Consider the following 288358-nt stretch of genomic DNA (forward strand, 5'->3'; position numbering starts at 1 on the left):
TCGGTGCCACAGAGAGTACAACTATAGCCTGAATCCTACTTTCTCCTGGGACTGCAGTGAGCTCTGAGCTGTGCCCATGGCACCCATCTCTGCTCTTCTCCTTTCCCTCCTCCCTCGTTTACTCTGATTTGCCCACCTTCAGATGTCTTGATGTGCGGATCTCTCAAATGTGTTTGTGTGTTGCGCAGGGAATCCTTTGTTGAATTATAGCTCTTCAACTTGTTGTAACTTCAAGGTCACGGAGACCCCTCATGCCTCCATTGTTCTGACATCATTCCTCTACGAAAAGAGTTTTAAACATCATGGCTTCCCTGACTTCAGCTTGCACTACAAGGCAATAATAATCAAAACAGTATGGTATTGGCAGAAAAACAGGCACACAGACCAATGGAATAGAATTGAGAATCCAGAAATAAACCCACATAATTATGGACAGATAATTTTTGACAAAGAAGCCAAAACATACAATGGAGAAAAGACAGACTCTTCAATAAATGGTGCCAGGAGAACTGGAACCAAAAGAATTCTTGCAAAAGAATGAAACTAGACTGCTATTTGTCACTATGTACCGAAATTAATTCAAAATAAATAAAAGACCTAAACATAAGACCTGAAACAATAAACTGCATAGAAGTAAACAGACTTACTAAACTTATGGACGTTGGATTCAAAGAGCATTTTATGAATTTGACTCCAAAGGCAAGGGAAGTAAAAGCTGAAATAAATGAATGGGACTATACCAAACTAAAAAGCTTCTGCATAGCAAAAGAAACCATTGGCAAAATAAAGAAGCAACCAACCAAATGGGAGAAGATTTTTGCAAACAACGCCTCCAACAAGGGGCTAATATCTAAAATACATAAGGAATGCATACAACTCAACAACAAAAAAACAAAAAATCCCATTAAAAAATTGGCAGAGGACCTGAAGAGACATTTCTCCAAAGAGGACATACAAATGGCCAATAGACATATGAAAAAATGCTCAACATCACTAATCATCAGAGAAATGCAAATAAAACCCACAATGAGATATCACCTCACCCAAGTCAGAATGGCTATCATCGATGAGACAAATAGTAACAAGTGTTGGAGAGGCTGTGGAGAAAAAAGGAACCCTCATACACTGTTGGTGGGAATGCAGATTGGTGCAGCTGCTATGGAAGGCAGTGTGGAGGTTCCTCAAAAAATTACGAATAGAATTACCACATGACCCAGCAATCCCTCTCCTCAGTATCTATCCAAAATATCTCAAAACATTTATCCATAAATACATATGGGCTCCAATGTTCATTGCAACTTTATTTACGGTGGCCAAGATATGGAAACAATCAAAGTGTCCTTCGGTAGATGCATGGATAAAGAAGTTGTGGTATATATACACAATGGGATACTATTCGTCAGTAAGAAAAGGTGAAATAGTACCATTTTCAACAACATGGATGGATCTTGAGATTATTATGCTGAGTGAAATAAGTCAAACAGAAAAAGTAGAGAACCATATGATTTCACTGATATGTGGTATATAAAACTGAAAATAAAAGAACAAGACAAACAAATGAAGAAACAAAAACTGATAGACACAGACAATAGTGAAGTGGTTACCAGAGAGTAAGGGGGTCGGGGGATGGTAGATGAGAGTAAAGGGGATCCAGTATATGGTGACAGAAAGAGAACTGGCTCTGGGTGGTGAACACGCAGTGTAATATATATGTGATGTATTACAGAATTGTACACCTGAAATCTATGTAAGTTTATTAACAATTGTCACCCTAATAAATTTTAATTTAAAAAAATTCATGGCTAATCTACAAATTCCAGAAATCAGCCCACTTTTATAAATAAAGAGAAATTCAGAAGATGACAATGGCACATAATGCTAGATCACCTCATCTCCTTGTTTCTTTCCTGACCCTCTTTTCAGTCTAAACACTCTCCAGGGTAATCACACCCTCCTCATGGTTTCAGTTGTCCCCTGTTTGCTTACACACACACACACACACACACGCACACGCACACGCACACGCACACGCACATACCTAAACATAAGACCTGAAATAATAAACTGCATAGAGGAAAACATACATACTAAACTTATGGATCTTGGATTCAAAGAGCATTTTATGAATTTGACTCCAAAGGCAAGGGACGTAAAAGCTAAAATAAATGATTGGGAATTCATAACCCATATATCTTGCTACCTGTTGGCCATCTCCACTTAAATGTCACCCAGGACCCCTCACACTCAACCTGTCTAAAATCAAAAACATCATCTCACAGCTTTCTACTCCCAGGTTTTCATCTCTTCCTGTTATACCATATTCCTTAGAGAATGGCACACACATGAAGCCAACTTGTCTAGAACCAGAAACCTAGGAATTATCACTGTCTTCCTTTATTTTTCACTAACCCTTACAAATTCATGTCAACATATCTTTGTGATTTTATTAATACTTCTTAAAATTTTCTTTAATATGTCTCCTTTCTATCTCAGCTGTCATTGCTCAGGCCTAAAACATCAACATTTTTCAGCTGGACCCTTACACTAGCCTATTAACTGGACTGGTCTGCTTGTCTCTGCTTTTAGGCTCCTATGATCCTTTTAATGCAGTGCTACCAGGACAGTCCTTCTAAAATGCAAAATAATTACATCATTCCTCTACTTGAAAACATTAAATGTCTTTCTAACCTCTACACCTACTCCTCTGCAGTCTATGTTCCAACCATTTAGAATTATATGCAGTTTATTGAAGGTGCCATGCTCTCTCTTGCCTGTGCATTTGCACATGCCATTCCTACTTTCTTATTTTTAATTGAATTCATACATTTTATTTTTTTAATTTTTCAATTAGTTGGCATACATTATTATATTAGTTTCAAGTGTACATAATAGAGATTAGATATTTATATAACTATGTAGCAATCCCCCAATAATTCTAGTACCCCTCTCAAACCATACATAGTTATTAAAATATTATTGACTGTATTTCCTATGCTGTACTTTACATCCCCATGGCTATTTTGTAATTGCTAATTTGTAATTTATAATCCCTTCAATTTGTTCACACAGCCCCTTCAACCCTCTTCTATCCGGCAACCTTCAGTTTGTTCTCTGTATCTATGAGTTTGTTTCTGTTTTGTTTGTTCATTTATTTTGTTTTTTAGATTCCACATATATATGAAGTCAATGGTATTTATCTTTCTCTGACTGACTCATTTCACTTAGCATAATACCCTTTTAATCCCTCCATGTTGTCGCAAATAGTAAGATTTCACTCTTTTATGGCTGAGTAATATTACATCGTATATATGTGTACCACATCTTCTTTATCCATTCATCTATTGAGGGACACTTAAGTGCTTCCATGTCTTGGTTATTGAAAATAATGCTGCGATGAACATAGGCATGCATATATCTTTTTAAATTCATGTTTTGGGTTTCTTTACACAGAAATGGAATTGCTGGGTCCTTCTTTTTCTCTTGTTATAGCCTTTGTTTTAAAGTCTATTTTGTCTGATATCAGTATTGCTAACCCAAATTTTTTGTTTGTTTGTTTCCATGGGCATGAAATATATTTTCCCATCCCTTTAACTTTCAGTCTTTATGTGTCTTTCGATCTGAAGTGGTTCTCTTCAAGGCAGCATATGTAAGGGTCTTGTTTTGTCCTCCTTTCACCCACCCTATGTCTTACAATTGGAGCATTTAATTTAATCCATTTATGTTTGAATTAATTATTGATGTGTGTGTGTAGTTATTGCCATTTTATTATTCATATTTTAAATTTTTTTTTATATTTTTCTTCTTAAAGTAGTCCCTTTAATGTTTCTTGTAATACTGGTTTATTGGTGATGAACTCCTTTAGCTCTTTCTTGCCTGAGACATTCCCACTTTTTTGAATTATTTTGTCTGCATGGATACACGAAGACTCATCTTAGTTATCACCTCTCCCAAAAGGCTTCCCTGTCACCTCCAGTCCAGGTTAAGTACCAGGTTAATGTACATTTCTGATAGCTCTATTACATTGCCTGTTTTTACAGGTCTGTCTGTCCAGTAGGCTGGTGAGAGCAGAGATTGTTTCTTAGTCATCTCAGAGTTTCTGAATTATGTTTTCTTAAGTTTTTGGTTTTGTGTGTTTTAGAATATCTGCTCTTTTCAGCAAAGCTTCAGTTCTAGGTTTTCTCTGGCTCTTGAGTCCTATAACAATTCTTCTACGGCAACACATAATCAACTAGAAATGACCACCCTCTGCAGCAAGTTGCTCAGAACTCAGAATACAAGCTGTGTCTCCTTTCTTGGAATGAGGAAGAGGAAATGTCTACACTGTGAGAACAAACCCAAATTAATGTCTCAATAAATGATCCTGTGGGAGAGTAAAGATACCACTTTAAGGGCAATAAAATCCTATTAATAGGAAAAGCCACGAGAGGTTCTAGTTTTGTCTTTTTTTCTTTGCCTAAAACAAGTCAAAATTCTCTATTTTTTCTCTAAAGTACAAAACAGACTTGGTACTAATTTAAATAAATTGTACATTCAGAACTCAACTCAAGTTTGAGTAATTAAAATAAAAATGATTTTGCTAAATTAAAATGCTAGGATTAGGGGCAGCCAGGTGGTCAAGTGGTTGGAGCGCTGTGCTCCTAACACCGAGGTCACCCAGTTCGATTCCCACATGGGCCAGTGAGCTGTGCCTTCTACAGCTAAAATTGTGAACAATGGCTCGACCTGGAGCTGGGCTGCTGTGGGCGGCCGGGCGTGAGTGGCTGGCAGGCGGCGAGAGCTGCTGTGAGCTGCCCACCAATGGCTGGCGACCCACTGACTCAGCTGGGTGGAACATAAGGCTCATAATACCAACATGGGCCAGGGAGCTGCCTCCTACACAACTAGACTGAGAAACAATGGTTTGAACCGGAATTGGGAGGCGGAGGGGGAAAATTGAGCTACTGCTAACATTTAATATTTTTTTTAAATGCTAGGAATAGTAAAGTTTATTTAGGTTTCATAGGTGTTGGTTGGAAACATCTTCTAACATAACTATTTTCGATTAGGAAATACTGTGTACACTTCTAATTTGTAAAAATACAGGATTCTAACTCCTATTCATTTTTCCAGCAACAGAATGTCTACTTGTTCTGCATCCTGTATAGTTTACTCTGGTAGTCTTTCAGGAGAAGATATCCTCCTAAAATTGATCATCAGCAAAAATACTTCCAAATTCCAACTAAAGCTTCCAGCATGGACCCAAGTTAAATTGTGTCAATGAACCAAGGGCAGTACAGACAGCCACCGACTTATGATGGTTGGACTTATGATTTTTTGACTTCATGATGGTGCAAAAGTGACATGCATTCAATAGAAACAGTATTTCAAATTTTGAATTCTGATCTTTTCCTGGGTTTTTGATATGTGGTAGATACTCTCTTGTGGTGCTGGGCAGCAGCAGTGGGCCGCAGCTCCCACTCAGCCACGTGATCACGGGAATAAGCAATCAATACTCTACAGTGCACTGTGTTACTGGGATTTTTTTTATGTTGTGTTTTGAGTTTTTGCGTCCCATCATGCCAACAAAACACCAATCTCTGTCGCCTGCTTCTGGTGAGAAAAAGAACAGGAAGGCAATTAACCTTGAGATAAAACTCCAGATAATTGGCCAACTGAAGGCTGATTTAAGTGTTCTGAGCACATTTAAGGTAGCTAGGCTAAGCTATGATGGTACGTAGGTTAGGTGTTATAATGTATTTTTGACTTAATGGTATTTTCAATTTATGATGGATGTATCAGGACATAAACCCATCATAAGTAGAAGAGCATCTGTAGGTTACAAATGCTGCTTTCATTCCATATGAACATGCTGAGAAGTAGCTATGATATGCTTACTGAAATAAGAGTTTAATTTCTGGACAATCTCAATCTGAGAACAGGGGAGAGGTCAGAGAAAATACCTAACAATTAAATAATAAGGTCAATAAGGAAAACACAAGAAGCAAAGCAATCTTCTCTTTAAAATGGAAAATGTATGCTTTTAAAAGTCAGATTTTACAATATTATTTGCTATATTTTCTATGGTGTACATTACATCCCCATGACTTATTTCATAACTAGAAATTTGAACCTCTTATTCTCTTTCACCTTTCTCCTTTTTAACTTTTCAATTACAGTTGACATTCAATATTATTTTATATCAGTTTCATGTATACAGCATAGTGGGTAGACATTTATATAATTTAGGAAGATGGTTCCTACACTTATCATGGTGATCACTTCTTTAGGTACATAAATGTTGAGTAACTATCGTGTACACCTGAAACTAATATAATATTGTATGTTAGCTATATTTTAATAATTATTTTTAAAAAGAACAAAAATTTCATCCAACTTTAACTTTTTTAAATTAGATTTTATGATTTACTAAGACTAATAATTCATAGCGAATACACAGCACATACTCTGTAACAAACATTTTTAGGTGCTTCATATACATCAATTTAAATCAGTGAAGTAGGCATTATTATTATCCCTGCTTTTCCAGGTGAGGAAACATGCACAGAGAGGTTAAATAACTTGCCTAACATCACACAGCTGAGTGGTAAAACCAAGGTTTGAACCTAGGAAATCTGGTTCCAAAGAGAAGACAATTAAAATGTCTGGGGCTTATGTAATGGATTTTATAACAGCAATAAATAGATTTAAATGCATAATAGTCACACTGCCTGCCCCCACTTTCCCTACCGCCTTTACATTGTCTCATTTTGGTGGTAGATCGGGGGGTTAAACTAAAAAGAGACAGCAGCCATCAAATGCTTATTTTGATGCAAATCTCTCTCACTTATTTAAAGCACAACATACTGGACAATTTAGTAGCTCAATTTCTGTAGAATTTTTTACCCAACAACTTTAGAGTAGAAATGCCATAGTAAGCCATCTATAACCTCACTGTGGCAGAGTTTTCTTATTTGACCTCCTTCAAAAGAAAGTAACATATTTCATATTTAGAATCTTCTGTCTAATAACGTAGGCTGCTGGGAAAGAGGTTTATAGGTATACTTCTCACTAGCACAGAGTAGTGTGGCGTATACTAACACGGTCAGATAAATGAATGCCTAGTCTAACATTTAAACAAAATTAAACGAGTCCCATCTTAAGTGGGCCATCTTGCCCATGAAAACTGGGCCCTAGCAGGAAAACTGTATCAATCAGGCCCAGGTTGTGAGCTAAGCAGGCTGGTTTATATCCAGAAAGTGAGAGAAAGATCACGTTTCTTCACCTAATGCAAAAGATACAGGCCTGTTCAATTCTTAAAAGATGCTTGAAAGTGAGCAAAAGAATGAAATTTGAGCTAAGTGGTACTACTCAAGCTTAATTGGTGGTGTCAAAACAAGTATATGAAGATCATGTTTTCCAAAGGCTCTAAACTTTGATATAATGCGGCAATAGAATGCAACCATTGGTGCCAGTGTATCCTCAAAAGTGTATAATCTCAGTGTGCAATTCAAACTATTTATTCTGCCTAATTTAATGATACAGCCTGGTTGACAACATTCAGTGCAAACAGTCCATTTTAATGCCTTGTGAAGAGTCCAGGTACCTAAATGCTGCCAGAACAGTGATAAATGGCTAAATCATCTTCTTCTGACATGAATAGCAGCACTGATTCAACAGTGTGAAGTGTTGTTTAGCAGAGGAAATAGTGAGTGTTAATGATATGCTGTAAATATGTGCTGGAAAAAAATGCTGAGGACAGGTGCAAACAATTTTCTGTGTGGAAAATCAAATATAGCTCTAATGATATGTGATAGAACAGCAGATGTTTCCCAGAACAAGTACCACTTCCATCACTAATGCTTTCCTTATTTTTTTAAAGCCACTTTCATTGACCCACAGAAACATTGCTTTGTTTGGGGTTTAATAAAAACAGAGGTAATTAAAGTGTAACACAAAATGACATTTTATTGAAATATGTTTTACTTCTGTACTTGATTTGCTAACAGAGGGAAAACTGCTTCATTCTTTAATTAGGTCCAAATGCTAATGACATTATATTCTTGCTTGATAAGGCTGTGAGTTTTCCTATTTATGACCAAATGATGAAAATGGTCCTATTATTTTTATACTAAAATAATTCTAAGATACATATTTTTTTCCAAAAATATTCTTTTTATGCATATTTAAAATGAACTGATGTTCTTAGGAGAATGAATGTCATTGAGTCTCATATATTTCTTTTTATTAGGAACATACAAAATATCTAAGCTCACAGACATAAATGTCCTTATTTATAGACCTTTGTATCTATAATAAGGTAGGGAGAACTAAGGGAAATGGAGGGAAGCACATGGGTACATAAATTTATAATTCCAAGGGGATAGCACTGGTGGATTATGGACACTGGTACTGTAATCCCCAAGTTACCATTAAGAATGGCTTTTATGGATGGATGGGGGAAGCCTTCCCAGGTTACTGGAACTAGGGAGGAGTCATGCCCTTCAAAGAGGAAGTAATAAAGGAAGAAGGAAATTGTAACTTTGTTCCTATTGTCTCTTGCAGAATTAGGGTACCGTGAGCAGGATATTGTGGAGTAATCTAAGGAGCTCAGAATATAGATGAACGTGTGCCAGAATCCAGAAAGATGTCCTTGAGTTTTGAAACAGATGGGGGAAACTAAAACATTAAGAAACGTGAAAGAAGTCAGAGCATTAAAGATAGCAAAGGATAATGCAGAAGCTGAAACAAGCGTATTCCTTAATTTTTTAGTTATTAAGTGTGAGATAATGAGCACTCAAAAAAGTAGAGTTTGGGCTAACTTGAGGAACTCAGATCTTTAATATATTATCTGTGGGCATTATTTGTTAGAGCTTATTGATTAAAATTGTATCTTGATAAATTTGCGTTAACATTTAAGAGAGAGATTCAGTACGTCTTTTTAATATGGAAGCCATTCCCAGAAATGCTGACAGAAAAGGAGTGTGTGTGTGTGTGTGTGTGTGTGTGTGTGTGTGTGTGTGTATGAGAGAGAGAGAGAGAGAGAGAGAGAGAGAGAGAGAGAGAGAGAGAGAGAGAGAGAGAGAGAGAGACCAGGAGCAGGGGACTGATGGTATGAGTGGAGAAAAAGGAAATACTACTGAAAGGCAAGGTATGTTAAGACAATTTCAGCTTCAAGTGGAGGATGAGCCAACTCAAACTACTTGAAACAATGGAGAAATTTATTGTTTTGTGTAAATGGAAATTCAGGCAGTGCTGGTTCCAGACTCTCAAAGGATGGCTCTCACATATTCTCCTTGACTCTGATTTTCTCTATGTGTGCTTTATAGTTTGGAAAATTCCCTTCCGTGGTAGTAACAAGTATCGGTTTACATCTTTACATCTCTCGATCACAAAGATAGAATTTCTTACTCAAGTTCTAGCAGAACTAGAAATTTCCCTCATTGACAGGCTTAGATCACTTGCCCATTCCTGAACTAATCATTTTGGCCAAGGGGATGGGATGCTCCTATTGGAAATTCTTGTCAACTTACCACTCTTGTGGTCAGTCAGAGGAGTCAACCTGACCAAAAAAAAAAAAAAATGTTCTATTACTAAGGAGGAATGGAGTGGGAGAAAATAATGTTGAGCAGACAAAACTGTAGCTAACACAATAGACTACCAGCAATATGTCCAAAGTGATGGTGTGAGAAGGGCACATATGAAATGAATATAACAAAAACCAAAGTAAAGTATTTTAATCTCAATTATCTGGATATACTATATAAAATATAGGCAGAATAAATGCCTATTTTTCTCAGGTAACAGTTGTCATTCTTAATTACTATTTCTCCAGTGTAGTCCTTAGACCAATTGCATCACAATTACTTGGGAATCTTGTTAAAAATAGTTTCTTGGGTTGTACCCTAAACCTGTTGGTTCAGAATCTACAAATAAATTCCTGTTGGCCAGAAATCTATTTTTAGCGGGTACCCTGGGTGATTCTTATGCACGCTAAAGCCCCAAAACCATGGTGCTATGTTATTTAGAGAAATTGAGTTGTAATACTGGCAGAAGTTATTGTATTCATCTTTTGTTATCTGTATATATTGAGTATTACAATTTTAATACAGTTTTCCTTTCTTAAAATGTGTATACATTTTTTGGCACCGTGTGTGTGTGTGTGTGTGTGTGTGTGTGTGTGTGTATAGTTTATATCTGATATTATTCTACTTCAGCTTCAGATGTACAATGTTCAGGTGTACGGTGCAGTGGTCAGGCATCTGATCCCCCCCAATAAGTCTAGTGCCCATCTGGTACCCTACATAATCTTTACAACATTATTGATAATATTCCCCATACTGTATTTCACATCCCCGTGACTATATTGTGACTACCAATTTGTACTTTCTAATACCTTCACCTTCTCTCCCATCCCTCAAACTACCCTGCCATCTAGCAACCATCAGTTTTTTCTCTGTATCTCTGAGTCTATTGTTTTGTTTGCTTATTTATTCTGTTCTTTAGATTCCACATATAAGTGAGATCATATGGTACTTGTCTTTCTTAGTCTGACTTATTTCACTTAGCATAATATTCTCTAGGTCCATCCATGTTGGTAAATGGTAAGGAATTTGATGCATTGAATAATTTTACCATACTAGTTCAGACTAATTATGTAGAAGCCCCATAAACTATTGAAAATTCAAAACCACAGGTTATTTCTAAAAACAAATGTGGGGATTTCTGGCTATGGTATAGTGATGAAGACAACAAAAACTCTCTGCCCCCCAAACAACTATAAATCTGTAAAACAATATTGTTTAAAATAAAACAATCACCATTTCAGGGCTCTGGCACTTGAACAGAAGCACAATAAATCAAGAAACATTTATTCATGAAAAACTGAATTTCAGTTAAGAGCAATGAGAGTCTGTGGTATTCTTGTCTGGGGCTGCTGTGATCCCACCTCCATATCAGTAAATGAGGTATTTCTACCAGAGTGGAACTCGTAATGAAAATCAGCAACTTCATTGATAGAAGGGAATAACTTGATTTAGAGTAGAGGATGAAAAACCTATGTCCAATGGTGTCCTTAATAAAAGTAGCAAATTCAGTTTTTAAAAATGAGCCGGGAAAGTCAGTAGCAATGTTAGCCTTGGGGTAAAGCCCTGGTTGGAGTAAGTGTCAGACTAACCAACGAGCTGAAATTTAACAGGGAAATTCTGGATATGAGAGTGCCCTAGAGGAGCTATCTTTAGCTCTCCAGGAAGATGCATGAATGCACAGGAAGACCTGAAAGGACCTCGTGGAAATTAATTGCTGGAGAGTACTTGAAAATTACCTGAGTTTGCACACACACATAAAACCACACACAAATCCATCAGCAATGGGAGGATACCTAACTGACTCAAATTGTTTGAACACAATCTCTAACCTATCATTAGCTGACCATTAAATTATGAAAATGCACAAGTCACTCCTAGAAATTCAGGCTTAAAAGAAATAAAAATAAGAATTAGAAAAATAAACAGAGCCATCAGAGACCTCAAAGCATAGGTGAGACAGATTTCACAGATTCAGTCCAGAAAAGCTACAAATAAATGAACCAAATCAGCAATAACAACCACCTTCAGGGGGAAAAAAAGAATCCAGAACTCCTACAATATATTATACAAAATGTCCAACTTTTAAAAGTAAAATGACAGGACATGAAAAGAAACAGAAAAGAATGACCCAAACTCAGGAAAAAAGTAGTCAATGGAAACTGCCTGAGTGGGCCCAGATGTTGGATTTAGCAGACAAGGACTTCAAAGCAGCTGATAAATATGTTCAAATAATTAAAGGAAACGTTGTGTAAGAATTAAAGAAAACTATGATGACAATGATAAAACAAATAACAAATCTCAATTTAAAAAATGTTTAAAAAACCAAAATGGAAGTTCTACAGTTACAATTACAATGACTGAAAAGAAAAAAAATATATATTATTTACTCAATTTATCATATTTGAAATGACAGAATAAAGAGGCATTCAGTCTACAGAACAGAGAAAAAAGATTTAAGAAAAATAAACAGAGCCTCAGCGACCTGTGGGACTTCAAGCATACTAACTTACATGTAATAGGAATCCAAGGAGAAGAGAAGAGAGAGAAGAGGCAAAAAAATATGTGAAGAAATAATGGTCAAAACTTTCCAAGTTTGGTGAAAAACATTAATCTATAAGTCAATGAAGCTCAAGGAATCCCAAGTAGAATAATCACAAAGGGATCCACATCTAGCCACATTACCGTCAAACTTTTTTTTTATTAGTTTCAGGTGTACAAAACAATGTAATAGTTAGACATTTATACCCCTCACAAAGTGATAACGACCCTCCCCCAATCTACTACCCCTGTGACATCGTATACAGCTCTTACAATTCCATTGACTCTATTCCCTATGCTGTACTCTACATCCTGTGACTATATGTATATTAAATTATAGTTGACATTCATTATATTCAGCTTCAGCTTCAGGTGTACACTGCAGTGGTCAGGAATCTACACAGTCCATGAAGTGATCTCCCTAATAAGACAAGTGTCCATCGGATACCCTACCAAATCTTTACAACATTATTGATTATATTCTTCAAACTATTTTTTGCATCTCTACGGCAATCTTGTGATTACCAATTTGTGCTTTCTAATCTCCTCACCTTCTCCCTCATCTAGAAACCCTCAGTTTTTTCTCTATATCTCTGAGACTGTTTCCGATTAGTTTGCTCATTTATTCTATTGTTTAGATTCCACATATAAGTGAGATCATATGGTATTTGTCTTTCTCCATCTGACTTATTTCACTTAGCATAATGTTCTCTAGGTCCATTCATATCATTGCAATGGAGTAATACTCAGCCATAAAGAAGAATGAAATCTTACCACTTGCATCATAGTCAAACTTTTGAAAGCCAAAACCAAAAATTCTTGAAAGGAGCAAGAGATAAGTGACTTCTCATGCATTGAAGAACTACAATATGGTTACCCTACTATTAACATTATACGTAATGATGAGAGACTGAATGCTTCCCCCTTAGGATCAGCAACAAAGCAAGAATGTAAGTTCTCACCACTTCTATTCAATATTTACTGGATGTTCTAGCCAATGCAATAAGGGTAGAAAAAGAAGCAGCAGGTATCAAAATTTTAAAAGAGGTAAAACTATGTGTAGATGGCATGATCTTGTATGTAGTCTTAAAAACTATTAGAACTAATAAGCAAATACAAAAAGGTCACAAAATACAAGATACAAAACTCAATTATGTTTCTATATATGAGCAGTGAACAATCTGAAAATGAAATTAAGAATACAACTCTATTCATTATATGAAGAAGAATAAAATACTTATGAATAACTTTAACAAAAGAAGTATATGACTTCTCCAAAAATATTGCAAATAAAGCTTAAAGATTTAACTTCCCAACATTGATCTATATATTCAACACAATTCCTATCAAAATACCAGCAGGCATTTTTCTTTATTTTTTTTAAAGAAATTGATTACTTGATCCAAAAACTTATATAGGAATACAAAGGACCCAGACCCAAAATAGCCAAACAATTTTGGAAAAACAGAGTTGGAGGACTTAAGCTATCAAATTGAAATCTTACCACTTGCAACAATGTAGGTGGACCTAGAGAATATTATGCTAAGTGAAATAAGTTAGACGGAGAAAGACAAATACCATATGATCTCACTTACACATGGAATCTAAAGAAGAGAATAAATGAACAAACTAAACAGAAATAGGGAAAAAACTGATGGTTCCTAGATGGGAGGGGAGTAAAGATGGGGGAGAAGGTGAACGGATTAGAAAGTACAAATTAATAATCACAATATTGCCATGTGGATATGAAAGGCAGCTTGGGGAACACAATCAATAATGTTGTAAAGATTTTGTAGGGGGTCAGATGGGCACTTGTCTTATTAGGAAGACCATTTCATGGACTGTGTAGATGCCTGACCACTGTGCTGTACACCTGAAGCTGAAGCTGAATAATATTGAATGTCAACTACAAATATATACATATATATAAATATACATACATACATACATATATGTATGTATGTATGTATATTCGTGGGAAGTGGAGTACAGCATAGGGAATAGAGTCATTGGAATTGCAACAGCTATGTATAATGTTAGAGGGGTAGTAAGTTCGGGGAGGGGGTTATCACTTTGTGAGGGCTGTAAATGTCTAACTATTACATTGTTTTGTACACGTGAAACTAATAATAAAAAAGAAAGAAAAAAATTACTGTAACCCTACTGTAATGAACACAGTGTGGCACTGGCCTCAAGATAGATATATAGATCAATGGAACAAAATAGAGTCCAGAAATACACCCTTCACTTTATGGTCAGTTGATTTTTTTAAAGGTTGCCATGCAGTTAAATGGGGAAAGGATAATGTTTTCAGCAAATGATTTTGGCTATCTATATGCAAAAAAAGAGAAGAAAAAGAAGAAGAAGAAGAAGAAGAGGAGGAGGAGGAGGTGGAGGAGGAAGAAGAAGAAGAACTTCTACCTTTGCACCTTACATAGATCATAGACCCACAGCTAAAATTATAATGAAATTGAAAAAAAGGAATAAATTTTACTATATATATATATATATATATATATATATATATATATATATATATATATATATATACACACACACACACACATTTAAAATAAAAGGAACACCATTTTATTGTTGTTTCGGTTCTATGACTGCATAACAAATTACCCCAAATCTTAGGTTGTGCTGCTCATTATGGTCATGGATTCTATGTGTCAGGGCATACAGCATACAGAGGAGATGGTTTGATTCTGCTCCACAATGCCTGGAACCTCAGCTGAAATACTAGAATTCTGGAGGCTGGAATCATCGCAAGTCTTGTTTATTTTCAAGTCTAATAGTTAATGCTAACTCTCAGTCAATACCTTAAGTAGGACTGTCTGCTTGAATATGCACACACGGTCTCTAATTGTGGTATGGGACTTCTTTTTAAATTAAAGTTTATTGGGGTGACAATTGTTAGTAAAGTTACATAGATTTCAGGTGTACAATTCTGTATCTCATCATCTATAAATCCCATTGTGTGTTCACCACCCAGAGTCAGTTCTCCTTCCATCACCACATATTTGATCCCCTTTACTCTCATCTACCACCCCTCTACATCTACTTTGTACCCTCTGGGAACCACTAAACTATTGTCTATGTCTATGAGTTTTTGTTTCTTCATTTGTTTGTCTTGTTCCTTTGCTGTTTTCAGTTTTATACACCACGTATCAGTGAAATCATATGGTTCTCTACTTTTTCTGTCTGATTTCGCTCAGCATAATAATCTCAAGGTCCATCCATGTTGTCGCAAATGGTCCTATTTCATCTTTTCTTATGGCAGAATAGTATTCCATTGTGTCACCGTGTAACAGAATTAACTCAAAATGGATCAAAGACTGAAACATAAGACCTGAAGCAATAAACTGCATTGAAGAAAACCTAGGCATTAAACTTATGGACCTTGGGTTCAAAGAGCATTTTATGAATTTGAACTCAAAGGCAAGGGAAGCAAAAGCTAAAATAAATCAATGGGACTATATCAAACTAAAAAGCTTCTTCATGACAAAAGAAACCATCAACAAAATAAAGAGGCAACCAACTGAATGGGAGAAGATTTTTGCAAACAATCCCTCTGATAAGCTGCTAATATCCAAAATATATAAGGAACTCATGCAACTCAACAACAACAAAAAAAACAAACAATCCTATTAAAAAATGGGCAGAGGTCCCGAATAGGCATTTCTCCCAAGAAGACATACAAATGGTCAGAATTTGCTTTCATATTCCATTTTCAGTTCAGCAATAGAATTAAATCCACAAATTCAAAGGTACAATTAAATAGATTTGCTTAGGAATCAGGAATTTTAAGAGTTTAAGTACATAGCAATAAGACCAAAGGTCAAAGATTGCTTAAGAGAAAAGAAGATACATACTTTTAAAATAATATGTTTTTCCTTATTTTTGATTTTTCTTTTTTATTGTGGTAAAATATACACAATATAACACATACCATTTTAACCATTTTAAAAGTACAATTCAGTGGCATTAAATACGTTGACAGTGTTCCACAACCATCACCACTATCCATTTTGAGAACTTTTTCATCATCTTTTACTGAAACTCTATACCCATTAAACAGTAAGTCTCAACCTCTTCACCCCCATTCTCTGGTAGGATAGCCACTGTTCTACTTTCTGTCTCTATGAATTTTCCCGTTTTACATAACTCTTATAAATGGAATCATAAGATGTCTTTCTGTGTCTGGCTTGTGTCACTTAGCATAATAGTTTCAAGGTTCATCCATGTTGTATCATGTGTCAGAACTTCTTTCCATTTTAAGGCTGAATAACATTTCATTGTGTGTACATTTTGTTTATCCATTCATCTGTTGAGGGACATTTTTTTCTTCAACCTTTTTTCTATTGTGAATAATGTTGTTAGGAACATGAATGTACAAGTATCTGTGAGAGACTGATCTCAATTCTTTAGATGTATACCTAGAAGTGGAATTGATGGGAGATATGGTGATTCTGTGTTTAACTTTTAAAGAAATATCGAAATGTTTTTCACAGTGACTGCACACTTCTACATTCATACCAGCAGTGCATAAGGGCTTTAATTTTCCCATGTCATCACCAACACTTGATATTTTTCTTTATTTTTATAATAGCTATTTTAATTGGTATTGTCTTAGTCTGTTCAGGCTGCTATAACAAAATGCCATAGAAGTGACCACAGCAAGATGACTACATAAGATGTCCCTTGCAAGTATCCTCCCCAACAACAACAATTTTGCAACTATCCATTGACAAAAATATCTTTGAGTAAGCTGTGGGATCCAATATCACGTGCCAAGGAATCTGGGAAGATTCTCACTTACCCACGTATTGGGTAATAGGCATGCAGACCTTGGTCCCACTTGTGGACACTAAAATGGTCCATAAATCAGCTCTAGCCCCTCAGCTATGGTCAGGGAGCCCCTGGAGAACACTGATTTAGATAATAACTATAGACAAGAGAGCTTTGTGGAAGTACAGGAGTACAGCAGAGAAGTTCCAGCACACTATGGGAGTAAAAGAAAATCCAAGATTTGACACATTGAAAAAGGGAAAAAGAATAGTTTGACTTTACCTACATCAACCCTCCCCCATGGTGACACAATTCAGTGCCAAGAGGGCCTCTCTTGGCCTGTAATTTCTCCCATGGGAAGAAATGAAAGAACTCTACAAGAACTATCTGATCCATCAGAAAGACCAATATAAAAACAATGGTTATACTAGAGGGAGAAGGGCATAGAGAGGTCTATTTAAACAAAGAATTGATGAGAACTTCCCAAACCTGTGGAATGAACCGGATCCCCAAATCAAAGAAACAAGCAGAACACCTCAATTCCAACAGGCCTTATCCAAGACATATTATATTGAAGCTGTCAAAACTTAATGACAAAGAAAGAATCCTCAAGGCATCCAGAGAAAAGAAGGCTGTAACCTACAAAGGACAGCCCATTAGATTATCATCAGACTTCAGCAGAAACTCTACAACCCAGGAGAGAGTGATCAAATATTCAAACTATTAGAAAAATTACCAGCCAAAAATAATACATCCAGCAAAGTTACCCTTTATGTATGAAGGAGGAATAGAGACCTTTCCAGACATAAACAAGCTGAGGGAATTTTGCACTACGTGGCCTGTATTACAGGAAATTCTGACGGAGGATATTCAACCTGAAATAAAAAGACAAAAAGATACAAAACCATGAGCTAGATTACTAACAGAAAGATAGAAGAAGGAAATGGCAACCCTTCCACAGAATAGGGCACTATTTAGTTAAACATAACATAAACGTAAAGAAGACAAAAACCTTAAAAAAGGAAAAAGAGAAAGAAAAGACAACTTGCTACGGCACCTCAGAAATCAGTTCACAGCATATATAGGGATAACTAGTGACAACAAAAACATAAAATGGGAGGTAGTAAAGGTCTGAATTTGCAAAAGGGAATGGAGATAAGATGCATGCTAAAGAAAAAGGACTACTGTATATAGGAAACTTTCTTTTACATAAACATAATGGTAACCATTCAAAAAAAATCCAAAACTGAGACACATAACATTTAAAAAGAGGGAAAAATCATACAATACCACCACACTAAATTAACAGACACATACAAAAAAGCAAGGAAACAATGGAGACACTGAGATACCAGAAAACAAAAGAAAAAATAGCTATAGGATATCAATAATAGCCCTAAATGTAAATGGGTTTAACTCACTGATAAAAAGGCACATAGTAGCACATTGGATCGAAAAACAAAATCCAACCATGTGCTGCCTTAAAGAGACACATCCCAGCTACAAGGACAAATGTAGACTCAAAGCGAAAGGGTAGAAAATGATACTCCAAGCAAATGGCATCCAGAGAAAAGTGGATCTATCCATACTTATATCTGACAAAACAGACTTTAGGATAAAAAATGTAACAAGAGACAAAGATGAGCATTTCATAATGAAAAAGGGGACAATACAACAAGATGACACAACACTTATCAATATATATTCATATGGTCCCAATCAGGAAACACCAAAATATATAAAGCAATTACTAACAGAACTAAAGGGAGAAATTGACAAAAACACAATTATAGAAGGGGACCTGAATGTGCCATTGATAACTATGGATAGGTCATCCATTGATAGAAAATCAATAAGGAAATATCAGCATCAAATGATATATTAGACCAAATGGACAAAATTGACATTACAGAGAACTTTATCCTAGAACCTCAGACTATACATTATTCTCTAGTGCACATGGAAAATGCTCAAGGATACACCATATGTTGGGACACAAAACTAGCCTCAGCAAATATGAATATTGAAAGCACCAAGCATATTCTCTGAACACAGTGCTTTGAAATTAAAGATCAACTGCACAAAAAATACAGGAAAAACTACAAATACATGCAAATTAAATAACATGCTAATAAAGAACTACTCGGTCAAAGAAGAACCAAAGGACAGATCAAAAGATACATAGAAACAAATGAGAATGAAAATACATCCTATCAAAATTATTGGGATGTGGCAAAAGCAGTACTAAGAGGGAAATTTATGTTACTACAGGACAATCTCATGAAAAAAGAAAAATCCCAAATAAACAACTTGACACTACATCTTAAAGAATTAGAAAAAAAGAACGAATGAAATCCAAAATCAGCAGAAGGAATGAAATAATAAAAATGAGAGCAGAATTAAATGAAATAGAGAACAAAAAGACAATAAGCAAAAAAATAAAGCAATGAAGAGCTGGTTCTTTGAAAAGGTTCATAAAACTGACAAACCCTTGGCTAGACTCACTGAGGAGAAGATATCACAAATACCACAGAAATACAAAAGATCATATGACTATATGCCATCAAATTCAGTATCCTAGAAGAAATGGAAAAGTTCTTAGAAATATATCACCTTTCTAGACTGAATCATGAAGAACTGGAAAATCTAAATAGACTGATGGACAACAAGGAAATTGAAAAAATCATCTAAAACCTCCACAAAAGCAAAAGTGCAGGACCAGATGGCTTCATGTGTGAATTCTACTAAACTTTCAAAGATAATTTAATAACTGTCCTCCTCAAATGCCTCCAAAAAAATTGAAGAAGAGGCAATACTTCCTAACTCATTTTATGAGGTCAATATTATCCTGAGACCAAAACTTGGTAAGGATAGTGAGAAAAAAGAAAACTACACACCAATATCTCTGATGAATACAGATGCAAAAGTCCTAAACAAAATGCTAGGAAATCAAGTACAACAATACATTAAAAAGATTATACATCACCATCAAGGGGTTTTTTTTTCCAGGGGTGCAAGGATGGTTCACCATATGCAAATCAATCAATATGATACACCACATAAATACAATAAAGGATAAAAATCATATGATTATATTAAAAGATGCAGAAAAAGCATTTGACAAGATACAACATCATTTATGATTAAAATACTTAATAAAATGGGTATAGAAGGAAAGTACCTCAACATAATGTACACTATATATGATAAAATATCAGCTAATATCATACTTAATAATGAAAAACTGAAATCTTTTTCTTTTAAAATCAGGAACAGACAGGGTTGCCCCTTGTCAGCACAGTGATTCGACATAGTATTAGAAGTCCTAGCCAGAGCAATCATGCAAGAGAAAGAAATAAATGGCATCCAAATTGGGAATGAAGAAGTTAAATGGTCACTTTTTGCAGATGACATGATTCTTCATATAGAAAACTCTAAAAACTCCACTAAAAAAAAAAAAAACTATTAGAAACAATAAATGAATAAAGTCACTGGTTACAAAATCGATGTACAAAAATCCATTGCATTCCTATATACAGACAATAAAATTTGAGAAAAATAAATGAAAAAAAATTCCTTTTGCAATTGGAACAAAAAGAATAAAATACCTAGGAATAAACTTAACAAAGGATGTTAAGTACCTAACCACTGAAAATTACAACACATTCTTAAAAGAAATTGAAGAATACACAAAGAAATAAAAGATATTCTGTGCTTATGGATTGGAAGAATCAACATAGTTAAAATGGCCATATTACCCAAAGCAATATACAAATGTAATGCAATCCCCATCAAAATCCCAATGTTGTTTTTTTTTTCCAAGAAATAGAACAAAAAGTCATGAAATTTGTATGAAATCAAAAAAGACCTTGAATTGCCAAAGCAATCCTAAGAAAAGACAACAAGGCTGGAGGTAACACATTTCCTGACTTCAATTTGTACTACAAAACAACAAAAATAAAAACAGCATGGTACTGATAGAACAACAGACACTCAGACCAATGGAATAGATTGAAAACCCAGAAATAAACCGACATATATAAGGGCGGATAATTTTCGACAAGTCAAAAACATACAATGGCGAAAAGACAGCCTCTTCAATAAATGGTGCTGGGAGAATTGGAAAGCCATGTGCAAAAGAATGAAACTAGACTGCCGTCACTATACACAAAAATTAATTCAAAAATGGATCAAAGGCCTAAATATAAGACCTGAAACAATACACTGCATGGAAGAAAACATAGGTACTAAACTTATGGACCTTGGGCTTAGAGAGGATTTTATAAATTTGACCTCAAAGACAAGGGAAGTAAAAGCAAAAATAAACGAATGGGACTATATCAAACTAAAAAGCTTCTGCACAGCAAAAGAAACCATCGACAAAATAAAGAGGCAACTAGGTGAATGGGAGAAGATATTTGCAAAAACCTCCACTAAAGAGCTAATATCCAAAATATAGAAAGAACTAGTACAACTCAAAAAGAAAACATTAAAAAAATGGGCAGATGTCCCAAACAAATACTTCTCCCAAGAAGACATACAAATAGCCAATAAAATATATGAAAAAATGCTCAACTTCACTAGCTATTAGGGAAATGCAAATCAAAGCTACAATGAGATACCACCTCACACCTATTAGAATGTTTATCATCAACAAGACAAGTAATAACAAGTGTTGGAGAGGCTGTGGAGAAAAAGGAACCCTATATCATCTTTTCTTACCGCCGAATAATATTCCATTGTGTATATATACCACAACTTCTTTATCCATTCATCTAATCAAAGGACATTTCGGTTGTTTCCATGTCTTGGCCACTGTAAACAAAGCTGCAATGAATATTGGAGCACACGTGTCTTTATGTATAAATGTTTTCAGATTTTTTGGGCAGATATCCAAGAGAGGGATTGCTGGGTCATATGGTAATTGTGGGGGGTGGGAGATGAGGGTAAAGGGGATCAAATATATGGTGATTGAAGGAGAACTGACTCTGGGTGGTGAACACACAATGGGATTTATAGATGATGTAATACAGAATTGTACACCTGAAATCTATGTGACTTTATTAACAATTGTCACCCCAATAAATTAAAAAAAAAACCCAAAAAACAAAACAAAAACAAACAAACAAAAAAAAGGAAGAAAAAGGAACCCTCATACACTGTTGGTGGGAATGCAGACTGGTGCAGCCGCTATGGAAGGCAGTGTGGAGGTTCCTCAAAAAATTAAGAATAGAATTACCATATGACCCAGCAATCCCCCTCCTGGGTATCTACCGCAAAAATCTGAAAACATTTTTCTGTAAAGATATATGTACCCGTATGTTCACTGCAGCATTATTCATGGTGGCCAAGGCATGGAAAAAACCAAAGTGTCCTTCGATAGATGATTGGATAAAAAAGATGTGGTATATATACACAATGGAATACTATGTGCCATTTGTGACAACATGGATGGATTTTGAGATTCTTGTGCTAAGCAAAATAAGTCAGACCAAAAAAGTCAGAACCATATGACTTCACTCCTATGTGGGATATTAAACTGCAAGCAATAAAGGAATAAGACAAACAAAGAAATTAAAACTCACAGACACAGACAAAAGTTTAGTGGTTACCAGAGGGTGGGGATGGGGAGGAAGGGGTGGTAGAAGAGGGAAAAGGGGATCAAATATATGGTGATGGAAGCAGAACTGACTCTCGGTGGTGAGCACACCATACAATATATAAATGATTTATTATAGAATTGTACACTTGAAACCTATATAATTTTATTAACCAATATCACCCCAATAAATTTAATAAAACAAAAAGAAGTTGTATATCTTCGATATTTAGGAAAAGGAATATTTTCCCATTTAATGAAGTTTCCTGCTGGACAGCTCTCGACTCATTTTAACATTTGTTATGAGGTTTTTATACAAAGGACAATTTTTATTCCTAGTATTGTTTTGGGATTATATAACATACAAACAATAGAGATGCATCTGCCTTAATGAAACAATGATGTGACTGTGGAACTTTGTATCTTTCTTTGTTTGCTCCAAATAAATAAGCCAATATAAAGTTGCTCTCCCATTCCTAACCAACCAACAGCTGCTTCAGCAGTAGTTGGCATGAATTGGCTTCCTTGCTGACATTTTTAGAGGCATAGTCCAAGGGTAAACTAACCTATAATTTAACCTAGACTATTGCCATAACAGGTGTGCCTACAAAAGAAGTTTATGATCTATTTTAAAGGATTTGTGTAAGAAACACAGCACAGCTATTGAGACCTGTTAGATCTTTGTAAAGGCTCTTCACTTTCTAATACACTTAATTTGATCTTTTTCTTGAGAGTTACAGTCTACACTGTGTGAGCCATAAGTTCTTTCTGAAAGAGTTTAAAATAAAATAAAATTAGAAGGCTAGTGTCGCTATTACAAAATAAAAAGCTCTTTCTTTGCAGTGAGGTGAATTACCATGGTATACCTGTACAAGGCATATTAATGGAGCAATTCATGTATAAAGATAGCTTTATAACATGAGGCTATCTTCTGAAAGGAATATAATTTTTAAAGTATAAGTAGAAAGGATTTTTCAACGATGAGTGTTTTTCTCAGAGTAATGTTGCATACAAAGTGAAGATTGCCTCTTCTATTGAATTGTATAATGAAAAATCAATCAGTTTAATGGTTGACAAACTTTGACATTCAAATAAAAATGTTGCTGGTATTTTCATAAAGACCTGTTGGCAAAACGAGATTCCATGACTTTAATTTATGCAACAGTAAATGTCTGCCAAAACATTGGACAAATGACTGCGTAATGAAGTAATAATAACTGAGAATCAAGGGAAAAAAAATAGAGTCCAAACATCCTCACTTTTGCTGATTGCAGGAATGCATTGACAAAACTGAGAAAGGAAAGAAAAAAAAGTCCTTCTGCTCTCTCCCTGTACTAGTAGATTTTGTTAGAGAAGAAATTCTTCTGAAACATTTTCTATATTGCCTTAACATCTCTACCTGTCTCTTTTCCTTTCTCCCCACCCCAAATTTAAGACTTTCTCCCTTATGTTTTTGTTTGTTCTTTCTATTCTCTAAGATGAATTCATATGTGATCTTTATAAACCAAGACTCAAGGCAACAAAAGAAAACATAAAAACCCTAATTAATAAAACATCCAATGTTATTCGTTTCAGATAAAACCAGTTGCTTTGATACTTACAGCATGAGCAATCTCAGTATATGCTTTATGGGTAGTCTGAATAACATCTTATTCTACTCAGGTGGTACAAGGGGGTTAAGAATATTTACAAGGGAGAGACTGTAAAGATGTCATTGAATATAAGCTGTGTAAGTAGGGATGAATAGACTTAGGGAGTGATGGGTAGTGAAAAAATTGTAAGGTATATAGACTAGAGAACTCAATAATTTGAAGAGTTAATGGTGTGAGGATAGTTGAGTATTTGAATTAGAAAGAGAGGAATAGTGGGTTAGAGTAGGATGCCTGCATTCAAGATTTTGGGGGCAATGTAATAATTGGTGATGAGTAGAGTATAACCATGGGAATGAGTGAAGAAATTTTTAAAAGTGAGATACACCAGTAGTGAAAAGCAAAGGTTTTATAGGGATGATCTAATGAATGTTGTAGTCACCAGTAATGCTGATAGTATTTATGATGGAGATAGGGTAAGACAATAAATCAGGTGCTAAAAATTAAAATGAGTGAGGAGAAGTGAACAAGGAAGTGTAGCAGGCAGTGTGACTGTTCACATAAACTTCATAGAATCTTGGGATTTGAAGGACTAGGGAGGAGAAATGATTTTTTGAAGTAGCAACATGGAGCAAGAAAGATGTCTATTTCACCTCTAGGCTCTAGGTTATATGGGATGTGAAACCAAAAATATTCACCACTTGAAAGGACTGGAGAGAAAGTAGTATCCTCATTGCATACCTAGGTTTCCATTAGAGAAAGAAAGGGAAAATAATGTTAAAAAAAATTAAAAACATATTGGGAGGTGCAACATCAGCAAAATGGCAGACTAAAAAGTTCTAGGCCCTTGTTCCATAGTGGAAATATTGAGAGAGGGAGAGAGACAGACAGAGAGAGAGAGAGAGAGAGAGAGAGAGAGAGAGAGAGAGAGAGAGAGAGAGGAGCTAAACTTTATAGGAGTCTTTGAAAACAGTCAAAGGTTACAGCAACCAAGTAATGTCCAATGAAGGAAAAGCTACACTCAAAACAGTAGGAAATTCTGTGGCATTTTTATACCCTCTTGCCCTACCCCTTCACCAGCATGGCAGAGTCTTGGTCTAGTGGAGGAGGCATTCCAGTTCCCAATTATATCCCTTGACTGAAGGGAGTCTATCAGACCTTACATGCAAATTTCTAACCATTCTGATGGTTTCATGAAGAATTGGTCTCGATTTCACCTTATTCCGAACTCAGGAAGGAGAAGCAGAAGGCACTGTTGGAATAGATACAGGGGGACCACTTACCCACAGAAAATTGGGGCAAGTGATTATGGGTGGAGACCTACAGTAGAACATCTAAGGCTCTGAGGAGGAGCTGGAGTGAGATTATTTGGGAGATTAAGACACGGAAAAGCATCTATGAATATGTAGGAAGTGAAAAAACCATACACAAGCCCAATCTAGATGCATGCTCAGAAAAGAACTGAGAATAACTTAAGCTTTAACCCCAGGCTGATCCAAGGCTTAGAATACACACAGCTAATTAGTGAAGGACTGTTTTGTCACATAAAAAAGCCAGTACAAAAAGACTGAGAGATGTGACTATTTTTTTTCAAATGCCCAATTTTCAATAACAACAACAACAACAACAAAATACTAAGCATACAAAAACAAAAAATAGGAAAAAGAAAAGAAAACGTGGCTCATTCAAAGGAAGAAAATAAAATTTCAGAATCTATCCCTGAAGAAGCAATAGACAGACATTTAAAAAATAGTTTTAAATTTGCTCAAAGAACAAAAGGAAAACACAAACAACTAAAGAAAATAGGAAGAATAATATATGAACAAAATGAGAACATCAAACAGATAGAAATTATAAAAATAAACCAAACAGAAATTCTGGACCTAAAAAATAACTAAATTTAAAACATTACTAAATGGGTTCAACAGCACACTTAAGGAGGCAGAAGAGTCAGTGGATTTGAAGATAAGACATTTGAAAATAGAGAGTCTGAAGAACACAAAGAAAAACGAATGAAGAAAAGTGAACTGAGCCTAAGGGACTAATGGAATACCATTAGGTGGACAAATGTATGCATTATTGGATTTCCAGAAGGAGAAAATAGAGAAAGGGGCAGAGAAATTACTTGAAAAAATAATGGCTGAAAACTTCCGAAGTTTGATGAAAGATATGAATGTAAAAATCCAAGAAATTAAACAACGAAAAATCAACAAGGAAGTAGAAGATTTGAACAACACTATAAACCAGATGAATACAACATTTTATATGTATGTATATATACATATATATATGTATATATATAAATGTGTGTGTGTCTATGTACACACACACACACACACACACACACGGTGCCAAAAAATGTATACACATTTTAAGAAAGGAAAACTGTATTAAAATTGTAATACTCAATATATACTGATAACAAAAGATGAACACAAGTCACATTTGACTTCTGCAATTACAAGAGGTGCTCAAAGTGGTTACCATCAGCGTCCAGACATTTCTGATTACAGCGAACTGCTACTTGAGCAACGTTGACCAAAGTGTCCACTTGTATACATTTTTGAGCATATATATATATATATATATATATATATATATATATATATGGTAGGGATTGCATTCAATCTGTATATATATATATATATATATATATATATATATATATACATATATATATATATTCAGACAATTAAGTTCGTGAACTCATCCTAGAAAAAGTGCTACATACCTCATTGCTGAATATAATTAAGGTCACCTTTGAAGTACTCCCCTTGGAAAGCTATGCATCGATGCCAGTGCCTAGTCCACCTCTCAAAGCAATTTTGGAACTCTTGTTCTGGAATGGCCATCAGAGCTGTCATCGTATTACCCTTGATGTCCTGAATGTCATCAAAATGTCTTTATTTCAATATTTCCTTTATCTCTGGGTAAAGAAAGAAGTCATTGGGGGCAAGATCAGGTGAGTAGGGAGGGTGTTCCGATACAGTTATTTGTTTACTAGCTAAAAACTCCCTCAATCTGCATTCCCACCAACAGGGTATGAGGGTTCCTGTTTCTCCACAGCCTCTCCAACATTTGTTACTATTTGTCTTGTTGATGATAGCCATTCTAACTGCTGTGAGGTAATATCTTATTGGGGTTTTTATTTGCACTTCTCTAGTGATTAGTGATGTTGAGCATTTTTTCATATGTCTATTGGCCATTTGTATGTCCTCTTTGAAGAAATGTTTCTTCAGGTCCTCTGCCAATTTTTAATTGGATTGTTTGTTTTTTTTTCTTGTTGGGTTGCATGCATTTTTTATACATTTTGGATATTAGCCCCTTATCGGAGGTGTTGTTTGCAAAAATCTTCTCCCATTCAGTTGGTTGCCGCTTTATTTTGTCGATGGTTTCTTTTGCTGTGCAAAAGCTTTTTAGTTTGATATAGTCCCATTCATTTATTTTAGCTTTTACTTCCCTTGCCTTTGGAGTCAAATTCATAAAATCCTCTTTGAACCCAAGGTCCATAAGTTTACAACCAATATTTTCTTCTATAGTGTTTATTGTTTCAGGTCTTATGTTTAGGTCGTTGATCCATTTTGAGATAATTTTGGTACGTGGTGACAGATAGCAGTCTCATTTCATTCTTTTGCACGTGGCTTTCCAATTCTCCCAGCACCGTTTATTGAAGATGGTGTCTTTTCTCCATTGTATCTTTTTTGGCCTCTTTGTCAAAAATTATCTGTCCATATTTATGTGGATTTATTTCTGGGTTCTCAGTTCTATTCCGTTGGTTTGTTTTTCTGCCAATACCATACTGTTTTGATTGTTGCTGCCCTGTAGTACAAGCTGAAGTCAGAGAGTGTGATACCTCCAGCAGTTGTTCTTTTTTCTTAAGATTGCTTTGACTATTTGGGGTCTTTTGTTGTTCCACACGAATCTGATGATTTTTTGTTCTACGTCTTTTAAAAGTGCCATTGGGATTATGGTAGGGATTGCATTCAATCTGTATATTGCTTTGGGTAATATGGCCATTTTAACTATGTTGATTCTTCCAATCAATAAACATGGAATGTCTTTCCATTTCTTTGTGTCTTCTTCAATTTCTTTTAATAATGTCTTATCGTTTTCAGTGTATATGAACTTCACATCCTTGCTTAAGTCCATTCCTATGCGTTTTGTCCTTTGTGTTGCAATTGAAAAAGGAATTTTTTTTTCTTTTTCTGAGATTTCATTGTTAGTATATAGAAATGCAATGGACTTTTGTATGTTGATTTTGTAGCTGGCAACTTTACTGTATTCATTTACTGTGTCAAATAGATATTTGGTGGAGTCTTTAGGGTTTTCTCTATATAGCATCATCTCATCTGCAAAAAGTCACAATTTGATTCCTTCATTCCCAATTTGGATGCCTTTTATTTTTTTCCCTTGCTTCATTGCTCTGTCTAGGACTTCCAGTACTATATTGAAAAGCAGAGGTGATAGGGGACAACCCTGTCATGTTCCTGAATGTAGAACAAATGGCTTCAGTTTCTAACCATTAATTATAATATTAGCTGAGGGTTTGTCCTATATGGCCTTTATTATGTTAAGGTATTTTTCTCTTTACTCATATTATTAAGTGTTTTAATCATAAATGGATGTTGTATCCTGTCAAACGATTTTTCTGCATCTATTGATGTAATTATATGACTTTTGTCCTTTATTTTGTTTATGTGGTGTATCACATTGATGGATTTGCATATGTTGAACCATCCTTGTGTCCCTGGGATGAACCCTACTTGGTCATGATGTATAATCTTTTTAATGTATTGCTGCATTCGATTTGCTGGAATGTTGTTTAGGATTTTTGCATCTGTATGCATCAGAAATATTGGTCTGTAATTTTCCTACTTTCTGTTATCCTTACCAGGTTTTGGTATCAGGATAATGTTGGCTTCATAAAATGAGTTAGGGAGTATTGTCTTTTCTTCAATGTTTTGGAAGGGTTTGAGCAGGAGGGGTATCAGATCCTCGTTGAATGTTTGTTAGAATTCACTAGTGAAGCCATCTGGTCCCGGAATTTTGCTTTTGGGAAGGTTTCAGATGAATGAATCAATTTCCTTACTGGTGATTGGTCTATTTAGATTTTCCAATTCTTCATGATTCAGCCTAGGAATGCTATATGTTTCTAAGAACTTGTCCGTTTCCTCTAGATTATTCAATTTGGTGGCATATAGTCCTTCACAGTATTCATGGATGATACTTTGTATTTCTGTGGTATCCGTGATAACTTCTTCCTCTTTCGTTTCTGATTTTGTTTATTTGTGTCTTTTCTCTTTTAATCTTAGTGAGTCTAGCCAAGGGTTTGTCAATTTTATTCATGTTTTCAAAGAACCAGTTCTCTGCTGCATTAAGTTTTTCCATTGTCTTTTTGTTCTCTATTTCATTTAGTTCTGCTCTCGTTTTTATTATTTCCTTCCATCTGCTGAGTTCAGGTTTCATTTGTTCTTCTTTTTCTAGTTCCTTAAGGTATAACTTGAGGTTATTTATCTGGGATTTTTCTTGTTTCTTGAGATAGGCCTGTACTGATATAAATTTCTCTCAAAACTGCTTTCGCTGCATCACCAAAATTTTGGTAGAATGTATTTTCATTGTCATTTGTTTCTATGTATCTTTTGACCGCTCCTCTTATTTCTTCTCTGACCCAGTTGGTCTTTAAAAGTATGTTGTTTATTCTCCACGTATTCCTGGTTTTCCCTGCTTTCTTTTTGCAGTTGATATCCAATTTCAAACTCTTGTTTTCAGAGAATATGCTCGGTATGATTTCAATCTTCTTAAATTTGCTGAGGCTAGTTATATGTCCCAATATATGGTCTATCCTTGAGAATTTTCCATGTACACTAGGAAAGAATATATACTCTGATGTTCTAGGATGAAGTGCTCTATACAGGTCAATTATGTCCATTTCATCTAATGTGTCATTTAGGGATGCTATTTCTTTATTTATTTTCTTTTTGGATGATCTATCCATAGATGTCAATGATGTAATTATGTCCTCTACTATAATTGTGCTTTGGTCAATTTCTCCCATTAGTTCTGTTAGTAGTTGCTTGGTATATTTCGGTGCTCCCATATTGGGGGCATAAATATTGATGACTGTTATTTCTTCTAGTTGTATAGTCCCCTTTATCATTATGAAATGTCCATCTTTGTCTCTTGTTGCCTTTTTTATCCTGAAGTCCATGTGATATCATATGGGTACATCTGATTTTATCTGAATACCATTTGTTTGCAGTGTCATTTTCTACCCTTTCATTTTGAGTGTATATTTGCCTAATAGCTGAGATGTGTCTGTTGGAGGCAGCACATGGTTGGGTTTAGTTTTTTCATCCAATCTGCTACTCTGTGCCTTTTTATTGGTGAGTTCAGTCCATATACATTTAGGGTGATTATTGATATGTGAGGATTTTCTATCATTCTATCTTTGGTTTTCTGGTAGGACTCTGTCTGCATTGTTTCTTTGTCTTTTTGTTGTGATCTATTATTTCAGTGTAGTGGTGTTCTATAAATTTTCCCTCTGTTTCTTTTTTTTACCATGTTATATATTTCAGTTGTGAATTTTTTTTAAGTGGTTACCATTAAGTTTAGGTAAAAGAAAGTTTAATATTTAGAGTATTCCATTTTCTTAAACATGCTTACCTTCTTCATTCCCTTATGCTGGTTCAGACGTTTACTCTCCCCCTTTCATGTTTTTGTTGTCACCAATCATCCCTATTTATTTTGGTCAAATAGCCTCCTTCAGTATTTCTTGTAGTTCAGGTCATGTGTTAGAAAATTCCCTCAGCTTCTGTATGTCTGGAAAGGTCTTTATTCCTCCTTCATATCTGAAGGATATCTTTGCTGGGTATATTATTCTTGGCTCATAATTTCTCTCTTTCAATAATTTGAACATTTGGTTCCACTCCCTCCTGGCTTGTAGAGTTTCTGCTGAGAAATCTGATGATAATCTAATGGGCTTTCCTTTGTAGGTTACTTTGTAGGTCTTCTTTTCCCTGGGTGCCTTGAGGATTCTTTCTTTGTCGTTGATTTTTGACAACTTCAATACAATGTGCCTTGGAGAAGGCCTTTTGGGGTTGAGGTAATTAGGTGTTTTATTTGCTTCTTGGATTCGAGGATGCAGTTCTTTCCACAAGTTTGGGAAGTTCTCATTGACTATTTGTTTGAATATACTCGCTGTTCCCTTCTCCCTTTCTTCTCCTTCTGGTATGCCCATTATTCTTATATTGCTCTTTCTGATGGCGTAATAAAGTTCTTGTAGAGTTCTTTCTTTTAACTCTCAAGTCTCTCTCCTCTTTGATCTGTGTCGTTTCCAGATTTCTACCTTCGATGTTACTGATTCATTCCTCCATCTGATCAACTCTAGTACCTAAGCTGGCTATTTCATTCTTCATTCTTCATTTCTTTTACTGAGTTCTTAATCTCCAGATATTCTATTTGGTTCTTTTTTAAAACTTCAATCTCTTTGGTAAAATGTTAATTTTGTTCTTCGATTGTGTTTCTGAGTTCATTAAACTGCCTGTCTGTGTTTTCTTGCATCTTGTTGAGTTTTTTCAGAACTGCAATCTTGAATTCTCTTTCTTTAATTTAAATCACATATTTTCATGCCTTTAAGTTCATTTTCTGGAGACTTCATTTTCTTTCTGAGCTGCCTTGTTACCTTGGTTAATCATGACAATTAGTGAATTATTATTTCTCTTCCTAGGCATTTACAGGAATGGAATCTGTAACAGGTTGGTAGGAAGAGATCTTTCTTTTCCTTTCCGGTAGGTGTTGGTAGAATGCTTTATTTTCTTTCCAAGTGCAGCCTTTAATTCTCTATCACACAGTTGTGTTATATTTTCTTTGCACAATGGGGGGGGATTCCCTGGATGGTAGGCTTCTCCTCTGTGAGCAGGTTGCCTGGGTCTCAGGGCACCACCTCCACTGTGGGATGTGGAAAGCATCTGGAATTCTAAACCTCTTCCTGTACCAGATTTAGGGCCTGTTGTTTCAGTGGTTCTGTTTACTCCTGCTGGGCTCTGCCCAGATAGGTGCGGGTGGGGACAGGGTGTGCTGTGAGAGGTGGCTGTGAGCAATGGAGGCAACAACCAGCACAGCCCTCCCTGCCACCAGGTCTCCCTCCCCTTCGCTGGAACTAGTTGGACTGTGATTCGGTGGCTGTGGGCCACAGTTCTCAGAACTGCAAATATTCTGTTCTTTGGATCTGACACTGCTACCGTTCCACTTCTAGCACTAGGCAGGTAGGGGTGGGGCGAGCTTTGGGAGGGGGTAGCTAGGCTCTATGCCTATGCCTTCCAACCTCTGCTTTGCAGTGAGGGCTTAAACCGCTGTTTTCACCCTTCTTCCCTTAGTCTTTGCTCTGAGGTCTTTGCCCTGAGTGTTGGGTTCAGCCATGTTATATGCTGATCCCTCAGGCGGGTCTGTGGGTCATAAGCAGAGCAGTAGCAGTCTGAGTTATTCTCTCTCCCCCAGGTGCGGTAGGTCAGGAATGCAGCCAGGTCAGAGCTCCAAGCTCAGGTCTGTGTCCTGTACTCATGTGGCCTGAGTCTCCACACTTCCCGTTTCCCTCCTCCCCCACTTACCCAATTTGCCCACCTTTAGGTGATTTCAGTTCTGCATTTCTTAGTCTTACCTGTCTGCTCTGCAGGGAGATCTTTGTGGAACGATAGTTCAATTTGTTCTAAATTACAGGGGAGAGTTCAAGAGGCTCACCTCGTGCTGCCACTTCTATGACATCATCTTGAATTTTTTTTTAAATACCTAGGGTCAAGATTTGATTTCAAAGTTTTAATGAAGATTAAGTTACTGTACTTATGTTTGACATTATGGAGGTAGCTCATGGCTTTTTATAAGCTTGATGATTTCATGGAGTCTCAAAAAAAATTACATTACCTAAAATTTAAATTCTGAACATCAATATATGTGTTTTTCAATATGCATTATTCAGAGTATTACTTTTTTTTTTCTTACCCTCATCTCCCACCCCCCAACACCCTTACCCTCTGGTAAACACTAAATTACGTTCCCCAGATTAATTTTCAAAACCCCGTGGCCATCTTGTGGTTACTGATTGTTTTATAATCCCCTCACCTTCCCCCTTACCCCCACCCCCCCGCCCATCTAGCAACCCTCAGTTTTTCCTCTTTGTCTCCAAAACTGTTTCTGATTAGTTCATTCACTTATTCTTTTCTTTAGATTCCACATATAAGTGAGATCATATGGTACTTATCTTTCTCTGTCTGACTTATTTCACTTAACATAATGTTCTCTAGGTCCATCCATGTTGTTGCAAATGGTAAGATTTCTTTCTTCTTAATGGCTGCATAGTACTCCATTGTATAAATGTACCACAGTTTCTTAATCCAGTCATCTACCGATGGGCATTTTGGTTGTTTCCATGTCTTGGCTATTGTGTATAGTGCTGCAATAAACAGAGGAGTGCATAAAGATTTTTGAATTGGAGTTTTGGATTTCTCTGGATAGATACCTAGGAGTGGAATTACTGGATCATAGGGTAGTTCCATTTTCAGATTTTTGAGATACCTCCATACTGTTTTCCATAGTGGCTGCACCAAACTGCAATGCCACCAACAGTGCACAAGCGTTCCCTTTTCTCCAAATCTGCGCCAGCACTTGTTGTTTGTTGATTTATTGACGATAGCCATTTTGACTGGGGTGAGGTGGTATCTCATTGTGGTTTTTATTTGCATTTCTCTGATAGTTAGTGAGGTTGAGCATTTCTTCATATGTCTGTTTGCCATCTGTATGTCCTTTTTAGAAAAATGTCTCTTCAAGTCCTCTGCCCATTTTTTAATTGGGTCGTTTGTTTATTTGGAGTTGAGTTGAGTGAGTTTTTTTAATAGATTTGTGATATTAATCCCTTATCAGATATATCATTGGCAAATATCTTTTCCCATTCAGTAGGATCCCTTTTTGTTTTATTGATGGTTTCCTTTGCTGTGAAAAAACTTTTTAGTTTGATGTAATCCCACATGTTTATTTTTTCTCTTACTTCCCTCGCGCGAGGGGATATATCAGTAAAAATCTTACTCCGGGTAATGTCTGTGAAGTTTCTTCCGATATTTTCTTCTAGGTATTTTATGGTTTCAGATCTTACATTTAAGTCTTTAAGCCATTTTGAATTTATTTTTGTATACGGTGTAAGGAGGTGGTCCAGCTTCATTTTTTTGCATGTCTGTCCAGGTTTCCCAGCACCATTTATTGAATAGACTGTCTTTACCTCATCGTACATTCTTGCTTCCATTGTCGTAGATTAAATGACCATATAGGCATGGATTTATTTCTGTACTCTCTATTCTGTTCCATTGATCTACGTGTCTGTTTTTATGCCAGTACCATGCTGTTTTTATTACTGTAGCCTTATAGTATAATTTGAAGTCAGGTATTGTTATACCTCCCACTTTGTTCTTATTTCTCAAGATTGCTGAGGCTATCCGGGGTCTTTTATGGTCCCATATAAATTTTAGGATTATATGTTCTATTTCTGTGAAAAACGACGTTGGTAGTTTGATAGGAATTGCGCTGAATATGTATATTGCCTTAGGCAGTATGGACATTTTAACTATATTAATTCTTCCTATCCATGAACATGATATGTGTGTCCATCTATTTATATTTTCTTTCATTTCTTTCTTCAGTGTCTTATAATTTTCTGAGTACAGATCTTTTACTTCTTTGGTTAAATTTATTCCCAGGTATTTTATAGTCTTTGGAGCAATTGTAAATGGGATTGTTTTTTTAATTTCTCCTTCTGATGTTTTATTATTGGTATATACAAATGCAACTGATTTCTGAATATTAATTTTGTATCCTGCTACTTTACTAAATTCATCTATCAGCTCTAATAGCTTCTTGGTGGAGTCTTTAGGGTTCTCTATAGATAGTATCATATCATCTGCATATAATGACAATTTTACTTCCTCCTTACCAATTTGGATGCCTTTTATTTCTTTTTCTTGTCTGATTGCTGTGTCTAGAACTTCCAGCACTATGTTGAATAGAAGCGGAGATAGTGGGCAACCTTGCCTTGTTCCTGATCTTAGGGGGAATGGTTTTAGCTTTTTCCCATTGAGTATGATGTTAGCTGTAGGTTTGTCATATATGGCCTTTATTATGTTGAGATATGATCCCTCTATTCCCACTTTCTTAAGGTTTTTTTTATATCATAAATGGCTGTAGGATTTTATCAAATGCTTTTTCTGCATCTATTGATATGATCATGTGATTTTTATTTTTCATTTTGTTAATGTGGTGTATCACATTAATTGATTTGCGGATGTTGAACCACCCTTGCATACCAGGGATGACTCCCACTTGATCATGGTGTATGATCTTTTTAATGTATTGCTGAATTCTGTTCACTAATATTTTGTTGAGGATTTTTGCATCTATGTTCATTAGCTATATCGGCCTATAGTTTTCTTTTTTTGTGGTGTCTTTGTCTGATTTTGGGATCAGGGTGATAGTGGCTTCTTAAAAAGTGTTTGGGAGTCTTCCCTCCTGCATTTATTGGAAGAGCTTGAGGAGAATAGGTGATAAATTTTTTTGGAACGTTTTGTAAAATTCACCTGTAAAGCCATCTGGTCCAGGGCTTTTATTTGTTGGGAGATTGTTGATTACTGATTCAATTTCCCTGGTGGTAAGCAGTCTATCCAGGTTTTCTGTTTCTTCTTGAGTTAGCCTTGGAAGGTTGTACGCCTCTAGAAAATTGTCCATTTCTTCCAGATTGTCAAATTTGTTGGCATATAGTTGCTCATAGTAATTTCTTAAAACTTTTTGTATTTCTGCAGTGTCCGTTGTCACTTCTCCTCTTTCATTTCTGATTTTATTAATTCGGGTCCTCTCTCTCTTTTTTTTAATGAGTCTGGCTAAAGGTTTGTCAATTTTGTTTATCTTCTCTAAGAACCAACTCTTGGATTCATTGATCTTTTGTATTGTTTTTCTGGTTTCTATTTCATTTATTTCTGCTCTGATCTTTATTATCTCCTTCCTCGTGCTCCCTTTCGGCTTATTTTGCTGTTCTTTTTCCAGATCCCTTAAGTGTGAAGATAAACTGTTGATTAGTGATGTTTCTTGTTTCTTTAGGTAGGCCTGAAAAGCTATGACTTTCCCTCTTAGGACTGCTTTCGCCGCATCCCATAGATTTTGGGTCGTCGTGTGTTCATTTTCATTTGTCTCGAGATATCTTTTGATTTCTTCCTTGATCTCCAGGTTGACCCATTCATTATTTAGTAACATGTTATTCAGCCTCCATGAATTGGTGTGTCTTCCAGTTTTTTTCCTGTAGTTCATTTCTATTTTCATAGTACTGTGGTCAGAGAAGACAATTGGTATGATTTCAATTTTCTTAAATTTATCAAGACTTGCTTTGTGGCCTAACATATGGTCTATCTTGGAAAATGTTCCATGTGCGCTTGAGAAAAACGTGTATTTTGCAGCATTGGGGTGAAATGCTCTGAAAATATCGATTAAATCCAAGTGGTCCAATGTATCATTTAAGGCTGTTGTTTCCATATTGATTTTCTGTCTGGAAGACCTGTCCCTTGTTGTCAGAGGTGTGTTGAAGTCCCCTACTATGATAGTGTTACTGTTGATCTCTGTCTTTATGTCAGTCAGTACCTGTTTTATATATTTAGGTGCTCCTATGTTGGGTGCATAGATGTTTACTAGGGTTATGCCCTCTTGTCAGATCGATCCCTTTATTATTATATAGTGCACATCTTTATCTTTTAACATATTCTTCATTTTAAAGTCTATTTTGTCAGATATAAAGATTGCAACTCCAGCTTTTTTCTCATTTCCATTTGCATGAAATATCTTACTCCAACCCTTCACTTTCAGCCTGTGTGTGTCTTTTGTTCTGAGGTGAGTCTCTTGTATACAGCATATACAAGGGTCTTGCTTTCTTATCCAGTGAGCCACCCTATGTCTCTTGATTGGAGCATTTAATCCATTTACATTTAAAGTGATTATTGATAGGTACATAGTTATTGCCATTTTTAAATTTGTAGTTAGGTTGTTTTGATCTTTCTTCTATTTACAGAAGTCCTTTTAGTATTTCTTGCAATGCTGGCTTGGTGGTAATAAATTCCTTTAGCTTATTTTTTTCTGGAAAGCTCTTTATCTCTCCATCAACTTTAAATGATAGCCTTGCTGGATAAAGCAATCTAGGTTGTAGGCCTTTGTTTTCTATCACTTTGAGTATCTCCTGCCACTCCCTCCTGGCCTTCAATGTTTCTGTAGAAAAGTCATTTGATAGTCTTATGGGAGTTCCCTTATATGTAACCCTCTGTCTTTCTCTTGCTGCTCTTAGGATTCTCTCTTTGTCTTTAAGCTTTGCCATTTTAACTATAATGTATCTTGGTGTGGACCTGATTGGGTTTATCCTGGTTGGAACTCTCTGCACTTCTTGGGCTTGTATGGTGGTTTCCTTCATCAGGTAAGGGAAGTTTTCGGACATTATTACTTCAAATATGTTCTCAATCCCTTGCTTCCTCTCTTCTTCTTCTGGTATTCCTATGATGCGCATGTTGTTGCGCTTGATGTTATCCCAGAGGTCTCTTAAGCCATCCTCATTGTTTTTTATTCTTTTTTCTTTCTGTTGTTGTGTTTGGGTGATCTCTGCTACCTTGTCTTCTAAGTCGCTGATTCGATCCTCTGCTTCAACTAACCTGCTGGTAATTCCTTCAAGTGAGTTCTTAATTTCGGTAATTGTGTTCCTTAGTTCTAACTGGTTGTTCGTTATGATTTCTACATCCTTCTTTATGTCTTCTCTAAGCTCCTTAAACATTCTTATCACCAGTGTTCTGAACTCTGTCTCTGAAAGGTTGGTTACCTCTGCTTCGTTTGGTTCCTGTTGTGGAGGTTTCTTCTGTTTTATTTGGGACGTGTATTTTTGTTTCCCCATTCTGGCTTACTCTCTGTGTTTGCTTTGATGTATTAGGTAGATCCCCTAGAGTTCTTAGTTCTTGCTAGTTTATCTTATGTAGTATGTGTCCTTTATATTTGACTTGCACTATTTCGTTCTTCTCCTCTGCGTGTGCTCCAAAGGTGACTCTTGTGTTATGTATATTGTCCTGTTGAAGAAGATCTTTAATTGTTTTTTGCTTGTGAGTAGGTGGGGTTAACTCCTAGGCTGACTCGTTGTGAGACTTGGCTCTGCCCACCGCAGGGCGTTCTGCTGCGTGAGGGTTGACCACTTAAATGTGGTTTGGCCTCTATGGGCTCTAGTGCCTGCAGAGAATTCCCTCTGGGTGTGTGACTTGTAAGTCAAACCCAGTAGTACTCTGGTTTGGTCTGGAGTTGGCCTCTGGATATGTTGAATCTTGTGCCTCTTAAGCTGGGCCCTGGTAGGGCAGTTTCAGAACAAAGCAAGTCACCGAGCACAACAACAACAAAGAAAAAAATCAAATACATTCACATGTAAAAACACCTGATAACCCCCACTCGACACAGGCATAGATATCAAAGATATAAAGACAAAGCAAAACAAAACAAAACAAAGCAAAACAAAAAGCAGCGCCAGTCTTGGCTTAAGCCCACCAAGTAATGTCCAGGTTGTCCTCTGCTGTACCAAAGACCCCCCCTGCTTATTGCACAGGCAGAGCCGGTCACCTGGTGCCCAGAGTGACTTTGGGACTGTAGATTTAAATGGGTGGGCCTGAGGGGTCTGGATGATAGTTTTTACAAAGTCAGTGCAGTTTCTGCCCTGCCTGAACATATGCACACTGAGAGTAGCAGCACCAGCCCCGTGTCCAGTACTCCTGATTCTTAGGGCACTTCTTCAGTGTGTGTGTGTATGGGGGGGTGCGGGCGGGAGATTTCTGAGGTGCTGAAATCCCAGAGCTGCGTCTGCCGTTTACTGCTGATCCCTGGGAGTGTGTCTGCAATTGCACTTGCCCCGCCCTAGGCAGGCCAGAAAGGGTGGGGGCTGGGGATGGAGGGGTCTTCTCTCTCCCAGCCCAGCTGCATCATCCTCTTCCCACAGGCCAGAAAAGGTGGTGGCTGGGGTGGAGGAGTCTCTTCTCTCCTAGTCCAGCCAAAATCACACTCTTCGCAGCCTTTTCCCTGGGTCAGAACTGCCTGTCAGTCTTCCCAGAGCCTGAGCACTACTATGGCTCCTCTGTAATCTGACACTACTCCTCAGTTCAGGGGCCAGTTTAAGTCTCTGGAAGGGCGGGGGTAGGATTGGAAGAGCGGGGGGGAGGGGCCCAGGTATGGAGTCTGTGTTCTTTGTCCGCCCTAGGGCCCACTAGCCGCCCTCCCGGCGGGAGAAATCAGCCGTGGAACGCAGGGAAAGAGCCCACCTCCTGGTCTCTGTGCTTTCCGTTCCGCGCTGGGATCCCATGCGTGCCCGGATCTGCGGGTGCCACCGCGGTTTTCGCCGCCGCTGCCGCCGCTGCTGCCGAAGAGTCCCCGATGCGGGCCCGCGCGTTTTCACTCTGCTCCCTTCCTTCCTTCCCCTGCTCGCCCAATTAGCGCACCTGCAAGTAATCCTTCCACGAGTCTCTTAGCTCTTGTGTGTGATGAGCAAAGAGTTCTTTGATGGGTTATAGGTCCCGTTTGTAATAAGATCCGGAGGAGAACTCAGAAAGTGCGCCCTGCTGCCGCCATTCCTATGACGTCACCAGAGTATTTCGGAGAGACAAAATTATCTATGTGAATTTTCTTGCCACATGAGGGTGAAATAGGGGAAGAAGAGGGGAGGAGTAAGAGCTCGGTAATAATTTTGGAGGGGCTTTTTCTTTCAACATATACAAGATTCTCTGAGATTTCATCAAATCTTAGATGCATATTGTTTTGGGATTCTACAGAATACAGGCACTGAAGTGAGAATAAAGTAAAAGTAGTTCCTGCTAAATTGATACGAAATTATTACCTAGAAAAATGGCCAATAATTTATGGGCAACATATAAATGGGAAATAATTTTTCACCATTTATATTTCCTTAACTGGGGCTCTCTAGCTATAATATTTTGATAATATCAGTGATTTCAATACTCTGTATTTATAAATAGTCACAATATAAAAAAATCACTTGGAACAATTATATTGATGTATAACATACACATAAAAAAGTATATCAACCATAAGTGTACAGCTTATGAATTACAATAAAGTGAACAAACTCACCAAATAACACATTACCATCAAATTAGAAACGTTCTTACTCCCCATTATTTATCACTTCAATCCTCGTCCTGAGAAGTACACTTAATCCGGACCTGTAAAATTCTAGATTAGTTTTGCTTACTTTAGAAATTCATACAATGGGAACCATGCAAATAGATTCTTTTGTGATTAGCTTAATATTCTCTATATACTTTGTCATATATCTTGGATACTATCCATAATTATGCTTTCAGTTAATGCTTATGCCACATGACTCTTTTACTTCATCTGAGACCCCAGTATCATTTATGCTACTCTCACTGTATCCTATATATAATGTATGCTTTTTCAAATTAACATTATAATTTTCCCTTTGACCTTCGGATTGTGTGTTTTCTTCTCCTGTATCTTCCTGTCAACTAATTCTATCTTTAGCTTTTTAAAATTTATTTATTAAACTTATTAGGGTGACATTTGTTAGTAAAATTATATAGGTTTCAAGTCTACATTTCTATAATACATCATCTATATACTGCATCATGTGTTCACCACAAAGAGTCAGATTTTCCCTATTATTTTTCTAATTCCTATTTCTTTTATTTTCATTCTAATCTTTATACCTTTCTTTCTTCTGCTTGCTTTGTATTTAGTTTATCATTTTATAGTTTACTGAAGTGGAAGGTGAACATTTAATTTGAGATCATTCTTCTTTTTTTAAGATTTTTATTAAAATTTAGCTATCATACCAGCATTGTATTAGTTTCAAGTGTGTGCCATAGTTATTCAACATCTGTATACCTAAAGATGTGATCAACATGATACATCCAGCAATCATCTAACACCATACCCTGTTATCATAATATTATTGAGTATGTTCCCTATGCAGTTACTAGGTGTGTGATACCACCATACCATGTTATCATAATATTATTGAGTACATTCCATCCCCATGACTTGTTTTATACCTGGATATTTGAACCTCTTATTCCCCTTCAACTCCCCCCCTTTTTAATTTTCAATTACAGTTGACATTCAATGTTATTTTATATTAATTTCAAGTGTACAGCATAGTGGTTAGACATTTGTATAATTTAAGTAATGATCGCCTGACAAGTCCAGTACTCACCTGGCACTATACATAGTTAATACCATATTATGGATTATATTCCTTATGCTTTACTTTACATCCCCATGAGTATTTTGTAACTATCAGTTTGTGCTTTTTACTCCATCTTTTACACCCTGCCCCAAATCCCCTCCCATTTATCACCACAACAAATCTAGTACCCATTTGACAACATACATATGTATTACAAAATTATTGACTATATTCCTTATGAAATACGCTACATTCCCATGATTACTGTGTAACAACCAATTTGTACTTCTTAATCCCTTCCCCTTTTTCACCCACACCCTCAACTTCCCTCACATCTGGCAAGCATCATAATGTTCTCTGGATCTGTGAGATTGTTTCTGTTTTGTTTATTTTGTTCTTTAAATTCCACATATAAGTGAAATCACATTGCATCTGTCTTTCTCTGTTTGACATACTTCACGCAGCACAGAACACATTCCCTTCCCTGGCTAAGCAATATTCCATTGTTTATATATACCACCTCCTCTTTATCTATTCATCCATCAACAGACACTCAGGCTGCCTCCACATCTTGGCCATTGTAAAAAATGCTGCAATGAACATAAGGATGAACACATCCCCTTGAAGTACCATTTGGGTTTTTTCAGATAAACACCCTGAAGTGAGATTACTGGGTCCTTCCTTGTCTCTTGTTATAGCCTTCATTTTAAAGTCTGGTACAAGGATTGCTATCCTAGCTTTGTTGTTGTTGTTTTAATTTCTACTTTCATAAAATATCTTTTTACATCCCTTTACATTCCATCTCTGTCTTTCAATCTGAAGTGAGTCTCTTGTTGGCAGCATATGTAATGGCCTTGTTTTCTTATCCATTTAGCCCTCCAATGTCTTTTGAGTGGAGCATTTAATCAATTTACATTGAAATAATTATTCATAGATATGTAGCTATTGCCATTTTATTATTCATAATTTTGTTCTTTTTTTGCCCCCATTTTAAAGATGTCCCGCCAACATTCCTTGTAATACTGGTTTGGTGATGATGAACTCCTTTATCTTTTTCTTGTCGGGGAAGATCTTTATCTGTTCTTCGTTTCTAAATGATAGTTTTGCTGACTAGAGTATTCTTATTTGTAGGTCCTTGCTTTTCATTAGGTTGAATGTTTTGTGCCAATCCTTCCTGGACTGCAAAGTTTCTGTTGAGAAATCAGTTGACAATCTTATGGAAACTCCCTAGTCACTAGTTGCCTTTCTCTTGCTATTTTTAGGATTCTCTCCTTATCTTGAACCTTTGCCATTTTAATTATAATGTGTGTAGAGAGTCAGCCTACTTGGGACTCTCTGCGCTTCCTGGACTTGTATGTCAATTTCCTTCACCAGGTTAGGAAAGTTTTCAGTCATTATTTCTTCAAATAGGTTCTCAATCCCTTTCTTTCCCTCTTCTCCTTCTGATACCACTATGACGCAAATGTTGTTACGCTTGATGTTGTCCCAGAAGTCTCTTAAAATATCCTCATTTAATTTTTTTTTTTCTTTTTGCTATTCCAATTGGGTGTTTTATGCTACCTGTCTTCCAAATCATGGATTTGATCCCCTGCTTCATCTAGTCTGCTGGTTATTCCTTATAGTGCATTCTCCATTTCAGTCATTGTATTCTTCACTTCTGGCTGGTTCTTTTTTACAGTTCCTATGTCCTTGTTTTATGCTTGCTATCTCTTTGTTGAAGTTCTCACTAAGTTCCTTGAGCATCCTTATAACCATTGTTTCAAATGCTGTATCTAGTAGGTTGCTTGCTTCCCTTTTGTTCAGTTCTATTTCTCCTGTTTTTTCATTTGGTGCATATTTTTTTGTTTCCTCATTTTGGCTGCCTCTCTGTTTGTTTGTATGTATTAGGTAGGTCTGCTATGTCCCCCAGTCTTGGCCAGGTGGCCTTATGTGGTAGGTGCCCTGTGGGAACCAGTGGCACAGTCTTCCTGGTCACCAGCACCAGGTGCTCCAGGAGTGTCCCTTGTGTAGGTTATGTGTGTCCTCCTATTATATTTGAGCCTTGGCTGATATTGGCACATCAGTGTGTAAAATTGACCCACAGGCTGATTGGCTGTGGGGTTTGGCCACACCCACAGCTAAAACGCTGCTGTGGGGGGGGAGGCTTACCCCACTGAGTGGGATTCACCCCAGTGGGCTTTGATTCCTGTTGAGACTGTCTTTTGGGTGTGCCTTTTGTGGAGCTAATTGGGTGGTGCTCTGCTATGATCTGAAGCCAACCACCAAGTATATTGTTGGTTCTGGTGTGTTTTTCAAGGGGCTTTGGTGCAGGCCCAGGTCACCCACTGGTCAGGGACTACATGATATCAGGTTGGTGCAAAAGTAATTCCAGTTTTTGCAATTATTTTTAACCGTTTAAAATGCAATTACTTTTGCACCAACCTAATAAAAGCAACAAAGCAATCCACAGTTGTTTGCTGCCTGTGCTAACCCTAGAGACACATGGGAATGGCCCTGCTGGGAACTGAGGACATCTGCCACCAGTATTGGGCCTGAGGTAACTCTGCAAAATGCCAGGACACCCCAAGGCCTGCTGCCACCTGCCAGTTCCTGTAAGGTTCAGCCACTGATAAAGCCTCATGTAGTATGCAAGTTGTGTAACACAGGGTCTTGGGGAATCACTATAGTGGGAAGAGTTGTGTTCATCAGGTTAATGTAAATTCTGGTTTGGTGCCTGAACTGAACCTGAAACTACTCAACAAAAGTCTCAGAGCACACTGAGGCCAGTTTTTGCCCACCTGGGTTCTGTTGTACTCTGATAGTTTTTCAAGAAAGAGTGCAATGTAGGTGGGGCTGGCTGCTTTTGGAAAAAGTGCCTCAGGCATTGGGGAGGTTGGTGGGACAGGGTCCCAATGAGTCAGTAGGGTGGAGCTTCAGAGTTCACCAGATCAATAAGATTCAGATTTGGCCGTAAGTGTAAGGAGAGAGCTCAACACAGGAAAGATAGTTCCCGCCTGCTGGCTGCATGGGAGGAAGACTTCACATGGAAAATGCCAACTGTCCTCCAGCCCTTGTCCTGAGGCTACACAAGTCAGTCTGCTTCCAGTGTGTCTCCAACACCCCCCAAGTTACTGTCCCTCCTCTGGAGCCCAAGTTGAATGCCTGCGAGTGAGAGAGTCTGTGCATGGGCCCTTTAAGAGGATGCCTAGTTTTCCACCACATTCTGTCCCATCTGGATGGTCCTAATCCTCACTGTTTTTCACAGTCAGATGCTGTGGGGGCTCCTCTTCCTGGCACCAGTACTCTGGCCTGGGGAAGCCAGTGTGAGGCTATGGTCAATCACTTGGCGGGGGAGGGGGGAACTCCATGGCCAAGATCTACCTCCTGGTTCTCAACCACCACATGAAAGTTTGGGGTTAGCTAGTTCTGCATCTCTGCCCCTCCTACTAGTCTCGATGTGGCTTCTTCTTTATATCCTTAGTTATAAAACTTCTGTTCAACCAGACTTCAGATGGTTCTCCAGGTTGATTTTTCTATAATTTAGTTGTAATTTTAATTTGTTCACAGATGGAAGCAGGCACAGTGTTTATCTGCTGTGCCATCTTGGATCTTTCTTTGTGTTTTGTGAACCTTTAAGAGACTTTTGGGAAATCTGCAGCATGAGACAAGGCAGGGGGTTTGTAGAAAAACGCCACTGGAAAGGACTTGGTTTTGCCGGAAAATTGGGTGGGGCGTGGTCTCAGAATCACCAGGGCAGAGCCAGGTTGATAGAGAGAGATTCAGATATGGTGGCCACCTGTGTCTGCATGTTGGGAAGGAGGAGATCTCAACCAAGAAACACTGGCTTCTGCCTGCTCCTCTGACTGGGAGAGAGCTGCCCCTCCAACCCTCACCCTGAGGCCATACAACTCATTTCCTCTCCGTATGTCCCTGTCACCTTTCGAGCTGCTGCCCCAGCACTGGAGCTCAGAGCCAGTGATTCCATTGGTGAGTAAGTCTATGCATGGCCCCTTTAAGAGAAGTGCCTGGGAGTGCAGCAGCCCTCCATCTCACTCAGCCACAATCTCCTCTGTTTTTCTCAGCCAGAAATTACGAGGATCTCTCTCTCTCTCTCTCATGCTGGAACCGTTGGCTGGGGAACCTGGTGTGGTGCTGGGACCCCTTGCTCCTCCTGGTGGGGACCTCCACAGCTGAGATATCCTTCCAAATTATTAATGGTAACACACGGGTGTGGCACCAACACATTCCACATCTCTGCCCCTCATACCAGTCTCCAGGTGCCTTCTTCTGTATGTCCTTAGTTCTAAGGCTTCGGTTCAGTAAGATTTCAGACAATTCTCAATGATGATAGTTCTGTAGTTCAGTTGTAATTTTGATGTGGTCTTGAGAGAAGGTAAATACAGCATTTACCTATACCATCTAGATTGAAATCTAATGGAATATTATTCAGATTTATATGAAAAAAAGAGAAATCTTGCTACTTGTGGCAACATAGATGAAGCTGGGGAACATTATGCTTAGCAAAATAATCCAAATACAGAAAGCCAAATAATGCATGATTTCACTTATGTGTGGAATCTAAAATAATCCAACTCATAGAAGGAGATAATAGAATGGTGGTTGCCAGGGGCTTAGGGGTTGAAGTAAATGGGGAGATGTTTTTGTCAGGGGATATGAAGTTTCAGTTATGCAAGATAAATAAATTCTAAAGCTCTAATATATAATATTGTGACTAGAGTTAACAATACAGTTTTGTGTACTTCAAATTTCCTAAGGTGTTAAATCTCAAGTATACTTATCACACACACAATTGTAAATGATAGTAGTTATGTGAAACAATGGTTGTGTTAATTAGCTTGATTGTGATGGTTACTTCACAATATAAACATATATCAAGTCATGTTGTACACATTAAATATGTCCAATTTAAAATTTTTAGTTCTACTGCAATATAGCTGGTGGGGGCGGGGGAGTGATACTGACAGTTATACAGGTTCTGAAATCAGATTGCCTGCTTGAATGCTAGTTTCACCAGGTACTGGTTGTGTGACCTTAGGCAAGTTGCTGAACTTCTCCAAGCCTGTGTCTTCATAAGCAAAAATGGAGACAATAATGGTGTTTATTTCCTAGAGTGGTTATGAGAAGTAAATAAGAAAATATTTAGCACAGTTTTCAGTACTTGGTAAGCAACTCAATAGATGTTAGCTATTAGCTATTATACATATAATGAAGGTTAGTAATCAGAGATTCAAGCATTTTCTTCTCCCACCTTTACACTCAACTTAGAGATCAAAATCAGTGTAAAAGGAGAGAAAATTCAACAAAGGAATGGAAAAAAGTTTACATTACCCACATTTCACTAATAGCATTTCCATTCAGTTATTTTTCAGACCACCTTACCTAAGTTTGTGCATAAATTACATATTATACTATAAATAGATGAATATCATTGTATCCTTCCCTTTCCTTGGAGGGCGGGCAGCTTTCTCAGCAGTAAAACGGAAACTACTTCATGTGTTTCAGTATTGTGTCAGCAGCAAAATTGAAAGTATTTTTTGTCACCTGCACTGCTGTCAGCAGAGAAAAAAAAAGAAAGAAAGTGAGGAACATAATTTCAGCACTAACACAAGTATCAGAATGATTTACCTGTCTGTTCTACTTCACTTTCATCTCGGCTCTCAGAGCTTCATTCATCAATATTTTATTTACACATGCATGTCTCATTTTTACGCCGTTTCTATCCCCATTGCCAGATGGCTGTGTTGTGTGCACAGTGTTCATCAAGGAGAATGAGAGAGATACACAACTACATAATATTGGCATTTGGGTGGGGCTTAGATAACCACATTTTCTAGTGTGAATCTCCCATGAATAATGGGTCAGACTGAAGCAAACATTTGTTCCTCTTTGAGGAAATACTGAGCATTGACCAAAAAAAATGGTCAACTTGATTCAAAAATTTGAAGGCTAGATTTTCAAGCTATACTATTACAAATTTAAATCTTAAAAAACTGATTAGTTCAGTTCTCTGCTCATATGGATTTTTTGCAATTGACCCATAGTCCAGTGCTCTATATCATCCACATTAAATGACCAAGGGCATGAAGCTGCTACCACATCAAACAAGAGTCTAACAGATCTCCTGACAGGGCCATTCTTCCTAATATCTAGCCTGTGTCTTACAAAAGAAAAAGACATAGTAAATTTGAAGAACTGTAACTATTTCCTTGTTAGTCATAATAAATTTGCTTTTAAAAAATTGTATTGGAAAGGCTGCCTATTAGTGGTTAAGAGCTATGTAGTCAGGCAGGCATAGGTTAGAATTTCAGCTTTGTCACTTACCAGTTATGAAACTTTGGGCAAGTCTTGTAACTTCTCTAAGCCTTCTTTTGCTCAACTTGTAAGTGGGAACAAAAACTACAACAGTAACAAAAATGTTACTTATTTTGAAGAAGTTCATTGTGAGAATTAAATGAGAAAATAGAAGTAATTACCAGTAGAGTGCCTGGCATAGATACTAAATAAGTGGTAGTTAATTTTATGGCAGGAGGAAATTGAGGTAACTAAGGTTTTTCTTTACTGCAATTTTATGCTTCTGTGACAACTTCTACCTACTGAATTTTGTTGGTTTTCAAAACATCTGGAGACATGTTTTGCCCAAAGGAACAACGACACAAAGGTACCCCAAGAGAACAAAGTTATTTGAGTTTCTAAATAGATTTTTTTTAACTCTTAGGATGGATAATAGCTTTGAAAGTCAAAGCACATTTTAAAAATTAAAGTATAGTTGACATACAATATTATATTAGTTTTAGGTGTACGACATAGTTATTCTACAATTATATACCTGACAATGTGGTCACCACAATAAGTCTAACAACCAACTGTCACTGCACAAAGTTGTTATGATATTATTGACCATATTCCCAGTGCTGCACATTATATCCCTGCAATTTATTTATTTTATAACTGGAGTTTCTACCGCTTATTCCCCTTCACGTTTTTTACTCATCTTTCTACCCCTTCCCCTATGGCAACAATCAGTTTGTTCTCTGTATCTGTGAGTCTTTTTCTGTTTTATTCTCTTTGTTCATTTTTTTTTTAGATTCCACATATGAAAGAACTCATATGGTAATTGTCTTTCTCTGTATGTCTTATTCACTTAACATAATACCATCTAGGTCCATCTATGTTGTTGCAAATGGCAAGATTTTATTCTTTATTTTTTTGCTGAATAATATTCCATCACACACACACACACACACACACACACACACACACACACACACACACCATGGGTGCCAAAAAATGTATATACATTTTAAAAGATGTTATCTATGCTCAAGCAGTAGTTCACCATAATCAGAAATTTCTGGACGCTGATGGTAACCACTTTGAGCACCTCTTGTAATTGCAGAAGTCAAATGTGACTTTTATTCATCTTTTGCTATTGGTATATATTGAGTATTACAATTAATACAGTTTTTTCCTTTCTTAAAATGTGTATACATTTTTGATATGTGTGTGTGTGTATATATATATATACATATATATACATATATATATATGTATATATATGTATATATATATCACATCTTCTTTATCCATTCATCTATCAATAGATACCTAAGTTGCTTCCATACCTTGGCTATTGTAAATAATGATGCAATTAACATAGGGGTGCATATGTCCTTTTGAATTATGTTTTCATTTTCTTTACATAAATGTCTGGAAGTGAAATTGCTGGGCCATAAGGTAGTTCTATTTTTAATTGTTTTGAGGAACCTCCACACTTTTTTCTATAGTGGCTGCACCAATCAACAAAACAAAATACAACCTACTGAATGGGAGAAGATTTTTGCATAAGCCATATCTGATAAGGGGTAACATCTAAAATATATAAAGAATGCATACAATTTAACATCAAGAAAATAAACAACCTGACTAGAAAATAGGCAGAGGACCTGAAGAGACATTTCTCCAAAGAGGACATACAAATGGCAAATAGACATATGAAAAGATGTTCAACATAACTAATCATCAGATAAATGCAAATCAAAACCACAATGAGGTATCTCCTCATACCTGTCAGAATGGCTACTCTCAAAAAGTCAACAAATAAATGTTGGCAAGCATTTAGAGAAATGGGAAAGTCAGGGCACTTTTGAATTGCAAAAGCTAAGCTCTCTGAGAAAAGAGTTGTTTTATTTTGCTTGTTTTAGTCTCAAAAGCATGATTTTGAATCAAGAGCCTAAAGATTTTGCAGCCTAAAGGACTGCTATAAAAGTTTAGTCTATAATAGAAATGTTTATAGAATAATATAGTATAGTACGAGGTGTGATCAAAAAATATGGTGAATGTTTAGATAAAAAAATTATTACAGTAAAAGACACATTGCCACTAATCCCCCTCAAAATACTACCCCTCGCTTTGAACACACTCATCCCATTGTTCTTGCCAGTTTCTGAAGAAGTTCTGGAAGCCTTCTTCTGTGAGTGTTTTTAGTTGCACTGTCATGGCTGTCTTGATGTCCTGAATCGATTCAAGACGTTTACCTTTCATGGTCATTTCGACTTTGGGGAAGAGCTAGAAGTTGCATGGTGCCAGATCCAGTGAATAAAGTGGATGAGGACACACTGCAATGTTTTTATTTGACAGAAATTGCCATATAGCAGGAGCAATGTGTGATATGGAGCATTGTCATGACGGAGGATGAAGTAAAGACACTCACAAAAGAAGACTCCCAGAACTACTTCAATAAATGGAAAGAATGATGGGATAAGTGTGTTTGAAGCAAAGGGGCACATTTTGAGGGGGATTAATGTCAATGTTTCTTTTACTGTAATTAACTATTTTTTATTTAAACAATCACTGTATTTTGTGATCACACTTTTTATATAGCCATGTTCTCAGAGTGTGGTACGTGGACCAGCAGTATAAACATCACCTGGGGCCTTGTTAGAAGTACAAAACCGTGCGCCCCATCCCAGACCTACTGAGTCAGAAATTGCCCTACAAGTAATTCTGATACATGCTCAAATTTGAGACATACTGGCATATAGTATTACTATAGATTTGGGGAACCTACATAATGAAGTTATAACTACCTTTCCCACTCAAAATGAGTCATAGCCAATTGGCAAGGAGCAAGGAGAGAATTAGGCTGCTATAACAAAATTCCATAGATTGTGTAGCTTAAACAATAGACTACCTATTTATTTTCTCACAGTTCTAGAGGCTAGAAAGTCTCAGATCAAAGTTCTAGCAGGGTTTGGTTTCTGGTGAGGTCTCTTTTGTTTGTAGACAGCTTTTTGTTTTCCCCATGGTCTCTAATTGCAAGGGGAGGGGAATAGAAGCTCCCTAGTATCTCTTCTTATAAGAACACTCAATCTATTGAATCAGGGCCTCAGCCTTATGACTGCATTAACCTTAATTATCTCCATAAAACCTGTATCATCACATAAAATCGTATTCAGAGTTGAGACTTCAATGTATGAATTTTGGATGGACATAAATATTTCATCCATAACAGGAGTTTAACAAGTTAATCATTGGTTTGGGATAAGAGGTTCTCTCCCTATGTCCCCTTTCTGTGTTGATACCTAACTGGGGGATGTTGGTGGAGGTAATGGAGTAAAATAGAAAAAAAATGCATTTGAAAGAGTGGATGGATCAGATCATGGAGACCTGTGTCTTACTTTGCAAGGTGTAGCCCAGCAGAACTGCAAGTCTTGTGGAGAGGCCTCAGGTCCAATGTGGCACAGGATCATTAGAGTAATAATGATTGCGAAGTATCTTAGCAGATTGGCCTAAGGACTGTCAAATGACAAAACTGAAACAATTTAGTAATGAGTTTGATGTTCTTTATTTAAGGGAAAATAATCTATAGATTGGGGAAATATAGTGCCTCACAAGCAGTAGAACAGTTCCTGGAGAATTTAGGCCAAAAATGAGTTTTATAGAGCGTTAGAAGGAGCAGTGTGGAAACAGGTTAGGAGGTCAGAGATTTCCTTGGTTAGCAGGTCCTATTTTTAGGGTAAGGTAAACTAGCTAAGTTGGAGGATTGTGATTGATGTATGTTAGAACTCCTTTGACAGGCATTTCCCAAAAGTGCAGGCTGACTTAGGTTTAGATTTGTGACATGGGCCAGGCGAGTGGGGTGGCATCCATTTGGTGGGTCCCAATACACAAATTAACTTTATCAGTACAAAGTCCTTTTGCTCCTGAAAGTAGAGAGAAAGAGACTGAGAGTTAATATGTCTTACCCATCCAACACATACACACAGGGGACAAGACACATAAGGCCTACGTGGAAACCAATTAACCTGAAGGGGCCTCATAGTTGTAAAGAGAAGTACGCAGAGTGAAGGGGCCTACCAGCAAAATAAAATGGTGGCACTACCCCACCAGCACCCAGATCATAGTAGTGGGAGGGGATGTTTGTGTGTGAACATAAAGAGGACTAATCCCTCAACCTTCTCAGTGAAAGCCAGCATTGCAGAGACATCCACAGAGAACCAGACATCCTCCCCCAGCATGATATGAAAGTTCTACCACTTCTAGACCTTATAACATTTTTCAAGAAAAAGTGGAGAAAGAAGAGGGACAGAACACTTAACTGATTATGCTTAAATCCTAAATCGAAAGAGCTTGGTGAAAAGCAGATTAATTGTTTTGCTGGTATGCAGAAGAGCTCAGAGTCATAAAAACGAGTGATAGCAAATGAAAGAGGGTACAATTTTTGCACAGTTAAATTTGTAGCTGAAAATTATCAACTGCTAGGTTATTATGATTACTACTAGTAGTAGTAATAGTAGCAGCAGCAGCAGCAGCAACAGTAGCAAGAGAAGTCCCATCAACATAAAGGTAAAGAAATGCTTCACATGCAACTGAAATAGATTTCACACAAATATGCAGTGGCCAATCACTGCTAGTTTTTGTCAATAGAATAACACAATTTGAACACACAATTGCAAGTTTCCTCTCAGTTTTGCTTCTCATTTGGGACATTATCAGCAATGTCAGTTTTACACTTTATTTTTTTAGGTTACCAGGCACTACCAGATGCATATATCTGATGCTACAAACACATTTATGACTTGCTACTCATATATGTGTGTATGTACATACACACACATACATACACATATGAACAATTTATGTAAGTTAATGAAAAAAGTCACATAGTGCAATGATCTCTAAGCAACGTCTTTTAACTAATAACATTAAGGTTGAGTTTTGAACAATATCATAAAATTCATCAACATTCTTTAGTCTTGTTCAGTTTCCTTCCAAAGCCTTCTGAGGCTTATCGAGCCTTTAAAACTTTGAGTGTGAAATCCCAAGCCACTACTGACTTGATTGGCCTCTACCCATTTATACTTTAGTATTGGCGAACCAACCATCAAAATGGAAGGGGAAATTATATTTGGATTTTCCTATTGGGAGCCGATTTTTAAAAATTTTATTTGGAAACAAATTCATACTTAAAGATAATCAAAAATAATAGTACAAAGGGCACCTGGATACCCTTTACTCAGATGTATCTATTGTTGACATTTTACCACTTTCTTTTGTATTAGTGTGCTCTCTTTCGATAGATAGATAGATAGAGATAGATAGATAGATAGATAGATAGATAGAATTAATTTCATAATTTTCTTAACCATTCAATGGTAAGTTATATGCATTGTGGGCATAAAAATATGATATAATAATTTTATCAAATGTATCTTTCAAATTTAAATTTTGTCAATTGACTCAAAAGTGTCCTTTGCAGCATTGTTTCCCTCCAATTGAGGATCCAGTCTTGTATGAGGTATCACACACAATTGTTATATCTTGTTAGGATCCTTTAATCTGGAACAGTTACACAGACTTTCTTTGACTTTTGATCATCTAGTCAAGGTGTTGCCTGATTTCTCCTTGGTATAATTACCAGTATTTTTGTCCTTTGTAACTATTAAGCAGTCTGTGGGGAGTCACTTTAAAACCATGCAAATATCCTATTCTTCATCATAATTTCTCTCAAGATCTAGCCTCCATTGATAATTCTTTTATGATCCAAACTTTGCTATAATTGTAGTAAAATGTTTTTCAGCTCTGATACTCCAACTAAAAGTAGAATGTTAACCCTCAACATTCTACTTTTAGAAAGAGCCTTTATCCCACTTTTATTTGTATATTTATCTGTTATTTTCACTGTGGACTCATGAATTGTTATTTTTATCAATGGTTTACTTAAATATTTTGGTGCTCATATTATCTCAGATTTGGCCAGTGGGAGCCTTTTCAAGTATCCTTGTGACATACTCCCAATAAAATTTTTAAAAATTATATTTTTGGTATAACAAGGTCTTCCAGGTTTGCCTTGTGTCTCCCCCCCTAGGCCTGGAAATATTCATTTTTCCAAATATCTCTGAGAGACAGTTTTTTGTTGTTGTAGTTGTTACATGTTTTGGGAGAGTTAAGTTCTCAGGATTTAGTTATTATATTGTCAATCTGTTTTCTTCCATCTTGTCACATTTCAGTGGCATTCTAGTATGAATGAGTCTTTCCTACTAAGTGGGAAAAGACATTAACTTCAAAATTTCCCACGAAAAACTTTCTTCTTACTATGTCACATAGACCTGAATTAGCGCCATATCTAATTTGTGGGTGCACAATTGTGTGTATCAAAATAGACAGAGTATCTATTCCACTTTCAGTTTGACTACTTTTATAGTTTTGTGTTTGTATGCCTATTGAATATTTTGAAGCTTGTATTCACCAATGTACATAATGCAAGAACACAGAAGGTAAATTAAGCTGTTTCCTCTTTCCTCCAAAGTACATGGGATGAGTTTTAAATCCTTGGAAAGAAAGAAGACAACAGCAAATGAGAGAGTGTCATTTGTAATGTTTACAAAACATTTTGAGTGCAACTCTTACACAAAGAAACAAATGAATAACTTGGATGTCTGTGATATGGCCTGGGGCTCCAGGTATATTTTGAGTTACCATACCAGAAGAGAAAGACTTGTTACAGGCCAAAGTCCTAGTCAAGTAAAGATTCTGTATGAAACCACTTATAGTAAACTCTTTTTCCTGGAGCAATCTAATAGGAGGTGAGGACAGCAGCGCATCGCTTACAGGAAGCAGAACAACTGTGATTTGGTTGATAAAGTGCCCTAACCATAGCATTTCTGGCTCCAAGAATAGTCCATGCTAACAATAACTATCTTTTCTGAAGCTATGAGAGGCTGAGAAAATGAATATGAGCTTTTTGCCGCATAGAGATGAAGAAGTTCCATTTCTAGGGAGTCATTTTTCTCTGTCTTGGAAGAGAATAGCCAAGCTATTCAGAAAGCAATGAAAAAGGGAAGGTTCAAAAGTTGCATGCACACTGACGTGTGCTCTGGCTACAGCCAGCCTTCTCTAATCTTGGAGAAGAGTGCAGTGTCATTCACAGGAAATTAAAATTTCAAAGGATGAATTTAGCTATGTGGTAGAGAATGTGCTTCAGTCAAAAAAAAAAAACTATTGCCATCTGGCTTAGAATATCTTCATTATTAATTTTCTTTTTCTTTTTTTGGTTCAGGGCTTCTTGTGTAAAACAATGTAAGATGAAATTCATAGGAAAAAAAAAATCCCTGCAACATTTGAAGGTGTTATTTCTCCTGGTGCCAGCATCTGCCTTTGACCTATGAGAGACAGCAATATCTCTCAAAGCAACTTCAAACCTAAGAAGTTATACCTTCTGCAAACCAAATCTAAGAAATAACTTCAGCATTAGTTAGGATACCAGATTGTGACATTGCACCTACTACAGAGGCCCTGAATAATACGGAAATCTAGTATCTGGTTCTCTGCTACTCTGCATGAGAGATATATTGTACATTCATTTCCAGAATAAATCTTATCTTTGTTCAGGACAGAAAATCTTCACGCTCAGCATTTTCTTCCTTGGAACATTAATGAAGCAACCGTGTTCTAGCTGATCTGCCTTACAAATTGACATAGTAGAAAGCAAATCTTTCATGATGGGGTTTATGGACACCTATCATGTGAACTGACATTTCATAACTACAGACTGTTTTCAGGCCCTACAATATTTCCAAATACCTTCTGAGTGACTCCATTTGAATGCTCCACAGATATCTAATACTTAGTAAGTCCAACAATGAATTAGTATTCCCACTTAAGCCTGCTTATCCTTTTGATTTCCTCCTGGGCTTGTAAGTTTCAACATCTCAGCATCATCTTTGACTCTTCTTTAAACCCCAAATTCAATCAGAATATACATTCCATGTATACTTCCTGTACAGTGTCTATAGCACTCAACTCATGCTTCCCGTCTCCATTATCATCAATTTGGCTTAGACATTACTTCTTCTGTGAATAAATGCCGCTCCCAAACACAAATTTCATACGTACCCACTCCTGTGCCCCAGGAGGAAAGCTCTTGAATTAATAACCTCTACCTACTCCAGCAAACTCACAGGAGACTGAACTATTATGAAATTCCCTGTTGAAATACAGGTCATGCATCCTACACTACATGGTGATACTAGGGTATTCCTTCTGGGAAGAAAGACCTGCAGACCGTCTCCCAAGATGTCCACAGGATGGTCTTCTTGGTGTGTCAGAACATGATTCTCTGTTTCTTCCATTCACTTAACTATTTTCTATCCTTATCCATAAGTAAGGAATGAGTCTATTAAAATTATATAAAATTGAGACTTCATCAATATTAAAGAAAGGTTGTACTGCCTTAAGCATGGTCCCCTCTGAAGAATCTGAGAGAGATAAGTCCACCCCCTCAGAGAACTATAAGGAGCCCTTATTAACACACAGGAAGTCTGATTCTGTCAGTTATATTTGGGTGCCTAGCAAACACTGCTCGATTCTGGGCAGCCCTTCACCCAGGAATTATGTATGTATGGACAAATGACACAGAAACACCCTATGGATGTAAAATAAAGTTATTACATAGTAAACAGCAAAAAGATTCCTCCCAAAAAAGGGCTCAGGTTCAAAGCTGAGTGAAACAAGAATGAGTGGCTTTGGGTTTTTATTGTGGTTAGGGGTAGAGCCAGAGTGGAGGGACAAGGATTGAAGTTTCTGACAGTGCCAAAGGCCAGAGGGAGTGTGGATACTTTTATCAGATTGCCCAAATGTGGGACAAAAGAGAAAGGAGAGGGACAGACACTTGAAAGCTGTCATTGGTCAACGTTGAAACGGTAGTCTTATAATTTTTTAAAAAATTTATTGGGGTGACAATTGTTAGTAAAATTACATAGATTTCAGGTGTACAATTCTGTATTACATCATCTATAAATCCCATTGTGTGTTCACCACCCAGAGTCAGTTCTCCTTCCATCACCATATATTTGATCCCCCTACCCTCAACAACCAAATTGTCCTTCAATAGATGAATGGATAAAGATGTTGTGGTATATATACACAATGGAATACTATTCGGCAGTAAGAAAAGATGATATAGTCTTATAATTTATCACAATTTACCCCTGCTGGTTAACTGATGACTGAAATGTTCCAAGATTTATTAAATTGAATTTAAATTTGCTTAAGTATGAGATTTTTAAGAGCCCAATAGACACCATATTATAATTAATAAACTTTGAAATTAATTTCTAATCAAATCACCTCAGGCTGAAGGGGATAACCAAGAAAATAAGTAATTGAGAGTCCATGACACTTGTTTAAGTATTCTAGTATTATTATTGACTGCTTTAATTTTTATCCCATTTCTTGAATGATTTTAATAGGGGCTTGGACATTTTTTGGTTGGCTTTAATAATTTTAGTTGTTGTAGGATGGTGTGAGCACAAAGAACAGCTCCACTTATCCTGAAGGTACTTAGCAATATAAGTTCAAAAAAAAAGCTTATGTTGTAGATGACCCTAAAGATTCCACAAAAACCTGCTAAACCTAATAAATGAATTCAACAAAGTGGAAGGCTACAAAATAAACACACAAAAATCAGTTGCATTTCTATACACTAACAATGAACAATCCAAAAAGGAAAGTAAGAAAACAATCCTATTTACAGTAACATAAGGAAGAATAAAATGCTTAGGAATAAAGTAAACCAAGGAGGTAAAAGACTTATACACTAAAAATTACAAAACACTGCTGAGAGAAATTAAGACACAAATAAATGGAAAGATACCTTGTGTTCATGGATTGGAAGATTTAATATTGTTGAAATGTCCTTACTACCTGTATAGTCAGGGTTTTCCAAAGAAACATAACCAGTAGGATGTGTAGCTATACTTATATGTGTATCTATATCTATATCATCTATATATCTATATCTATCTATATAATCTATAGATAGATAAGGTTTATTATAAGGAATTCATTCATGTGATTATGGAGGCTGACATGTCCCAAGATCTATAGTCAGCAAGCTGGAAACCTGAGTCTGACATAATCTAGACCCAGGAAGAGCCAATTTTTTAGTTCAAGCCTGAAGGCAGGAAAAAAAAAATGATGTCCTAGCTCAAAGGGAGTCAGGCAGGAGGAGTTCCCTCTTTCTCAGTCTTTTTGTTCTTTTCTCATCTTCAACTGATTGCATGAGGGCCCCCCACATTAGGGAGGGCAATCTGCTATACTCAGTCTTACAGTTTAAATATTAATATCAACCACAAACACCCTCACAGACACAGCCAGAATAATGTTTGACCAAATATCTGGGCAACCCATGTCTTACTCAACTTGATACATAAAATTAACCATAACATTGCACAAAGAAATCTATAGATTCAATGCAATCCCTATCAAAATCCCAATGACATTTTCTGCAGAAATAAAAAAAAATCCCAAAATTCATATAAAATCTCAAGGAAACCAAAATAGCCGAAACAATCTTGAAAAAGAAGAATAAAGTTGGAGGACTCACAACTCCTGATTTCAAAACTTACTACAAAGCTACAGTAATCAAAACAGTGTTGTATTGGCATAAAGACAGACATATACACCAAAGAAAAAGAGTAGAAAGCCCAGAAATAAACCCTCAAGTATATGGTTAAATGGTCTTTGACAAGGGTGCCAAGACACAATGGCAAAAATACAGTCTCCAACACATGATGTCGGGAAAACTGGATATCCACATGTAAAAGAATGAAGTTGAACACTTACCTTACATCATATACAAAAATTAATTAAAAATGTTTAAAGATATAAACATAAGACCTAAAAATATAGAACTCCTAAAAGAAAACTTAGGAGAAAAACTTCATGACATTGGTTTTGGGAATGATTTATTGGATATGACACCAAAAGCATGGTCAACGACAACAAAAATAGACAAATGGAATTACATCACACTTGAAAAGTACTTATCAAAGAAAATAACAGAATGAAAAGGCAACTTATGGAATGGGAGAAAACACTTGCAAATCATATACCTGATAAGGGATTAATATCTAGAATATATAAAGAAAATCTATGACTCAACAAGAAACAAACAAATAACCCCATTAAAATATGGGCAAAAGGCCTGAATACACATTTCTCCAAAGAAGATATAAATGGCCAACAGCATATGAAAGGATGTTCAACATCACTAGTCATCAGATAAATACAAATTAAAACCACAATGAGATATCACCTCATACTTGTCAGAATGGCCATCATCAATAAGTCAACATACAACAAGTGTTGGCTAGGATGTGGAGAAAAGGGCTCCCTCATGCACTGTTGCTGGGATTGCAGGTTTGTCCAGCCACTATGGAAAATTATTTAGAAATTCCTCAAAAAACTGAAAGTAGAATTACCTTATGAATCAGCAATCCCACTTCTTGGTATTTATCCGAAGAAATCCCAAACCCTAATTCAAAAAGATATATGCACCCCTATGTTCACTGTAGCACTATTTACTATTTACAATAGGCAAGATATGGAAGCAACCCAAGTGCCCATCAATAGACGGTTGGATAAAGAAGAGGTGGTACATAGTATATACAACGGAACATTACTCTGTCATTAAAAAACAAAAACAAAAACTTACCATTTGCAACAACCTGGATGGACCTAGAGAGTGTTATGCTAAGTGAAATAAGTCAGACTGAGAAAGACAAATACCATGTGATCTCACTTATATGTGGAATTTAAAGAACAAAATAAATGAAAAAACTAAGCAGAAACAGACTCATAGAATAAACTGATGGTTTCCAGAGGAGAGGGCATTGAGGGGGGTGGGTGAAAAAGGTGAAGGGATTAAGAATACAAATTGGTATTTACAAAATAGTCATGGGGATGTAAAGTACATCATAGAGAATATAGTCAATAACATTGCAACAAGTATGTATAGTGCCAGGTGGGTAGTAGACTAATCAGGGGGATCACTACATAAATTATATAAATGTCTGACCACTATGCTGTACACCTGAAACTAATATAAAATAGCATTGAATGTCAACTGTAACTGAATATAATAAATTATAGCTAACTAATAAAAAAATACAAGTCAAGCCCCTTTGGAATTTATAATTAGAGGATTATATTCACCTTTGTTCACAATCTACTCTCCATTTCTAATGTGTAAATGTTATTGAGTCCTTTGTTCAAGAGTCCAGCATTTTGTATTTTGTGAGAAAGTAAGTTGAAATACAAATCATTTTTTTACTGTGTATTAGGGTGTTATGAGGCAACACACCAGGGGTGCCGAAAAATGTATACACATGACTTGTATTCATCTTTTGTTATCAGCATATATTATTATAATATTAATACACTTTTTTCCTTTCTTAAAATGTGTATACATTTTTTTGACACCCTCTGTATTTTGTAATATCTTTTTATAGGTGACCAACTGTTAGCACAGCTCAGGAGTCAATAAAAAGTGCAAACAAGGTTCATGGTTACCGAGAGCATCTTCTGGTACTGAAACAACAGCCTACAGTCAACTAATTGAGCTGACCGTTGAGTTCATACCTGGCTAGGGATGTTCCCATGAGGGGATGGAAAACAGCTGCTCTCCAGTGAGCTCCATCACTTTGTGATAATAGCTCTGCCATCTGTAAAGTATATAAACTCCTTTTCTTGTTCCCTAGTGTGTCCCATCCCTGCAAGTAGCTGATGAATCCAGGGGAGGAATAGTTTCCTCTAACATCATAGTCTTGGTCAAGACACTGACGACAAGAAGAAACCATTTCCTCCTACAAACATGTCAGATGGTCCTAGTCTGGCTTTATCCTAAAGATGTCATTTTTATTTCAGCCAGGAGGCTTCTGTGGCTTTGCCAAGTGAGTGGGGAACCGACCCCTTAACTCAAGGCATAATGGGCAACTAGGTCCAAAGGGTCACTAATTTAAGACTTGAGATTGTCAGTGTCCAATAAGGCTTAATATGTGGCCAGCAATTGCTGTTTTAATAAAGTACATCCTGGACCTGAAGAGGCAGTTTTTTTGTACCAGGAATCCATGTACAAATATTGACCATCCTGAGTAGTCCAGAGGCTCCAGAAAGCATGAGTAAGGGTGGCTAAGGCTTTATCTAGAAAGGAGTGGCCTGGTAACATTAAAGGAAGTGTTTGTTGCGTAATAATGCCTTGAGGGCTTGTTGGTGAGACAGGCCCCATTTAGTGAGCAGATCTATGAATAATTAAATTTGTAAATGGGAGTGTGTCACCTCAAAAATCCAAACAGGCCCAAGAAATGTTATTATAAAGCTCTTTAATTAGTATTTCAGTGTCTGCATAGAAAGAGTCTTATCAACAATATGTCATACCTGGATTCTGGAAGGCAACTGTATGTGATTAAGGCCTTTTCTACACAGTCTATGTGTGATGGCTGGACCTTTCAGGTATCGTGGGGAGCCAAGTAAGGCTGTACTGTGTTCCTTTGAAGAGGAATGCAAATTGAGGCTGGGAGGCTGTTGAAAGAGGCATTGAATAGAACATGTTAACCAAATCTCTGATAAAGTATTTTTCAACAGTCTATAGAATAGAATCTGTCATTTCAATTATGTTTGGAGTTTGGTTTTGGAGTTTTATAGGTGGCACTGTAAGAAGAGGCATTATAACTCATAATCAGGCTACATTCATTTTTATTTTGTGTTAATACAGATCAAATAGAACTTGTAAAAGGGAAAAACATTAGAATAATTATCCTTTCCTTTAAGAAATATTATAGGCTGGTCTTTTTTTTTGGTAACACTTACTAGTTGAAATTGTTGAGTGCTCTGGGAAATGTATAGGGTCTCATTTAGTGAGATTCACCATTATGACTGAAGATTTAGTTGTAGGTAGTTAATTGTATCTGGACCATAGGCATAAAATCAATTATTCTCCCTTTCATTTATTATGCAATCTTATAACAAACTTTGAATTTTAATCTAAGGATTTTAATTTAGCAGAACAAAATTTGCACCATTATGACAACGATGTCTTTCTTTACTCCTATTGATTTCTTCTTCACCTTTTGTAATTTAGGATATTTCAGGGGGAATTTTTAATTTAATTTTTTCTCCTTTGAGGAATCTCTATGTAGATCAAAATATTGCAACAGAATTGAGGACAGCTACAGAAACATAAGTATATTTGACCTTGCGGTGCTCTAATGAACCATGTGCCATTGGAGGCATGGGGCTCTGCATGCCACATAGTAACGTTTCCTCACAATAGTGACTGCCGGGAGGATTACTAGCTTTCTTACAGGCAGTGTTCTGAAAATTCTGAGGTCAGTGCCTGGCCAAGACACAGTCCTGTGGCTCTGTTCTCTCCAAAGACAGTGCCTGGCACCTCCTAGGTCTCTATTCCCTTTTATGCTCCCCAACCTATTAAGTGTCAGGTTCCTTAGCCCTGTTTCCCCCCTCTTGTAATATCAGGCTTAGACCTGATAAATTTGAGGCAAAGGGTAGGTAGAACAGAGCAGACCAAAGCTGCAGCCCTCAAGGTGCTAAAATAGCACTACTTTTCATTCAGTCCTAAATGAATCAGGGCCATACTGTGTTCTGCCCAGAACTAGGAAAATGCCTCTCTTCACAACTAGTGTTGCACTCTATTTCCTGAGCACCACCGTAGCTCTGCTTAAGCCCCAAATCTCAAAACTCTTCTTTTACCTTGACGGTAGAGCTTCACTCTCCCTAGGGCTTAAAGGTAATACATATAGATGATATATATATCTATGTAATTTTACTATCCATTGTCACCCCAATAAATTTTAATTAAAAAAATAAACATAGTACATTAATCCAGGCTGGAGAACAAATATCAGGTATTCTCCTCTATGTTCCTTTTCTCTTCCACCCACTCAACAAACGCTTCAAACTGCTCTCCTTTTCTCAGGCTCTTTCTACATGCACAAAGATAATCAGTTCACTAGAGAGCCCAAAAACTATCCTTTAGGCTCAGCCAGGACCCCTAAAAATAGTCAAGAATAATTGATTTTTAAAAATTGATCTGGGTTGCTGATGAAGGGCCATATGAGCAACAAAAATAAATAGTACTCTTACTGCTGCTACAGTTAAGATACCCAATTCTGGTAGCCAGGAAAAATGAAACTAAACAAAAAGTTATATGAGCATATGGTCAGTACAAGAACTGGGCATTGTTAAGGTTTCATTAGGTGAATTTTCTCTTGGTCGTGTCAGACCTAAAATCGATTAGCGATACCCGTTTTCTAGGATCCAGCTGGAACTCACAGTGAAGAGACAGTATGCGGTTACTATCCAAACTGAAACGAGTATAAATAGCTCTTCCTTTATGTCTTGAAACATCTGGAAGATGGTCCTGCTCATTAGCAGATCATGAATACACTTGGATTTCAGAGAAAGGTACAAAACATTAATTTTCTGAGTTGCCTTTCAATTCATTCAGAGCCACCTCATATGGGCAACTGGGAATTCTCTTTCCCTTTGGTCTCTCTTCCTCCTCACATTTTAACCTTTTTCCTCCTCCTACAGTTCTAACTCTAGTCTCATGGTGATGGAAACATCATTCTTGACTCCATTTTGGAAGGATTTTAGTACATTGTCATAAGTCTATGTATGGAGAAGTTTAGGTGTTTCAATTTCTTTTAGAAATGAGATAGAGATCCAGCAAATAAGCTAAAGAGGCAGCTCTTCAAAAGGAGGATTTTCAGATCTTTACCTTAACTGTTTGCTAATATGAAATAGTTTTCTGTAATTATATTACACAAAATGGCCACTGTTAACATTTTTTAAATTTATTTTTTTATTAGTTTCAGGTGTACAAAGCAACATAATAATTAGACATTTAAACCCCTCAAAAAGTGATAACCCACCCCCCCCAAGCTACTACCCCTCTGACATCTTATATAGCTGTTACAATTCCATTGACTATCTTCCCTATGTTGTACTCCACATCCTGTGACTATATATACCTATATATTTAGTTATAGTTGACATTCAATATTATTCCAGTTCAGCTTCAGGTGTATAGTGCATTGGTCAGGAATCTACACAGTCTATGAAGTGATCCCCCTGATAAGTCCAGTGCCCATCTTGCACCTTCCATGATCTTTACAACATTGTTGATTATATTCCCCATACTGTATTAACTACCAATTTGTATTTCTTAATGCCTTCAACTTTTTCACCCTGCCCCCAACCCCATTCCCAACTATCACCCTGATAGATCTAGTACCTATCTGGCACCATACCAGGTTATTATTATATTATTGACTATATTCCTAATGCTATACCCTACATCCTCATGACTAGTATGTAACAACAAATTTGTACTTCTTAATCCCTTTCCCTTTTACCCATCCTTAACCCCCTCCCATCTTAAAGAAGTCCCTCTAAGTTTCTTTGTAATACTGGTTTGGTGGTGATAACTACTTCAGCTTTTTCTTGTCTGGGAAGCTCCTTATCTGTCCTTCCCTTCTAAATGCTAGCTTTGCTCGGTAGAGTAATCTTGGTTGTACGTGATTGCTTTTCATTAATTGGAATATTTTCTGCTACTTCCTTCTTGCCTGCAAAGTTTTTGTTGAGAAATCAGTTGCCAGTCTTATGGGAGCTCCCTTGTAGGTAACTAACTGCTTTTCTCTTGCTGCTTTTAAGATTTTCTCTTTGTATTAAACTTTGGCATTTTAATTATGATGTGTCTTGGTGTTGGCCTCTTTGGGTTTATCTTGTTTGGGACTCTTTATGCACTTCCTGGGCTTGTATGTCTATTTTCTTTGCCAGGTTAGGGAAGTTTTCTGTCATTATTTCTTCAAATAGGTTTTCTATTCCTTTCTCTCTCTCTTCTCTCTTGCAATACTTCCCCATAATGCCAATATTGGTGCACTTGATATTGTCCTGGAGGCCCCTTAAACACTCCTCAATTTTTTAGATTCTTTTTTCTTTTTGCTGTTCTGGTTGGGTGTTTTCTGTTACCTTATCTTCTACATTGCTGGTTGGATCCTCTGCTTCATCTAATCTGTTGATTCCCTGTAATATGTTCTTCATTTCTGTTATTGTATCCTTTATTTCTGACTGGTTCTTTTTCATGGTTTCCATCTCCATTTTTATGCTTTCTATCTCTCTTTTGAAGTTCTCCCTGAGATCACTGAGCATTCTTATAACCAGTGTTTGGAACTCTGTGTCTGATAGATTGCTTATCTCTGTTTTGCTTAGTTTATTTTTCTGGAGCTTTGTTCTTTTATTTGGGACATGTTTCTTTGCCTCCCCATTTTGGCTGCCTCCCTGTGTTTGTTTCTATGTATTAGGTAGGGCTGCTGTGTCTTCCGGTACTAATAGACTGGCCTTATGTAGTAGGTATGCTGTGGGGTTCAGTGGTACAGTCTTTCTAGTCACCTGAGCCATGCGCTCCAAGTATGTCCCTTGTGAGGGTTGTGTGTGCCCTCCTCTTGTAGTTGAGCCTTGGTTGGTAACTGCACATCAATGTGAGGGACTGACCCTTGGGCTCACTCATTGTGAGGACTGACCTTGACTACAGTGGAAGAATTGTTGTGCAGGGGTTAATCCTATAGAGCAGGATCTGCTTCAGCAGACTCTGGTGCCTGCCCAATCTGCCCCTTGGGTGTGTCATACTTGGAGGCAGCTGGGTGATGCTCCAGCTCGTTTTGAAGCTGGCCACTGGGGGCAACAGCTCCAGGAACACCTTGGAGGGGATCTGCTATAGGTCAAATTCAGCCACAGCCCATGCCCCACCTGGGGCCACCCAACAGCAGCCACAAAGAAATCCACAGATGGCTGCCACCTGTGCTATGCTTGGAAGCACTTTGATAGACCAAGCAGTGAACCAAGACCAGCTGCTTCTAGTGCCAGCTTAGGGCTGCTCAGCCAGAGGTACAGGACATACTCAAGCAAGATGCTTCTTGTCTGGGTTCCGTGAACCTTTGAGAGACCTTAGGAAAGTCTGAAGCTTGAGCCAAGGCAGCAGTCTGCATGAAAAAGCCACTGAAAGTGGCCTGGGTGTGCCTGAAAGTTGGCTGGGGTCCAGTCTCGAATTGTCAGGGCAGGCTGAATGAACGGCCGAGACTCAGATATGGCGGCTGTCTGTGTCCACATGCTGGGAAGTGGGAGGGCTCAGCAAAGAAATAATGGCTTCTACCAGCTCCCTCATCCAGGAGAAAGCCATTTCTCCAGGCCCTGTCCCAAGCCAGACAACTCAGTTCCCCATCATTTGTCCCTGCCGCCTTTCCAGCTGCTGCCCCAGTGCTGGAGCTCAGAGAGAGTGACTCCATTGGTAGGTAGGTCCATGTGCAGTCCCTTTAAAAGGAGCACCTGTGAGTGCAGCCATACTCAGTCTCACCCATTCACAATCCGTCACAATCTCCGCTGGTTTTCACAATCAGAAATTTTGGGGACTTCTCTCCCTTGCACTGGAACCCTGGGCCGTGGGTGGGGTGGGGGTGGGGCTGGGATCTCTCACTCCTCTAGGGGAGGGGGTACCCCACAGGCAAAGTATCCCTCCCAATCTTTAATGGTCACACATGAGTGTGGGACCAGCCTGTTCCACGTTTCTGCCCCTCCTACCAGTCTTGAGGTGGCTTCCTCTGCGTGTCCTTAGTTGAAAGCTTCAGTTCAGCTTGATTTTAGGCGATGCTCAATAATGGTTGTTTTGTAGATTAGTTGTAATTTTGATATGGTTGTGAGAGAAGGTAAACACAGCATTTACCTACTGCACCATCTTGGTTGTTCTCCACTGTTAACATTTTCACATTTTGATTAATTTCCACTCATTCAATAGTCTGTCTAGGTATGTATGTGTATGAGTATGTATGTGTGTATAATATATGTTTGTTATACAAACATACACATCTAGACAGAATTCAGAATTCAAAGTACTTGTACTTTTTTCTTTGCTTCAAGTATGAATGCTTTCCAAATATAACTGAGTTGTTTCTTATATTCAATGGGATGATTTGATGTTCATTTATCTTCTGTTTCTTATTTCTCATCTAAAAAGAAATTCCATAGCCAATTTCTTTTTTGTTTCTAAAGCACAGTTCTCCAAAAACATTATCATTAGTTAGAGAGTGGCATCAGGGTCTCAAGGGATTGCCAGTGGAATATAGAGCATTTGTTTCTACAATTACTGCTTAAATCTCACCCAGCTAAACATTCTAAGCATTTGATAGTGAGCATGAAAAGCCCTGTAGGTAATTGCCAACATTACTATCTATCCAGCTCTACTGAGTAATTTTATTGGCTATTCCAAGTACCACTTTCAGTAGCAGAAGTGACTAAGACCTCTTCATTAACTGATCCAATTCTCTTGGCTCAGATCTCCTCAATCTAATTAACTGCTGGAAATATCTACAATTCAGAAGTGCTAAATAAACAACCCATTATTTGCTACAAACACTAACAATTTGCTAAATGGAATGCTTAATATTTTCTGAGATGATGCCTTAACGTAGATATAAAATTTCCAGAAGTATTAAAATAACGAGAAAAACAAAAACCAAAAACACCCACAAATGCTTTTCCAGAGTAGAAAAATCAGAAACACAGAAACATATACACAAAATTGTATTTTTTATAGCATTCTTTATAAATAAAGTCACTCTGTTCATACAGAAACCTAGAAATACTTTGTGCATAATTGACTTGGTCCATAATAATATCATGTTTGATTTATTTAGCGATATAAAAACCTAGGAAAATATATCAGGACATCTGTGGAAAAGATTTCTCCTGCCTTTTTTTTTTCTTTTTGAAATCATAATGTCCTTGATTGTTTGTTTGTTTCTTTTGGTGGTGGGTAAAGAAAGAGGTTGATACTTTTGATCACAATTATTTTTAGTTCCCTAGAAGCCCTCACAATATATCTTAATTTTTGATTTGACGTAACTTGGGTTTAGGAAGATATTTTCAATGTAGGAAGGTGCTGAGTGGGGATGGTATTAGGGAAGTCGAAAAAATAATGTTGGTTGGGTATATACTATGTGCCAGAAATTTCCTAAATGCATATTTCATTTAATTATTTGCATAACCATGCAAAAATAGATGTTATTTTCAATTTTCAGGTGAGGAAATATCCTCAAAGGGGATCAGAAATTTGTTAAGGTCACACATATAATAAATAGGGACATTATCCCCTAAGCCTGTGGGTCTCAAATTTTAACGTGCATAAGTATCACCTGGGGAACTTGTGAAATACAGATTCTTATGACAATACTAAGATATTCTGAATAAATACATTTGGGGCAGGGCCTAGGAATCTGAATTTTTGCAAACATGTCTCATAGCTCTGATGTAGGAGCTCCTGTACCAGTTTGAGAAATACTTCCCTAATCCATATTTCTGCAGACAAAAGATAGTTTTCAGTGGGATGTGTTTGGAAGAATACTCCTGGGCCTTAACAACCAGGGCATGCGTTTCTCACTTTGCTTTTTACATCAAACAGGAACTCTCAGTCAAAATTAAGGCAGATAATATGTAGAGATGACCTGGAGGATAGAAGGAATGTGTTTTACCAAAGCTTCCTACATCAATTGTCACCACCCCTCCCTGGCCTTGGTTGCTTGAATTGAGATGTCTGACCCCAAGCAGCCCAGGCACTGATGAAAGCCAAGCCCTAGTAATGATTCTAAAAGCTCTCCTATATGCTCACCACCCCCACCCCCAAAATAGTATGTATGCAAAAGATTAATAATCCAATTAGAATCAGAGTTTTCAGTAGCAACAATGAAACCTACAAGACAATGGAGCAATAACTGTAATACGATTGAATGAAAATGCTTTCCAACGTAGATTTTTATAACTGAATTCAATCAAATATGAGGGTATAAAAAAGATTTTTTTTCAGGCAGTCAGGGAATCAGAAAAATATCTTCCATCGTGCCTTGTCTAAGAAGCTAATAGAGGATCTATTAAACCAAAAATATAGAAAAAACCTAAGAGATTTTTGCCTATGGGTGTAATGTAGTAGGTCATAGTAGACAAGTGCCGAGATCAAATCATGGCAACAACCAGAGAGGGAAAGAAGATAAAATTTCAAACCACACTTTAAAACATAAGAGAGTGCATGCATTTGTGAATGAACCAGTTTTGACTTTTGCCAACAAAGAGCTTATAATTTAGAATGCTTTTCCTATATTCCTGAATACTAGCTACTGACTCATTTTCTCTAGATCCCCACTCACATTAAGAGCCAAGATGCAGCCTGTCCCTTCTGCCTTGTCTCCTTTGAATTCTGTGATGTAACCACACCATAGGTGTAGGTGATGAAATGAGCTTTGGATGTGAGTTTAAGAATTGGGACTTGGGATCTGAGCCATAGTTACCGAAATAAAAACTGTCAAAAGCTAGAATAATTACAATCATGGAATTTTATGCTAACATATTGACAAAAACTGGAAAGTGTCATGGAAGAATGAACATAGTAACCTGCTGAAGTAATGGGATTCTTGGTGAATCATTTACTTAAATACAAAATTATTTGCATAGTAAATAAAGACATGGAGGAAGAATGTGAGCGGAAAGGAATAGATAAACTGAGATTCCACAGAGGGAAGAGTCTTCCCTAAGAAAGCTGATGATCACCAGCCAATTCTTGGTGTAGAATGAAGATTGAGCTTGTCCTAGGCAGAGGCACTTTACGGGAGAAAGGAAAACTAGAAGAGCTTATAGTGGTTGTGCAAAGCTGGTGTGAGAATTAGAAACTAGAGAAGCTCTAAGTGTATGGCTTGTTTTCCTCATAGAAATTTGCTGAGATGGGGACAATATGAATGGCTTGGAGGATGGGATGGAAACTTTTAAAAGGGCAGAGAAATATCTCCTCATTTATCATACTGCTTAAGATATAGCATCCTGTTTGGGAGTTGTCTGCTAACAACACATAGCCAATCTCCCCTACAGGACACTTGACAGATTTTGAAGCTGTGGGTACAGGAGACTGGACCGCTAAACTTAAAACCTCCAATGGGCAGAACTGAATTTTTGTCAGGCTTTCAGGGCTAAGGAGACAGAGATGCCAGATTTTCAATCAAATGCAAGAAGGGCATCTGTCATGCGGGGTGTCCTGCGGGGTCTCTGCTCCTGCTCCCCACATAGGAACGCAGGATATGTCTAGGCCAAAAAGGAACACCCACGGAGCCATAGGTAGGGGAGTCATACAGCTATACTCTCACTGGCAGCTAGGTTGGAGACACAGGAACCAGGAGCAACACAATTCTCAACCCTCACTGTGCCGCTTGCAGACTCAGCCACCATCTTCTTGCTAGCTTCCCCTTTTTTCTGCTAGCCTAGCCACGGCAATTATATTCATGGCTAATGGCTCACTGGTTACAGCTGACGGCCAACTAGCCACAGCTGATGGCCATTTGATCACAGTCGATGGCCATTTACTACCTGAGCCAGCACCTTTCTATGTGAGGCCGAGAGCCTGGAAACTGCTTTTTGGGCCTCTGTCCCCACAGCATCTCATAAGGAACATAAATGAGCTGAATCTAATTAAAACTGTAATACACACAGAACTCATACAAATCTCTCATTGTATTTATGTGATTAGCCTCTTACCATATCTGCAAAGGAAAAAGACAATTTTCCCTGATGAGAGATATAATCTGCATCTTCTACACTTTTATGTAGTGTCTGACATAAAATCAAACATTATTAGACAGAGGCAGGAAAACTTGGCTTATAATTATGAGAAAAAAATAATACCATCACCAAAATAATAGATCACCCAAATACAGAAGTTACCTGAAAAGGACTGTAAAATATTTATAATTAACAACATCAAGAAAATAGACTAAAAGATAGAAAAATAGATGAAAATATGGAAAGATTCATCAGATAATTGGAATCTATTGAAAAAATTACATTGCTCCAAAGAAGACATACAAATGGCCAACAGGTACATGAAAAAGGTGTTCAACATCACTAATCATCAGGGAAATGCAATTCAAAACCACAGTGAGCTACCACTTCATACCTGTGAGAATGGCTGTTATCAAAAAGACAAGAGATAAATGCTGGTAAGGATTGTGGAGAAAAGGGAATCCTTGTGCAATATTGGTGAGAATGTAAATTGATGCAGCCACCGTGGAAAACAGTATGGAGGTTCCTCAAAAAAATTAAAACTAGAGCTACCATAAGATTCAGCAATTCCACTTCTGGGTATTTATCCAAAGAAAAGAAACCACTAATTCAAAGAGATATTTGTGCCTCCACATTCATTACAGCATTGTTTACAATAGCTGAGATATGGAAGCGACTTAAGTGTCTGCAGATAGATGAATAGGAGAAGAAAATGTGAGATTTATATATATATATATATATATGGCACAGACACACACACACACACACACGGACACGGAATGGACTATTATTCAGCCATAAAAAGAAGAAAATATTGCCACTTGTGACAACATCCTCAAGGACAGACTTGAGGGCATTATGCTAAGTGAAATAAGGCAGACAGAGAAAAATAGATACTGTATGATCTGACTTATATGTAGAATCTAAAAAAAAATGCTCATAGATACAGAGAAGAAGATTGGTAGTTGCTATAGGCAGGGTGTGGGGATTGGGCAAAATGGGTGAAGAGATTCAAAACGTATAAACTTCCAGTTATAAAAAATAATTCATGGGTGGGGTTGTAAAACACAGCATGATGACTGTAGTTAGTAATACTGTATCATATATTTGAAAATTGCTTAGAGAGTAGATCTTAAAAGTTTTCATCACAAGGAAAAAATGTATAACTATGTATGGTGATGGATATAACTAGACTTACTGTGGTGATCATTATGCAATATATACAAATACTGAATCATTACATCATACACCTGAAACTAATATAATATTATATGTCAATTATAGCCCAGTAAAAAATATCCTACTGGTTCTTTGGTTTGGATTGCATTGAACCTGTAGTTTGGGGAAGGTGACATTTATACAAACTTTAGGATTGTTTGTTCTATTTCAGTGAAAAATGTTGTTTGTATTTTGATTGATAGGGATTGCACTGAATCTGTAGATTGCTTTGGGTAGTATGAATAGTTTAATAAAATTAATTATTCCAATCCATGAGCAAGGAATATACTTCCATTTATTTTTGTCTTCTTCAATTTCTTTCATCTATGTCTTATAGTTTTCAGTGTATGAAACTTTTACCTCCTTGGTTAAATTTGTTCCTAGTTGTTGTTTTTTTAATGATAAATGGGAGTTTTCTTAATTTCTCATATTCTGTTCTAGTGTATAGAAATGCAACATATTTCTGTATATTGATTTTGTATTCTGCAACTTTGCTGAATTCATTTATTAATTCTAACTTTTTTTGGTGGAGTCTGTAGGGTTTTCTGTATACAAAATCCTGTCACCTGCAAAATAGTGACAATTTTACTTTTCCTTTTACAATTTGCATGCCGTTTATTCCTTTTTCTTGTCTAATTGCTCTGGTAAGTCCTTCCTATCCTATGTTGAATAAAAGTGGTGAGACTGGGCACTCTTGTCTTGTTTCTGATTTTAGAGGAAACGCTTTCAGCTTTTCACCACTGATTATGTTAGCTGTGGTCTTCTTATATATGACGTTTATTATGGTGAAGTACATTTCCTCTATACCTACTCCTTTGAGAGTTTTTTATTTATTTATCATAAATGATTAATTTTTTAAAATGATTTTTCTGCATTTATTGAGATGATTATATAATTTTATCTTTTATTTTATTTAAGTAGTATATTGCATTAATTGATTTGTGGCTGTTGAAGCATGTTTGCATCCCTGAAATAAATCCCACTTTATCAAGGTGTATGATCCTTTTAATGTATTGTTGAATTTGTTATGCTAATATTTTGTTGAGAATTTTTGCATCTATGTTCATTAGGGATAATGGCTTATAATTTTTTTTCTTTTGGTGTCCTTATCTAGTTTTGACATCAGGGTAATGCTGGCCTTGAAAAATAAGTTTGGAAGTGTTCCCTACTTTTTCATTTTTTGGAAAAGTTTGAGAAGAATTGCTATTAATTCTTCTTTGAATGTTTGGTAGAATTTACCAATGAATCTGTCTAGTTCTGAAATTTGTTTGTTTGGAAGTTTTTGTTTACTGATTCAACCAATTAGTAATCAGTCTGTTCAGATTTTCTATTTCTTCATGCTTCACTTCTTGGAAAGTTGTATTTTTGTATGAATTTATTTTTTTTGCTATGTTGTCCAATTTGTCAGTGTATAATTGTTTGTAGTAGTTTCTTATGTTCCTTTGTATTTCTATGGCATCATTTGTAATGTCTCCTCTTTCATTTTTAATTTTATTTATTCCAGTCCTTTCTTTTTTTCCCTGGTGAGTCAAGATAAATGTTTGTCAATTTTATCTTTTCAAAGCACCAGATCTTGGTTTCATTGATCTTTTCTATTTTCTTTTTCATCTCTAATTCATTTATTTCTTCTGTGATCTTTGTTATTTCCTTCCTTCTACTAACTATGAGCTTCATTTGTTCTTTTTTTTCTAGTTCCTTGATGTGTAAAGTTGCATTATTTATTTGAGATCTTTCTTGTTTCTTGAGGTAAGTATTTGTAGCTATGAACTTCCCTCTTAGAATTTCTTTTGCTGCAACCTATAAGTTTTGGTATGTTGTATTTCCATTTTCATTTGTCTCAAGCTGTCAATATTTGCTCTGTATATTTAGGTGCTCCTATGGTGGGTGCATAATATTTTTAAATGTTGTATTCTCTTGTTGGGTTGATTCCTTTATCATTATGTAATGCCCTTCTTTGCCTCTTATTAAATTATGTTTTAAAATTGATTTTGCCTGATATAAATACAGCTACTCCAGCTTTCTTTTGGTTTCCATTTGCATGAAATATTTTTTTCTATCCCTTTACTTTCAGCCTGTATGTGTCTTCATATCTGAAGTGAGTATCTTGTAGGCAATAGATAGATGGGCCTTTTTTTGTATTCATTTAGCTACTCTATATATTTTAATGGAAAAATTTAGTCAATTTACATTTAAAATAAGTATCGATAGGTATGTATTTATTGCCATTTTATTAATTGTTTTCTGGCCATTCTTTTCTTGTTCTCTTCCTTTGTGGTTCGATAATTTTCTTTAGTGGTATGCTTAGATTCTTTTCTCATTATCTTTGTGTATCTACTATAGTTTTTGCTTTGTGGTTACCATGAGCCTTACATATAACAACTTATATTTATATGTTGAATTTTTAATACGAAGTAGACAAGCTAATTCTACAATTCATACGGAACTGCAAAGGATTTAGAACAGCCAAGAAATCTTGAAGACAAACACATTTACTATAAGGTTACAGTAATTAAGAGAATGTGGTAATGGAGCAAAGATAAACCAATTGTAAGAAAAGAGAATCCAAAAATAGATCTACACATATGCAGTTTCCTGACTTATGACAAATCTCTACCGCAATTCAATGGAGTGACATTTTCAATAAATGTTAGGGAATCAATTATATATCCATTGGGAAAAGTGAGCCTTGACCCCCACCTCACACCAAACATGAAATATAATTCAAAATGGATCATAGACCTGACTGTAAAATTTAAAAACAAAATAAATCTTCAAAAAAAAAAAAACTATGGGGGAATATTTTCTTTCTGTTGAGGCAAGCAAAAACTTGTTAAGCATGTCAGAAAAGAATTAATCATAAAAAAAAGACTGATACATTGGATTTCATTAATATTAGTAAATTCTGTTAATCAAAAGACACTGTTATGAGAGTGAAAAGGCAACCAGAGAGTGAAGAGAAACACAATACATAGAATTTTACAAAACATCAAAATCATAATATGTAAATGATTCCTGCAAGTGGATAAGGAAAAAAAATCACCATTTTTTAAAAATGGGCAAAAGACTTAAACAGACAACTCAAAAATTTCTAAATGGCCAATAAGAATATGAACATGTTCTTAATATAATCGGTTATCAGAAAAACACAAAGTAAAACCACAATGTAACAATTCTGTATATTGAGTATGATTGTAGTTACACAAATACATATGTGGGATAAAATTATGTAGGACCACACACACACACACACAAATGAGTGCATGTAAAAAATAGTCAAATCTGAGTAAGGTTTCTATTTAATAGCATTGTACCAATGTCAATTTCCTGCCCACAAAATATTTGTACAAGACTCTTCTTTTAGCTTTATTCATAATGCCTCAGACTAGCATCAACCCAAACATACATTAACAATAGGATGCATAAACAAACTATGCTATATTCATACAATGGAGTACTACTTACAATAGAAAAGATGACTGATGGCATGGATGAATCACAAAAATATGTTGAGAAAAGGAAGCCAGACACAAAAGAATACATACTGTATGACTCCATATGTATATAAAGTTCTAGAACAGGTAAAACAAATCTATAGTGATAAAAATCACAATAATGGTTGCCTCCTGTGTGGAGTGAAATTTACTGGAAACGTGTGTATGGGAACTTTCTGGAGGTGATCAAAATGCTCTATATCTTGACTTAGATGGTATGTAAGTGTGTATATAATTATAAAAACCCATCAAACTGTACATTTAAGATCTATGCATCTTACTGTAAATGAATTATATGTCACTTTAAAAAAATCAAGAAAAATGAAGACATAAGACCCAGGATACAGGGGATCTAACATAACCAAAAAAGTAAGAGAATTTCTAGCCTGATGCCAAAGAAAAGTCCCAGGATGATAGTTGAGTAGTAGGCCCAGAGAGCAAGAAGTTCAGATTGAGCAAGAAGACAATGGTCTCTAAAAGAAAGGCTTCCCAAGAAAACTGGAATTGGTATACTGCCTGATGTATTTGACCACTCAGAAAATTATATTAATGTGTAACAGACCTGACATAACATGAAGAAGTAATTAACATTGGACACACAGATCACCAAACAAGCAAAAATATTAGGCAATTACTATGTCTAGAAGCAGTTATAAAGGACAGGAAACTTAATCATAGTACATTATTTGGCTCCACAGATAATGCTTATAAAGTATCTTTTATAATAATGTAAACACTGGCTATTGTTTTTTTTTGTTGTTGTTGTTTTTTTTTGGTTTTCTGAAATGTGATGTAGTTATATTGGGAGGATGAGGGCACAAGAACTATGTGAGTGTGTGTGTTGAAAAAGGGCAAAACTTCACATACCATAATAGGAAATCAACAGTTGTTGAAAAGAAAACATTAAGAAATAGTACATTATTTAGAAATATGAAACTGGAACCCACAAAAAAAAAACAGCTCAAATAGTTGAAAGTTGTTGCTTTTGGGGAGCAGAAATTGAGGTTGTGGTGGAGTGGAGAAAGGCCTTTTTATTATAACTTTTTAATACTAATTATGCATATATTTTGAGGTTGAAAATGCAATTAACTTTGAAAGAAAGGTGACTATTATAGGCAGAATAGTGCCCCCAAATACACCCACATTTCTAATCACCCAAACCTGTGAATATATTACATTACATGTTACAGGGAAATTAAGGTTGTAGAAGGGATTAAGGTTGCTAATCAGTTGACCTTAAAATAAGAAGATTATTCGGGACTGTCTGGGTGGAATCACAAGGAGTCCTTAATAGTCAAAGAGGGAGGCAGGAGACAGGTCAGAGTAATGTAATGTGAGTAGGACTCAACTGTTATTCTTAACTTTGAAAGGTGGAGGAAGGGACCACCAATCAAGGAATGTGGATGACCTGTAGAAGCTGTAAAAGGCAAGGACATGGAGTCTTTCCTAGAGCCTCCAGATGGGAATGCAACCGTGCCAATACCTTTATTTTAGCAGCAAGACTCATGTCAGACTTCTGATCTACAGAACTGTAAGATAATTAGTTTGTGTTGTTTTAAGCCACTAAATTTATGGAAATTTTTGCAAGAGCGAAAGTAAACTAACAGTGACAAGGTAACAAAAACTCTAGAATAAATATCTGTTTATTTATGTATATATTCTCCTGTGTATATTAATTCATCTTGTATTTTCTTGCATGTTTAGAATTAGCTCCCAAACAGTATGTTACATAAATGCCATTAATAAGAACACTGCTGACTATTAAGGCAGTCATGTTCTTCATCTCTTTCATAATGACAATGATATTCTACTCCATAGAAGTAATCAATTATGGAATAAAATTATTTTGGATTCATAGACAAGATTACCGCACAACGGTTTCTAATTTATTTAAGCACATATTAACTAATGGAATAATTCACTAAAGGTTTATGCTATTATAATGAATGCATTAAGAAAGTTATTATTTCTACATGATCACCAAACAAACTTATTATGATTACTGCTTTTTCATCAAGGTTTAGTGCAGTGTCACCAATATATTATTAAAGAAGGTAATGAAAGGCTTTTTAGGACCTCAGTGTCAAAAACAGTAAAGGAGTGAATATTATCCTTATAATTGATTTTGGGTGATGAACGCACAATGCAATATATAGATGATGTATTATAGAATTGTACACTTGAAATCTATATAATTTTATTAACAAATGTTACCCCAATAAATTTAATATAAATAAATAAATCTGTAAAATCAAGGAACAAAAGAAATCTTATCTCTTTCCTGTGTGAAGGCTTTCCCTTTCCAATCTTTTGCAATTCAAAGGCTAGAGAAATATATAAAAGGGGCTGTCTAGAAATTCTATATCTAGTCAAGTAGACAAGAGAGATTAAAACTTTTAAGATGCATTGCTTATTGTTCTCTTTGCAAGTATGGTGATATTCATCTATATTTCTTCAGACGATTCAGAACATTATTTTATTTCCAGCTGTTAAGATTCATTTAATTTGTAGTGTTTTTATATATGCTTTGGAGATTAAGTCAAAATGTACATTTAGGCTGTTTGTCATTATGGCTACTGAAGAATTCTAGCAGTAGCCTGCATGGTATAAGGAAGAACGTCTCCTGGCAAAGCTAATAATTGGCTCAAATGAGGCCTTGTGTTTTGATGTTCCCTTTTTTAAAAATGATGACTGGGTTATATAGTTATTAGTTATTATAGCATAATGCAGTTTTGAGTATAGTGTAATGCAGTTATGATGACATTAGCACTGGAAAGGATCATAGAGATCATGTAGTCCATTGTAAGATGTGTGTACTAAGGTTCCTAGTCTTTGAAAAAAATTTGAGCAGACATTTTTGCCATTTCTTCAGGATCTCTGACTGGTTCCTGAAGGGCTTTCTTAGAATGAGTCTCCAAGGTCCCAAAATTTTCCGAGCTCTAATGGTCTTTGGTAGCTTTGGATGCCTGTGAATCATTTTAGAATCTAGCAGTATGGACTAACAAGACACTGGCATGAGTACCACAAGCTTTCAGAGGGTGCCCATTAGCCTCATGCTATTTGGTGACAAGAATTTACAAGCTCTAATGTTGACACACCCCTGGGGCATCAGAAGTAATTCACTTCTTTTACTATGTAATTGTAGCAAGGGATAATAAGATCCTGTGTTAATCAAGAAAAATTAAGCTTTTCCATCTCCAACCCTGGAAATGGGAGTAATCCTAAAAAGTACAACACGTTGGCCTCCTCAATGAATCCTTTGGCAGCACTCAAATAACATACCAGTTACAGTTTAGTTTCTCAGAATAAATCATCTCTATTTTCAGCGTTAAGAATCCGTATTTCTAGGTCCATCTCCCCACCTCTCACCAAGGTAGCATCATGGGAGTCAGCTCAAAAATGGTCGGTTTAGGATTTCACTTTCTTTCAGTTTTATATAACTATGCTGTGTCCTTTCAAAAGACAGTGTACTGTTTTAAGTAGGTAGCGAATGGCAGGGACATAAGTTCATTACACAGCTCACACAGGCATGAAACTACACTCTACATATCTATTTAAACCCATACCAAAATGCGTAAAGAGTTCATCTTTATTTGGCAATTAGCTTTGGAAAAGATGTCTCTTTATGAACCATTACTGTAATTGATATTCAGATGTGGGTATCAATTTGAACAGATAAGGAGATAGCTCTCTCATATTTTACAGGATAGCTGTTAAGTAAGACTGCCCAAAATAATCTCCAGTGTAAATATATGAAAGTGTAGGTATTTCTAATGAATTAACTTTTCTTTTGATTTCAAAGTAGAAATTTTAATCATGGCATGAGAAAATTTATATATTTGATTACTTTGAAGGCAAAGGTTATTCAAGAATGCTTCATTTTATGCCATATGTGCTTTCTGTAGAAATGTGTCAATTGTATCCTTAATTTAGATGCATTTTTAGCATGAAAAAGTCATGATTTTAATGGAACCTGGACTGAACATGCCATTTCAACACTATTGTGAAGTGAGATTCTTCAGGGCTTAAATAAATTCAGAAATGTGGATAATTTTTTCAGGACACTATTAAATTTTTAAAAATTGATCATATAGTAATCTTATGAGTATGTCAACAAATTTAAAATAAAACATTTAAATAAGTTATGCATTATGTACCTAAATTTGCCATTTGTCTAAATTTGTTATTCCAAATTAATTCAACAATTTATTGAATATATATAGAATGTTCTCTGTATCTCTTTCTCTCAATTCCAAATGAATTGATCCTATTTTTTCTTGCTTCCAGGACAACGTCATCCTTTTAGATAAAAATATTCTGTAAAGGGGCTGGCCTGGTGGCTCAGGCGGTTGGAGCTCCGTGCTCCTAACTCCAAAGGCTGCCGGTTCGATTCCCACATGGGCCAGTGGGCTCTCAACCACAAGGTTGCCAGTTCAACTCCTCGAGTCCTGCGAGGGATGGTGGGCTGCGCCCCCTGCAACTGAGATTGAACAGGCACCTTGAGCTGAGCTGCCACTGAGCTTCCAGATGGATCAGTTGGTTGGAGCGCGTCCTCTTAAACACAAGGTTGCTGGTTCGACTCCCGCAAGGGATGGTGGGCAGCGCCCCCTGCAACTAGCAACGACAACTGGACCTGGAGCTGAGCTGCGCCCTCCACAACTAAGACTGAAGGGACAACAACTTGACTTGCAAAAAAGTCATGGAAGTACACACTGTTCCCCAATAAAGTCCTGAAAAAAAACAAAAACAAAAACAAAAAGAAACATATTTGTCTGACAAAAAAATAAAATTAAAAAAAAATATTCTATAAAGTTCAATATTCTTACTAGTATTGCTCTCGTAAAATAGTTATAATTTGGATCAGCATAGATCAGGATATAAAGGTGAAGCAGGCAAAGAACCCAGAAGAGGTAAAAAATAAAATGAATTTGTTTTAAACTCTTAGAAAGAAGTGGCTATTTCATATGCTTTATTATAGTCAGAAAGCAAGTGATCAGTAATTGTGACTGCATTATTGTAATATTTAATTTTCCTCATAACCCTATGAGGTCAGAATATCATTTATCCTTATTACCCTCAGTTTACAGATAATAAAACTGTGGCTATTTCTAGACACTTATTCTTCTATATGGATTTTAAAATGCATTTAATCCATTCCCAAAGAAAGTCACGTTCAAATTATGATTGGAACTCAGTTAACTTAAAAATTACTGACTTGCTACTCCTAGTATGGAGAAAGAGTACAACTAAATAAGGATGTATATACAGGATACTGTATGAAGCCTGACTTCTTTTTCCTTTTTCTTTTTTTTTCTTTTAAATTAAAGTTTATTGGGGTGACCATTGTTAGTAAAGTTACATAGATTTCAGGTGTACAATTCTATAGTACATCATCTATATATCACATTGTGTGTCCACCACCCAGAGTCAGTGCTCCTTCCATCACCATATATTTGACCCCCTTTACCCTCATCTACCACCCCCCTCCCCCCTTACCCTCTGGTAACCACTAAACTATTGTCTGTGTCTATGAGTTTTTGTTTCTTTGTTTGTCTTTTTCCTTTGTTGCTTTCAGTTTTATATCCCACATATCAATGAAATCATATGGTTCTGGACTTTTTCTGTCTAACTTATTTTGCTTAGCATATTAATCTCAAGATCTATCCATGTTGTCACAAATGGCAGTATTTCATCTTTTCTTATGGCAGAATAGTACATCATTGTGTATACAACATCTGACAACTACATTTGTGAACTTGTTGCAATGAAGTTGCTAACCATTTTTGATATCAGAGGGATTATTCTTTATGAATTTGTACAAACTGAACTAACAGTTAAACAAGTTTACTATTTGGAAATGCTGAAAAGGCTGCATGAAAAAGTTAGACGACCTGAACTTTTCACCAACAATTCATGGCTCTTGCATCACGACAATGCACCGACTCACACAGCACTATCTATGAGGGAGTTTTTAGCCAGTAAACAAATAACTGTATTGGAACACCCTCCTTACTCACCTGATTTGATCCCCAGTGACTTCTTTCTTTACTCAAAGATGAAGGAAATATTGAAAGAAAGACATTTTATTGACATTCAGGACATCAAGGGTAATACGATGACAGCTCTGATGACCATTCCAGAAAAAGTGTTCCAAAATTGCTTTGAAGGGTGGACTAGGCACTGGCCTCAGTGCATGGCTTCCCAAGGAGAGTACTTTGAAGGTGACCGTAGTGATATTCAGCAATGAGATATGTAGCACTTTTTCTAGGATGAGTTCACAAACTTCATTGTCAGTCCTCATACGTATCACATCTTCTTTATCCAATCAGCTATCGAAGGACACTTTGGTTGTTTCCATGTCTTGGCCACCATAAATAAAACTGCAATGAATATCAGAGCACTTGTATCTTTACAGATAAGTGTTTTCAATTTTGGGGGGTAAATACCCAGGAGAGGGATTACTCGGTCATATAGTAATTATATACTTACATTTTTGAGGAGCCTCCACACTGCCTTCCAAAGTGGCTGCACCAATCTATATTCCCACCAATACTGTATGAATGTTCTTTTTTCTCCACGGCCTCTCCAACACTTATTATTTATTTTGTTGATGATAGCCATTCTAACAGTTGTGAGGTGATATCTCATTGTGGTTTTCATTTGCATTTCTCTGATGATTAGTGATGTTGAGCATCTTTTCATGTATCTGTTGGACATCTGTATGTCCTGTTTGGAGAAATGTCTATTCACATCCTCTGCCCATTTTTTAATTGGATTGTTTGTTTTTTTGTTGTTGAGTTGTATGAGTTCTTCATATATTTTGGATATTAGCCCATTATCAGCAGCCTGACTTTTAATAGTGCAAAAATGGAAGTGATCTGAATGACCATCAATAGAGGAATACATTGTGGTGTATCCAAACTACAGACTTTTGTGATTCTAGTAAAAGAGTGCATCATATTTTTATGCAAGGTGTGATCGAAAACTACAGTGAATGTCTCAATAAAAAATTTATTACAAAAGTAAAAAAGTAAAAGATACATTGCCATTGATTGCCCTCAAAATATTCCCCCTCACTTCAAACACACTTATCCCATTGTTCTTGCCACTTTCTGAAGCAGTTCTGGAATTCCTCTTTCATGAGTGTCTTTATATCATCCTCCATCATGTCAATGCTCTGTGTCACACATTGCTTCTGGTATGGCAATTTCTGTCAAATAAAAACATTGCAGGGTGTCCTCATCCACCTTATTCACTGGATCTGGCAGCAGTGGTTCTTCCCCAAAATGAAAATGATCATGAAAGGAAAATGTTTTGAATCAATTCAGGATATGGAGGCAGCCACAATAGCACAACTAAAGACACTCACAAAAGAGGACTTCCAGAACTGCTTCAGAAAGTGGCAAGAATGAAGGGATAAGTGTGTTCAAAGTGAGGGCAGTATTCTGAGGGAGATTAATGGCAATGTCTTTTACTGTATTATTTTTTTTAAATTTAAACATTCACCATTTTTTTATCACACCTCATAACTTGACCTGGAGGAATGTCCAAGATATTTTATTAAGTACAAATACAACTTAAAGAGTAATATGTGTAGTATGATCCCATGTTTTTAAGAGAAAAAGGTGTGGAAAAGCTCATACCAGACTGAAGACATTGATTATCTCAGTGGAGTGCACATGGAGAGGAGTTGGAGGAAAATTATTGTTTATATTGCTTTTTTATACATATTATAGTGATCATATATTACATTTATAATCAAAGAGGAATAAATAATAATGTCTTTTTAGAACTAAAACCAACAACAAAATATTAAAGTGATTTTCACTAAGTGACAAATTATGGTTGCTTATATTTTGCACATTTTTAAAACTTTGGTAGCATGCAGAAGGTTATTTTATTGAGTAAATAATACCTATCTCACATGGTTGCAAAGATTAAATGAATAGTAAATATGAAGCCCCTGCCAGATAGCGGACTCTTAATGATGACAGCTGCTTTCGTCATAGAGTAATAGTTCAGAAGAGAAAAAAAAATTGTATTTAGTTGCAGACATAAGCAAGACAGCATTTGAATTGGGCTTAAAGAATGGGTGAAATTTCCATAAGTGAATGAGGGGTAATGGATAAGGAGATGACAAACATAGGATGTGTTCAGAGAAATTGACTGCAAGAAAAGTCTTTTTAAAAATTGAATTTAAAGGAAAAGTAATGATGGTAACTTGAAAAAATAACTGGGTTCAGGACATACGTTTTCAAATAAGGATAAACCTGAGAATGTTTGCAAGAAAAAGAGAAACAGAGACTGAAGGTAAATTTTGAGAATCAATAACGTATTGTTTAAACAAGTTATAGAATATGTAAGTAGGGAGGGAATCAGGACATGAGTAGAGGTATAGCTTTGGCAAAGGGGGATACACTTTATAAAGACAGAATAAAAATAAAGCAGGATACAAAGTAATTTTTAAGAGAAATGAAAAGATAATTGAGAGATTTTTGTATTGGAAATCTTTTTTCAAAAATAAAAAGGCAAGAAAAGAATAAGAAGGCTAGGGTGGAGTAGAAAGAAAATCAAGAAATCTTAGAACAATTACAATGGAGGAGACCATAGAGAGTTATTAAAGATACTTAAAGGGAGTGACGTCATAGAAATGGTGGCAGTGAGGTGGGTTTCTTGAGTTCTCCTCCAGAACTTACCACAAATTGAGCATCTATAACCCATCAAAGGACTCTCTGCTCATCACACTGAACAGCTAATAGACTCGCATGAGGATTACTTGAAGGTGGGCAAACCGGGAGAGCAGGGGAAGAGGGAAGGGTGTGATGTGGAGACGTGGCCCTCATCCATGGCTGTGGTGACGCAGGGCTCCAGGACACAGACTGCAGATTGCAGCAGCCAGGCTCTGGGCTCTTTCCCCATGCCTCACAGTCCTGCTGAGAAATCACCGAACCCAGTGTGTGAGGCAGGCTGGGCTCTTGGTCAGACAAAAAACAAACTCCATATCTGGGCCCCTCCCTGCACTCTCCCACAGCAATCCTATCTCTGTCCTTCCAGAGTCTCAAGCTGGTCCCTGAACTGAGTAATAGTGTCAGATTACAGAAGAGCTGTAGTGCTCAGGATCTGGAAAAAATCAGTTTGTAGCTGGGACCTAGTGAAGAAGCCAGGCAGGGACACACCTGTCTTCCCAGCCCCCACCTTTTCTGGGCTGCCCATGGCAGGCAATTATACCTGCGGAGACACACGCAGGGATCAGCAGCAGGTGGCAGAGGCAGCTCTGGGCTTTCAGCAGCTCAGAAATCTCGCGCCCTCCATACCCCCAACCCCAACAGAAAAAGTTCCCTAAGACCCAGGAGACTGGCACATAGGGAATAAGCCCACCTCACTGTGGCTGGCTGTGGTGCTCTAAGCATGCGTTTGTGCAGGTGAGACCAGAAACTACACTGATTTTGTGAAAACTAACAACCACACCTCAGAACCCCACTCATCTAGAACTGCAGAGCCAGGGTCACTCTGGACAACAGGTGGCTGACTCTGCCTCCACAAGATGCAGAGGAGTCTTTGTACAGTAGAGGACAACCTGGAGATAGCTTGGTGGGCTTAAGCCAAGAGTGGCACTGCTTTTTTTTCTTCTCCTTTCTTTCTTTTTATTTTTTTTTTAGTATTATCATTTTTTGCATATAACACGAGGAATGCACACAACACAAGGGTAACCTCTGGAGGACACACACAGGAGAATAGGGAAGGGGTGCAATTCAAATATAAAGGATACATACTACGTAAGACCACCCAGCAAAGACTAAGAACCCTAGGGGATCTACCTAATTCATTGAAGCAAACACAGAGAGTCAGCCAGAATGGGGAAACAAAGAAACATGTCCCAAATAAAAGAACAGAGGAAACCTCTAGAATAGGAACAAATGAAATAGAGGTATCCAACCTATCAGAGACCGAGTTTAGAACACTGATGAGAAGAATGTTTAAGGAGCTTAGTGAAAACGTAAAGAAGGATAGAGAAATAATAAAGAACAACCAGTTGGACCTAAAGAATACAATAACTGAAATAAAGAACACACTTGAAGGAATTACCAACAGGTTAGATGCGGCAGAGGTTCGAATCAATGATTTAGAGTATAAGTTAGCAGAGATCGCCGAAGCAGAAAAACAAAAAGAAAAAAATAATAAAAAATAATGAAAATGGTTGCAGAGACTTGTGGGATAACATCAAGCGCAACAACATGTGCATCATAGGAATACCAGAAGAAGAAGAGAGTAAGCAAGGGTTCAAGAACATATTTAAAGTAATAATGACTGAAAACTTCCCTAACCTGGTGAAGGAAATCAACATACAAGCCCAGGAAGTGCAGAGAGTTCCAACCAAGATGAACCCAAACAGGTCTACACCAAGACACATTATAGTTAAAATTGCAAAGGTTAAAGACAAAGGGAGAATCCTAAAAGCAGCAAGAGAAAGACAGCAGGTTATATACAAGGAATTCCTATAAGACTATCAAATAATTTTTCTACACAAAATTTGCAAGCCAGAAGGGAGTGACAGGATGAAAAACAAAGGCTTCCAACCTAGATTGCTTTATCCAGCAAGGCTATCATTTAAAATTGAAGGAGAGATAAAGAGCTTCCCAGAAAAGAATAAGCTAAAGGAATCCATTACTACCAAGCCAGCAATGCAGGAAATGTTAAAAGGGCTTCTGTAAGCAGAAGAAAGATGAAAACAATCTAACTAATGAAGACCAGAAATACAAATAACAAAATGGCAGTAACTATGTACCTATCAATAATCACTTTAAATGTAAATGGATTAAATGCTCCAATCAAAAGACATAGGGTGGCTGAGTGGATAAGAAAATAAGATCCTTGCATATGCTGTATACAAGAGAATCATCTCAGTTCAAAAGACACACACAGGCTGAAAGTGAAGGGTTGGAGTAAGATATTTCATGCAAATGGAGATGAGAAAAAAACTGAAGTAGCAATACTTATATCTGACAAAATACGCTTTAAAATGAAGAATATATTAAAAGACAAAGATGGGCACTACATAATAATAAAGGGATTGAACCAACTACAGGACATAACCCTAGTAAACATCTATGCAACCAACATAGGAGCACCTAAATATATAAAGCAGATATCGACTGACATAAAGACAAAGATCAACAGTAACACTATCATAGTAGGGGAATTCAACGCACCACTGACAACAAAGGATAGTTCCTCTACACGGAAAATCAATATGGAAACAACGGCCTTAAATGACACATTAAACCAGTTGGATTTAATAGATATTTTTGTACAGATTTCACCCCAAAGCTGCAGAATACACATTCTTCTCAAGTGCACAGGGAACATTTTCCAAGATAGAGCACATGTTGGGCTACAAAACAAGTCTCAATAAATTTAAGAAAATTGAACTCATATCTAGTGTCTTCTCTGACCACAAGCTATGAAATTAAAATTCAATCGCAAGAAAAAACTGGAAGACACACAAATACATGGAGGCTTAATAACATGTTACTAAATAATGAGTGGGTCAACAGTGCGATCAAGGAAGAAATCAAAAGATATCTTGAGACAAACAAAAATGAAAACACAACAACCCAAAATCTATGGGATGCTGTGAAAGCAGTCCTACGAGAGAAATTCATAGCAACAGTGGCCTACCTAAAGAAACAAGAATAATCTCAAATGAACAGTTTATCGTTACACTTAAGGGATCTGGAAAAAGAACAGCAAAATAAGCCCAAAGGGAGTACAAAGAAGAAGATAACAAAGATCAGAGGAGAAATACATGAAATAGAGACAAAAAAAATACAAAAGATCAATGAAACCAAGAGTTGATTTTTTGAGAAGATAAGCAAGATCGACAAACCTTTAGCCAGACTCATCAAAAAAAAAAAAAAAAAAAAAGAGAGAGAGAGAGAGGACCCAAATAAATAAAATCAGAAATGAAAGAGGAGAAGTGACAACAGACACCACAGAAATACAAAAAAAATTAAGAAACTACTATGAGCAACTATATAAATTAGACAATCTGGAAGAAATAGATAATTTTCTATAAGCATACAACCTCCCAAGGCTGACTCAAGAAGAAACGGAACACCTGAATAGACTGATTACTACCAGGGAAATTGAATCAGTAATCAACAAGCTCGCAACAAACAACAGCACTGGACCAGATGGCTTTACAGGTGAATTTTACAAAGCATTGAAAAAAGAATTATCACCTATTCTCCTCACACTATTCCAAAAAATCCACAAGGAGGGAAGACTCCCAAACACTTTTTACAAGATCACTATCGCCCTAATCCCAAAATCAGACAGAGACATTACAAAAAAAGAAAACTGCAGGCTGATATCCCTAATGAACATAGAAGCAAAAATCCTCAACAAAATATTAGCAAACAGAATTTAGCAATACATTGAAAAGATCATACACCATAATCAAGTGGGCTTCATCCCTGGTATGCAAGGGTAGTTCAATATCCACAAATCAATAAACGTGATACACCACATTAACAAAATGAAAAATAAAAATCATATGATCATATCAATAGATGTAGAAAACGTATTTGTCAAAATCCAGTCATTTATGATAAAAACTGTTAAGAAAGTGAGAATAGAGGGATCATATCTCAACATAATAAAGACCATATATGATAAGCCCACAGCTAAAATCATACTCAATGGGGAAAAGCTGAAACCATTCCTCTTAAGATCAGGAACAAGACAAGGTTGCCCACTTTCTCCAGTTTTATTCAACATAGTTCTGGAAGTTCTAGCCACAGCAATCACATAAGAAAAAGAAATAAAATGCATCTAAATTGGTAAGGAGGAAGTAAAATTGTCATTATATGCAGATGACATAATATTATATAGAGAGAAACCCAAAGACTCCACCAAAAAAATATTAGAACTGATAAATGAATTTAGTAAAGTAGCAGATTAAAAAAATTAATATTCAGAAATCAGTTGTGTTCGTATATAACAATAATAAAGTATTGGGATAAATGAACAAAACAGTGCCATTTACAATTGCCTCAAATACTATAAAATACTTAGGAATAAATTTAACCAGAGAATTAAAAGACCTATTCTCAGAAAATTATGACACTGAAGAGAGAAATTAAAGTAGATACAAATAGATGGAAACACATACTATGCTCATGGATAGGAAGAATTAATATAGTTAAAAATGTCCATACTGCCTAAGGAAATATACAGATTCAACGCAATTCCTATCAAACTACAAAGGACATTTTTCACATAAATAGAACATATAATCCTAAAATTTATATGGGACCATAAAAGACCCCAGATAGCCTCAGCAATCTTGAGAAATAACAACAAAGTGGGAGGTATAACGATACCTGACATCAAATTGTACTACAAGGCTACAGTAATCAAAACAGCATGGTACTGTCATAAAAACAGACACATAGATCAATGGAACAGACTAGAGAGCCCAGAAATAAATCCATGCCTATGTGGCCATTTAATCTACGACAATGGAAGCAAGAATGTACAGTGGGGTAAAGACAGTTTATTCGATAAATGGTGCTGGGAAACCTGGACAGACACATGCAAAAAAGAAAAAAAAGCTGGGCCACCTCCTTACACCATATACAAATATAAATTCAAAATGGCTTAAAGAGTTAAATGTAAGGTCTGAAACCATAAAATTCCTAGAAGAAAATATAGGAAAAAACTTTACAGACATTACCCGGAGTAAGATTTTTACTGATATTTCCCCCTCACATAAAGGAAGTAAGAGAAAAAATAAACATGTGGGATTATATCAAACTAAAAAGTTTTTTTTCACAGCAAAGGAAACCATCAATAAAACAAAAAGGGATCTTACTGAATGGGAAAAGATATTTGTCAATGATATATCTGATAAGGGGTTAATATCACAAATCTATAAAAAACTGACTCAACTTAACTCCAAAAAAAAACACAACCCAATTAAAAAATGGGCAGAGGACATGAAGAGACATTTTTCTAAAAAGGACATACAGATGGCAAACAGACATATGAAGAAATGCTCAACCTCACTAACCATCAGAGAAATGCAAATAAAAACCACAATGAGATACCACCTCGCCCCAGTCAAAATGGCTATCATCAATAAATCAACAAACAACAAGTGCTGGCGTGGATTTGGAGAAAAGGGAAGGCTTGTGCACTGTTGGTGGGATTGCAGATTGGTGCAGCCACTATGGAAAACAGTATGGAGGTATCTCAAAAATCTGAAAATGGAACTACCTTATGATCCAGTAATTCCACTCCTAGGTATCTATCCGGAGAAATCCAAAACTCCAATTCAAAAATCTTTATGCACTCCTCTGTTTATTGCAGCACTATACACAATAGCCAAGACATGGAAACAACCGAAATGCCCATAGGTAGATGACTATATTAAGAAACTGTGGTACATTTATACAATGGAGTATTATGCAGCCATAAAGAAGAAGGAAATCTTACCATTTGCAGCAACATGGATGGACCTAGAGAACATTATGTTAAATGAAATAAGTCAGACAGAGAAAGACAAATACCATATGATCTCACTTATATGTGGAATCTAAAGAAAAGAATAAGTGAATGAACTAATCAGAAACAGTTTTGGAGACATAGAGGAAAAACTGAGGGTTGCTAAATGGGAGGGGGGGTGGGGATAAGAGGGAAGGTGAGGGGATTAGAAAACAGTCAGTAACCACAAGATGGCCATGGGGTTTTGAAAATTAATTTGGGGATTGTAATCAATAATGTTGTAAAGATTTTATAGGGTATCCGATGGACACTTGTACCATTTGGGAGACCCCCGCAGGGATGATATAGATGCCTGATATATAAATAAATAAATAAATATATATATATATTTACAAGAAGCAGAGTACAGCATTAGGAATAGAGACAGTGGAAATGTAGTGACTGTGTGCGATGTCAGAGGGATAGTGGATGGGGAGCGGGGGGTTGACACAGTGTGAGGGATATAAATGATAAACGTCTAAGTATTACTTTGTTTTGTGCACCTGAAACTAATAAAAAAATAAATAAAGTCAATAAATGGTTTTCTTATCTTTAATCATAAGTAATATAAGGAAACAACTGGATGTTTATGATTAATTATGGGCAAAAAGTACAAAGTTAATGTTCAAGTTAAAATTCCTGTATTTCATCAATGTTCACCAATAATAAAATGATCACTACTAAAAAAAAAAAAAAGAGGAAAGGGAAGTAAATGCTAAAATAAATGAATGGGACTATATCAAACTAAAAAGTTTCTACACAGCAAAATAAATCATCAACAAAACAAAGAGGCAACCAACCAAATGAGAGAAGATTTTTGCAAACAATGCCTCCGATAAGGGGCTAATATCGAAAATATACAGGAAATTATAACCATGTTTTAAAATCTATTTTGTGTGATATGAGTATTGCTACTCAGCTTCTTTTTTGTTTCTATTCACATGAAATATCGTTTTCCATCTCTTTACTTTCAGTCTGTGTATATCTTTTTACCTGAAGCATGTCTCTTGTAGGCAGCATATGTAAGGGTCTTTTTTCTTATCCATTCAGCCACACTATGTCTTTTGATTGGAACATTTAATCCATTTACATTTAGAGTAACTATTGATCAATACATAGTTATTGCCACTTTATTATTCATCTTTATGTCCCCTCCCCTCACTTCTTCTTAAAGAAGTCCCTTTAACATTTCTTGTAACACTGGTTTGGTGGTCATGAACTCCTTTAGCTTTTTCTTGTGTAGAAAGCTCCTTAGCTCTGCTTTGATTCTAAATGATAGCTTTCCTGGGTAGAGTACTCTTGGTTGTAGGTTCTTGCTTTTTATCACTTTGAATTTTCTTGCCAACCCCTTCTTGTCTGCAAGTTCCTGTTGAGAAATCTGCTGACAATCATAGGAGAGTGCCCTGTAAATAACTAGTTGCCTTTTTGTTGCTGCTGTTAGGAATCTCTCTTTGTCATTATACTTCACCATTTTAATTACGATGTGTCTTTATGTGGGCCTGTTTGGGTTCATCTTGTTTGGGACTCTCTGTGCTTCCCGGGCTTGTATGTCTGTTTCATTCACCAGGTTAGGAAAGTTTTCCATCATTATTTCTTCCAAATTTTTCTCAATCCCCTGCTTTTCTCTTCTTCTTCTGGTACCCCTATGATGCGAGTATTGTTACACTTGATGTTGCCCCAGAGGTCTCTTAAGCTATCCTCATTTTTTTCTTTTTTTCTTTTCACTGTTCCAATTGGGTGTTTTCTGCTATCTTGTCTTCCAAATTGCTGATGTGATCCTCTGCTTCATCTAGTTTGCTGGCGATTCCTTCTAGTGCATTCTTCATTTCAGTTATTGTGTTCTTCACTTCTGATTGGTTCTTTTTTATGGTTTCTATGTCCTTTTTTATGCTTGCTATCTCTTTGTTGAAGTTCTCACTAAGTTACTTGAGCATCTTTATAGCCATTGTTTTGAATTCTGTCTCTGACAGGTTGCTTGCCTACATTTCGTATAGTTCTTTTTCTGGATTTTTCTCCTGTTCTTTCATTTGGGACATTTTTCGTTCCTTCCTCATTTGGTTGTCTCCCCATGTTTGTTTCCATGCATTAGGTAGATCTGCTACATCTCATAATCTTGGTCAGGTAGGCTTATGTAGTAGGTGCCCTGTGGGACCCAGTGGTTTGGTCTCCCTTGTCACCTGTGCCAGGTTCCCCTGTAATGTCCATTGAGCTTTGATTAATTACTATTGGCATATCAGTGGTTGTGATTGACCCTCAGGCTAACTTGATGTGGGGTTTGGCCATGTCCACAGCTTACTGCTGCTGTGTGTGGGGCTTACTCCACAGAGGGGGATTTGCCCCAGCAAGTTCTGGTGCCTGTTTTGAATGCCCTTCGGTATGCCACTTGTGGGGCTAATTGGCTGTTGCTCTGCTGTGGTACAAGTATGTTGGTTCTGGGACTCTTGGGAGGAGCTCAGGTGCAAGCCCAGGTCAGCCACTGACTGTGACCAGCCAGGGACTACTTGTTAGGAGCTACAAAACAATCCAGAGTTGTTCACTTCCTGTGTTGGACCTGGAGTCACTGGGAGAGGCTATGCTGTGAACTAAGGATGGCTGCCACATGTAGCAGTCTTGGTGTAACTTGGCAAAAATCTCAGGGAACTCTGAGGCCTGCTGCCACCTGCTGGCTCCTGTAAGGCTCAGCCACTGCTAGAGCCTCATGTGGTGTGCAAGTTAAGTCAGGGGTTGTCTCAGGGAGGCACCAGGGTGGGACAAGTGGTGTTCACCAGGTTAATGTAGATTCTGGTTTGGTGCCAGTGCTGAGCCTGGATCTACTCAGCAAAAGTCTCAGAGCACACAGAGGCCAGCTTCCCCCTGCCTGGGGCCCACGGACCCCTGAGAGGTCTCCAAGAAAGAGTACAATTTGGGCGGGGCTGGCTCTTTACCGAGAAAGTGCCTCTGGCATTGCGTGAGTTGGGTGTGGTGGGGTCCTCAGGAGTCACCAGTGTGGAGCAAGTGGGTGGAGCGAGTGGAGTTCACCAGGCCAATGCAGATTCAAATTTGGCCATGTGGAGGTGGGCTGAACACAGGAGGGATGGCATCTGCCTGCTGGCTGCACGCAAGGAGGATCCTACACAGGGAAAATGGTGACTGTCCGTCAAGTTCTTGCCTTGAATCCACACAACTCAGTCTCTCCCTGTATGTCTCTGACACATCCTGAGTCAGTGTCCCTCTGCTGGAGAGCAAGGTGAGTTCCTGCATGCTAGTGAGTCTGTGAGTGGGTTTTTAAAGAGGATGTCTGGGTTTTCTGTAGCCTTCTGTCTCACCTGGATGGTCAAGATCCCCACTGTTTTTCACAGCCAGATGTTGTGGGGGCTCCTCTTCCTGGCACATCCTTGTACTCCCTTCCTTGTACTCCAGGCTTGGGAGCCCAGTGTGGGGTTGGGGAACCTTGCTCCTCTGGGAGAAACCTCCACAGCTGAAATATTCCTCCCAATTATCAAGAGCCAAATGCAGGTGTAGGGCCAAATTTTTCCATGTCTCTGCCCTATCTGTCAGCCTCAATGTGGCTTCTTCTTTATATCCCTTGTCATAAAACTCCTGTTCAGCTAGACTTCAGATGGTTTTACAGGTTGATTGTTCTATAATTTAGTTGTAATTTTAATGTGGTCATGGGAAGAATCATGTACAGTGTTTATGTACTCTGCCGTCTTGGATCCTCCCTCCTCTATTTTGAGAACTCGTTTTGAATCATTTAGGTAGTTTTTTGTTATACACTACTCTTATGCAAGCATGGGAATGAAAATATAAGAAAAACACAAAAGTGAGGAATTTCTAAAATTTCTTCACATTCACAGTCTAACTTTTGTTTCAGTCATATTTTAACTCAGAATTATAGATGAACATGTATTTCACATGGAATCATTCTCTATGTCATTAAGAGCACTGATGAAGAATTTATTAAAAACAACAAAAAACAAGGCAGGGTAGTTCATTTTTGTCTCTCATGTTTTCTTCCAACCCACTGACATTTATTCTGCATGTCTTGATGCTGGTAGTTACTCATTCAGTGACACATATTTTCTTCATTAATATCAAATTTACACCCCACTTTTTATTTCCATACCTTTCTGCTTACTTAATAACATTTTTCTTGCTTAATCACAGTGTAATCCTTTTTGAAAATGTTTCAAATGGCAATTTTTCTCTGCATGCGTAGTGCCAAAAATGCTCATAACTCAATTGAAGTGTTCATGGTATGAACAGCTATGATCAGGTTTCCACATGTACATGCTACATGACAACTACATCACAATAGATGCGTGGCCAACATTGGCTATAAGACACATTTGTGGAAGATAAATCCTAATGTCAGAAATTTGTCACAAAGAAAGTGTGACAAATAGGGCATCTTAGAACTAATGAAATATGGTATTTATGTGAAAACTGATCCTAAGAGGAGATAATTGATTCTAAGAAGAGAGACTTTTCAGATTTACTAAGCTAACCCAAGACAATGTAGTAAAATCATAGGGAAGCATTGGCTTGGAAAACCATGATGACTGTCACTCCAAAGTTCCTCTGGACCATTAAACTTGAGCTCCTCCTGAATCTTAGGGTGAGAGAACTATTCTCAGTGCAACTATTAGTGAGTACCAATCTATTTGATGAGACTAATAGCACTGTTATCGGTAGTGACGAGAGACATTACCATAGCAGATCTAAGGAGAGACATCTTATTAATTATCCCCAATCCATTCCCAATGTCCTTCTCCCTTAAAACTTCCCATTATAGAAGCTAGAAAGCCAAAAACTCAATTTCCCACACTGACTTGCAGATAGGAGTGACAATGTAACACAGTTCTGGTAGTGAGACATTAAGCAGAAATCTACTGCCATTAACAATCTACTTTCCACTTTCTTTCTTCTTTCTGCCTTGAATGTAAACATAATATCTGGACCTTCAGCATGCATCTTATCACAGTAAGACAACAAGCATGAAGATGAAAGTCAACATGGTAAAAATAGCAGTTCAAATAAAAATAGAACTTCCTTGGGTCAGATGGCATTGTTGAACAACTAAATCAACACCAGCAACAAGTACTTGTAGATTTGTTTTTATGTGAAAAAAGCCATTATTTGCTTAAGCCCCAAATGGTTGGTTTGTAAATTTCATCTGAACATGTGCACAATTAATATAGAGGCTAATGGTAGTTGCCACCGTGTGGCCAAAAGTTCTAATTTATAGAGCATGTGATACACCACCTGTTCTCCACACCCCTCATCCTCTACAGTGACTTCAGAGGATCTGGGGGGAAATCATAGTTTGGAGTTTCTGCAAAATGGCCATGGATATTCATTATGGATTCTCTAAGGAAATTTAGAAAGGCATTATATTAGCATGTGTCATTTGGAAACACAAGCAAGTCTATATAATGAAATAAGTTACGTATGGACCATGTTTGCAAACAATAAAAATTTAAATTATATGGTATTTTTTTCCTAAAATGGGGCCCTCAAAATACCTTTAAATTCACAAATAAAAATACCTATGATTTCTTAACGTTTCCATTTTCAACACAGAGAATGAGTGTTATATAAAATATCAGAAATATGTTAATTACACAATGCACAGATTTACATTTACAATTCAACAAACATGCCAACAATCTTATTATCCAGCCAGTTTTGCAAATGTAGCTTATTACATATCTTATAAACTGAGGAGCATTACTGAGCTAGGACCATTTCTCCCAACTGTCGCCTGTAGGGGCAGGAGAATGAATTTAATGATATAAAATTCTGCAACATGCCACTAACAATGGGAAAACAGATCCTACTTTTCTAGATAGGATCTGTTTGAAATAAGCTAAAACTAACAGATTAACATTCCATTGTAGACCACAATGTAGATTTATTTTTACAATATCTTTCATATAAATTACACTTGAGCGATATTAAGTTTCAAAGATGTAAAAGACTGGAGATTCTAGGGTTTAAATTCATTATATAGAGAGACGTCATCAAAATGGCAGTGTGAGGTGAGACTCTGTAAATCTCTCCTGGAATTTACAACTAATCGAAAAACAATAACTCCACAAAGGACTCCCTGCATAGCAGACAGGCAAGACGAAGAGGCCCACTACTAAATTTACCTAAAGGTGGGCGAATCCCACAAGCAGGGGAGGAGGGATGGGTGAAGTGCAGAGACAGAGCCGCATGGACACAGGACGCAGACCTAGTTCAGTGCTCCGAGCTCGCTGCATCCCAGAACTACCGCAGCTGTGGGACAGGGAAGAACTCGGACTGCTTGGGCTCTGTTTATGGCCCACAGGGCTGAGGGGACAGCATATAACACAGCTGAATCCAACGCTCACAGCAGAGACCTCGGAGAAAAGACTGAGGGAAGAAGGCTGAAAACGGTGATTTAAGCCCTCACTGCTGAGCAGAGAACGGAAGCCTTAGGCACTGAGACTAGCCATCCCCTCCCTACCCTCCCAGACTCGCCCCGCCCCCACCTGTCCGGTGCTAGAAACGGAACAGTAGCAGTGTCAGATCAAAAGAACAGAATATTTGCTGTTCTGAGACCTGTGGACCACAGACACAGATTCGCAGCACAACTAGTTCTGGCAGAGGGGAGGGAGCTGTGGAAGCAGGACCGGCTGTGGTGGTGGTTGCCGCCATTGCTCTGGGCCACCTCTCACAACTCACCCCGCCCCTGGCTCCACCCATCTGGGCGGATCCCTACAGGAGTAAACAGAACTGCTGAAACACATGGTCTCTGAATCTTGTGCAGGAACAGCTTTGGAACTTCAAAAGCTCTCCGCATACCCACAAGGACACTGCACCCTGTGACCCAAGCAATCTATTAACAGAGGAGAAGCCCGTCTCCCAGGGAATCCCCCCATTGTCTGAGAAGCTGGAATAGTGCAGAGAAAACATAACATTACCGTGTGAGAGAAAAAAAAAAGGCTGCAGTCAGAGAGAAAATAAAACATTCTACCAACAAGTACTGGAAAACAAAAGAAAGACCCATTCCTATCAACCTGTTGCAGTAGCCACTCCTGTAGATGTCTAGGAAGAGAAATAATAAATCAGTAGTTGCCATGAATAACCAAGGCAACAAGACAGCTCAGAAAGAAAGTGAAAAGTCTCTAGAAAAGGAACTTAAAGATATGGAAACATGTGACTTAAATGACAGAGAATTCAAGATGGCAGTTCTGAAAAAACTCAACGAGATGCAAGAAAACACAGAAAGGCAGTTTAATGAACTCAGAAACACAATCAAAGAACAATATGAGCATTTTACGACACAGATTGAAATTTTAAAAAAGAACCAAATAGAATTTCTGGAGGTTAAGAACTCAATAGAAGAAATTAAAAATGAAATAGCCAGTTTAGGTAGTAGAGTTGACCAGATAAACGAAAGAATGAGTGACATCAAAGATAGAAACCTGGAATTGACACGGATACAAGAAGAAAGAGACTTGGGACTTAAAAGAAATGAAAGAACTCTACAAGAACTTTCTGACTCCATCAGAAAGAGCAATATAAAAATAATATGCATACCGGAAGGAGAAGAAAGAGAGAAGGGAACAGAGAATATATTCAAACAAATTGTAGATGAGAACTTCCCAAACTTGTGGACAGAACTGGATCCTCGAATCCAAGAAGCAAATAGAACACCTTATTACCTCAATCCCAACAGGTCTTCTCCAAGGCACATTATATTGAAGCTGTCTAAAATCAACGACAAAGAAAGAATCCTCAAGACAGCCAGAGAAAAGAAGATGGTAACCTACAAACAAAGCCCATTAGATTATCATCAGATTTTTCAGCAGAAACTCTACAAGCCAGGAGGGAGTGGAACCAAACATTCAAACTATTGAAAGAGAGAAATTATGAGCCAAGAATAATATATCCAGCAAAGATATCCTTTAGATACGAAGGAGGAATAAAGACCTTTCCAGACATACAGAAGCTGAGGGAATTTCTAATACACAACCTGCACTACAAGAAATACTAAAGGAGGATATTCGACCACCATCAACAGGGACAATTTGTGGCTACCAAAACATTAAAAGGGGAGAGTAAAGGCCTGAACCGGAATATGGAAATTGAAAAGTAACAGTGCTGAAGAAAATGGAATACTCTAAATATCAAACTTCCTTTTACATAAATTTAAGGGTTAGTAAAGTTACATAAAATTGAGGTATACAATTCTGCATTACATCATCGATAAATCCCATTGTGTGTTCACCACCCAGAGTCAGTTCTCCTTCCATCACCAAATATTTGATCCCCCTTACCCTCATCTCCCACCCTCCACCCCCCTTACCCTCTGGTAACCACTAAACTTGTCTGTGTCTATGAGTTTTTGTTTCTCATTTGTTTGTCTTGTTCTTTTGTTGTTTTTGGTTTATATACCACATATCAGTGAAATCATATGGTTCTCTGCTTTCTCTGTCTGACTTATTTCACTTAGCATTATACTCTCAATATCCATGTTGTCACAAATGTTCCTATATCATCTTTTTTTTACCACCGAATACTATTCCATTGTGAATATATACCACAACTTCTTTACCCATTCATCTATTGAAGGACATTTTGGTTGCTTCCATGTCTTGGCCACCATAAACAAAGCTGCAATGAACATTGGAGCACACGTGTCTTTATGTGTAGATGTTTTCAGATATTTTGGGCAGATACCCAGGAGAGGGATTGCTGGGTCATATGGTAATTATATTCGTAATTTTTTTAGGAACCTCCACACTTGGAGGTTATGGATTAGCCTTCCATAATGGCTGCACCAGTCTTCATTCCCACCAAGTGTATAAGGGTTCCTTTTTCTCCACATCCTCTCCAACACTTGTTACTATTTGTCTTATTGATGATAGCCATTCTAACTGGGGTGAGGTGATATCTCATTGTGGTTTTTATTTGCATTTCTCTGATGATTAGTGACGTTGAGCATTTTTTCATATGTCTATTTGCCATTTGTATGTCCTCTTTGGAGAAATGTCTCTTCAGGTCCTCTACCCATCTTTCAATTGGGTTGTTTGCTTTTTTCTTGTTGAGTTGCATGAGTTCCTTGTATATTTTGGATATTAGCCCCTTATCGGAGGCACTGTTTGCAAAAATCTTCTCCCATTCAGTTGGTTACCTCTTTATTTTGTCGATGGTTCCTTTTGCTGTGCAGAAGCTTTTAAGTTTCATATAGTCCCTTTCGTTTATTTTAGCTTTCACTTCCCTTGCCTTTGGAGTCAAATTCATAAAATGCTCTTTGAACCCAAGGTCCATAAGTTTAGTACCTATGTTTTCTTCTATGCAGTTTATTGTGTCAGGTCTTATGCTTAAGTCTTTGATCCATTTTTAATTAATTTTGGTACATGGTGACAGATAGCAGTCCAGTTTCATTCTTTTGCACGTGGCTTTCCAATTCTCCCAGCACCATTTATTGAAGAGGCTGTCTTTCCTCCATTGTATGTTTTTAGCTTCCTTGTCAAAAATTATCTGTCCATATTTATGTGGTTTTATTTCTGGGTTCTCAATTCTATTCCATTGGTCTACGTGTCTGTTTTTCTGCCAATACCATGCTGTTTTGATTATTGTAGCTCTGTAGTACAACCTAAAGTCAGGGAGTGTGATACCTCCAGTATTGTTCTTTTTTCTTAAGATTGCTTTGGCTATTTGGGGGTATTTTGTGGTTCCAAACAAATACGATGATTTTTTGTTCTATTTCTTTAAAAAATGCCATAAGAATCTTGATGGGGATTGCATGAAATCTGTATATTGCTTTGGGTAATATGGTCTTTTTAACTATGTTGATTCTTCCAATCCATGAACACGGAATGTCTCTCCATTTCTTTGTGTCTTCTTCAATTTCTTTTAAAAATGTCTTATAGTTTTCAGCATATAGGTCCTTCACATTCTTTGTTAAGTTTATTCCTAGGTGTTTTATTCTTTTTGCTGCAATTGCAAAAGGAATTGCTTTTTGTATATCTTTTTCTGAGATTTCATTGTTAGTATATAGGAATGCAATGGATTTTTGTACATTGATTTTGAAGCCAGCAACTTCACTGTATTCGTTGATTGTTTCTAATAGCTTTTTGATGGAGTCTTTAGGGTTTTCTATATATAGCATCATGTCATTTGCAAAGAGTGATAATTTAACTTCTTCATTCCCAATGTGGATGCCTTTTATTTCTTTCTCTTGCCTGATTGCTCTGGCAAGGACTTCCAACACTATGTTGAAAAGCAGAGGTGATAGGGGACAGCCCTGTTTTGTTCCTGAACGTAGAGCAAAGGGCTTCAGTTTTTCACCATTAATTATGAGATTAGCTGAAGGCTTGTCATATATGGCCTTTATTATGTCAAGGTATTTTCCTTCTGTACCTATTTTACTAAGTGTTTTAATCATAAATAGATGTTGTATCTTGTCAAATGCTTTTTCTGCATCAATTGATATAATCGTATGATTTTTGTCCTTTATTTTGTTTATGTGATGTATCACATTGATGGATTTGTGGATGTTGAACCATCCATGTGCCCCGGGGATGAACCCCACTTGGTCATGATGAATGATCTTTTTAATGCATTGTTGTATTTGATTTGCTAGAATTTTGTTTAGGATTTTTGCATCTGTATTCATCAGAGATATTGGTCTGTAGTTTTCTTTTTTTGTGTTGTCCTTACCAGGTTTTGGTATCAGGGTAATGTTGGCCTCATCAAATGAGTTAGGGAGTACTGCCTCTTCTTCAATTTTTTGGAAGAGTTTGAGCAGGATTGGTATTAGATCCTCTTTGAAGGTTTGGTAGAATTCACTAGTGAAGCCATCTGGTCCCGGGCTTTTGCTTTTGGGAAGGTTTTGGATGACTGATTCAATTTCATTACTGGTTATTGGTCTGTTTAGATTTTCCAGTTCTTCATGGTTCAGCCTTGGAAGGCTATATGTTTCTAAGAACTTGTCCATTTCTTCTACGTTATGGAATTTGGTGGCAAATTGTCCTTCATAGTATTCTTGGATGATCCTTTATATTTCTGTGGTGTCTGTGATAACTTCCCCTTTTTCATTTCTGATTTTGTTAATTAGTGTCTTGTATCTTTTTATCTTAGTGAGTCTAGCCAAGGGTTTGTCAATTTTGTTAATCTTTTCAAAGAACCAAGTCTTTGTCACGTTAATTTTTTCTATTGTCTTTTTGTTCTCTATTTCATTTAGTTCTGCTCTGATTTTTATTATTTCCTTTCTTCTGCTGACCTTGGGTTTCACTTGTTCTTCTTTTTCTAGTTCTTCAAGGTGTAACATGAGGTTATTTATTTGGGATTTTTCTTGTGTCTTGAGATAGGCCTGTAATGATATAAATTTCCCTCTTAAAACTGCTTTTGCTGCATCCCAAAAATTTTGGTAGGATGTATTTTCATTGTCATTTGTTTCTATGTATCTTTTGGTCTCTCCTCTCATGTCTTCTTTGATCCAGTTGTTCTTTAAAAGTATATTGTTTAATCTGCATGTATTTCTGTTTTTTCCTGCTTTCTTTTTGCAGTTGATATCCAATTTCAAAGCCTTGTGATCAGAGAATATGCTTGGTATGATTTCAATCTTCTTAAGTTTGCTGAGGCTGATTGTATGTCCCAATATATGGTCTATCCTTGAGAATGTTCCGTGTACACTAGAAAAGAATGTATAGTATGATGTTTTAGGATGAAGTGCTCTATATATGTCAATTATGTCCATATCATCTAATGTGTCATTTAGGGCTGCTATTTCGTTATTTATTTTCTGTTTGGATGATCTATCCATAGCTGTCAGTGATGTATTTAGGTCGCCTAGTTTAATTGTATTTTGGTCAATTTCTCCCTTTAGTTCTGTTAGTAGTTGCTTAGTATATTTCGGTGCTTCCTGATTGGGGGCATAAATATTGATGACTGTTATGTCTTCTTGTTGTATAGTCCCCTTTACCATTATGAAATGTCCATCTTTGTCTCTTGTTACCTTTTTCACTCTGAAGTCTGTTTCATCTGGTATCATTATGGCAACATCTGATTTTCTCTGGGTACCATTTGCTTGGAGTGTCAATTTCCACCCTTTCACTTTGAGTCTATGCTTGTCCTTGTAGCTGAGAAGTGTCTCTTGGAGACAGCATATGGTTGGATTTAGTTTTTTAATCTAATCTGCTACTCTGTGCCTTTTTATTGGTGAGTTCAGTCCATTTTCATTTAGGGTGATTATTGATATGTGAGGATTTCCTGTCATTCTATCTTTATTTTTCTGGTAAGGCTGTGTCTCCATTGTTTCTTTGTCTTTTTGTTGTTGTCTATTATTTCTGTATGGTGGTATTCTATGATGGTTTCCTTCTGTTTCTTCTTTTATTACAGTATGTATTTCAGTTCTGGATTTTTCTTGAGTGGTTACCCTTAAGTTTAAGTAAAAGAAAGTTTGATATTTAGAGTATTCCATTTTGTTTAGCACACTTACTTTCTCCACTCTCGTATTCCTGACCTAGCTTTTACTGTCCCCCTTTTTGTGTTTTGGTTGCTGCAAATTGTCCCTGTTGATGGTGGTCGAATAGCCTCCTTTAGTATTTCTTGTAGGTCAGGTCGTGTATTAGAAAATTCCCTCAGCTTCTGTATGTCTGGAAAGGTCCTTATTCCTCCTTTATCTCAAGGATATCTTTGCTGGATACATTATTCTTGGCTCATAATTTCTGTCTTTCAATAGTTTGAATATTTGGTTCCACTCCCTCCTTGCTTGTAGAGTTTCTGCTGAAAAATCTGATGATAATCTAATGGGCTTTCCTTTGTAGGTTACGTCTTCTTTTCCCTGGCTGCCTTGAGGAATCTTTCTTTGTCGTTGATTTTAGACAGCTTCAATACAATGTGCCTTGGAGAAGACCTGTTGGGATTGAGGTAATTAGGTGTTCTATTTGCTTCTTGAATTCGAGGATCCAGTTCTGTCTACAAGTTTGGGAAGTTCTCATCGACAATTTGTTTGAATATATTCTCTGTTCCCTTCTCTCTTTCTTCTCCTTCTGATATGCCCATTATTCTTATATTGTTCTTTCTGATGGAGTCAGAAAGTTCTTGTAGAGTTCTTTCATTTCTTTTAAGTCTCAAGTCTCTTTCTTCTTCCATCTGAGTAATTTCCAGGTTTCTATCTTCGATGTCACTGATTCTTTCCTCCATCTGGTCAACTGTACTACCTAAGCTGGTTATTTCATTCTTAATTTCTTCTATTGAATTCTTAATCTCCAGGAATTCTATTTGGTTCTTTTTTAAAATTTCAATCTCTTTCGTAAAATGCTCATATTGTTATTTGATTGTGTTTCTGCGTTCATTAAACTGTCTTTCTGTGTTTGCTTGCATCTCGTTGAGTATTTTCAGAAGTGTAATCTTGAATTCTCTGTCATTTAAGTCACATATTTCCATATCTTTAAGTTCCTTTTCTGGAGACTTTTCACTTTCTTTCTGAGCTGTCTTGTTGCCTTGGTTATTCGTGGCAATTCCTGATTTACTATTTCTCTTCCTAGACATCTACAGGAGTGGCCTCTGCAACAGGTTGATAGGAATGAGTCTTTCTTTTGTTTTCCAGTACTTGTTGGTAGAATGCTTCATTTTCTCTCCGATTGCAGCCTTTTATTTCTCTCACACGGTAGTGCTATATTTTCTCTGCACTATTCCAGCTTCTCACACAATGGGGGGATTCCCTGGGAGACAGGCTTCTCCTCTGTTAATAGTTCGCCTGGGTCTCTGGGCGCAGTGTCCGTGTGAGTATGGGGAGAGCTTTTGAAGTCCCAAAGCTCTTCCTGCACCAGATTCAGAGCCTGTATGTTTTAGCAGTTCTGTTTACTCCTGCAGGGATCCGCCCAGATAGGTGGGTCCAGGGTCGGGGTGAGTTGTGAGAGGTCTCCCAGAGCAATGGCTGTGACTACCACCACAGCTCGTCCTGCTTCCACAGCTCCCTCCCCTCTGCCGGAACTAGTTGGGCTCCGAATCTGTGTCTGCAGACCACAGTTCTCAGAACTGAAAATATTCTGTTCTTTTGATCTGACACTGCTACTGTTCCACTTCTAGCACAGGGCAGGTGGGGGTGGGGCGAGCTCTGGTTGGGTAGAGAGGGGGCGGCTAGTCTCAGTGCCTAAGGCTTCCGTTCTCTGCTCGGCAGTGTGGGCTTAAACCACCGTTTTCAGCCTTCTTCCCTCAGTCTTTGCTCCGAGGTCTCTGCCGTGAGCGTTGGGTTCAGCCGTGTTGTATGCTGCTCCCTCAACCCTGTTGGCCATAAGCTGAGCCCTGGCAGTCCGAGTTCTTCTCTCTCCCACAGATGTGGTAGTTCCAGGATGCAGCGATCTCGGAGCACTGATCCAGGTCTGCGTCCTGTGCCCGCGCGCCTCTGTCTCTGCACTTCTCCCTTCCCTCCTCCCCCGCTCGCGTGAGTTGCCCACCTTTCGGTGAATTCAGTAGTGGGCCTCTTTGTCTTGCCTGTCTGCTGTGCAGGGAGTCTTTTGTGGAGTTATTGTTGTTCGATTAGTTGTAAATTCCAGGGGAGGTTTACAGAGGCTCACTTCATGCCGCCATTTTGATGACGTCACTCCTATTTAAAGATTTTAAGTAGATTATTGAGAAGTTGAGAATTGCATTTTATATTACCCAGGTGGTTTTGTGAAGGATAGGTTTTGGGGTCGGGGGTTGGATCAGGGCAGGATAATAGCTGGGAAGCTATTACAGTTGTGGTAATCAGGGGTAAAACTAAGGCCATGATGGATGGAGAGGAGAATACAGAGACCAGAAAAATTTGATAAGTAGAATTGGCAGAAGTGTATGACTAAATATGGGAGGTTAGGAAGAGGGAGAAATCTAGAAAATGCTTCAGTTTCTGCTTTGAATATCTGGGTAGGTAGTGTATATAGATAGAAGATCTGGCTTTAAGAAAGAGATAATCACTTCATGTTGAACATGTTGTGTGAGGCGCCTGGTGAGACATCTAGGTTGGAGCTCTGTCTGACTCAAATGGGTTACAAGATATGCAGGATTGATCTCCTCAGCCCTCAGCATGGCTGGACTTTTGCTAAGGGAGCTGGAGTCCCCTGCAGGTCAGGCTTCACACCTCAGGCTGTGAACTGCCTCATGGATTAACCTCAATATGTTGAATAATTATTGCCATTTTCTATGTGTGCCATTCCATTAAAAGAGTTTGGGAAGCACCAGTCTAGGTGATGATACCCAGCTGGCTGCTAAGTATAAAAGTGTGAAACTCAGAAGAGCTATCAGAGATGCAGCTATAGGTTTGTCCATCATCCACGTACACATGCTAGTTAAAACCAGGGAAGTTGATAAGATAAAGAGATGCACAAGAAAGAGTCTATTAGTGACTAGTCAGAGAGGTCCAATGTAGTGACTTCAGGGTATTTCTGTTGCACAAGTGAAATGGTACATTAAATAATAAAAATAATAGTAGCCAACATTTTAAGCATTTAATATGTACCAGACATTGTTATAAGCACTTTTCATTTATTAATTTAATCCTAACAGCAATTCCATGAAGTAGTAAGTAAGCATTATTATTTTCCCAGTTTTATAGAAGAGGGCACTGAGACACTGAGAAGTTAAGTAGCTCACCCAAAGTCTCATAAGTAGGAAGTGAAGAACCCGAGATTGATGTTGTTAATCAGTCAAATCAAGGAACTACACTTGATCTATACCTGTGTTCAACACGCAAGCTCCTGATGATGTTTTGACTTCACACATAAGCTAGTGAAAGAGAATGGACTGATCAGACAATGAATGATTATGATACCTTTGAGAATTACAAGTATCATTGTAAAATAATGAGCCAATGTTCTGGTTTAGATGCCACTCTTTGGTGAAGTTAGTAAGTGTAAGTTAGCATTTTGGAGACTAATCAGCTTTAGAATATACACAGAATCGAACATTTGGCCTTGAAAGGTTGACCCTAGACTGTGATAACTATCAGTTAAAATGATACTCACTGAGGTCTCTAGGCAGCCACAAGAATTCCGGTAAGGCGTGACAATTTTGTTTTACACTTTAAGCTACAGAAGCAGAAAAAAGACAAAAAAAAAAAAAAAGAAAAAAAAAGGAGATCTGGGTACAGCTTTCTATATAACCCATCGAATGCAGAGACCGTGCTCACCAGGATCTACACAAAGTGAGGAGTAACCCAGGGTTCGGTTCAATAAATAGAGCAAATTGTTTGGCGCAGATTAGCACTAGAAATACTGCATTTAGAGCCAACTATGTGTGTTGACACAGAGCAAACACAGTATGTTTACACACATAGTTTGCATTTGGTTTCTTACATCTGTCAATCAGACCCCCAGTGAGATTGGAAGGCCAGGAGCCCAGGCCAGAGAAAAGTAAACCACAAATGGATTGAAACTCAGAAAAAAAAAATCCTTTGTTATTTGGTGAGTCGGGTAGCTCAGAATTGTTTTCTCTTTCATCTGAGAATGAAGAGTAAATCTTTTTCTTGGCAATGCTGCAAAGCCATATACTGTCTCTATTATACTTTCTTAAGTAAATACTTTCAAGTAATTAAGAATCAACGACAAAAGTACCAAGGAAAAAGGTAAGAAATTATTTAAAAATATAATAAAAAGGTAAAAAATTATAAAAAAATAAAGGGATTTTGTATCATGTGCATGAATATCGTTTGCTGAGCAAGTTACTTAAACTCTCTAAATCTCAGTTTCCTCATCATCTATAAAATTTGGATAATGGTGGCTACATCACAAGATAGAGATTAAGTGAAATAATTTGTGTATATAAGCATCCAGCAAATGGTGCCTGACACGTCAATCAATAAAAGGTGAATTTCATAAACTCTGTGTAAGTCTTCCCATACAGGGTATTATTAGAATCTTCCTTTGTAAACATTAGTCACAGCACTGTGTGACTACACACAGTGTTGACTTCTTAGAAGTATTTAGAACAAAGTTTTCAGGGTGTATTTAATCTCACTATTTCCTTTAAAATGTTCTATCGTCGTTTCTTGGTAAATCTCACACTGGTGACCTACATGACCCTGTCATATCAGTGCATGTTGTTTGTATACAGGTTTTAGTTGGTGGCATGATCCCATCTCAAATCTACTCCTATGCAATGAAAACTTTTTTTTTCCCATTTTCCAATACTCTTTGAATCCAGACTTGCCTTATACTGCCATCTCCTGGAAGTGTCTGGTATTGAACAACTTCTTAATGTATTTAGTGATATTTTGCTGGTCTGTGACTTCTCTCAGAGATCAGTATCTACATGTTGCTTTTGATCTCCCCAGTGTCCCTTCTTTTAAATTACACTCTGAGTAATCACTGGACAATAAACATGCAGATTTTCTAGAGTGCTTCATGACTTCATCCTTGGGCAGTGGGATCAAAAGAGGCATTGCAAATGAAAATGGCCAATAAAAATGGAGATTATTTTTTCTATAACAAGTTCAGCTGGCTATAAGGCTGAGTGAGATAAACGGAATTTTATGTTATCAAACCTAAAATCTGTTAGATAATTTCCTTAGAGGATCATTAGGTGAAAAAATCATAATGAAAATAGGAAACCATTCATCCCATTGGGACTTGTTTTCAGATGACCACCCCTAGCAGCGTGGTAAAGTAGAACACCAAGATTGGGAATCAGGAGACTGCGATACTAGGTCTTATCTCAATACCTGCGTAGCCTTGTTGAAGCCAATTCTTATTTCTGGGCTTCAGTTTCCACATATTTTAAAATAAATGAGTGGAATTAGGTGATCTGTAAGTTCATTACAGGATCTTATATCCTGTGGTTTTATGAAAGGCCAAGATGACATTGTGATTAATCATATTCAGTGGAAGTAGACTGATTTATTGAAATGATGTTGCTGAGTCTTACTGTGATGGGGGAAGTGGTACATATAGCTTTGCCCCTAACTGCTATGGAAAGAAAAGATACTGATAATAATGGGTGTATGTATGAAATTTGACCGTCTTATGTCAAATACAAGTTTTCTGATTCTCTTTAGATGTTACTACCCTTTTTGTTGCATTCTAGTAAATATCAGGAGCCCCAATTCTGCTATCTGAACACATCCCAGCTTATACATTAATAGCCAACTAGAAGACAAGATTTGGGGGTCAAGATCTAAGAGACCTGTAGGTTGACATACCATTACGTCCTTATAAAACATGCTTGCTAATATGGACATGAAGCTTTTATGGGTAACTAAAGCCTTAATTTGAGGTCATTTATGTTTTCCTAACAGAGAAGGATTCCTAACAGAGAATCCTAACAGAGAAGGATTCTAATGGAATTGGGACATTGGACTATGAGGTCTGAGAGCCACCAGAAGGACAAGAGTGGTGGCAGGTACACTGCCATGGAAGAAAAAAAAAATGACCATAATTAGCTAGTTATAGAGGTTAGAGGCAAGATTGTGAGTAGACATTTATAATTTCATGAAGCTTGAGTGTGAAGGAAAAGAGAGAAGCCAGAGTGTCAGGAACAATGGACACATTTTTTAAAGTTGTCAGGCCCTAAGACCTTTATAGCCATCTAACCCCAGTATGTAACATGGGAAGATGGGTAAATCTGCCTAAGATTATTACCAGCTGAGGTGCAGAGCCACCAGAGGGCAGTACTGAGAAGATGAGTGAGTGGTCCATGTTAATGGGCTGGCTGGTCTGTGTCCAATTCCACTTTGCAGCTGAGTGCACCCACTAGTGCATAGCCTCTGCAGTCGACACTGTACCTCATTCAAAGAATTGAACCCAATTTATGGGGACTTTTGATAGCCCTATCTATCAGCTTCCTAGGGCTTTCATAACAAATTACCACAAACTAGGTGGCTTAAAACAACAAAAATTTATTTTGTCACATCACATTTCTAGAGCCTAGAAGTCCAAAATCAAGGTGTCAGCATAGCCATGCTTAAGTCTGAGACTCTGGTTGTAATCCTTTCTTGCCTCTTCCTAGCTTCTGGTGGTGACATCAATCTTCTGCATTTTTTGGCTTGCTCCAGTCTCTACCTTTGTTATCACATGACATTTTCCCTATGTGTCTCTCTCTTCTTATAAGGATGCCAGTCATATTGCATTAAAGGCCAGCCAGACATATTCTAGTATGGCCTCTTAACTAATTACATCAGCAATTACCCTATTTTCAAATTAGGTCACACTCTGAGATGTGGAGGGTTAGGACCTCAACATATCTTTTGGCGGGGAGGGGACACAATTGAACTGATAACACGCTATATCAAAGAAGACACCTTCCGATAGGAGAGCATTTGCAACAGAAGGTTGGATTTTTTCCAGCTTTATTGACAATTAAAAATATTATATATTAAAGGTACACAACTTGATTTGATATACTGGAATGTTTGCTTCTTCATCTCTTTGCCTCTCAGTGTTCTTAGGACATATCCTGGGTCTACATTTCACCTCTGACTTGCCTACTACACTTCATCACCATCACCCCCCCACATATGCATACCTCCCCTAACACCCTCCCCTAAGGATGGTGGGTGCCCTTACCCAACTGACGGACTTCATCCCCTGCACTGACTCTTGGTCTACATTAGCCACCACCATCCTACTTGTCAATACCATTGCCACCTACCTAATATCTGATCATCACCCCCAATTTGCACTCTAGTTCTGGAGGGTACTGTTTAAGTTCCTAAAGTCCAAGTCCACATAAAGGCTACTCACTATCCACAGACTTATGCCCAAACACGTAGTAATAAGCTGATACTTGATAAATACTCCCTATGTGTCATCTGTTGCTAAAAGCACTATTCGTGTCTCTAACCATAGAAAAATGCATTGATAAGAATTACCTTTATTTCTCCATCCAGAGCACCCCCTACTACAACAACTAGAACCACCACTCTTGCTTCCTCCATTTTCTTGACAGCAATTATGACCAAACAGTGAGTCAGTATGCAGCAAAGCCTACTGAATACTTGTTCAGCAGTTTAGAAGAAACTCTTGGATATCACTAGAAGTTTGTTGTAAGGGTTCCATGAGATAACAGATGCAAAATACTTAATATCTTGCCTGGAACACATGGTAGAAATTGAAAAAAATGGTAATTTTTAAGCTATTGTTTTTTCTTTATCTTCACAAAAAAAAAAGACTTTCTCTGAGGATCATGTTATCCGATTATACAATGTTGTTGCACATGGCACAATTTCCTTCTTTTTATGGCTGAATAATGCTTCATTTTGCATGTGTGTGTGTGTGTGTGTGTGTGTGTGTGTGTGTATGTGTGTATATATATATATATATATATATATATATATATATAAAATCACATTTCCTTTATCCGTTCATCTACTGATGTACACTTATGTTGTTCCTATATCTTGGCTTTTGTGAATATTGCTGCAATGAACATAGGAGTGCTTGTTACTTCCATCCTCAGACTTCCAGGCCAACCCCAACTTTCATTGACGACATCAACTTTCTCTTCACATCTTTTCTTGACATCATCCAGGGCAACCTCAATGTCTGTTTAGATTATTCCAATCAACTTTCTAGCCTTTCCTTTAGCCTTGAGCATTTCAACACCAAAGATCTTCATTACCACTCCTCATCATTCACTCATTTCTATGATTATAACTTAAATCTTGTAACCTGATATTGCTTCAGCTCTGAAAATTTAAACTCTAGTACCCCATGTTCTGACCATAATCTCTTATTCTTTCAGTCATCTTATTCTTTTATTATCACCTCATCTAAGCTTCTACCTAGATCTTGGTCCCCACTGATTAGTTCACTCCCAGATTCACTACTGTGTCAGTTTAGTCTAAATCCCATCATCTATCATTTATTCATTCATAAACAAATATTTCAAAGATGTCCACCGTATGGTAAGCTCTGTTCTAAGAACTTCAGATAAGCAATGAAACGAAAAATCCAAAGGCTCATACAGCTTGCACTGTAGTGAGAGAAAATGAACAATTAAAAATAAATAAATGACAATATGATATATCACGAAATGAGTGCAATGGGAAAAATCAAGCAGAGACATGTACATATGGAATGTGGTAAGATGACATTTGAGGATTATTTAAAGAAAGTGAGAAAGTAGTGCTTCCAAATTCCTGATAGATATTAATTGTTGTAATCCAGGATCTTTATGAGAATTCCTGGGAATCTCAGAAATTTCTAAAATTATAATATACTCCATATTTTTTTATAACATTTACTTGCATTTTTCCAATTAATTTTGATTTCCCATAATAATAAACAGTAAATCATTTTCCTCTGATACTGAAAGTTTCTGTAAAATAAAATCCAATATAATAATACATGCATGGTTTATTATTATGAACTGATATATTGTGAAACGATTATATATTTCAACTGCATGTAAAATTATCTCTACCTGATATATACATTATTTAAATTGAAGTTTATTGGGGTGAAAATTGTTAGTAAAGTTACATGGATTTCAGGTGTACAATTCTGTATTACATCATCTATAAATCCCATTGTGTGTTCACCACCCACAGTCAGTTCTCCTTCTATCACCATATATTTGATCCCTTTTACCCTCATCTAACAACCCCTTCCACCCTTACCGTCTGGTAAACACTAAACTATTGTCTGTGTCTATGAGTTTTTGTTTCTCATTTGTTTGTCTTGCTCTTTTGTTGTTTTTGGTTTCTATGCAACATATCATTGAAATCATATGGTTCTCTGCTTTTTCTGTCTGATTTATTTCACTTAGCATTATAATCTCAAGATCCATCCATGTGGTCACAAATGGTCCCACTTCATCTTTTCTAACCGACGAATAGTATTCCATTGGATATATATACCACAACTTCTTTATCCATTCATCTATCGAAGGACATTTTGGTTGTTTCCATGTCTAGGCCACCGTAAACAAAGCTGCAATGAACATTGGAGCACCCATGTCTTTATGGATAAATGTTTTCAGATTTTTTGGGGAGATACCTAGGAGTGGGATTGCTGGGTCATATGGTAATTCTACTCGTAATTTTTTGAGGAACCTCCACACTGCCTTCCATAGCGGCTGCACCAGTCTGCATTTCCACCAACAGTGTATGAGGGTTCCTTTTTCTCCACAGCCTCTCCAACACTTGTTACTATTTGTCTTGTCGATGATAGTCATTCTGACTGGGGTGAGGTGATATCTCATTGTGGTTTTTGTTTGCATTTCTCTGATGATTAGTGACGTTGAGCATTTTTTCATATGTCTATTTGCCATTTGTATGTCCTCTTTGGAGCAATGTCTCTTCAGGTCCTCTGCCCATTTTTCAATTGTGTTCTTTGTTTTTTTGTTGTTGAGTTGCATGAGTTCCTTGTATATTTTGGATATTAGCCCCTTATCGGAGGCACTGTTGGCAAAAATCTTCTCCCATTCAGTTGGTTGCCTCTTTATTTTGTCAATGGTTTCTTTTGCTGTGCAGAAGCTTTTAAGTTTGGTATAGTCCCATTTATTTATTTTAGCTTTTCTTCCCTTGCCTTTGGAGTCAAATTCATAAAATGTTCTTTGAACCCGAGGTCCATAAGTTTGGTACCTATGTTTTCTTCTATGCAGTTTATTGTTTCAGGTCTTATGCTTAAGTCTTTGATTCATTTTGAATTAATTTTGGTATATGGTGACAGATAGCAGTCTAGTTTCATTCTTTTGCACGTGGCTTTCCAATTCTCCCAGCACTATTTATTGAAGAGGCTGTCATTTCTCCATTGTATGTTTTTTGCTTCTTTGTCAAAAATTATCTGTCCATATTTATGGGGGTTTATTTCTGGGTTCTCAATTCTATTCCATTGGTCTACGTGTCTGTTTTTCTGCCAATACCATGCTGTTTGCATTATTGTTGACCTGTAGTACAAGCTAAAGTCAGAGAATGTGATACCTCCAGCACTGGTCTTTTTTCTTAAGATTGCTTTGGCTATTCGGGGTCTTTTGTGGTTCCAAACTAATCTGATGATTTTTGTTCTATTTCTTTAAAAAATGCCATTGGGATTTTGATAGGGATTGCATTAAATCTGTATATTGCTTTGCGTAACATGGCTATTTTAACTATGTTGATTCTTCCAATCCATGAGCATGGAATGTTTTTCCATTTCTTTGTGCCTTCAATTTCTTTTAAAAATGTCTTGTAGTTTTCAGCATATAGGTCTTTCACATCCTTGGTTACGTTTATTCCTAGGTATTTTATTCTTTTTGCTGCAATTGCAAAAGGAATTGTATTTTTTTAAATTTCTTTTTCTGAGATTTCATTGTTAGTGTATAGTTATGCAATGGACTTTTGTACGTTAATTTTGTAGCCAGCCACATTACTGTATTCGTTGATTGTCTCTAATAGCTTTTGGTGGAGTCTTTAGGGTGTTCTATATACAGCATCATGTCATCTGCACAGAGTGACAATTTAACTTCTTCATTCCCAATTTGGATGCCTTTTATTTCTTTTTCTTGCCTGATTGCTCTGGCAAGGACTTCCAACACTATGTTGAAAAGCAGAGGTGATAGGGGACAGCCCTGTCATGTTCCTGAACGTACAACAAAGGGCTTCAGTTTTTTACTGTTAATTATGAGATTAGCTGAGGGTTTGTCATATATGGCCTTTATTATGTCAAGATATTTTCCTTCTATAACTATTTTATTAAGTGTTTTAATCATAAATGGATGTTGCATCTTGTCAAATGCTTTTTCTGCATCTGTTGATATAATCATATGATTTTTGTCCTTTATTTTGTTTATGTGATGTATCACATTGATGGATTTGCATATGTTGAACCATCCTTGTGCCCTGGGGATGAACACCACTTGGTCGTGTTGAATAATCTTTTTAATGCATTGTTGCATTCGAATGGCTAGAATTTTGTTTATGATTTTTGCACCTTAATTCATCAGACTTACTGGTCTGTTGTTCTCATTTTTTGTGTCGTCCTTGCCAGGTTTTTGTATCAGGGTAATGTTGGCCTCATAAAATGAGTTAGGGAGTACTGTCTCTTCTTCAATTTTTTGGAAGAGTTTGAGCGTGATTGGTATTAGATCCTCTTTGAAGATTTGGTAGAATTCACTAGTGAAGCCATCTAGTCCTGGACTTTTGCTTTGGGAAGGTTTTGGATGACTGATTCAATTACGTTACTGGTGATGAGTCTGTTTAGATTTTCCAGTTCTTCATGGTTCAGCCCAGGAAGGTTATATGTTTCTAAGAACTTGTCCATTTCTTCTAGGCTATTAAATTTGGTGGCATATAGTCCTTCATAGTATTCTTGGATGATCATTTGCGTTTCTGTGGCATACATGCTAACTTCCCCTTTTTCATTTTTGATTTTGTTAATTACTGTCTTCTCTCTTTTTATCTTAGTGAGCTTAGCCAAGGGTTTGTCAATATTGTTAATCTTTTCAAAGAGCCAGCTCTTTGTCACATTAATTTTTTCTATTGTCTTTTGTTGTCTATTTCATTTAGTTCTGCTCTGATTTTTATTATTTCCTTTCTTCTGCTGACCTTAGGTTTCATTTGTTCTTCTTTTTCTAGTTCTTTAAGGTGTAACATGAGGTTGTTTATCTGGGATTTTTCTTGTTTCTTGAGATAGACCTGTAATTATATAAATTTCCCTCTTAAAACTGCTTTTGCTGCATCACAAAAGTTTTGGTAGGATGTATTTTCGTTGTCATTTGTTTCTTTGTAAACTTTGATGTCTCCTCTAATTTCTTCTTTGACCCAGTTGTTCTTTAAAAGTATGTTGTTTAATCTGCATGTATTTGTGTTTTTTTCCTGCTTTCTTTTTTCAGTTGATATCTAATTTCAAAGCCTTGTGAGCAGAGAATATGCTTGGTATGATTTCAGTCTTGTTAAATTTGCTGTCGTTAGTTTTATGTCCCTATATACGGTCTTTCCTTGAGAATGTTCCATGTACACTAGAAAAAAATGTATAGTCTGATGTTTTAGGATGAAGTGCTCTATAAATGTCAATTATGTCCGTTTCATCTAATGTGTCATTTAGGACTACTATTTCGTTATTTATTTTCTGTTTGGATGATCTATCCATAGCTGTCAATGATGTGTCTAGGTCCCCTAGTATAATTGTGTTTTGGTCAATTTCTCCCTTTAGTTCTGTTAATACTTGCTTGGTATATTTCGGTGCTCCCTGATTGGGGGCATAAATATTGATGACTGTTATGTCTTCTTTTTGTATAGTCCCCTTTACCATTATGAAATGTCCATCTTTGTCTCTTGTTATCTTTTTCACCATGAAGTCTGTTTCATCTGATATCATTATGGCTACATCTGGTTTTCTCTGGATGCCATTTGCTTGGATTGTCAATTTCCACCCTTTCACTTTGAGTCTATGCTTGTCCTTATAGCTGAGATGTGTCTCTTGGAGACAGCATATGGTTGAGATTAGTTTTTTTGATCCAATCTGCTACTCTGTGCCTTTTTATTGGTGAGTTCAGTCCATTTTCATTTAGGGTGATTATTGATATGTGAGGATTTCCTGTCATTCTATCTTTAGTTTTCTGGTAAGGCTGTGTCTCCATTGTTTCTTTGCCTTTTTGCTGTTGTCTATTATTTCTGTATGGTGGTATTCTATGATGTTTTCCTCTGTTTCTTCTTTTATTACAGTATGTATTTCAGTTCTGGATTTTTTTTGAGTGGTTACCATTAAGTTTATGTAAAAGAAAGTTTGATATTTAGAGTATTCCATTTTATTCAGCACACTTAGTTCCTCCATTCCCATATTCCAGTTCAGGCCTTTACCCTCCCCTTTTCTGTTTTGGTTGCCACAAATTGTCCCTGTTAATGGTGGTCAAATAGCCTCCTTTAGTATTTCTTCTAGTGCAGGTCGTGTATTAGAAAATTCCCTCAGCTTCTGTATGTCTGGAAAGGTCTTTATTCCTCCTTCATATCTAAAGGATATCTTTGCTGGATATATTATTCTTGGCTCATAATTTCTCCCTTTTAATAGTTTGAATATTTGGTTCCACTCCCTTCTGGCTTGTAGTTTCTGCTGAAAAATCTGATGGTAATCTAATGGGCTTTCCTTTGTAGGTTACCGTCTTCTTTTCCCTGGCTGCCTGGAGGATTCTTTCTTTATTGTTGGTTTTTGACAGCTTCAATACAATGTACCTTGGAGAAGGTCTGGTGGGGTTGAGGTAATTAGGTGCTCCATTTGCTTCTTAATTCGAGGATCCAGTTCTTTCCACAAGTTTGGAAAGTTGTCATCGACTATTTGTTTGAATGTACTCTCTGTTCCCTTCTCTCTGTCTTCTCCTTCTGGTATGCCCATTATTCTTATATTGCTCTTTCTGATGGAGTCAGAAAGTTCTTGTAGAGTTCTTTCATTTCTTTTAAGTCTCAAGTCTCTTTGTTCTTCCATTCGTGTCATTTCCAGGTTTCTATCTTTGATGTCACTGATTCTTTCCTCCATCTGGTCAACTCTCCTTCCTAAGCTGGTTATTTCATTCTTAATTTCTTCTATTGAGTTCTTAACCTCCAGAAATTCTGTTTGGTTCTTTTTTAAAATTTCAATCTCTTTCATAAAATGCTCATGTTTTTCTTTGATTGTGTTTCTGAGTTCATTAAACTGCCTTTCTGTATTTTCTTGCATCTCATTGAGTTTTTTCAGAACTGCAATCTTGAATTCTCTGTCATTTAAGTCACATATTTCCATATCTTTAACTTCATTTTCTGGAGACTTTTCACTTTCTTTCTGAGCTGTCTTGCTGCCTTGGTTATTCATGGCAATTAATGATTTATTATTTCTCTTCCTAGACATCTACAGGAGTGGCGTCTGCAACAGGTTGATAGGAAGAGGTCTTTCTTTTGTTTTCCAGTACTTGTTGGTAGAATGTTTTATTTTCTCTCCGACTGTAGCCCTCTTTTCTCTTTCACACTGTAGTGTTATGTTTTCTCTGCACTATTCCAGCTTCTCACACAATGAGGGGGATTCCCTAGGAGATGGGCTTCTCCTCTGTTAATAGTTCCCCTGGGTCACAGGGTGCAGTGTCTGTGTGGGTATGTGGAGAGCTTTTGAAGTTCCAAAGGTCTTCTTGCACCAGATTCATAGCCCATGTGTTTCAGCAGTTCTGTTTACTCCTGCAGGTATCCACCCAGATAGGTGGGGCCAGGGTCGGGGTGAGTTGTGAGAGGTGGCCCAGAACAATGTCTGTGACCACCACCACAGCTCGTCCTGCTTCCACAGCTCCCTCCCCTCTGCCAGAACTAGTTGGGCTCCGAATCTGTGTCTGCAGACCAGAGTTCTCAGAACTGCAAATATTCTGTTCTTTTGATCTAACACTGCTACTGTTCTGCTTCTAGCACTGGGCAGGTGGGGGCGGGGCGAGCTCTGGGAGGGTAGGGAGGGGGCAACTAGTCTCAGTGCCTAAGCTTCCATTCTCTGCTCGGCAGTGAGGGCTTAAACCACCATTTTCAGCCTGCTTCCCTCTGTCTTTGCTCCAAGGTCTCTGCCGTGAGCGTTGGGTGCAGCCGTGTTATATGCTGCCCTCTCAGCCCTGTGGGCCATAAGCGGAGCCCTAGCAGTCCAAATTCTTCCTTCTCCTGAAGCTGCGGTAGTTCCAGCATGCAGCGAGCTCGGAGCACTGAGCTGGGTCTGCGTCCTATGCCTGCCTACGTGGCTCCGTCTCCGCACTTCCCCTTTCCCTCCTCCCCCGCTAGCGTGATTCGCCCACCTTTAGGTGAATTCAGTAGTGAGCCTCTTCGTCTTGCCTGTCTGCTGTCCAGGAAATCCTTTGTGGAGTTATAGCTGTTTAATTTGTTGTAAATTCCAGGGAGAATTTCCAGAGGCTCACCTCACGCTGCCATTTTGATGACGTCTCGCTCCTGATGTATACAATTGATAATAGAAACTTTTAAGTGACAGTAACAAAAACATAAAAATGCCAGATGAAAAACATAAAATCTTGAAACAGAATGCCACAAATTATTAGTATTTCAAATATAACATTCTTAAAATAAAATTTGAATACATAATTGCATCATTTTTTTCCAGTTTTGTTGAGGCATGATTGACAAATAAAAATTGCATGCATTTAAGTTGTGCAGTATGTTTTTTAAGGTGTACAATATGATAATTTAATGCATGTATACAATTGTGAAATGATTCCACAATCAAGTTAATTAACACATTCACATTTCACAAAGTTACCTTTTCTGGTGTGTGGTAAGATCTACTCTCTGAGCAAATTTTAAGCATACAATACAGTATTATTAACTATAGTCACTATGCTGTACATTAGATCTCCAGAACTTATTCATTTTATAACTGAAAATTTGTACCCTCTGAACAACATCTCCCCATGTTCCCCACTCTCTAGCCCCTGGCAACCAGCATTATACTGTCTGGTTCTATGAGTTTATCATTTATAGATTCCAGGGAGATAGAATATTAATTTGGGGAGTGAGAGAAAGTAGCTAAGAAGTATACTGAGGTTTTTATCTGCAATAGGAAGAATAGAATTGCTGTTGACTGAGATGGGAAAGACTGCTGAAGTAATAGGAATTTGAGGGAAGGTAAAAGTATTTGAGGGGATCTGGAGCTGTTTTAGGACATGTTAAATATACCTATAATATATCCAAGTAAGTGGTGGAGATGTTTAGTAGTAAGCTGAATATTTAAGTCTGGAGTTCAAGGAAGAAATCTAGGCTACAGATATATATATATATATGGTATATATATATGGTGTGTGTGTGTGTGTGTGTGTGTGTGTGTGTGTGTATGTATGTATATTTGAGAATCAGAAGAGTTTAGCTATTTAAAGCCATGTAACTGGATAATTTCTCCAAAAGAATAGATATAGATAGAAAAGAGAAGATATTCAAGAATTGATTCCTGGTACTCTGCAACATTTAGAGGCCAGGGTCATAAATAACAGTGGCTAGAGAAGTCAGAAGAAAACCAGGAGAATGTATTAATATAACCCTGGAAGCCAAGTGAGGAAAGTATTTCAAAGAAGAGGAAGCAAACAGATGTATCAAATGCTGCTAATTTTCAGGTAAAATGAGGACTGAAAATTGATCATTAGGTTTAACAACATGCTGACCTTGATAAGAACAGTTACAGTGGATAGGTAGGGACAAAGCCTTATTGGAAAGGGTTTAATAGAGAATTGAAGGAGAGGAAATGAAAATAGTAAGTATAGAAAATTCATTATATATATATATATATATATATATATATATATATATATATATATATATATATATATATATATGTTTCCTGGGGTCCTGTCCTGTTTCCGGATCTATGTTAGTTGCTGAAAACACCAAAGTGGATATACCTGATGTCAATTCCTGATGTCATTTTCTGTGAGCTTACAGTCCAATTTAATTTCTGTACTTACCATTACTTACAGTGAGACCTTACTACTTAGGGTTCCTGACATATGTCTTACTACCTCAAACCATTTTGCTTTTCTCTACCTAAAATGTCATCTCATTTCTTCATTCCTGGTTATTTTTTTAAAAAAAATTCCCCTTAAACATCACAGCCCTATGAATACCTTTATTATTTAAATGTCCTGTCTCTGTCATCCCATAGCTCTCTGTGCTTACCTCTATTCTATCATAGTACTTACCACACTGTATTGATAAAATTGACTTCTCTGCCTCCCCCAGTGATACTGTGAGCTCCTTGAGTAACGGTGTCTTGTTTATCTTTATATCACCACCAGCTAGCCTACTGCTTAATATATAGCAGGTGCTCAATAAATGTTTGAAAACATGAATGAATTAAGGAAAATGTGGCATGCTTCACTTAATCTCATTAAACTTTTACTTTGTAAAGAATCCCATCCCTCATCTCATTTTTAATGACGAAGGGAGGTGGGATTGTCCCTGTCACTTTTCTGTAGCCTGGGTAGAAAACAAGAGGTTTGAGGGGAACAATTTGATCCTGGTGTAATTCACAGTCAATTAAAGAGCAGGGAGTAGTGCAAAGATCTCCTAGCATAAAAAAGTCAGAATTAATAGTCATGTAAAGTAGTTTAAAATATTCAAATTTGTCAATAATTCATATCAGGCTTGGGATAAGAAGATTCATTTTGAGGTGTTAGATATGATCTATGTTAAATATATTAGGTGTGAACATACTTATAACCCTACCCTACCCACAGAAGATTTCTCAAGATGCATTTTGTGGGACAAAAAGAAGTGATGGAAACATATCACATGGATTATAATATTATATCATATATCTCATAAGCTGCTTTGAATTAAAGTAAGTTTTACTTATGTTAATTCTACACTCCACCCCCACTCCATACACAAAAAATGCACTGCTTGAGTACCAAGACTGTGTCATAATCACTGTTGCGGAATTGAATTATTTTGTTCCTGAACATGTTTTCATGAGAACCCAATTTCTAAGTGATTCTTAAAGTTTATAGTTTTTAAAAAATCTGATGCAAGTTTTCAGTTTGGAAGATCACTACTATTATGTCTTCTGTACTGGTGGCAGTGTCTACAATCATCTAACCAAACCATTAAATAAAGGGCCAGTTTTTTTTAGCTTTAATGAAGTTCCTACTTTAGTTTCCCCTTGATAGTGCTACCTTCCTATTTTCTTACACATTAATTTTTTTTATTAGTTTCAGGTGCACAAGACAAAGTAATACTTAGATGTTTATCATTTATAACCCTCACACTGTCTTACACATTAATTTAATACCTTGAACTTTCTTCCTCTAAGTTTAAATCCCAGTTCTACCACTTATTGGTTGTGTGCCCTTTGATAAATTACTTAAGCTTTTCAAGTCTGTTTTCTTATCAATAAAAGTGGGATCATAATTCTTACCTCAAAGTATTTTTGTAAAAATTGGATGAAATAAAGTATGTGTATCCAGGTGGGAAATTATTTAATCCTCACCTTATATGTAGTTTCCCTTGCCTCTTAAGGTGTGTGTGGTAGGGAAAGGGAGTTGTTGGTGACATGAATTTCCATCAATAAAAATTGTTTTTATTCTCTTCCCATCTGTATTAGCTTCCTGTGACTGCTGTAACAAATTACCACAAATTTGATGGCTTAAAATGATACATATTCATTCCCTTACAGTTCTGGACATAAGAAGCCCCAAATCAGTATCACTGGGCTGAAATCAAGGTGTCAGCAGGGCCTCACTCCCTCTGGAAGCTCTAGAGGAGAATCAATTTCTTGTCTCTTTCAGTTTCTGATCGCTGCTAGTATTATTGGCTTGTGGCCATATCACTCCAGTCCTTAAGTCTCTCTCTGCTTGGTTTTCATATAACCTTTCCCTCTATGTGTATCAAATCCCACTCCGCTTCCCTCTTATAAGGATACACGTGATTATATTTAGGGCCCACATGGATAATCCAGGATAATTTCCCCGTCTCAAAATCACAAATTTAACCACATCTATAAAGTACATTTGTCTAAGTAAGGTAACTTTCACAAGTTTCATGGATTAGGACCTGATATTTTTGGGTGCCCATTATTCAGTCTACTACATTATCCATTTCTTTTTTTAAAGATTTTTATTAAAATATAGTTAACATACATTATTATATTAGTTTCAGGAATACACAATAGTCATTCAACATTTATATACCTAAAGAAGTGATCAACATGAAAAATCTAGCAACCACCTGACACCGTACCATGCTATCACAATATTGTTTACTATATTCCCTATGCTGTACATTACATCCCCATAACTTAATTGTTTTATACTGGAAATTTGAACCTTTTATTCCCCTTCCTCTTTCCCTCCTTTTTTTTTTCATTTTTCAATTACATTGACATTCAATATTATTTTATATTAATTTCATGTATACAGCATAACGGTTAGACATTTATATAATTTGAGAAGGGATCTCCCTGACTAGTCTAGTACCCACCTAGCACAATACATAGTTATTACCATACATTGCTTATACAAGCAGTTTCGGAGGAAATCAAGGGAAAGGAACAGAGTTCACCGACTGGCTTTGTGTCAGAGCGAGAGAGGGACAGAGACAGAGAGAGAGACAGAGAGAAAGACAGAGATACTGTAAGATAGAAGGATTAGTGGAAGCAGGAACTCAAAACCAAATGTGATTGACACCATAATTCTGTGAGGATTCATAGAAATCATAGGGAAAGCATTGGATTTCTCCACAATGTGTGCTAGAACACTTGTGCCAAAATCACAGAAATCTCAAAGCACAGGGTAATTCAGCTAACATCTGGGTAGCATATGCAAATTGTCCAGTATAGTGTCTAATGTTTAATAACCACCCCGAAAATGATGGTTTGTTTTTTCCCCTTACTTTTCTTACTACTGATGAAAATAGGTGGGTTGTGTTTAAGAGTCAAAATAAAACAAGCTTTTCAGTAAGTTATGGGTGGAATAATATTCAACTTAATTATTTCTAGAGTCTCTAATACTCTAGCATTCAGAAAGAAAAAGAAACACTCTATGTGAAAATAGTGAGGTGCAGGGGTCCCAAAAGCGCAGTATGAACATTTTCTAGATTTTAGGGAAACTAGTAGAAGAAAAACAATACTCTTCTTTTTAGCATGGTATTTAGGAACCCCAAATTTAGAAATCACCCAGAAACTATCAAATGAAGGCCTGCCACTGGAAAGTTCTCTAGCTTTCTTAGTTTTCAATAGCACAGCTCTATACCACTGGGAAGAACTAAGAATGTATCTTTTTCTAATTTTGCTGAATATGAATCATCTTCAAAAATGATATGTTAATCATATACATTTTATACTCTTTGAAGTTTATCATCCATGAAAACACAAATTTACAGATTGTGGAAGTTAATAACAAATTCCAGGAGCCTCAGGTCTTTTCTAGAATTCTTTTGAATAGGAGGATATCTGCAGTATCTCATATGAAGAAAGACAGACCAGATTTGGGGGATGTCTCTCTAGCAAAGCTTCGGGGAACCATAGCCAGTATGCCCAGAACCCCAAGAACTGTCAATACAAGGAAGTGAGTCCTCCATCACAGCCTATGTCCTCTTTGTGCAGTTACATGGATGTCACTCAGCACTTCTACCATTACAATGGTTTGCCTTCTCCCCATCGCCATCCCCACAGAAGTGGAAATCCTTCCAGCTATTCCTAAGTGAAGTTTTATTACAAAGCAGAAAATTATGATGAGCACCTTCAACATAACTACTGATGAGAGAGATGTTTCTTAACTGAGTCATTCCCCCCTGAAGGGGTGAAGAAAATTCTATTTCTTTATGCTTACTTTTGAAAATTATTTCAGGACTGCTGAAGACAGCAGAAAGAAGGCCACTTGCACTTGGAAATTCATGCCTCCTTGATACTTAGATTTTTCATTTGACGAAAATCAGTTCTATAGTAACCCCTTAGTTAAGTAGCATAATTGCCTGATTGCAGATATTGCAGCTAACTCAAGAATGAAGTTTCCAGCAGGCGTTATGAAAGGACTTCTCCAGACTGAAACGTTGCATGAAAAAAGTTTCATTGGAAAGTAATTTTATAAAAATAAACTTTAAAGATGCTTAGAGCTTTTATCAAGGAAAGATATTCAAGATATAAGTAGGAAAAAAACAGAACCATGAGTAATATAATTCCATTTTTGTTTAAAAACATATTTACTTATTCAACATGTTCACACATGCGCACACACACACACACACACACAATGTCTGGAAATACATATACCAAATGCTGACAAGGGTACTCTCTTGTTTAAGTGATTATTAGTGATAATTTTTGCTTAATTGTATTTTCTACATTTTCAATAGTGAGCATGGATTATACATATAGTAATAGAACAGTAAAAATACTTTTAGAGAAACAAAAAAATTCAGCTATTAAAATGTAATTCCTATTTTAGACTCTGGGTTTTACTATAAAATTTATGAATGTTTTTCTATGGGATTTGCTTATCTTCTCCCAATGGAGGCCTACATTTCTCAAACACTTGGCTCCTTTTCCCACTTTAAAAAATAAATTTGGTTGATCAATTGAAAAATACTCACAAAAGAGCATCATGGCCCCAAAAATGGATCTACTCTCATTGCCTTAAACACGGGATTTTTTTTTAACTAAAATTTATTGGGGTGACAATGGTTAGTAAAATTACATGGGATTGTTTTGAAAATAAGGGTGCTTCCTTTGCTCAGCAAGATAGGTCATTGCACCAATTACTTGGAGAACTATTGTCCCAGTTTCTAGAAGAAAAGTTTTGACTAGAGTATTGAAGTAAAGGAGAGGCATTGGTCTCAGGGATAGGAAAGGGCTTTTCAAGATGGAGTAGTGTCTTTGAATAATAACTAGCATTGATTAAGCATGTGCTAAGCACTTTACATGCTTTATTTCATAATATCCTCAGAAGAATGCTTTTGAGGTATGCAATTGTTCCTATTTTTCCAAGTTAGGAATTGAGTCTGTATTCTATGCATTTCTTGCCGTGCTAAGTGAGCACCACAGGGGGAGCAAGAAGCAGTGGACTTCATTTCCAACAACTGTAAACAAATTTGGGGTGCTTATTTCGTTGTGCTCTGTGAGGTAGTCTAATTAAACCACTCCCATTTTCCAGCTGAGGAAACATATACAGAGGACATTGCTGTACAATTAGAGAAACAAATAAAATAATTGATGCAAATATATTTGAAGAATTGTATAACAGGAACAGATACCAACTTTCAAATTGTATAGTAAGGTCTCTGGACATATCCAAATATAAATAAGAAAAATTTTTAAATCTGTAATATGGTATTAATTTACAGGCTTTATCCTCAAAAATAATGCTTTTGAGGTAAGTACAATCGTTCCATTTTTCCAAATTAGGAATTGTGGCTTAGAGACGCTAAGTGACTTGATAAATAAAATAAAATAAAATGAGAAATAATAAAATAAGATACAAGATAAAATACAAAAGAAAGTTTAAAATAAAAAGAGGGAAATGATTCAGTAATATGGAGAGTTAGGAAGCCCCAATGTTCATCTCTTCCACAAAACCTACAAAAACAATAAATAAACTACAAACTGATAAATATATCTCTAGGAAGCTCTTGAGTACAACAAGAAGCAGCAGAAAGCCTGCAGAACTTAAAAACTAAAAATGGCCACAAAGAAAAGCATAGGGAGCATTTTATTTGTGTCACTCTAGTCTCCAGTGTGGAGAAACTTGGCACTAGGAGGAATCCACTTGGAAGGATTTCACCTCTTGGGGAAATGGAGAGCAGCAGAACCCCAGCAAGATTCACCACCATGGATGTTTTCAGCCTTTGCTACTAAGGACTTCCAACATCTTCACCAACACTGAACCCAGCTGATGGGGCTGCCTGGAGTCTCCACTGATGTGTCTCCTCCCTGGAGCTGGAGCTGTCACTCAGGTGAAACCTGCTCTTGGGGGCCCCAGTTGCTGCTGTGCCCAGATCTTTGGAATCCAGACACTAAAAATTTAAGCACAAGACCAGATATGTTCACTGATGCATTCTACATAACATTTAAAGCAGAATAAATACCAATGCTTCTCAAACTCTTTCAAAATATTGAAGATGAAGGAAAATGTCCAAACTCATTTAATGAGGCCAGCATTATCCTGATACTGAAGCCAGACAAGGACACAAAAAGAAAAGAAAATTACAGGTCAATATCTCTAATCAAAATAAATGCAAACATCCTCAACAAAGTAGTAGCAAACTGAATTCAAAAGCACATTAAGAAGATCATATACCACAGTCAAGTGGGATTTATCCCTGGAATGCAAGCATGGTTCAACACATGCACATTAATAAATGTGATACACCTCATATCAATAGATGGAGACAAAGCATTTGACAAAATTCAACCTCCTTTCACAATAAAAACTCTTAACAAATTAGGTATAGAAAGAACGTTTCTCAACTTAATAAAGGCCGTGTATGACAAGCCCATACCTATTATACTCAACAGTGAAAAGTTAAAAGCCTTTTTTTAAACATCAGGAACAAGACAAGGATGCTCACTCTCATCATTTCTATTTAACATAGTAATGGAAGTTTTAGCCACAGCAATTAGGCATGGAAAACAAGAATAAGGTATCCAAATTAGAAAGGAGGACAAAAATTATCTGTTCGCAGATGACATGATCTTATGAATACAACATCATAAAGACTCCACCACAAATACTGAATGATGGGTTTAGGAAAGTTGCTGAAAACAAATTCAACATACAAACACCAGTCTTACTGTACACTAACAACAGACGATTTGAAAGAGAATTAATAAGGTAATCACATTTACTATTGTATCAAAAATTATAAAATGATTAGTAATAATGTTTTGATGTTAATGAGCAGGTACCCAGGTTTTTTATTTACTTGAAAACATTTTTGTCATTAACTATCTCTGTTTTCTTTTTTTATATTAGTTTCAAGTAACAACATAATAATTAAACATTTATAACCCTCACAAAATAATAACACCCCTCCCAGTCTACTACCTCTCTGACATCACATGCAGCTGTTACAATACCATTGACTATATTCCCTGTGCTGTACTTTACATCCTGTGACTATATATATTTAACAAGTAGGTGAAGACCTATACACTGAAAACTTTAACAGACTGATAAAAGAAACTGAAAGACACAAACAAATCAAAAGATATACCATGATATGATTAATTGATATTGTTACAAAGGTTACACAAAGATTACGTCATAAAAATTGCTGGGTAAAGTGAGCCTCTTGAAATCTCCCCTGGAATTTACAACCAATTGAAGAACTACAATTTCTCAAAGGACTCCCTGTGCAGCACACAGGCAAGACTAAGAAGAGTGCAACTGAAGTCATCTAAAGGTGGACAAATTGGGTGAGTGAGGAAGGAGGGAAGCGAGAAGTGTGGAGACACAGGCCACACAGGCCCAGGACACAGACCGGTGCTCGGAGCTCTGAGCTTGCTGCTTGGGGATATGCCACAGCTGTGGGAGAGGGAAGAACTCAGACTGCTACTGCTCTACATATGACCCAAAGCCCTGCCTGAGAGATCAGTATATAACAGGGCTGAACACAACGTCCACGGCAGAGACCTCAGAGCAAAGAGGGAAAAAGGGTGAAAATGGCGATTTAAGCCCTCACTGCCAAGCAGAGGAAGGAAGGCTTAGGAACTGAGCCTAGCCGCTCCTTCCCCACCCTCCCAAAGTTTGACCCAGCCCCTCCCTTCCAGTGCTAGAAGCGGAACCATAGCAGTGTCAGATAAAAAAAAACCAGAATATTTGCAGTTCTGAGAACTGTGGCCCGCAGCCACAGACTCACAACCCAACTAGTTCCGGTGAGGAGGAGGGAGCCTTGGGTGCAGGAATGGCTGTGGTGGTGGTCACCGCCATTGCTCTGGGCCACCTCTCACAACCCACCCCACCCCTGTCCCTACCTATCTAGGCAACCCCTGCAGGAGTAAACAGAGCTGCTGAAACACAAGGGCTCTGAATCTGGTGCAGGAACTTCAAAAGCTCTCCACATCCCCCCACAGAGGTGGTGCCTTGTGACCCAGACGAACTATTCACAGAGAAGTGCACATTCCAGGGAAACCCCCATTGTGTGAGAAGCCTGAACAGTGCAGAGAAAATACAACACTACAGTGTGAGTTAGAATAAAAGGCTGAGTTGGAGAGAAAATAAAACATTCTACCAACAGGAAAACAAAAGAAAGACCACTTTCTATCAACCTGTTGTAGAATCCATTCAGGTAGATGCCTAGGAAGAGAAATAATAATTCATTAATTGTTATGAATAACCAAGGTAAATAGATAACTCAGAAATAAAATGAAAACCTCCAGAAAATGAACTTAAAGACATGGAAATATGAGACTTAAATAACAGAGAATTCAAGATTGCAGTTCAGAAAAAACTCAAGGAGATGGAAGAAAACACAGACAGGCAGTTTAATGAAGTCAGAAACACATCGAAGACCAAAATGAACATCTCACCAACGAGACTGAAATTTTAAAACAGAACCAAATAGAATTTGTAGAGATTAAGAACTCATTAAGAGAAATGAAGAATGAAATAGCCAGCTTAGGGAGGTCATCAAAATGGCGGCGTGAGGTGAGCTTCTGTAAAGCTCCCCTGGAATTTACAACTAATCAAACAACAATAACTCCGCAAAGAACTCCCTGCACAGCACACAGGCAAGACGAAGAAGCCCACTACTGAATTCACCTAAATGTGGGCGAATCGCGTGAGCGGGGGAGGAGGGAAGGGAGAACTGTGGAGACGGAGCCACGCAGGCGCAGGACACAGACCTAGCTTAGTGCTCCAAGCTCGCTGCATCCCGGAACTACCGCAGCTGCGGGAGAGAGAACTCGGACTGCTAGGGCTCCGCTTATGGCCCAAAGGGCTGAGGGGACAGCACAACATAACACAGCTGAACTAAATGCTCACGGCAGAGACCTTGGAGAAAAGACTGAGGGAAGAAGGCAGAAAACAGTGGTTTAAGCCCTCACTGCCGAGCAGAGAACGGAAGCCTTAGGCACTGAGATTAGCCGCCCCCTCCTTACCCTCCCAGAGCTCGCCCTGCCCCAACTACCCGGTGCTAGAAGCAGAACAGTAGCAGTGTCAGATCAAAAGAACAGAATATTTGCTGTTCTGAGAACTGTGGACCGCAGACACAGATTCGCAGCCCAACTAGTTCCAGCAAAGGGGAGGGAACTGTTGAAGCAGGACCGGCTGTGGTGATGGTTGCTGTCATTGCTCTGGGCCACCTCTCAAAACTCACCCCGTCCCTGGTTTCACCTATCTGGGAGGATCCTTGCAGCAGTAAACAGAACTGCTGAAACACATGGGCTCTGAATCTGGTGCAGGAAGAGCTTTGGAACTTCAAAAGCTCTCCGCATACCCACACTGACACTGCGCCTTGTGACCCAGACGACCTATTAACAGGAGAAGCCCGTCTCCCAGGGAATCCCCCCATTGTGTGACAAGAAGGAATAGTGCAGAGAAAACATAGCACTACCGTGTGAGAGAGGAAAAAAAGGCTGCAGTCAGAGAGAAAATAAAACATTCTACCAACAAGTACTGGAAAACAAAAGAAAGACCTCTTCCTATCAACCTGTTGCAGAAGCCACTCCTGTAGATGTCTAGGAAGAGAAACAATACATCATTAATTGCCATGAATAACCAAGGCAACAAGACAGCTCAGAAAGAAAGTGAAAAGTCTCCAGAAAAGGAACTCAAAGACATGGAAATATGTGACTTAAATGACAGAGAATTCAAGATTGCAGTTCTGAAAAAACTCAACGAGATGCAAGAAAACACAGAAAGGCAGTTTAATGAACTCAGAAACATAATCAAAGAACAACATGAGCATTTTACGACACAGACTGAAATTTTAAAAAAGAACCAAATAGAATTTCTGGAGATTAAGAACTCAATAGAAGAAATTAAGAATGAAATAACCAGCTTGGGTCGTAGAGTTGACCAGATGGAGGAAAGAATCAGTGACATCGAAGATAGAAACCTGGAAATTACACAGATGGAAGAAGAAAGAGACTTGAGACTTAAAAGAAATGAAAGAACTCTACAAGAAGTTTCTTCTCCATCAGAAAGAGCAATATAAGAATAATGGGCATACCAGAAGGAGAAGAAAGAGAGAAGGGAACAGAGAATACATTCAAACAAATTGTCGATGAGAACTTCCCAAACTTGCAGACAGAACTGGATCCTCGAATCCAAGAAGCAAATAGAACACCTAATTACCTCAATCCCAACAGGCCTTCTCCAAGGCACATTGTATTGAAGCTGTCTAAAATCAACAAAGAAAGAATCCTCAAGGCAGCCAGGGAAAAGAAGACGGTAACCTACAAAGGAAAGCCCATTAGATTATCATCAGATTTTTCAGCAGAAACTCTACAAGCCAGGATGGAGTGGAACCAAATATTCAAACTATTGAAAGAGAGAAATTATGAGCCAAGAATAATGTATCCAGCAAAGATATCCTTTAGATATGAAGGAGGAATAAAGATCTTTCGAAACATACAGAAGCTGAGGGAATTTTCTAGCACATGACATGCACTACAAGAAATAAGGTGGCTATTCGACCAGAATAGATAGGGATGATTTGTGACAACAACAACATAAAAGGCGGGAGAGTAAAGGCCTGAACTGGAATACAGGAATGGAGAAAGTAAGCATTCAGAAGAAAATGGATTACTCTAGATATGAAACATTCTTTTACATGAATTTAATGGTAAGCACTCAAAAAAAAATCAGGAACTGAAATATATAACATAATAAAAGAAGAAACTGAGAGAAAATCGTAGAATACCACCACACTGAAATAACAAACAGCAACAAAAAGGAAAAGAAACAATGCAGACACAGTCTTACCAGAAAACCAAAGATAGAATGATAGGAAATGCTCATATATCAATAATCACCCTAAATGTAAATGGACTGAATTCACCAATACAAAAGGATAGAGTAGCAGACAGGATCAAAAAACTAAACCCAACCATATGCTGTGTCCAAGAGACACATCTAAGCTACAAGGACAAGCACAGACTGAAAGTGAAAGGGTGGAAATGGACACTCCAAGCAAAGGGTTTCCAGAGTAATTCAGATGTAGCCATACTGATATGAGATGAAACAGACTTCAGGATAAAAAAGGTAACAAGAGACAAAGATGGACATTTCATAATGATAAAGGGGACTATACAACAAAAAGATGTAACAGACATCAATGTTTATGCCCCCAATCAGGGAGCACAGAAACATACAAAGCAACTACTAACGGAACTAAAGGGAGGAATTGATCACAACACAATTATAGTAGAGGACGTAAATACATCATTGACAATTATGTATAGATCATCCAAAGAGAAAATAAATAAAGAAATAGCTGCCCTAAATGACACTTTAGTTGAAATGGACATCATTGACATTTATACAGCACTTCATCCTAGAACATCAAACTAGACAATCTTTTCTAGTGTACATGGAACATTCTCAAGGATAGACCATATATTAAGACATAAAACTAGCCTCAGCAAAATTTAAGAAGATTGAAATCATACCAAGCATATTCTCTGATCACAAGGCTTTGAAATTGGATATCAACTGCAGAAAGAAACCAGGAAAACCCACAAATATGTGGAGATTAAACAACATACTTTTAAAGAACAACTGGGTCAAAGAAGAAATAAGAGGAGAGATCAAAAATTACATAGAAACAAATGGCAATGAAAACACATCCTACCAAAATTTTTGGAATGCAGTGAAAGCAGTTTTCAAAGGGAAATTTATGTCATTACAGGCCTATCTCAAGACACAAGAAAAATCCTAGATAACCTTAAAGATCTAGAAAAAGAAGAACAAGTGAAACCTGAAGTCAGCAGATGGAAGGAAATAATAAAAATCAGAGCAGAACTAAATGAAATAGAGAATAAAAAGACAATAGAAATAATTAATGCAACAAAGAGCTGGTTCTTTGAAAAGATTAATAAAATTGACAAACGCTTGGCTAGACTCACTAAGAAAAAAAGAGAAAATACACTAATAAACAAAATCACAAATGAAGGAGGGGAAGTTATCACAGATGCCACAGAAATACAAAGGACCATCCAAGAATACTACGAAGGACTACATGCCACCAAATTCAATAACCTAGAAGAAATGGATAACTTCTTAGAAACATAGCCTTCCTAGGCTGAATCACAAAGAATGGGAAAAGCTAAATAGACCGATTACCAGTAAGGAATTTGAATCACTCATCTGAAACCTTCCCAAAAGCAAAAGTCCAGGACCATATGGCTTCACTAGTGAATTCTACCAAACATTCAAAGAGGATCTAATACCTGTCCTACTCAAACTCTTCCAAAGAAATTGAAGAAGCACAATACTCCCTAACTCAATTTATGAGGCCAACATTACTCTGATACAAAAAGCTGGTAAGGATAACACAAAAAAAGAAAATTACAGACCAATATCTCTGATGAATACAGGTGTAAAAATCCTAAACAAAATTCTAGCAAATCAAATGCAACAATGCATTAAAAAGATTATACGTCACGACCGAGGGGGTTTATCCCAAGGGCACAAGGATGATTCGACATATGCAAATCAATCAATGTGATACACCACATAAACAAAATTAAGGATAAAAACCATATGATTATATCAGTAGATGCAGAAAAAGCTTTTGACAAGATACAATATCCATTTATGATTAAAATGCTTAATAAAATGGGCATTGAAGGAAAATACCTTAACATAGTAAAGGCCATATAGGACAAACCCTCAGCTAATCTCATAATTAATGGTGAAAAACTGCAGTCCTTTGCTCTATGTTAACGAACACTACAGGGCTGTCCGATATCACCTCTGTTTTTCAACATAGCGTTGGAAGTCCTCACCAGAGCAACCAGGCAAGATAAATAAATAAAAGGCATCCAAATTGGGAATGAAGAAGTTAAATTCTCACTCTTTGCAGATGATATGATGCTATATATAGAAAACCCTAAAGACTCCACCAAAAAGCTATTAGAAATAATAAAGGAGTACAGTAAAGTTGTGGGCTACAAAATCAATGTACAAAAGTCCATTGCATTCCTGTATATTAACATGAAATCTCAGAAAAAGATATAAAAACAAACAAACAAACATTTCCTTTTGCAATTACAGCAAAAACAATAAAATACCTAGGAATAAACTTAACCAAGGATGTGAAAGACCTATATGCTGAAAACTATAAGACGTTTTTAAAAGAAAGTGAAGAAGACAGGAAGAAATGGAAAGACATTCCATATTCATGAATTGAAAGAATCAACATAGTTAAAATGGCCATATAACCCAAAGCAATATACAGATTTAATGCATTCCTCATCAAAATCCCAATGGCATTTTTTAAAGACACAGAACAAAAAATCATCAGATCTTTATGAAACCACAAAAGACTCCGATAGCCAAAGCAGTCCTAAGAAAAAAGAACAATGAGGGAGGCACCCTACTTCAGCTTATACTACAGGGCAACAATAAACAAAACATTATGGTATTGGCAGCAAAAAAGACACTCAGATCAATGGAATAGAATTGAGAACCCTGAAATAAACCCACATAAATATGACATAATTTTTGACAAAGAAGCCAAAAACATACAAGGAGAAAAGACAGCCTCTTCAATAAATGGTGCTGGGAGAATTGGAAAGCCACATGTAAAAGAATGAAACTGGACTGCTATCTGTCACCATGTACAAAATTTAACTCAAAATGGATCAAAGACCTAAACATAACACCTGAAACAATAAAATGCATAGAAGAAAACATAGGTACTAAACTCATGGACCTTTGCTTCAAAGATCATTTTATGAATTTGACTCAAAAGGCAAGGGAAGTAAAAGCTAAAGTAAATGAATGGGAGTATATCAAACTAATAGGCTTCCGCACAGCAGAAGAAACCATGGACAAAACAAAGGGGTAACCAACCGAATGGGAGAAGTTTTATCCAAACACCACCTCCGATAAGGAGCTAATATCCAAAACATATAAGGAACTCGTACAACTCAAGAACACAAACAATCCAATTAAAAAGTGGGCAGAGGACCTGAAGAGACATTTCTTCAAAGAGGACGTTCAAATGGCCAATGGAGACATGAAAAAAACATCACTAATCGTCAGAGAAATGCAAATAAAAACCACAATGATCTGTCACCTCACCTCAGTTAGAATGGCTGTCATCAACAAGACAAATAGTAACAAGTGTTGGAGAGGCGTGAAGAAAAAGGAGCTTTCATACACTGTTAGTGGGAATACAGATTGGTGCAGCCACTATGGAGGGCAGTGTGGAGGTTCCTCAAAAAATTACGAATAGAATTACCATATGACCCAGCAATCCCTCTCCTGGGTATCTACCCAAAAAACTTGAAAACATTTATACATAAAGACATACGTGTTCCAATGTTCGTTTCACCTTTATTTACGGTAGGCAAAACATGGAAACAACCAAAGTGTCCTTCGATGTATGAATGGATGAAGAAGTTGTGGTATACATACACAGTGGAATACTATTTTGCCATAAGAAAAGATGAAATAGTACTATTTGTGGTAACATGGGTGGATCTTGAGAGTATAATGCTTAGCAAAATAAGTGAGATAGAAAAAGTAGAGAATCATATGGTTTCACTGATATGTGGTATATAAAACTGAAAATAACAAAACAACAAGATAAACAAATGAAGAAACAAAAACTCATAGACATAGACAACAGTTTAGTGGTTACCAGAGGGTAACAGGAGGGTTTGTAGAAGAGGGTACACGGGGTCAAATATATGGTGATGGAAGGAGAACTTACTCTGGGTAGTGAACACGTAATGTGAGATATGGATGATGTATTACAAAATTGTACACCTGAAATCTATATAACTTTTAGTAACAATTGTCACCCCAATAAACTTTAATTAAAAAAAGATCTAATGTAAAGCATGGTGGCTGTTAATAATACAATATTGTATACTTGAACATTTTTGTTTCTCACATAAAAAAGGTTTATTGTGAGAGGTGATGAATGTGTTAATTACCTTCATCTTGGTAATAATTTCAGAATGTATATGTATATCAAGTCATATTATTGTACACTTTAAATAGGTATAGTTATATTTTTCAATTATTTAGCAATAAATTTGGAAAAAGTAAAAATTCTGATAACATCAAAAAATATTAATGGAGATCTCTATTTATATGGTAACTTAGTCTTCCTCTAAGACTTGTTCAGTTCACAAGCAAAATGGTCTAACATATAAAAATAAGGCAATGAAAACATAATAACACTTCTTTCTTTTTTAAAAATATTTTATTAAAATATAGCTTACATACAATATTATATTAGTTTCAGGAGTACACATAGTTATTCAACATTTATAGACCTAAAGTGATCACCTTGATAAGATCAGCAACCATCTGACACTGTACTATGTTATCAAAATATTATTGACTATATTCCCCATGCTGTACATTACATCCCCATGACTAATATTTTTTATACCTGGAAATTAAGACCTCTTATTCCCTTACAACTTTTCCCACATTTATAAATTTTTCAATTACAGCTGACATTCAGTATTGTTTCATATTAATTTCAGGTGTACAGCATAGTGGTTAGACATTTATATAATTTAAGTAGTGATCCCACCTAGCATTATAAATAGTTACTACCATATCATTGACTATATTCAGTCAATGCTGAATATATAAATATATTTATATATAAAGCATATATAAAGAATATTTATATTTATATATAAAGAATATATAAAGCATATTGACTATGCTTTACTTTATAACCCCATGTGTATTTTGTAACTACCAATTTGTACTACCTTTTTCATCCTGTCTCCTGACCCACTCCTATCTATCACCCCACCAAATCTAGAACCCATCTAACACTATAAACAGTTATTACAATATTATTGACAATATTCCTTATGCTATACCCTACATCCCCATAACTACTTTGTGACAACCAATTTGTACTGCTTCATCTCTTCCCCTTTTTTTCACTCACTCCCCCAAAACCCTCCCATCTGGCAACCATCAAAACGTTCTCTGTATCTATGAGTTTGTTTCTGTTTTTTTTTTGTTTGTTAATTTTGTTCTTAGTTTCCACATATAATTGAAATCACATTGCATCTGTCTTTCACTGTCTGACATACTCCACTCAGCACAACACCCTCTAGGTCTATTCATGCCACTGCAGATGTCATTCCCTTCCATGACTGAGCAATATTCCATTGTATATATGTACCAATACTTCTTTATCCATTCTTTTATTTATGAACACCGAGGCTGCCTCCACATCTTGGCCATTGTAAACAATGCTGCAATGAACATATGGATGCACATGTCCCCTCAAAGTAGTACTTTAGGTTTCCTTGCATAAATACCTTGAAGTGGGATTACTGGGTCCTTCTTTATCTCTTTGTTTTAAAGTCTATTTTGTCTGGTATAAGTATTGCTACCCCAGATTTGTTTTTATTTCCAATTTCATGAAATTTCCACCCCTTTACTCTCCATCTATGTGTGCCTTTCAATCTGAAGTGAGTCTCTTGTAAGCAATATATGTAAGGGTTTTTTTCTTATCCATTCAGCCACCCTGTCTTTTTATTGGAACATTTAATCAATCCATTTATATAGAAAGTAATTATTGATAGAAATGTAGCTATTGCCACGTTATTATTCATAGATTTGATCTTTTATTTTTTTGTCTTAAAGAAGTCTCTCTATGATTCCTTGTAATACTGGTTTGGTGGTGATGAACTCCTTTAGCTTTTTCTTATATGGGAAGCCCTTTACCTGTCCTTCAATTTTAAATGATAGCCTTGCTGGGTAGAGCAGCCTTAGTTGTAGGTCCTTGCTTTTCATCACATTGAATATTTTGTGCCAATCCCTTCTGGCCTACAAAGATTCTGCTGAGAAATCAGCTGACAGTCTTATGGGAGCTCCCTTATAAGGTACTAGTTGCCTTTCGCTTGCTGCTTTTAAGATTTTCTCTTTGTCTTTAACCTTTGCCATTTTAATTATAGTGTGGCTAGTGTGGGCCTCTTGGAACTCTATGTGCTTCCTGAACTGGTATGTCTATTTCCTTTGTCAGGTTAGGAAAGTTCTCAGTCATTATTTTTTCGAATATGTTCTCAATCCCTTGCTTTCTTACTTCTCCTCTGGTACCCCTATTATGAGAATGTTGTTATGCTTAATGATGCCTCAGAACTCTATTAAACTCTCGTCATTTTTTGAATTCCTTTTTTTTCCTTTTTGTTGTTTTAATTGGGTGTTTTCTGCTACCTTGTCTTCCCAATCCCTGATTCGATACTCTGCTTCATCTCTTCTGCTGGTGATTCCTTCTAGTGCATTCTTCATTTCAGTTACTGTATTCTTCATTTATTACTGGTTCCTTTTTATGGTTTCTATGTCTTTTTTTGTGCTTGCTATCTCTAAGTTGAAGTTCTCACTAAGTTCTTTGAGCATCCTAATAACCACTGTTTTGAACTTTGTCTCTGGTAGGTTGCTTACCTCCATTTTGTTTAGTTCTTTTTCTGGATTTTTCTCCTGTTCTTTCATTTGGGATACATTTCTTTGTTTCCTCATTTTGGCTGCCTCTCTGTGTGTGTTTTTATGTATTAGGTAGATCTTCTATGTCTCCCAGTCTTGGCCAGGTTGCTTTATATAGTAAGTGCTCTATGGGGCTCATAAGCACAGTTTCCCAGGTCACCTGCACCAGGTGCTCCAGGGGAGTCCCTTGTGTGGATTGTGTGTGTTTGTTATAGTTGAGCCTTGATTGTTATTGTCACGTCAGTGCGTGGGATTGACCCTTAGGATGACTGGCTGTGGGTCTTGGCCACATCCACAGCTTGTGGGATGCTGTGCAGGGACTTAACCCACTGAGTGGGACTCACTTCAGCAGGCTCTGGTGCCTATTGAGACTACTGTTTGTGTGTGCCCCTTATGGGGCTAATTGGGTGGTGCTTTGCTGTGGTCTGAAGCCAACCTCCATGTATGTTCATTCTGGGGCCTCTTGGGAGGGCCTCTGGTGCAGGCCTAGTTCAGTCACTGCCTGTGACCTGTGTACCAGTCTGGTACATGCTGTGAACTGAGGATGTCTGCCACATGTACCAGGCTTGGGGTAGCTCTGTAAAAAGCCAGGACACCGTGAGGCCTCCTGCCACCTGCAGGCTCTCTTAAGGTTCAGCCACTGACAGAGCCTCATGTGGTTTGCAAGCTGGGTAAAGCAGGGTCTCAGGGAGTCACTATAGTGGAAAGAGTTGTGGTCACCAGGTAAATGTAAATTCTGGTTTGGTGCCAGTGCTGAACCTGGAGCTACTCAGCAAAAGTCTTAGATCACACCAAGGCCAGTTGCCACCCACTGGGGGACTGTCAGGCACTGATAGTTTTCCAAGAAAAAATGCAATTCGGATGGCATTGGCTGCTCGGGGAGAAAGTGACTCTGGTGTTGCATGAGTTGGGTGGGGTGGGGGATGGGGGGGTGGGGGGTGGGGTGGGTTCTCAGCTGAGTCAGTAGGATGGAGCAGCAGAGTTCACCAGGCTAATCTGATTCAGATTTGGCCTGTGGGGCAGGCTCAACACAGGAAAGATGGTGCCCACCTCCCAGCTTCATGGGAGGAGGACTTCACACAGGGAAAATGCCAACTGTCCTCCAGGTCTCCCTTTGAAGCCACACACCTCAGTCTGTCCTTCCATACGTCTCCTGAGTCACTGTCCCTCTGCCAGAGCCTAAGGAGAGTGCCTGCAAACGTGTGAGTCTACGTGCAGACCGTTTAAGAAGACTCCTGGGTTTTCCGTAGCCTTCCATCCCACCCAGATGGCTGGAATCTGCACTGTTTTCCACAACCAGATATTGTGGGGGCTCCTCTTCCCAGCACCATTACTCTGGGCTGGGGAGCCTGGTGTGGGGCTGGGGTCCCTCACCACTCTGGGGGGAACCTCCATGGCTGAGATATCTCTCCTGATTCTTAGCTGCCACAGGGAGGTTTGGGGCCCATTCTGCTTCTCCACCCCTCCTACCAGTCTCAACATGGCTTCTTTATATTTTTCATCATAGTACTTCTGTTCAGCTAGACTACAGAATGTTCTCCAGGTTGATTGTTCTATAATTTAGTTGTAATTTTAACGTGTTCATGGAAGGACGCAGGCACAGTGTTTATCTACTCTGCCATCTTGGATCTCTGTAAATTCAGTAATACTTCATTCTTATGAGACCTCAAAGTGCTTCCAAATGTATTCTCTTCCTTCCCACACTGAAGTGCAAGCAAGTACATATATTTTCAATAGGTTGTAAAGAAAAAAAAGACAGTTAAAAAATACAAAGCAAATAAGGATGGTAGATAAATTCCAAAACTGAATGTTGCTGCTTTCCAGGGTGGGATCCCCAGCAGGGGTTAAGTAGCACTGTGGTCTCATTTCAAACTTAAGATACTTATTTTGAGTCCTGACAAAAACTTCACCAAAAAATGGGTAGCTCAAAATAATCCCCCTGAATGATACCTGCAATTATATCTTTTAAAATTAAAAAAAAACTAATCAGTTAACATTCAATATTATATTAGTTTCAGGTGTACATCATAGAGTTTAGACATTTGTAAAACTTAAAGTGATCTGCCCTGAAGTCCAGTAACCCCCTGACATCATACATAGTTATTTCAATATTATTGACTATATTTCCTATGCTGTACTCTACATACCCATGACTATTTTGTAACTATCATTTTATTTCTTAACCCCTTCACCTTTTTCACACAATCCACCAACGCCCACTCCCATCTGGCAACCATCAGTTTGTTCTCTGTATCTATGAGTCTGTTTCTGTTTTGTGTTTTAGATTCCACATATAAATAAAAATCGTATGGTATTTGTCTTTCTTTGCCTGACTTATTTCACTTAGGATAATACCTTCTAGACCCATCCGTATTGTTGCAAATGGTAAGATTTCATTATTTTTTATGGCCGAGTAATATTTCATTGTATATATGTACCACAATTTCTTTATCCAAATGTCTATTGATGGACACTTTGGTTGCTTCTATATCTTGGCTATTGTAAATAATGCTGCAATAAACAGGGATGCACATATTTTTTCAAATTAGTGTCTTGGATTTCTTTGGATAAATACCCAGGAGTGAAATTGCTGGGTCATGTGATAGTAATATTTTTAATTTTTTGAGGAATCTCCATACTGTTTCCCTCAGTGGCTACACCATTGCAATACCACCAACAGTGCACGAGGGTTCCCTTTTCTCCACATCCTCAGCAATACTTGTTGTTTGTTGATTTTTTGATGATGGCCATTCTGACAGGTGTGGGGTGATATGTCATTGTGGTTTTTATTTGCATTTCTCTAATTATTAGTGACTTTGAGCATCTTTTCATATGTCTATTGGCCATGTGTATGTCCTGTTTGAAGAAATGTCTATTCAAGTCCTCTGTCCATTTGTTAATTGGAATGTTTGTCTTTTTGGTGGTAAATTGTATGCATTTCTTTATTTTGGATAGTAACCCCTTATTGGATGTATCATTGCAAAATATCTTCTCCCATTCAGTGGTCTTTTCATTTTGTTGATGGTTTCCTTTGCTGTGCAAAAGCTTTTTAATTTGATGTAGTCCCATTTGTTTAGTTTTTTCTTTTGTTTCCTTTGCCCAGGGAGACGTATCTTCCAAAACTGAGTAATGCATATGGCATTACTCAGAAAATGTCAAAGAGTTTACTGCCTCTTTTTTCTTCTAGTAATTTTATGGTTTCCAGTCTAACATTTAAGTCTTTAATCCATTTTGAGTTTATTGTTATATATGGTGTAAAAAAAAGTCATCTAGTTTCATTTTTTTATTGTATCTGTCCAGTTTTCCCAACACCATTTATTGAAGAGACTGTCTTTACACCATTGTATATTTTTTGCCTCCTTTGTCATAGGTTAATTTACCATATAGGCATGGATTTATTTTGGGGCTCTCTATTCTGTTCTCTTGATCTGTGTTTCTGTTTTTTTATGTCAGTACCATGCTGTTTTGATTTCTATAGTCTTATGGAAATAGCCTCTTGTCATCTGAGATAGTTTTAAGGTATAGCTCTTGGCTGCTCCTCTTGTTTTACATAAGGCAAACAAATGAGCCAAGGAGCTACTGTATTTAGTAGTGTTGTATATTGATCTTTAAAAGGGCATCTGATAAATGTCAAGAACCATTTGAAACTTCTCATTCACTCAGTCATCAGGTTTGAATCTGAAGCAAGCTATGCCTATCCTGTATACTCTGATTCCATGTTGTCTCCTAATCTCATTCCTTCATGGACTCCTTAAAGTTCTGTAGTGATTTAACATGGGTTTAACCTACCACAGTTTTTGGACTATTAAAGTACTCTTTGTTCAAAGCCTGTTTCTCCCCCACTTAGCCCAGTCTTTCTTTATACCTGCTAACTAAACCAACACAAACACCTAGCAATCATCTAAGGTACACTGTAGCTTAAGGGTGGGAGGATGTGGTGGTGGAAGATGGTGTTGGAAAGGTTTCAGTCTTTATAGTTTAAAAAGTGACTTTTGACTTTCTGCCAAAAGAGGCCCCTACCTCAGGATAAGTATTATTTTGATAAAATACTGTACAAATGTTGGAAATGTCAGAGAAACATTTCTCACAGATCTAAGTACACGACAAGTGTGGCTAAAGCCAGAGCTGCACACAACATGTAGTTTCTGAGAGGTTATCCAGACCTCTCGCCAGGTCTAAACACACTCTGGGGCAAGCAGCATGCTTAATGCTTGCAGAGAAGTAGAGATAAGTTTATAATTTATGTAAATCCATGCAAATGACCATATGAGAGATTGTGCAAAGCACATCAGATGAAAGGCTTTAAAGGTTAGAGTGTATTTTGAGAGGGCATCTAGTTCACCTTTCTATCTCTAGCTAGGATTATAGCAGAATTATCTCAGAAAGCTTATGCAATTGTTTTTTTTTCTCTCCTTTGTTTAAAAAGTCTTCAGACAAAGAGAAGCCACAAACACTTGGTGATATGTTCCAGTCTTATGCTTCTCATGCAAATAACTTAACCCTAATAGAGTCAGGGTTACCATAGTAAATAATTTCCATTTCCATCACTTTGTGCAGTAAGGAGGGCAAACAAAGCCCCTGACAAAAGGCCTTGCATATGGCATGCACAGCTGCTAACCACAGAACAGATTATATACATATTTAGCATTGAAAAGATTCTAAAGCATGAAACAATCTCTACAAATGCGCACACACACACACGCACACGTGCGTGCGCGTGCACACACACACACACACACACACCAGAGTAATCAGCTAATAATACAGAAGCTAATTATGAGGATGTATGTAGGAGTTATTCACATTTATAATGTTTAACATTGTAGCCTTTGTCTCAGAAAATGTTCCCTGCTTTTAAAATGGGGTTGGATTCCTACTTGTTCTTGTAACAAATCCAGACCTCACTGGAAGGGTACAGCTGGCATCACCCCAGTTCAGCCTAAAGGGAGTTTCATCCCAATAGCCATTACTTCACAGAAGTCACTCCCCACTAATGCATCTGCAAAGATTAAGATCTATTTTAACAGTGCTGAAAAAAAGGGCTGGTTTAGCCAAGGCCACTGCTTCTGCTTGACTTATAGTCCACCACTGATGGTCCACTATGCTATCGTGACTACCAATCCCTACTACCCAGAGTTCTGGGGCAGATACCATCTGCTCTGCTGACCATGTTTCTCCTGACCATTGAATTTTAAGAGCCTTAGCAGCACAACTGCTTTTTTTGTATTCTAATCCTAAGTATTGTTGAGCAAGAGTTCCTCCAGGTAGAATTTTATTCTTTACTAGAGTATTTCAGTTTTGCTTTAAACTTCCCGACAGAGGTTTTTCTTTTCTGAATTGCTTTTCAACACATCAATCTGAGGCAGAACAGCCCTTCAGTTTACACATAGTCTTCCCAAAAGAGCCCTCTGTGTCATACATAGACTCAGTTTCTTCTACTGAGGATATAGACCCCTCAGCCTTTTACAGTTGTGAGAAAGAATCCTGAAAGGGTATACTGTCCGTGCTTGCTTAAATGCTTTCCTCTTCATAATGTCCCTAGATTGGGATCTGTAGCCACTAATCCCAGTTAGGCCTAGGGCTGCCATTTGGGTTTGTACTGACTCTACTGTTCTAATAAATATCTGTTCTCCAAGACAGAGGTATCCTAATCTGGCTATATATCAGAAATGCCCAGGAAATTATGACAATGCATATTTCCAGGTCCTATCCATGTCATCCTTAATAAGAATACTCATTTTTAAAAAAACTACTTGGGCTAGAGTTTTGAGTAATATAGGCAAGATGACAGACTAGGAAGCTCCAGGCCCTCATTCTTTCATAGAAATCTTAAAACAAACAAGCAAGCAAATAACTCGGTACTGATTAAATTGCTTTAGAAGATCTGAAAATCATTCAAAGATCTACAGTAAGCAAAAGAAAACTCAATCAAGAAAAATCTGCATTTGGGGCAGCTGGTTAGCTCAATTGGTTAGAGCACGTGCTCTTCACAACGGGATTGCCAGTTCGATTCCCACATAGGCCAGTGAGCTGCGCCCTCCACAACTAGATTGAAGACAATGACTTCAACTGCTGGTGGGCGGCTGGATGGCACAGTTGGTCAGAGTGCATGTTCTTAACAACAAGGTTCGATTCCCACATGGGATGGTGGGCTGCGCCCCTTGCAACTAGACTTAAGGACAATGACTTGACTTAGAGCTGATGGGTCCTGGAAAAAACACACTGTTACACAATAAAATTTATAAAATTTTTTTAAAAAAAATCCACATTTAAACCAGTAAGAAATTGTGTGACAGTTTTACTTGCCCTTTTTCACCGTCTCCCTAGCAATGGTCCCCCTTCCCAGAACTGGAGAGTATAGAGCACACCAAATCTGCAACTTTGTAACCTGTCTGTGGGCTGTGGAGAGATTGGGCTCTGTGTAACAAAACTCAAATCTCAGGATAGGAAAAAAAAAAAAAAACACTCTGTAAGCATAAGCCACAGATCAAATGCCAACCCACGGATGAATGTATAAACAAAAAGTGGTATATGGAATATTATAGTGGTATAATGGAATATTATTCAGCCTTGCGAAGGAAGGGAATTCTGACACGTAACATCATGTATGAATCTTGAAGACATTATGCTAAGTGAAATAAGCCAGTTACAGAAGGACAAATAAAGTATGATTTCACTTATATGAGTACTTAGATAGTCAAATTCATAAAGACAGAAAGTAAAATGGGGGTTTCCAGGGGATGGGGGGAGGAGGAAATGGGGAGTTACTGTTTAATGGGTACAAAGTTTCAGTATAGGGAGATGAAAAAAAATCTGGAGATAGATTGTGGTGATGGTTGCACAACAATGTGAAATTATTTAATGCCACTAACCAATATACACTTAAAAGTCATTTTAAAATGGCAAACAAACAAACAAACTCTCTAGATTCTGAAACAGCCAGGCCTCTTAAGAATCAATGCTCTAAAGTTACCCCTCTTAAATCCCCTCTCCTCAAAAGCTTAAGTACAGAATGGAAGATTCTCAAGGTTGACAGGAGTGACCTGGTTAGTAGAGGGATGTGAAGAAATACCTCTTTTGCCTCCAAAGACTCAAATAAATGTCTTCTGTCTTAGAGACACTTGATGTTCTCAAAGTCGCTGGTGAGAAAAACAAGATAAAAGTCACTGGTAAGGAAACTATCTCAGCTGGAATGAAAATTGACATTTTGTATCTTGCAGCACTAGTAAGATCTGATAGATGCCATTTTGGATTTCCCAATGAAAATAATTTATTTCTAACTCCATAGGTCCTGGTTTTGGTCTGAAGTATTCTTTGAAAAGGTAGTGTCTGTATAGCATGGGTCCAAAATTGTCTATGAAGCACTTTAAAAGCCAAGCAGTGATTTTCCTGCAAATTTCTAAGTACTTTCAACAATGTTCAATACCTTTCTTTAAAAATTGCTACTAACTTACATAAACTAGAATATCTTTTAACTCTGATCAGCAAATTTTGCATCAAATAGACTGACAAAGATCTGACACAACATAAAACAATGTGAGGACAAAATTAGTGTTTTGTAATCACTGCTTCAAGCATTCTGTCTAGTTTATTAATCCATTAACAAGTTTACCAAGCACTCAGAGTTATCTCTAGGCAAAACTGTACAGTAGTCATGAGTGCAGTTTTATTTCTGCCTCTTCTCCTTTTCTGTCTCATTTTCTTTTTTTCAAGTCTTCCAACTCCACCTGCTTCGTGAGTACTTACTATTTAGAATGCCATGCCTTTTTACAACTGGCAAAACTATTGTGTTACCACCTACTCAGGAACAATATATAAAACTAGCACTTGAAAATATGACTCTTTGGATACTTTAATTAATTGAAAAAACTTATTTGCTAATGGTTGAATTTTAGGTACTGCAAGAAGGAAGGGAGAGAATTAAGGGATGAGAAACCTTTTATAGTATTTTTCAAGATGCACCATGCACTGAGCAACCTGCTCTACCTTCTTTAACTACAATTTTACTTATTACACAATCATTTAAGATGAGTGATTCCCTAATCAAGTTCTTACATGTTTCATTTCTTAGAACTCTTTATTAATCAAAAAAAAAAAAAAAGAATCAGAAACTCCTTTTACTGCAGTTCTGTTGGTCTCACAGGGGAAAAGAAACATGTTTTTATCTCCTCCCCCATTTACTCTTTCTAATCTCATCTCCTAGGGGGAAATCATTCTATTATTTTTCAAGGTAGTCAGTTAAGAGGCAGATGGATGGACTAATCTTAAGGAGTCTTTGAGTCTTGCCAAAACTCTATGCACCACTGTATTATTGAAAACCCCAGTATCTAAAATTGGGGACAATTTCTAAAAAAATTAGAAATTTTTTGCTCATTTGCAAATCTTTGCATAAATATGATGGTGTGTTTATGAGATTCCTAATCTAAAAAAAATTACTTTTTTAAATGTTCTGCTTTGAAGGGTTCTTCCATAATCAGGTAGCATTTAACAAATTATGATTATTGCTGAAGTGGACATTTGTTTTATCAATGCCCCATTGATATAAGAATTTTATATCTATCAGCATTGTCCCACGATTTACTCCAAACAATGAAAAGAATTGGTTGTTCAGTTAGAACTATATTATTTCTCTCAAACTGTCTTGCTTTTATCAACCTCTTTCCTTCCCATAATTTAAAATTTTGTTGCTCTTTGGACTATGGAAAATGGAAATTTGTAACTGCTGTGCACGTGTTAATCATTAATCACAGTAAGGAGAGAAATAATTTACTGGTGCCAAACCAAAAACTCAGACTGCTTATTATGGGAACTTATTTTGGTATATTATAGGAATTAGGTGCTCCATTTGAAAATATTTGTTACAGGTCATTTAGACAATTAGATTGATTAGCAAATGTATTCATTCTATGTCTTGTTCATAACCATTTTTCTCTAGGGTACCTACCATTCCTTTATTCAGTTTATTATCTTTTCTTTGGAATACTATCAACTTTTTCTAAGGCACTAAAAAGAACTACAGATTTCATTTACAGAATAATAGAATCTAATCAAAATAGGATACGTGTAATGCCACAAGATTTAGTGGAAATACAGTTAGAGCACAAAATTCAACCACATACAAATGCTCATTTCCTTCAACAGAAATTTAGTTGTGTTAATAAAAAGCAAAGAAGAATTTATTGAGGTCAGAATATTTTGGATATCATTGAATATATATTTAACTACTGCTAGATCACTCAATATTTTTATAAAAAATCACTTTTTAATATACTTTGTGTTTTGTACTAAGTATTTCAGATAGCTAATGAGACTCTTAATGTCATTTCTTTTTTAAAAATTGTTCAGTTGTTTTTTAGAGTAATTTTTATTGAGATATATTTGACATACATTATCTTAGTTTTAGTGCATAACACAATTATTTGATATCTGTATCTATTGAGAAATTATCACCACAGTAAGTCTAGTTAACATGTTACCATACATACTCGTAGTTACATATTTTTCTTGTGATGAGTACTTTTAAGATCTACTCACTTAGCAATGTTCAAATACACAATACAGTGTTATTAATTATATTTGCCATGCTGTACATTACATCCCCATGACTTCTTTATTTTATAACTAGAAGTTTGTACCTTTTGACTCCCTTCACCCATTTGGTCCACCCCCCCAACCCCCACCTCTGGCAACTGACAATCTCTTCTCTATGACCTTTTTAAAATTTTTTTTAGATTTCACATATAAGTGAGATCACATGATATTTGTCTATGTCTGTCTGACTTGTCTTACTTAGATAATGCCCTCAAAGTCCTTCCATGTTGTTGCAAATGACAAAATGTATTTCTTTTTTATAGTTGAATAATAGCCTATTTGATACACACACACACACACACACACACACACACACACACACACACAGGTTGCTTCCATATCTTGGCTATTATAAATAATGCTGCAATGAACATAAGGGGTGCATATATTTTTTTGAGTTAGTGTTTCCTTTTCTTTGGATAAATACCCAGAAGGGGAATTGTTGGACCATATGGTAGTTGTATTTTTAATTTTTGAGAAACCTCCATACTGTTCTCCATAGCACCAATTTACAATCACACAAACAGTGCACAAGGGTTTCCTTTTCTCACATTTTTGATTAGTAATTTTGAGCATATTTTTATCTACCTGTTGGCCATCTATATGTCTTTTTTTTTGGGAAAATGTCTATTCAGATCCTCTGCCCATTTCTTTGATTGGATTTTTTTTTTTTTACTATTGAATTGTATGAGTTCTTTTTATATATTTTGGATATTAGCTCCTTATCAGATATATAATTTAAAATATTTTCTCCCATTCAATAGGTTGCCTTTTTATTTTGTTGATGGTTTACCATTTTTATTTACCCCTAAATCTCATTTGATGCCAAACTTGCTACATGACAAGGGGAAATATCATGAAAGGAAAGTAATCACCCTCACCAACCCCCCAACCCCACAGGGTGAAAGGTCTCTTACAATGCCTCTAACATACTATAGTCTAACCCCTTTCTTCCTGCAATTTTATTATTTGATATTTGCCTGGGATACTGTAGAATGGTGGCTCCCAAATAATAGTTTGTTATTTGACAAGTGACACTCCAGCAAAATGAGAAAAATAAGGACAATATACAATATTGTGTTTTTCATAATGTTAATTGTATTACATGTTTAAATGGATTATCATTTACTCTAAAATTGTGTCATTTTTGTGTGTGAGAAATAATAAAAGTGAATTATAATTGTAATGACCTTAATAAGCAAAATTAAAAGTTGGCAATCTTATGTTGTTGTTGGGGGAGGGGGATGGAGAAACTTTCCTCTACCCTTCTTGGTTCTTCTGGCTGATCTAATAATTAAATCGACATGAGGCAGATTAACAAGAGAAAATAACCAAATTTAATTACATATGTATGTATGGGAACTGCACATATATGAGAAAGTCAGAGATCCCACATACATAGAGATTCAGATTCAGAAAATTAAAATGAGATATATGGTATTCTGAGATAAAGGTGAGGTAAGGCACCTTGGTTCTTCAGAAAGGGAGGAAGGTCATTTGCAGGACGATAAGAAGAGTAGATGTTCAGTAATTAGAAGTTTGCCATGTCCTATAGATAAGTAATAAAAAGTTATTTCTAATAATAACTCTTATTATGGGCAAAGCTTCAGATTTAGATTCATTAGAGGAGAGGTAAAAGTTTCTTGTGAGCCTGGAAGAGCTTTATTGCTTTCAGGTCTAAATAATTCGCATACCAAGGTGGCATATGTTGGGGAAGCCTGTAGTGAACCCCTTAACTACTCACTATAATTTGGGAAGGGGGATGGTTTACTGGTCCATGAAATCCCAGAATCCCAAAATAATTTCAGAAAATTACATTCACATGTTTTTTGAGAACATAATTTTTTCTTTTCCGATCCCTGAAGATAATTACATGTTTTCCTATTTTGTTTGTTTATTTTGTTCTTTAGATTCCACATATAAGTGAGATCATATGCTATTTGTCTTTCTCAGTTTGACTTATTTCACTTAGCATAATACCCTCTAGGTCCATCTGTGTTGTCTCAAATGGTAAGATTTCATTCTTTTTTGTGGCCAAGAAATATTCCATTGTATATATGTACCACTTCTTCTTTATTGAGTTGACGGGCACTTGGGTTGCTTTCATATATTGACTATTGTAAATAGTGCTGCAGTGAACATAGGGGTACATATTTCTTTTCAAATTAGCATTTTGGATTTCTTTGGGTAAATACCTAGGAGTAAAATTGCTGGGTGATAAGGTTGTTCTATTTTTAATTTTTTGAGAAAACTGTACAGTTTTCCTCAGTGGCTGCCCCAATTTGCAATCCCACCAAGAATGCACGAGGGTTCCCTTTTCTCCATATCCTCACCAGCACTTGTTGTTTGTTGATTTCTTGATGGTAGCCATTCTGACAGGTATGAGGTGATATCTCATTGTGGTTTTTATTTGCATTTCTCTGATGATTAGTGACATTGGCCATGTGTATGTCCTCTTTGGAGAAATGTCTGTTCAGGCCTTCTGCCCATTTTTCAATTGGATTACTTCTCTCTTTTTGGTGTTGATTTGTATCAGTTTTTAAATAAATTTTGGATATTAATCCCTTATCATATGTATCGTTGGAGAATATCTTCTCCCATTCAGTAGGTTGTCTTTTCGTTTTGTTGCTGGTTTCCTTTTGCTGTGCAAAAGCATTTTAGTTTGATGTATTCCCATTTGTTTTTTTTCTTTTGTTTCCCTTACCCAAGGAGATAAATCAGAAAAAAAAATATTACTGAGAGCAATGTCAGATAATTACATTTTTATTAGTGATTTATTTGTTCTTAATCCCTTATGTCCAAATAAATGTTTTTTATAGTTAATTTTGACCAACCCAGACTCTCAACTTTATGTTCCATTTACTATTTATTTTTTTTCTCTTCTGTTTGGTTAAAATTCTAAATCTCTTTCAATCATTGTAAATTCTAAATTTCTTGCAATCATTGTACAACTGGGTTTTTTCCTTTAAAATATTTTTAGAATGATAATTTTAAATATTTTAAAAGAGTTCCAAATACCAACAGTAGATGGTGCTAGTGACTTTCTAACAAAATAGCTTCACCCTTAACTTGACTACAAAATGTGGGGGAAATGGAGGAGTCACAACCTGAACACATGTCCAAAGTTTAAGGATTTTAAAAGAATTTAAGGTTAAAATATTAATTTAGTTGGTTAAAACATTAACATTTATTACTTGGAGTACAATAAAAAGTGTCACATCAAATTTCTTTTCTGACTTCAGTGCCATCCTGTACCTGAAAATGCCATGAAAATAGTTTTAAAATAAAACATGGATCTAAATGTAAATTCCTGACTATTTTTATCGCGAAAAAAAGCTCTATATTGGTGAGGTAACTGCCCAAAAGCCCCTTTGTGCCACGTTTAAAGGGTACTTTCAAATCATTAGCTTTGCTCTGAATAGAAAAAATAATGCTTAGAGTCATGAGCACTTGCAGTTTAGTGCAGCCACTGAGAAATAAGGAAGCTACGTTGTTTTTTGTTTTCTTTTTCATGTGAAATGCCTAACAAAAATTAACTTTCATTTATAGTTGTCCTCAGGAATAACCTGTGTAAAAATTGTTAGATTTCTATGGAAATGCACTACATGAAAAAATAAGTCTTTTGGGATTTATAATGCATTGAATTCATGTGATAATGTGATAATGTCAGTGAGGTTACCATCGGTGATTTTGCTTCCGAAAATATTTTTGGCTGAAATTTATTATAATAGGATCATAAATTACAACTAATCTCACTCTTCCCATTTTATTTTTATTCACATCCTTGGAAACTGAATTTCCCAATGCATTTCTAAAATTAAACACATATGGTCCTAGAGTGTTTGAGCTGATCTTGCTTGGGAGAGGGGGATAAAGAGACACAAAATGACTCATTATTTTTTCCATTGTTTGTCAGCATTTAAAGTTTGAACTGTTTTTGTCCCCCCTAGGGAGAACCAGAATAATATCTCTGTGGAAGTAGTTAGAATGTGAATTGTGTCAAAACTATCTAGTAAATCTTTAGACAACAATGTTTTACACATGTACCTTTAAAATGATCATAGCCCATCAAAATCACATCCATGTCTCAATAAAGTACACCTATGGAAACTATTATAAGTTGATTTTTGCCTGTCTGCAAATATTATAGTTATTTTGAGAGGAAAAAAAATGAAGGAACACATTTATACAAGTTTATTAAAATTAACTAGTTTATCCTCCAAAAAACAGCTGTTTCACTGATTTAGTTTTTTTAAGAAAGCAAGTGTAAACAATCAAAGAAATCCAGATTCCATAGCCTACCTTTGCTTGTGAAAAATCACTAAAGCTTTTCGCACATAATACAAAAAGCCATAAGGATGTAATTTGTCAGTAAGACCTTAAGACTGTTTTTACGCTGGCAAAGTGAAGCATTCAAATGTATAAAACTTGGGAGAATGCCATCTTTCCTCCCTAAGCATTGTGGACTATTAGTGAAATGAAAGCTCTCCTCTCAGATACTTCTGTAAGTAATCCACTGAGCTCATATGGAAAGCATTATGCATTTTGAAGATGTTGCATATAATTTATTTTAATTCATCATTATAGAAACCAACATAATGATTTAATTAGATTACAGAGTTTTTGTTTGTTTGTTGTGTTTTGTTTTTTGTCTTGTGTTCCTTTCACTGCTTTACCTGAAATCCCTGATTCCAGACTAATTCTTAAAATTGCCCTGCATTGTAATATGGAATGGAGTAAATTAGTGTACAATTCCTCCTGTTACTAGAAAATCTATCAAGTTTTATGTGAGAATTCTATCATAATTGAAGGTTCTAATTGTTTTTCCAACTTGCAAAACTGACTATCGTGTTTAAAGCAGCAAAAACTCTTTTATTTCAGATTATTATCTATCTGTTTATTCTCTGAAAGTCCACACTGGAAATGTAACACAGAGGGAATAAGGTTTAGCCCAATTGCTCTCATATGGAGCTCAGCACGGACATTATACTGTTATTGTTAGGTAGTATGACTATGAAGATTTCAAGACGTCAATATGTAATTATTTACTTAAAATGTTTTAAAAATGGTAAAATTTTCTAGCCCTGTGCATTTTAAACAGGAAAAACTTTTAAACAGGAAAAAATTTTAAATTTGAAAAGAGGAGGGAGAAAATGAATTAGGAAAAAACCCCACATTTTTACTTGGACTCATTTTGATAAGCTGTTCCATTTAATAGAGAACCTTAAATGTATTTATTTAATTTCATTTATGGATATAGATAATAATTATTTATACAATTGTACTATGAGCCCTTGTTAAAGAACAGGAGAGGATGTATGTTTTTGAGCACCTACTGTGTGCCAGTTTCTTTATTAGGTGCTTTATAGCTATTATCTCATTTATACATATCTATGGTTGTTTTTAGTAGAAAACAGTCTCCTGAAAGAGTTTGAGATAATCGATTTTTATGTTTCTGTTTTAAACAAGAACCTGGTATACTAGTAGGATATAGGAGAAATGAAATTTGCATTAAAACTAGAGTATCAAAATAGCTAATCTGGAGTTTAAAATAGCTATAGATTAAGATCAGAAAATAATCCCCTTGGTGAATTATATGTTTCATATTTGTCAATTCTGAAGGTAAATCTGCTAAATGTCCAGGACTTTGAAGAGGTAAGAGCACTTAGTTTAGATGGGATACATTCTTGTATATTAACTAGTTACAGATAAGTAACTGTCCTCTATGGAAAGAAATATTTGTGATCAACCAGTGTTATAAAACCTTATGACACCATTGCAGCATACAGTCCTGTCTCTGGATAATAGAATACAAAATTGAATTTAACCAAAGCAAATGGTGTAATCTAAACATACCTCAATTCCTTTAGTGCAACTGCTATTGACCTGGGTTTAATAAGTAAAGAGGGAAAGGGATAAATAATAACAATAATAATATAATAATAGTAATAGTAATAATAATAATAATTACACATATACTGGGGTGCCAAGAAATGTATACAAGTGGACACTTTGGTCAACATTGCTCAAGCAGTAGTTCACTGTAATCAAGTGTCTGGACACTGATGGTAACCACTTTGAACACCTCTTGTAATTTCAGAAGTCAAACATGACTTATATTCATCTTTTGTTATTGGTATATATTGAGTATTACAATTTTAATACAGTTTTCCTTTCTTAAATTGTGTATACATTTTTTGGCACCCTGTGTGTGTGGTGTGTTTGTGTGTGTGTGTATATTTTTGTTCTAAAGGGAGAATTTACAGACGAGCCATTTTTTTAACTTTTTTTTTTTTTTTTTAGTTTCAGGTGTACAAAACAATGTAATAGTTAAACATTTATCATTTATATCCCTCACACAGTGATAACCCTCTTCCTCCCATCTACTATCCCTCTGACATCACATACAGCCATTACATTTCTACTGCCTCTATTCCTAATGCTGTACTCCACTTCTTATAACTATAACTATATATATATATATATAACTAATATATATAACTACAACTATATATATAACTAATTATATATATAGATAGATAGATATAGATATAGATATAGATATAGATATATAAAATTGTAGTTGACCATGGAGAAGGGCCGTTTTTAATTCAGGTCATCACTTTAAGCTAATTCAATAAACCTAAGTGAAACATGAATGCATAAATTTCAAAATGCAATTAGATTTTCCATAATACCCAAAGCAGTCTACAAATTCAATGTAGTTCCTATATTTTTAAAAAATAAATAGAGAAAACAACCCTAAAATTCATATGGAATCACAAAAGACCCCAAAGAGCCAAAGCACTCTTGAGAAAGATGAACAAAGCTAGAGGTATCACATTTCCTGATTTTAAACTATATTACAAAGCTATAGTATTTTAAACAGTATGATAGTAGTATAAAAATAGACACATAGATCAATGAAACAGAATAGAGCCCAGAAATAAACCCATGCATTTATGGTCAACTAATATTTGAAAAAGGAACCAAGAATACTCAGTGGAGAAAAGGCAGCATCTTCAGAAAATGGTGCTGGGAAAACTGGATATCCCTATGCAAAAGAATGAAACTGGACCCCTATCTTGCACCATACACAAAAATCAACTCAAAATGGATTAAAGACCTAAAGGTAAGACCTGAAACCACGAAACTCCTAGAAGGAAACATAGTGAGCTCTTTGACAGTGATTGGATTTGCCAATGATTTTTTTGGATTTGACACCAAAAGCAAAGACAGCAAAAGAAAAAAGAAAAAAACACCTTTGGGACTGCATCACACTAAAAAGTTTTTGCACGGCAAAGGAAATAATCAGCAAAATGAAAAGGCAACCTATGGAATGGGAGAAAATATTTCCAAATCACATATCCAATACGGGATTAATAGCTGAAAAATATATACAAGGAACTCATATAACTTCATAGCAAACGCACCACAAATAATCCAATTAAAAATAGGCAAAAGACTTGAGTAGACATTTTTCCGAAGAACACACAAATGGCTAATAGGCATATAAAAAGGTGCTCAACATCACTAATCATCAGGGAAATGCAAATCAAAACTACAATGAGATATCACCTCACACCTGTTGGATGTCTATTCTCAAAGAGACAAGAGATAGCAAATGCTGGTGAGAATGAGGAGAAAAGGGAACCCTTGTGAACTGTTGGTGGGAATGCAAACTGGTGCAGCCACTATGGAAAACAGTATGGAGCTTCCACAAGAAATTAAAAATAGAACTACCATAATATCCAGCAATCCCACTTCTGGGTATATAGCCAAAGAAAGTAAAAGCACTATCTCAAAGAGATATCTGTACTCCCATTTTCATGACAGCATTATTCACAGTAGCTAAGGTATGGCAACAGAATTAGATGATAGATAGATAGATAGATAGATAGATAGATAGATAGATAGATAGATAGATGATAGATTCATAGATGATAGATGGATATAGACATATAGAGAGAAAGCACCAAAAAATGTATATACATTTTAAGAAAGGAAAAAACTGTATTAAAATTGTAATACAATGAATGACGCTAGCATTCATTTGATTAACACCATCTTTTGAGCGTAAGGCACACTACACGTTGCTACCATAATCCAATTCAACTTCGCAAAGTAATACATAGATAACATCTCTTAAAATGTGTACATTTTTGGCACCCCGGTATGTGTGTGTATATATATATATATATATATAATGGAATATTATTCAAACTTTAAAAAGAAAGAAATCTTGCCTTTTGTGACAACATGCATAAACCTGGAGGGCATTATACAAAGTGAAATAAGCCAGACAAACACTGGATGGTATTATTTATATGTGGAATCAAAAAAAAAAAAGTTGAACTCATAGACATATAGAATAGAATGGTGGTTGCCAGGGGCTAGGGTGTGAGGCAAACAGGGAGAGCGTGGTAAAAGGATACAAAAAATTAACCAAATGAAAATGTCATTTTCACCTTGGTGTGCTCATGCATACTTGGGCATGCAGTTTAAGATAGGTGGAGATGACAAGCAATAACATTCTCTTGTAGTAGAGTCACCATTTAGATGCCATTTTAATTATGAAATTATGTCTCATCCTTTCTTAACCATAAGTCATTAAGTCCTAAGGGCATTGTTTATTGGACTAAAGCAGACGCTGTGTAAGGCCTCTCAGTTTGAAGTTTAAGTAACAAATGAGAAGGTAATGATTGTGACTGATACCTGGTTGATGCCCAGGATAGAAGTTTTACTAGAAAAGCCAGTGCTGGCTCAGTATGTGTCAACTGTACACCTAACAAAGGGGTAATGGCAGGTGCCTTTGACAGAAATTTTTGTTCATTGCAAAATCCACATTTGTAACGCCCTCTTATTTGTGTGAATTCTTGGCTCTGGCCTGTAGTAGGAAGGGCAGCTCTGAAATGTTCCTGAACGTGGGAGAGAAATGGGAGGTCAAAACCAACTGACTAAGGCAGGCATCATTTCAGTGCTACAAGCTCTTAAAGGGCAAGGACCATTTTTATTTGTGGTCTGTAATACCATATTGCCTAACACAGTAATCTGCACCAAGTACATGGGCAATAAACATATGTTGATGATAATATTGTCTTTGACGGGTTGAGATGACCTGCAACACAATGGGAAACAGCTGGACAATCACGAATTTTGAGAGAACAGAAAATAACTCTTTTACTGAGTCAAGTGACCTACTATATAAATATTTAAGTGCTAGGTACAATTCAATGGTGCTGTCCCCTAGGAGTCAGCCTGCTCAAGCAATAACACACATTACACAAATCCAACCAAACATTTATTCCAGCTCTTTAAGCAGGTTATCTCTTATTAAGTAGTGTCTTAGGTTTAACAAATTTGAAGTGGATTATCACAGTAAGGGGAATTCTTAGAAAGATTTCAGGGAAACAAAAGCCTATATGCTACCCTCTTAGTAATGGAGGTGTTAATATTGTATTTATTTTTAATAAATGGTGAATATCTCAGCAATTATAATGTTCCAGAAACTATTCCTCATGCTTCACAGTGAGGTCAAACATCAGCAAATGGAACAAATGACAAGACATTGGAACTTATTGCTCTTCCTCAGACGTCTAATCATCAGGGATGTAAATGAGGTTCATGTCTGGCCATTGGGCAGAGGAACTGTAGTAATTTTCCAGAGAATGCTTACCAGAAAAAGCCAAATTAAAATCAAGTTTTCCAAGACTTCAGTCTTTTTTGAAGATGGCCAATTACCATTATAAAAATATCTACCCTAGGGATTGTTTGAGATGTTAGCAGATTATGCTGTTACTCTATCATGGTTTGAAAATTAATCTAAGAGAATAATCAAAGAGGCTGTATTAATAGAAAAAATATAAAAATAGCATTTAGAGATCAAGGGAAGCTCATAGGAGCAAACCTTGATATAGATGGGAAATAGAAAGATATCATGAGGAAAGAATAGCTACAGGAGAGAACAATTTCCTTGGAAAGTAAGCAGGAACTGGGTAGAAGAGAAGTCTTGTACTGTGGGGATCACAATTATGTGATTAAGGAAGTCTAATTTTGGTTTATACTGAAGTAGTAGAGATTTAAAAAAATCATTGTCATAGAAAAACTATTTTAAGGTGCTAGTATTCTATGAAATGATCAGTTCCGCACAATCTTTTTCTAAAACTGATTTTAGAAACCATCTCATAAATAGAGACAATTTCTCTGCAAAGGAAACTGCAGGGAAATGTTTCATTCTTCCAAATCTACAGAAAACCATATGTGAGGAAGTGGTGGTTCTCCTTTCCAGGCTTTTTCCACTTGTGCTGTTGATCCCATTTCTTCTCAATGTCTCTGGGGCCTTGCTCTATAAGCCGTTCCTTCTCGCTGTGTGTGATCTACAATTTCATCTTTTCTACCGTTTCCTTTCTCTTGACCTTCAAGCATGCTCTGGTTTCTTTACCCTCAAACAAAAACACTCTTTTCTTTATCCTCTGACTTCTTTGAGCTTTATTTCTCTTCCTGTGTCCCATAGTTAAACTTCTCAGTAATCTGCATTTGTTGTTTTGAGGTTTGGCCAGCATGCTACTTCATTTTGCTTCTACTCTGGTCTTGCAACTGAAACTATATTCTAAGCAGGGGTTCCTAACCTGGTACTCACCCACAGGAGTTCAGGGTTATGAGAACTTGTGTCAGAAAAAAGTAAATTTTGAATCTCACTAGCCTCTAACTAAAACTTGACATTTCCTTCTATTATGAATATAGGCAGAAGCCACATTAGTATTAGCAGGACCTGTGACTTTGTCACCAAAAGAAATCACGGATATTTTCATATCACATAACTGTCATTGCATATATCTTACAATGCCATTTATATTCATCAGTACATTGGAATTAGGGTAGTTATTAGATTTATATAATTGCAGTCTCCCTGTGTACAGGTGCTCAGTCCACATAGCTAGCTATCAGACAATTCTGCACCTATTGGTCATTCAGCTACCAAACAGTGAAGTCACATGTTCTCACATTGGTGACCCAGGCATATAAGTTACCTCCTGATATTCTCTATGTATAATCAATAATTAATAAAAAGAAGGAAGTGAGCCAAAGACCACCCCAGTTTAGTGTTTTTATTTAATCTAAGCAGCAAGCAACCTTCACAGATATGTCTTTTGAAAAATGAAACATAATTTAAATTGCCTGTGCTTTAAATGCATTGTATTGTTATTCATTACACCGATAAATCAGACATATGTTACTGTATAAGCAAGTTTTAAAATATTTTTATAACTATGTTTCTATATAATTGTTTTTTTTAAAGCCTACATGTTTTATTTTCAGCATTTAAACACATTATGCTGAAGAGGGATTTATAGGCCTTACCTGACTGCCAAAGGTCCCATGGAACAAAAACCACTGCTCTCGAGGGTCACAAATAATGCTACCCTCTAGCATTTTTTTTCTTCCAATGGCTTTTTCTCCCAGTTAATGAGAACTGTTCTTGTTCTTTTGAGATTTCAGCTAAATTGAACACTTATGAGGATTTATTCTTTTCTTTTTTTTTATTTCTGGAACTTTTTTCTTCCACACCCTCTGATACTGTTGATCACCCCCTACAACTTGTCAGTCTCTCCTCCACTGACTCATATGATATTGCAACACCCTGATTCTCATCATATTCCTCTAGTTATTTCTCCTCAGTCTCTCACATAGACCTCTCAGTAATCTGCACTTGTCTTTTTGCAGTTTGGCTACCATCTCATTTATCATCCTATCCTTCAGTTTTGAAACCTCGGAATGATCTTTGACTCTTCCATCTGCAAAACCAATGTCAAATCAGTTTCCAACACCTGTTAATTATTTTTTATTAAGAAAGCCTCTCAGACATGCCTCTTCTTATGATCACTGCCACCACCTTAGTCCAGGTCCTCAGTGCCTGGTTCTGAAATTACTACAACAGCCTCCTAACCAGTATCCTTCACTTCAGTCCCTCTCCCTTCCAATCCATTCAACATAGTGTCTCCTGGATACTTTTTCTAATGCTCTCATTTGATGAGATAATTCCTCCTTCTAACTTTGCCTTAAAGGTTTTTTCAGTGTTAAACCAAGTTGCCTTCAAGGTTCTAGCAGGTTCTTTGATGTAAGCAACAAAACTGCCTTGCTAACTAAAGAAACAAATAAAGAAAAACTGAAATACTTATTGGAAGGACATAAGATAACCCACAGAATTAAAGGACCAATTGAAGAGAGTCAGGATTAGAAGGAACATGAAATAGGAACGATCCAGAATTCCAAGTAGAAGAAAATGAATGAAACAAACAACTGTTTTTCCGTTATTATTTTACTCTGCCCAAAACCCAAAGTCTAGGAGAACTTCAAATGGACCTAGCTTGGTTTACATATTCACTCCTTAGTGAGGGAGGGCAGGACACTGATTTATGTATCTATCAAGGCTGCCCATGTTAGAGGAAAATTAATTCTGCCATAGAATTTCTACAAGAAGGGATGTATGCTGGACAGCCCTACGCAATAAATATCGACTACAAAGGTTATTTTCTTACATAATCTGGGCTTAGTTTCTAGGCTTATGTCTCTCTACTTTCATGCATGCTCAATGCTTCAGCCAAACTGTTTCACTTATCTTTTCTTGAGTAATTCCCAGTACTTTTCTATCTTTTAACTTTGTTCACATCATTCCTTCTGTCAGGAAAGTCTTGGTCTTTCCCCTTCTTCTGTTGAAATCCTGTTCACCCGTTGAGTCCTAAATCAAACATCTATAAAGCCTATCTGACTGAATTTAGACAAAAATCATCTCTTACTTTGTGGCCCTCGTTAGCACCGTTTTAGGATAGTTATCCCATACTTCCTGTATTGTAATTATGTTTGAACAAGTTTTATCTCTCTGCTAGAGCATAATCTCAGTGAGGATAGAGAATCACATTTACCACAGTGTTTTTTATATAGTTGGTGTTCAATCAATACTTTTGTAAAGAACAAATTAATAAGTGAGTGAAAATGTGAAAGTAAATCTAAAGTTTAGGGTCCCTGCAATCATACCAGAAAAATTATATTGCATTAAGAAATACAAAATTGTGCCTCTGTCTATCACAAGTATAGAAGAGACGTTTTAAAATTTGGCCAATAAGCCAGTGTGTTTTGTTAATAAGCACTAACATGTCTATTTGAATGATTAGACTTTTTCCTTAGTGAATCAACTTTCTCCCTAAATTTACCACTTATTTCATTGTCATCTTCCCGAACCTAAGAATGATTCTAAAGGACTTCAAAACCATCCATTCATTTACTGAGAATCTGGAATCCTAAAGCTGTAGTGTTCCAAATTGTAATTACAGAAAACATGAAGTTAACACCTCACTAAAACAATTATAAACCTTTTTTGTAATGACAGGTGAGGATGGTGATATGAATACTCAGCAACATGTATCACTGCAAGAATTTGTGACTTCTGAATATAACTACTGATTTTCACTTATATCACTTAGTCCAGAGCCATGAATTGTAAACACGTTAACAAATGAGTAAGGCTAAATCAAGTCTCCAAATAAGGTTTTATAAAAGAATGTCCTTCCAGCTTCTAGAAATATTTTTTTTCATATGTTCTGGAATATTTTAGGGCTCTCTCATACTACGTAGACTTTTGGAAGTTTAGCAACAGCTATGTTTCTGGATATATGTTGTGGTGTGAGTTACTATGCTTATGACTAAACATAAAGGTTCAATTTTTCTCTGAGATTTCTGTGAAACAAATATCCTACTGTAGAAATGTATTTTATAGTGTTTGAATTGAATATTTTATGTAAAGATTCCAGCTTTTATTTTTTCTTTTAATTGATAATAAACTTTCTGTCCCTTTATCCTGATACCTAAAAAGTTTCCTATTATAAAGGATTAAAAAGACAAGGGAGTATGGAGCTGAATTGCAGTTGGCTATTATCAGAGTGAAAATTGAAAGAAACAGGGAGGTTCCCCTAATCATAGGAATTATGTAGCAGCAGAAATAACACTGAAATAAACATTTTGTAACAAAGATCATTCTCTTGAACCTCCCCAACTGGTTAGGGTTGGTTTCGGCTGAGGTGGAGCTGGCTCTGCCATTACCTTGCTGTTGTTATTACTGATAATTATTTTTATTGTGCCATGCAACATCTGCATGGTATTTTATAGCTTCACACATAAAGTCCAGGTCTCTTTTCCAGTTCTTGAAGTATTACTTGGGGGAAATATTCATGTGTGTAGACTTTTAAAAAGTAGGATTTCATGTTAATTTTATACATATCTCATTACCCTCTTAAACTTCATAAATATTTACTGTATACTCTTAATACTTAATATGAAATAAATTACAAGAGCTTCCAACACAAATCTAACATCTTCCCCTGTCATACATCTTACTTGAGGGAACCTGTCTTTATTTCTTCATTCCATTTATTCACTTATCCATTTATTCAAAATGTTTCATTTGGCTTAACAGAAGAAAACAGAGGGATCTAGGTTGGAAGTTTCTAGATTGCAAACTTTTTGTCAAATGACAACCAGATTTTGAAAATATTCAGTTATACTAATGGGGAACTTCAGTCAGTTGCTTTCAGGTGGTGCTTGGTATGAGCAGACAATTGAAAGAAATATAAAATATTATAGCCGTTTCTATGAAGCCATCCATGGCTGCTATGATATTTACATAGACAAACAAATTACATTAGAACAAAATATTCCCTTCTACTAAGGGTCAAACTAGAATTATTCCAAATAAAGATGCTGAATAAGTAAATAGAACACCTATCACGAACCCTAAACTGACGCTAGGAATGTTACCAAAAAATATAAGAAAACCCCACATATGTATGAAAATAATTCAGAATGGTTTGTCACAAGATTGCCATTTTTGTGGGTCAACACAGCTCTCCTTACTATTAAACAATAAATAAAAACTATGGCATTATATTTTTCATTTCTGGCTTATTAGAAATGTCAGGAAGTTTTTGTAGTGTGTATATACATACATATCTATTAAGTTGGGAACAATCAAATTTAAAATAACTGCATTGCTTCATGACTCCCCCCTTCATTTATCTCCCTCTCCATAGATAGATAGATACATAGATAGGTACACAGATGGATATAGAGATATATAGATCTAGATACACATAATTTCCTAGTGAGTTTATTCATTGTTTCCCAGGTTTTCTCTGCATATTTTTCTCTAAGCATATAAAGCCTAAAATTAAAGACCAATTACAAGATTTTAGAAATTAATATTTAATCTCCTTGATGAAGATATCTAAATTCTCTGACAGGATTTACATTTCCTTATAGCAATTTAATGCTCTAATTAAATCTTACAGGACAATTATAGACTATACTAATATTTTACATATTAAAAGCTTATTCTTTGGACTCATTATATTATTTTTTGTGATGTATTGCACATTATTAGTAAATTAAGATTTTGTATCTGTGCCACTGGGTTAAGGTGTTCAAATACAAATTTTAGCTTGATGATTTGATTTATAATGCCCTGACCAAATTCCCCTCTGGTGTCTCATTTAGCAATGTCATAAGTAGAAAATAATGAATTCTATAAAATATTGCAGTGGACTTTGCATATTATTTTTTGGATTAGATGAAGAAGTAAAGGTTGAATTTGTATAAATATTGGGGTATTTCATAAGTCACATCCACAGTTTTCTTTATTATTTTATAGTGAAATTTAAGTTATTGTTAAAAGAAGAAACTTTTTATTTATGATGAAGATACTTTACTAAAACCTAATTCCCAGTGCCAGTTCTCATCACAAGATATTCAGACTAAAGATCTTAATTTCATTGCTCAGCGTGTGAGTAAAACTAAGTTTTCATGAATGTCAGACACACCCAACTAAACCAGTTTTAAATTTGTACACACTTGCATTGTTCAGATTCACAAGTTGCAGCATGCTATAGTCCTTAGCATATTTGTGAGTCATTACAATTTTTTGAAAAGGAATTCTAGAAATCCACCTTGTGAACACTGCTGATAATTAGAAAAGAAATGTAATTTATTTATTAAAAAATAGGATCATTTAAAATTACATCTCATTTTGATCATCAGTTACACTACTTTCAACTATACTGGTCTATAAGAAATAAAATGCTTTTTATCCCCCACAGTGCCAAATGGTTTTACTATTAAGGGAATAATTGATTTCAACAGTAGATGTAGATGTCACTCTTAGCCTCTAAAATTATTTTTGAAAAACCCCATTACATAGTTAAACTAAACAGCCAGTTTTGAAGCCCAAATCCTCTAAACCACTGAGCTTGAGTTAATCCTAAAAGGCCTGGTGAGTATAGGACAAGTGCACAGAGCCAGGCAAGATGATTTGAAAAACTGCTAATACTTCAAGTTTTGTTCACTGAGTTGTTTTGCAAATGAAAATGGATTGGAGCACATTATTGAAATGATTTCCATTGATTTTTTAATTAAATTTATTGGGTTGACCACAGTTAGTAAAATAACATGGTTTCAAGTGTACAATTCTATAATACATCATCGATATATCACATTGTGTACTCACCACCCTGACCCTGAGTTAGTTCTCCTTCCGTCACCATATATTTGATCCCCTTTCCCTCTTCTACCACCTACCACCCCCTTACCCTCTGGTAACCACTAAACTGTTGTCTGTGTCTATGAGTTTTTAATTCTTCATTTGTCTTGTTCCTTTGTTGCTTTCAGTTTTATATCCCACATATCAGTGAAGTCATATGGTTGTTGACTTTTTCTGTCTGACTTATTTCACTTAGCATAATAATCTCAAGATCCATCCATGTTGTCTCAAATGGCAGCATTTCATCTTTTCTTATGGCTGATTAGTATTCCATTGCGTATATATATCACATCTTCTTTTCCCAATCATCTATTGAAGGACTCTTTTGTTGTTTCCATGTCTTGGCCACCATAAATAATGCTGCAATGAACATCGCAATACATATATCTTTATGGATAAATGTCTTCAGATTTTTTGGGTAGATACCCAGGAGAGGGATTACTGGGTCATATGGTAACCCTATCCATTGATTTTTTTTTTCCGTTTATTGGTGTGACAATTGTTAGTAAAATTACATAGACTTCAGGTGTACAATTCTGTATTACATCATCTATAAATCCCATTGTATCCATTGATTTTCAATGAGAAAAAAGATAGCACATGATAATGGGATAATGCTTCCCAGAATTCTGGGCACACACCATCCATTCATTCATTTATTCATTTATGCCGCCAACACATTTTGTGCTCCAACTCTGTATGATTCCCTGTTCTAGATTTTGAAAATATTATGGTAAGAAAAACTCAACATGACACAATGCAGTGTGATAAATGTTATGATAGGTTTAAATACGGGGTTTTGTTGAAACATGCAGGAGAACTAAACACAGTCTTGAGAGGTCAGGAAAGGCATTTTAAAGGAAGTAATAATATCTAAGCTTAGATGTAAAGCCAGGAGCAATGAAATGAATTGGGTGTTTCAGATAGAGGGAGCAAGCAGTGTGTACAAAGGACAATAAGAAATGATTTCTAATTGTACAAAGGACAATTAGAATTCACTGTCCTCTCGGTTTTCTCTACATATTTGTAGTCTCCAATAATGCAAAAGCCCTCCTCCTTGTTTCTTCTTGTGGTAGAGCCCAGTTGTGTAATTGTATTTGTTTGTTTGTTTGTTTGTTTAACCTTAAGCTGAAAATGCAATTGCAATGAAATATCTGTAAATAGAGAATACAGAGAAAGTGTTCCTAGAGAAGAGAACAGCGTTCACAGAATGTGAATTCTTTCACAGGGTCCCCAACTCAGTTGATTATGTGGAATAAACAAGAGCCCGAGTGTGAGAAAATTTGGTTAAATCAAAGAAGCTGACTTATTTCACTAGATATTAACCAGATTGTTTTTAATGCCCTTGATTCCATTGTCTAGTACTCCTTCAAACAAATTGCAAGTGATAAGATAGCCTCTCTCGCTTGTCTAAATCACCTAAGCATTTCCATTTTTCAGCAATGTTGTCTTTCAAATGGCTTCCGTATGGCTTAGAGAAGAGGCTGAAAGGAGAGAGGACAGGGAAAGCATCTGACACAAATGCATTCAATCTTTAAATCTGAGTCATTCTAAGGTGTATCTATTGTAGTATCTATAGATGTTTTTATTGGAAAATGAAATACTGTTCCATGCACTATCTCCCTGATAAAAAGCATGTATTACATTTTTATATGAATGATACTTATTAAATGTCAGCATCAGCTTGAGGCCCAGCCTTACCCTGAGTAATTTCACCCGTAAAGCTTGAATCTTTCCGACACACAGTTTCTGTAACTCTAAGTGCCTGGAGTGAAAGCCACATGAATGGTTCTATTGTCACAAGATAATGCTTGATCCTCCAAGCATCTTCTCACAAAACACCTCCTTGTTCAGTAATAAAATACCAGCTACTTCAATTACTTACAATTAGAAAATCTTGTTCTGGACTGTTTGAAATCTCCAGGGAGGGAAGCAGATGCTATAAATGGAATTCCTTTTGCCATAATGTGAGACCATTTGGGAAGGGTCTGTGCTTATTGTGAGGACGCTTTAGGAGACCCAAGTTTTTATATGAGTTATTTCACATTTTTGTTCCTAATTTTGTATTTATATTATGGGTGTGTGCAGTTAATTTGGTTTTCACTTTTCCTTGGAAAACTACTTTTCCAAGTAGTTTTAAGACACTGTTAAATGCTGAGGCAAATTTGAAAGAAAAAATATACAGTTTGTGTTTTGGAGGGGTTGTTTGGAAGAGTTATTAGAGTAGAATGAATTTAGTTGGAATTAGTCTTATCTATAAATCAGTGCATTTTTTTATTTATAAGAACTCAGATGAAGAGTTTAATAACATCAACAGGTAATCAAGTTGCTGTTTCTCCACAAATTGTTATAATAATACCTTCTACCATAGTTATACAGAGACATTCCCCATGACACTCAAATTGTACTGACATTATCTAACTTAAAATCTGAAAACTCCATTGACACCATGAGCACCTAGGAGTTAATGAGGGTAAAAGGGATCCAATACATGATGATGAAAAGAGAACTGACTCTGGGTGGTGAATACACAGTGTGATATATAGATGATGTATTGCAGAATCTACACCTGAAACCTATGTAACTTTACTAGCAATTGTTACCCCAATAAATTAAAAATAAATAAATAAATAAATAAATAAATAAATAAATAAATAAATAAATAAAAATTAAACAAATCTTTGTGCAGCTTTCATTAAAATAGCCTCACAAAGGGAAGTTAAGGAAAAAAACAGGAAAATGACCTTTGGGAGAAACTCATACCTCAAAATCGAATAGCTATGAGACAACAGATTATGGTACAAAGAGTGCTAAATGGGAGCCAAGAATGCTGGTTCAAGTCTTGGCATTGCCACTAATCCGATAGGTGAATTTGGGTAACTCACTTAACTTCTGTAGGTCTCTGCCCATCTATAAAATGACAGGATTGGAACGGATTATCTCTAGTGTCCCTTCTGGATCTGATAGACTCAGATCAATCTATTACATTTTTTCAGTACTTGAGAAATTTTAATTCTTCTTGAAATGTCAAATGAATAGGGCTCTACTTACTACCATGTTCTATAAAGCCATAGAAGGAGTTTCTGTCCTGAGAATGGGTAGTGATGAAAGGGATAGTTTAAGGGACATTGCTTTATTCAATTTATATGAAATATGACATTGCAATATATTTCTATGTAAGTAAAATTTCCTCACAGTTTTGGCTTATTTAAATTCTTTGGTATTCCAGATGTGGGTATGAGAGGATTATTAGTGAAGGCAAACCTATTCTTAGCTTGTTAACTAAATATCATTTCTAACCCATTCCTCCAGCAACCACTAGTGAAAGGCTCGTGTCAGTCCAGATTTATGCCTTAACACACACACATTCCCCCCCCACATCTACTTTAGCACCCAGATTTGAATGATAAAGATTTCTGTTTCACCCTCCACTCTCCTCTCCTCCCTCTCTTTCCTCCCACCCCATCTTTCTCACAAACACACATTTGGTTTGGTGAGGGCAGGGCAAGAGTAAGCCCCTACAGAAACAGTTAACTGATGAAACAATAGGAGAGCAGTGCCCTCAGAGTATTCATTTAGCTATCTGATTTGAGGACACCATTAACCACAATTAGACCTTATTGGCAAAATGTCTGCAGAAGCAAACAAACAGAAATATGCAGTCTTTGGCTATAACTGGTAAATGACAGAAAGCAGGATGAAATATTTGGTTATTCAAAATAAGAGCAAAATAACACAAGTTGAAAGTGATCAATTATCCTTACTAGAATATATGAAAAGAATAACAGCATGATCTCAGAAAATAATCTAGTCTGATAGGAGTTGGAAAATTTTTCCATTTATTTAAATCTGAATTTGTGTTGAATGCCTGGTAGAGTTGGAAAAAATAGAATTCTTTATTATAACTCAGAAAATATTTTGATAAAAATGTCAATGATGGGTTTTTAAACTAAGATTTGCTAAAGAAGCCTGATTCCCACTGTTGCAAGTAAAATATTGACAGGAAATCTTGAAAAAATATGTCTATAGTAACTAGACCAATATCTTGCATGCAATAGGCTCTCAAATATGTATTAGGTAATGGAATGATTAAATTTTAGAAATTTAGAAGTTAAAAAAATAATTGAAGAGTCTAGTCTAGTTTAAATTTTCTCATTTTTCAAATGGAGAAACTGAGGTCCAGACAAGTAAAGTGACTTCATGTACCTATGAATAAGTTTATGTACTGAATTTCTAATGTGAAAGATATCAAAGGCAATGTTCCATCAATATTGGTTCTAAAAGATGATTATATAATTAATAGGTACATGTTGTAATTATGGGAAGTTATGAAGAGCTGTACTACAAAAGAACCCATTAATGCAATTACATAATTACTGGGATAAGTGCTTTCTAGTGAGAATTTTTTTTTTTGAGAGAAAGAGAGTAGAGAGAGAGAGAGAGAGAGAGAGAGAGAGAGAGAGAGAGAGAGAGAGAGAGAGAATGGACTTGTGACCAGCAATGAATATTCTGAACAAAATTTTATTCTTAAACTAGAAGTGGAAACAGGAAGACTAAACTGTATAATTGGAGATGTTTTTCCACAAACTGCTATAAAACTGCTTTGATTAAGTAATTCAATTTTAAATAAATAACCAAAGTTTTGATCCCCAAGAAAAGGTGGGGTGAAAAGGACTAAAAAACACTTAGTAGTTATCTGAACTTTGGTTCTGAGGTCCTCAAAGTTTATTATTAATTAGCTTAATTTGCCCCACTGTCTACCGCCACAATGAACATATGTCTGCTTGAGTAAAATGATAACAGCTAACATGTATCAAATGTTTACTGTGTGGCAGGCATTATTCTGCATGCTTTACATGCCTAACTTGGTTAATTCTCACATTGATTTAATGAAATTAGGCACTATTGTAGTCAGTCTGTTATTACCTATGAGGAAATTGAGGCACCAAGAGAATAATTTGTCCAAAGTTACACAGCTCATAACTAGTGGCACTCAAAATTAAACTGAAATAGTTTGTTTCCAGCACTTCCATATGTAATCATTTATGTGAATAAAGTAGAGATGAATAGAAACTAACCTTTATTTTCTGTCCACATCCTAATATGCTGGGCTTTCATGAACTTGAAAAAATAAACAAATTTATCTAGAAATGTTCATTTACATTGTAAATTGTGAAGACTAAATAATCATGACCAAAGAGAAATATTATCTTGCACCTTAATGACATTTATCATGAAAAGACTGAAGTTGTACATTTTAAAAAAGCAAGGCATTAATATTTTCATCTATTATGAATCTAATAGTTCCTAAAGCAGAAAAACATTTCATTTCAAAAATGATTTATTCATCTGTATGGAAAATAAGGTAAAATAATTGAATATTTGATCTTACTTTAATAAACTAAGCTAAATCAAAGCATCAGACACTTTACAAGGTTGCACAAGAAATATAAAGAGAAAACCTCAAGTCCCACAAATAGAATCTATGATCTTTTATTTTGTCTTTAGTTACAGCTCTAGAGAAAAATACACGAAGAAAATTAACAAAGAAAATTTTTTCCCTTGCAATTTTAATTATGTCAATTAAGAGCATAAAATATTCAAGCACATTAAAAGCATTCATTTACATATAAAATATTTGTACTAATTACAAAATGTTCTCTTCAGTTAAGTTAAATGAACTAATGCATTATAAAGCATTTTGCATGATACAAATAGATTGTGAAATATAAAAAATAAAACTGAAGACTGGAGAACCTCTTTTAGAAACTCAGTTGAACAAGCTATCTATTTGCATATCTTAGATCAGAAGGTATGGTAAAGGTGTACTTATTATCTACTACATTCAGGGACAGGGGAAATAGATAGCTATCCTTTTACCTCTCCCTAGATTTATGTTGGCATTCTGAAGCACTTTAATTCTAAGGGTTTGGTCTGTCCACCCAAATAACTTGTTCTTCCTGTTTCCTCTACCTGAGGTGTTTGCAAGTGAATTAGAATGATTAAATACCTGTTAAATGGGGATACGATACTTTCTGGTTACAGAAGACTCCCACTGTACCCTTGAGTCGCTCTTATTTGGATGTTGCTCTGATAAGTGTTTCTCTTTTTCAACTCACCCTTGCCTTTAAAGTGGGACCCAAACAATTAAGAGAGGCTGTAAAATAAAAAAGAGTAAAATACCTAAGAATAAATTTAAACAAGGAGGTGAATGACCTGTACTCTGAAAACTACAGGCACTGATGAAAGAAATTGAAGAATGCAAAATAAACGGAAAGATATTCTATGCTCATGTACTGGAAGAATTAATATTGTAAAGTATCCATAATACCAAAAGCAATCTACAGATTTAACACAATCCCTATCAAAATTCCAATGGTGTGTCTCACAAGACTAGAACAAATAATTCCAAAATTATTATGGAACCACAAAAGATCCTGGCTAACCAAAGCAATCTTGAGAAAGAAGAATAAAGCTGGAGGTGTCACACTTCCTGGTTTCAAACTATACTACAGTGATATAATAATCAAAAAAAATATGGTACTAGTACAAAAACAGACACACATATCAGTGGAACAGAAGTGAGAGCCCAGAAATAAACCCACACACATATGGACAATTAACTTACAACAAAAAAACTAAGAACATATAATGGAGAAAAGATAGTCTCTTCAATAAATGGTGCTGGGAAAAGAGAACAGCCACATGCAAAAGAATGAAACTAGAGTAGTCTCTTATACCATACACAAAAATTAACTCAAAATGGATTAAAGACTTGAACGTAAGAACTGAAACCATATAATTCCTAGAAGAAAACATAAGCAGTAAGCTTCTTGACATCAGTCTTAGTGATGTTTTTGTGAATCTGACTCTAAGGGGAAGTGAAACAAAAGCAAAAATAAACAAATGGGACTACTTCAAACCAAAAAGCTTCTACGCAGTGAAAGAAACCATCATCAAAAAGAAAAAGCAACCTACTAAATGAGAGAAGATACTTGCAAATTATACCTTCGATAAGGGGTTAATATTAAAAATATATAAAGCACTCATACAACTCAACAACGAAAAAAGGAAAAACCAATTAATAAATTGACAGAGGATCTGAATAGACATTTTTCCAATGAAGATATACAGATAGCCAACAGGCATATGAAAAGATGTTCATCACTGATTTATTAGAAAACTGTAAATCAAAACCACAATGAGATATCACCTCCCATCTGTTAGAATGTCTATAACAAAAACACTTAACAAGTGTTGGAGAGGATGTGCAGGAAAAGGAACCCTCATGTGTTGTTGGTGGAATTGTAAATTGGTGCAGCCACTATGGAAAACATATCTTATTTTTTCAAGATATGTGTAGAGTTTCCTCAAAAAAATAAGACTAGAAGTACCATATGATCTTGCTGTTCCACTTTTGGGCATTCATTTGAAAAATAAGAAATGATTAATTTGAAGAGATATATGCACCTCTATGCTCATTGAAGCATTAACAATAGCCACTATGTGGAAGCAACCTAAGTGTTCATTGATGGATGAATAGTATGTATACATATAATGGAATACCACTCAGCCATAAAAAAGAATGAAATCTTGGCATTTATGACAACATGGATGGACCTTGAGGGTATAATGCTAAATGAAATAAGTCAGACTGAGAAAGACAAATACTGTATGATTTCATTCATATGTGGAATCCATAAAAACAGACAAACAAATAAAAACAAAAACAAACTCATAGATACAGAAAACAGGTCACTGGTTACCAGAGGAGAAGGGGGTTTGGTGGTGGGCAAAAAAAGTGAAGTCGGTCAATTGTACAGTGATGGGTGGCAACTAGAATTTTGGGAGTGATCACTTTGTAGTATATATAGATGTAGAATTATAATGTTGTACACCTGAAACTTATAGAATAAGAGAGAAAGAGGCTGCAAAGCTTGTGAGAGGTAGCGTGATTATAAACTAAAGCACTATGATCAGATGGTTGAGGATTGAAACCAGCTCTTCATTTAATTTCTTCAAGCTTCAATTTCTCTATCTTCAAAATAGAGATCTTTATATGATTTCACTGATGTGTGGTATATAAAACTGAAAACGACAAAAGAACAAGACAAACAAATGAAGAAACAAAACGCATAGACACAGACAACAGTTTAATGGTTACCAGAGGGTAAGGGGGGAAGGAGGTGGGAGATGAGGGTAAAGGGAGTCAAATATATGGTGATGGAAAGAGAACTGACTCTGGGTGGTGAACACACAATGTGATATATAGATGATGTAATACAGAATTGTACACCTGAAACCTATGTAACTTTACTAACAATTGTCACCCCAATAAACTTTAATTTAAAAAAAAATAGAGATCTTTATAATATCTACTGAATAGATTTTTGGCAAAACTTTAAAAATAAAATGATGAATGTAAAAGCATTTAGGACCATGTCCCTCACATTGTAAGCACTCAATAAATTTTAACTAAAAATATGAAATAAAAATGCAGTGCAGATCCTCTGACAAAGATCTCATAAGCTACTAGGGAGACATTTATGAGTATAGTGTTCATAAGATAACAAAATAAAAGTGACAGTTTAAATAAGTATAAAGTACTGGGGAAGTAAGGGAGAGAGACAAGTATTTTAAATTATAAATGAGCAAATGATTTTTTTGAAAATCACCAAATTGAATCTGAGAACTCATATATTCTCCATCTATTTTCCCAGGCAAATCCTTTCTTCATAAATAAATTTTAGTCCAACCTGGACATGAATCAATGCATATTTTGAATTTGGGGAGTATAAAATAATGTATATCTTTATTGTATGTTGAAAGCTGAGATTTGATGTAATAATATCATTTTACTATGGTGTTACCTTAAACTCTTCCTAAAAACAGAAAGAAGTAGTGACAGAGTGATATGAATATGCAATAGGCATATGGAAAATAATGTCACCAATTGAAATATTTTTTTACTCCTGGACCAGCTCTTCAACAAAATATTAAATTATAAGCACTTTGCCAGAATACTTTCTTCATCTAAACATTTGGATAACATCCAGTTGAAAATATCTGAAACCTAGAATTTGTGTTTGATTTGCAACAAAAACTTAATTGTGCCTCCTCTTTTGAAACATATATGTAGTAACTCATTGTATGTATAACACATATATGCATTTTTAAAGTGATGTGACTCTGGGTGATGAACACATAATGTGATATACAGATGCTATATTACAGAATTGTGCACTTGAAACCTATGTAATTTTACTAACCACTGTCACCCCAATACATTTTAATTAAAAAAAAAGTGATGTGGTTGATTCACTGAGTATGCCAAAAACAAAACACAGGAATCCTTAACCATTTTATTTATTGTTGGCTTTAATTGTTGACTTTTTTTCTCAAAAAAACAAGGTGCCTTAGAGAAAGATAATAATGACAAATAAAAATTATAAACTGTAACAATTTATAAGTTATCTTGAATATATTTGGAAAACAAGAAAAATGCGTCAGTTGGTAAACTGAGATGAAAGTAGATCTCAATATTTAAGTACTTTGGAGAAATGGTGAAAGATATGAACAAATACACTGATGACTATTGGGTTTCCTTGCATAGGAAGGACACTAGTGCAAAGAGTGACCCTTTGCTTAGTAAAGATGCTTTTTGTAGGAGTAGTACTTGGTATGTGTCTCGGGACATTAATCAAATATCTGACTTGATGCTACAGTTGCAGTTCTAAATCCATGACAGCTGATCTGCACAATGTCCATATTCGAACACTGGAATCTTTATTCAGAACAGTTGACCCCTAGAAAGCATTACTAAAATTTCCACTCTAATGTTGCAAGTTCATCTAACTACAAATGAGAGAACAAAGTTTCAAAGTTAAAAAATAGCTCTGAAAAGTGCCATCTCCACATAGTGGTGTGGAGGTCCTTTTCAGTCCTGAGATCCCCTGATATTATTATAGTGAGACGGTAATTTGGCATGATGTTCAGTTAGTCATTGGTAAAAAATTTATGGGTGGGAAATACAAAATTGTATTTCTGAGATGACTCCAGTAAATCAGTCTATGAATTGTTTAAGCATAAGAATTCTTGAAAAAATAACAGGAGGTTTCCTAGAAAATAATTCATTTCCAATTTCAGGTAACGAAAACACTAAACCACCATTCTCCTTTCCTACACAGCATCTTCCACCTCAGCATTTGATTGCATCAAATTCTAGATACGGTGCTAATGTGTTATTTATTTGTTTATTTATTGCCTTTTAAGAAGAAGGAAAAAAGAGATAAAAAATACGAATAATAAAATGGCAATAACTACATATCTATCAACAATTACTTTCTATGTAAATGGATTAAAAGATCCAATCAAAAGACATAGGGGTTCTGAATGGATAAGAAAACAAAATCTTTACATATGCTGCCTACAAGAGACTCACTTCAGATCAAAAAACACACACAGACTGAAAGTAGAGGGATGGGATAAAGTATTTCATGACAATGCAAATGAAAAAGAAGCTGTGGTAGCAATATTTATACCAAATAGACTTTAAAAACAAAGGCTGTAACAAGAGACAAAGAAGTATTTATCCGAAGAAACACAAAACACTATTTCAAAGGGACATGTGCATCCATATGTTCATTGCAACATTATTTATAATAGCCAAGATATGGAGGCAACCTGACTGTCCATCAATGGATGAATGGATAAAGAAGAGGTAGTACATATATACAATGGAATATTACTCAGCCATAAAAAAGAATGAAATCTTGCCATTTGCAACAACATGGACCTAGAGAGTATCGTGCTGAGTGGAGTAAGTCAGACAGAGAAAGACAAATGCCATATGATTTCACTTACATGTGGAATCTAAAGAACAAAATAAATGAACAAACAAAATAGAAAAAAGACTCATAGATACAGAGAACAAATTGATGGTTGCCAGACGGGAAGTGGTTTGGGTGAGTGGGTGAAAAAGATGAAGGGATTAAGAAGTACAAATTAGTTGTTACACAGTAGTCATGGGGATGTAAAGTATAGCATAAGGAATATAGTCAGTAATATTGTTAATAAACTATGTATGGTGTACTAGATTTATCAAGGTGATCACTTCGGAAGTTATATAAATGAATAATCACTATATATTGTACACATGAAATTAATATAATATTGTGTTTCAGCTGTAATTGAAAAATAAAAAGTATATTAAAAAATAAAATTATATTACTTAGATTTGACTATTAAACCATTCTATTTATTGTTGCTATCACTTTCATACCTACAGCAAATAAAACCATTTTCCTGACTGTATCATAAGGTTCAGTTTATTTCCATAAAATTGACACCAGGTAGGAGTCCATATACCTTCAGGATTTGGGTCTTGGTAAAGCAGTTTAGCATGAATAATAGGACATTGAAATAAGAGGTACAAGATTTGAGTGTCTTCAGACTTGCCAGTGATTTATTCTGCAACCTTAAATAAATCACCTAGTTACTTTTAGTAGCTTGAAATTGAAATCCCTCTTACCTCACATGATGCCTCACTAATTAAAATAGAAAGTGTTGCAAAGATTTTTTGGAAAGTATCCTATGAATGCATCAGGTAAATATTATTTTTCCCTTTCCCTCAACTCCATGCACAGCCAGTTGATTCCCAGTTGCTATTGGTTGGTAAATGGTTACGGGATTTTTACAGCTAACATTTACTGAGAACTACTCTTTGTCAAGCACTGTGCTTGGTGCTTTACATGCATTATCTCACATGTTCCCACGATGGCCTTACGAGATGGGTATTTAATTACAGGTCTATGAAAGCAGGCAAGGAAGAAATAATTCCAAGTTACAACATATTGCAGAGTAAAATTGTGAAGGAAGATCTCTGTCTTTGATGACTTTTTGCCTTTTTTTTCTTCTAGAGAACAACATCTCCTCATGGCCCAGAACCTGAAATACCAAAGTATAAAAGACAATTAACAATTTAAAATGCTACCTCATGTCAGGAAATTTCCATTTCAAAAGGAATAAACCTTAAACTAAAAAAAAAAGTGACACTCTATCAATGACATTTTCAACACCATATGGACACTTTGCAGTAGACATCAAGTAGACAGGCAGATCAGAAATCACATCACACTGGAACTATCCACTATTATTAAGATTAATTTTTTCAGGAAAATTGCTATAATTTTTTTTCTCTGTCTCTCTCCAGTATTCCAAAGAATATTCTCATTCTCAACTACTGAGTGGTGTAAGAAACATGGGGTGCACGTCAAAGGGTTGATTACTTAATAGTTAAAGTTGAGGCATGACTGGGGCAAGAGGTATCTCTTTAGGAATATATATTCCAAGGAACTTAGTTACTCACACGCAATAACCTTCAATTTAGCTAAAAAATCTGAAAAGAACAGTTCTCATCCTTGACTAGAACGGAAGCTGCAGCAACACTCAAACCATGAGCAACAGAAGAGTTTTGTCCTATAACTTCCTTAGGAAGGATATTCCTGCATTCACTCAACATGATTCCCCTTCACACCTAACTCCTTTTCCATAGTCTAGAGAAAGAGTTTTTGCACACTGTGATAGCATCTAACGACTTAATTCATGTTACAAAGTCATTCATATGTGTGTGTATCACAGGCTGTAAACATACTTAAGGAATCATTTAAAATGATTGGGCCATTATTTCCTACTTTAAGTATTTCCAATATACACAACCACCAGGAAGTCATTAGATTTCATATCTACATATTTAAAATCTCTGTTTGCACAGTAAAGTGTAATAGCCTGGAAAACTTGATGTGCCTGTTTTGAGAGTATGACTAAAACAAAATGTCTAGATTTCATATTATCTTTTCTTAATTATGAAAATATTGTTTTAAATTCACTTTAGAAAAAAATCAAAGGCATAATCACATGACTTGACTCATATATGTTAATAGCGATGGCTACTAACATAATATTATGTCATGAAGTTGCTTCTATCCTAAACTATTTATTAGTAAAGGTACCCACAACACTGGGCTTCAGAGAACTCCATTTAACTACTATCTTTTATTTTAACATCTATATAATTTAATGACCGCTATGTAACAAAAACAGTATCAAAAAAAAAAAAAGAAAGGAAGGAAGAACAATTCTGATTATGAGAGAAACACTATTGAGTCTTATTGAATTCAGAAACAGACACAGCAAGGCAGAGGAAAAACAATGGAATATAAATATTGACCACTAACTGAGACAATGTTCACATTGTGACAATCATTCAGTCTTTTTCTTTCTTTTTTTTTATTAGTTTCAGGTGTACAAAATAATGTAATATTTAAACATTTACACCCCTCACAAAATGATAACCTTCCTCCCCCAATCTAATACCCCTCTGACATCGAATATAGCTGTTACAATTCCACTGGGGGGGTGGGGATGGGAGAGAAGGTAAAAGGATTAGAAAGTACAAATTAGTAGCCACAATATTGCCGAAGGGATATGAAAGACAGTTTGGTGAATATAATGAATGTTGTAAAGATTTTGTATGGTGTCAGATGGGCACTTGTCTTATGAGGGAGACCACTTCATGGACTGTGTAAATGCCTGACCATTGTGCTGTATGAGATCAGACAATTAAGTTTGCAAACTCACCCTAGAAAAAGTGCTACATACCTCATGGCTGAATATCACTATGGTCACTTTTGAAGTACTCCGCTTGGGAATCTATGCACAGACACCAGTGCCTAGTACACATTTCAAAGCAATTTTGGAACTCTTTTTCTTGAATGGCCATCAGAGCTGTCATCGTATTACCCTTGATGTCCTGAGTGTCATCAAAATGTTTTCCTTTCAATATTTCCTTTATCTTTGGGTAAAGAAAGAAGTCACTGGGGGCCAGATCAGGTGAGTAGGGAGAGTGTTCCAATACAGTTATTTGTTTACTAGCTAAAAACTCCCTCCCAGACAGTGCCGTGTGAGCTGGTGCATTGTCGTGATGCAAGAGACATGAATTTTTGGCAAAAATTTCAGGTTGTCTAACTTTTTCACGCAGCCTTTTCAGTACTTTCATATAGTAAACTTGGTTAACTGTTTGTCCAATTGGTACAAATTAATAATGAATAATCCCTCTGAGATCAAAAAAAGTTAGCAAAAGTGTTGTTGAACCTCATGTACACCTGAAGCTGAAGCTAACATCGAATGTCAACTATAATTATATATATTATAATTATATATATATATATATAGTCACGGGATGTAGAGTACATTCAGTCTTTTTCATTTTGAATAGTGGTTTGGGTTGTTATCTAGTGTTGAGCAATTTGATGTCATGTATTTTGTTTGATTCCAGCCTCAGAATCATCAAAATAACATGACCAGGTGTTGTCATAAAAAAGATAGAAATAATTCATGGGATGCTCAACTGGGAGTAAGGTTCTAATAATGGTAAAAAATTTCCTTTTTTAAATTCAAATTTATTGTGGTGACAATGGTTAGTAAAATTACATAAATTGCAGGTGTACAATTCTGTATTACATCATCTATAAATCCCATTGTGTGTTCACCACCCGGAGTCAGTTCTCCTTCCATCACCATGTATTTGACCCCCTTCCATTGTGTAGCACATTTCAATGAAAAAGAAAACAGTTATGTGTATTATCTCTTTTAATCCTCAGCACAATTCTCAAATCCCTGAACTGCAATGAACATTGGAGCACACGGTTCAGGGATTTGAACCACTGAAATTCAATCATTAATTTTTACACCCCATGGCCAATTTTGCAGTTGAACAAAAATAGATTCAAAGGGGCTAAGTGATTTAAGGATGGTAAAATCAGTACCAGGATAGGAAGGCAGAGCTGTAGGATAAAGGACAAAGTCTTGGACTTGGTGTTAGGAGAATGAGCTTGAAGCATACCTAAAAAGCTACTCTCCTATTCTCTTTGAGCCTCAGTTTCTTTATACATAAAGGGAAGAAGGACAACCCTTAGAGAATTTTGCTGAGGATTAAAAGAGATAATACACATAAATGTTTTCTTTTTCGTTGAAATGTGCTACACAATGGAAGGGGGTCAAATACATGGTGATAGAAGGAGAACTGACTCCGGGTGGTGAACACACAATGGGATTTATAGATGATGTAATACAGGATTATACACCTGAAATCTATGTAATTTTACTAACAATTGTCACCCCAATAAATTAAAAAAAAAATCCCTGAACCGAGGATTCTTTGGGGTAGGAGTGGAAGATATACTGCAAGCAGTACATGAACTCATATGTCAATTGAACATAGTCTGTACAGTACATAAATAAAACATATTGCACCTATGTGTATGTAAATGCTGTTGAGATTAATAAAATACGCATGCACTCAAAACTAATATTGAATCCATTGTAGCTTTGTGTTATTATGTATTTTCTCGATCAATGCTACGAAAACTGCCACCATTATCTTTTGAAAGTAACCACATTTTGCAACATAAAGAAGGGTTTCTATATGCACAAAGGTTGGGAATCTCTAAACTATATGACTTAAAAAACACCTTTGAGCCAGAAAATTCTATGATATTGCTATTCAAACCAAGCCTTATTCGATCATTAGGTCATAAAAGGACTGAATGATTGTGATCAAATTGGCCCGATAGTGATTGACCTGTAGTCAATTGATCTGATTAATCATGTAAAATCGCTTGAGTATATTGTCATCTACAAAACTAATCAAGGGAGAGTGGGAGATTTGATAGAATAGTGGTTTCAAAAAGGGAATATATTGTTATCTTCATAATTCTCATATGCATTTATTATTTTATCATTCTGAGTTGTGGGTGGGTAAGGCCAGTTAACTATATTGGCACTAGCCTTCTATGAGCTTGTAATAGAAGATCTTTATTATTCTACTGTTTCCCATCCCTTTTGAAATGTGTTTAGAATATGGAGGTGTGCCTGCCTCCATTTCTGGAACTAAAGATTCCAGGAGGTACTTGCTACTTTGTGCTATTGGTTCTTTCTAGCTACCCTGCAATAAGTTATAGTGGTCTGGACAAGTGAGGGCACTTTCTAAGTCTAGCACCTCATATCTCAGGGCTGGGTGTTAACACTTTGATGAGGAAGCTCTATTTGCTATGGATTGACTAAAATGAATCTGACTTCTCAGGGCACCAAGTAGTGGTAAAATTAACTAGTAAGGCTCACCTGTTTGTTTTACCTCATATTTCCCAGACACCTTTAATTTTTATGTTTTTTGTTGACTTTTATTGTGTTATGATTTGAGGGTCACAACTTCTCTTAAAATCAGGGAAATTTGACAGACATGATGAATAACATAGGTTTTAATTTTATGCTTAGATATTGTACGTTGTTCAAACTGGTGTGTTTAATAGTTAGGAACAAGTTACAACATGCACTTAATTATGTGCCAGGCAAACACATTACCAGGGCAGTTTCTGTAGGCACAGCTCCAGTAACAACGTGAGTTCATGTTAAATCATATTTACTACAATACAATGAAGTGTGAGAAAGAAACTCCTAAACAAAGATTTTTTATTAACATTTTTGCTACCATCACGGGCATAATTAAATAGATTTCATTCTCCAAGTTCACAACTCTTATCTGAAAGAACTGTCAGATATTCAAATATCACATCAGGTATGCCTCTCCAATAATATATTGTACAGAGCACCTTCTCAAAACAATCAAAATAATGTAATTTAACATAAAATAAGAGGAATTGAGAGGGAGTGGTTGGAAAACTCAAGAATGCATGTAACGATACGACTCTGAGGAACCTGTTTTTACTTGAGACTTGATTTGAATCATCAAAGCTCAGCTATACTTAAGAGGAAAAAATAGGTAGTGTCAGGTGATGATGAGAAAAGGCTTGTATAAGGAGTGAGCCAGTTCGATTGTTACGATTACATTATTGTGACACTTGGTGTTCAGGAATGGATTCATTGGGTGTAGATCCTTTAAAAGGGATATTTAATACAATTTCCTCAGAGCCAGTTAGAAGCAATGCAAATGCTGGGGGGTGAGAGAAGAAGAGAAGAGAGGAGAGGTGAGAGAGACAGAGAGAAAAGGGAAAGAAAAGGGAAAGAAAGGAAGGAAGAAAGAAAGAAAGAAAGAAAGAAAGAAAGAAAGAAAGAAAGAAAGAAGAAAAGAAAGAAAGAAAGAAAAATAGAAAAGAAAAGAAAGGAAAAGAAAGAAGGAAAGAAAAGAGGGAACAAAAGAGGGAGAAATAAAGGAAGGAAAGACAGAGAAGGAAAGAGGCAGAGAAAAAAAGTAATATTTATTTTCTGTTCAATGCTAAGTGTTTTACATTCATGTTCTCACTTAATGTTCACAATAACCCAACAAGGTAGGTATTACTTCTTTATTTTAAGAAGTGGAAACTGAGGTTGTGAAAGGTTAAGCGATTTGCTCATCTTGCAGATTCTAAGTGGCTCCATTAGAATTCAAACATAGGTTTGCCTGACTCCATGCACCTGTGATCATTCCAGTACGTCACACTTCTGTGGTAACTCTGACCCAGAAGTTTGGTTTGCAAGTCACGGTCTCTATGGGTCCTCCAGGTGGCCCACAGGCTATCTTACACCATTAATGAAAATAATATAACAATGCTTATTCTTTAGTTCATTTTATGCATTTAGAACTTTAGTTTTTAAAAAATATGCAGACATAACCTTATTGCATCTCTTCAAAAGTAGAGCTTGCCTCAATTCTGGGAAGATTCGGTTGAGTTTTCTGTAGAAAGTCAGGAACAAGTGGAATCGGTGGTCCATGAAATCTTTTGCCCCATCAAAAGGGCCAACAGATTGAAAATATTTTAGTGCAACTTATGTAGATGTCTTTGTTTGTCTTTTCTTAAGTGTAGTTGTTATGCAATATTATATGTTATATTATTTTCAGGTTTACAATGTAGTGATTCAAGATTTTTCTACCTTACAATGTGATCATCCCACTAATTCTATTAATCATCTGTCACCATGTGAACTTGTTACAATATTATTGAGTATATTCTCCTTCACCTTTTCCACCCATCCCCCTATTCCCTTCCCCTTTACCCAGGTGTTTTTGAAAACGAGATAAAGTGGTAATTTCAAGCTCTGGAAGTGTTTCTTTTTTTCTTCTTTTTTTTTTTTTTTTTAGAAATGGGGGCAAATGTACTATCAAAACAGTATAATTGGACACAGTGGGACAAGTCTTAAAAGTACAATTTTGGATTGGGGATCAAAATGGCGGCGTAAAGTGAGCCTCCATAAATCTCCCCAGGAATTTACAACTAATCGAACAACTATAACTCCACAAAGGGCTCCCTGCACAGCAGACAGGCAAGAGGAAGAGGCCCAGTACTGAATTCATCAAAGGTGGGCAAATGGTGTGAGCAGGTCAGGAGGGAAGGCAGAAGTGCGGAGACAGAGCAGCGCGGGCAAAGGACGCAGACCTAGCTCAGTGCTCCGAGTTCGCTGCACCCCAGAGCTACCGCAGCTGCTGGAGAGGGAAGAACTCGGACTGCTAGGGCTCTGCTTATGGCCCACAGGGCTAAGGGGGCAGCATATAACACAGCTGAACTAAATGCTCACGGCAGAGACCTTGGAGAAAAGACTGAGGGAAGAAGGCAGAAAACGGTGGTTTAAGCCCTAACTGCCGACCAGAGAACGGAATCCTTAAGCACTGAGACTAGCTGCCCACTCCCTACCCTCCCAGAGCTCGCCCCGCCCCCACCTGCCCAGTGCTAGAAGTGGAACAGTAGCAGTGTCAGATCAAACGAACAGAATATTTGCTGTTCTGAGAACTGTGGACCGCAGAAACCGATTCACAGCCCAACTAGTTCCAGCAAAGGGGAGGGAGCTGTGGAAGCAGGACCGGCTGTGGTGGTGGTCGCTGCCATTGCTCTGGACCACCTCTCACAACGCACCCCGCCCCTGGTCCAACCTATCTAGGTGGATCCCTACAGGAGAAAACAGAACTGCTGAAACATACGGGCTCTGAATCTGGTGCAGGAAGAGCTTTGGAACTTCAAAAGCTCTCCGCATACCCACACAGACACTGCGCCCTGTGACCCAGGCGAACTATTAACAGAGGACAAGCCCATCTCCCAGGGAATCCCCCCATTGGGTGAAAAGCTGGAATAGTGCAGAGAAAAAATAGCACTACCGTGTGAGAGAGAAAACAAAGGCTGTAATCGGAGAGAAAATAAAACATTCTACCAACAAGTACTGGAAAACAAAAGAAAGACCTCCTTCTATCAACCTGTTGCAGAAGCCACTCCTGTAGATGTCTAGGAAGAGAAATAATAAGTCAGTAATTGCCATGAATAACCAAGGCAACAAGACAGCTCAGAAAGAAAGTGAAAAGTCTCCAGAAAAGGAACTTTAAGATATGGAAATATGTGACTTAAATGACAGAGAATTCAAGATTGCAGTTCTGAAAAAACTCAACGAGATGCAAGAAAACACAGAAAGGCAGTTTAATGAACTCAGAAATGCAATCAAAGAACATGAGCATTTTACAAAAGAGACAGAAATTTTAAAACAGAACCAAATAGAATTCCTGGAGATTTAGACCTCAATAAAAAAAAATTAAGAATGAAATAACCAGATTAGGTAGTTGACCAGATGGAGGAAAGAATCAGTGACATCAAAGATAGAAACCTGGAAATTACTCAGATGGAAGAAGAAAGAGACTTGAGACTTAAAAGAAATGAAAGAAGTCTCCAAGAACTTTCTGACTCCATCAGAAAGAGCAATATAAGAATAATGGGCATACCAGAAGGAGAAGAAAGAGAGAAGGGAACAGAAAATATATTCAAACAAATTGTTGATAAGAACTTCCCAAACTTGTGGACAGAACTGGATCCTCAAATCCAAGAAGCAAATAGAACACCTAATTACCTCAATCCCAACAGGCCTTCTCCAAGGCACATTGTATTGAAGCTGTCTAAAATCAACGACAAAGAAAGATTCCGCAAGGCCCACCAGAGAAAAGAAGACGGTAACCTACAAAGGAAAGGTCATTAGATTATCATAAGATTTTTCAGCAGAAACTCTACAAGCCAGGAGGGAGTGGAACCAAATATTCAAACTATTAAAAGAGAGAAATTATGAGCCAAGAATACTATATCTAGCAAAGATGTCTTTTAGATATGAAGGAGGAATAAAGACCTTTCCAGACATACTGAAGCTGAGGGAATTTTCTAATACACAACCTGCACTACAAGAAATACTAAAGGAGGCTATTCAACCACCATCAACAGGGTCAATTTGTGGCAACCGAAACATAAGAAGGGGGAGAGTAAAGGCCTGAACCGGAATATGGGAATGGAGAAAGTAAGCGTGCTGAACAAAATGGAATACTCTAAATATCAAACTTTCTTTTACATAAACTTAAGGGTAACCACTCAAAAAAAATCCAGAACTGAAATACATACTGTAATAAAAGAAGAAACAGAAGGAAATATCATAGAATACAACCACACAGAAATAATAGACAACAACAACAACAAGAAAAAAACACACAAAGAAACAACGGAGACACAGCCTTACCAGAAAACTAAGATAGAATGACAGGAAATCCTCACATATCAATATCACCCTAAATGTAAATGGACTGAACTCACCAATAAAAAGGCACAGAGTAGCAGATTGGATCAAAAAACTAAACCCAACCATATGCTGTCTCCAAGAGACACATCTCAGCTACAACGACAAGCATAGACTCAAACTGAAAGGGTGGAAATTGACACTGCAACCAAATGTTACCCAGGGAAAATCAGGTGTAGCCATAATGATATCAGATGAAACAGACTTCATGGTGAAAAAGATAACAAGAGACAAAGATGGACATTTCATAATGGTAAAGGGGACTATACAACAAGAAGACATAACAGTCATCAATATTTATGCCCCTAATCAGGGAGCACCGAAATATACCAAGCAACTACTAACAGAACTAAAGGGAGAAATTGACCAAAACACAATTATACTACGGGACTTAAATACAACATTGACAGCTATGGATAGATCATCCAAACAGAAAATAAATAACGAAATAGCAGCCCTAACTGACACATTAGATGAAATGGCCATAATTGACATTTATAGAGCATTTCATCCTAAAACATCAGACTATACATTCTTTTCTAGTGTACATGGAACATTCTCAAGGATAGACCATATATTGGGACATAAAATCAGCCTCAGCAAATTAAAGAAGATTGAAATCATACCAAGCATATTCTCTGATCACAAGGCTTTGAAATTGGATATCAACTGCAAAAAGAAAGCAGGAAAAAACACAAATACATGCAGATTAAACAATATACTTTAAAAGAACGACTGGGTCAAAGAAGAAATTAGAGGTGAGATCAAAAGATACATAGAAACAAATGACAATGAAAATACATCCTACCAAAATTTTTGGGATGCAGCGAAAGCAGTTTTAAGAGGGAAATTTATATCATTACAGGCCTATCTCAAGAAACAAGAAAAATCCCAAATAAATAACCTCATGTTACACCTTAAAGAACTGGAAAAAGAAGAACAAATGAAACCCAAGGTCAGCAGAAGAAAGGAAATAATAAAAATCAGAGCAGAACTAAATGAAATAGAGAACAAAAAGACAATAGAAAAAACTAATGTGACAAAGAGCTTGTTCTTTGAAAAGATTAACAAAATTGACAAACCCTTGGCTAGACTCACTAAGATAAAAAGAGACAAGACACTAATTAACAAAATCAGAAATGAAGAAGGGGAAGTTATCACGGCCACCACAGAAATACAAAGGATCATCCAAGAATACTATGAAGGACCATATGCTACCAAATTCAATAACCTAGAAGAAATGGACAAGTTCTTAGAATCATATAGCCTTCCAAGGCTGAACCGTGAAGAACTGGAAAATCTAAACAGACCGATCACCAGTAATGAAATTGAATCAGTCATCCAAAACCTTCCCAAAGCAAAAGTCCAGGACTAGATGGCTTCACTAGTGAATTCTACCAAACCTTCAAAGAGGATCTAATACCAATCCTGCTCAAACTCTTCCAAAAAATTGAAGAGACAGTACTCCCTAACTCATTTTATGAGGCTAAGATTACCCTGATACCAAAACCTGGTAAGGACAATACATAAAAAGAAAACTACAGACCAATATCTCTGATGAATACAGATGCAAAAATCCTAAATAAACTTCTAGCAAATTGAACACAACAATGCATTAAAAATATTATTCATCATGACCAAGTGGGGTTCATCCCCGGGGCACAAGGATGGCTCAACATCTGCAAATCCATCAATGTGATACATCACATAAACAAAATAAAGGACAAAAATCATATGATTATATGAATTGATGCAGAAAGAGCATTTGACAAGATACAACATCCATTTATGATTAAAACACTTAATAAAATAGTTATAGAAGGAAAATATCTTGACATAATAAAGGCCATAACAAGCCCTCAGCTAATATCATAATTAATGGTGAAAAACTGAAGCCCTTTGCTCTATGTTCAGGAACACGACAGGGCTGTCCCCTATCACCTCTGCTTTTCAACATAGTGTTGGAAGTCCTTGCCAGAGCAATCAGGCAAAAGAAAGAAATAAAAGGCATCCACATTGGGAATGAAGAAGTTAAATTGTCACTCTTTGCAGATGACATGATGCTATATATAGAACACCCTAAAGACTCCACCAAAAAGCTATTAGAAACAATCAACGAATACAGTAAAGTTGCTTGCTACAAAATCAACGTACAAAAGTCCACTGCTTTCCTATATACTAACAATGAAATCTCAGAAAAAGAAATACAAAAAACAATTCCTTTTGTAATTGCAGCATAAAGAATAAAATACCTAGGAATAAACTTAACCAAGGATGTGAAGGACCTATATGCTGAAAACTATAAGACATTTTTGGAAGAAATTGAAGAACACACAAAGAAATGGAAAGACATTCCGTGCTCATGGATTGGAAGAATCAACATAGTTAAAATGGCCATATTACCCAAAGCAATTTACTGATTTAATACAATCCCCATCAAAATCTCAATGGCATTTTTTAAATTAATAGAACAAAAAATCATCAGATTTGTTTGGAACCACAAAAGACCCCAAATAGCCAAAGCAATCTTAAGAAAAAAGAACAATACTGGAGGTATCACATTCCCTGACTTTTGCTTGTCCCACAGGGCTACAATAATCAAAACAGCATGGTATTGGCAGAAAAACAGACACATAGACCAATGAAATAGAATTGAGAACCGATGAATAAAACCACATGAATATGGACAGATGATTTTTGACAAAGAAGCTAAAAACATACAATGGAGTAAAGACAGCCTCTTCAATAAATGGTGCTGGGAGACTTGTATAGCCCCGTGCAAAAGAATGAAAGTAGACTGCTATCTGTCACCATGTACCAAAATTAATTCAAAATGGATCAAAGACTTAAGCATAGGACCTGACACAATAAACTGCATAGAAAAAAAGATAGGTACTAAACTTATGGACCTTGGGATCAAAGAGCATTTTATGAATTTGACTCCAAAGGCAATGGAAGTAAAAGCTAAAATAAACGAATGGGACTATATCAAACTTAAAAGCTTCTGCACAGCAAAAGAAACCATCCACAAAATAAAGAGGCAACCAACTGAATGGGAGAAGATTTTTGCCAACAGTGCCTCCGATAAGGGTGTAATATCCAAAATATACAAGGAATATATTGTATATATTGTTTTTTCATGCAACTCAACAAGAAAAAAGCAAACAACCCAATTGAAAAATGGGCAGAGGACCTGAAGAGACATTTCTCCAAAGAAGACATACAAATGGCCAATAGACATATGAAAAAATGCTCAACATCACTAATCATCAGAGAAATGCAAATGAAAACCACAATGAGATATCACCTCACCCCAGTCAGAATGGCTATCACCAAGAAGAGAAATAGTAACAAGTGTTGGAGAGGCTGTTGAGAAAAAGGAACCCTCATACACTGTTGGTGGGAATGCAGACTGGAGCAGCTGTTATGGAAGTCAGTGTGGAGGTTCCTCAAAAAATTAGGAATAGAATTACCATATGACCCAGCAATCCCTCTCCTGGGTATCTACCCCAAAAATCTGAAAACATTTATCTATAAAGACACGCGTGCTCCAATGTTCGTTGCAGTTTTGTGTACGGTGGCCAAGACATGGAAACAACCAAAATGTCCTTTGATAGATGAATGAATAAAGAAGTTGTGGTATACGTATCCAATGGAATACTATTCGTAGGTAAGAAAAGATGAAATGGGACCATTTGTGACAACATGGATGGATCTTGAGATTATAATGCTAAGCGAAATAAGTCAGACAGAAAAAGCAGAGAACCATATGATTTCACTGATATGTGGTTTATAAACCAAAAAGATCAAAAGAACAAGACAAACACATGAGAAACAAAAACTCATAGACACAGACAATAGTTTAGTGGTTACCAGAGGGTAAGGTGGGGGGTGGGAGATGAGTGTAAAGGGGATCAAATATATGGTGATGGAAGGAGAACTGACTGTGGGTGGTGAACACACAATGGAATTTATAGATGATGTAATACAGAATTGTACACCTGAAATCTATGTAATTTTACTATCAATTGTCACCCCAATAAATTAAAAAAAGAAGTTTTCTAACATACATGGAAAAAATAAGCATCAAAGTTTTAACAATAGCTACTACTAGGGAATGCGTTGGGATGGGGGTGGGCATGTCTAAGGGACCTGCCACATTTTACTGCATATACTTCTGTAGTGTTTAAAATTTCTACAATAAGAATGTGTTCATACATTACTTGTGTAACCTTAAAATAATAGACCAGTCATTTAAAATAAAAAGACATTTTCTAGTTTTGTGATTGCTATTTTAAATGAAGACAGTTTTGAGAAAAAGAAGTAGATAGAATTTATTTCCAGGAAAAAGTGAAGGGAAACAGCCTCTCTCTCTCTCTCTCTCTCTCTCTCTCTCTCTCTCTCTCTCTCTCTCTCTCTCTCTCTCTCTCTCTCTCTCTCTCTCTCTCTCTCTCACTTTCTTCTTTAAACAGTATTCCCTCTTTTAGGTCTTTCCCCTCAGATTATCCAAGACAGATTTTGCAAGTCAAAGGGCTGGATGGTTAAATAATTGAACTTTTCAATGAACCAAAAATTTAACAGTGAGCATTGTTCTACTGTTTAGTCATTTTTGAGCTTGAAAAATTGTATTTAAATAGATCATGATTTGCAGACATAAAAGGAAGGGTTTTTCTCAAAAAAATTAGGACAGAATTTCTAGTTATGTTTCCTGACAGGAAAAAAAAAAGTAGGGAACCTGTACAATCAGAGTAATCAAGATGTCATGTTCCCATCATTTTCATTTTTCAAATGTATTTATTCACATCGATTGGCCTTCTCTGCTTGTACTATTTTTATGGGCAGGAAGAAGCTACCATTTTCTAGCACCTAATAAATACTTTCTATGTGGTTTTGTAAGAAATCCTCACTTCAAGGCCTACTTGAGGTTGAGGCACAAAGCCAACTTGAGTCTCCAAGTTGATTATTTTCAGATTTTCCTTCCAAAGAAGTGATGTAGCCAGGAGTAACAAAGTAAGAAAAGAAAAAACACACACAACAAAACAGAAAAGACACACCATCCTTATTGTAGCAAAGCTATGTAATTCTAACTTCCCTTCCCCTAAATAAGATAAACAAACAACTCTGTCTTATTTGCTTTGTAGAAATGAAAGAGTTAAAACAGTAATTTCCTTCCCTTCTCATTCCCATTTTGTCTATGACCTGCCCATAAAGGATATCATGACATAATGTAGGCATTGTTTGTTAGATTCTTAGATGTGACATTTAATCATGTTTAATAAAAACATCAGGGCTCCTAGCTTAAGAAACTTACTTTAAATATTAGTTTGCATAAATGTAAAAGTACAAGAAATACCAATCACACAATAACTATGTAAAATGATACATGTAACTACAAATATAGGCGATGATAGCCCGAATTGAATCACTCAATAGACTTTGAAACCAATCAACATAATGATATCCCTGATGAGGAAAGTTAGGAACTAGCCAAGACTTTCTAGCCCTTCCTGGCAGGAGACAAAGAACAGGCACACTCATCTTTCCAGACCAGAAGGATGACTATCATGATACAACTCACATGGCATATTTTTGCTTGCAATATACTAAGACCTTGCATGTATTATCTGACTTGGAAGAACACTAAATTAGAAATAAAACACAACAACAAGAACAACAATGAATAGAACCTATGTCCTCAAAGATGCCATTTTCTCCCAGATGCACGTCTCATTCCAGTCCCACTCATAAATTTATAATAAAAAGCACATACATTATGTTTCTTCTGAAGGTATTGCCAATTCACCTGTTTCTTCTCCAATTGATTGGTTCAAAGAAATCACACACTCTGAACAAACACCTGCTAGGTTCCCTGCTTTTAAGGACTCCATGACTTTCTATCTCAGGCTCCAGTAAAATTGGAATAATTGGATGGATCAGTTTAACTTTCCTATTTTCTGCCTTCCTTCTTTCTTTGTTTCCTTCCTTCCTTCCTTCCTTCCTTCCTTCCTTCCTTCCTTCCTTCCTTCCTTCCTTTTTTCCTTTCTTTTTTATTTTATTCATATAGCAAATAATTATTAAGTACTTACTATGTGTCAAATAGTTGAGAGGAGCTCACAATCTATGGGGGTGTCCAGACTAATAAATCTATAATTATGATATAGTATGATGAGAACGAAGATAGATGAAGTATAGGGTATTCTACAAACATGAAAATGGTACTTATCCCCAATCAGAAAAAGCTGAAATCTTGTGTGTAAATATGACCTGGTGTATAATTTATTCTACGAAGTTCTGACAATTAACTTCGCGAAATTGTTGCAACGATGTTGCTAACCTTTTTTTTTTTTATATCAGCGGGATTATTTATTATGAATTTGTACCAACTGGACAAACAGTTAACCAAGTTTACTATTTGGAAGTGCTGAAAAGGCTGCATGAAAAAGTTAGATGACCTGAACTTTACACCAACAATTCTTGGCTTTTGCATCACAACAATGCACCAGCTCACACGGCACTGTCTGTGAGGGAGTTTTTAGCCAGTAAATAAACAACTGTATTGGAACACCCTCCCTACTCACCTGATCTGGCCCCCATTGACTTCTTTCTTTACCCAAAGATAAAGGAAATATTGAAAGGAAGACATTTTGATGACATTCAGGACATCAAGGGTAATACGATGGCAGCTCTGATGGCCATTCCAGAAAAAGAGTTCCAAAATGCTTTGAAGGGTGGACTAGGCACTGGTGTCAGTGTGTAGTTTCCCAAGGGGAGTACTTCAAAGGTGACCATGGTGATATCCAGCAATGAGGTATGTGGCACTTTTTCTAGGATGAGTTCACGGACTTAATTGTCAGACCTCATAAGGTAAAATCCTTTTGAGTTTATTAACTGAATGTCTCTGTTTAGCTACAAAGTGAAAAGTGAATTTGGAGAGGAGCAAAACTGTAAGACAAGCAACCTGTTAAAAGACTGTTGCAATAGTCCATGTAAGACATAATGGTAACTTGATCTAAGGTAGTGACAATTGGTATAAAAAAAGTTAATAAATCGAAGACTTGTTAAGAAGATAGAATCAACCTGATTCAGCAGTTGGTTAAATGTAGGAGATGAGGGATAAGGAGGAATCAAAGATGACATCCAGGTTTTGAATTGTGCAATTAGGCAGGCGGTGGTGGCATTTGTTGAGACAGGGAACACAGAAGCACAGATTTGAGAGTGAGAATGGAGATTAGTTCAAATATGAAGGTGTTGTACTTGAGATGGTTGAGAAACATTCAGGTGTAAATGTTCAGTAAGCAGCTGGATATTTGATCTGGAATCTAGGATAAATATCTGAAATAAATGATAGAGATTTGAGAGTCGTCAATGGCGATAGTTATTCCAGTCATGAGAGTATATGAGATAATCTATGGACAATGTGTATGGTAAGAAAAGAAGAGCCAGGGTACCAACATGGGCCTAACTAGTAGACTAGCTCAATTACAGGGGGTGGTACATCTACTATAATGTATATTTTCATCTGAATGCTTAATATGTTATTTATCCATTCATTCAATGAGCACTCATTAAGTGTGTACTATGGGCCAGACATAAACAAGTGTAAAAAAATGCCCTTGCTGTCACCATGACGGGTCTCATGGGTACTGAGAAAAAGCAACCAAGAGCAGTCATAAAGGTGCCCATTTGCCTTCAATGAAAGTGCTTGACAAATAGCTCCAAATAACCCTCTTTTTAGAAAATCAAATGTTGCAATCCAATTCTTTTATCACAATCTGTAAAGCAAATGAAAACACAAAAATAGTTTGTCACATTGCTTTCAGTGGAATATAAAGATTTCACGGTACAGTCCTTTGTAAAAGGCAAAATTTGAAACAGGTCTTATAATAAGCAGAGAAAATGAAACCTAGCTCTTCTGTGGCCTTGCATCAGACTGCTTATGGCTCCACTCACTGCATCCTTCAGGTCATCACTGAGAGGGTGTTTGAAGAACTTGTCCACACTGATTAAGCACTGTTCCTCAAGAAGTTTCCTGGAACCATCCTACATACACAATGATGACTATAATCATAATTTAGCCTTCAGCTGATAACTCAGAATCATATATTAGTCAGGTTTAAAAAACCCCTTCATACTGAGCTAAACTTTGTTTAGAAAATTTTGTCTTTTTTTTTTTTTTATCAGTTGCAATGTATGCTGTTAGAACTGAAAGACAAGAAGACAACTGGAAAGTATTAGCAGCAATATTGAATACATGACTTACTATTTTTATACCTATTTTTAAATCTATAGTAAACCAGCAAGTTGGTGTATGGTTTACTATAAAGTTGGTGTATGGTTTACTATAATTTACCAATCATGAACATAAATATTACATTGAACCTTACATATAAGACTTGTTCTGCTATAAAATGTGTAAGAAATAGAAAAATTAAAAAGTTAGCTATGTATACAAATTTTAAAAACATGGTAATTTTCCTATAAATATTAGTGGTTCTAAGGAAATCAAGGAGGGCTTAGTTCAAGTTAATAACTAGAATTGGTAATAGAAGTATAAACAAATTAGTTTAATAACACTTTAAAAATAAGTATAAATAGGGCCTTAACTTAATGAAAGGCATACACTGTTGTTGATTTAGACACTTTAGTGTAAGGATTTTGGAATTCTTTGTTTTGTTCCTTAATCTTTTCATAAGCAAATTTTATCCTGAAAGAGAAGGGGAACATATGGAATAGACGAAGTTTTACAATGAAAAATTTATATAAAAATTTAATTTGGGTACTTAGAAGAGGAAGAAGAAAGGTTCTGAAGTAGGATGCAACTTCAACAATTTAGTGCTCTGAAGAGCTGGACCATGACTGTTAGCAACGCCCAGCATGTGAGTGGGCAGTCTGGGTTAGGTTTTCCATGCTCTATAATTTAATAAGTTGGTGTGACTATTACGCTAAGGAGATTACCTCTTTGGGGTGCATTTATAGTAGCACCATATATAAGCACTAAAATTGAATTGAATTATTATTTCTTATGAGATCTGCTTTTTTAGTAATTTGTCCCAAGTCTCAGATGGATCTTGGTTTGAATTCTAGCCCTGCCCCTTAAAGCTGTGTGGTCTTGGTCAATTAATTTAACCTGCTTCCCTTCATTTTCTTTATCCGTACAATGCAAATAATTGCCTTACCTACCTCATGTAATTGTTTTGAGGATTCAATGAAACATAGTATGTCAAGGTTATAGACAGCACAAGAGCCTGGAATATAGTAAGCACTTGATTCATGTTAACTTTTATATGATCATCTGTGATGCCTGTCATTTCTGTTTTCAGGCAGCAAAGATTTCTAAGAGAGTCAGCAGAGCTTCAATCAGTAATTCTTCTGTATATGAAAACCAGAGACTCCTTCTAAAATGAAATAAGACCCTACAAAATGTTATCCCTGAAATCAAGCAACTTAACACAGAAAATGAATTAGTTTGATGCTTTCTGATTCTTATACCTGGACTTACACTCAAGTATTAAAATTATGACATATTCTCAGTGTTCCCAGTTGTTGCCTCTACTCAATATTTTTCAAGCATTCTCATCATGAAATATCTTCGACATTTGGACCAGGTTTTTATTTTAATGTGAAAATCCATGATGAGTAAGGGAGCATCTAATAGACTCTAAAGCTCTAAGAAAATATGTTAGGGCTTTTTGTAATTCACTTTTTGGTGTTTTGGGGAGAGATGAGGGGGAACAAATGATTCTTGGGAAAAAGTAATAGCTCAGATATTTTAAATGTCACAATGTGAGCTTTACTAGCCTGGCAGAAATGTCACCTGGAATTCTCATGATTACAGAAGAAGCAGTAATTAACTGTTTCACAATGCTTGATACAGACACACCCTTTAATGTCCTTGTTTTCTCCAATGCATCTCATTTCCTAATGAGGTCTAAGCAGGTAGCTCTGCATGTAGACATCCATTGTTTGGGTCCTCAGGAAAGTTGAAGTCTATTTGGACAAAGTTTGACACACATTATTTTTGTATTAGAATTCATAGCCTTTTGGAAAATTTCTTCCTTCAGGTAGCCCATGACTTTTTGTAGCCCTTTGATTTTTCTACTCCTGAATGTGTCTTTTCTTCATATGGTATCTCTCAGCTCTAAACCTTTCCACCTCGCAACAAAATCATTCATCAAAGCCTTTTTCTCTCTCGTTCCTCCAGAACCATAGCAGATAAGAAAAATAAAATCATTTACCACTGATTGTTAATGTCTTCTAATGAAATACTAGCCCACAGCATCAAATCACTTGGGTAGCCTAGCAAGTATACAGATTCCAGGGCCCCATGGCAGATACACTAATCCAGGAGATCTTAGGATAAAGTCTAGAAATCTGTTCTTCAAATAGATTTCCCGGGTGTTTCTAATGGGCAGCGCTGTTTGAGAAGCACTGTGAAGACAGTCATGAAATAATGACTTGTCACCGAAGATTTCTAGAAATAGTAATGCTGTAAGCCAAAAGAGTAATTCTCAGGTAGTAATATTTGGTGTATGGTGGCAAGCTGCTACAGAAGATGTATTCTGTGTAAGGATGTCATTGACATGACATTCTTTGAGTCACTTGTACTTCCTACTATAGATGGTGCCTGGGTACTTTTCAGGCTTTTGAAGCTATTGGAACACTTTGTCTCTCCTATTCTCAACTGTTCTGGTTCCACTCAGGAGATGCTTAAGCCATTATTGTTCTCTCTCTTTCTACCATTTTCCTGAGGATGGAGCTAGTGAAAACAAATCCTCTGTAGCTCTCTAATTCTGCCAGAGACCTCACCATATGAAACTATAGAGCCCTCTATTCTCATAGTGTAGATCACACAGAAATGGCTACTATACTGATTAGATCTTTTTTTGCTTCCCAAAGCCCTCACCTCATGCCACAATTACTGTGAGGTAAATAGCATTATCACAGATGTTCTAATAAAAGAAATGCAAATTGAAAGACAAGTGGGTCAATGATGGAGCACAAAGAAGACTTGGGAGTCTCTTAATTCTCTCTACTATGTATGCAGCCCATACTAAATAGTTTCTAAGCTTCAGTCAAAAGGATGTTGAGTGTTATATTTTAATACTTATATGGACATGAATATAAGTCCTATAGTAGTTGTACTGTACTCATTGATATTACTTTCCATTTCCATTACAGTTCCAAAAGATGAAACACTGATGGGCAAAAATGTTTGATTTAGATAACATTTAAAATTGCCCTAATTCCATGACTTTCATAATTGCCAAAATTTTGATTAAAAATGAGAGTAAACTATTAATCACTTTTATTTTCCCCACTGTAATACTAATTTCAATTACCAGCCTAAATGAAAATTCCAAATATGTTGGAGAAAGTGTCTAATTCAATGCAGTTTTATAATAAACTATTGGCTCTTTATCTCAATTTGCAGATTTTTCAAGTTATTGTGGTTTGAATAAATTGCTTGTTATTATGATTTCTCCTTTCAGTCCATTTACTTCTTCAAATATTGTAACTTTAGACTATTTGTTAGCAATAAAACTAACACAAAGAAAGAAGGCCACTTCTGATTGAAAAGCTTGTTTTAAATGACATTATTATTGATTCAGAATCAGTTCATATGCAGAGTTCTTTCAAAGCCACATCAATTCAGTTACTATAATAGAAAATTGATCTCAGTGAGAGAAATAAGACTCAGAACATAAAGTATAAGCCTTAATTTGTAAATTGTTTATTGAGTGTAACACGCACATAGGGATCCAAGTCTTTCATACATTGTTGTTCCTATTGTGCAACTAATAATGTAAATAGAGCTATAAAACATTATAATCATAATAGTAAAGATGTCAAGTTATGAGTCATTACATGAGTAATTTTTTAATGACTCAAGCTTGTTTTGGAGGAAATGGTTTCATTATTCAACAGCAACAAACTTCTATAGGTTACTTTTTTTTTGGGGGGGTGCAAGATTACATAAATTTATTTGATTAAAATGTGCATTTTCAATTGCTCTTTGATGGAAATACAATAGCATATATTTTATCAATAGTACAGATATTCGGGTTTAATTTCGAGTTACTCATTAATTTCAGTCTGTCAAAAGTTGATGATGCAAGAAATTAATGATTTAAGAATAAAAGAATAGTGGTAACTGGTGACAATGAAAATGATCACTGTACTGAGTAGAGACTTTGACCTCAATGCTCAGAAGAATCTGGACCCTTTAGAACTTGATCAATAGAAGCCAGATTCACAGGTTGGCCTGTAACACAATGATTGGCAGCTTCTGGAGGCAAAGTAGGTTGGGCGGTAGAATCCAGACCCATAGCTCAGGGAAGGGAACCCACAGACTCCATAACCCAGGGGTCTGAAGCCACAGCCCAGGGAGTAGCAGCTTCTGGATCCATAGCCCAGGGAGCAGCTGCTGCTGGACCCACAGCCCAGAGACCCTATGTAAGTTAACAGGCAGGGACTGCAAAGACATCCTGCTACATCCTCCTCAGGTGGTAGCAGGATGTCTGGCAGGGTCTGGACACCACACAGGATGTCTGGCACCTGGTGAGCCCACAGTAGGTCTCCTGACAGCCACTGTAGAGAGAGGAGCCCAGCTGGCAGGTTCTGGGGGAGCAGAGGTCAGTGCTGTAGACCAGGTTGCTGGGGTAGGAAGAGCCACAAGAGGAGCCTGGGTAGCACATGTAGCCCTCAAGGGAGCGAGAGGAGAAGTTTCCAGAGCAGCAGTTGTAGGACATGTTGACCGAGATGTGAGTTCAGCTGAGATACAGAGAGAAGATTCTGAGTTTTTTCAGGTTGCTTTTTAAATGATTCTTTTTTAAGAATGTAGGGACTTTGGACAAATTACATCAAATAAAGCAATTCTATGTAGGCCAAGCTAGTATGTTACCACAACAATGAACATACTTATTAATGTAAAACATATGGCTTGGAAAAAACCTGCATTTCACAGTAAATTAGACATCCATCAGGGATTTGAGAGGTCCAAATTTTTCAGTACCCTGTCTCCACTTCAATCACAAAAATGATAGGATTAAGCCAAGCTTATGTTGTATAAAAATAAATTTCTAAAAAAACCTATTTTGTCTCAGAGTCAGTGTACATGGATTCCTCTACATGTGCATGGTCTCCCAATGATGCCATCATGCCATGAATATTAACAAAATTGCAAGACATTTTTCTCCCCACCTCATTGACAGAATTTCTCTTTCATTTTTCTACTTTTTACTTACAAAGAAGTAATAACTTAGATATCATTATAATTGATCAGTCATCTTGTAACCATTAAAGCTCATTCTGTGGGAAAAGAAGGAAAAAACAAGCAAGCAAAGGCTGAGCTTTCTGTAAAATTTTATGTTTCAATACCTCTAAGTAAAATCTCCTATACTGATCATTTAAGAACAAAAGAAGCTATCCTCAGATTACCTCAGGGAATGTAATTGATTTACTAATTCTATTACACACACACACACAGACACCACAACTATTGTAGTACTATTTCGGAGCTCAGTGAGAACGAAAGGGGCAGGTTCTTTCAATCGGTATTTAGCACATGTTTTTCCAACTTCAGGGTATACACACACATACATACATACGTACACACACACACACACACACACACACACACACACACACACTGAAACTGTGAAAAAAATTGAAAAAAGTGAAGTCAAAGGTTGATAGAACTGTTTTAATGTGCATTTGAAGTTCACTTGTTCATGTTACAAATTAAACTCCACAACTTAAGTTCTGGGAGAGCTCATACGGTAAAGCTGCCGTTCTTCCCCCAATCCTCAAACTAAATAATCCAAAGCCAGCTAACAATGCAGGGTATGAATGCACCCCATCTCCGTTTCTATTTTCCCATCTCCACTTTCCCATGGTGCTTTGCTCTACTCATTTGTTCTACAACCTGAAGTGGGCCTAAGTGCTCTCAATAAATGGTCCCTTTGCAGAGCCCTCATTACTGCTTGTTTCATATCTTTAAGCAAGGAGGCTAGATAGAGGGAAGAGCATTATATTAGGAATTAGAAACGCTGGATTTTAACCTTGGCTTGACTGAAAAAAAAATTACTCTTCATTTTTCTATAGATTTAAATTTTTCTCCTTTATAGCTAGACGGTTTAGATAATTGCTATGTTTCCTTCAGACTAATATTCCATGATTCACCAGTGCTTATTTGCCTCATTTGCTTACTGTGGTTTTATTTCCAGGTTTCTCTTTTTTTTCCCTCTTCATAAATGGCTAGGTTAAACAATTGGGATATAAATAATTGAAAGCCCACTTAGTTGTTTAATTATGACATAAACAGGGCTAATATTCTGAATAAATGAATCCGCAAAACAGATAACTGCTCTGCAGAGTAAAATAACACCATCACTTCAGTCAATACAGCAATAATGATGATCTTCAATTTGCAGGCTCTTGACGAAATAGCTCACAAAACTAACACAGACACATACCATGTTTCCCTGAAAATAAGACCTAGCTGGACAATCAGCTCTAAGGCGTCTTTTGGAGAAAAAATTAATACAAAACCCGGTCTTATTTTACTATAAGATTGGGTCTTTAATATAATATAATATAATATAATATAATATAATATAATATAATACAATATAATACCAGGTCTCATATTAATTTTTGCTCCAAAAGACACATTAGAGCAGATTGTCCAGCTAGGTCTTATTTTCGGGGAAACACAATACGAGGTCTGACAATCAAGTTTGAGAACTTGTTGCAATGAAGTTGCTAACCTTTTTTGATATCAGCGGGATTATTCATTATGAATTTATACCAACTGGATAAACAGTTAACCAAGTTTAATATTTGGAAGTGCTGAAAAGGCTGCATGAAAAGTTAGACAACCTGAATTTTTCACCAACAATTCACGGCTCTTGCATCATGACAATGTACCAGCTTACAAGGCACTGTCTGGGAGGGAGTTTTTAGCCAGTAAACAAATAACTGTATCAGAACACCCTCCCTACTCACCTGATCTGACCCGAAGTGACTTCTTTCTTTACCTGAAGATAAAGGAAATGTTGAAAGGAAGACATTTTGATGACATTCAGGACATCAAGGGGAATACGATGACAGCTCTGATGGCCATTCCAGAAAAAGAGTTCTAAAATTGCTTTAAAAGGCAGACTAGGAGCTGGTGTCTGTGCATAGCTTCCCAAGAGGAGTACTTTGAAGGTGACCATAGTGATATTCACCAATGAGGTATGTAGTACTTTTTCTAGAATGAGGTTGTGAACTTAATTGTCTGACCTCGTACATACACATTCACTCACTCACAAACATGAATTACAACAGCTGACAGATGTAGTGAGAAAATATTTCTTAGAAAGCAAATGAACAAATACTTGACACTTGTGTTACAAAGACCGTCCCAGGAATATTCTCATCTAATCTACTTTTTACTTCATGTTGAAAGACAATTTTGGTTTTAAGGACAGTGTAGCTGTCATAAGTGGCTGGTATAGGGGGCACTCCAGGTATTATTGAACAAGTATTATGTGCCTGGCAATATAATTGTGTGTCACGTAGATGAGAATATCCTTATTTTACAGATAAGGAAACTAAAGCTCAAGAAGACTAAGCTTCTAAAGGTTATAAAACTAGTAATAGCTCTGCCATTACTTGCGTTTTGGGAAATAGTGATGTGTTACTTCTAGTGCACATCTAGGATTCAGAGTGCGGGATGCACAGGAACATAAATCAGCGAATTGTTCCTCAGGAATCTTCTGCACTCCCCTCACTTTTCTTTCTCAATATCCTTTATGTTATGAAGTTCATCCATTTTCTTGAGAGTTTTCTTGTCAGAGTCTGTATGAACCTTTCTAATCCATATTTCTCACCAATCACTTTTTATGTCCCTTTCACTATCCCCCTCTGTCAACATGTCTCTGTCTTTCCTAGTCTTTCCTTCTCCAGATTTCTCTCTAGTAAGAGAGAAACCTTGAAATCGCTATGCTGAAAAGACAAATAAATGTAAAACCTAACATTACACTAGCCTCTAAACCCAATGGGAAACATCTGTGGGCATGTAGCTGTGTTCAGCTTGCTTTCCACTGGCTGTTTTAAACTCATAAAAGCATAGAGTAGAATGGTGGTTGCTAGGATCTGGGTGTGGGGGAAATAGAGAGTCAAAGTGTACAATGTTTTAGTTATGCATGAGGAAATTTGGATATGTAATGTATAGTGTGGTGACTATCCTTAATAATACTGTATTGTATACTTGAAATTTGCTAAGAGAGTAGATCTTAAGTGTTCTCACCTCAAAAAAGAATGGCAACTATGTGAGGGATGTATATGTTAATTAGGTTAATTATGATAATCATTTCAGTGCATATGTGAATACACAGTGTATATCAAAACATCACATTGTACACCTTAAATATATACAATTCTTATTTGTCGGTCATAGCTCAATAAAGCTGGGGAAAATAAGTAAAAACAAAGAAAAATTTAGAAGTGGTCAGGGAAGACCTTTCTGAGGAGATAATAACTGAGCAGAAACCTGAAAGAAAAGAGGGAGCAAGCCATGAAAAAGTCTGAGGAAAAACCATTCACCAAATAAAGAAAAGCAAATGTAAAGGATTTGAATCAGAGAATGAGTTTTTGCATTCTTAGAACAGTAAGAATACCACGTTGGCTGGAGAAGACTGAGTGGAAGTGAGAATGATAAGAAATATGTCAGAGAGCTTAAATAATGTGGAGTCTTGTAAGCCACGGTAAATGAGTTTGGAGTTTATTCTCAGTAAAGTGGGAAACCACTGGAATATTGAAAGAAATAGGGTGGCATGATATGATGTATGTTTTTAAAAGATCAATCTAATTGCTGTGGGGTAGATAGACCAGTGAAGTGCTACTGCAAGTATGTAGGTAAGTCTAGGCATGATTGTTAGTGGCTTGAACTAGGCATATAATAGTGGAGATGGTGAAAAGTATTTTAATTTTGGATAAATTTTGAAGGTAAAACTGACATATCTTGTTGATAGATTGGATTAAGGGTATGAAGAAAAGAGAAGGGTTAAAAATGATTCCTAGATTTTTTACTCTAGCAGCTGAGTAAATGATAGTGACACTTACTGAGACAGGAAGTGCTGAAGGAGTTGCCAGTTTGGGATAGGGAGACTCAGAAGTTCTATTTTGGCCATACTAAGTTTGAGCGGCCTCCAAGCAGAGTTTTCATAGATAGTTGGATATGAGTCTGGGTGAGGCCAGGGATGGTAATGTATTAATTAAGCAACTACTTTGTGATAAACTTGAGATTAAGAACCACAAGGCACATACTAAAATATAATAATAAAAGGCACAGCCAATCAGGAAACCTGTAATAGAATTTTTAATATAGTACAACATATGTCTGCAGGACAAACTTAGGAATCTTTAAAAGTAAAAAGTTTGTACAGATGATTATAAATTAATATGAAGTAATATATTGCCAAAATATCCAACGGGGTAAAAAATGAACATTTATTTGAGGACAAGGTGGGGGCTAATGAAGAGTTTCCTAAAAGACTGGCGAAAGTAGGATTAATGAAAAAACATAATTTTTTTCCTCTTGATAAAGACCCAATAACTAGATTGTATTGTGTAACATTTAATTTAAATATTTGCCATTTAATATTTTTAAGATCCCCAAAATGAAGTGAGTGGTACACTGTGTGTGTGTGTGTGTGTGTGTGTGTGTGTGTGTGTGTGTGTTTAATGTACTTGCCGTTCCGGTTTCACTGCCTTTGTTGGGGAAAAAAAAACAATTAGAAAACAGGTAGCTCACGCAATCCTATTGTAATTATCCAGATTCACAATAAGCTAATCCAGGAAATTGAAACAATAAAGCCTATCACTCATTCATGAGATCATGGAACTATTAATAAAAGAGAAGCACAGCTTGACCAAGAGGTTGGGAACTACACTAATTAGATGGGACATGCTTTCTATTAAGCACTGTTCCACAGTTTGTCTTAAAAGTGGCTTCAGCTGCAACTTAACTGTTTCCTATGGGAAGCAAATTTGCTCCTTGAACTTGGCCTCCTTTCTCCCTCACTCAGGTCATGGTGCAGATAAGTATGGACATACACAAAGATATCTCTAGCACACTTAACAATAATAAACAAAAAGTACACTAGTGTGTTGAAATAAAAATATACAACTGTCATGCGGGAGACCCTGCTCGCTGCGCCATTTGTAATGCAGGGTGTCATGCGGGCTCTCTGGTCCTGCTTCCCACATAAGAATGCAGGACATGGTGAGGCCAAAAAGGAACACCCACGGAGCCATAGGTAGGGGAGTCATACCACTATAGTCTCGCTGGCAGCTGGGTTGGACACACAGGAAGCAGGAGCCACACTATCCGCAACCTGCCATCTACTTCTCTCTGCCAACCACCCTCACTTGCTAGCTGCAATCCGCTCTTGCTAGCTCAGCCACCATCCGCTTGCTAGCCCCCATTTACTGCTAGCGTAGCCACAGCAGTTATATTAGGGGCCAATGGCTCACTGGTTACAGCTGACGGCCAACTAGCCACAGCTGATGGCCATCCAATCACAGTTGATGGCCATTTACTACCAGAGCCAGCACCTTTCCACGTGAGGCCGAGAGCCTGGAAACTGCATCCTGGCTCTGTCCCCACAACAATCTTTTGCAATTTACAGATTTGCAGACGCCCGAGGGTAACAGAGGCTTTTCAAGAACTTAAGGTTGAGAAGAATGTTGCAGTACCTTTGCACCAGGGGCTGATTTTTCTTTGAGTGGAGGGTGGTAATGGGGTGGTTAGAAAGACTAAGGGCTTGGGAAACCCAATCATAACACCAGGCACCTTAATCTGTTTCTTTGGTGACCATTATAACTCAGTAGCCATGGCTTAGTCTTTAGTTGCTATCTTAAACAAAGTTCAGAATTCTTAAGCAAAACCCAGAGGGAAAAAGTCAATGAAAACAGAAAACTTTTTTGGATGACTGCAAACACCCACAATTAACTCTAGGGTTTTTCTTTTTGTGGGGACAGAGTCCCAAAGAGCAGTTTCCAGGCTCTCGGCCTCACATGGAAAGGTGGTGGCTCGGGTAGTAGATGGCCATCAGCTGTGATTAGTTGGCCATCAGCAGTTAATGGATAGCCATTAGCCACTGATATAACTGCCATGGCTAAGCTCTCAAGGGGAAATTGCAGTTAGCAAGGGCTTTTTTTGGTTGGCAGAGAAGCGGCAGATTTCAGTTAGCGTGGCGGATTGTAGTTAGCAAGTGAGGTTGGTTGGCAGAGAAGCGGACTGCAGGTTGCGGATCGTGTGGCTCCTGCTTCCTGTGTCTCCAACCCAGCCGCCAGCAAGACTATAGTGGTATGACTCCCCTATCTATGGCTCCGTGGGTGTTCCTTTTTGGCCTCAACATATCCTGCATTCTTAGGCGGGGAGGGGTGCCAGAGACCCCACATGACACTTTTCTTTTTTTGGGGGGGAGGGTGGTGGGCGGTGGTGGAAAATAAGTGCAGATAAAACAACATTAAGAATCTGGATATACTCCTTAGGGCAAAGCTCTCGGAAATGTTAAATCCTACTGGAAGGATTAAAGAAATCCTGTAAAAACTATTATTTTATGTAACTTTGAAAAGCATTTTCTGCTGCTTTAACTCTTTGAGGAAAGGTGATATTTAAACAAAGTAGAAGCTCATAGGCACTTCTTGTTATTGTTTTCTAATATTTTGAAATATTCTTGTCACCTAATACTCCATCCTGTTTTCACTGTCTATTGCCAATATTGAATGGTGAGGTAATAGCCCTACACATGGCCCAGAATTTCACATGTTTGCAAAGATCTGTTTAAGGTGATCTTTGAGAAACCAGGATTCTGGATTTACATAGGTTGTAAGAGCAAAAAAAAAAAAAAAATGCAAAAGGAAAACTTAAACAGTTAATCTTCCAACGCCTACTTCATTTTCTGCCATTCTCCAGGCAGTATACTTGGCTCTGTGCTACCCTTGGTTCCTCAGTCCAATAGTTGTTGCTGCTTATAATAGGAACCACACACTACTCATTTTTGTAGCTTCAGCATTTAAAAGAGCTTTGTCTTAAGCAAGTGTTCTAGTACTTGTGTTGAGTCCTTGTTTGTGCCAGGGATTTTTCTAGGTGCTATGAGATAAAACAGGAGATAAGACCAACAAAGTCCCAAAAGGCATAAATTCCAGGTGGAGGGTGGAGGAGGGGCAATAAAATATCTCAAATATAAAATATCTCAGTGATAAGTGTTATAAGAAAAATAATGCAAGGAATTGGGGTAGAGAAAGACAGAGGCTTATAATTTTAAGTAGTATAGTTAAGGAAAAGCTCTCTGAGGAGAAATTTTAGCATAGACTTCAATGAAGTAAGCGGAGGAGTCACGCAGAGATCTGCAGAGATGGTAGTGAGGTTGCATTATAGGTTGAGGGAACAAGTCCAAAGTCCGAAAGGCCCTAAGGCCCTAGGCATGCTCACTGTGCTCTCATAATAGCAAGGAACCCAGTGTAGCTGAACCACAATGGTGACAGGAAAGTGCTAGGTGGTAAGGTTGAAAAGGTCGAGGTCAAATAATGTAAGGACTTACAAATAAGTAAATATAATAGGAAGCCAATGGAATATTGGCTTTTGAGAAAAGAAGGGAGGGAGCATAATCTCATTTAATTTACAATCTGGCCAATGTGTGAGGAACCGACTGGGGTGGGAAGTGGGAAGTGGGCATAAAGGGAATCTGAGAGATCAAATTGGAAGCTAGTACAACAGCTGATGGTGGCTTGGACTAAGCAGTTGCAGTGGAATTGGTGAGAAATGGTCTAATATGAGACATATTTTGAAGGTTATTTGGCATGTACTGCATGCGATTTCACTATTCTTTATTTCTCAACTTTCTTTATCACCTCCACATCTGCTGATCAAACTATGGACTCTTCTATGCCTGGGAATACTTGACTGCTGAAATTTTAAACTTTGTTATCCCACTCTCTGACTACAGTAACCTCTCATCTTTTCTCTTTTCAAAGATATTTTTTTTACTAAAAATATAGCTAGCATACAATGTTACATTAGTTTCAGGGGTACATGATACTTACTCAACATTTATATACCTAAAAAAGTGATCACCACGATAAGTCCAGCAACAACGTGACCCCATACCACACTATCAAAATACTATTGACTATATTCCCCTATGCTGTACATTGCATCCCCATGACTTACTTGTTCTATACCTGGAAATTTGGACCTCTTATTCCCCTTCTCCTCTTCCCCCCCTTTTTTAAATTTTCATTTATAGTTGACATTCAGTATTATTTTATATTAATTTCAGGTGTACAGAATAGAGGTTAGACATTTATAGAATTTGGGAAGTGTTCACCATGACCAATACCCACCTGACACTATACATAGCTATTACCATATTATTGATTATAATCCCTGTAATTTACATCCCCATGACTATTTTGTTAAGTACCAATTTGCACTTTTTAATTCCTTCCCCTTTTATACCCTGCCCAGCAACCCCTCCCATCTATCATCCCAACAAATCTAGTGCCCATCTGACACCATACATAGTTATTACAATATTATTGACTATATCCCTTATGCTATACCCTACATCACCTTGACTACTTTTAACAACCAATTTGTACTTCTTAATCCCTTCCCCTTCTTTCACCCACACCCCCAAGCCCTCTCCCATCTGGCAACCGTCAAAATGTTTTCTGTATCTATGAGTTTATTTCTGTTTTGTTTGTAAATTTTATTCTTAGATTCCACATATAAGCAAAATCACATTGCACCTGTCTTTCTCAGTCTAATATACTCCACTTCGCACAACACTCTCAGGTCCATCCATGTCACCACAGATGGCAAGAATCCATTCCCTTTCATGGCAGAGTAATATTCCATTGCATATATGTACCACCTCCTCTTTATCCATTGTTCCATCAACAGACACTCAGGCTGCCTCCACATTTTGGCCATTGTAAACAATGCTGCAATGAACACATGAATGCACACATCCCCTCGAAGTAGTGTTTGGGTTTCTTTGGATAAATACCCTGAAGTGGGATCACTGGATCCTTCATTGTCTCTTCTATAGCCTTTGTTTTAAAGTCTATTTGGTCTTGTATAACTATTGCTACCTCAACAATTTTGTTTTTGTTTTTTCATTTCTATTTTCATGAAATATCTTTTTCTATCCCTTTAATTTCAGTTTTGTGTGTCTTTCAGTCTGAAGTGAGTCTCTTGTAGGCAGCATACATAAGTGTTTTGTTTTCTTATCCATTCATCCACGCTATGTCTTTTGATTGGAGTATTTAATCCATTTACATTGAAAGTGATTGTTGATGGATATGTAGTTATTACCATTTTATTATTCATAATTTTGATTTTCTTCCGTCTTGTATTACACAATTGTACATTTGAAACCTATGTAACTTTACTAACCATTGTCACCCCAATAAACTTTAATTAAAAAAAAAAGTCCCTCTAAGATTCCTTGTAATACTGGTTTGGTGGTGACAAACTCCTTTAGCTTTTTCTTGTTTGGGAAGCTCTTTATCTGTCCTTCAATTTTAAATGATAACCTTGCTGGATAGAGTAATCTTCATTGGAGGTCCTTGCTTTTCATCACATTAAACATTTTGTGCTAATCCCTTCTGGCCTGCAAAGTTTCTGTTGAGAAATCAGCTGGTGGTCTTATGGAAACTCCCTTATAAGTTATTAGTTGCCTTTCTCTTACTGCTTTTAGGATTCTCTCTTTGTCTTTAAACTTTACCATTTTAATTATAATGTGTCTACATATTGGCTTATTTGAGTTCATCCTGTTTGGAACTCTCTGCACTTCCTAGATGTGTATGTCTATTTCCTTTGGCAGGTTAGGAAATTTTTCAGTCATTATTTCTTCAAATAGGTTCTCAATCTCTTGCTTTCTCTCTTCTCCTTCTGGTGCCCCTATGATGCGAATGTTGTTATGCTTCATGTTGTCCCAGAGATCTTTTAAACTCTCCTCATTTTTTTGGGATTCTTCTTTCTTTTTGCTGTTCCAATTCAGTGTTTTATGCTACCTTGCCTCCCAAATCGCTGATTCAATACTCTGCCTCATTTAGTCTGCAAGGGATTCCTTCTAGTGCATTCTTCATTTCAGTTATTGTATTCTTCATTTCTGACTGGCTCTTTTTTTATGGTTTCTATGTCCTCATTTATACTTGCGATCTCTTTTTTGAAGTTCTCACTAAGTTCCTTGAGCTTCCTTATAACCGTTGTTATGGACACTGTCTCTAGTAGGTTGCTTGCCTCCATTTTGTTTAGATATTTTTCTGGATTTTTCTCCTGTTCTTTCATTTGAGACACATTTCTTGGTTTCCTCATTTTGGCTGCCTCTCTTTGTTTATTTCTATAAGGTAGATCTGCTATGTTTCCCCGTCTTGGCCAGGTTACCCTATGTAGGGTGTGTCCTGTGGGGCCCAGTGGCACAGTCTCCCTGGTCACCTGATCCAGGTGCTCCAGGCATGTCTCTTGTATGGGTTGTGTGTGCCCTCCTCCAGGCATGTCTCTTGTATGGGTTGTGTGTGCTCTTGTAGTTGAGCCTTGGTTGCTATTGGCACATCAGTGGTTGGGATTGACCCTCATCATGACTGGCTGTGGGAGTTGGCCACGTCCACAGCTTACAGACTGCTGTGCAAGGGGCTTATCACACTAAGTGGGATTCGCCCAGTGGGGTTTGGTGCTTGTTGAGACTGCCCTTTGTGTGTGCCACTTGTGGGACTAACTGGGTGGTGCTCTGCTGTGGTCTGAAGCCAACCTCCAAGTATGTTGGTTCTGGGGCCTCTTGGAAGGGGCTCCAGTGCAGGCCCAGGTTAGCCACTGCTTGTGACTGGCAGGGGAGTACCTGGTAGGAGCTTCAGAGTGATCCATGATTGGTCACTGCCTATGCTGTACCTGGAGTGATGTGGGAGAGGCCAAACTTCAAGGCTGGGAATGGCTGCCACCAGTACCAGATTAGGGGTAGCTCCACAAAAAGCCAGGAAACTCACAGGACTACTGCCACCTGTGGACTTCCTTGAGGTTCAGCTACTGACAAAGCCTCCTGTGGTATGTATATTGGGTGAGGCAGGGTCTCAGTTAGTCAGCAGGGCAGAACAGCAGAGCTCACCAGGACAATCAGATTCAGATTTGGCTGTGTGTGTGTGTGCTCAACAAGGATAGATGGTGCCCACCTGCCAGTTGCACAAGAGAGGGACCCCTCACTGGGAAAATGCTAACTATTTTCCATTCTTCCCCCTGAAGTCACATACCTTAGTCTGCTCCCCATATGTCTCCAAGTCACCTCGAAAGTCACCACCCCTCCATTGGAGCCCAAGGTAAGTGCCTGCAAGCAAGGAAGTCTGTGCTTGGTCCATTAAAGAGGACATCTGGGTTTCCTGCAGACTTCCATCCTACCTGAATGTTCAGAATCACCACTAGTTTTCATAGCCAGATGTTGTGGGGGCTCCTCTTCCTGGTCTGGGGGGCTGGGATCCCTCGCTTCTCTGGTGGGATCCTATGCAGCAAAGATATTCCTCCTTATTCTCAATCGCCACAGGGTGGTTTGGTGCCCATTCCATGTGTCTTCCCCTCCTACCAGTTTCTACATGGCTTCTTTATATGTTTAATTGTAGGACTTCTATGTCTGCAAATTAAGTCCATAAAATTATTCTTGAAAAAGTGCTACATACCTCATTGCTCAATATCACTACAGTCACCTCTGAAGTACATCCCTTGGGAAGCTATGCACCAATGCCAGCACCTAGTCCACCCTTCGAAGCAATTTTGGAACTCTTTTTCTGGAATGGCCATCAGAGCTGCCATCGTATTACCCTTGATGTCCTGAATGTCATCAAAATGTCTTCCTTTCAATATTTCCTTTATCTTCAGGTAAAGAAAGAAGTTGGGGTGCAGATCAGGTGAGTAGGGAGGGTGTTCCGATACAGTTATTTGTTTACTGGCTAAAAAATCCCTCACAGACAGTGCCATGTGAGCTGGTGCATTGTTGTGATGCAAGAGCCATGAATTGTTGGTGCAAATTTCAGGTCGTCTAACTTTTTCATGCAGCTTTTTTTCAGCACTTCCAAATAGTAAACTTGGTTAACTGTTTGTCTAGTTGGTATGAATTAATCCCTCTGATATAAAAAAGAGGTTAGCAGCAGCATTGTGACAAGTTCGTGAACTTAATCGTCAGACCTCGTATTCAACTAGACTTCAGATGGCTCTCCAGGTTGATTCTTCTATAATTTAGTTGTAATTTTAATATGTTCATGGAAGGAAGCAGGAACAGTGTTTATCTACTCTTCCATCTTGGATCTTTCCCCTCTAATCGTTTCTGTTCTTTTCTTCCATTCCTCATGCTACACTCATATTTCACCTTATGGATATCTCTGGTCTTTTGACTCCCAGTAGCTTTCCTACTAGGTTCCCAGACCTCTTTGGTCATTCATTCTTCATCAATCAGCCCACACTGCATCATTCACCATCTTCTATCTGACATCCATCCACAAAACTGTTCCTTCTATTTACCTCTCCTTTCAAGTCACCTAGAAACTCCCATGCCTCCAGTCTCAGCAAACTATCTCACCTCCTTTACAAGCCTAGAATTTCTAAGCATATCATTTCCATACTAATAAACTTATCTACAGCCATTCTCATTTTCCTTGATTTCCATATTTCTGTTCCTTTCTCCTGTTCCAGTGCAAAGAATCCCTTTTCCTATGCTCTGTATATTATTCTTTCCCATTTGTTTAAGGTCCAAAGTCCATCATGTGTCCCCTCCCTCGAGTTTCCCCAAAGAGTTTCCCCCTCAATCCTCTATTCTCTCTATCTACCATACAATGTCTTACTTTCTCTATAACCATTGTGTGAAAATAGTAGTTTAAATTCACCACTGTTCTCTTTCGCTGTCTTTTTACTCTTCAACCTCCTTTGATTTGGCTTCCACTTTATCACCCCACTGAAATTTCTTTAGCTATGGTCACAGTGGGCCTTCTAATTGCCAAACTGAATGGACAAATTTTATAGTTTAAATAAAAACTGTACTACATTTATCCAGCATATAAGGCCTTTGGTGATGTGGCTTTTACTTACATTTCTACGTTCATCTCCCTAATCTCCCTCTACACACCCTGCTATCCAACCGTGTTCAAAAATTTGCAATTCAAGAGTGTGCAATGATTTTTTTTTTTTGCCTCAGCACTTTGTATATGTTGTTTTTCCGTACTGGAAATGTCTTGTTTACCTGATGAATTTCTGTTTCAAGCCTAGACTTAATGTTACAACCAGATGAAACCTTACCAGATCTCCCTAGTCAAAGATGAACACATCCTACTCTGTATTACCATAACATCTCATACATATAGCTCTGATTGCATGACTGTAATATTTCATTCACAAGTCTCTCCTCTGAGAGCCTGGGAGCAGTGAGGAGACAACATTCTAATTATCTTTATACTTTTATTTCCTCAGAATTTAAAACAACATATATTTGATATTTAGTAAATATCTGATGAATAAATAAATGAATGATAATCAATAAACATTTATTCAGGATCTTCTATTCTCAGGCACTGTGCTTGGTACAGGGTAAGTCAAACAAAGTATATAACATGGTTTTAGCCCTCAAGCAGCTTCCAATGTAGTTGAGGTAACAGAATGATTTATATATATATATATATATATATATATATATATATATATATATATATATATATATATATATATATATATATATATCAGCATAGGGTATCCTACATTAAGTGCCAAATGGATGATAAGGACAAGTGCTATGGGACTATAAACAAAGAAGGAAGAAGTAGTCTGGGCTGGATGGTCACAGTAAGTTTGAACTTGGTCCCAAAGGGCTGAAGGAATTTTGTCAAATAGAGTAAAGGAAAGACCCTTTTTGACAGAAGATATGAAATGAACAAAGACATCATTGCAGGGATGCATGTACTGTGTTTAGGGAACTGGGAATAGAAATAATGATAGGAGTGAAAAGTTCAAGACATAGTTCTACCACTTTTTCACTCTGTGATCTTAAACTTCCTCATCATCAGTAAAAAGGCATTATGATGCTAACTACCTCATAAGGTTGTTGGGAAAATAAAATAAACAAACAAATAACAAAGTGTGTATGTGTGTTTGTGTGTGTGTGTGTCCCATAGTAAGCACTAAATAAGTACTATTTTTGTTGTTATTATTATTAGGAAGGAGACAGGGATAAGGGAATATACATTGAAGCCAGATTCTAGATTACTATAAATGCCAGAGTTGTTTTTACTTTATCCCCTAGTTTATGAAACATTCTCCCTTGAGCAGAGGACTGTCCCATATAAAGTGTTTCTTTAGAAAAATCAAAGTGAGACTGTTGTATAGGATAGATTTAGAGGTAGAAAGACTAATTAAGAAGCAACTGCAGTAATCCAGAAGTGAAATTCTGGGGCTTTAAATAATATGGTTACCATGGGAATAAAAAAAGATAATAAAGCACTGCAAATAACCTAAAGGACTTGGTAATTAAATATTGGAAGTAAGAGTAAGAGAAGAGTCAATGAGAATTCAACATTTTTAAGACTCAGTGGCTAAGTAGTGACACTGACAATATTGGTAGGGAGTGGTGGTGGATTGTTCTTGGGAAAAAGAAGATAAATTTGGTTTTTGAAAATGTAACAAACATGCATTGATTTGAGTGTCTGTTTGGACTGGACATTAGTGTGAAGATTTGAATGATACAAAGACAAGATCTCCACACTCAAGAAGTTTGCAATTTAGTTGGGTAAATCAGACAATACATAAAATGACAGAGGGCATGATAAGATAAATACCAAAAGTTTTTTGAGTCCAGAAAACCTGGGAGGAAAAAAGCTCCAATATAGGAGGTCTGACAAATAAGTTTGTGAACTTGTTCCAACAATGTTCCTAAACTTTTTTTGATATCAGAGGGATTATTCATTATGAACTTGTACCATCTGGACAAACAGTTTACCAAGTTTACTATTTGGAAGTGCTGAAAAGGCTGTATGAAAAAGTTTGACGACCTGAACTTTTCACCAACAATTCACGGCTCTAGCATCCCGACAATTCACCGGCTCACATGGCACTGTCTGTGAGGGAGTTTTTAGCCAGTAAACAAATAACTGTATTGGAACACTCTCCCTACTTACCTGATCTGGCCTCCAATGACTTCTTTCTTTACCCGAAGATAAAGGAAATATTGAAAGGAAGACATTTTGATGACTTTCAGGACATCAAGGGTAATACAACGACAGCTCTGATGGCCATTCCAGAAAAAGAGTTCCAAAATTGCTTTGAAGGGTGAACTAGGTGCTGGTGTTGGTGCATAGCTTCCCAAGGGGAGTACTTTGAAGGTGACAGTAGTGATATTCAACAATGAGGTATGTAGCACTTTTTCTAGGATGAGTTCGTGAACTTTATTTTCCGACCTCGTACATCAGCAGTATATTAGTGTCCATTTTACAATACTATCATCAGTACTAGGCATTATCATTCTTTTTCATTTTTAAGTTGGTAGGTGAAAAACAATGTCCTATTTTTGTTTTAATTTTCACCCCTGATTTTTAGTGAGGATGATTTCTTTTTTTTTTCTTTTCAGATATTCACTATTTGTATTTTTTGTGAATATTTGTTCAAGTATTTTAGCTATTTTAAATATTACCATATTCTTAGAAGTTTTAAATCAAGGTCCTTTAAAACAATTCATCAACCAACATTTCAAAACTCATAACCTACTTTTACAGTCTCGTGGAAAAAAAACACACACTGTTGATCTTCATATTATGTGCCATTTTATAATCTTTCAGCCATTAACCTTTCTCATATCTTTTGGCCATGAAGCTCTATGCACCTGTGAACTGATTATACTCCCTTCTTCTTGTTTACTATTCACTCAAGAGGGCAAAGATATGTCAGTCATGCTGCCCAACCCCCCACCCCACCACTACCCCCATCCCCCCCACCTCCCCAGCTAGGAATATGGCTGCTCATGTGTGAGACTGATAAGAGTGAAGTGAAAAACATGTTTTTGTGTGAAACTGAGCATAACAAAATTGAATGATAAACACGTTCACCAAAAACAACTTCCGGTTATCGCCTAAGAGGAAAACAACTCCTGGCAAACAACTGGTTATCACCTAAGAAGCAAACAAGTCCAAGGAAAAGAGGATAAAAGCAGAACTCCAGAGCAATGTCATGAGTAGTCCAACTGGGCACTTCGGCTAAGACCTTCTGTGAGGCTCTGAGTGAGACACTCTGGAACAATTTTCCAGGACGTTCGTCTGGGTGATCCAACAAATCCTCTGTGAGTTGCAAGCCACAATACCAGGACTTTCGGAAGTTCTTCCTTGCAAGACCATCTTGCCTCAGACCCATCGTAGGCCCAGTTGTCTCTCCCAGACCAGGGACCTTCTCCACCTTGATTGACTCTGGGACTTGGATCGTTATTAAATTCTATTTTATCTTATATAATCTTCTGTGCTTGCCAGAGCATTGGCCTCTGGAGGGACATTGGTTCCCAAACAAATCTGTGTTACTCATTCTGAACCTGTGTGTAAGGACTTTGTTCCCCACTCATGTCACGAGTATCATGCAGGGACGTAGGGCCCTGCTGAGGGGTTAATGTCCCCTTGACTTTCAGGAAGAGACTGAAATGTGGCAACTGCCCTTTTAGGTGCTTGACAACATGCACCAACATTTACACTATTTCTAAATCTCTCTTCTTGGGAATAAGAAGTCTGTCCAACTGTTTCTTATGTTTCTTTCCACTGACTATTTTTGTCACAGTTTTCTCACCTCTGTGCTACTAAGGCATTTGGTAATGTGTTTAAGCTGTTCTTACTGATCACCCATTGCCTTGTTCTTTTCTTGTGTGTTGGGGCTTTGAGGGAGGTTATTTTGTGTTTTTTTTGGTTGGCTAGAAAGTCTTGGACAAGTGATTTACTAATTCAAGTCCTTTGTTGTTCTAGTACAACAAGATGTGTTTGTGACGTAATTATGAAAGAAGCATGCTTTTCTTGACTAGCAGAGGTCGGTGAGATGTGGCATGGAGGATTATATTGTTTATCCACTTAAGGTCAGGCTAAAGCAGTTAGTGTATTTGGCAGCAAATGTTGCTGACAGCAGCAGGGAGAATACCTCATCTGGAACACAGAGTGTGAATATTGTTTATATGATTTCCAAGCTAGCTCTCCTTTTACAGAGAGTGAATTTCTTTGTTTTAACGTTGTTTCAAAAAAGGATTTCATCCAGCAAGCTAGGCATAACTATTCTAGCACATTTGTTTCACTGAAATCTCACAGCATTTCTAAAAATGTTTACATTGAAAAGAAAATGCCATTTCAACATGAAGCATCACACAGCAGCAGCAAAACCTGAATTGGAAACTGGATGGCCCCTCTGGCTCAGCTGAGTTCGAAAAAAACAGTCATAGTGATAAAATAGCACAGACTTCAAATTTATGTGGTTCATGAGGCATTGGCTTCTAGTGCAGATCATGGAATAGGTTATCAGGTATTTACTTTTGCAGTAAATTATGTTAGGGACTATTGGGGATGGGGAGCAGAGGTAAGTTCTAAGAAAAAATAGTCTCTACATGGAGCTTATGTGTTCCTCTGTGAATTCTTAAGATAATCTGTTGTTTTTTTTTCAAAATCATGTAATCATTGACTTGGAAAGAACCTTGAATTTCCACTAGAGTTTATCAGAGTGCTGATACATAATAGGGATTCTTTAACTGTTCGTCTCATGATGGACTTAATAAATGGGTGAATGCATCAATATACCACAGCCAGAACCCTTCTACAGTTATCTTCCAGGTGGTCATCCAGCTTCTGCCTGAATACCTCAAGTGACAAGAAGTTCACCACCACTTGAGTAATCCATTCCAACTTTCAATAGCTCTGATTAATAGAAAGTTTGTCCTAAGAGAACTAAAATGAATCTCCTGTGGCTTCCACCTTTTTATTTATCCAATTTGTAATGCTTGGAGTCATGAAGAGTAAATCTAATTCTTCTTTACTAGCCTATCATATGAGGTCGGACAATTAAGTTCGCAAACTCATCCTAGAAAAAGTGCTACATACCTCATTGCTGAATATCACTACAGTCACCTTCGAAGTACTCCCCTTGGGAAGCTATGCACAGACACCAGTGACTAGTCTACCTTTCAAAGCAATTTTGGAACTCTTTTTCTGGAATAGCCATCAGAGCTGCTGTCATATTACCCTTGATGTCCTGAATGTCATCAAAATGTCTTCCTTTCAATATATCTTTTATCTTCACGTAAAGAAAGAAGGCATTGTGAGCTAGATCAGGTGAGCAGGGAGGGTGTTCCAATACAGTTATTTGTTTACTGACTAAAAACTCCCTCCCAGACAGTGCCGTGTGAGCCGGTGCGTTGTTGTGATGCAAGAGCCATGAATCATTGTCATCTAACTTTTTCACGCAGCCTTTTCAGCACTTCCGAATAGTAAACTTGGTTAACTGTTTGTCCAGTTGGTACAAATCCATAATGAATAATCCCTCTAAAAAAAAAAAAAGGTTAGCAACATCGTTGAAACAAGTTCACAAACTTAATTGTCAGGCCTCGTATTTTGGAAGACTACCATTATTTCAGCTTCCCACTCCAAGTTTTCTCCAGTCATATTGGCTCCAATATTTCTACCTTCTACAGTATCCTCCATATGGACATACTGTTCTAGATGGGTGACTTGAAACAAGAAAAGTAAGACTATTATATTGTTGTTAATAATAATAATAATGAGTGTATTGAATGTTTATACTTAACCCAGTGCTAAGTGTTTTACATGGATTATCCTCATTTAATCCTTACAAGAGTCCTATGATAAATATATTATTATTATTATTATTATTATTATTATTATTATTATTACCCTGATTTTACAGGTCTAGACGCTAGGCTCTTACCAGTGCCACCTAAGGTTGTATTCACTTTTTTGTTTTGTTTTATTTTGTTATATTAGTTGAATCAAAGGATGCTAGTGAAAAACAATAACAACTAGGTAGTCCATCACCAAAAAGGTTTTACTTGGGAAAAGAAAAATAAAAAGGAAAAAGGGCTGCCATGTAGCACCTGTACATGCAGACTTGGCAAGCCACATGCACATACTGGCCTGTGTTCTAAAATGGTGCAGATATATATATATATATATCCACAGAATTTTATGAAAGGGAAATTAAGACCATAGAGTTCAACTAGGTAGGCTCATGAACTTCCATGAGCTCAGTTCCTCCCATGGATCTCCCAGCCTGATCAGTTTCCTTAAAATTCCAGTTCATCTTTATCATTTGTGATCAATAAAATTCTAGATCTTTTCTCCATTAATTGCTGTCAATTTTCTCTCTCAGTTCTCTGATTTTCTAAACTAAATGCAGAACTTTACATTTGAACCTATTAATTATTTTTTTTATCAGTTTCATACTGTTTTTCTTTCTCTTTTTTTCTGGGTGCGGGGGTGCATTTTCAAAACATTCTATTTTGATCTAAATAAACATTCAATGTATTTTACAACATTGAGTTTCTCATTCAGAATGTTAACTACCCTTCCCAGCTTTTTTTCTTTTTCGTATATGATAAACTTGGTTTCTGCATCTTTATCCAAATAGTAATAAAAATTGCTAAAAAGAATAGGTCATAAATAGAGTTCTGTGGCACAGTAAATGGCTCTTTCCAGAATAACCAAAATCAACCCTGTTCAGGTTCAGTTGTTCAATCTACCTAACTACTATTCAGCTTCTATTTTCTCATCTTATTGACCAGGATATTGTGAGACACTTTGTCAAATGACTTATTGAGAATAAGACATACTATATCTGGGGCATTCCCTTTACGTCCTATCTAGTCACCTCATCAAAAAAGGAAATGAGATTCATTCAGTGTGACTTTTAACCAATAGACCTTTGCTGTTTCATAGATTTCTTCTAAGTATGCATAAATCATCCACAATATTATATTCTTGTATTTTTTCAAGGATCAAGATTAAATCTACTTGTCAATAATTTCCAGAATCCAACTATCCAGTCTTTTGGCATCTTTACAGATTTTCATGATTTGCTCAAGAATACTGATGCTGGTTCAGCAATCGAATCAGTAAATTTTATTTAATTTATCTGAATTTAAGAGTTAAACCTACAAAAGGGGGCTCAGTGATATCTTGCTATTGTTTCCTTTCTCTTAGGCTTCATTTCTTTCCTTACTTCAAAGATATAGTCTGATTTTTGGTATTGACACCCCAGTTTTCTTTCTGTCCTGTATTATTTCTCTCTAGGAAAGATAAGTAAATATGCCATTGGCAGCTATCTGAACAAAAATGGATTCTAAAATAGAATGTTCTCAAGATAAGAACAATTCTTGGTACTTAGACAGTGTCATCATCTCTCACTTTTATTTGCAATCAAGATAAAATAAAACTATCATCTAATCACATAAGCACATTAAACAAATTTGATTCTGTAAACCATTGTAAATCAAAATCTACTATACTTACAGTAGAGGAAAACATTGGAGTGGGGGAAAGTCACCAAAGTAAAAAGTAAGGCACCAAAACTGTAAGAAGTAATTCCAATAAAATAACAAAAGAAGTCTCAAAAGCAATAAAAAACTGAGACATAATAGAGATAAAGATCTTACAGTTGATGATGAATGGACAGTAGCAGAAGAAACTCTCTAATATATTGTCAAAAATAATTGAAATATTAGACATTTCAGAAATCAAAATGATAGATTTGGTAACAGTGAAGGTAAAAATTTACAGTAATTGAAAGAAAGTTGTTTCATGGATACACAATTTCCATTGTAGCAACACTAGCATTTTTTTCTCCCTATAATCTTCCTCTCTAAAGTCTAAAGTAATGAATAATGTCCTGCAAATTAGTTTACTTCTCTTATACTTAATTTATCTGAAAAAGATCCCTTCCCAATCAAACAAAAATGTGGCAGGATTAATGAGTGTGTCATAAGGATTAATGCTGGGAGCATGAAGAAGTATAGAGTGAGAAAGTGGTCCGAAAGCTAGGTGGCAGGCAGTTCTATTCGATTTGGCCCCAGGCCACCAGTGAAATACCAAACAATGATGTCTTAATCCTTCTAACACACACATGAACACATATACATATACTACTTGTTCTTCACTAACTTCCAGGGACCCCATCACCTTTTGATCTCAGATATAGGACCTCACATTCAATTGGCTGAGGTTTATCCTCCGCCCCAGTTTCTTCAAATTGTCTTTCCTTAAGTTATTCACACTAATGGAGAGAAAATTTGATTATCTCATATTTTTTGGAATGCATCATTTTTCTTTCATGAATATGAATATTTGAGAGCTGACTGCACTATTTAACTACTAACTGAGCTTTGTTTCCTCCCATCTAAGGCTCTACTTTCACAAGATTTTTCTGAGCCATGAGATCTGATTATGTTTAAAAAGAAAGACTTAGCATGACCTCTTATAAAACACATGATCATGGTTGTGCCTATCTGAGATAAATGTCTGATGTGTGACTGCAGGAAGAGTAAAAACCAGCTGAGAACATGTTTGGAGGAGGCACACCATCAGTTAATTACTACATTTTTTTTTTTCTGGAAATCTCTCTTGATGTCATAGAACATATAAGCTGGAAACAAATTTCTAATGAACCTCTTGGTAAGAAAGACAGTTTTTATATTTAGTAACCCACCCTAAAGAATAGTGTTTCAGCTAGTTCCTTACTAAAAGATTATTTGTTATTTTGTATGCAAGTTATATGTTAATCTTTTGACTAGTAAAAGAATATGCTAATTTCTCAAAATTTGGTGAGCTGTTCCAGGAGCTGTTTTGAACATTGAGAAATGTTATGTCTTAGGTCAAAATTTAGGGAAATGAGAATATGCTTAGACATATACAAGAAATTGAATAGCCTTTGGTCAATAGTATCTGATTCAAGGGCAATTTTTCAGTGTTCAATTTTCAACATTCTTGTGGGCAACCATTCTCCTCAATCCATGTCACTGTAACAGACAAGAATCATTCCAAAATAGCCTCCAGTCAGCTTCCTTTTTCAAAACAAACAGAAACATTAATTTAAAAATAAAACATCTTTCATCCATCTGTGAGGCTGAATTTTATTTTTTTGAATAGGTTTTTTTTCAAGCTCTTTCTGACCTGACACATTTGATTACATTTGTGCCTTTAATCAGTATGTCAATGCTGAAATGAATCAAATAGGCCCTTGACCTCTTTCAAAATAATTGCCTTTGCAGTGATTTTTAGAAGCTAATAAAACCAAGCTAGAGATAAGGCACAAGGAAAAAGGAGAGGCTAGATAAATACTATCTTTAGAATTGAGTTCTTTCAGCAGTACCTAAGAACAGCAACCACCATGATGAGGAAAAATTATTAGATAGTCATTTATTTCCTTTCTCATTAAGTAAAGCACATGAAGCACTTAGTTCAATAGCCTGGTGGCTACTTAGGTAAAGATGATGATAATAATGACTATTACTTATGCAGACAGAAAGCTTTCCCTGCAGTAAACTTCAAATTCAACTTTATCTTGGGCCATTTCTCCTAGTGAACACATATAATTAGCATAGATTGCTATATATATTTTTCTCTACACATCTATGCATAGTAATACCTCATTAATTTGTCTTCTTTAAGATTATTTTTAAAAATTAAGGAAAGAGCTATGCTATCTCAAACACTGTATTCAACAAATGGTAGCTATTATTAGTATTATTTATGCTTGATGGAGTAGTGTCCAATTCAATCAATCTGTATGACCTCCTCAAAGAATAAAATCTATGTTTCTTTTCCTTGGTGAAGGTACAGTGAAGCCGATATACTCATATATTGATGATAGATGTGCAATTTTGTATACTTCCCAAGGGCAAATCAAAAATTTTTAACAACAAAAAATATGTACCCTTTTACCCATTTCAGTTAATTTGTTCTAAGGACATAATTATAAAAAGCACAAAGACTTCTTTATAGGAACATTTATCAAAGCTGTGTTTATAATATTAAAGTAAATGTTTAACAATAGGATATCTGTTGATTAAAGTATGATATAATTTTCTTACATGGCTATTAAAATCTTAAAATGTAATATGTATTGGCATTGAAATATTTTTAAAATATTGCTAGTTGAAAAAGCAAGTAACAAGATAGCATGTTCATATGACACTATTTGTTTTTAATTTTCTATACATATGTGTAAGAAAGACTGAAATGGCATTTGTCTTTAGGTAATGGGTGATTTATGTTATTTTTCCTTCCTATGTTCTCCCAGTGTTCTTCAATAAGCATGTATTATTTTAGAAATTAGGAGGGAAAGTTAGCAGTTGGTACCTTTTACCAATGAAAGCAGGAGATGGAAGATGCCTAGAAGCACTTTTATTCCAGCTTCATAATTTTCTAGCTTCCCTTCCTTCCCCTTATAAAGGGTACCAGGGAACATTAGGTGGAATGAGGAGAGGAAGTGGAATAAAGCTATTTGCCTTATTACATAGGACTGCTGGAGTGCTGCTTACCCTAAGACTCTGATTCCGTCATTCAAGCAAGGCTCCTGAGAAAGGACTCACTGGCTACACCTCTATCAAATGCGTTATCTATTCCTGGACAGTGATCCTGGTCCCAAGTATTGCCTGTTTTCCTGCCTGGTTAATTGAGCTAGTCAACAAAATCCCTCTACTGCTCTTTTTAAAACCTATAGAGCTTAAGGACAACTGGCAAGAAAGACTTGCTTTGTTTCCTCTTGGACCTCTCTTCCCACCCTGGAGAGTTAGAGGCACTTAATAAACTCCAGGCCACCAAATTAGCCTCTTCTAGTATTATCACTGAATGAATCAAGACAGTAGAAGAGGAAGAAAGCTTGTCATAGTTATTTTACTGCTTTTGCCATAAGCACAGGGAGGAGAGGTGGCCACACAATACATCATACCACCCCAAATTTCGCCAAGCTAAAATTTTATAACTGTTGGAAATGTAATAAACTTATCAAAAGTACCTGAAATCAGGTACTTAATGTCAATCACACTTCTATTTGTTCTGTGTGAGCATGAAACTCACATTTTCAATATGACACAAGATAAAAGCTGAGCACTATTACATCTGTGTAATCAATAAGTCTAACCATTTTAGTTACTCCATTCATGTGTCACACCATAAAATCCATACTCATATATCATGTGTTGTACTAACATAGAAAGGAAGCTCGATGTGAAAATCAGGGAATGTCTGTTACTCTCTCTGACCCTCCAAACGGTATTTTTCCACCTCATGTTACTCTTTTCATTAGTATGGTGGCTCTTTAAAGCAGCCTACTTTTTAAGTCATTGATGCATGTGCCAGGACCCCTGAGGGTATTGGAACAAGGACAGGGTATATGCAACCAAGAAATAATTCATTCAAAACATTAAATCTCTGGTTAAAAATTTAAAAAAAGAGGCCTAAACTATACCTTTCAAGATCCCTGTTCTAATAGAACATGTTCACCTAAACCATAAACTCATAAAATTTAATAAATATTTGTTGTATTTCCACCCACTCTGTATTTTCATACCATGGAAAGATTTTTTATGGAAGTCTTTATTCCTTAGATCATTTTATTTTATCTTCCCTGTAACTTTTTCTGGACAGCTCTCTTCCTTTTGCCTTGACGTGTATGACTAAACTTAGATACAGTGTTCCAGGATTATTATTAAGGTTTTGTATTAAACCATGTTAATGTTTTGTATTGCACTAGTTTTTTCCTAATACATTTTTTATTTTTAAGATAATCCATTATTTTTATTGAGATATAATTGACATATTAGTTTCAAGTGTACAACATAATGATTTGATATTTGTATATATTGCAAAATAATTACCACAATAAATCTAGTTACCATCCATCACCATATATAATTACATAATTTATTTTTCTGTGGTAAGAATTTTAAAGATCTCTGTTAGCAACTTTGAAATATATAATGCCATATTATTAACTATAGTCACCATTCTGTACATTATATCTCCATGACTTATTTATTTTATAACTGGAAGTTTGAACTATTTGACCCATTTTACCCACCCCATCCCCCACCTCTGACAACCATTAATCTGTTCTCTATATAATGAGCTATATTTTTTTTTTTAGATTCCACATATAGGTGACATCATATAGTATTTGTATAGATTTCCTCTTTTTTATGGTTGAATAATATTCGTGCGTGTGTGTGTGTGTGTGTGTGTGTACCATACTTTCTTTGTCCATTCATCCATCTGTGGACACTTAGGTTGCTGCCAACTAATATATTTCTTAATGATGTCTATATCCCTATAATGAGTCCCTAATCCTTTATCAGAGTTGTATCTAATATTTTGGACTTTGGGTAATTTTTTTTTGCAAATTCATTTATTCTTACCCACAATGACAATCATTCACACTTTTTTTATCTGCTTAGTTTTGGGAGAGTGTCTGAAGTTCTCACCTTAGGCCTGGCAGTGCATCATCTAAATACTGATGCACAAAGGCAATTTGTGAAAGCAAACCTTAACTAAGGGTCAAGCTGTCACAGCTTTTAGCATTGGCTCTGCTTCTAATTGGCTGTATAATACTGAGAAGATTACCTGGAGTCTCTTTCCTCTTCTGTTAAGAGGGAGTTCATCATGAATTCCCTCTTCCATATTTAAATTCTCTAGTAGTAAGGAAAAACCTTGTCTCCATTTCTTGGATAGTCAAAAGTTCTCCATCTGATGATGAGTAAAAAGAACATCTCCTTGAAAGTGGAATTCATGTCACTGGCTGTAAAATAATATAAAATTCAGCAAAGAATTCAGAAAATGAATCACAAACATAAGGGAGGATGCAAAGAAGCATTTAAACTTTTGCTTGAATTCATATATTTGCATTATTTTCTACAAAGTTAACATGAATAAGGGTAAGAATGATTAAATCCATTCAAACCTACACAAGAATATATCTACTCACTTCAAATACTGAGTAGACCAACCTATGTAGACTTCTACACTGATTGGCCTAAATTAACTACAGAAAGAAAAATATTTTTCTGAAAGGTTGTTCTTTGTGTTTGAAAACGTTGTTACTGATTATATATTTTCTTGGACAGACACATAATCATCAGCAAGTTTTACACCTGACTTATTTTTATTGTTGTCTCCTATGTTTTCCATAATGTGAAATGTCAACCTAGAACAATATTGTTCTAAAACATCTCTTATTAGCCAGTTTTTAGAATTAGCAGTTCATCAACCCCACCCTGAGGAATAGTGATGATTATGTTCCCTGATTATATTCCCTGATTAACACAAAAGCCAATTCATGATGTGGCTGAAGTATACTGTCAATAGATTATTTCAAATTGTAACAGAAAATGCTTCTGGGGAATGGTTCCCAAAAGATCAGTTGAAAACTAGAAGAAATTTTAGTCAAAACCAGGATTTGCAGAGGCAAATGGTCTGGAGTGGTGTTTATGGTTGGAAGTTACCTAATAGGCACCAGAAATATAAAGTCCATTATTATAAAGTCCAAACTTAAATTTACCTAAGATGTTCAAAAGGAAGAAGTTTCAAGGAATGTAAGGATGGAAGAGGGAAGAAGCAAAGAAAAGGAAAATAGGTCTTACTGATTAACAGCCTAGAAGCTAGGCTATCTGCTTTACCTGAATGAATTGCAGTTTGGTAGCATAACCATTATTACTTTAGGTGATATCAGCATGGTAGTAAAATAGGGTGACTTTGTAACAAAATAATCTTTGGATCATTCACTAAAATTCTAGACATAAAAGTATCTTCTCTCTGGTATCTCTCTTTCAAGATGACTCTGAAGTGTTTTATATGCATTCATAAATCACAAGTGTCCCCATTTATAGGTGGTTCCCACTACTCTGTCATTCCTATCCTGACTTCTTGATCACTTGAAGCTTCTATAATATACCACAAAAATCACCTTTCCTGGCTACCAATGTCTTTCCAATGTTCATTATGCATCACTTAAATGGATAGCCAGGATTTTATTTAACAATCATAACACTGAAGTAGAGAAGAAAACCTCCTTTGTCCCCTACCCATCATCTGCTCTACTACAAGGCCAAAAAGCAAAAGCACCTCAAGCTTTTTGTTTCTAATCTACTTTAAGAACTTACATATAGCTCTTCCATTTTATTCACTCCTTGGGTCAGTTATAGGCCATATTTCCCAGGAAAGGACCAGGAGTCATCACCATCATATGGCTCTTACTGGCACCCACGTTATTACACTTACAATCATTCTTCATCTGCTACCCCACCAGACTTCTCAACCAAGTTTGAATATCTTGACTCTCATTTTCCTCAAAATAAGTCAGTGCCCTCACTATTAGGTCAAGATTCTGAAAGAGTACAAGAAGTCATTTTTATTCCTCTACAATCAAATATATGGTGATGGAAGAAGAACTGACTCTAAGTGGTGAACACACAATGTGATATACAGATGATGTATTACAGAATTGTACACCTGAAACCTATGTATCTTTCCTAACCATTGTCACCCCAATAAATTTTAATTAAAAAAATATATACTTTCCTAAAAGAAAATATGTATGTCCTTAGTCTGAGGAGTCATCTGTTGGCCCCAGCTCATCCAGTTATTGTCACACATGAGGACTGGTGGCCCTGATCCAAATAAACTCCAGCTAAGAGACAAAGTGACGCAGTGCTTTTCCTCAAATCCTGTAACTACATTTTATAAATAAGTGATTTTTGATTTCTGGCTACAGAGAGACAGATTTCTGGAGCTTTAAAAAGCTATGAGAAAAGATGATTAATATAATTAGTTACTAGGAAATTGTAAATCAAAACCACAATGAGATACCACTTCATACTCACTAGAATGGCTATAACAAAAAGCAAATAGATGATTAGTGTGACAAAGATTTTGAGAAATTGTAACACTCAGAAACTGCTTGTGGGAAAGTAAAGTGGCGTGGCCACTTTGAAAAGCAGTTTGATGGTTTCTCAAAAATTTAAACATAGAATTACATATAATCCAGCAATTTCATCTCCAGGGCTCTACCCCAGAAAAATGAAAACACAAATGTTCAGAAAAAGTGAATATGTAGGGCCGGCCTGGTGGCTCAGGCGGTTGGAGCACCGTGCTTCTAATGCCAAAGGCCGCCAGTTCGATTTCCACATGGGCCAGGTGAGCTGTGCCCTCTACAGCTAAGATTGTTAACAACAGCTCTCCCTGGAGCCTGGCTGTCATGAGCAACCGGAGGTTGGTGTGTGCTGCTGTGGGATGCTGTGTGCCTCCATGAGTGGCCGGTGGACAGCGGGAGTGGCCATCAGCCAGTGTGAGCAGCCAGCAGCCAGTGATAGCTGCCATGAGCTGCTGTGAGCAGCCAACCAAAGACTGGCAACCAACTGCCTCAGCCAGGGTGAGTACAGGGCTCATAATATCAGCATGGGCCAGGGAACTGTGTCCTACACAACTAGACTGAGAAACAATGGCTTGAACCGGACTGGGGGGCCAGATGAAAGGGAGGGAGAAATGAATAGGCAAAAGTTCATACTAACATTATTCATGATAGCCCCAAAGTGGAAACAACCCAACTGTTCATCAACTGATGAAAAAACAAAATGTGGTATATTCACACAAAGCAATATTATTAACCATAAAAATGAATGAAGTACTGATACATGCTACAACATCGATGAACCTTAAAAACATTATGCTAAGTGAAAGAAACCAAACATAAAAGGCTTATAATATTCAATTATATGAAATGTCCTGAATAGGCAAATCCATAAATATAGATTGGTGGTTGCCAGGGGTTGGGGTGAGGCAATGTGGAGTAACTACTAATGGGTACAGATTTCTTTTTTGAGATGATGAAAGTGTCCTAGACTTAGATAGTGGTGATGGTTGCACAACTCTTAGTTTACCCATTTAATTGTACCCTTTAAATGGATAAACTGTATAGTATGTGAACTGTACCTCAATAGAAATAAAAGATTGAAACAGGGTAGATTGGCGGTTGCCTGGGCCTGTGATTGGGAATAAGAATTGTCTATACATAGATGGGAGATTTTTGGGGGAATGAAGTAAATGTTCTAAAATTAGATTGTGGTGATAGTTGCACAACTCCATGAATTTATTAAAGGCTACTGAATTGTGTACTTCAAGAAGTGAATTTTATCATATGTAAATTAAAACTCAATAAAACTGTTTTTTGAAAAAGATATGTCTGAAAGCAGGTCCAGGATGGCAGATTAGGTAAATGCTGTGCCTGCTGCCTCCCAGGATCACATCAAAATTACAAATAAATTATAGAACAATCAACCTCAAGACTCATCTGAAGACTAGTTGACCAGAACCCCTATAACTAAAAAGCTAAAGAAGACGTCACCATAAAATTGGTAGGAGGGGTGGAGACGTAAAATGGGCTAACCCCAAACCCGCAGATAGTGGTTGAACATATGGAGGGACACCTCCATGGTGAGGGTCCCCCCAAAGAAGGGAGGTGGTCCAGCCCCACACTGAGCTCCCCAGTCCAGAGTTCCTGTACTGGGAAGAGGAATTGCCATTACATCTGGCAGTGAAAATCAACAAGGACTCTGTCTGTCTGTCCCAGTGAGACTGAGGGCAGCTGGAAACCCAGATGCCCTCTCATAGGGACTGCACACAGACTCACTTGCTTACAAACACTCACCTGATCTCTAGTAGAGGGGCGGCAACTCGAAAGCCACCAAAGACATACAGAGAAAGACTGAGTTGTGTGGCTGTGGGATGAGGGCTGGAGGGACCAGCCATTGTCTCTCTATGGAGCCTACATGTAGCCTCACATGTAGCCTATAGGAGGGTGCCATTTTTTCTATGTTGAACCCTACCCGAAAGGGTCAAATCTGAGACCACATTGGTCTGGTAAAATCTGTACATATGCACCACATTTGTGATACCCTGGGTCCCCACCCCACATAGCTAGTACTGCATTGCCAGGGGCACTCTCAGCTATGGAGAGGCTGTCCCTGCCCCAGGAACTGCAGAAGCCGAGTATAACAGCTAATGGCCCACTGTGGCCTGGGCAACTTTTAATGCTGGGCAGTGACACAAAACTTGTGCAACAGCCTCTCTTGGGCAGTTCTTGGGAATTTGCAAGCCCAAGGCAAGTGGTGGCTTGCTATGGTGTTTTCAGGGTTTTCTTTTTGCAATGTGGTTGCAGGCCAAGCACATGTGCAAGAACTGAAAATGCATTAACTTTAAAAAGGAATGCATTACTAGGGCAGTTGCAGCACCAGGTCAACCAGCCTGGCCCATGAACCTAAGAAGGCTCTTTCAATAGCTGAGACTTATGGGCAGCCAATAGGTGGCAACAGGCACAGGGGACTGTGTGCGTTTTGCTAAGCTGCCCCAGAACCAATACTGGTGGGCTTGGTTCACAGCAAGGCCACCACCACATGCCTCTAGGTTCAGCACAGGCAGCAGCCAACCACATACAGTTGCATACTTCCTACTGGGTAACCCCAGGCTGGTCATAGGCAAAGTTGAAATAGGCCTGCACAAGAACCCCTCCAAAGAAACACCAGAGACAAAGCACCCAGAAACCAGCTTCAGACCACACCAGAGCACTTTGTTAGCCCCACAAGTGGCACTTCCAAAAGGTAGACTTAATAGGCACAAGAGCCTATGGGGGCAAATCCCCACTCAGAGGGGTCAGCCCTCACACAGCAGCTCATACACTGTGGGCAAAGCCAAACCTCACAGTCAGTCAGACTGGGAGTCAATCCCACCCACTGATGCACTGAAAGCAATCTAAGCTCAACTATAACAGGAAAATGCATGCAACACACACAAAGGGCACTCCTGGAATACATGCACAGGAGATCAGGGAGATTGCATCATTGGACCAAACAGGACACACACTACCTAAGGCCACCCAGCAAAGACTGAGAGACATGGGAGATCTACCTAATACATAGAAACAAACACAAAGAAGCAACCAGAATGAGGAAACAAAGAAACATGTCCCAAAGAAAAGAACAGGAGAAACCTCCAGAAATAGAACTAAATGAAATGGAGGAAACCAACCTACCAGAGACAGAGTTTAAAACACTGGTTATAAGAATGCTTAAGGAACTTAGCGAGAATGTCACCAAAGAGATAGTAAGCATAAAGAAGGACATAGATACCATAAAAAATTATCAGAAATAAAGAATACAATAACAGAAATGAAGAACGCACTAGAAAGAATCAACAGCAGATTAGATGAAGCAGAGTGTCAAATCTGTGATTTAAGGTAACATAAAACACCCAATCAGAACAGCAAAACGAAAAAAAACAATGAAGGTAGTTTAAGGGACCTTTGGAACAACATCAAGTGTAACATCATTCACATCACAGAGGGAGCAAGGGATTGAGACCTATTTGAAATGATGACTGAAAACTTCCCTAACTTGAGGAAGGAAATAGACATACAAGCCCAAGAAGCACAAAGAGTCCCAAATAGATGAACCCAAACAGGACCACATTAAGACACATCATAATTAATATAGCAAAGGTTAAAGACAAAGAGAGAATCATAAAAGCAGCAAGAAAAGACAACTAGTTACTGATAAGCGAGTTCCCATAATACTATCAGCTGATCTCTTAACAGAAACTTTGCAGGCCAGAAGGGAGTGGCAGGAAATATTCAAAGTGATGAAAAACAAGGGCCTACAACCAAGACTACACAACAAGGCTATCAATTAAAATTGAAGGAGAGATAAAGAGCTTCCCAGACAAGAAAAAGCTAAAGGAACTTATTACTACTGAGCCAGTATTACAAGAAATGTGAAAATGACTCCTTTAAGCAGAAGAAAGGACAAAACAAACAAACGAAGATAAAAATGTGACTAATAAAATGGCAATGACTATGTACCCATCAATAATCATTTTTAAATGGAAATGGATTAATGTAAAGACATAGGGTACCTGAATGGATGAAAAAACAAGACCCATGCATATGCTGTTTACAAGAGACTCACCTCAGATCAAAAGACACACACAGACTGAAAGTAAAGGGATGGAAAAAGATATTTCATGAAAATGGAAATGAGAAAAAAGTTGGGGTAGCAATACTTCTATCAAACAAAATAGACTTTTAATTAAGACTATAATAAAAGGCAAAGAAAGACATTACATAATAATAAAGGGATCAATCCAACAAGAGGACATCACTCTAGGAAACATTTATGCACCCAATATAGGAGGACCTAAACATATATATATTGACCAACATAAAGACAAAGATTAACAGTAACACAATCATAGCAGGGGACTTGAACACGTCACTGACACCAATGGACAGATCTTCCAGACAGAAAATGAACACAGAAACAGTGTCCTTAAATGACATTAGACCAGATGGATTTAATTTACATTTTTAGAGCATTTCAACCCAAAGCAGCAAAGTATACATCCCTTTCAAGTTCACATGGAACATTTTCCATGATACACCACATTTTAGGCCATAAAACTAGTCTCAATAAATTTAAAAAGATTGAAATCATATCAAGTGTCTTCTCTGACCACAGTGGTATGAAAGTAGAAATCAAGTACAAGAAAAAAACTGAAAGACACATAAATACATTGAGGCTAAATAACATGCTGGTAAATAATGAATGGTTCAACAATGAGATCAAGAAAGAAATCAAAAGATACCTTGAGACAAACAAAAATGAAAACGCAACGACCCAAATTCTATGGGACACAGCAAAAGCAGTCCTAAGGGGGAAATTCATAGCAATGCAGGCCTACCTAAAAAAAAAACAAAAAAAAAAAAAACAAAAAAAAAACTCAAATAAACAGTTCCAATTTACGCCTAAAGGATCTGGAAAAAGAACAGCAAACAAAGCCCAAAGTGAGTACAAAGAAGGAAAAAATAAAGGTCAGAGCAAAAATAAATGAAACACAGGCTAAAACATCAAAAATACAAAAAAAACAACAATGAAACCGAGTGTTTTTTTTTTTAAAGATAAACAAAATTTACAAACCTTTAACCAGACTCATCAAGAGCAAAAAAGAGAGGAGCCAAATAAATAAAATCAAGGATGAGAAAGGAGAAAATGACAACAGACAACACAGAAATAAAAAAGAAAATTAAGAAAATACTATGAGCAATTAGATACCAACAAATTGGACAACTTGGAAGAATTGGATAAATTCCTAGTATCATACAATCTTCCAAGTCTGAATCAAGAAGAAGCAGAAAATCTGAACAAGCCAATTACAGCTAACGAAATCAAATCAGTTATCAACAGGCCCCAACCAAAAAAGTCCTGAACCAGATGGTTTCATTGGTGAATTTTACCAAACATTCAAAAAAGAATTGACTCCTACTCTTCTCAAACTATTCCAAAAATTTCAAGAGGAGGGAAGGCTCACAAGCTCAATTTACAAGGACACCATTACCCTGATTCCAAAACAAGACAAAGACATCACAAAAAAAGAAAACTATAGGCCAATATGCCTGATGAACATAGATGTAAAAATCCTCAACAAAATCTTAGAAAACCGAATTCAGCAATACATTAAAATGATAATACAACACAATCAAGTGCTATTCATTCCTGGTATGCAAACTTTGTTCAATATCTACAAATTAATTAATGTGATACACCACATAAACAAAACGAAAAACAAAAATTATATGATCATATCAATAGATGCAGAAAAAGCATTTGACAAAATCCAGCACCTACCGTGGGTGCCAAAAAAATGTATACACATGACTTATATTCATCTTTTGTTATCGGTATATATTGACTATTACAATTATAATACAATTTTTCCTTTTTTAAAATGTGTATGCATTTTTTGGCACCCTCTATATTTATGAGAAAAACTCTCAGCAAAGTGGGAATAGAGGAAACATATGAGGTCAGACAATTAAGTTCTCGAACTCATCCTAGAAAAAGTGCTACATACCTCATTGCTGAATATCACTACAGTCACCTTTGAAGTACTCCCCTTTGGAAGCTATGCACCGATGCCAGAGCCTAGTTCACTCTTCAAAGCAATTTTGGAACTCTTTTTCCGGAATGGCCATCAGAGCTGTCATCATATTACCCTTGATGTCCTGAATGTCATCAAAATGTCTTCCTTTCAATATTTCCTTTATCTTTGGGTAAAGAAAGAAGTCACTGGAAGTCAGATCAGGTGAATAAGGAGGGTGTTCCAATACAGTTGTTTGTTTGCTGACTAAAAACTCCCTCATAGACAGTGCCCTGTGAGCTGGTGCATTGTTGTGAGGCAACAGCCATGAATTGTTCCTGAAAAGTTCAGATTGTCTAACTTTTTTCATTCAGCATTTTCAGCACTCTCAAATAGTAAACTTGGTTAACTGTTTGTCCAGTTGATACAAATTCATAACAAATAATCCCTCTGATATCAGAAAAGGTTAGCAGCATCATTGCAACAATTTCTCAGACTTAATTGTCATACCTTGTATCTCAACATAATAAAGGTCACCTATGACAAACCCACAGCTAACATCATACTCAATGGGAAAAAGTTAAAGCATTCCCCTTAAGATCAGGAACAAGACAAGGATGTCTACTTTCACCATTTTTATTCAACATAATACTGGAAGTTCTAGCCACAACAATCAGACAAGAAAAAAAATAAATAAAATAAAAGACATCCAAATTGGTAAGGAAGAGGTAAAACTGTCATTATTTGCAGATTACATGATACAATATAGGGAGAACCACAAAGATTCCACCAAAAAAACTATTAGAACTGATAAATGTATTCAGTAAAGTAGCATGATATGAAATTAACATTGAGAAATTGTTTGCATTATTATATACCAGTAATGAATTGTCAGAAAGTGAAATTAAGAAAACAATCCCATTTACAATTGCATTTAAAAAATACTTAGAAATAAATTTTACCGAAGAAGTAAAAGAACTCTACTCAGAAAATTATAAGACATTAAAGAGAGAAATTAAGGAACATACAAATAAATGCAAACATATACCATGCTAATGGATAGGAATAATTAATATAGTAAAAAGTCCATAGTACTCAAAGCAATCTATAGGTTCAATGCAATTCCTATCGAAACATTAGATTGGTGCAACAGTAATTGCAGTTCAAAAGGTTAAAAATAATTACAAAATCTACAATTACTTATGCACCAACGTAATTCCAATGGCATTTTTCACAGAGCTAGAACAAATAATACTAAAATTTATGTGGAAATATAAACGACCCCTGAGTAACCATGGCAATCCTGAGAAGGAAGAACAAAGAAAGAGGTATCAAGCTACCTGATATCAAATTATACTACAAGGCCATAGTAATCAAAACAGTACGGTATTGGCATTGAAACAGACACATAGATCAATGGAAGAGAATAGAAAGCCGAGAAATAAATCCATGTCTATATGGTCATTTAACCTATGACAAAGGAAGCAAGAATATACACTGGGATAAATACAGTTTTTCAATAAATTGTGCTGGGAAAACTGGATAGATACATGCAAAGAAATGAAAGTGGACCATCTTATTACACCATATACAAGAATAAACTCTAAATGGATTAAAAACTTAAATGTAAGACTTGAAGCCATAAAACTCCTAGAAGAAAATATAGGAGGTAAACTCTCAGACATTATCCTTTGTAATATTTTTACTGATATATCTCCTTGGGCAAGGGAAACAAAAAAAACAATAGACAAATGGGACTACATCAAACTAAAAAGTTTTTTTTTTTCACAACAAAGGAAAACATCAACGGAATGAAAAAACATCCTAATGAATGGGAGAAGATATTTGCCAACGATTCATCTGATCAGGGGTTAATATCCAAAAGTTATATTAAAAAAAACTCATAAACTCAACACACAAAAAAGAAACAATTCAATTAAAAAATGGGCAGAGAACCTGAACAGACGTTTCTCCAAAGAGGACATAGAGATGGCCAGTAGATACATGAAAATATGCTCAATGTCACTAATCATCAGGGAAATGCAAATAAAAACCACAATGAGATACCACTTCACTCCTGTCAGAATGGCTGTCATCAATAAATCAATAAACAATAAGTGTTGGTGAGGATGTGGAGAAAAAGGAACCCTCATGCACTGTTGGTGGGACTGTCAGTTGGTGCAGCCACTGTGGAAAATGGTTTAGAGGTTCCTCAAAGAATTTAAAGTACAGCTGCCTTATGACCCAGTAATTCCACTCCTGGGTATTTATCCAAAGAAATCCAAAACACTAATTTGAAAAAATATATGCACCCCTATGTTTATTGCAGTGCTATTTACAATAGCCAAGATGTGGAAGCATCCAAAATGCCCATGAATAGATGACTAGATAAAGAAATAGTGATACATATATACAATGCAGTATTACCCTGCCATAAACAAGAACGAGCTCTTACCATTTATTACAACATCGATGGACCTAGAGAGTGTTATACTAAGTGAAATAAGTCAGACTGAGAAAGACAAATACCATACGGTCTCACTTATATATGGAATCCAAAGAACAGAATAAATGAACAAAACAGAAATTGACTTATATATACAGAGAACAAACTGTTAGTTGCCAGATGGGAGGGTGGCAGGGGGGATGGGTGAGAAAGGTGAAGGGATTAGGCATTATAAATGGGTAGTCACAAAATAGTCATGAGGATGTGAAATACAGTATGGGGAATATAGTCAATAATGTTGTAAAAACTAGATAAGTGTCAGATGGGTACTAGAATTATTGGGGGGATCACTTCATAAATTGTATAAATGCCTAACCACTGTGTTGTACACCTGAAGCTAATATAGAATAATACTGAATGTCAACTGATATATGTCTGACTTACTCCACTCAGCACAATACCCTCTAGGTCCATCCATGTTACAGATGACAGGGTTTCATTCTATTTTTATGGCTGAGTAATATTCCACTGTATATATGTACCACTTCTTTTTTATGCATTCATCCATATAATGTAATGTACAGCATAGGGAGTATAGTCAATTGTATTATAATAGCTATGTATGGTATCAGATGGGTAGTAGACTTCTTAGGGTTTTTTCTTAAGGTGTGTAAATGTCTGATCATTATCTTGTTTTGTGCACCTGAAACTAATAAAAAAATAAACAAATTATAAAAGATATGTCTGGTCTCCTCCTAGACTGGTTAACTAAGAATATTTGGGTTAAGTTCAGGTCATCATTTGTTTCCAAAAATTTTCCCAGGTAATTGTAACATGCACCTAGAATTGAAAACCACTGTTTTAAATCATGGATCTGGGTAAAGGAAGTGATTGATCTTGAAATGGCAATTCTTCTTTAAAATATATATTTTTTCTTTCAGTTGCAGTTGACCACATTATTTCAGGTGTACAACATAGTGATTATTCATTTATATAACTTCCTATGTGATTACCCTGATAAATTTGGTACTCGTCTGACACCATACTTGGTTATTACAATATTGTTGGCTATATTTCCTATTCTTTACTGTACATCCCCATGACTGCTTTGTAACTATCAATTTGTACTTCTTAATCCCTTCCCCTTTATCACTAATTCCCCAACCTCCTTCTTTCTGGCTACCATTAAAATATTCTCTGTATCTGTGAGTTTTCTTTGTTTTTGTTGTTGTTGTTGTTGTTTATTTTGTTTTTTCGATTCCACATATCATGTAAGTGAAATCATATGGCATTTGTCTTTCTCGTCTGACTTACTCCACTCAGCACAATACCCTCTAAGGTCCACCCATGTTACAGATGACAGGATTTCATTCTATTTTTATGGCTGAGTAATATTCCACTGTATATATGTACCACTTCTTTTTTATGCATTCATCCATTGATGGACAACCAGGTTGCCGGCATCTCTTAGCTATAGTAAATAATGCTGCAATGAACATATGGATGCACATGTCCCTTCAAAGTAGTGTTTTGGGATTCTTCAGATAAATACTCAGAAGTGGGATTACTGGGACCCTTTTTGCCTCTTGTTGTAGACTTGTTTTTTTATTAAAATTTATTGGGGTGACAAAGGTTAGTAAAATTACATAGATTTCAAGCATACAATTATATAATACATCATCTATGTATCACATTATGTGTTCAACAGCCAGAGTCAGTTCTCCGTCCATCACCATATATTTGACCCCTTTACCCTCATCTATCATACCCTTCCCACCTTACTCTCGGTAACCACTTCACTATTGTCTTTTCTATGAGTTTTTGTTTCTTTATTTGTTTATCTCTTACCTTTGTTGCTTTCAGTTTTATATCCCATATATCAGTGAAATCATATGGTTCTCTATTTTTCCTGTGTGACTTATTTTGCTTAGCATAATAATCTCAAGAACCATCGTGTTGTCACAAATGGCATTATTTCATCTTTTCTTATGGCAAGTAGTATTCCATTGTGTATATATACCACATCTTCTTTATCCAATCGTCTCTTCAAAGACACTTTGATTGTTTCCATGTCTTGGTCACAGTAAGTAAAGCTGGAATAAAAATCACAGCACATATATCTTTACAGATAAATATTTTCAGACATTTTGGGTAGATAACCAGGAGAGGGATTGCTGGGTCATATGGTAATTCTGTTCTTTATTTTTTGAGGAACTTCCACACTGCCTTCCATAGCAGCTGCACCAGTCTGCATTCCCACCAACAGTATATGAGGGTTCCTTTTTCTCCACAGCCTCTCCAACACTTGTTACTATTTGTGTTGTTGATGATAGCCATTCTAACTGGGGTGAGGTGATATCTCATTGTGGTTTTTATTTGCATTTCTCTGATGATTAGTGATGTTGAGCATCTTTTCACATGTCTATTGGCCATTTGAATGTCCTCTTTGGAGAAATGTCTATTCAGGTCCTCCGCCTATTTTTTAAATGGATTGTTTGTTTTTTTGTTGTTGAGTTGTATGAGTTCCTCATGTATTTTGGATATTAGCCACTTATCGAAGGCATTGTTTGCAAAAATATTCTACCATTTGGTTGGTTGCCTCTTTATTTTGCTGAAAGTTTCTTTTGCTGTGCAGAAGTTTTTAGTTTGATATAGTCCCATACATATATTTTAGCTTTTACTTCCCTTGCTTTTGAGGACAAATTCGTAAAATCCTCTTTGAACCCAAGGTACATAAGTTTAGTTCCTATGTTTTTTTCTATGTAGTCTATTATTTCAGGTTTTATGTGTAGGTCTTTGATCTATTTTGAGTTAACTTTGGTGCATGGTGACAAACAGCAGTCTAGTTTCATTCTTTTGCATGTGTCTTTCCAATTCTCCCAGCATCATTTATTGAAGAGGCTATCTTTTCTTCATTTTATGTTTTTGGCTCCTTTGTTGAAAAGTATCTGTCCATATTTATATGAGTTTATTTCCAGGTTCTCAATTCTATTCCATTGGTCTGTGTGTCTGTTTTTTTTTGCCAATACCATAGTGTTTTGATTATTGTTGCTCTGTAGTATAAGCTGAAGTCAGGATGTGTAATACCTCCAGCATTGTTCTTTATTCTTAGGATTGCTTTGGTTATTCGGTGTCTTTTGTGGTTCATACAAATCTGAAGATTTTTTGTTGCATTTCTTTAAAAAATGCCACTGGGATTTTGATAGGGATTGCATGAAATCTGTATACTGCTTTGGGTAATATGTCCATTTTAACTATGTTGATTCTTCCATTCCATGAACACGAATGTCGTTCCATTTCTTTTTGTCTTCCTCAATTTCTTTCAAAAATGTCTTACAGTTTTCAGTGTATAGGTCCTTCACATTTTTGGGTAAGTTTATTCCTAGGTAGTTTATTCTTTTTGTTGCAATTGCAAAAGGAATTGTTTTGTTATTTCTTTTTCTTAGATTTCATTGTTAGTATATAGAAATGCAATGGATTTTCATATGTTTATTTTGTAGCCGGCAACTTTACAGTATTTGTTTATTCTTTCTAATAGCTTTTTGGTGGAGTCTTAAGGGTTTTCTATATACAGCATCATGTCATCTACAAAAAATGGCAATTTAACTTCTACATTCCCAATTCAGATGCCTTTTATTTCTTTCTCTTGCCTGATTACTCTGGCTAGGACTTCTAATACTACGTTGAAAAGCAGAGTTGATAGGGGACAACCCTGTTTTGTTCCTGAACATAGAGCAAAGAACTTCAGTTTTTCACCATTAATTATGATATTAGGTGAGGGTTTGTAATATATGGCCTTTATTATGTTAAGGTATTTTCCTTCTATACCCGTTTTATTAAGTGTTTTATTCGTAAGTGGATGTTGTATCTCGTCACATGCTTTTTCTATATCTATTGATATGATTTTGTCCTTTATTTTGTTTATATGGTGTATCACATTGATCAAATTGCATATGTTGAACCATCTTTGTACTCCTAGGATGAAACCTAGTTGATCATCATGTATAATCTTTTTAATGCACTGTTGTATTTGATTTACTAGAAGTTTGTTTACAATTTTTGCATCTGTATTCATTGGAGATATTGGTCTCTAATTTTCTTTTTTTGTGTTATCCTTACCTGGCTTTGGTGTCAGGGTATTGTTGGCCTCATAAAATGAGTTCCGGAGTATTGTTTCCTCTTCAAATTTTGGAAGAGTTTGAGTAAGACGGGTATGAGATCCTCTTAAAAATGTTTTGTAGAATTCACTAGTGAAGCCATCTGGTCCTTGACTTATGCTTTTGGAAAGGTTTTGGATGACTGATTCAATTTCCTTACTGTGGATCGGTCTATTTAGATTTTCTAGTTCTTCGTGATTCAGCCTAGGAAGGCTACATGTTTCTAAGAACTTGACCATTTCTTCTAGGCTATTAAATTTGGTGGCATATAGTCCTTCATAGTATTCTTGGATGATCCTTTGTTTTTCTGTGGCATCCGTGATAACTTCCCCTGTTTCATTTCTAATTTTGTTTATGTCTTTTCTCTTTTTATCTTAGTGAGTCTAGCCAAGAGTGTGTCAATTTTATTAATCTTTTCAAAGAACCAGCTTTTTGTTGCATTAATTTTTTCTATTATCTTTTTGTTCTCTATTTCATTTGGTTCTGCTCTGGTTTTTATTATTTCCTTCCTTCTGCTGACTTTGGGTTTCATTTGTTCTTCTTCTGCTTTAAATACATGTCGTTTAATCTCCACATATTTGTGGTTTTTCCTGCTTTGTTTTTGCAGTTGATATCCAATTTCAAAACCTTGTGATCAGATAATATGCTTGGTGTGATTTCAATCTTCTTAAATTTGCTGAGGCTGATTTTATGTCCCAATATATGGTCTATCCTTGAGAATGTTCCATGTACACTAGAAAAGAATGTATAGTCGGATGTTTTAGGATGAAGTGCTCTATATATGTCAATTATGTCGATTTCATCTAATGTGTCATTTAGGGCTGCTATTTCTTTATTTATTTTCTGTTTGGATGATCTATCCATAGCTGTCAATGATGTATTTAGGTCCTCTACTATAGTTGTGTTTCAATCAATTTCTCCCTTTAGTTCTGTTAGTTGTTGCTTTGTATATTTTGGTGCTCCCCAATTGGTGGCATAAAAATTGATGACTGTTATGTCTTCTTGTTGTATTTTCTTCTTTATCATTATTAAATGTCCATTTTTGTCCCTTGTTTCCTTTTTAAACTTTTTTTAATTGGGGAATATTGGGCAACAGTGTTTTTCCAGGACCCATCGGCTCTAAGTCAAGTCGGGTTTTTTTTGTTTTGTTTTGTTTTCAATCTAGTTGTGGAGGATGCAGCTCAGCTCTAAGTCAAGTCATTGTTTTCAATGTAATTGTGGAGGGTGCAGCTCACTGGCCCATGTAGGAATTGAACCAGTGACCGGGGTGTTATGAGCACTGTGCTCTCACCAACTGAGCCAACCAGCCACCCACCAGTAATTCAGCTCCAAGTTAAGCCCTGTGGTTGTGGAAAGCACAGCTCACTGGCCCATGTGGGAATCAAACTGGCGACGTTGGTGTTATGAGCACTGCACTCTAGCCAACTGAGCCAACAAGCTGCCCCTCTTGTTACCTCTTTTATCCTGACATCTATTTCATCTGATAAAAGTATGACTACACTTGATTTTCTCTGAATACCATTTGCTTGGAGTGTCAATTTCCACCCTTTCACTTTGAGTTTATATTTGTCCTTGCAGCTGAAATGTGTGTCTTGGAGGCAGTATATGGTTGGTTTTGATTTTTTCATCTAATCTGTTACTCTGTGCCTTTTTGTTGGTGAATTCAATTCATTTCCATTTAGCGTGATCATTGATATATGAGGATTTCCTATAATTGTCTTTTGTTTTCTGGTAGGTGTGTTTTTTCTTTGCCTATTTGTTACTGTCTGTTATTTCACTGTGGTGGTATTCTATAATTTTTTCCCTCTGTTTCTGCTTTTTTATGTTATACATTTCAATTCTGAATTTTTTTGAGTGGTTACCATTAAGTTTATGTAAAAGAAAGTTTCATATTTACAGTATTCCTTTTATGTCATCATGCTTCCTTTCTCCATTCCCCTTTGCCATTCAGACTTTTACTCTCTCCCCTTTTGTTTTTCTTGTCACAAATTATTTCTACTTATGCTGTGAGTTGATTTCTGTGTTGCAGTAGAAAAGTTGTTTTTTTCCTCTTTTTTTAAATGTTTTTATCTTCTTTACCCTGTAGGTTATGTTTAAGTGTATAGTGTCCTGTTTGTTGTAGGGGTTGTTATTTCCTGCTTCTGTCTGTCTCTTTGGAATATATGCATGATTTTTTATTCTTTTGCTTTTTTGTTTCAGGTCGAATAGACCTCCTTTGGTATTTCTTGTAGTTCAGGTCTTTTATTAAAAAATTCCCTCAGCTTCTGTATGTCTGGAAAGGTCTTTATTCCTCCTTCATATTTAAAGGATATCCTTGCTGGATATATTATTCTTGTTTCATAATTTCTCTCTTTCAATAGTTTGAATATTTGTTTCCACTCCCTCCTGGCTTGTAGAGTTTCTGCTGAAAAATCTGATGTTAATCTAATGGGCTTTCCTTTGTAGGTTGCCATCTTCTTTTCCCTGGCTGCTTGAGGATTCTTTCTTTGTTGTTAATTTTTGACAGCTTCAATACAATGTGCCTTCGAGAAGGCCTGTTAGGATTGAGGTAATTAGGTGTTCTATTTACTTCTTGGATTCCAGGATCCAGTTTTTTCCACAAGTTTGGGAAGTTCTTGTTGACTATTTGTTTGAATATATTCTCTGTTTCCATCACCCTTTCTTCTCCTTTGGTAGGCCCATTATTCTCATATTGCTCCTTTTGATGGAGTCAGAAAGTTCTTGTAGAGTTCTTTCTTTCTTTTAACTCTCAAGTCTCTCCTTTCTTCCATCTGTGTCATTTCCAGATTTCTATGTTCGATGTCACTGATTCTTTCCTCCATCTGGTCAGCTCTATTACCTAAGCTGGCTATTTCATTCTTCATTTCTTTTATTGAGTTCTTAATCTCCAGAAATTCTATTTGGTTCTTTTTAAAAATCTCAATCTCTTTGGTAAAATGTTCATTTTGTTCTTTGATTGTGTTTCTGAGTTCATTAAACTGCCTATCTGTGTTTTCTTGCATCTCGTTTGAGTTTTTCCAGAACTGCAGTTTTGAATTCTCTGTCATTTAAGTCACATATTTCCATGTTTTTAAGTTCATTTTCTGGAGACTTCGTATTTTCTTTCTGAGATAACTTGTTACTTTGGTTATTCGTGGAAATTAATGAATTATTATTTTTCTTTGCAGGCTTCTACAGGAGTGGGTTCTGAAGCAGGTTGATAGGAAGAGGTCTTTCTTTTGCTTTCCAGTAAGTTTTGGTGGAATGTTTTATTTTCTCTCCCTCTGCAACCTTTTATTGTCTCTCTCACTGTAGCTTTATATTTTCCCTTACACTGTTCCAGCTTCTCACGCAGTGGGTTGGGGGGTTCCTGGAAGGTGGGCTTCTCCTCTGTGAGCAGGTCACCTGGGTCTCAGGGCACTGCATCCATGGGGGAATGTGGAGAGTTTCTGAAGTCCCAAAGCTGTTCTTTTAGATGATTCCTATTGTGGGTCTCTTAGGTGTGCATGCCTGTGTACCACGCAGGGAATCCTTTGTTGAATTATAGCTGTTCTATTTATTGTAAATTCCAGGGGAGATTTCAAAAGCACTCCTCACACTGCCATTTCTGTGAGGTAATCCCAGCCTTTGTTTTAAAGTAAGTCTATTTTGTCTGATATATGTACCGTGTTTCCCCCAAAATAAGACCTAGCAGGACAATCAGCTCTAATGTCTTTTGGAGCAAAAATTAATATAGGAACCAGTCTTATTTTACTATAAGACCCGGTATAATATAATATAATATAATATAATGTAATGTAATGTAATGTAATGTAATGTAATATAATATAATATAATATAATACCTGGTCTTACATTAATTTTTGCTCCAAAAGACACATTAGAGTTGATGATCTGGCTAGGTGTTATTTTCGGGGAAACATGGTATTTCTACCTCAGCTTTTTTTTTTTCCATTTGCGTTTTTATGTAATATCTTTTTCCATCTCTTTACTTTCAGTCTGGATGTCTTTCAATGTGAATTGAATTTCTTGTAGGCATCATATATAAGGGTCTTGTTTTCTTATTCATTGCCCCACCCTATGTCTCTTGATTGGAGAATTTAATCCATTTTCATTTAAAGTCATTGTTGATAGATATGTAGTTGTTGCCATTTTATTATTCATATTTAATTTTTTTCTTCTTCTTAAAGCAGTCCCTTTAGCATTGCTTGTAATGCATTTGTGCTGGTGATGAGCTCCTTTAGCTTTTTCTTGGCTGGGAAGCTCTTCATCTGTCCTTCAATTCTAAATGATAGCTTTGCTGGGTAGAGTAATCTTGGTTGTAGGTCCTTGCTTTTCATCACTTTGACTATTTAATGTCAATCCCTTCTGGTCTGCAAAGTTTCTGTTGAGAAATCAGCTGACAATCTACTGGGAGTCTCCTTGTAGGTAACTAACTGCTTTTCTCTTCCTGCTTTTAAGATTCTCTCTTTGTCTGTAACCTTTGGCATTTTAATTATGATGTGTCTTGGTATTGGCTTTTTGGGGTTCATCTTGTTTGGGACTCTGTGCTTCCTGGGCTTGTATGTATAGTTCCTGCACAAGGTTATGCATGTTTTCCATCATTATTTCTTCAAATAGGTTTTCAATTACTTGTGCTTTTCTTCTCTTTCTGGTATGTCTATTATAAGAATGTTGGTATGCATGATGTTGTCCCAGAGGCCCCTTAAACTATCCTCATATTTTTGGATTCTTTTTTTCCTCACTTTTCTGATTGGGTGTTTTCTGCTACCTTGTCTTCCAAATCACTGATTTCATCCTCTGTTTCATCTAATCTACTGTTGATACCTTCTAGTGTATTCTTCATATCAGTTATTCTTCATCCTTGACTGGTTCTTTTTTTACATTTTCTATATCTACTTTTATGTTCTATCTCTTTGTTGAAGTTCTCACTGAAATCATTGAGCTTCCTTATAATCAGTGTTTTGAACTCTGCATCTGGTAGATTGCTTGTCTCTATTGTGTTCAATTCTTTTTCCAAAGCTTTGTTGTTTTCTTTCATTTGAGACATGTTTCTTTGTCTCCCCATTTTGGCTGCATCCCTGTTTTTGTTTCTACACATTAGGTAGAGCTGATATGAGTCCCTATCTTAGTAGAGTGGCTTTTTGTAGAAGGTATTTTGGGGCCCAGTGGCAAAATCTCCCTGGTCACCTGAGCTGGGTGCTCCAGGGCTGTCCCTTTTGTGGATTGTGTATGTCCTCCTCTTGTAATTTAGCCTTAGTTGCTGCTTGTGTATCAGTGGGAGTGATTGGCCCTTGGGCTGATTAGTTATGAGGACTGGCCATGGCTACAGTGGAGAGTAGTGCAGGAGCTGACCCTATGGAGCAGCATTCACTTTAGTAGGGCTATGGTGCCTGATGAGTCTATCCTTTGTCTGTATCATTTGTGGAGGTGGTTGGGTGGTGTATGATGTGGTCTGAATCAGGCCACCAGATGGGTAGGTTCTGAAGCCTCTTGGGTGGTGCTTAGGTGAAGGCCAAGGTCAACGACTGCTGTACCCCACCCAGGGCCCCTTGGTATGAGCTACAAAGTGATCTGCAGATGGTTGCCACTTGTGCTCAGCTTGGAGGTGCCTAGGAGGGGATACGCTGTAAAACGTGGCTGGCTGCCACTAGTGCAGGGCTTAGGGCTGTTTATCAAGTGGTACAGGGCACACCAAGTCCAGATGCTGCTTTTTGGGAAAGCCCACAGCAGGAAGCAAGAGAGGCCATTTGCATGGAAAAGCCACTGAAAGTGGCTTGGGTGGACCTATAAGGTGAGTGGAGTGGGGTCTCAGGGATTCACCAGGGCAAAGTGAATGGTGTTAGCCAGGTTGATGAAAACTCAGTTATGGTGCCTGCCTGTGTCTGCATACTAGGTTGAGGGTGGGCTCAACAAAAGAACAATGGCTTTTGTCAGCACCCCCACCCTAAAGCCAGACAATTCGGTTCCTCCTTGTATGTCCCTGGTGCCTTTTAAGCTGCTGCCCCAACACTGGAGCTCAGAGTGAGAGAGTCCATCAGTGCGTAAGTCTGTGCACTGGCCCTTTAAGTGGATTGCCTGGCACTCCAGCCACCTTCCATCTCACTCAGCCACAATCTCCACTGGTTTTCACAGTCAAATGTTATGGGGACATCTCCTTCCAACACTGGAATCCTGAGATGGTTAGCATTGTATGAGCATCGGACCACTTGCTCCTCAGGGGGACCTACATCCCTCCTGATATTTAACTGCCACATGTGGGTGTGGGAGTAGCCCGTCTTATGTCTCCACCCCTCCTACCAGTCCCAGTGTGGCTTCTTCTGTAAATCCTTAGTTATAGGACTTCTATTCAGCTAGACTTCAGGCAATTCTCAATGCTTGTTTTGTAATTTAGTTGTAATTTTAATGTGTTCATGAGAGGAGGCCAGCACAGTATTTACCAACTCTACCACCTTGACCAGAAGCAGAAATGGCAATTCTTAAACCTTATAAAATGCCTAGTACCCTCACTAGTACTACACCCTCATCTCACCTACTTGATTCTTACACAAAGTTCCTTTATGCATTCAACAGGAATTTATTAAACATCTATTGTGTGCCAAGTGCAGATCTGGTCACTGAAGACACAGGTCACATTTTAGTAGGATCAAGATATGTAAACAACAAATTGCCATACCATGTGTTAACAGATAACTGAGATATATGTTAGGTCCATAAGTCCAAAGAAAGATGACTAACTTGTTAGACATTTTGCTAAAAGCTTACAGTCAAATGATGAAACAGATATGCAAATGAATAATTAAAGTGCACTATCATAAGAATTGTTAAAGTTTAATCATTCACAAAGGGCAATGTGAGCACCAAGTCTACCTGGTAGTCTTAGGGAAAGCTTTACAAAGATTACATTTGAAGTTGATCTTAAAAGAGGAATTTTCCAGCAGAAAGCAGTGGGGAATGAGAGAGAGTGACTAGCATTCACTGAGGGTTTACTATGAAACAGTTATTGTACTGAACTTTTTATGTATGTTCTTAGCAAGCTTCAGAAACTTTTGTAATATTACAAAATTAAAAGATTGTAAGGCCAAACTTTGAACCCATTTAGTGTGAATATAGATTCTCAAATCATAAGGGATTCTGGTAGCTAACAAGACAACCACAGTGAAAAGGCAGCTAAAGTATGAATAACTTTAATGGACACCAAAGTACCCACTTAATATGTGACCACATCTCAAATTGAAGGTTGATTGATCCGCTAAATTATTAATTTATTAGTGGGTTAAAAGTTATTTTTGAATAATTTGGGTAATTCCTGTGGCTCCAAATATATTAAACTAAACAGACTGAGAAAAATTAAGATGTAGAGTTAAGTTACTAGAAAAGAATCTCTATGGTAGCTCTTAGTTGAATGAATACTTTGAATACTATCACTGAGAAGCTTGATAATACTTTATATTCTGTAAAATATGGCTAAGGAAGGAATAGTCATCAATGCTGTTAGCAGGAGAGATCAATAATAAATTCATTCAAATATTGTTACTGGTCCATGGAATAATCCCCTGTAGGACCTGGCCACATCTTTCCTTTATTACTCTTTTATTAAGCCTTTTTCCTTTTGGTTATTGTATTGTCACCTAAATTAGTTTAACACCATGGGTCTTAAAATCTGGTTGAATCTACTTTATTAGGAGACAGTGATCTAAACCTAAGTGTAAATGCTGTTTTTGAAATGTAGGAGTATGATTTACTCTTAGCAACAGAATATAAAAGGACTGTTAAAACAATTTTGCATACCCTGTCCATATGAAATTTATGAGTATACTCAGCCTGAGAGAAAAAAGATACTGCACCTCACTTTCTCTCTGGATGCCTGTGTCTGTGTTTTTGTGGATATATGAAATGTGATAAAAAGATATGGTGAATGTTTAAATTAAATGAAAAATTATTACAGCAAAAGACACATTGCTATTACTCCCCCTCAAAATACTTCCCCTCATGTGAAACATACTCATTCCATTATTCTTGCCACTTTCAGAAGCAGTTCCAGAAGTCCTCTTTCGTGAGTGTCTCTATTTCATCCTCCCTCATGACAATGCTCTGTATCACACATCGCTCCTGATACGGCAATTTCTGTCAAATAAAAACGTTATGGTGTGTGCTCATCCACCTTATTTACTAGATCTGGCACCATGTGACTTTTGACTCTTCCCCAAAGTCAAAATGATCATGAAAGGAAACGTTTTGAATAGATTCAGGACATTGAGGCAACCACAACAGTGCAACTAAAGACACTCACAAAAGAGGACTTCCAGAACTGCTTCAAAAAGTGCCAAGAGCTTTCCAGAAAAAAAATAAGCTAAAGGAATTTATTACCACCAAGCCAGCATTGCAAGAAATACTAAAAGGACTTCTGTAAATAGAAGAAAGATTAAAACAACCTAACTACAAATTTAAAAATGACAATATCTATGTATCTATCAATAATCACTTTAAATGTAAATGAATTAAATGCTCCAATCAAGAGACATAGGGTGGCTGACTGGATAAGAAAGCAAGACCCTTGTATATGCTGTATACAAGAGACTCACCTCAGAACAAAAGACACACACAGGCTGAAAGTGAAGGGTTGGAGTAAGATATTTCATGCAAATGGAAACGAGAAAAAAGCTGGAGTTGCAATACTTATATCTGAAAAAATAGACTTTAAAATGAAGAACATACAAAAAGATAAAGATGGGCACTATATAATAATAAAGGGATCGATCCGACAAGAGGACATAACCCTAGTAAACGTCTATGCACCCAACATAGGAGCACCTAAATATATAAAACAGGTACTGACTGACATAAAGGCAGAGATCAACAGTAACACTATTATAGTCGGGGACTTCAACACACCTCTGACAACAAGGGACAGGTCTTCCAGACAGAAAATCAATATGGAAACAACAGCCTTAAATGATACATTGGACCACTTGGATTTAATCGATATTTTCAGAACATTTCACCCCAATGCTGCAAAATACACCTTTTTCTCAAGCGCACATGGAACATTTTCCAAGATAGATCATATGTTAGGCCACAAAACAAGTCTTCATAAATTTAAGAAAATTGAAATCATACCAATTGTCTTCTCTGATCACAATGCTATGAAATTAGAAATGAACTACAGGAAAAAAACTGGAAGACACACCAATTCATGGAGGCTGAATAACTTATTACTAAATAATGAATGGGTCAAGCAGGAGATAAAGGAAGAAATCAAAAGATATCTCGAGATAAACGAAAATGAAAACACGACGACCCAGAATCTATGCGATGCGGCGAAAGCAGTCCTAAGAGGGAAATTCATAGCTTTGCAGGCCTACCTAAAGAAACAAGAAACATCACTAATCAACAGTTTATCTTCACATTTAAGGGATTTGAAAAAAGAACAGCAAAATAAGCCCAAAGGGAACACAAGGAAGGAGATAATAAAGATCAGAGCAGAAATAAATGAAATAGAAACCAGAAAAACAATACAAAAGATCAATGAATCCAAGAGTTGGTTCTTAGAAAAGATAAACAAAATCGACAAACCTTTAGCCAGACTCATTAAAAAAAGAGAGAGAGGACCCAAATTAATAAAATCAGAAATGAAAGAGGAGAAGTGACAACGGACACCGCAGAAATACAAAAAGTTTTAAGAAATTACTATGAGCAACTATATGCCAACAAATTTGACAATTTGGAAGAAATGGACAATTTTCTAGAGGCGTACAACCTTCCAAGGCTAACTCAAGAAGAAACAGAAAACCTGAATAGACTGATTACCACCACGGAAATTGAATCAGTAATCAACAGTCTCCCAACAAACAAAAGCCCTGGACCAGATGGCTTTACAGTTGAATTTTATAAAACGTTCAAAAAAGAATTATCACCTCTTCTCCTCAAGCTCTTCCAAAAAATCCAGAAGGAAGGAAGACTCCCAAACACTTTTTACGAAGCCACTATCACCCTGATCCCAAAATCAGACAAAGACACCACAAAAAAAGAAAACTACAGGCCGATATCTCTAATGAACTTAGATGCAAAAATCCTCAACAAAATATTAGCGAACAGAATTCAGCAATACATTAAAAAGATCATTCACCATGATCAAGTGGGATTCATCCCTGGTATGCAGGGGTGGGTCAACATCCGCAAATCTATTAATGTGATACATCACATTAACAAAATGAAAAATGAAAATCACATGATCATATCAATAGATGCAGAAAAAGCATTTGATAAAATCCAACAGCCATTTATGATAAAAACCCTTAAGAAAGTGGGAATAGAGGGATCATATCTCAACATAATAAAGGCCATATATGACAAACCCACAGCTAACATCATACTCAATGGGGAAAAGCTAAAACCATTCCCCCTAAGATCAGGAACAAGGCAAGGTTGCCCACTATCTCCGCTTCTATTCAACATAGTGCTGGAAGTTCTGGCCACAGCAATCAGACAAGAAAAAGAAATAAAAGTCATCCAAATTGGTAAGGAGGAAGTAAAGTTATCATTGTATGCAGATGATATGATACTATATATAGAGAACCCTAAAGACTCCACCAAGAAGCTATTAGAGCTGATAGATGAATTTAGTAAAGTAGCAGGATACAAAATTAATATTCAGAAATCAGTTGCATTTGTATATACCAATAATAAAACATCAGAAGGAGAAATTAAAAAAACAATCCCATTTACAATCGCTCCCAAAACTATAAAATACCTGGGTATAAATTTAACCAAAGAAGTAAAAGATCTATACTCAGAAAATTATAAGACACTGAAGAAAGGAATGAAGGAAGATATAAATAGATGGAAACACATATCATGTTCATGGATAGGAAGAATTAATATAGTTAAAATGTCCATACTGCCTAAGGCAATATACATATTCAATGCAATGCCTATCAAACTGCCAACGTCGTTTTTCACAGAAATAGAACATATAATCCTAAAATTTATATGGGACCATAAAAGACCCCGAATAGCAAAGGCAATCTTGAGAAATAAGAACAAAGTGTGAGGTATAACAATACCTGACTTCAAATTATACTACAAGGCTACAGTAATCAAAACAGCATGGTACTGGCATAAAAACAGACACATAGATCAATGGAACAGAATAGAGAGTCCAGAAATAAATCCACGCCTATATGGCCATTTAATCTACGACAATGGAAGCAAGAATGTACGATGGAGTAAAGATAGTCTATTCAATAAATGGTGCTGGGAAACCTGGACAGACACATGCAAAAAAATGAAGTTGGACCACCTCCTTACACCATATACAAAAATAAATTCAAAATGGCTTAAAGACTTAAATGTAAGATCTGAAACCATAAAATACCTAGAAATGAATATAGGAAGAAACTTCTCAGACATTACCCGGAGTTAGATTTTTACTGATATATACCCTCGTTCGAGGGAACTAAGAGAAAAAATAAACATGTGGGATTATATCAAACTAAAAAGTTTTTTCACAGCAAAGGAAACCATCAATAAAACAAGAAGGGATCCTACTGAATGGGAAAAGATATTTGCCAATGATATATCTGATAAGGGATTAATATCACAAATCTATGAAAAACTCACTCAACTCAACTCCAAAAAAACAAACGATCCAATTAAAACATGGGCAGAGGACTTGAAGAGACATTTTTCTAAAAAGGACATACAGATGGCAAACAGACATAAGAAGAAATGCTCAACCTCACTAACCATCAGAGAAATGCAAATAAAAACCACAATGAGATACCACCTCACCCCAGTCAAAATGGCTATCATCAATAAATCAACAAACAACAAGTGCTGGCGCGGATGTGGAGAAAAGGGAACGCTTGTGCACTGTTGGTGGGATTGCAGATTGGTGCAGCCACTATGGAAAACAGTATGGAGGTATCTCAAAAATCTGAAAATGGAACTACCCTATGATCCAGTAATTCCACTCCTAGGTATCTATTCGGAGAAATCCAAAACTTCAATTCAAAAATCTTTATGCACTCCTATGTTTATTGCAGCACTATACACAATAGCTAAGACATGGAAACAACCAAAATGCCCATCGGTAGATGACTGGATTAAGAAACTGTGGTACATTTCTACAATGGAGTATTATGCAGCCATAAAGAAGAAAGAAATCTTACCATTTGCAACAACATGGATGGATCTAGAGAACATTATGTTAAGTGAAATAAGTCAGACAGAGAAAGATAAGTACCATATGATCTCACTTATTTGCGGAATCTAAAGAAAAGAATAAGTGAATGAACTAATCAGAAACAGTTTGGGAGACAATGAGGAAAAACTGAGTGTTGCTAGATGGGCGGGAGGGGTGGAGGGTGGGGAGGAGGGTGAGGGGATTGGAGGGCAGTCGGTGACCACAGGATGGCCACGGGTTTGAAAATTAATCTGGGGAACGTAATTTGGTGGTTACCAGAAGGTAAAGGGGTTGGGGGGTGGGGGATGAGGGTGAGGGGGATCAAATGTATGGTGATGGAAGGGGAGCTGACTCTGGGTGGTGAACACACAGTGTGATGTATGGATGATGTGATACAGAATTGCACACCTGAAATCTATGTAATTTTACTAACAATTGTCACCCCAATAAATTAAAAATAAATAAAATTAAAAAAAAAGTGCCAAGAACTGTGGGATAAGCATATTTGAAGAGACAGGGAGTATTTTGAAGGGGATTAATGGCAATGTGTCTTTTACTGTTATTATTTTTTTAATTTAAACATTTGCTGTATTTTTTTTTTTTTAATCACACCTCATACTTACGGGGATCTACCAGAAGGATTGCTGTTTTTCTTTTGACTGGACCAACTTGACAAGGCAGGCCCAATTCCATGCCAAACTGAAAAGCCCTGTAATGATGTCCACATTCCCTTTCTGCTTTCTGAATATGTTCTACCCTTATTAGAGTAGTGAGAAACTAGAATCTTCTATTTTCTTTTGGTCTAGGTTGAATTAGAACTTACTTTCATTTTACTAATACAGTGTAAGTCTGTGTTTTGTGTAAAGGTCCATTAGTGCACTATTCACGTTTTTGCAGGACTCCAATCTCTAATTTTCATCCAATACCTAGAAATATTCCTGGCATGAAGTTGAAGACCCTCAATAAATATTTGATGATTGGTTCAATCAGTGAATATATATTTAATTGGAAGCCTACTTTGAGCCAAGCATTGGAAGAGGTCTTCTGGAAGATTCAAGAGGTGACAATGACTGGATGCATTTTGTAAAGAAATTTAACAATTAGCTTAGACAGAAAAGATTGACACATTTTTAAATAACTTATTAACAACTATACAAAGCAGCATACAATTATGGTAGTCATCCCTTATCCATGGGGAATGTGTTCCTAGACCCCCAGTGGATGCCTGAAGTTGTGGATAGCACCAAACCCTACATATATTATGTTTTTTCCTATATATACATATCTATGATAAAGTTTAACTTATAAATTAGGTACAGTAAGAGATTAACAACAATAATGATAAAATAGAACAATTATAACAATATGCTATAATAAAAGTTACTTAAATGTGGTTCTCTCTCTCTCTCTCTCTCTCAAAATATCTTATTGTACTGTACTCATCTTTTCATTTAAAGGAAGCACTTTATGGTTCCCTTTGGCATATCTGAATTGCCAGCACCACTACTCTTGAGCTTTGGGGCTATTATTAAGCAAAATAAGAATTACTTGAACACAGCACTGCAATACCATGACAGTAGATCTGATAACTGAAATGGCTACTAAGTGACTAACAGGTGGGTAGCATATAGATTAGATACACTGAATAAAGGGATTATTCACATCTCAGGAGGGATGGAACAGGACAGCATGGGATTTCATCACATTACTCAAAATAGCAAGCAATTAAAAACTTATGAATTGCTTATTTATGGAATTTTCCATTTAATATTTTTGGACTGCAGTTGGTCATGGGTAACTGAACCACGGAAAGCAAAACCATGGATAAGGGAAGACTATTGTAATTGTAAGATTAAATTTCACAAGGTAAATGTTCTAAATATTATTAAGTGCTTTCAGTAGCTTTTGAGTACATAGAATATTAAATTATTCATATTATCAATAAATTATATATTTGCATATTTACAGAAACATTAGACCATACCATATTTTGCCACTATCACTGAAGCTCAGCCAATATTATTCTTTCAAAAGATAATAAACAATCTTTTGTTTATTAGCATATGGAATATAGTCAATAATATTATAACTGTGTAGAGTGCCAGGTGAGTTCTAGACCAATCAGAGGGATAATTTCATAAATTATATAGATGTCTAACCACTATGCTGTACACCCGAAACTAATATAAAATAATATTGAATGTCAACTGTAACTAAATTTTTTTTAAAAATAGGCTCTTCTCTGGACTAGTTGGAGATATGAATCTGAAGATGTAAAAAGATTGTAAATCATTTTAAAAGAAATGCTGTTTTATGACTTGCAATTTTATAGCCATTAAATAAAGATACAAATTATAAAGCACTTCATATAGGATTTGATTTAGTGAATTGATTTTTAAAAGAGAGTTTTAAGTTATCATAGCAAATGTTTGAGATGTAGTTTGAGCTTTTAAATATCACTTTGTTCTCTGAGGGTAGTTTAAACATTTTCAAAAATGTATTCACATTATTAATTTGCATAACAAAAGATTTCCTCCATAAACATCAAGAAACTAAACTTAATTGAAGGTTATTTCCCAATTGTAAAAATATCTAAATTAAGAGAACCTGAATATTTATGCATTCAAGAAATATTTTACAGAGAACCAAACAAGTGTCAGCCAATATCCCAGGTACTTGGGATAAATCAGTGAACAAAGCAAACAAAACTTTATGTCTTCTTCGAGTTTATGTTCTAGCATGGAAGGTTCATGAGATTTCAATTACATTCAGAAATGGAGTGAGGATGAGAAACATTTACTTAACCCAAAGACAGTAGCCTTTTAAATGTCTATGTTACAAAGTAATTCAGTAAGATATCGTGGCTGTTATATTTCAAGAGTGCAAGACAGAAATATTCAGTTTTTATTCCATATCACTCTTTTATTCTCTTTGTGTCTATACATATACTGTATTGCACTGTGTGTGTTTGTGAGTGTGTGTGTGTGTGTGTGTGTGTGTGTGTGTGTGTTTGGCAGAAGATGTAATGGAAATGTTTTGTAATTGTAGCTTTTATCTCCCCATTGTTTCTTACAATTATTTCTCTTTCATTTTTTTCTGTCTCTTAATCTGTCAACCTTATGGCCCTTAATGTAGCCTCTACTTCTATCATTTATCTCCTTTAATTTCTCAACAATACTCTGAGATAAATACTTTTATTATGTCCATTTTGCAGCTGAAAACACAAGACATATGGTCGTTGCTACTTTACCAAGATCACCCAACTCATAAGACAAAGCCCAGATATTCTGAATCTAAATCCCTGTATATTGTCATTACACCACAATGATTCACATTTGTCTCTTAAAAAAAATAGTTAGGAATCAAATTCTAGGTAAGATGAAGTAAACACACAGCAACCATTTTCTCCTATAGATGCAACAATAAAGTCTGCACATAATGCATGGTGCAGCTATTTGAGGTCTCTGAAAAGTAAATATCAGCAGGCTTATCAGGAAAGAACACCCGAATTTGAAGTATAACTGAACTAATAATGAGTTTACCATTGTTTTCCTCCAGTATTTCATAGCCTGAATTCAATGCTGCCCAAATGGCAGTGAGCAAGGATAAACCCACTAGTTCTGACTCAAGAAGAAGAGGGAACTCCTAAAGGTCAGAGGAAGTGGGAAAAATCCTTCGGGGGTTTTTTCTCTCCTTTTTCTCCATTCATTTGACTTACTCTGGTCAAGTGCTGCTAAAGCAAAATTATGAATATATTCAATAGGATATAAAAAAGAGTCAAAGTCTCATGTTATTCAAGGTGCCAAAAATATAAACCAAAATTGCTCAACATATGAATAACCACAAAAATTTCAACTCACATGTGGAAAAACAATTAACAGATGCCAATGACAAGGTAACACAGATTTTGGAATTCTCTGACAATGTATTCCAAACAGCTATTATTATAATACTCAAACATGGAATCATAAATATATTTGAACAAATATAAAATAGAAAGAATCAGCAAAGTAATATAAAGCATAAAGAAAAAACAAAGGGAAACTTTAGAACAAAAAATGCTATAACCAAAACAAACAAACAAACAACAATATTTCACTGGATGGACTCAATAACAGAATGGAGATAACAAAGAGTTAGTGATTTTAAAGGTAGATCAAATGAAGTTAACCAATATGAGCAACAGAAGGGAAAAAAAAAGAGGAAAAAAATTTAGCCGAGCCTCACGGACCTGTGTAACAAAAGAGGAGCTAATGTTCATGCGATTGGAGTCCAGAAATAGAGGAGAAAGAATGTGATGCTGAAAAATAGTTGAAAAAATAATGGCTGACAACTTACCAAGTTTGATGAAAGACATTAACCCACAGATTCAAGAAACTGAACGAATGCCAAACAAGATAAAAACCAAAGAAATCGATGTCCAGGCACCTCATAATCAAACTGTTGAGAATTAGAAAGCAGCCAGAAATGACACATTACAGAGGGGAAATAATTCAAATGACTACGGATTTTTCATTAGAAACTATATAGGTCAGAAAGAAGTGGTACAAGTCTTTTCAAGTGCTAAAAGGAAAGAATTGCCAACCCAGTAGTCTACATCCAACTTCAATATCATTCAGAAATGAAGGTGAAATAAAGACATTCTCAAATGAAGGAACACTAAAGGAATTCATAGCCAGCAGAAATTTTCTAAAAGAATGGCTAAAGGAAGTTCTTGAAACAGAAAGGAAATAATACAAGGAAACTTCAAACATCAGGAAGAAAGAAAGAAAAATGGAAAGAGTAAAACAATAGACAATTCTTCTCTTGAGTTTTTAAAAATGTATTTGATTGTTGAAAGCAAGAAGTATAGTATTATCTGATGGAGTTGTTAATATATGTGGATGTAATATATATATGAACTACAACATGAAGAGGAAATTATCAAGGACCTGTATGATGGTAAGGTTTCTATATTCCACATTAAGTAGTAAAATATTGGTTCTAGAGATAATGTGAAATAGATGCATATGTATTTTGAAATCCCTAAAGCAACTACTAAAAAAGTTATATAAATATATATATATATATATATATATATATATATATATATATATATATATATGTATATATAGTCAAAATCATGATACATAAAATAAAATGGAAAACTAAACAATATTTAAATAATCTAAAAGCAGGCAGAAGAGGTGAAACAGAGGAAAGAAAGATGGATTGCACAAACAGAAAGTAAATAATAAAATGGCGGACCTAAATCCAAAAGCTCCTTGGTATTTGCTCTAGAGAGATGAAATCTATGTTTGCACAAATACCTATACAAGAATGTTTATAGCAGTTATATTTATAATTGCCCAAACCAGAAAGAATTATGATATACTGTAATGGGTAAATAGATATACAAACTGTTGTCCATTAATACAATGAAATACTCCTCAACAATAAAAAGGAAAGAATGACTGAGATAAATATGGAGGATATGTTGAATGAAAGAATCCAGTCTCCAAAGTTTACATGCTGTATGATTCTAGATACATGACATTGTTGAAAAGATAAAACTATAGGAACAGAAAACAGATTAATGGTTGCCAGAGGTTGGGAGTAGAGAGAGGGTGTGACTATAAAAAGTTAACACAATGGAGTTTTGGGGAGTGGTGAAACAGTTTTGCATACTGATTGTTGTGGTGGTTGCACAAATATATACATGTGTTAAAGTTATAGACTGTACATCAAATGAAAAAAGTCAATTTTACTACATGATATTAAAAATAAACATAATTAATACTGTTGGTATTTATTTCTCTGTTAGTGACCCTGAATAGGCTAAAGAGCATTTCCAGTCCTGGACAGTTTTAAGCTAACTTTTTTTTTTTTTTACAAATTACAACGGATGTCATGAATTTCCTAATTATTCTTCCCTGCTAATAATATTAGATTCTGTTCAGTCTTTAGGTGAGAAATAGCCTCAATATTTCACTATGGCACTATTTAGTATGTTTTCATTAAGTAATCAATCGACTGTGTCACATCTATAAAAGAGAAGTTTTTATTTCAGCACATGATTAAGATTGCTGCCTAGATTTTAGTGCTTTCAAAGCCATTAAGATGGATAGTTGTTAAAGTGGAGATAGTTGAATGGAAACTATGCTTGTGGGTAGGTGGGAGCCCCAGATATGTCTCTCTTAATTGGCAGTGTTTATGACCTTTAACCAAACACAGAGCTTTACTGTTTTGGTCTCTTTCTGAGAGCACAAGGATAGCAAACATGGTTGCTAGTGATTCTCCTGAGATAGTTGTGTCTGCAATAGCTTCTAATAACTAGAAACCTTTGGTTCTAGTAACACAACAATCTTACTGTCTATCATTCTTCAATAACAGCCCTAGTTTTCTTGGGTGTCAATCCTTTATTAAAATTCGAAACCATTTTTGCTGAAAAACTATGTATATATATTTTAAAACCACAATAAAACACTCCTTTCATTGGATCTTATGTTTGAGGACAGGGACTTCCACCAGACTTGTGTTATGTATAGTTCTGATAATAATTGCATCATTTGTTTGAGTTAATTGAAGCCATTTACCAAAACCCATTAAAAGCCTATTAAAATTTTCAGCCTTGATCATTAAGCCTGTCAGTAATTCTCAGTAGTGAGGAGGGAATGTGTTAAGACTGATGGGAGCTGAGACTGGTCCAAGGTGGAGACTAGGGAAAGAACCAGGGCAAAATGACTCGCAGCCTTTAGGAAAGAACACAGTCCAGATCACCAAGTTCCAGGAATGCGAGGGAGAGCATTTCAATCTAGATCATCATACATTTATTTGTTCATTCAATAAGTATTTGTTGAGTGACTACTCTGTGTCATGCACTATTCCAGTTCTTGGGGATACTGCAGTGAACCAAATAGCCAAAGTTCTTCTTGTGCAACTTGTAACTTTAGCTAAAAGTGAAAGACACTAAACAGTAAATAAGATCATTTCAGGTAGTTTCAAGTAAATCAAAGAAACGAAACAGAGTAATGTGATAGAGAATGACTAAGGATGAGAATGGGGGTAGAGTTAGGGAGACTATTTTACATATAAGGATCAAGGGGACATTTGAGCTGAGACATGAATAATGAGACGGGAGGCAGGCATGAAAAGATCTACGCTGAAGACTCTGCAAATGCAAAAAAACAAAAACAAAAAAACTAAGATGAGAATAAGTTTGGTGAATGTGGCTACAGCATTAGAGAAGCAGCGAGAGAGATAGACCACTTATGCTTTTGGGAGCCATAGTAAGTAGTTTGTATTTTATTATCAGTACAATGACAAGCCATTGGATAATTTACAGTGATGAGGGAATAATCTAATTTACATTTTTAAAACAGTTAGGATTTGGCTATTGTGTCAAGAGTGGCTTTTAAGGGGCAAGAGTGGAAGCCGGGAAACCAGTTAAAGGAATAGCGCACTAATCTAGAGAAGATGGTGACTTAGGCCAGGGTAGGAAATGGAGATGAAGGAAAGTGGATGCTTTCAAGATATATTTCACAGATATTACTGACAAGACTTAATGATGGATTGTATATGGACTGTGAACAAAAGAGGAATCAAAAATGACTGAAGTTTGTACCCTGAGCAATTTTATTGAAGATAGAAGAATTTACAGAGATGGGAAGCATAAACTCTTTTATTGAGGGAGGTGGGAGACTAGAAAGAGTTCTATTTTAAATGTTTTAATTTGAGATGCTTATTAGACATCAGGTAGACATGCCAAACTGGCAGTTGAATATGTTGATGTAAGAAACGTCCAAACTTGTAGAGAATTTTTATAAGAGTCTATCTGAGCCAGACTGAAAACCTGCTGGGAAGCAAGATCTCAAATGCTCCAGAGAATAACAATTTTGCAGCTTCTTTTATGTATTTGAAATTAATGAGGGAACATAAGGAAAATTACATGGAGGTGGAGAAAAAAAGGCAGGGATTAGATTACAGGATAGTTAACAAGATTATGTGCTATCTTTAAGGTGGTTATAGTTTATTTCAAAGGTGTGTTAAGCTAGATGCACAGAAACAATAGACAGGGTTTACTTAAGGCAAAGATAAACCTTTTACTAAAGAAGTTAACATGCTTTCGGTTTTGACTACCCACCATGATCTGCCCAGTTAGGAATTTATGATCAGATCACCCCTTGAGGTTATTTTCCATAGAACCTCTTTTTCATCCACACATATATGAGGATAGAAATCAGAAGAGGGCCTGAGGCTATAGATATAAATTTAGGAGTCACTAATACTATAGAAATCATAGATGAAAATGTGATCCAGTCTGGAGGATTCTAAAAGGTATCAGTCTCAATGTTAAGCAGTTGTCACAACTGCAGATCAAAACACTCTATCTAAGTTGATACTGTAATAGAAAAGCTACATCCAAAAGTGTACAGTTGGGGGTGAGGAATGGGAGGCTCAATTTTATTCCTAGTTCAATAGGAAACTATTGGAGTGTTTTAAGCAAAGAAGTTATATCTGATTTGCATTTATAAAATGTCTCTTAGGGGAATCATGTGCTGAATGGATCATAGAAGGACAAGAGAAAAAGCAGGGTATGCTAGTGTTACTATAGACTCGAAGGGTCCACTTGCCTGTGCACGTCCAAGCCACAAAATACATGACCAGGAGTTTGCAACAAAGGAAGTAAAGTTTTGTTTAAGGAGTTGGCACCTAGTCCAGAGACACAGGTGAGCTGGTGCTCTCGAAACCCTGGCTCCCAGATGGCCTCTAGCAGCCAGGTTATATAAAGGAAAAATCATTAATCGTGGTCACTATGGAAGTTGGGGTCGTATGCTCTACTGATTGGTCAGGGCTAAGGCAGGGAGCAGTTGATCATGGTTTTAGGTCCTGATGTCAGTCGTGGCATTCATTGTACAGTCTGGTTTCTAGGGGATGTGGTCCGGTCCATGGAGCTGTTCTGCTTTCTTGAGTCCAGAGCCAAAACATAGGTGTTATCTTTGACTAAAACCTTATTCTAGTTTGAGGTTTGGTTATTGTATCTTGGTCGTGGTTGATAGACCTGAAGCTTTATTCTTAAGTGAGTTTGACACTGACCAGAACCTAATGTCCTAAGGGCTAAATGATTAAAAGGAGCAGACATACAGTATATGTACAGGTAGGAAGATCTAGGGGAAATAATGCAGGTAAGTCATAGTTCTATCAGGCTAAACAAAGCTGACTTGGATTAAAGCAGAATGAATGCTAAAGAAATGAACTTCAGCCTTTCCATTTGGCTACAGCCATCAGGTAAGCCAAGATAGGCACTTACAAGTACATCTGGGAGCTATGGAGATAGAAGCAGTCCAATGTAATGAGGCTTATTCTCAGGGTGCACTGCTGGCAATACTGCCAACTCTCTGTGCTCAACAGGGCCCCCCACCCCACCCAGCCCGATAAAGTGCACAGGCTGGAATACAAGGCCAAACAAGGTAGTATTATACATCAGATTCATGTACGTTGTGGTGGCCAAAAACACCCAGTTCCTAAGGGTGCAACCTATGGCAAGCCTGTCCATCATAGTATTAACCAGCTAAAGTTTGCTTGAAGCCTTCACTCTGTTGCCAAGGAGTGAGCTGGACACCAATGTGGGGCTAGGAGAGTCCTGAATTCTTACTGGGTTTGTGAAGATTCCGCGTACAAATTCTTTGAGGTTATCCTCATTGAGCTATTTCATAAAGCTATCAAATGGAATCCTAACACCCAGTGGATCACCAAATTAGTCCACAGCACAGGGAGATGTCAGAGATGACATCTACAGGCTGCAAGATCCATGGCGTTGGAAAGGGCCACAAATTCCACCATACTATTGGTGGTTCTCGCCATGCAGTTTGGAGAAGGCTCAATACTCTCCTGCTCAACCTTTAAACCACTAATATGAGTGGTGTTTGTAAAATCCTTACCTAATAAACAATTTAGGACAGTCAAAAAAAAAAAAGAAAGGAAATGAAGTTCATGTGTGGTTACCATTCCTCCCCCCCCCCTGTTTTTTTTTTTTTTGGATAATTCCTCAATCTTGGGGGAACAGGTGCAATGACTCCTCTGGATGCTTCCTACTGGAAATGGGTGATGTCTGGGTTGAGAAGAACAAAACCTTTTGATATGAAGTTGAAAATGTTCTTGGATCCCTGGTTTTGGATTCTTGGTGTCTATAAACATCTGGTTGCTTTTCTTAGCTGCCCTGAGGCAGCAATTAAAGAGACAACCTCTGACCAGAGTTGCTACTGCACCTAAGATAAAAAGTATTATAGTTGTTCCCTGTTGACCAGGAAGTGAAGACAGTCATTGGGTAAAAGCATCCATGTAAGAAATATCATTTATCTTGTCTATGGCAGTGTTCATATCATCTAACAAATCTGAGATATTAGCATCTTTGGGATATAGGTACAGCATTCCTGTCTTATTAGTGCACATATTCCTCTTGCATGGATGTTAAGATGTCAAAGGCCGGATTGACATCATCAAAATGGCAGCGTGAAGTGAGCCTCTGTAAAGATCCCTGGAATTTACAACTAATCGAACAACAATAACTCCACAAGGGACTCACTGCACAGCAGACAGGCAAGACGAAGAGGCCCACTACTGAATTCACCTAAAGGTGGGCGAATCACGCGAGCAGGGGAGGAGGGAAGGGAGAAGTGCAGAGACGGAGCCATGCGGGCGCAGGACGCAAACCTAGCTCAGTGCTCCGATCTCACTGCATCCTGGAACTACGACAGCTGCGGGAGAGGGAAGAACTCGGACTGCTAGGCCTCCGTTTATGGCCAAAAGGGCTGAGGGGGCAGCATATAACACGGCTGAACCCAACGCTCATGGCAGAGACCTTGCAGAAAAGACTGAGGGAAGAAGGCTGAAAACGGTGGTTTAAGCCCTCACTGCCCAGGAGAGAATGGAAGCCTTAGGCACTGAGACTAGCCGCCCCCTCCCTACCCTCCCAGAGCTCACCCAGACCCCACCTACCCAGTGATAGAAGCAGAACAGTAGCAGTGTCAGATGAAAAGAACAGAATATTTGCTGTTCTGAGAACTGTGGACCGCAGAGAGATTCACAGCCCAACTAGTTCCTGCAAAGGGGAGGGAGATGTGGAAGCGGGACCGGCTATGGTGGTGGTCGCTGCCATTGCTCTGGGTCACCTCTCACAACTCACCCTGACCCTGGCCCCACCTATCTGGGCGGATCTCTATAGGAGTAAACAGAACTGCTGAAACATATGAGCTCTGAATCTGGTGTAGGAAGAGCTTTGGAACTTCAAAAGCTCTCCGCATACCCACAGGGACACTGCACCCTGTGACCCAGGCGAACTATTAACAGAGGAGAAGCCCGTCTCACAGGGAATCCCCCCATTGTGTGAGAAGCTGGAATAGTGCAGAGAAAACATAGCACTACCGTGTGAGAGAGAGAAAAAAGGCTGCAGTCGGAGAGAAAATAAAACATTCTACCAACAAATACTGGAAAACAAAAGAAAGACCTCTTCCTATTAACCTGTTGCAGAATCCACTCCTGTAGATGTCTAAGAAGAGAAATAATAAATCAGTAATTGCCATGAATAACCAAGGCAACAAGACAGCTCAGAAAAAAAATGAAAAGTCTCCAGAAAAGGAACTTAAAGATATGGAAATATGTGACTTAAATGACAGAGAATTCAAGATTGCAGTTCTGAAAAAACTCAACGAGATGCAAGAAAACACAGAAAGACAGTTTAATGAACTCAGAAACACAATCAAAGAACAACATGAGCAATTTAGGAAAGAGATTGAAATTTTAAAAAAGAACTAAATAGAATTTCTTGAGATTAAGAACTCAATAGATTATTATTAAATTATTATAAATTAGAGGGTGAGTACTCATTATGAACTCTAGTTAAGCGGGTCCTTTATCCTGATGAAGAAGCTTGGTTGGTCCTTCTCTTCTGAAGAGTACCCTGCAATCTGAGATGGGCTCCCAGGAGTTACACTGATGGTTAGGAAGTAGTTCTTAATCATGTTGTAGCAGGAAAGTCCGCAACAGGCTTGATTTGAGAATGATGAATCCACAGCTTAACTCCTTCTAATTTGACAGAAGAATGAGTGGTTAGTAAAATCTGATAAGGCCCTCCCCCACTAGGTTCAAGTTGATCGTCAGGATGTTTATTTTTCCAAAATTTTAAGAACACCCAATCTCCAGGATTAAAACGGTATAAGGAAACATCCATAGGGTATTTATTTTATCCTGTTGGAGGCAAACTTATGAATAGCAGTTAAGGTCAAACCCAAAGACTATACATACCTTATACTGTGTTTCCCCGAAAATAAGACCTAGCCGGACAATCAGCTCTAATGTGTGTTTTGGACCAAAAATTAATATAAGACCTGGTATTGTATTATATTATATTATATTATATTATATTATATTATATTATATTATATTATATTATATTATATTATATTAAAGACCAGGTCTTATATTATAGTAAAATAAGAAATAAGACCGGGTCTTATATTAATTTTTGCTCCAAAAGACACATTAGAGCTGATTGTCCGGCTAGGTCTTATTTTCGGGGAAACGTAGTAGTGTCTAATTCTTCAATCTGTAAATCAAGAACACCTTTAAGATTTTCTTTAAGACATAATAAGGGCTTTCTGTATAACATTTTATAAGGATTTAATTGGGTCCTGCTTCTAGGGGCTACTCTGATCCTAAGGAGGGCAATAGGTAATACCTTATCCCATTTTGAGTTAGACTAATCTCTTGGCAGATCTTGGCAATTGTTTTCTTTAAAGCATGATTCATTTTTTTCCTCCATTTTTTTCTGGGAGATTGGGGTCCCTAGGAGGTGTGAAATTTCCGTTGTATCCCTCTGAGCTTCTTTGTCATCTTCCTCAGTCCTCCTGGTTTCAAAGCAGTGGCCAGCATTTAGGCATGTAGTTTCATTTCTTGTTTCTTCTCCTTTTTGGAAACCTGGTCTTGATTATTAAAAACCTTGAAAGTAATTTCTATTAACTGTGATGTTGGAATCCCATAGGCCCCCTCAACCTTTTGGAGTTTCTTCTGAGTATCTGAAGCACTCAGTTCAAATGGTTTAGCTTTTCTTTGATAGTTAAGAAGGTCTTGCAGATCCATTCTAAAAATTCAGATGGATTTTCCTCCACTTGCTGTTTAAACAATTGAAATTTATTGGAATTTCTTTGTTTAGGCACTCCCTTACTTAACCCAGCAGGGATACATTCTCTATTATGTTCAAGCCTTGGTAAATCCCATCATTAACATTCCATCAGGGGTTAATTGTGGGGATGGCCAGAGATGCCTCAGCTTTGATCAGGTTCTGAGGGTTCTCATTGTGAAGGCAGTTAGCTACCTCCCTAGCTTTTTCTAAGACAGTTTGCTGTTCCTCAGCAGTGAGGAGGGTATTTAGCATTTGTTGTATGTCTATCCAAGCTGGATTATGACAGGTGAAAATTGAGACAAAGAGACTTTCCATCCTGGAAAGTTCATCTCTATATGCTGGCGTAGTGCTTCTCTAGTTAAGAAGTTCTGAGGTGGAAAAGAGAGCATACACACATTCTATTCCTGTCAATTTGTATCCAGTCCTCCGATTGGCATCTGTCTTAGATGCCAATCTAAGGCATTGGATAGATGTCTCCGATTGGCATCTATCCTGCTTGAACTGGAGCAGTCCACTTGCCAAATTGTGTACGCCTTTGAATATGAGAGGGGGAAGCCATTCCTGCATCAGCAGTTTCGGTTTCCCCTTCAGCAGAGGCTCATGCCTGTGTTGTTAGTTTCATTATTCCCGTGTCGGGGTGGAACAGCTGCCACCATAGGAACAGTAATGGTGGGAGCCATTGCACAATTTAATTTCATCATATAAGTGTAATCTTCCCCTTCTGGGGAGGGTTTTCTGATTGAATAGATCTAGTCAGTTTCCTTATCTTTTGCACCACAATTTTACAGTTTCTTTGAAGAGGCCTATTCTGATTTAGTGATGTGAATGCCTGGATATAGGGGATATCATCCCATTTTTCTTTTACAAAATAATTCCAGTTGTAGAATAGAGGTGTAACTTAGAGATCCATCCTCTGGCCCGTGATCTTCTGAATCTAAAGCATATTGTGGCCATGCCACCAGACAGAGAAAAATCATTCTTTTCTTTTTCATCGGTTCATAGCTGAATGTACTCTGACAGCCCAGAGGGCTACACTAGGGTGAAATTACCCATGATATTAATGTTCTTCTTCTTTTTTTTTTTGTTCTGTTTTTTCCCCCATTTTTAAAATTAGTTTCAGGTGCACAAAACAATGTAATAGTTAGACATTTATCATTTATATCCCTCACACGTGACAACCCCCTCTCCCCATCCACTACCCCTCTGAGATCGCACACAGCCATTACATTTCCACTGTCTCTATTCCTAATGCTGTACTCTACTTCTTGTAACTATATATACATATGTAAAATTATAGTTGACATTCATTATTGTTCAGCTTCAGCTTCAGGTGTACAGTGCTGTGATCAGGCATCTACATCATCCCTGAGGTGGTGTCCCTAATGAGACCAGTGTCCAATGGATACCCTACAAAATCTTTACAACATTATTGATTACATTCCCCAAATTGACTTTCGTTTCCCCATGACAATCTTGTGGTTACCGACTGTGCTTTCCAATCCCCTCACCTTCCCGCTTATCCCCCCACCCCATCTAGCAACCCTCAGTTTTTCCTCTATGTCTCTGAGACTGTTTCTGATTAGTTCATTCATTTATTCTTTTCTTTAGATTCCACATATAAGTGAGATCACATGGTATTTGTCTTTCTCTGTCTGACTTATTTCACTTAACATAATGTTCTCTAGTTCATATTGTTGCAAATGTTCATATTGCTGCAAATGGTAATATTTCCTTCTTTATGGCTGCGTAATACTCCATTGTATAAATGTACCACGCTTTCCTAATCCAGTCGTCTACCGATGGGCATTTCAGTTGTTTCCATGTCTTGGCTATTGTGTATAGTGCTACTATAAACATAGGGGTGCATAAATTTTTTTGAAATAGAGTTTTGGATTTCTCCGGATAGATACCTAGAAGTGGAATTGCTGGGTCATAAGGTAGTTCCATTTTCAGATTTTTGAGATACCTCCATATTGTTTTCCATAGTGGCTGCATCAATCTGTAGTCCCACCAACAGTGCACCAAGGGTTCCCTTTTCTCCACATCCTCGCCAGCACTTATTGTTTGTTGATTTCTTGATGATAGCCATTTTGACTGGGATGAGGTGGTATCTCATTGTAGTTTTTATCTGCATTTCTCTAATGATTAGTGAGGTTGAGCATTTCTTCATATGTCTGTTTGCCATCTGTATGTCCTCTTTAGAAAAATGTCTCTTCATGTCCTCTGCCCATTTTTCAGTTGGGTTGTTTGTTTTTTGGAGTTGAGTGAGATTTTTATAAATTTTGAATATTAACCCCTTATCATATATATCATTGGCAAATATCTTCTCCCATTCAGTAGGATCCCTTTTTGTTTTATTGATGGTTTCCTTAGCTGTGAAAACAATATTCAGTTTGATGTAATCCCACATGTTTATTTTTTCTCTTACTTCCCTTGCCCGAAGGGATATATCAGTAAAAATCTAACTCCGGGTAATGTCTGTGAAGTTTCTTTCTATATTTTCTTCTTGGAATTTTATGATTTCAGATCTTACATTTAAGTCTTTAATCCTTTTTAATTTATTTTTGCATATGGTGTAAGGAGGTTGTCTAGATTCATTTTTTTGCATGTGTCTGTCCAGGTTTCCCAGCACCATTTATTGAATAGACTGTCTTTACCCCACCGTAAATTCTTGCTTCCTTTGTCGTAGATTAAATGACCATATAGGCATGGATTTATTTCTGGGCTCTCTATTCTGTTCCATTGATCTATGTGTCTGTTTTTATGCCAGTACCATACTGTTTTGATTACTGTAGCCTTGTAGTATAATTTGATGTCAGATATTGTTATACCTCCCACTTTGTTCTTATTTCTCAAGATTGCCGAGGCTATCCGGGGTCTTTTACGGTTCCATGTAAATTTTAAGATTATATGTTCTATTTCTGTAAAAAATGTTCTTGGTATTTGATAGGAATTGCGTTGAATCTGTATATTTCCTTAGGCAGTATGGACATTTTAACAATATTAATTCTACCTATCCATGAGCATGGTATGTGTTTCCATCTATTTGTATCTTCTTTCATTTCACTCTTCAGTGTCTTATAATTTTCTGAGTTCAGATCATTTACTTCTTTGGTTAAATTTATTCCCAGGTATTTCACAGTCTTTGAAGCAACTGTAAATGGGATTGTTTTCTTAATTTCTATCTCTGACATTTTATTATTGTTATATACAAATTCAACTGATTTCTGAATATTAATTTTGTATCCTGCTACTTTACTAAATTCATCTATCAGCTCTAATAGTTTCTTGGTGGAGTCTTTAGGGTTCTCTACATATAGTATCATGTCATCTGCATATAATGACAATTTTACTTCTTCCTTACCAATTTGGATGCCTTTTATTTGTTTTTCTTGTCTGATTGCTGTGGCTAGAACTTCCAGCACTATGGTGAATAAAGTGGAGAAAGTGGGGAAACTTGCCTTGTTCCTGATCTTAAGGGGAATGGTTTTAGCTTTTCCCCAGTGAGTATAATGTTAGCTGTGGGTTTATCATATATGGCCTTTATTATGTTGAGATATGGTCCCTCTATTCCCACTTTCTTAAGAGTTTTTATCATAAATGGCTGCTGAATTATGTTAAATGTCTTTCCTGCATATATTGATAGGATCATGTAATTTTTATTTTTCATTCTGTTAATGTTGTGTATCACATTAATTGATTTGCAGATGTTGAACTACCCTTGCATACCAGGAATGAATCCCCCTTGATCATGGTGTGAGATCTTTTTAATATATTGCTGAATTCTGTTCGCTAATATTTTGTTGAGGATTTTTGCATCTATGTTCATTAGAGATATAAGCCTGTAGTTGTGGAGAGCAGGATGTAAGCTGACAAGGTCCTTGCAGCCTGCGAGGTCATTCCAAGGGACTCCTCGCCTCAGCATCCTCCCCCAGAAATAACAAGATAGCACAATCACAGCCGCAGACATACAAGCTTGCAAATACACATAACAGAAAGTTCTACTAATACTTGCTTAAATAGACAATTGTTCTAGACAGTATGAAAACCGTGTGAAAAATAAAAACTGCGCCAATGCTCTGCCATCCATGTACAGTGGACCTCCTGATCCCAACTTTCCTGTCTTTGTGTTTTTCTTAATCTCTCACCCTTCCCCCTCAGTCCTAGCACTCCCGCCTGTGCTGGACATGGCAGTAGTTTTCTTTTTTTGTAGTGTCTTTGTCTGATTTTGGGATCAAGGTGATAGAGGCCTCGTAAAAAAGTGTCTTCCCTCCTTCTGAATTTTTTGGAATAGCTTGAGGAGAATAGGTGATAATTCTTTTTTGAATGTTTTGTAAAATTCACCTGTAAAGCCATCTGATCCAGGGCTTTTGTTTGTTGGGAGCTTGTTGATTACTGATTCAATTTCTCTGGTGGTAATCAGTCTATTCAGGTTTTCTATTTCTTCTTGAGTTAGCTTTGGAAGGTTGTATGCTTCTAGAAAATTGTCCATTTCTTCCAGATTGTCAAATTTGTTGGCATATAGTTGGTCACAGTTATTTCTTAAAATTTTCTGCATTTCTGTGGTATCTGTTGTCACTTTTCCTCTTTCATTTCTGATTTTATTAATTTGGGTCCTCTCTTTTTCTGGATGAGTCTGGGTAAATGTTTGTCGATTTTGTTTATCTTCTCTAAAAACCAACTCTTGGATTCATTGATCTTTTGTGTAGATTTTCTGGTTTCTATTTCATTTATTTCCGCTCTGATCTTTATTATCTCCTTCCTGGTACTCCCTTTGTGCTTATTTTGCTGTTCTTTTTCCAGATCCCTTAAGTATTAAGATAAACTGTTGATTAGTGATTTTTCTTGTTTCTTTAGGTAAGCCTGTAGTGCTATAAATTTCCCTCTTAGGATTGCTTTCACTGCATCCCATAGATTTTGGGTCATCGTGTTTTCATTTCCGTTTGTCTCGAGATATCTTTTGATTTCTTCCTTGATCTCATGGTTGACTCATTCATTATTTAGTAACATGTTATTCAGCCTCCATGAATTGGTGTGTCTTCCAGTTTTTTCCTGTAGTTGATTTCTAATTTCATAGCACTGTGGTCAGAGAAAACAATTGGTGTGATTTCAATTTTCTTAAATTTATGAAGACTTGTTTTGTGGCCTAACATGTGGTCTATCTTGGAAAATGTTCCATATGCGCTTGAGAAGAGCATGTATTCTGCAGCATTGGGGTGAAATGCTATGAAAATATCGATTAAATCCAACTTGTCAGTGTGACATTTAAGGCTGTTGTTTCCATATTGATTTTCTGTCTGGAAGACCTGTCCCTTGTCAGAGGTGTGTTGAAGTCTCCTACTATGATAGTGTTACTGTTGATCTCTGTCTTTATGTCAGTCGATATCTGTTTTATATATTTAGGTGCTCCTATGTTGGGTGCATAGATGTTTACTAGGGTTATGTCCTCTTGTCGGATCGATCCCTTTATTATTATATAGTGCCCATCTTTGTCTTTTAATATATTCATCATTTTAAAGCCTATTTTGTCAGATATAGTATTGCAACTCCAGCTTTTTTCTCATTTCCATTTGCATGAAATATCTTATTCCAACCCTTCACTTTCAGCCTGTGTATATCTTCTGACCTGAGATGAGTCTCTTGTATACAGCATATACAATGGTCTTCCTTTCTTATCCACTCAGCCACCTTATGTCTTTTGATTGGAGCATTTAATCCATTTATATTTAAAGTGATTATTGATAGGTACATAGTTATTGCCATTTTTAAATTTGTAGTTAGGTTGTTTTGATCTTTCTTCTATTTACAGAAGTCCTTTTAGTATTTCTTGCAATGTTGGCTTGGTGGTAATAAATTCCTTTAGCTTATTCTTTTCTGGGAAGCGCTTTATCTCTCCATCAACTTTAAATGATAGCCTTGCTGGATAAAGCAATCTAGGTTGTAGGCCTTTGTTTTCCATCACTTTGAATATCTCCTGCCACTCCCTCCTGGCCTTCAATGTTTCTGTAGAAAAGTCATTTGATAGTCTGCTGTTTGAGGGTTGACCACTCAAATGAGGCTTAGCCCCTATGGGCTCTATGAGCCAGGAATGCAGTTTCCAGGCTCTCGCCCTCACATGGAAAGGTGCTGGCTCAGGTAGTAAATGGCTATATACTGTGCCTGTAGAGAATTCCCTCTGGGTGTGTCACTTGTAGGTCAAACATGGTAATACTCTGGTTTGGTCTGGAGTTGGCCTCTGGGTGTGTTGAATCTTGTGCCTTTTGCGGGGGCCCTGGTGTATGGCAATTTCAGAACAAAGTAAATCACCAAGCAGAACAACAACAACAAAGAAATAATGAAATACATTCACATGTAAAAACAAGCGACAACCCCCACTCAACACAGGCAAAGATACCAAAGATATAAAGACAAAACAAAACAAAACAAAACAAAAAGCCACACCAGTCTTGGCTTAAGCCCACCAAGTAATCTCCAGGTTGTCCTCTGCTGTACCAAAGAGTCCTCTGCGTCTTGTGCAGGCAGAGCCGGTCACCTAGTGCCCAGAATGACCCTGGGATTGCAGTTCTAGGTGAGTAGAGCTATGTGGTTTGGATGGTAGTTTTTACAAAGTCAGTGCAGTTTCTGCTCTTGCCTGCACATATACACACTGAGAGTAACACAACCAGCCCTGTGCCCAGGTCTCCTGAGTCTTAGGGCACTTCTGTGTGTGTGTGTGTGTGTGTGTGTGGTGGGAACGAGATTCCTGAGCTGCTGAAAGCCCCTGGGTGTGTCACCACAGTTGTAATTGCCTTGCCCTAGGCAGGCCAGAAAAGGTGGGGCCTGGGGATGGAGGAGACTTCTCTCCCCCAGCCCAGCAGTGCCACACTCTTCCCAGCCTCTTCCCTGGGTCAGAGTTGCAAGCCAGGTCTTCCCAGATCCTGAGCGCTAGGGCTCCTCTGTAATCTGACATTACTCCTCAGTTCAGGGGCGAGCTTGAGTCTCTGGAAGGTCAGTGGTCGGATTGGGAGAGTGGGGGGAGGGGCTCAGGTGTGGTGTTTACATCCTTTGTCCGACCTAGGGTCCAGCTGAGGTTACTGCCTCAAACGCTGAATATGCTGCTCTCTTGGCAGGAGAGATCAGCTGTGGAACGTGGGGAAAGAGCCCGCCTCCTGGCTCTTGAGGTCTCTGTTCTGTCCTGGGACCCCCTGCGTCTCCGCAGCCGCGGATGCAGGCCGCATCTCCACTCTGATCCCTTCCCTTTTACCCTGCTCGCCCAATTTGCCCACTGTGGGGACTGAGCCAGGAATGCAGTTTCCAGACTCTCGCCCTCACATGGAAAGGTGCTGGCTCAGGTAGTAAATGGCTATCAACTGTGATTGGATGGCCAGAAGCTGTGGCTAGTTGGCCATCAGCTGTAACCAGTGAGAAACTGACCACTAATATAACTGCCGAGGCTACCCTAGCAGAAAATGGGGGGCTAGCAAGAAGATGGTGGCTGAGCTAGCAAGAGTGAATTGCAATTAGCTCGGCGGATTGCAGCTAGCAAGTGAGGTTGGTTGGCAGAGAGAAGCGTACGGCAGGTTGTGGATAGTGTGGCTCCTGCTTCCTGTGTCTCCAACCCAGCCGCCAGCGAGAATATAGTGGTATGACTCCCCTGTCTATGGCTCCGTGGGTGTTCCTTTTTGGTCTCACCATATCCTGTGCTCTTATGTGGGGAGTGGGAGCTGAGACCTCACATGCCACCCCGCATGGCACCCACCTTCAATTAATCCTTGTAAGAGTCTCTTAGCTGTTCTGTGTGATGAGCAGAGAGTCCTTTGATGGGTTATAGATGTTCAATTTGTTGTAAGTTCCGGAGGAGAACTCAAGAAGATCACCTCCCTGCCGCCATTCTTATGATGTCACTCCTCTAATGTTCTTATCAACCAAAGTAATTACTTATCTTTAGCTCGAGCAATTTTAAGTAAGTTCTAGGATTAGACAGTTTTCACAAAGAAGATAAAGAACAAACATTTATGCAATTCAACAATTCAAACAAGCAAACAAAACAAAATTTTAAAACCCATTAAGATTTCTCAGGAAACATCTCCTTCTTTCATTCCTGCCAGATTTCCCAAGCCCGGGACAGGGTTGTTTTTCTGGAGTAGCACCCACGAAATCTTACCACAAGTTATCTTTAATTTCCAAATCAGAAAAAATTCCAAATCCAAACCTTTTAATTCCTTGTTTCTTATGCTGCAAACAAAAACACTGTAGGTTGCTGGTACCCAGTCATGCACTGTTGCTTGGCCTCCACCTCCAAGACAAACAGGTCCGGGGAACTGCTTGATGGGATGGCTAGTGGCCAGCCTTCGGCTGGGGGCCACCGAATCCACAGGCAATGACTTCCCTATACGGGCCACCAAAATTGTTACTGTAGAATCGAAGGGTCCACTTGCCTGTTCACGTCCAAGCCACAAAAGACACGACCAGGAGTTTGCAACAAAGGAAGTAAAGGTTTGTTTAAGGAGTTGGTCCTAAGCCCAAAGATACAGGTGAGCTAATGCTCTCAAAACTCTGGCTCCCCCATGGCCTCTAGCAGCCAGGTTATATAAAGGAAAAATCATTAATCGTGGTTACTATGGCAGTTGGGGTCGTATGCTCTACTGATTGGTCAGGGCTAAGGCAGGGAGCAGTTGATCATGGCTTCAGGTCCTGATGTCAGTCATGGCATTCATTGTACAGTCTGGTTTCTAGGGGATGTGGTCCGGTCCATGGGGCTATTCTGCTTTCTTGAGTCCAGAGCCAAAACATAGGTGTTATCTTTGACTAAAACCTTATTCTAGTTTGAGGTTTGGTTATTGTATCTTGGTCGTGGTTGATAGATCTGAAGCTTTATTCTTAAGTGAGTTTGACACTGACCAGAACCTAATGTCCTAAGGGCTAAATGATTAAAAGGAGCAGACATACAGTATATGTACAGGTAGGAAGATCTAGGGGAAAGAATGCAGGTAAGTCATAGTTCTATCAGGCTAAACAAAGCTAGTTTGGATTAAAGCAGAATGCATGCTAAAGAAATGAAGTTCATATGGGTTTACACTAGGCAGAATTCAAATATGGCCCCCAAGATTGCTGGCCCTGGGATGGATGTACCTTCTCAGTTATTCAGTCTAAATCTATTTCAGGTGATGTTGTAAACGGGTTTTGCAGATATTTTAATGTTCCAAATCAGCTAAACTTAGGGTAGAGGGATTATTTGGGTGGATCTGATGCAATCAGGTGAGCCCTTTAAAAGCAAAGAGTTTTCTCTGATTGGTAGTAAAACAGAAAGTCAGAGAGATTCAAAGCATTTGTGGGAGGTGAGGGTTGTTGTGCACCATTGCTGGCATGAAGATGGAAAGCCACATGGAAAGAAATGCAGGTCACCTGTGGGACCTGAAAGTAGTCGCAGACTGGCAACCAGCAAGGAAATGTGGACCTCAGTCTTACAACTACAAGAAACTGAATTCTGGCAACAAGAATATACTTGGAAGTAGATATTTCCTTAGAAACTCCAGACTAGACATCAATCCAACTGACACTTGCATTCCAGCCTTTGTGATACTCTGAGCAGAGAACTCAGTCATGTCATGCCAGACTTCTGACGTAAAGAATAGTGAGCTAATTGCATGGGTACTGTTTTTTAAGCTGCTAAAGTTATGGTAATTTCCTATGCCGCAACAGAAAACCAACATACAATGTATTAGTTTGCTAGTGCTGCCATAATAAAGTACCACAGACAGGGTGGTTTAAACAAAGAAATTTATTTTCTCACCATTTTGGAGGGTCAAAGTCTGAAATCATGGTCTTGGCTGGGGTAGTTTCTTCTGAGGCCTCTCTCCTTGGTTTATAGATGGCTGTCTTTTCCCTGTGTCTTCACACAATTTTCTCTCTCTGTATGTCTGTGTCCTAATGTCCTCTTTTTGTAAAGATACTTGTCCTATTGGATTAGGACTCACCCTAATAATATCATTTTAACATAGTCACTTCTTTGAAGACTCTACATTCAAATACAGTTACATTCTGAGGTACTGGGCATTAAAATTTCAAAGTATGCATTTGGGAGGGGTGTACACAATTCAGCTCATAACACACAGGGAGATTAGTTGCGAGATTTTTATGGTAGTCCAGAAGAGAAATAATAGTGGCTTGTACAAGAACAACAGAGTTGGATATAGAGTAAAGTCAATGAATTCAGGTTATTTTTAATAAATTGCTGACAGCACTTGACGATAGATTATATGTGGACTGTGAAAGATAAAACAAAAATTATGAATGCAAAGTTTCTTTTCCTGAGCAATTGTAAAGAAGGTAATAGTATTTGAGATAGAGGAGACTGGAGAAGGTATGGAATTCTTCACAGGAAAATAGAAGTTTTGCTTTGGTTATGTTCAGATGGAGATTCTTATTAGATCCAGGTGGAGATGCCAAGTAGAGGGTGGAAATATGAGTATGGAACTCAGAGGAAAGGTTGGAGATTAAAGTTGAAGGTTATCAGCATTTACATGGTATTAATGCCATGGGACTAAAAATAAGGGAGATTTTAAAAAAAACATGAAATATGAAATATCAATGTTACTATAAAATACTTAATAGAAGAACACTATATATTTGTTTCATCCAATAAGTAACATCTTTAAAGAGATGCAGTTAATTATTATCCTAGTTAGAAATAAGTTTTGAGATTTCCTAATAATATTCAGTAGCCATAATAAGGCATTCATTGGCTGGAAGGTTCAGTGGCGAGGTGTGGGGGATCCAGTTAGAGAGGGTATATGCAAGTAAAGATCAAGACTGATTTCAAAGTACAGGTATTTGAAAGTGAGGGTAAGGAATTCAACTTGATTATGAGAAGAATGATGAGCATAGCCTAGACAAAGAAAGATGGTGTTTTGGGAAAATGAAGCTAGTGCTAATACAAATGATGGTTGTTGAAAGTGAAAGTAATGTGTCGGGAGACATAAATTTAGAAGTAGAGATACCAATTTAAGGTTATTACAAGAATTCATGCAGAATCATCAGACAACAAAGATTCATGGAGATTCAAAAGAGAGGTAATACATTTTTCCTCATTAAAATAGTGTCTAGTTCAACACACAGTAGGTTCTTTTTGAAAAAAAAATTTTTTTCAGTCACAGTTGACATTCAGTATTATTTTATATTAGTTTCAGATGTATCGGCTAGTAGTTAGATTTCTATATAATTTACTAAGTAATCCCGCCAATTAGTCTAGTACATTCCTGGCAATATACATAGTTGTTGCAACATTATTGACTGTATTCTCTATGCTGTACTTTACATCCCTGTGACAATTTTGTAACTACCAATTTGTATTTCTTAATCATTTCACTTTTTTCACCCAGCTCCCCAACGCCTCTCTCCTCTGGCAACCATCACTTTGTTCTCTGTATCTATGAGTCAGATTCTAGTTTGTTTGTTTATTTTGTTCTTTAGATTCCACATATAAGTGAGACTGTATGGTATTTGTCTTTCTCAGTCTGACTTATTTCACTTAGCATAATGCCCTCTAGGTCCATCCATGTTGTCACAAATAGTAAGATTTCATTCTTTTTTACGGTAGAGTAACATTCCATTATATATATATATATATATATATATATATATATATATATATATATATATATATATATATATGAGGTCGGACAATTATGTTCACGAACTCATCCTAGAGAAAGTGCTACATACCTCATTGCTGAAATCACTACGGTCACCTTTGGAATACTCTCCTTGGGAAACTATGCACCGATGCCAGTGCCTAGTCCACCCTTCAAAGCAATTTTGGAGCTCTTTTTTTGGAATGACCATCAGAGCTGTCATGGTATTACCCTTGATGTCGGAATGTCATCAAAACGTCTTCCTTTCAATATATCCTTTATCTTCAGGTAAATAAACAAGTCATTGGGGGCCAGATCAGGTGAGTAGGGAGGGTGTTACAATACAGTTATTTGTTTACTGGCTAAAAACTCCCTCACAGACAGTGCTGTGTGAGCTGCTGCATTGTCCTGATGAGAGACATGAATTGTTGGCATGAATATCAGGTCGACTAACTTTTTCCTGCAGCCTTTTCAGCATTTCAAATAGTAAACTTGGTTAACTGTTGTCCAGTGGTACAAATTCATAATGAATAATCCCTCTGATATTAAAAAAGGTTAGTAACATGTTTGCAACAAGTTCATGAACTTTATTATCAAACCTTGTATATAGGAACATAATGGATTTTTGTACATTGATTTTGTATCCAGCAAATTTACTGTATTTGTTTATTGATTCTAATAGTTTTTTTTGTGGAGTCTTTAGGGTTTTCTGTATAAAGAATTATGTCATCTGCAAAAAGTGACAATTTAACTTCTTCGTTTACAACATGGATGCCTTTTATATCTTTCTCTTACGTAATTGCTCTGGTGAGGACTTCCAATACTGTGTTGAATAACAGTGGTTATAGGGGAAACCCTGTGTTGTTCCTGATTTTGGAGGAAAGCCTTTCAGTTCTTCACTATTAAGTATGATATTAGCTGAGGGTTTCTGGTATATGGCCTTTATTATGTTGCATACTTTCCTTCTATACCGGTTTTATTGTTTCAATCATAAATGGGTGTTGTATCTTGTCAAATGCTGTTTCTACGTATATTGATATAATCATATAATTTTTATCCTTTATGTGGTTTATCGCATTGATCAATTTGTGTATGTTGAACTATCCTGCACCCCTGGGATGAACCCCACTTGATCGTGATGTATAATCTTTTTAATGTATTGTATTGTATTTGATTTGCCAGTACAATATTGGTCAGTAGCTGTGTGTGTGTGTGTGTGTGTGTGTGTGTGTGTGTGTGTGTTATCCTTACCAGATTTTGGTATAAGGGTAAGGTTGGCATCATAAAATGAATTCAAAGTATTGTCTTTTCTTCAATTTTGGAAGAGGTTAAGGAGGACAGGTATTAAATCATCTTTGAATGTTTGGCAGAATTCACTAGTGAAGCCATCTGACCCTGGATGATCTCTTTTGGGGAGGTTTTGGATGATTGTTTCAATTTTGTGGTTGTTGATTTGTTTGTTTAGATTTTTCCAGTTCTTCATGATTCAGTCTAGAAAGGTAATATAGTGCTAAGAACTTGTCCATTTCTTCTAGGTTATTAAATTTGGTGATGTGTAGTCTTTCACCGTGTTCTTTATTATTTTTATATTTTATTTGTTTGTTTGTTTATTTATTTATTAGTTTCAGGTGTACAAAGGTACGTAATACTTAGACATTTACCCCCCTCACAAAGTGATAACACACCAATTTCCTACCCTTCTGACATCATATATAACTGTTACATTGCCATTGATTATATTGCCTATACTGTACTTTACATCCCATGAATATGAATACACACACACACACACACACACACATTTAATTGTAGTTGACATTCAATATTATTCTACCTCTGCTTCAGGTGTATAGCACAGTGGTCAGGCATCTACACAGTCTATGGAGTGATCCCCTGAGCAGTCCAGTACCCATCTGACACCCTACATAATCTTTACAATGCTATTGATTATATTCCCCATACTTATTTCATATTCACATGATTATATTGTGACTACCAATTTGTGCTTTCTAATCCCTTCACCTTCTCCCCCATCCCCATCCCCTCCCATCTAGCAGCCATCTGTTTTTCTCTATATCTCTGAGTCTATTTCTGTTTTATTTGCTTGTTTATTCTGTTCTTTAGATTCCACACATGAGAATTCCTTCACTTCCACAGTGAGATCATATGGTACTTGTCTTTCTCAGTCTGACTTATTTCACTTAGCATAATGTTCGCTAGGTCCATCCATGTTTTTGCAAATGGTAAGATTTCATTCTTTTTTAATGGCCAAGTAATACTCCATTGTATAAATGTACCACAGTTTCTTTATCCTATCATCTGTTGATGGGCATTTTGGTTGTTTCCGTATCTTGGCTATTGTAAATAGCACTGCAATAAACATCTGGTGCATATATTTTTTTGAATTAGTACTTTGGATTCCGTTGGATAGATGCCCAGGAGTGGAATTTCTGGGTCATAAAGTAATTCTATTTTTAATTTTTTGAGAAACCTCCATATTGTTTTCCATAGTGCCTGCACCAATTTGCAATGCCATCAACAGTACACAAGGATTCCCTTTTCTCTACATCCTCGCCAACACTTGTTGTTTGTTGATTTATTGATGATAGCCATTCTCATGGGAGTGAGGTGGTATTTCATTGTGGTTTTTATTTGCATTTCTCTAATGATTAGTGACATTGAGCATTTTTTCATATGTCTCTTGGCCATCTGTATGTCCTGTTTAGAGAAATGTCTTTTCATGTCCTCTTCCCATTTTTCAACTGGGTTGTTTGTTTTTTGGTGTTGAATTTTATGAGATTTTGTGCATTTTGGGTACTTTTGTATTTTATATGTTTGTTTGTTTGTTTGTTTGTTTATTTATTTATTTATTTATTTATTTATTTATTTGGTTCAAGTGTGCAAAAGTATACAGATGTATCATTGGCAAATATTTTCTCCCATTCAGTAGGAAGTCTTTTTGTTTTATTGATGGTTTCCTTTGCTGTGAAAAAACTTTTTAGTCTGATGTAGTCCCACATGTTTCTTTTTTTCTTTTGCTACCGTTGCCTGAGGGGATATATCAGTAAAGATATTACCAAGGGTAAGGTCTGTGAATTTACCTCCTATGTTTTCTTCTAGGAGTTTTATGGTTTTGAGTCTTACATTTAAGTCTTTAATCCATTTTGAATTTTTCTTGTATATGGCATAAGAAAGTGATCCAGTTTCATTTTTTTGCATGTACCTGTCCAGTTTTTTCAGCACCATTTATTAAATAGACTGTCTTTATCCCAATGTAAATTCTTGTTTACATTGTCATAGATTAAACGACAACATAGGCATGGATTTATTCCTGGACTCTCTATTCTGTTCATTTTGACCTATCTGTCTCTTTTTATGACAGTACCATGCTGTTTTGATTACTTTACCTTGTGGTATGCTTTGATGTCAGGTACCATGATACCTCCCACTTTGTTCTTATTTCTCAAGATTGCCCTGGCTACATGGGGTCTTTTATGGTTCCACATAAATTTTAGGATTATTTGTTCTACTTCTGTGGAAATTGTCGTTGGTAATTTGATAGGGATTAAATTGCATCTATATATTGTCTTAGATAGTATGGACATTTTAATTATATTAATTCTTCCTATCCACGAGCATTTATATGTTTCCATTTATTTGCATCTTCCTTAATTTCTCTCTTCAGTGTCATAATTTTCTGAGTACAGGTCTTTTAATTCCTTGGTTAAATTTATTCCTATTTTATCATTTTTGAAGCAATAGTAAATGGAATTCTTTTCTTAATTTCTCCTTCGGATAGTTTGTTATTGGTTTATACACAAATGCAACTGATTTCTGAATATTAATTTTGTATCCTGCTCCTTTACTCAATTAATTTATCAGTTTTAGTAGTTTTTTGGTGGAATCTTTGGGTTCTCTCTATATAGTAACATGTCATCTATAAATAATGAGAAATTTACTTCCTCCTTTCCAATTTGGATGCCTTTTGTTTCTTTTTCTTGTCTTATTGCTGTGGCTAGAACTTCCAGTACTATGTTGAATAAAAGTGATGAAAGTGGGCATCCTTATCTTGTTCCTGATCTTAAGGGGAATGCTTGTAGCCTTTCCCCACTGAGTATGATGTTAGCTGTGGGTTATCATATATGGCCTTTATTATGTTGAGATATAATCCCTCTATTCACACTTTGCTAAGAGTTTTTATCATAAATGCATGCTGGATATTGTCAAATGCTTTTTCTGCATCTATTGATATGACCATATGATTTTTATTTTTCATTTTGTTAATGTGGTGTGTCACATTAATTGGTTTGTGGATATTGAACCAATATTGAATACCAGGCTTGATCATGGTGTATGATTTTTTTAATGTATTGCTGAATTTGGTTTGATAATAGTTTTTTGAGGATTTTTGCATCTATGTTCATTAGGGATATTGGCCTATAGTTTTCTTTGTTTTGTAATGTCTTTCTCTGGTTTTGGGATCAGGGTAATAGTGGCCATGTAAAATGAGCTTGGGAGTCTTCCCTCCTTCTGGATTTTTTGGAATAGTTTGAGGAGAATAGGTGATCATGATTTTTTGAATGTTTGGTAAAATTCACCTGTGAAGCCATCTGGTCCAGGACTTTTGTTTGTTTGGAGCTTCTTGATTACTGATTCAATTTTGTTGGTACAATCGGTCTGTTCAGATTTTCTGTTTCTTTTTAGTTCAGCCTTAGAAAATTGTATGCTTCTATGAATTTATCCATTTCTTCCAGATTGTCTAATTTGTAGGCATATAGTTGTTTGTAGTGTTTTCTTTAAAATTTTTGGTTTTCTGTGGTGTCTGTTGTCACTTCTCTTTCATTTCTGATTTTATTTATTTGGATCCTCTCTTTTTCTTGATGAGTCTGGCTAAATGTTTGTCAATTTTATCTTTTCAAAAAACTGTATCAATGAAGCCCATGGTTTCATTGATATATATATATATATATATATATATATATATATATATACACACATATATACATATATATATATATATATGTATATATATATATAAATGAAATAGAGAATATATGTGTGTGTATACATATATATTCTCTATTTCATTTATTTCCACTCTGATCTTTATTATTTCCTTCATTTTACTCTCACTTTGGGCTTATTTTGCTGTTCTTTTCCCAGTTGCCTTAGGTGTAAAGATAGACTGTTGATATGAGATTTTTCTTGTTTCTTTAAGTAGGCCTGCAGTGCTATGAATTTCCCTCTTAGGACTGCTTTCACTGTATCCCATAGATTTTGGGTCATGTTTTCATTTTCTTTTGTCTCAAAGTATCTTTTGATTTCTTCCTTGATATCATTGTTGATGCATTCATTATTTGGTAGCATGTTATTCAGTCTCCATGTGTTTGTATATTTTCCAGTTTTCTTCATGTAATTGATTTTTAGTTTCATAGCACTTTGGTCAGAGAAGACACTTGATGTGATTTCAATATTCTTAAATTTATTGAGACTTGTTCTGTGGCCTACCATGTGGTTTATCTTGGAAAATGTTCTACGTGCACTTGAAAAGAATGTATATTCTGCTGCTTTGGGGTGAAATGCCCTAAAAATATCAATTAAATCCATCAGGTCTAATGTGTCATTTAAGGCCATTATTTTCGTATTGATTTTCTGTCTGGACGATCTGTCCCTTGGTATCAGTGGGGTATTAAAATCATTTACTATGATTGTGTTACTGTTGATCTCTGTCTTTATGTCAGTCAATGTCTGTTTTATATACTTACGTGCTCCTATGTTGGGTGCATAGATGTTTACTAGGGTTACATCCTCTTGTTGGATTGACTCCGTTATTATTATGTAATGCCCATCTTTGTCTTTTATTATAGTCTTCATTTTAAAATCTATTTTGTCCAATATAAGTATTGCTACCCAGCTTCTTTCTCGTTTCCATTTGCATGAAATATTCCATCACTTTACTTTGAGTCTGTGTGTGTCTTTTGATCTAGGGTCGGTCTCTTATAAACAACATATGTATGGCTCTTGTTTTCTTATCCACTCAGCTACCCTATGTCTTTAATCAGAGCATTTAATCCATTTACATTTAAAGTGATTATTGACAGGTACATCATTATTACCATTTTATTATTCATATATCTGGTCTTAGTTTGTTTTCAACTATCTTCTGCTTAAAGAACTTCTTTTAACATTTCCTGCAGTACTGGCTTGAATGAATGATAATGAATTCCTTTAGCTTATTCTTTTATGGGAAACTTTATCTCTCCTTCAATTTTCAATGGTAGCCTTGCTGGGTAGAGCAGTCTTGGTTGTAAGCCTTTGTTGTTTATCAATATGAATATTTCCTGCCACTCCCTTCTGGCCTGCAAAGTTTCCATAGAAAAGTCGGCTGATAGTCTTATGGGAGCTCCTTTGCAAAGTACTAGCTGTCTTTCTCTTGCTGGTTTTAGGATTCCCTCTTTGTCTTTAACCATTGCCATTTTAAATATGATGTGCCTTGGTGTAGGCCTGTTTGGGTTCATCTTGTTTGGGACTCTCTGCATTTCCTGGGTTTGTATGTCATTTTCCTTCACCAGGTTAGGGAAGTTTTGGGTCATTATTTCTTCAAATAGGTTCTCGATCCCTTGCTCCCTCTCTTCTGCTTCTGACACTCCTATGATGTGAATATTGTTGTGCTTGATGTTGTCCCACAGATCTCCTGAACTATTTTCATTGTTTTTCATTCTTTTTTCTTCCTTTTTGTTCAAATGTGGTTAATTCTGCTATCTTATCTTCTAAATCACTGATTTGATACTCTGCTTCATCTATCTGCTGGTGAATCCTTCTAGTGTATTCTTCATTTCAGTTATTGTATTCTTTATTTCTGACTGGTTAGGTTTCATGGTTTCTATGTCCTTCTTTATGCTTGCTATATCTTTGTTGAAATTCTCACTAAGTTCCTTAAGCATTCTCATAATCAGTGTTTTAAACTCTGTCTCTGGTAGGTTGGTTGCCTCCATTTCATTTAATTCAATTTCTGGAGGTTTCTTCTGTTCTTTTGTTTGGGACATGTTTCTTTGTTTCCTCATTCTGGCTGCCACTCTGTGTTTTCTTCTACGTATTAGGTAAATCACCTATGTCTTTCAGTTTTTGTTGGGTGGCCTTATGTAGTATGTGTCCTTTGTAGTCGAATTGCACAGTCTCCCTGATCTCCTCTGCCTGTGTTCCAGAGGTATCCCTTGTATTGTGTGTTTTTTCCTGTTGTAGTTGAGCCTAGATTGCTTTTGGCATGCCAGTGGGTGGGACTGACTCCCAGGCTGACCAGCTATGAGGATTGGCTGCACCCACAGTATATGACCTGCTGTGTGAAGGCTGACCCCTCAGAGGAGGCTTTGCCCCTACAAGCTCTAGTGAAGGGAACGCCCTTCTAGTATGCCATTTGTGGGTCTAACCAGGTAGTACTCTGGTGTAGTCTGAACATGGCCTCTGGGTATATTGTTTCTGGTGTCTCTTTGGCAGGGCTCTCATGCAGGGCAATTTTAGCCCTGCCTCCTACTAGCTTGTGGCTACCTGGTAGGTGCCTCAAAACTGTATGTGGTTGGCTGCTGCCTGTGCTGGACCTGGAGGCATGTGGGGGTGGCCTCGCTGTGAACTGAGGCTGGCTACCATTAATATTGTTCAGTTTAGCAAAAGGCCCAGGCTCCCCCAGGCCTGTTGCCACCTGACAGCTGCCCGTAAGGACCAGCTGTTGAAAGAGGCTCCTTAGGTGTGTGTTTCTGGCTGGTTGACCTCGTGTTGAGGGTGTCCTGGGCGATGCAGCACTACCTGGGTGAGGTGGAGTTCAACTGAGTCATGAGACCTGACCAGTGGTTTTTACAATGTTAATGAAGATTCAGATCTTACTCCAATACCTGGCCTTTGGCCACCTTGTACAGCACCCCGAGGACACTGCAGTCAGCCTCCAGCTCAGGCTCACAAATTCCTGATTTCTGTTCCTGAGTGGGTTGTGGTGCAGTTTTTGGGTCACTATTCACCACCAGAATCTCCCCAGGCCGTTGCAGATAGTCTGCTGCTGTAAAAAACCTCCTCTGCAGTTTGTGGGGGTGGGGCTGGCCACCCAGGTACCCAGTGTGCCCCTGGCAATGCAGCTTTATGTGGGCAGGGCAGGATTACAGAGGGCTAAAGAGTGTGGTCAGTCTATAAATTCAGTATAGTTTTGGCTCCTGGACCAGTACTGGTCCCACGAACACCACTCAAAACAAAACAAAACAACAACAAAGCACACACACATTCACACACACACACAAAAAAACAAAGAACAAAAACCGAAAACACAAAAGCAAACCAAACACAGAAAAACTAAAAAAAAAAACAAAAAACAAACAAAAAATGACAACAACAACAGAAGGAAAAAAAACACGAAAAAAAAAAAGAAAGAAAAATGAGAAAGAAAAACATACTAATCCAGCTACCGCCCGTCTTTGCTGCAGCACAGGTCTTGACTTAAAGCCTTCTAGCGATCTCCCCATGCTGTTGCAGATTATCTGCTGCTGTAAAAAACCTCCTCTTTGGCTTGTGGAGGTGCTGCTGGCCACCAGGCACCAGAGTGCCCCTGACAATGCAGTTCAGGTGGGATGGGCAGATTTCATGTGTTTTCCATGGTTTCTACAAAGTCAGTGCAGTTTCTGCTCCAGCATCCACAAATACATGTTGAGAACATCACAGCCAGCCACCTCCTGTCTACACTGTGGCACAGATCTTGATTTAATGCTCTCCATCAAACACTTTCCCAGCCACCACAGGCCCTCCATCCCCACCAATCTTCAGCCTGTGGGGCAGGGCCAACAGCCCAGCAGTTGAGATCTCGGGAACTGCAGCACCAGCTATGCGGAGGGTGGGGACCCAAGACTTCACCAAGGCAGTGCACACACATGCAGATTCCATCAGACCAATGTGGTCCCAGACTTGGCCCTTTGGGGGAGGGCTTAACCCTAAAATGATGGCACCCCCCTGTAAGCCACATGTGTGCCAGTTCTGCACAGGGAGAACAATATTCCTAGTCCCTGCAGCTCCTGTGCCAAAGGCACTCAGTTCAGACCTTCCCCTCACATCCCTGGGACCCCTGAGCTTCCACAACCTCTGCCAGAGACCAGGTGAGTGCCTGCGAGCGAGGGAGTCTGTGTGCTGACTCTACAAGAGGGTGTCTGGGTTTCCTGCTGCCTTCCCCCACCCCCACCAGGAAAGGCAGACAGAGGCCTCACTGATTTTCACTACCAGAAGTGGTAACTCCTCTTTTGGCACATGACTCCTAGACTGGGGAGCCCACCGTGGGGCTGTGGGGCCCCTTCCTCTCTGGGGAAACCTCTGCCACAGATGTGTCCCTCCTGGCGTTCATCTTCTCTCTGTGGGTTTGGGGTCAGTCTGTTTAGTGTCTCCACCCCTCTTACCAGTCTCCATGTGGCTTCTTCTTTAAATCCTTAGCTATAGTGGTTCTGCTCAGCTAGCGTTCAAATGAATCCCAAGGAGGCTGATTGTTCTATAATTTATGTGCAATTTTGGTGTGATCCTGGAAGGCAGTTGGCACAGCATTCATCTAATCTACCATCTTCCCCAATAAACCCTTCATAGTGTTCTTGTATGATCCTTTGAATTTCTGTGGTATCCATAGTAACTTCTCTTTCATTTCTGTTTTCTTTTCTCTTTTTACCTTAGTTATTCTAATCAAGGGTTTGCCAATTTTATTAATCTTTTTAAAGAACCAGCTCTTTGTTACATTAATTCTTTCTATTGTATTTTTTTCATTTCATTTAGTTCGGCTCTATTTTTTATTATTTCCTTCCTTAGGCAGATTTTGGGTTTCACTTGTTCTTCTTTTTCAAGTTCTTTAAGATATAATGTTAGGTTGTTTTTTGGGATTTTTTTTCTTTCTTGAGATAGGCCTGTAATGATAGAAATTTCCATCTTGAAACTGCTTTCACTGCATCCCAAAAATTTTGGTAGGATGTATTTTCGTTCTCATCTGTTTCTATGTATCTTTTGATCTCTCCTCTCATTTCTTCTTTGACCCAGTTGTTCTTTAAAAGTTTGTTGTTTAATCTCCACATATTTGTGGTTTTTCCTCCTTTCTTTCTGCAGTTGATATCCAACTTCAAAGCCTTGTGATCAGAGAATATGCTTGGTATAATTTCAATCTTCTTAAATTTGCTGAGACTAGTTTTATGTCCCAATACATGGTCTATCCTTGAGAATGTTCCATGTATACTAGAAAAAAATATATAGTATGATGTCCTAGGATGAAGTGCTCTATAAATGTCAATCATGTCCATTTCATCTGTGTGTCATTTAGGGCTGATATTTCCTTATGGATTTTCTGTTTGGATGATCTACTCAGAGCTGTCAATGGCATATTTACGTCCCTTACTATAATTGTGATTTTGTCAGTTTCTCCCTTTAGTTCTGTTACTAGTTGATTTCTATATTTTGGTGCTCCCTGATTGAGAGCATATATACTGATAAGTGTTAATTCTTCTTGTAGTATTGTCCCCTTTATCATTGTGAAATGTCCATCTTTGTTTCTTGTTATATTTTCTATCCTGAAGTCTCTTTCATCAATATGAGTATGGCTACGCCTGATCTTCTCTGGATACCATTTGCTTGGAGTATCATTTCTTACCCTTTCACCTGGAGTCTCTATTTCCTTGTAGCTGAGATGTGTCTCTTGGAGGCAGCATATGCTTTTTTTTTCAGGTATACAAAAAAACATAATGATTAGACATGTACACCCCTCACAATGTGATAACCGTACCAAGTCTACTACCCGTCTGACATTGTACATAGCTATTAGAATACCATTGACTATATTCCCTATGTTGTACTATATATCCTGTGACCATGTATATACCAGGGGTGCCAAAAAATGTATACAAGAGAACACTTTGGTTAACCTTGCTCAAGCAGTAGTTCACCATAATCAGAAGTGTCTGGATGCTGATGGTAACCACTTTGAGCACCTCTTGCAATTGCAGAAATCAAACATGACTTGTATTCATCTTTTGTTATTGGTATATATTCAGTATTAAAATTTAATACAGTTTTCCTTTTTTAAAATGTGTATATTTGTTTGGCACCATATATCTATATCTATATCTATGTCTGTATCTATATGTATATCATATATGTAGGTATATATATATTCACTATATTAATTTCAGGTGTACAGTACCATGGTTAGGCATTTATATAATCTATGAAATGATCCCTTCAGTATTCCAGTACCCATCTGACACCCTACATAGTCTTTACAACATTATTGATTATGTTCCCCATACTGTATTTTACATCTCTGTGACTACCAGAGGTGCCAAAAATATGTATACACATTTTAAGAAAGGAAAAAACTGTATTAAAATTGTAATAATCAATATATACCAATAACAAAAGATGAATACAAGTTATGTTTGACTTTTGCAGTTACAAGAGGTGCTCAAAGTGGTTACCATCAGCATAATTTTAATACAGTTTTTTGGTACCCTCTGTATTTTGTGACTACCAATTTGTAGTTCCTAATCTCTTCACCTTTCTCACCCATCCCCCAATCCCTCCCTTTCCTTCCCCCAACCCCCGCATCTAGCAACCTCTCTTTGTTCTGTGTGTCTATGAGTCTATTTCTGGGTTTTTGTTTGTTGGATTTTTGTTTTTTGGTTTTTTGTTTTACTTTGTTTTTTCTCATTTACTCTGTTCTATAGATTCCACATGTAAGGGAGATCATATGGTATATATCTTTCTCTGACTTATTTCACTTAGCAAAATATCCTCGATGTCCATCCATGTTTTTGCAAGTGGTAAGATTTCATTCATTTTTGTAGCAGAGTAATACTCCATTGTATAAATGTACCACTATTTCCTTATCCAATCATCTACTGATGGGCATTTCTGTTGTTTCCACATCTTGGCTATTGTGAATAGCACTCCAGTAAACATAGGGGTGCATATGTTTTTTTGAGTTAGTGTTTGGATTTCTTTGGATAAGTACCCAGGAGTGGAATTGCTGGGTCATAGGGTAGTTCTGTTTTTAATTTTTTTGAGGACCCTCCATACCATTTCCTATAGGGTCTGTACCAATTTGCAATTCCACTAACAATGCACAAGAGTTCCCTTTCTCCACATCCTTGCCAGCACTTGCTGTTTGTTGATTTATTGATGATAGCCATTCTCACAGGAGTTAGGTGGTATCTTATTGTGGTTTTTATTTGCATTTCTCTGATGATTAGTGATGTTGAGCATCTTTTCATATTTCTATTGGCCATCTGTATGTCTTCTTGGAGAAATGTCTATTCAGGTCTTTAGCCCATTTTTTAACTGGATTGTTTGGGGTTGTTTTGCTGTTGAGATGTATGAGTTGTTGTTTTTTTAAAATAAATTTTGGATGTTAAGTCCTTATTAGATGTATCATTGGCAAATATGTTCTTCCATTCAGTAGGATGTTTTTTCATTTTGTTGATGGTTTCCTTTGTTGTGAAAAAAAACATTTTAGTTTGATGTACGCCCATTTGTTTATTCTTTCCATTTTTCCCCTTGTTCAAGGACATATATCTGTAAAAATATTACTACAGGAAATGTCTGCAAATTTACTTCCTATATTTTCTTCTAGGAGTTTTATGGTTTCGGGTCTTACATTTAAGTCTTTAATCCATTTTGAGTTTATTCTTATATATGGTGTAAGAGGATGTCCAGTTTCATTTTTTTGTATGTATCTGTTGAGTTTTTCCAGCACCATTTGTTGAATAGCCTGTATTCACCCCAAAGTATGTTCTTTCTTCCTTTGTCATAGACTAAATGACCATATAGGTGTGGATCTATTTCTGGACTCTATTTTGTTCCATTGATCTGTGTGTTTGTTTTTTATGTGAATTCCATGCTGTTTTGGTTGCTATCACCTGATAGTTTGATATCAGGTAGCAAGATACCTCCAGCTTTGTTCTTCTTTCTCAAGATTGTCATGGCTATTCAGGGTCTTTTATGGTTTCAATAAATTTTAGGAAAATTTGTTCTAGTTCTGTGAAAAATGCCATTTGTATTTTGATAGGGATCGCATTGAATCAATACATTTCTTTGGATAGTATGAGCATTTTAACTATATTAATTCTTCCTATCCATGAGCATTATATATGCTTCCATTTCTTTGTATCTTCTTTAATTTCTCTCTTCTATGTCTTATAATTTTCGAAGTACAGGTCTTTGACTTCTTTGGTTAAATTTATTCCTAGGTATTTTGTTTTTTTTGATGCAGTTGTGAATGGGACTGTTTTCTTAATTTATCTTTGTGATAGTTATTTGTGTATAGAAATGCAACTGATTTCTGAATATTAACTTTGTATCCTGCTACTTTGCCAAATTTATTTTTCAGTTCTAATAGTTTTTTGTTGAATCTTGGGTGTTCTCTAAATATAGTATCATATCACCTGCAAAAAAAATGAGTTTTACTTCTTCCTTTCCAAATTGAGTGGCTTTTATTTCTTTTTCTGTCTGATTGTTGTGGCTAGAACTTCCAGTACTATGTTGAACAAAAGTGATGAAAGTGGAAATTCTTGTCTTGTTCCTCATCTTAAGGATAATGCTTTTAGCCTTTCCCTGCTGAGTATGATGTTAGCTGTGGGTTTATCATATATGACCTTTATTGTGTTGAGATATGTTCCCTCTATTCCCACTTTGCTGAGAGTTTTTGTCACAAATAGGTGTTGGATTTTGTTAAAACTTTTCTGCCTCTATTGACATGACCATATGATCTTTATGTTTCATTTTGTTTATGTGGTGTCTCACATTAATTGATTTGCAGATATTGAACCAACCTTGCTTACCAGGAACAAAAAGCACTTGATCATGTTGTATGATCTTTTTAATGTTTTGCTGAATTCACTTTGCTAATATTTTGTTGAGGATTTTTGCATCTGTATTCATCAAGGGATATTGGCCTATAATGCTCCTTTTTCTGTAATGTACTTTTTTTGATTTTTAAATGTAGGCTTTGTAGAATGTGCTTGGGAGACGCCCCTTCTTGTGAATTATTTGGTATAGTTTGAAAAGTGTAGTTGTTGATTCTTCTTTGAATTTTTGCTATACTCACCTTTCAAGCCATCCAATCCAGGACTTTTATTTCTTGGGAATTTTTTGATTACTGATTCTGTTTCATATGATCAGTTTGTTCGTATTTTCAGTTTATTCTTGATTCAGTCTGGATGATTATATGTTTCTAAGAATTTATCCATTTCCTCCAGATTGTGCAATTTGTTGGCATATAATTTTTCATAATATTTTCTCATAATCCTTTGCATTCTTGTGGTTTCAGTTGTCACTTCCCATGTTTCATTTTCCGTTTTATTTATTTGGGTCCTCTCTCTTTTTTTTTCTTGAAGTGTCTGGCTAAAGTTTGATCAATTTTATTTATATTTTCAAAGAACCAGTTCTTGAAACCACTTATCTTTTGTATTGTTATTTTAGACTCTATTTTGATTATTTCCACACTGATCTCTATTATTTCTTTCCTTCTATTCACTTT

The 288358-nt window shown here is 36.7% G+C and overlaps 2 pseudogenes; one reads left to right on the top strand and one right to left on the bottom strand.

Moving 5' to 3' along the window:
• Nucleotides 1-195519: 195519 nt before the first annotated feature.
• On the bottom strand, nt 195520-196078 carry LOC117029344 (keratin-associated protein 13-1-like; annotated as a pseudogene).
• A 62137-nt stretch (nt 196079-258215) lies between these two features.
• On the top strand, nt 258216-258942 carry LOC117013480 (60S ribosomal protein L15-like; annotated as a pseudogene).
• Nucleotides 258943-288358: the final 29416 nt, after the last annotated feature.

This window comes from Rhinolophus ferrumequinum, chromosome X (assembly GCF_004115265.2).
Source record: "Rhinolophus ferrumequinum isolate MPI-CBG mRhiFer1 chromosome X, mRhiFer1_v1.p, whole genome shotgun sequence".
Classification (NCBI taxonomy): domain Eukaryota; kingdom Metazoa; phylum Chordata; class Mammalia; order Chiroptera; family Rhinolophidae; genus Rhinolophus; species Rhinolophus ferrumequinum.